The sequence below is a fragment of the Ostrea edulis genome, chromosome 8 (assembly GCF_947568905.1).
Source record: "Ostrea edulis chromosome 8, xbOstEdul1.1, whole genome shotgun sequence".
In the NCBI taxonomy this organism is placed as follows: domain Eukaryota; kingdom Metazoa; phylum Mollusca; class Bivalvia; order Ostreida; family Ostreidae; genus Ostrea; species Ostrea edulis.
In genome coordinates this window covers 26,405,024-26,693,381 of record NC_079171.1, presented here as the reverse complement: position 1 = coordinate 26,693,381, position 288,358 = coordinate 26,405,024, and the positions used below count along the sequence as shown (strand labels likewise).

The window sequence follows — 288,358 nt, the reverse complement described above, 5'->3', positions numbered from 1 at the left end:
CAAATGTTAACGCACGTCGCACGACGACGGACAAAAACAGATAGCAATAGGTCACCTGAATGAATTCAGGTGACCTAAAAAGTTATGCATACATGTATACAAAAGACATTAACATAATTTCTTCATTGTAGAACTTTGTTCTGGAACCATTCTGCTGCAGAACCTGATATCAATTGAAAACCTGTAATTCTATTTCAGTATTTATGTACTACAATTTGTAAATGTGTCATTGTAGCCAGTTCCAGTGCAACAGTGAACTGCCAGGTCATTGACTTGGGTCCATTGCCAACACCATCCACATCAAAGAGACGGAAGACGATGAAGGATGAAGAGATCTTAACCTTTCGGGCAGAAAGAGAGGCTTGCCAAACAAAGACAGAATATTACGGAATGAAAATGAAATATTTCCAATTTGAAATGAAGGAAAAACCATGTATAGAGCAATAGGCATATTTTACTCTGTCTCTTCCTCTTCTTTTTTCTTTCTCCAGTAGTGTTTTCATAGAGTACAGAAGCACAATGTATGACATGTTTTTTTATTTAATAAATCTTTTCAAACACCACTGTTCCTATTTTCAATCACCATTGGCACAAATCATCCTCGGTTAAAGGGATTAAACTTTATTAGATGAAGGGCCCTGGGCTGCATGTATACTTGTATCGAACTATTTTTAGAGGTTAAATATAGATATGCATGATATAGATGCGAGTTAAATATAGATGTATGACGAAAAATGGCGGAAGAGCATTATATAGATGTAACATAAGGTGCAATACCTATGACCTGACTGTGAGAGTACAGATATAGATGTATGACGTAGTACAAAATGGCGGAGAAATCATTTATAGATGTAGCGTATTATGTATTACCCATGATCAAGGAATGTATATAATATGGAGGCGGATCTATGATTTATGAATAAATGTAAGCCAGCGAGTGGTAAATTTACATAGAAATACAACTATTATCTGAGCAGACGCAGTTCAGAAAAAAATTAACATCTGAATTGGAGGTTCACGTCGAATCATGACCGACAGAAAATAATTCCTGGAACTTTGTATGTTGTATGGGACTCTCCTTATGAGGTAGGCTCTCCAATTTTTTGTGAGATGTAAATTCAAGTATTGTGTTTGAAATGTTGTGAGTAAAAACCATGAAAGAAGGATTTAAATATTTTTTTGAATTTTTGTTGTAGAGGTGGGTGATTTGGCTTTTGACCAACTGATTTTACACGTGCTTGACTTCGATGTAAACAAACTCTCATGCCTTGCTGGATGGGTATGTATTTTTTGGTATGAAAATGCTCATTAAGAACTGTACTACATGATGTGAAAGTACAACTTCTGAAAAGTTTACTTTAAGGAAGCAGGGTCAGGTCAAAGGTGAGTATTTTGGTAAGAACATATAGGCAAAATTAATAGAGTGGTGTAACCTGCAGCGAGGCAATCCGGGAGGTAAATGTTTACATATACACGTGTTTGGTGTACTTTTTTAAATCGAGATGGGGAGTCCGGGTAATTACATATATATATTTAAAAAAAGAATGGATGCCACGTGGCGAGAAGAGAAATTAGCAGTTTTATTAGAGAAGGTAGATAGGGGTAGGGTCAATGGGTTGGGGTGTAATTTTTATGATGTTAACTTGGCTACAAACAGACGGGGTAGGGGGAATATCTATGGCAGAGTTAAAATAACATTTCCAGAGGGTACACGTAAAGTTTTATTGGCACACAGGCTCATGTACATGTTACATACAAATGCTTTACACATTCCACATAAAAACATGTATCACACATATGTCACAACAGTCTTTGCATTAATCCACTTCATTTAAATTTAGAAACACCACATATAAATAACGAAAGGCAAACATGTACACATTTAGTACCTAAAGTCTGTCTGAAGCACCCGGGATATCCAGATTGTCTTTTTGAAATTTAAATCGAGGTAAGTCAAATTTCACTCGATACTATTTTTTTCCTGCTTACTGTAGGAGTGTTCATTACTTGTCCTTGGGCTACACTGTGGTAAGGGGGGATCACTCATGCCCTTCAGATACCCTGTTTGAGTCTCGGTCCCTCTCTGGAAATATAGATTGAATTTTTGTCTCACAAGGACTTGTCTCCTTGTACGATAGGTCTTGGATCTTTTCCTCTGTTTGCTATGTTCGTACAACTCTTGATTTCTTTTCAGTTGCCGCGTAAGACGAGTGCCTTACACTTGTGGGCAGTCGATTTTCCGGGTCCATCGTTCATCCGGTGTATAGAGGAGAAGATCTGAGGCTCAGAGTTCCGAGAACAGGTAACATTCTTTGGGTTGAATTTTGAATACCCGTGATGTAGTCCCTCAGACTTCTGAGGTTTGGTCCAATATTTGGTGGCTATGAGTGTTGTCCGACTGACTCGGAAGTTTAAGAGCTGGCGTAAGGTTTCCTCATCGTCATCAGTCGGGTTAAGTGTTCTGGTGTGGGTTGGGAGGTAGTCTTTGGCCCAGTGTCTTTCGGGTGTGCCGCCACAGATGAGAGAGTGTTCGGCACAGGTCTTGCTAGATCTGCCCGAGTAGCAGTGTATTATGGCATCCGTGGCATAACTCAGGGTGTTGACCAGCTTTCCTGCGTCACCTCGGAACTTCTTGACTGCTACGTCGTATTCTGCGGTGCATCTCTTCATGAAGTCCACCGAGAATTTTCTTTTGACGCCCAGTTTTTGGGCAGCTGTACGTCCAGGAAACATTCCCTCGCTGAACTTGGCATTGTCAACTGCTTTTTTCTGGAACTGGGCTAGGTGACAGGTGTCCCTTAAGGATTCTACCACTTGACAAGACTCGGCCATGGCCCTTTCGACGCCCCGGAAAGCAGCACTATCCCCGTCTGTGGTGAAGTGGCTGATTAGTGTGGGCTCTTGATCGTTGAGAAATTCCCGGCAGATTTCCTCTGTTGCCTTGTCCTCCCTCCCTATGGGATCCTGTAATTGTAAGTTGGCTGTGCATTTTCCAGGGTGTTCCGGGCATGGGATTTCCTGTGATCTTCTCTTGCAGAGCTTGTTTTTGGTGATGCAGCCAATAATTGTTTTCCCTTCCGTTACATTTTCAGACATGGTATATGTTGCCTGGGTTGCTGGCTGAAAAGGATTTCTGTCTCGAGACCAGTACAAAGGATTATTGTACCGCCCATCACCTTCCACAGATATTGGTATATCCCTTGGGAATCCACAGTTCTCGATGAGGTCTTTGAGGTGAGCCCTTTCTCTTTGTAAGTCCTCCTGAACCATTTCCACAATCATGGGCCCAACCTTGTTTGCATTTTGTTGAGGGTGCTGGACAGTTGAGGGCATGGAAAATTTCCTGCAGTCCAGTTCCCATGATGGGATTGTCCAGGAGGGCTACCCACACAGATAGGTTTGGCTTTGCTGGCTTGGGTCCACGTTTTCCGGTGTCGACTTCCTCGTAGAGTTTGGTACTCTGGCTGTGGTAAGTGCAGTACTTGCACTTTAGGCTCTCTACCCAGCACACTCCCTTTTGTTGTTCAGCTGGGTAGTCAAATTGAAGGTTGGTTGGGCTCTCTAGTTTGTGCTGGTGGTAAGCTAAGTTGAACATTTCATACAGTTTTCCCATGTGAAAAAGTATGTATGTGTTCTTCTCGTTGTCGGGCATGAAGGGAGTTTTGGTCTCGTCACAGGTGCCCCTTGGCCGCAGTTGCATGATGGTGCTTAAAGGCTGCCTACTGTCTACATGGTCTTGTAATATGCATGCTCCCGTTTTACTGACTTCCTCCAGAGTCTGTTTCCTGGTGTATTTAATCTCTTTTCCCCTTCTCTCCCATCCTCCATGGGCTGACCCCCTGCGGTGGCCATCTTTTACTCTGAAATATCCACTTTTTGCCTTACTTTTTCCCTTCATTTTTACCAATTTTTGACTGTAATGCTAGTTTTGTCTTTCTCTTATCTGAAGTCTAATGATTGAGTTTGATGTTTGGATGCTTAACATCTCCCAAAGTGACAATATGTGTTATCTTATTTCTACAGGACCCCCCTTGACAGCTCAACTTGACCATGTCCAGGAAAATCAGAATGCCTTGCTGGGTGCAGTGAGTAATGTTTTCCATCTTCCCATTACAATTAAAGATAAGCTAATTCTACATTATACCAACTTTTTTTCAAAGGAATTGAACAACACATTAATTAAATTTGGTAAGTTTAATCAAGAACATCATCACATTTCAATTTTACACATCAAATCTCAATAAAATATAAGTATACCACACAAAATCACCAACAATTTTCCTATATACAAGGTAAGGCCTTCCACAACAATATAAAAAAAATCACTGTCATCCATTACAAACAAATAGGTGAAAAATCCAAATTTCACACACACACACACACATTTTCTATCAGAATTGCTCAAAATGGACTCAATTTCATCCAAACACACCTCATTTACCCAAGGCCTGTTTCACTTCATAAAGATCAGAAATCCAAAAAATTAATGTACAGTCACACACACATCATTCAACTTCGTTTTTATGAAGTTTATTGAAATTTAAAGAAATCATATTTTTATTTCAGGTTGCATCACTTTATTTATGTGGAGGTTCACGTCGAATCATGGCCGAAGGAAAATAATTCCCGAAACTTTGCATGTTTTATGTGACTTTCCTTATGACTCTCCAATTTTTTGTGAAATGTAAATTCAAGTATTGTGTTTGAAATTTTGCGAGTAAAAACCATGAAAGAAGGATTTAAATATTTTTTTGAATTTTTGTTGTAGAGGTGGGTGATTTGGCTTTTGACCAACTGATTTTGCACGTGCTTGACTTCGATGTAAACAAACTCTCATGCCTTGCTGGATGGGTATGTATTTTTTGGTATGAAAATGCTCATTAAGAACTGTACTACAGGATGTGAAAGTACAACTTCTGAAAAGTTTACTTTAAGGAAGCAGGGTCAGGTCAAAGGCGAGTAATTTTGGTAAGAACATATAGGCAAAATTAATAGAGTGGTGCAACCTGCATAATGTGTACCTGACATGTGGAGTTTTAGCGGCAATCTCTACTCAGAGTTATCGTTCCTTACACTCACTTACACCTCTGTCAACGTCTCAAGGGTTTTACAAGATTTTTGTAAAATGGCACGTATGCTCAAATAAAGTATGGTTTTGACTTCAGTTACAAAAATATACGTAAATAAATAAATATTGAGCAGATGTCAAGTGTTTTTGTGACACAAGAAGCATTGATTTGGGTTGAAACGTGGATATTGGATAGTTCTATATTGCACCAGGCCTATACATAGGTACATGAAGAATATATAGTAATGGAAAAAATCTACAAATAGTTGTTTGTCATACATTTTCCCAATATTTTATAACATAGTTCTTAGTTTTCTTAGCCGTATAAAAGTGGATTTGCATGTGGAATAAAATTGCTTATTTTGAGACGTTGACAGAGGTGTAAGTGAGAGCAAGGAACGACAACTCTGGGTAGAGATTGTTTTAGCGGCAGAAAGATAAAACGTATGCTCAACTAGGACCTAAGGTCACCTGCTCATTCACAACCATCCAATCTGTCACCACACGTCAGACATACGATTAGATCTTTGAGTCTTCGGCTCAGAAGAGCTAAAAATAATATCGCATATGGTAGCTCGTCTTATATATGCGAATTTTATACAAGGGTATCAGTTTGCAATTCCGAAAATTTTACGGCTGAGCAAACCAAACTCGAATGTTAGAATTCCCGCCACTTTCGCTTTCAAACCTATATTTAGATCGGTAAGACGTACCAAAATTCGCTGCTAATGTGTCTATTTAGACATTCATTTCAACGTTTCACTGCTAGTTGTGTACGGATGGCTTGATTATATTCAGATTAGAACGGATTGGGAAATTCGTTATACCAACGTGCCATCCCTCGCTGCACATTTAGTTCGTTCCCAACTACAATATCAGTATATCTATTCCGATAATTTTGTATTTCTTATTTTATTTATTTTTTTCTTTTCTATATTGTTACTGGTTATCATGCCCAAGACAAAACCCAAGCAATACAGCGGGATAGCTAAAACCCTGCCCCGCCGGAATCTCATGTCACACGTGGTCACCGCAGGTAGCAAGATCAATCCGCGGTGACCACATCTGAGCTACGGAACATGCAGTCCGCTCCACATACTTCAGCATCGGGCAACGACACTCGACATCGCGGACAGCAGGACTAACGCACGGAGTCCACGACAGCAAGTCAAGGCTCCCAGGCATCCTCACAGACCCCACAGTTGGACAACTCGGACTCGGCAATCACGGAACAGAATCCGGGTATGGTTTATTTTGTTTCCCCAGTTGTACATCTTCCACATTTAACTAGTCAATTTCACACAATTGATACTGGGACAAGTGCCTGCCCATCTAGCTTACCTAGGCCTATAGCACTTGATTTTAGCAATGTGCAAAATGCCCAACTTCTCTCTCCCCCTTGCAAGATTCTATTGATTTTCCCATTGGGTACCATGTAGAACATTCTACTAAGCAAAAATTATTGCGGGGGAATTTGTCAACTTAGCGGTGCTGCTCGTTAGGGATCCAGTCAATACCCAGTCAGCTGCCACTCTAACCATTGATTCGCAGGGTAATCTCGTTACGCAGCCAAAATACCCCAACAAAATTGTGTCAATCGAGAGAAGGACTGATGCATTCCTTATTTAGTCTAGCATCTACACGGCAGCACACCCACATAAAACTCAGCAGTTGTTTAAATACGTGCACGATATTCGCTTAGGTTCTATGAAATCCATGGGGTGGGCTACCTACGACGAGCAGTTTCGTCTGAGAATGGCGCACAACCCTTCTCGAGACTAGGGAACAGTAGAGTGTGAACATTTTCGTCAAACTGAACTTATTTCTTTAATGTTTGTGTTTCATTCATCTCTTTTGTAAATATCAAATGTTCAGTTGAGCATAACTTTACGCTTCCACAGATATTCTCGAGTTCCCCAACTGTCAACGATATCGTAATCGTGTCGGGTCTTCTCCTTAAAATCCTTTATACACGCTTTCTTACTGTCAAACCAATGACTCTCCAATTAAATCCACTTTTCTCGATTTATTTCAGGTTTTCTTAATGCACTACATGCTAATATTTCCACTTGTACTGTACTCCTTGACGTTCCATTATGAAATGATACATATTCAGCTAGGGACATTTATAAATGAAAAATGTTTAGCAGTGTCTTGTGTGCAAAGATCTATTAAAACTGTATCTAATTTCTTATGCATGCTCATTCGCATTGCATCATACGCCACATCCATAAATGATTTCCCCGCAATTTGTACTACGTCATACATCTGTATCTGTACTCTCACAGTCAGGTCATAGGTATTGCACCATATGTCACATCTATATAATGCTCTTCCGACATATTTCGTCATACATCCATATTTAACTCATATCTATACCATGCACATCTATATTTAACCTCTCAAAATAGTTCTATACAAGTATAGATGCAGCAGCCCTCCTCACTCAAGAAAAGGCAAAAATAAGTTAGGGAAATCTTAACAAGAACCACTGTTCCAGTATAGTTGATTTTTCTATGAACGGTACCTTATATAGTGTAGATTCGAGTTTCTTCAGATCATAGTCTTTTGTAGGGGGTAGACTAAACCCACTTCTAAAGAAATTTATGCTGTACCACTGGTTAAAACTTGTATACACGCTAGACAAAATGCCTCATTGTTTATATTAATGTTCACACATTTATACACGCTAGACAAACTGCCTCATTGTTTATATTAATGTTCGCACGTTTATACACGCTAGACAAACTGCCTCATTGTTTATATTAATGTTTACACGTTTATACACGCTAGACAAACTGCCTCATTGTTTATATTAATGTTTACACGTTTATACACGCTAGACAAACTGCCTCATTGTTTATATTAATGTTCACACATTTATACACGCTAGACAAACTGCCTCATTGTTTATATTAATGTTCACACATTTATACACGCTAGACAAACTGCCTCATTTGAGGTATGATCTATGATTTATTGGTCACTTTCCTTGTTCTATTAAAGCCATATGAGCTATAACTGACCGCACCAAAAAATAAAATGAGAAAATACAGTTAGTAACATGCATTCATTATATTTTCTGTTGTATCCAATTTTCTTCGTAACATTTGGCCTCTAAAACCATTAAATTAGTAAATATTGTTAAATCGAGAATTTTTCACTGATATTGAAACGTCACCATTGGAGATGAACGGCTGCAAAATTTAGGTCTATGCTCGGCGCTTACGACATTTGTAATCTTTCATTGTAAATAGGTCCCATAACACAGCAGATGTTGCCCATCCCTGCTCAATGGCCATAAGCCCCGAGTTAACATGAACTAACGATGTACGACTTATCAATTGATCGAACGTAATATTGTAAATAATTCGTTCATCATTGACATAGCTACACAGTATATGGATAAAATTATAAACATGCGTCAAAAAGTAATTCAATTGATCCGTTAAAATATAATTCAGATTTCATTATTATATACATTAACCATTTATAAATCTATTGTTGAAATGCAATTCGTTACATTCAGACCAAAAATATTACTTTTTTTTCAAGGTGTTCCAATTCAACAATTTGTGGGTCTGCGTCCAAAGATGAACTCACTCCTGTTGAATGACGGAAGCGAGAAGAAGACGGTTAAGGGTGTTTCAAAATCTGTCATCAAAAGCCAATTAAAGCACTTCATGTATAAAGACTGTCTACACAACCGAACCAAACCAAATATAACCACAACATGACTCTCATCTGTAGTGATAACCACGACCTCTACTGTGATAAAGTCAACAAAACCTCATTATCAATGTTCATACCCGTCAACCTAATGCTCCCGCTCGTCAACATACCATTCCAACACAGCAGCCAGTTCGTCTACCATGCCGAAGGTCTGAGAGAACGAGACAGCCTCCTAAGAGATTCGGTTTCAATGACTGTGTATGTTAACAATATTAAGTATTTAACTTCCCGGTGTCAGCATTGTAAAAAAAAAGATACTCAGGTGTTTGTTAGATGTTCTGCAATATGTATTGTTATTATGTACTCAGGTTGCTCCATAGATTTTGTTTTCTATTGTAATTTTCCCAGTTACTTTTTTTTTAATTGTAGTAGTAGTTAGTAGTGTTTTGGGGTTGTTTTTTTTTTTTAGGTTGCTTCATAAATTTTGTAATTTTACCAGTTACTTTTATTTTATTAATTGTAGTACTGTTTACAAATAACATACGTACATTAAACTTTATACTATTAGTGATTAAAGTAATCTTTTTTAAATTTTAGTATCTTTTTTTGAGAAAGAAATTGCAAATTGTAGTAGTAGTGTGTGTTTTATTTTTTTGAAGGTTGCTCCACAAATTGCTCCATACATTTTGTAATTTTACCAGTTACTTTTATTTTTTTTTTAAATGTAGTAGTTTTTTAGAAGGTTGTTTGTTGTTCTTTACAAATGACATATGTACATTAAACTTTATACTAATACTGATTAAAGTAATTGGTTGGTTTTTTTTATCATGTTTTCTCAAAATTGGCATGGGGAGGTTTACATTGGGAAAATATGTAGAAATTATTATGCAACTCAACAAAAATAATGTCGAAAAGAAATTGTCAGATCTATATCTTATTTTTAATTTTTAAAGCCTTCCAGAGTTTGATGATTTAACAGTCCTCTGCCATTAGGATTATGTTGGTGTCACTAGTTAAGATATAATGCAGACTGATATCATGGGAAAGAAATGTTACTATATACTAACAACTTATATTGGACAACTTATATTGGTTTTCTTTCAGAATAGAAGTGGAAAATTTGTCATGGCAAAGGATGAGGGTGACTGGTAATTTCAATCCCATGTTTTACATTCACTATATAAAATTAAGCAGGAATGCTTCAATATTGTAAATCCTTCTAACTTGTGTATTTAATATGCATGTGCTTTTATTATTAGAGTTAAATTGTGTATTTAATATGCATGTGCTTTTAATATTAGAGTATCATTTAAATGCATTACTTTTTGCCTCTTTAGAATTAAGACAGTTTTGTTCAGTAACACCTTTCGTACATTTTCCAGGTATAAAGCTAAAGTATTATTAAAGAATAAGAATATGGTTAAAGTCTACTACCTGGGATATGGCTCCCAGTCAGACAAATGGATACCATATGTAGAATCAAAGCCATTGAGTTTGTAATTTTTACACTATAGTGATTTTTTTTTTACCGATCATAGTAATCCAGTGGTAGAGCATCTGCTTTGTATCTTAGTTGTAGTAAGTGTGGGTCCTGAAAGAGTTCGTAAATATAATCCTTATGAAAACGAGCTAAATTTGGGTGGTATCGCCTTTCCCACACCCATCTCACAAACGCGGGTAGGTTAAGGATTCCTTTATAGAATATCACAGTGCACTTTATGTCTTTACTTCTCTGAACTACCAATATATGACGTCATTATGGAATATGACGTCAAGTCACTGCAAACTTGAGCTGTTGTGACGGGGAGAGGAGAGTGTAAAAAACTTTAGACCTTATTTCAAACTGCCTATAAGATGTCAGAACATTATAGCAAAATTCACGTGTCTGAATTGTATTTTAATATCTTACATGTCCGAATATTTTAAAATCGCTTGCTCAATTACCCTTGATTGAAATTCAGCGTGTTTACACTGCTTTCGAAAAATATATTTTTGAAATGTACTCTGTTTTATACCAGTGATAAGAGGTAGAATTTTATGATGCGTTTATAAAAGAGTCTAGCGCAGGTACTTTATGAGGATTCATTTGAGATATATTACGGAAATAGTAAGAGGAGTTTGTTCTCTACCCAAATCTTGCTTGGTTAAATGTTTGAATACAGATAACCATCAAATGTGTAGGTAAGTGTGTGCGTAAGTTGAACTCTTCATGAAATACGTGTATTTTGTACGCAAGTAATACTACCATTTTTCCCAAGCACATTTCGGGTACACAATGATACGGGGAGTTCATTTATAAAACAAAAAGTTTAAAATGATTGTTAAATGAGCTGCGCTGAAGCGATTTATGTGAAACACTTCAAATAATTATAAATGACCGTCACGTGATCAATGAAGTCATGTGATATCATAACAGATATGCTAGTATATAGCCGAGAGAACCTTCTATATAAATTGTCTGTACTTAAGTATATAAAACATAGCTGCGAATATCCAAGTTTGAAAAACAAAATGGAATATCCATCATCGTTTTCGGACATGAAACAGAATGTTTCCCCCTGTACATTTCCCAGCTACATCAAGCTACTATGAAAGTGGATCTACTCTACATTCAAAAAGACGGGAATAGTCACTATTGTTTAATCAAGGATTTAAATCGAGTCCTCGGGTTTACAAAGCGTGGAAAGAGAAAGCATTATTTCTGCCGCCGTTGTTTACACGGGTTTACTCGAGAAGATCTGTTAATGGGCCATGAACAATTTTGATTTTCAAAAAGTTGAGTTTCCTATCGAGGAAAAAAAACATTTTAAAGTTTAAAAACTTTCACAACAAACTAAGGGTACCTTTTCTTATTTATTGTGATTTTTGAAACTCTAGTTCAACAAATGGATTCTTGTTCCCCTGATCTTGAGAAATCCAGCACTACACATGAGGCCCATTTTAACCCTTGTAGCTATGCTTACCAAGCCGTGTGCACAAATTCAAAGTACACAAAACCTCCCGTCGTACACAGAGGGCAAATGGAAGAAAATGTCGTAGAACACTTCTAAGATGATTTATTACGAGAGGAAGAATATATAAAAGATGTCCTTTCTGAGGATGAACCCCTCCTCATGAATGAGGAAACAGAAAAATCAAAGTACTGAAGGTACTGAAACGAGGTGACGTTTGGCAGTGACTTCAGCTTGTCTTTGGACAAGAGGCATCATTTCTACATTTGCCATTGAAACTACATACAATTCAAAAGCTGCACCCTCTTCACGCCCAAAGAGCTTTCTCAAAAGAGCTTGTAAATTTGAAAAACCACTGACTGTCAACAAAACAGAGCAACCGTCTGCCTTAACATTTGCGTTTGCATCACGTGCATGTGGATCGAAAACATGGAACAGATTGCCTGAGCAGAATACAGCAACAGAACTGCCATTGCATATAAATATACCTCCATCTTTGGTATTTGCAAAGCATAAATTCAGTGCTGTAGCAAGAGAGAGGAAAGGGCCGTTATCTTTAAAAGTGGATTGTATTTCCCCTGCATAAACTGGTAAACCAGACACATGAAGCAATTGATTTTGAATGCAAACATTTTTGGGCAAGTCCTCTGGGTTAAGATGTTCATGTGGACAGGCCTGTCTTGCATGCTTGTATAAAACATCACCTTTTTCGAGAACAAAATGAATATCATTTGCATCCCAATCTCCAAACAATTTTTTGTTAACTGCATTAAATGCAATGCACACAAGTGAATTTGCTACACATTGTTTACCTCTGCTATATTCTGAGAAAGTTTCTGACCCTTGATGAAAGTTGGCAGACACGCACTTCAAAATTATGGGATCTTTTCTTACATTGTGACTTTTTCTTTTTTTGACAGATTTTGGGCTCTCCCTTTGATGATTTTTTCTTTTTTTGCTACCCTTCATATCTGATGACGACAACAACTGTCAACTCTTGAAATAACTCATTCAATTCTTGAGTCAAAGTTAAACCAGTCCAAGAAAATTTCCACTCTTGAAATATCAACTCTTGAAAACAAGTTGTCAACTCTTGAGATAATTCATTCAACTCTTGAGATAAATCATATTTCGTGACAAAGAAATGTAAACTTGATTTCCAATATATTACTTCCAATGGAGTTCTTTTCTTGAATAACAAATATATTCACAAAAACACGTTCATTTATATTTCTTAATCAATGTTTACAGTTATCTGACTTGACCATGAAAGAGCGCGGGAAACGGCGCTCGGCCCTTTCGATCGAAGATTACATGTTTACACCCAGATTTAGTATTAAAATCTTAAAAAATGCGTCCAAAAGAAATATTTTGGTAAAATTGAACGAAATTAACACATTGGGTTTCAGATAATTACCCAGGGCCGTACATTACATGGAGGCGGAGGAGGCAGCTGCCTCCTCCAACTTTTGAGCCAAAAAAAAATTTAAAATTTAAAGTTCATTAGAATTTATGTTGTTTCCAATAACTAAGAACATGATACCTCCCTTAAAAAGCATTCCAAATCTTTCTTTTAGAATGAGTTAGTCAAGTAACATCTTAGAAGGCCCTAGAATCAAGGATTTTGCACGAAACGTGTTCAGTGTGCACAAAATGTGCTCAGCGTCTGGGGCCTGGGCGGCCCCCAGACCCCCGCCTAATTTCCTGTCTCCTCCAAATTGAAGGTTAACTCACGGCCCTGATTACCTTGAGTTAATGCGTTGGTAAGAATATAACAGTTCTCTCAGGCAAGACATTTTCTCCTTGTTGATAAACAGGATAGCGTGGCGCGTATGGATACAGAGAAATAGTGCAGAGTTTAATATTAAAATTCTAATTACACACAATTTCTGCTTGATAAATACAACAGATCACATACAAGGAAGACTTCTTCAATCTGACATAAAACAGCATTTATATATAACAGTTTAATAAAAATGGAACATAGTATCAATGTGAACTATTTTTTGATAGGCGATAAATCGGCTAATTAACATAATTTTCAGACATAAGAGGAGACAGCTGTTTACCCAGAATTCCTAGAGAAAAATAGACCATGTTTTCCCCGTCTATATGTGAAAATGCGAATGAATACAGAAGCAATGCAAATCGTTTCCTACAGTCCAATTCTGTTTTTCTAAGATCTTGGAATAAAATGTTGGCAAACGACAAATAATTTTGATCTTGTTTACAAACCTAAACACTAATTCGCGATTCCTTTTGATGTGTGGACTTTGTTTCATATCGAAGGGATAAAAATTGCGATTTCATAAATTCTTATTTAACTCGCTTATCGTAGAGGGTAAACATATGGATCCTATATCAATCTCAAAGCGAATTGTGACAGCTTTTACGTTGCATTAGCATATGTGACAACAAATTTCTTATATTAAAAATCAAAGTGATTTCGCAAATGGTAGTGATTAAAACAGGGCGCCATTGAAGCTGGGGTCTGATATACGAGGCTGACTTACGTCACCTCGAATTATTTCGTAACGCTAGCCATTGCCACATATGTGAGAAATCTTTCGGTGAAAAGACAAAAAAAGTTCGAGATCATTAACACATCGGGGTTGAGGGGGGTCCAGATTATCTAGAGTATAGCAATTTTCGAGATGCAGCCTGTAACTATTGTAATATCAAATTTGGAGAACCACAATTTATCCCTGTCATTTTTCACAATTTGCGAGGATTCGATGGGCATCTTCTCTGCCAGCGCATGGGGAAACTTAAGATAAAAAAAATAAAAAGTAATCGCTCAAAACATGAAGCGTTACGTGAGTTTTTCCAAAGGTGATTTGCGCTTCATTGATTCTTTTCAATTTATGGCCAGCTCTTTGGAAACATTGGTCAATAATATAGCATGTGAAGGACTTTTTCATTTCAAAAATTTTACAAACATTTTTTTTTGTTGCGAAAAAACGTAGATTTTGTTCTTTTGTGTACAATCAAGTTGTATATTCTGTGATTTTTTCTTGTTCGTTAACCAAAAAATCAGAATGTTTTTAATCCTTTCTTTGAAACATTTGTGAGTTGTTTCAGTTTATTATCTGATACTCATTTTTTAAAGAATCTTTTATGTTGTAGAAAATAGTTATATATCAGTTATGTGTACTATAGTTCCAGGTTGAATTATTTGTTTAATTCTAGTGATACATTCCAATGATTCACAAAGATATACTCAGAACATTTTGTTTAATGAACAATATACTCGGGTGATATTTAACATGTCTCATTTATATTACATATTAGTAAATTCCATATGCTCTGGTGATTTCTAAACTTCAAAACTGTTAATATTATATGTATAAACAACTCTTTACCAACTGGTTCTCTTGATGTTTGTGGGAGTTTTTTTTTATGTTAGAGGTAGTTAGACTTGTCCAATTTATTAAAAACATTTTTTTTGTATTTTAATAGGAAAAAAAAGTTTGTACTACCTACCCATTGGTGCTGTGTTTTCATTTTTTTTAAATGTAGTCAAGATTTGTCCAATTCTGGCGATACATTCCAATGACTTATTTGGTCATACTCAGAACATTTTGTTTAATGGTGAAATTTAACAAAGCCCATGCGTCGAGCATATTTATATTCAAGTACAATTTTCATCTTCTCTTAATACACAATATATTTTAATTTCACTTTGCTCGACGGATGAGCACACCTTTTCTTAAGCAATAATCTGGATGAAATTTTACAGTTATCAAGCTCTTTTTGAAAACTCTTATTCATTACGTAATAATGCTATAAAATAAGAAATAACTTTGATTTAAGTTGAAATAGTATAATTAGCATGTATTCATCTTATTCAAAACACATTTAAATCGGAGAATTCTTGGGGCCTTTTTATGTACACAATCGTACCTTGTTCTTACTCCGGTGACTTTTCCCCCAGAAACATGTTCAAAGTGATGAATTTGTGATAAGTAGGGCTCCGCATGAAATGCGGGAAACCCTGTAGTAATCACATTTTCTGTCCGTTCGTCCGTCAACACTTTCTTTGTGACACGATAACTCAGTTTTATCGTAGTTTTCAAATTTTGTACAGCAATGATTTACAAGAGGAAGACGCCTATAGATTTTGGGTTCATGTCACTTTGTCTGTCATTATCTTTGATATTGTGAACAATTTCTTTGTGACACAATAACTCAAAACAGTTTTCATAATTTGTACGCAAAACCCCATGGAGATCTGGGTTAGGCCTAGCATAGTCCCAGAATTTTCAGCCCTTCACTAGTGGACAATGGTGACTTCTCCAAACGAGTGAAAATTGAAAGAGAAAGCTTGACCTTCCACATCTATCCACAAAGACATTGACGGGAACAGCTGCACTAAATGTGTGAGAATCTATCAAAGAGACTGGTACCACTTAATCCTGAAAGGGGAATACGCCGAGTCAGCTCTAGACTGCTGTGAACCACTCCAACCTGAACGGGTAGTACGCCGAGTCTGCACTGACTGATGTGAACCACTCCAGCCTGAACGGGGAGTACGCAGAGTCTGCACTGACTGGTGTGAACCATTCCAACCTGAACGGGGAGTATGTCGAGTCTGTTCTTAACTAATGTGAACCACTCTAACCTGAACGGGTAGTACGCCGAGTCTGCACTGACTGATGTGAACCACTCCAGCCTGAACGGGGAGTACGCAGAGTCTGCACTGACTGGTGTGAACCATTCCAACCTGAACGGGGAGTACGTCGAGTCTGCTCTTGACTAGTAGTATAGAGTGATCATTTTAGACACCATCAAAAATCAAATGAGGAATTAGCAAAACAAATCAACAAGTACTACTGTTGGTCAGAGGAAAAATCGATATAATTGCTGGTCAGTTCAATAAGAATAGTAAATGAGCTATTGATTGGGGATGAGAGATTAACGAGAGACGAACACAACAATATTGTCATTGAAGGGAAGAAATTTAGCTACGTTTAATACCAGAGGCATCCCCGGTCACATCAAAATGTTTAAAAAAAACAATCACCCAACCACAGTTTGTATGCTAGCTTAATGGAACTACGAGCATTGTCATGATGTTAGAAAAAGAACAATCGCATCATACAACGAAAAACAGACAGAGATGGTTTCGTCAGTGTTTAGATAAAATTGGATCTTCAAAGTATGAGTAAATCGCGTTTCCTTTTAAGGTTGGTTGTGGACTCGCTGGAGGTCAATGGGACATTTATTACAAGTTCATACAAGAATTTTCTAGAAAATACCACAAACGTGTCTTAATCGTGGTTCCTAGGAAACCATTGATCAGTGTTATCAATACCCAATCAGCTGGAGTATAACCACACCTCTCCATGAATAATGTATTCACGAAACAGGTTAACAAAATATATTCAAACACCAAATAATCATTCTTCAGTCTCTCTACCACAATGTCTCGCTGCAAATTGAGTCTAAGAAATGGACGTGCTGTGCAAATTAATGAATGGAAAGGTGAATTAAAAGCAGACATCAGAGAATGGGAAAAGGAAAAGCCCACAAAGAAAGGAGCGAATTTGAGCTTGATGCAGTTAAAAAATCTAACGACTGGGATGGAATCGAGCGTGTCTCCTGTTTTTACTCAAGACGACGGAAATGTGTCATGCAGAGCCAGAAAGGACGACTCGTTTCACGTGGGTGCCAATGTCGTCTTCAAAGTGACAAAAGACAACCCTTGTGTATATGTTAGACAATACTGGATGCCTCCCAATCAAACTGAAGTAGTCCCGTCCCAACAAATAAAGGACTTTGTCTGAGGCCAACAGAACATAAGGCATTAAAGTAATTCCACCTTCCTGTGATGTCATCAGATTATGCAATGTCAGTGATTAATTTATATTTATGTATGATAGGAACATTAATTTTGTTTGAGTCTTTTCCTATAGTTATTGTACAAAATCTTGTTAGAAATAAACTATTTCAAAAGTCTATATAGTTATTGTACAAAATCTTGTTAGAAATAAACTATTTCAAAAGTCTAGGTTATACATGAATATTCAATGATACGTTACAAAATATTGAATCCAAGGACAGTAACTGTTTCGATTGATTTCTTCATCAAGTGTATTATGTGATAAATTTCCTTTATTTTTAACAGACAGTTTGTATATTTTTGTGAAGATACAGTTTCATGAAATTGTTATGAATGCTATTATATCGTCATAACCAGTTTGTATGGAATCTTTATAACGCTGTTTAAGAAAAATTGCAATTTTCTGACGGTGATATATGATTCTGTTTATGTACGTCTCACATCTTAAAAAGTGGGATGACCTATGTATTTTATTGAATAATTTGTTAGTTTTAACTCTAAGGAATGGAAATAAATACACTTTTTAAACTTGTATCAGATAAAACTGCGAGTATGGAGTTACCTTAAGAGATGCATGCACGACATCGAAGAAAGTCTTCCGGAATTGAAAAATGTGATACGATGCTACATGAGAGATGACCACAAAAATCAACTCGGGATGTTAAGATATTGGTGACTTAAAAACTACAATCTGTGTTTATTATTTTGGATTTTATTCATATGTTACTAAACTTACTGGTAAGCTTATTTTTTTAATTTGTCTTAGCATCTCAGGAATATGTATGTAGCTATCTCACACTATCATATAAATACTTTTTTGCATTTCTTGATACTGAAATGACCATGTTAAACGCACTACGTGTAATGAAAGGCTAAAATACACTGATTTTTGCTATAGGTTTACCATGACATCACTTTTTAATTAAGGGAGGTTTGGGAAACATATGTAACGGTCCCCGTTACAATTAGAACCAGTTCATATTGAACTGACAAGCAATTATATTGATTTTTCCTGACCAACTTTGATTTCTTTCTTTGTTTTTTGCTCATTCCTCATTTGAATTTTTATGGTGTCTAAAAACGATCACTCTATACTACTTAAGACTGATGTGAACCACTCCAGCCTGCACGGGAAATACGCCGAGTCAGCTATGACTGGTGTGAACCACTCCAGCCTACTCGACTCAACCTGTGTGGTCAGGTCAAGGTTTTGCCAGTAAACCTAACTTGATTGAGTCCTTTAATAAGGACGAGATTAAGTCTTTGGTTTCTTCTATTCAGAAACTTGAGGCTTCCATTTCATCTAAATTCAAGACAGTGGAACGTATGCTCGATTTGAATGAAAGCAAATCAAACTACGTCCCCCACTGTTCCTGGGGCTGCTCTTGTCACCACTCTACCCGCTTTTGATAATAAAGTGGACGAGGAGGATGACTCCTTGTCTTTGGCTCCCAGTAGTCAGGAGGCATCTTTTCTCAGTGATAGTTGCCTTTCTCCTGTTCATTCAGTTGATGAAGGTGGGTCTTCTTAGGATCAGTTTCCTGTAGAGAATCTCTCTCTTAAAGCCAAAGTTTATGCAATTCGTAGAGAAATAAGGCCCCCAATTTAGTTAAACAAAATCTGGCCTTAAGTACATCTGCACTGACTGGTGTGAACCACTCCAACCTGAACGGACTATTAATACGCGGGGTCTGCACTCACTGGTGTGAAATACCCGGTCTGGACAAGACATCACAGCGTTAAAAGGGATGGTGGTGATAAGACCAAAGTACTCAAATGGGATACATTTGCCGTGTGTACTATATATATATATGTGTGTGTGTGTGTTTTCCTTAAATATTTACATAAGAGGAGTTGTTAAAAAGAATTAGGTTTCAATTCAGGATCTTAAGATATTGTTCATAACATTAGAATATAGTACGTCATAATTATTCAACGTAATATACGTTAAATTAAAATGTCTACTTCATATAAGCGCACACTTAACAAACGACCATGCACGATTGTATGTGGGTTTTCTTTAAACCCCTAAATGCAGGACAACCCATGCGTTAAATGTTACTTCGACAAATCTTAATTTCACTATGCTGGTGATATTGAAAGGCGTCGAAGCTTGAGGCTGGATCGCAATGAGGCTTCATAATTCACTAAACAAGTATATCAAGCAGCGTGCGATTTTTAATAATTCATTTTGTAGAGAATTACGAAGACAATGGATGGTTTTATTCAGTTTTTAACAAGGATAGCCATAGTCAAAAGGACTATAAAAGGTATAGATAACGAACAGTGGTCAATCTCATAACTCCTACAAGCAATACAAAATAGATAGTTGGGCAAACACGGACCCCTGGACACACCAGAGGTGAGATCAGGTGCCTAGGAGGAGTAAGCATCCCCTGTCAATCGGTCACACCCACCATGTGCCCTTTGTCCCGATCAGGTAAACGGACTTATCTGTAGTTAAAATCAGCGTGCCAAGAACGGCTTAAACAATCGGTATGAAACACGTCAGATAGCATTTGACCCAGTGATAGGTTGTATTGACGAACTATCTATCAAAATTTAAAGAACGACAATTCTGGGAACTGTTGTAAATGTAAGAGACTGTACTTACTAAGAGGAAGAATTGTTCACTAAACTGAATACATCGTAGGGATGTGTGTAAAGGCGTGGGGGAAGATGAAAAAACTTCTTAATCGTGCTAACCACGTGTTCAAAATGAACATTTTTCGAGCTAAAGATAAAATATGGACAGTAGAAGACCATAAACGTGTAGATGAATATAAGCGCGTTCAAGGACTTCGAAAAGATGCAAACAAATGCATGACTTAGGTTTGTCTTAGTTCAAGACATTTATTATGGAAATCACGATGCTCTTATCCTTAGAGGAATTTGACTCCACTTATTTTGGCACGCTGTTTTTGGCTATAATAGCTCTAAAACTTCATTGTTATTTCGGATTTCAAACATTTCGGTTGAGCATCACTGAAGAGACATTATTTGTCGAAATGCGCATCTGGTGCATCAACATTGGTACCGTATACATTAGACGATGCAATGGATAGTTACACTGTACGTGAGGAGTTAATGACGGACGACTCGTTGGATCCGTATCCAAGTCGTGGAATCCCTTTGCATGGAGGATTCGCGACTTCCAGCCTTGGGATTATTTATTATGAAACTCCACATCATACTCGATTATAAAACCCGTTTCCAAACTTCGCCAGCTTCATCTACAGCGACATGCCAAAAGTATTCGCGGAAAATGGCCGTCGCGGTGCGAGAGTTGTTGCCCTTCACTCAAGTCAATACGTAATAAAAGTAAACTTTGAGACAATCCCTGATATCAGTAAACATTCCCGGATGAGTGACGTATGAAAAATCGTCTGCAGGTGTACCTTGTGCTGTCGAATTGTAATGTAAACAAAGTTGGGTCGGAAGTCAAAATAGTTGTCACCGGACAAGAAGTGATTGTGAAATAAAATGATGAATTCAAGATCAGTGAGATTTCGAGGATGCTAGGAGTGCCTGAGTCTACTTGCAGATCAATGTTGAAGACTTTCCAAGAATGGGATAGCTTGTTGAAGGCAAAACGAACGGGTCGTCCGAAAAAAGTTGTCCCGTCGTGGGAAAACGAGGTTGTTGCGGTTGGTGAAACGGAGCAGAGGGAAAGTGTTGAAGGATGTCACAACCGAATTGAATGCCAGAAATGATTTAATTAATGTCAGTAAGCGGACTGTGCAGCGGATATTACATTAAAATAAGATATATCTGAGAGTAGTCAGGAACGCATGGTTGTGAAAGAGGTCAACAGAAAAAAGACTTGAATGGTGTTGCAAAAGTGGAGAATGACTGTAAACGAATATTGGCGAAACATTATCCTCAGAGACGAGTCACAAGTTGTTATTGGTCAGAATAATAGTCTATGTGTGGCGATCCGCTCATGAAGCTTACAAACCGGAGTGCATGTTTGCCGAATGCAAGCCCAAGGTTTCGGTAATGATCTGGGGATGTATTACCTGGTATGGTATAGTCCTGGTACCCTGTGTAAGGTAAACGGCAATACAAATGCCGATAAATATATTTCTATATTAGATGACCAACTTTGGCCTGTAATTGCTTGTCATTTTCCCGACAATTCGTACACCTTCCAGGATGACAATGCCCCCGTGCATCGCGCCCGTGTTGTCGAGAGATACAAGCACGAAAACAACATCCGTGGAATGATTTGGCCGGCCCAATCACTAGACATAAACATTATTGAAAAATGTTGGCATCGGGTAAATAGAGATTTACAAAATCGGACTGGCGATATAACTAACCCAGATCAGCTGTTCGAAGCTATTATTGGTATTTGGCATAATTTATACATGGAGTACATTAGGAACCTTTATCAGTCCGTACCACGAAGAATTATTGCAGGCATTCGATCTAAGGGACATCTTGCAAAATACTAAAGGTATGTGTACTTCATTACTTAGTCCAAAACGGCGAGTTTGTAACGCGAAGCGAGATAACTCTCATTTGACGTCGGTCATTTTTCCGCGAATACTTTTGGAACGACGATGTAAGAGACGAAATCTACGTTACGTTTGCGAGAACGTTGTACAGATTCACATCCTCCAATATGACAGAAAGCATGCAGCACCCTACCCCAACCAAGAAAGGCATTTATTTCCCTGTCCCTGACAGAATGATTGCTAATGAAGAGTTCCTTAACCAATATGGAAGAGGCTCTTGTGAATTATGCAGAGCGTGAATTAGAAGAAACTTGATTTTTGGGAAGTAACATCTTTGCACCGACAGTGGCCAGTGGCGTCTCCATATGAGCGAGATATCCTCGATAGGGACGTCCCTATCGAGAATATCTCGCTCATATATTAAATAATATTCAATCAATCAAAAAGATTACCTGCTACTAGACCTTCGCCACGACTGGATGCTGAACCCAAGAAGAATATATGCCTTCTGCTAAAAGAGTCAAGTTCAATCACCGAAAACTTTCAAAAGTGTAAAATGTAAGTAGTATAAGCCCTCCCGATAGGGAGTTCAACTGAGTGCACTTTTTATGCAAATGAGGTCAAGCAAGGGCGGCTTTTGATTGGTCAAGCGGTGTCGGGGGTCGATGAGTGGTTCAATATCTAGGACGGGGTTAACTTGTGGACCCCAGCAGGGGTTGTAGGCCGGGTGTCGGGTTAATAGGCTGGGCTATTGCCGCTGGTGTAATTTTAGCTCTATTATGCGGTACTTTCGCTTGGAGTTCCTGGAAAAGGGTGAGTTCCTGGAGCTATTTTCTGAAAATCGGTATAAAATCCAGTGAAATCCTGTGTATTTCTATGTATTCCTGTGTATCTAAAGAATAACACAAGGTTTTAAGTTGACATGTTTATTAAAGAACAATGGTACAAGCATAGAACAATGCAAAACAGTTCAATAACCATAAAAACAGTTCAATAAGCATAACAGTTCAAGCACAGTCCATTACTTTCTGCTGAGTTTCTTCTTCTTTTTTGACGGTTCTTCAGTAGGTGCGGGCGGATTCCACTTCTCTAACGGTTTGTATTCTCTCTTCACAGGGGGTTTTGAGCCAGGTACGGGCCCAATCATCGCATCTATCTCCAGTTGTTCTTCTGGACACTCACTAATCCAGTGTCCTATTTTTCCGCATTTGTAGCAAGGATCCTTTTGTTTGGTTTTCTTGCTGGTCTGTTGAGAATCTGCCGACCTCGATTTCTTACTGGTCTGCGGATAATCTGTTTTCTGTGGGCAATCCGGCGACCAATGTCCTGTTTCTCCACACGTGTAGCACGGGTTAGCAGTGTAATCTGGAGTGTATTCCTTCCTAGGTTTTTTAGAAGTCAGCTCTTCCAGCTTCTTCAGTAGGACTGTGGTATGATTTCCAATCTCATTACTCAGCACATTAATGCGGTTAACGATCCCGTCTAGTGTCGTGGTAATGATCGCAAAGTCTTCTTTGTTCATGGTCGGAGGCTCATTCTGAGCGTTGTAGAGGCCCAGTTCCAATCCCGTAGCATCCTGTGAATCGGGAAAATAGAAGCCTAATCCCGGGTCTGTCGGATTCTGGCTAGGGAGGTAATCCGAGGTCTGACCCATCTTCACTTGTTGAGCAACGTAGTCTGAAGGCGTGAGATTGAAGCTCGTGGTCTGGGCCATCTTCACTTTTCGAGCAATGTAGTCTGGAGACGACGTGAGCAAGAAGTTCGAGGTCTTCCCCAGTTCAGGCTTCTGATCGTCACTCTTAGCTTTCTTCACTTCAATGTAGTCTTTCTGTGGTCCCATCTCCTTCTGTACCAGCTGATCTATTTTCTTCTGAGCTTTGTCCACAAATTCTAGTTGTTTCTGAGCCATGTCTTCTGGAAGGTGATTGAAGATCGAATGAGGACTGACACTGGGACTCCGCTTTTATAGCCAGCAAAATGTCTAGACTATTCTGTCTCGTGGGGGGCACGTGGTTGCACCATCTTTTTCTGGAAAAACCGGTTTCATTTAGAACATCGCGCGACCAGCGCGTGCTAGTGCACTAATTTAACTTGAAAAGCCGGTTTCTCGCGACCAGCGCGTGCTAGTGCACATTGACTTTAGTGGAATGGAACTTATATTGGTGTTTAAAGTAGCCCTAAAAAGGGCTGTGCATGAAGTTTTTATTTTTAAAAATGGCCGGCTTCATACGCAGGTTCTTCTATATACACGTGTAAGTCATGATCTTCGGATATAATGTGCTGTACTAATTGTCGAGCTCTTCTCCCGGGGAAACGTATCTCTTCGACGGTTTCCCACATCCAGTCTGCATCCCAAAACAATACCCATACACTTCTTCGGTGACGTGGTTTCTCCAGTCGAATAAATCCCGATACTTTTTGAGTGCCGTTCAATAACGTGTAAAACTGGTAAATCATGTACTGTATGAGGGGGGAATTTTTCAGGTACATGTCACTTAAACGCAGCCAAATATCCTCCACTGTTTCATGTGACCGCAATACATAGTCAAAACACCAATTTTTAGATCGGCCCCAGCGTAATCGATGGCGACATCTCTGTACTAAATTGTCCCAGATCTCCATCTCGTCTACATAATCTTCTACTATGGTTAAATTCTCCACTTGTTGTATTCCCTGGCGGCGGCGTCTCGCTCTTAAAACTCTCCGTGTATCCATGACTGAAGGTCAGACAAGAATGACTGTAGAAACCAGTTGACGTACAGGTGCTTGATCATGTGGTGCAGGTGTTTGATCACGTGATGCATAACCTTTACCTATAAATACAGGTGTTTTCTGAACGTTCGTTATTCACTATGGGCGGCAGTGCTACTACGAGAATGAATGGATATAGCTATGTACTACAATGTATGAACGTGGCCTTACATGACCCTCTCATTCAAAATGCTCGTCAATTTGTACAACAGATGTCGCCGGAGGTCAGAAATGTACATAGTTTTCAACGGATTGCTGATTCATTAGCGGAGAATACCAATACGGGACGTTTACTCATGATTTATTTGTATGCTGAGGAATTGAAACAGAACCTTCCAGACCAGATGAGTGACATTGATCGGATCTTACGCGATTGTCTACAAAAAGGATTCGTGGAACTGATTCGTATGAAAGGAATGGCTGTCCTGTTATAAAACAAGAACGTTTTGGAATTTTTTCATTTTGATCATCATGGCTGAATTGACCAACAACGTTCTTACCGCTGTATTACAGTATTTCAAGGACTACAAAGAATCGGTGAACAACGCTCGTAGCGCTGCATTACAGTGTATCAAGGACTGGAAAGAAAAACAGCCGTTGAGATATAAATTCGCCATGAAGTTGTTGATCTTTTGGGAATTTCCTATGACCTTATATGAATATTCCGGCGTTTGCAAGCATATAGCCGACAACCTGAACAGAGAGTCTGGATTGATCATGATTTATACCATGGAGCAAGAATTTAGACGACGGGAACCTGAGAAGACTGGGGCGATTGTAGCGATTACCGATCACTGGCTGGAAAAGGTGTATAAAAAAAACCTAACCGTTTTCTTTTCCTTTATTCCTGGAGGATGGCCAGCAGTGACCACATCGTAGAAAAAGCGGATACTTGTATTCATTTTAGTCATTTACAAACCATGGCTGAAAGTGACAACATCGCAGAAAAAGCGCATAACCATGCATTAGAATGGGTCGAGAAAATGCAAGACGATACGGTGTTTCAATTCGCTAAAAAATTTCTGATAGGGGGAGTGTTTCCATTGACTCTGGACCAATATACAGATCTACGGAACCGGGTGTACATCAATCTCTATAACGATGCGGGATTGATGTTAATTTATGTTGTGGGGGAGGAATTCAAGAAACGCATGCCTGAAAAAACCGTCGAGATTGAAAGTATCACCAAGGACTGGCTTCGAGAAGTATACATAAAGTGTGAAGAACTTAATTCATTTCATTTATGAAATCATGACTGCTAGGATTGTAACGATTACCGATCACTGGTTGGAAAAGGTGTACAAAAAAACCTAACCGTTTTCTTTTCCTTTATTCCTGGAGGATGGCCAGCAGTGACCACATCACAGAGAAAGCGATAGTTTATGTATTGGATTATCTCACAGACATTCATTCTTGGCAGTTTGAATTTGTGTTACACTATCTGCGAGAAGAATTATTTCCCATCAGCTTAAAATACTATCCATGTCTCTGTCAGTATTTGATCGAGAACCGGATCACCCCGCAAGCCTTAGTATTGATTCATTTAATGGGCCAGGAATTGAAACGAATTCGACCCACAGACAGAGCAGAAATTGAGAAAATCAGACTACGATGTCTTCGAGAGATGTACGTCAAGTTAAACGTGTGACTTTTAATCTGGACAATAATGAAGTGTATCCGTTACCCGAAGAAGACCGGACAAGTATCTGGATGACTGTAGCCGCTGATCGATATCGATTTCAACGCAGGATTCGAGAAATGGAAAAAATGTTGGACCCTATTTTAAAAAGACATGTGAATTGGTGTTGTGTGTGGGAGTTATGTATTTGAAATATGTGACATGAATAAAATTGTTTACACGAAAGCTGTGTTTGGTTGAGTCTCTCAGAGAAGGGTTTATTTGTTGAGGAATCCAGAAAATCCTAAAGGTAGAGTGAAAATCGAATCAAATAAGGTGTTTTCTATCGAATAGACCTTATGAGATGTTTTTAGGGATGTACATGGTCGAGAAATAAATTTTTAAAGAGGTGGTGAAGAAACATTGAACCTCGACTCGACCTCTTTAACCTCTGTTTCTTTGAAAACTATGCGACGTAGCAAAATAAAAATAAGTTTAACGAATTCCGCGCCCCAGAATCTATCAGATTAAATCTACCATGCACAGATATCGAATGTCTAGAAAAAGACAATGAGAAAAAACTCTCTACTCGAAAGCACAAATCCGCCATTTTGATGGCCACCATCTTGGCTTCGTCTCCGAAGCGAGGGATGTTTTCGAGGAGGTCCGCGCTTTCCTGATATATACCAGCGCGCTCGCCAGTTCGCTTCACTGGTGATCCAGCACAGCTTTTGATTATAAGAAAGAAGAATGGCTGCAAGAAGAGACCCGCTCTACAATTTCCAGACCTTGCCTGGCTTTCGGTACCGGCTCTTAGTGGTGGCTGAGGAACGGGTAGGGGAGAATTGGGTCGTGCGTTCTGAGAACGACCTGAGCACCTTCTCCCCTTTCGACCAGAGTGGGGTCCGTGAGATCATCTGCCGGGTGCGGGCAGAGTATGAAGGGAGGGGACGCCGCCGCACCGCTCGAATGTCCACGGCTACGAGACCGCGCCGACGGGCCCCACAGCCACCCTCACCACCACCACCTTACTCTCCGGCGACGCCTACAACACCACCACCAGCGATCCCATCAGCACCTGAGGAATACAGCCCGGTGCCGATGAGCGACTCACCAGCGTCACCGGTGGAGTACTCACCGAGGTCACCGTCCCCCGCACCACCTCCCAGCCCAGCCCAGAGTCCGTCGCTGTTGGTGACAGACACGGCGCCACCATCACCACCGAGACCAGCAGCCCCTGCAAGACCCCCACCACCTACCATCCGGTTTGCAGGGAGGACTCCGCCACCGAGACCAACCCACGCACCGGTGGCAACTCATCCCCCGACGAACCACCCTATGACTGTCCCTGGCTGGGCAGATAGGGCGGTTCCTATCTGGTTTAAGTGCCCTGTCTGCTGGCAAGACAGGGTACACTCCGGTATCAGGTGTAGGGGATGTGGGCAGCGCCCAGCTTGCTGCTCGTGCGTGGAACAGTTAGAGGAGCGGCGACACACCCGGGGACGGTGCCCGTTATGCCGGTTTACCGGAACCAGGCATTGAAAGTCGGTCTTAGGACCAAACGGCCCTTTTCAGGGCCACCAACTTTTTTGAAAAGACACTTTTTATTGCAAAAATCAAGAAACACACAAGTTTTTTGTTTTTAAAAAAAAAAAAAAAAAGTTTTATTAACACAAGTCACATAGTAGGCAGAATAAAGTTTTTTACAAGTAATAGCTAGAATAAAGCTATAATAAAGTTACATTTTCTTGACAATGTAAACATGTTTATGATACTGATAAGCAAAGTCACAAATCCATTGTCTATAATGAGTCCAATTGCCTCCGGCTAATCCACATCCAATACGATAAGGAAACGCTAAAGTCTGGTAAGACAAAGTGCCTAATTCCTGTAAACATTGTTGAAACCAAAGTTCACGCTGTTCGGGGGTATCGGCATACAGGGGTAACCGTTGAGTGCCTCTCCCGTAATCCCATTGCGCTAACAAACAGATCACATCAGGATGAGTAGAATGAGTCATAATACACACAGTACCCGGTATTCCTCGATCCGCTTCTATAGCTAAATTTCTCCGTCCTAAAGGTTGTCGGGTCGCATACAGATTAGCCCAAGGAAATCGGTCGGCAATACGTTGACTTAATCCATGAGGTTTCACCGTTAAACAGTTACATTGTTGTACAATAGCATCCACCCAAGGTAGAGATAATACATCTCCTCGTAGATCCGTCACCGACATGCTGGTTGACAGGTCTCACAGGTACACGTTGACCAGGGTTCTTGACTGTAAGGACAATGTTGAAACAGGTGGGGTTTAAACTTTCTCTGAGTCCAGCGCTCTCTAAACTCCTGACAGATCTCACAGGTACAGTCCTTATGCGCTATTTCTTCTTCAAGGGTGATGGTACAATGCTGCGGACACTTACACGCTAGCCAGGGTTCTCTAGTGTGACCACAACATTTATAGACAAAGGGACAATAATTCAGCTCTGCCAAGCTCTCTATCCACTTATGTTTGGCCAGGATGTTTTCTTTTTTATAATGAAAACAGCCACAAGTTCTCCAAGGTCCTCGGCAATACCCACACACTAGTACATCTTTCTCATCGTTCACGTACCGTTCAAACGACATGATTGAGAAAAATGGTAACAAGTGACCTATTTATATAGTGTTTTTTTTATTATGAGTCATCAACATGACGTCAGCCATCTTTGACTGAGGTAGGGGATGTTTTGAAGGACGTCCGCGCTCTCGCCTTTTTAAAACGAGCGCAACGTCAAAAATCTGGCATTCCGATTTTTTAAGGAACCAGAGAATATGAGTCGCAGAGTAGGACCAGACCCTACAGTGAATGACTATTGTTTCAAATGCGAGGAGGATTGGGACCGAGAGATTACCCCGCCGGCCTCACGGGAGGCTCTTCCCCCACCGCCCATGAGCCAGGATCTGCCCCCGCCAGAGGAAAACTGGGACGCAGAGTTGGAAGTGGTGCAGCGGCCTCCGGGGAGATTGTTTTTTAATAAACACGGGTTACCTGTTTTTGTGTTTGACCACGAGCAACCCCCGGAGGAGCAGAAAAAGAAGAGAAGAAAGAGGAAGAAGAAGAAGAACAACAGACAGTGAGGGGGACAGAGAAGAAAAGAAGAGAAGGGGAAGAAGAAGAAGAAGAGAAAAGACCAAGAACAGAGAGAGAAAAAGAAAACAGCCCTTTTCAGGGCTACCCATTCTTTTTGAAAAGACATGGTTGATTACAATGACAAGAAAAAACAAAACCCACAAGATTTTTTCCAACGTTTTATTAAACTCCAACTATGAACAATAACAATACAACAACATAGTTTACAATACATTCAGTCTTTGACATTGACAAGTTTGTCCTTGATGGGTTCTCGGTTTTCGGAAGGTCTCTTTAAACCAATCAGCCACAAAACGATCACGTTGTAAGGCCGTGCCTTTCCAGGGAAGTAACCATTCTTGTACGGTGCTTCTATGTCGATGGCGTTGATGTAAAAAATACACACAGTATTGTCCACAGACATCCGTATTCAAATCTTGATAACAATGGGTGTTATGAATCCAAGTCTCTCCGTGGCGTTGAATAAAGTCTTGGATGTCTTTATGGCTGGGAGGTAATCCGTAAGAATCAAAATATTCGACGGTAGGGCTACTCAAATACAAACAGACCCAATGCGCTCCAGGGCGATCGTGAGGGTCTGTATTCACCACGATGGCTTTGTGATGAGGTAACAGCTCAGGTATGACATCTCGAGGATACACACCTGCAAACGCCGGTCCTAAATCTCGTTGTAAAACATCTCTCAATTGCTGAGTATCCATCTCTCTCTCTCTCTTAGTAATCGATACTGACTTCTCGTTGTTTGTTGATTTCTAGCAGATTGTCGAACACGGCATACACCACACAGTTTAAGGTCCTGGCCACGTTGGCGGCAAATTGCACTTCCACTCTCAAGTTCCCAGTCTGTATGAGATGAAATTTATCCGTCTGGGCTTCTTGATCTTTCGTGAAATCCACACACCAGAGGGTGTAACCGTTTTTATACTCTTCCAGGGTAATGTCCGGAGCCCAGTCCTGGCCTAATTTTCCCAAGCCTTTGTACAGACTCAAATACGATCTGAGGTACTGATCGTCGGTGAAATTAGGTTCCAAAGGGCGGGTTTCCATCATTTCTCCATTGATACTGATTTCTAATTTCTTGACTCTCTCATTTTGGAAATGAAAGGGGTTTCTGGTATTATCCCCATTAAAAGCCGCATTGTCCACAAAGCCCAACACGATCAGTTTAGGCATCTGTCCTTGAAACAGATGATCGGTGATTTTAGATTGGGTGCCACTAGGAATGGTGAAGGTTTTCACTTCCACTCGTCTCAATGGATATTTCGCCGTTTGAGTACTCAGTTGCTGATTTATGAGATTAATGATACTCGGCACAGGTTTGACTTTCCTCACCCACAATATCATACTTTGAATAACCACTTTCCCACTACTCCCGGCAGCAGTCATCATGTAGAACTGGGGTCGAGCGCGATTGAATCTGAGACGGACATCCAAGCCATTAGGGAGACATTTCTCTTGCTCAAACAAATCCAGATGTAATCGATCCATCAACACGATCTCCTTACTGTCTGTAATCTTCTCGTGACGTTTTCTCAACCCTACATTCTTGGAATCATCCGGATAGTCGGGAGTCGGGATGACGGCCGCGATGTTGACTTTGTTTTTCACTACTGCAAATTCCACAGGAGTTTGAGCCAGAGCTTCTAATTTGACCTCATCCATATGTCCTGCCGTATCTTTTTCCCACAAGCTACAGGCTCTCATCTGGGTTTCCAGAGTCTTGGGTGCATAAGACAACAATTTCTCCAGATACGCTTTGTAGGGGTAAGTATCAATGCTCACTAAGAATACCCCCCGCTTACCCCAATCTCCCAAAGGATGTTGTTAATAAGCATAAATTACCTCTTTTCTCAGTGTAAAGATATAGTATCCCTTTGTAGAAGAATGTGGACGATATAGTCCGAACACAAATATATGGTAAACCTGTAATTTTGACCTTGAGAGCAAAGGTCAAGGTCATGAATGTACATGACACACAATCTCTCACCAGAGGGCGTATTACGCTGCGCTACAACACCTGTCAACGTCTAAATGTCAAGATTCTTGGCAAAACTTACCTATACCTATAGCATCATGGATAATAATTTTATAAGTTTAAGTTTTATGCTTTAAATCTTAAAGTAGGTTCACAAAAACAACGAATTCCATGATTATACTAGTATTATTGAATGAATGAATATTTATATAAACCTTCTAATTCGCTCAGGTGTCTCATATTTACCATCTTCTGATTTTTAAAAATTCAGAGAAGTGTTTGATTTGCTCAGATATTATCATTACAGTTCGATATGCTAAGTTAGTTTTTGTACATTTTGATACAACTTTTTAGACGTTGACAGAGGTATTAGTGGAGCGTAGCGGGAACGATAACTCTGGGTAGAGATTGCATGACACATAGTCTCATGACGATACGCCCATGTCTTATAGTATTCTATGTTTTAACCCTGTAATTAATTTTGACCTTGAGGTCAAAGCTCAAGGTCATATAGAGGTAATGTAGGTACCGGACACATGGTCTCATGGTGATACACTCATGTGTCAAATATGGTATGCCTATATCAAAGAACAAGTCATGGCCCTGACACGAATCCATTGTAAAAACGTTTAACTTTGACATGGAGGTCAAGGTCATATGGAGGTCATTAAGGTATATGACACATCGTCTCATGGTGATACACTCATGTGTCAAATACGGTATGTCTATGTCAAAGAACAAAGAAGTTATGGCCCTGACACGAATTCATTGCAAAAACCTTTAATTTTGACCTTGAGGTCAAGGTCATATGAAGGTCATAAAGTTACCCGACACATTGTCTCATGGTGATCCACCTGTGTGCCAAATATGGTATGCGTATGTCAAAAGACAAAGAAGTTATGGCCCGGACACGAATCTGGAGACAGACAAGACGGAGAGAGTGATTCCGATATACCCCCCCCCCCCTCCCCCAGAACTTCGTTCGGGGGGGGGGGGGGGGGTAGAATATGTCATCCAGTACCCAATTCTGCCAGCCCAGCTAGATTTACAGTCTTTGGAGGGACTTCTCGACATTCCGATTGGTAATTACTGAAATATGTAACATTGCACATGTGTTGAACAGTATGTATCAAAGGGAATAGTCTTCCACTCATACAGTAGCCTTATCACCACTACGGAACACTTGAACGTGCAACATAGAAGACAGATGGTGGAAAGTTACAATTAAATTTTTGCATTGGAACTTTTACATGTCCCAAGTACTGTAGTCATTGAAGAGTGTTACGAAAGTTCCGTCCATCACCCATGTGAAGTTCATCATTCAGCTAAATTATCACACTTACGGTTTGCAGCCCTTCACCGGCAGTGGTGACGTCTCCATACGAGTGAAATATACTCGAGAGGGCCGTAAAACAATAGTCAATCAATCAACTTCTACAACTAAATAGAAATTGAATATGATCGATTTAATAATTCACGACAAAGAATCAAATTGATAACACGTACATAAGATAGTCTGATTATTATATATTCATTATATCTCTAATTGGGGTTAATTAACTAGATACAGCACAATTTGGATGGGGTATGTACTCCTCATAAAATCAACACATAAACATTAAATACGATGTAATACTGAAATATCCTAACGGTGAACATTGTGAGATCGATCAGTAACAGCGGACCGTTTTTTAAATATGCTATGTATTCATTGATCGACTTAATATATCACAAGATCAAATCAGTTTGTTAACTCGTACTTTTAGTTGTCTGGTCTGTCTATTAAATAGATAAATGAAAGGGTTAAGATCACGACCAGTCTCATAAATTCCCGAATACTTTTAATGTTAGGTTGATTGATTGATTGTACCTAGTCAAAAATTCTTTACTCATAAGGAGACATCACCAAGACTGGTTAAGGGCCTATGCATGGCGCTTACGGCTAATTTTGTAGCGTGCCACACCACCTGTGACAAGGGACATCCGTTTAAAAGGTGTTATGTAAAGCATCAATCAGGACTGACATTATCTAGGATATTAAGATCCTTTAATGGATTTTTGTCTCCGAAATTGACTTCAAAAACGGCGTCGCAGCTTCGGACTTGTAGTTCTATGTATGATTGACTTAACATATCTCAAGATCAAATGAATTTGTTAATTCGTACTTGTAATAGTCGGTTGTTCACAAAATTGCCTTAGTCAATAGTCATTTGGAAAGCAAGCTTTCACAGGTAATGATGGGATTTGACTGCGAATAATTCTGTTTACCTGTTCAATATGGCGCTGTGAGCCCGATCGACAAGGGATCGCTACACCTCCTAGGCACATCATCCCACCTCTGGTGTGTCTAAGAGGTCCCTGTTTGCCTAACTTGCTTTTAGTGTTACGAGATTGATCATTGTTATCTCCACCTTTCATTATGTCAGGGATGTATGGTCAGTATTCAGCTTGTTTAACGCCCCTCTCGAGTATCTTTCACTCATATGGAGACTGCAAAATTTAGGCCTATGCTCGGCACTTGTAACCATTGAGCAAGAAGGGATCTTTATCGTGCCACACTTGCTGTGACACGGGACGTCGGTTTTAGCGGTGTTGTCCGAAGGACCGCCCCTTCAGTCACCTCTTACGACAAGCAAGGGGTACCAAGGGTCCATTCTAACTGGGATCCTCTCTTTTAAAGGGACATTATACCGGTGGTGAAATATCGCCGAAGCTTTTTTTTCATGACTTGCATACTTCCCAAACCGCCGAGAGGCTAGAACATTAGCCCCGCATGCGGAAGGCCCGGGGTTCGAACCCCGCCCGCGACAAACCTAAGTCGTTAAAACAGTTAGTGACAGTTCCATCGCCAAACGCTCGGCAGAAGGTGCGAATATCACGGGTCCTCGGAGATAACCTTAAAAACGGTAGGTGTGGCACGCTAAAGAACCATCACTGCTCAATGGCCGTAAGCGCTGAGCAAAGGCCTAAATCTGAAGTCCTTCAACAGTCTTGGAGACGTCTCCATTTGAGTGAAAAATTCTCAAGCGAGACGTTAAGCAAGATCCAATCAATCAATCAGCGATACTTGGTCATGATATAAGAGTACGCAAAATACTGGACTGTAGTCAACTAAAAACCAGACATCAAAATGGTAATTTATTACATAGCTTTGACCCTGTTGACTGCAGACGACTTCTGACCGGTCAACAGTGGCCACAAACATTGCCAGTGCAGCAAAGTGTGTCACATTACCTAACTGCAGACAACTTCTGGCCAGTCAAGGGGAACCAGGGATAATCTAATCAAGGTTTTACTTTGTAACAAATAGTGCAAGCAAGGACCAACTGACAACTTCTGACTTGGTCCCAGCTGCATATGGTGTTATCTGCCTAGTATTTGTAGACCTATTTATATAATTTAAAAATTTTGATTGTAGCCCAACCCAAGAAGGCATTTCACTTAGAAATATCTAGACTAGTATAGGGACAAGAGTGCTTAACATAGCCTACAGTTTAAATGACTGGATCCTGATGTACCGACGGAAAGCGTCAGAATTCCACCTACCTAACTTTTGAATAACGTTTTCTGAATAACCCATAGAGGCTGCATGAGTGTCAGCTCCAATCCTAAAACTGTGGCATTTAAAGTTTTCAGAATTTAACCCAATGAACTGCACTGTGCACTTCAAATGTGAAGACACCAACGAATAAGGCACTGGTGAACCACTCATTATTTGAAACAACGGTCCCTTCTTGTGGTTAAAAAGTTGTACATAATTAAACAAAGCTTGCACTGGACAATATTTTGGGCTTGGCTGCAGGTAGAGCACTAAGGGTTGATGGTGTTTATTTGTTTTGTATTCTCGCATTATAATTTGAACTCCTACTAATGTAGTTGATTTGTGTTCAAATGTAATGTCTTCCTTTTGTAAAACTTTACTGCTGCACTTAGCAGATTTGACTGTAAGTTCCCCTAACCTTAGAAATGCATGGAAAGCTATCAGAAAAACAGCACGCAATAATACTTTCACAGAGTAAAGCTTGACTATGTGGTCAAGGGCATCTACCAATTTCTGAAGAATAGGGGCAGTTATTGGTAAGCGGGCATCTTTCCTTGGGCCTAATGTTTGGCAGCCTTTTAGTATTTTCTTGACCACAGATGTTTGAGTTGGATCCGGCACATTACATACCTTATGTACAAAACTAATAGCAGACATATGAGATAAGATAGTACTGGGGGAGTAGTTATTTGAAAACAAAACACCAATGAAGTTGCATACATCAGTTACTGGAAGTGAAAGTGCTGGCTTTCATGCCAGCAGATATTGCCAACTCTTACGATATGCTAAGGCTTTGGATGTTGAAAGTGATGCAGTCAGCAACTGCCTACTGACTGGACTTAAATCAACAAAAGATCCTTGGACACTACTGTTTGAGTGGGATTCAGATGGGGTGCTATCCTGAAGGCCTCCTGGAATTTAAATCGAGAAAGGTGATCAGCTAAAGTATTACTTTTCCCCGGGATGTGTTTTGCTTTGAAAAGTATGTTCTGAGAGAGGGTCACTAGAACTAATCTCCTAACCAACTTCATGAGTGTTTTTTTCTTGCAAGTTTGCTTGTTTATGGCATGCACAACAGCTAAATTATCTGACATGAATGATATTATTTTATCAGCAAGGTATGACCCCCAAATTTCTAGGGCTAATACAATTGGGAACATCTCTTTTATTGCTATTTTTTGTTGAGACATGCCATTGATTCTATCCCAACCCAGGGCAAACCAGTTTTCTACCTACGGTAGCTGCACAACCTAATGAACCTGATGCAATTCCTTTTCAGCAGATGCCCAAATATCTGGTAAGATGACAGATTTCCCATTAAAATTATCTATAAAATGAGACCACATTTTTAAGTCAGCTCTAGCCTCCCAAGTTAGCCGTACAAAGAAATGGGATTGGTTGATTCCACAAGTTAAATCAATGAGGCGACGCAAGAAGGCCCTCCCAGGGACAACTACAAGACATGCAAAGTTTAGCAGCCCAATTAAAGACTGTAAATCTCTAAGCATAATTTTCTTCCTATTTTTAGCTTCCTGTAACTTAAATCTTACTTTCACAAGTTTTTTTCTCTGGCAACCTACAAACCATGTCAAGAGAGTCAACCTCAATGCCATAAATTGTCAATGTAGTTGTTGGACCTTCAGGTTGTTTTTTTTCCTGATTTTATAGGTATCCCCGAATCTTGACAAATACTTAGGAAGTTTTGTAATGGAACCTGGCAAGCGTAAGAGTGGTGTGGACCTATGAAGAAAAAATCATCTAACATATGTGACATGCCAGGTGCCCCATACTTTTCGCACATGACCCACTGCGAACTTGTACTAAAACACTAAAAAAAAAAAATCTGGCAAGAACTACTGGCCCCCATAGGTAAACATTTATCGTAATAAAATTGACCATCCCAGGAAAAACCTAACAGTCTATAGTCATATGGATGTATGGGTACGATACGGAATGCATCCTCAATGTCCGCTTTTGCCATTAATGCCCCCTTACCAAATTTCCGAAGGAGTTGAGTTATGGTGTCAATAGAGTCGTACTGTACCCTTGAATTATCTACAGGTATACCAAGGTTCACCGATTCAGATTTAGGGAAGGAAAGGTCATGAATTACTCTAAATTTACCCGGGTCTGTTTTTGGAACAACTCCCAAAGGAGAGGAAATGAAATTTAGTAAGGATGGATCTTTGAAAGGGCCTGCAATTCTACGTTTTTCTTTCCCTAGCCTTATAAATTGATCAATAACTTCAGGATGATCTAAAGCGCTTCTATGGTTTTTAGCTCACCTGAGCCGAAGGCTCAAGTGAGCTTTTCTGGATCACATTTTGTCTGGCGTCCGTCTGTCTGTCTGTCTGTAAACTTTTCACATTTTCATCTTCTTCTCCAGAACCACTTGGCCAATTTCAACCATACATGGCTAAAAGCATCCTTGGGTGAAGGGCTTTCAAGTTTCTTCAAATGAAGGTCCATATCCCTTTCAAAGGGAGATAATCACAAAAATGCAAAAAAATAGGGTGGGGTCAATTAAAAATCTTCTCAAGAACCACTGGGCCAGAAGAGCTGACATTCACCTGAAAGCTTCCTGACATTGCAGATTCAAGTTTGTTCAAATCGTGGCCTCCGGGGATAAGATGGGGCTCCAAGGGGGGATCAAAGTTTTACACACAAACATATAGGGAAAAACTTTAAAAATCTTCTTCTCAAGAACCACTAAGCCAGAAAAGCTGAGATTTACATGAAAGCTTCCTGACATAATGCAGATTCAAGTTTGTTCAAATCATGGGCCCCGAATAGGGGATCAAAGTTTTACATACAAATATATAGGAAAAATCTTCTTCTCAAGAACCACCGAGTCAGAAAAGCTGATTTTTACATGAAAACTTTCTGTCATAGTGCAGATTCAGGTTATGGCCCCCGGGGATAGGATGGGGCCCCAAGGGGGGGGGATCAAAGTTTTGCACACAAATATATAGGGAAAAACTTTAAAAATCTTCTTAAGAACCACTAAGCCAGAAAAGCTGAGATTTACATGAAAGCTTCCTAACATACTGCAGATTCAAGTTTGTTCAAATCATGGGCCCCGGGGGTTGGATGGGGCCACAATAGGGGATCAAAGTTTTACATACAAATATGTAGGAAAAATCTTCTTCTCAAGAACCACTGAGTCAAAAATGCTGATTTTTACATGAAAACTTTCTGACATAGTGCAGATTCAGGTTTGTTCAAATTATGGTCCCCGGGGATAGGATGGGGCCCCAAGGGGGGATCAAAGTTTTGCACACAAATATATAGGGAAAAACTTTAAAAATCTTCTTAAGAACCACTAAGCCAGAAAAGCTGAGATTTACATGAAAGCTTCCTGACTTAATGCAGATTCAAGTTTGTTCAAATCATGGGCCCCGGGGGTTGGATGGGGCCACAATAGGGGATCAAAGTTTTACATACAAATATATAGGAAAAATCTTCTTCACAAGAACCACTGAGCCAGAAAAGCTGATTTTTACATGAAAACATTTTGACATAATACAGTTTATTCAAATCATGGCCCCCGGGGGTAGGATGGGGTCCAAGGGGGATCAAAGTTTTACACACAAATATATAGTTAAAATCTTTATCTCAATAACCACTGAGTCAGAAAAGCTGATATTTACAAGAAAACTTTCTGACATAGTGCAGATTCAAGTTTGTTCAAATCATGGCCCCCGTGGGGTAAGGTGGGGCCACAAGTAGGGGGGGGGGTGTCAAAGTTTTACATACAAATATAGGAAAAAGCTTTAAAAATCTTCTTCTCAAGAACCATTGGGCCAAAGAAGTTGACATTTACATGAAAGATTTCTGACATGGTGTAGATTCAAGTTTGCAAAGGGTAGTTTGGGCCATAATAGGGACTAAGGTTTTACATTCAAATATATATGGAAAGTCGTCAGATATGGGCTGAGGTGACTCAGGTGAACGATGTGGCCCATGGGCCTCTTGTTTGAAATTTTTGTCTTAGGTGCTACAGTACAACCCAACTTAAAACCATGTAAAAAAAAAAAAAAAAAAAAACTCTCTGAAATAACTTTTAATTTTTCTTGATCATAGCCCTGAAGTAAATGAACAAGTTTATTTATCCTGACTGGCGTTGTAAGATTCGAGGTTTGAGTTTGTTTTGAAAGAATTGTGACATCTGACTTTGGGGTGGTTGCCTTTGCACTGCATGCAGTTATGTCGGAAATGAAAAGAGTTGCGTGTGCAGCGTTCCCCTTTGTTAAACTGAAAACAGTATCTAACTCGAAAGGGCTGATTCAGTGCGGTCTTGTTTTGATATGCCTTTAGAATGGTTATAGCTTTAAGTCTTAATTCCTGGACTGGGATTTACCATGGTGCAACAACAGATTCACGAAGTTTTCGGAAGTGTTCATCATACGCCCTGAAGGCATTCTCCCCATGTAATTGATGAATCTCTCTAACCATATGGCAGTACTTAAAGAGATGGGGTGCATCTTGAGGATATTTCTCAATGTAGGTAGATGCGAATATTAAAATGCATCTGTCCATTGAGTAATAGTGATTGGGAATTTATATTTTGGACCCTCTTGGACATTTATCACCCCGGTTGAAATTGACACTAAGTAAAGACCTGAAATCTACAAATTCATGGTTCCAAATCTTTGTTTTGGTCTTTTGTGAAACAATGGAACCCAGTGGGATGCCATCTGTAAGAGAAATTGTCTTACTTAAAGGACTGAAGTCCTTGTGAGAAGATTGGTCCCCAAGGAAAACTTGATCCAAAATTTCCCCCAGACTTGAAGTGGGTGCTGGCACATTGCGTTGTGATGTTGATGCCGTGTCCCCAGTTGTGGGCGTTTGGTTGCCCGAGGTTGTGGCTTCAGCTTCAATGTACAAATTATCTGGCTGTTGTTTTGAAATGTCCATCATCGCTTGTGCTAGTTTGTTGTAATCAGTTTGGACATTGTTTACAGGTGTTGAAACCTCTTCAGCCTGGGCAGTGGCCGTTTTCAACCTATTTGTTGGGTTCTTGGACTGCCTCTGCTGTCGTTTTGGTGGCATGGTTTAGTCCTGGGGGAAAATAAAAGTGTAATTATTCAGTGCATCAACATTACACTTTTCTTCACACAGTGTTTTGATCTAATTCAGCATATTGAAACATGTTACTGCAATCACAAAATTATGCATTTAGATTCTTGAGACAATGACATAAAGTCTTTAACTTTGGGTGTTGCACAGGATCAATACACAGCCAGGAAATGACCGTTTGTCTGATGCAAATAAACTGTATATATAAAAATATAAAAGATTGAAGGAAATGTCTTTATAACATTCATTCATTCCAGAAGAGAAAGTTCAACTCATGTGTAATTAGGAAGACAGGCAATTAATGCACGATATCATTTTCATTTAGTGCAAAGTATAACAACAAACTACGACAGATGCATATGGCCCTGCATCGTGATCAACAAGAAAGTGCATGTGGTCCTGCACTACAAAATCAGTGCATATGGTCCTGCACCCTAAACCTTCATAGGGTATATGGTCCTACACTATCTCCAGTGAAACACTGAAATGTAAACTCTGCAAGACCATTAATCGGTCCCAATGTTTACAAGGGAGAACAGGTATTGTAATGAATTACAGTTGCACTAGTAAATTCCTGTTTCTATTGTAATACAAACATGTGTTCAAATAGTAGCATATTTAAACAAAAATTGTTTGTTTTAACTTGTCATAATACATACTCATGTACCTATATTAAAGAAACATATGCAAGGTTTAAATTACGAGGTAGCTGTATTAATTCCAAGAGTATGACATGATTCACTGGGAAGTATTATACTGGCCTGTCTTATTCTGGAAGTGCAGAACTGCAGAGCGAACACTCCGCCAGAAACGATGCATTGGAGATGCCACAACATGGTGCTTTGACTGTGTGCGCAAATGTACCCCATCCCTGCACAGAAAGTCCAAATGTTTCCAAAAGCGTCTGTGATGCCAAAAATACACATTTTCAAGTTTTTTACATTCACTCATCAAGATTTTATTTATGACAACCCGGTCATTAAAGTCATTTGATGAAGCCCATGGTTTCCGCCTAAACAATTGACCAATAATGACAGTCTGTACGCCTACACCAAGGTGAATGTAAGAAGCTAAGGATAAAATGTCTTGTGCTATTTTGGATAGACTGCTGAGCAAAACGTCCTTTTCACCTATCTGCAGAAAACATATTTGTGTTAACACATCAAAGTTCAACAAATCTCTGAACAGACGACTGTCTCTTAACTTCAGGCCACCACGGGCATTCACTGACACAGTATATTGCTCGGTATTTAGTTTGAAATTAGCAAATTCACTTGAATTAACCATATAATTCCCTAGACGTCTTATAAACGAATGCCCGAGTAAGCACACACGTAGAATATTTTGGTTGGCCATGTTGTGACACTCATCTCCGATGCCCGGATGTAAACCTATATGTTACCCAGTCTGAATTCGTAACAAGTCACAAAACTCACTTTCCAGAGGTTCTTCTGCAAATGACAAGCTGGTCATGTACGTCACGAAGTCCGAATACTCCCGGAAGATATGACAACATAAACTGTAAGGATTATCCGGAGGAAATTGAGAATAAATTTTTTTTTTAAAAATCAGCAGCTTGAATAGCGTGGCTTTCCCTTCTGAACAATAGATAAATAATGATCACGTGATGGTCAAAAGCTCGTTGATTGGTTGAACACACAGTAAGGAACAGGAACGAGGTAAAACTAGTTACATAAATGGAACACTGTAGATGTGTAGTGTAAAACTAGGTAAATAAAAGACATTGACATATAAAACTAATAAACAAGAACATGTCACATAAAGGTCATTATCTACAATAATAACATTTTCCTGCTTATTAACATTACATACAGAATTCATGAAGTCAGCTTAGCGCTTTTCAGTACTTTGATTTCTTTTTATTTCTAGATTTTAAATACATGTATTTTATATTATTATAGTTGTATAGTAAGCATTCACACGACAAAGGATATTGTATCCTTGCATGGTGTAAGGACACGAACGAAATGGGGGGGGGGGGGGGTCCTATGATGCGATTCGCATATTTATGTAGGTGTCAAGTTGTGTTAATTTTTACACTTTTTGGGGCCGGGTGCACCGACCGACCGATGACATAGTTTTATCTAGGTCACCATAATCATTTTTTGTCTGTAATATTTAAACACAACGTATAGAACAATGGCTATGTGTTGAAATATTACATTATAATGACTTCACAATATTCGTACATCTGTCGTTATCAGCAATAAAGATACCCTCATGTTGATATCCAACACATTTCACACTAATGAATATTAATTAAGTTTGTGTCATCCACATTATTTATCCCAACACCAATATCTGTCGCCATGTTTACATTACGTATACAATCTAACCTGAATGTATCTTTGTACGGGTTTTTATGTAGTTTAGGAATCCAGTATAGGTACGGTAACTCATTCATTCGACCCATTGACTGGAATATTAAATGTGTCTAAAACTGAAGCATGATTTTGAAGAATTTCATCTTTTGAAAGGGCAGTTGGAGTATAAGTATGATTACCAAAAAGTGGAATTAATGCCAAGTTCGTTTAAAATACAGTTGTAATAATGAGCCTTACAAACAAAGACAATGTTGTTACTAGCTTTGTCAGCTGGAACCAAAACATATTCCTCATGTAACCTATCTAATTCTTTTATCACTTCTGGTTTACTAAACACAGAAGGATAGATGGTACGTACTTTTGTTTTCATGTGTCTAATGCGGGATTTTAATATGCCTCTTATGCTTTTAACCCATTCTGACAATGGATCAAGTTCTTCTTTTTCATATTTAGCCCATCGTCTGGCATAATCTTCGACAGAACTCATAATAGAGATGAAGTTCTGTCGCCAATTAAAAGACCGAGGTTCTCTGTATTTAGGACCTTTAAGAATAAGTGATTTGAGGTCCTCATTTTCAACTATATCAACATCACCAGTAATGACATGTCCAGCTGGACTATAGTTGAAAGAACAAGAACATGTTGGTGGATTACGTATAAGATGGTCTATATCTAAGCACTGCAAAGTTTGTTTATAATTAAAAAGTTTGGATGCAATAGTAGAAGTATAGCTGTAGGAAATACAGGGTGTAGACTTGAACTTGAAATAAGTTGTAATACACGACTGAACCCTTTTATGACGAAGAATGTTGCTTATGTTGACGGCATCTATTCCTTTGTTTGTAAATTTGAGCTTAAGGAACATGATTTGGATGGAATATCATCAATGGTCCGTGCTAGTTTATAGAGCCTGTGGTAGGCAACATCCATAATCATAGAGTTCAGTCTATATTCAGGTGTTGAAGAATCCAAGTATAGACTAGCCATAGCTTCTTCAAATAACGTGTGTAAAACCCTCAATGGAATAGAGTAAAGTTTTGTACGAATATGATGTGGACCTAATTGTCTGTTGACGTGAGGCAAAAGTGAATCAAACGTGACATCATTTATACGAAACAAAACAAAACAAACATTCGTGAATGGTGAAACGACTATGAAGTTGGCCTATCTCTATGTTTATTAAAGACGGTTAAAAAGATAAACAATATGACTGAACCAGAAGCCCCTGTCTTCATGGCTCAAGGGAACATTTGAAGTAAGAAAGAAGTGGACCGGAAGCTCCTGACTTCAAGACCCGATTCCCCACTGGCTCGAGTGTAATAGTCACATGATGGAACAAGAAGCCCCATACTTTGAAATTCCTATGTTTTGGATAGTGAATTCCATGGTAGAACCTGAAGCCCCTGACTTCAAGGTTGCTGCGCAAGAGCAAGGTAACCCTTTCACTCGTTCTCTAGATTACATTTTCATAGTTGGAATTCGAATGTACTTTTTAAATGCTGATGATTTCCAGCGGCCCATATTTTGAACCTGAATGTCCGATGACCCTGAAGCTGCAGCTGTAGTGGCTGCCCCAATCCGGAAGCTGTGTGACTGATACTTGTTTGTATCTAGTCAACAGAATGACAGCGACAACCTTAAGTGATCAGTCAAAAACTGACGGGACACAGGAGTACCATCCATAAATGAAAACAAGGGTTCCACAGGTGACTTATGACCTCTAACATCCATGAAAGTTTGCAGAGCCAAGAAAGGGCATACTAAGGGGTTGGAAGTATTTTGCTGAAGATGCAGAGTGGTAGACTGATTAGAGTGCTTAAAATGTGGGATTGTAAGCTCTATGGAATTGCCCAGTTGGGAATCTTTTTTGCAAGATAACATGTTTAGCTAACAGGAAGTGCTGCTTAGCACCTGCTGTCTTGGTGATTTCCCCCAACCCTGAGGAAGGCACAAAATGCTAAAACATACATACCATGAAGCAATGTACTGCTGAAGGCAGAATTTGTTATGGATGGTAGGGCGGAAACAATTTTTGACAAAATGTCTGGAGTTATAGGTAGTCTATTGTCCATGACTGGCTTAACTTTGCTAAATCCCTGCAATTGTTTTCTAACCAGAAAATTTTGAGTAAGGTCCTGATAACCCCCGAGTTGAACTGTAAAGCTTAGAGCAGCAATGTGTGTGCGGGTAGTTGAAGCAGCCAAGCCTGACTAGTAGCAATGTGCAATGTAAAGCAACAAATGGGAAAGTGATGGGGTAAAGGAGTTGCATTTTTATCAACATGGGCACGAATAAAAGTTTTGTAACTTACAAATATATTTCTATATGATGAAAGTGAATCTTATGATAGCGAGTTCCTAATTAAGAAGTCTGCTGTTCTCGTTAGAGGTGTAGTAGTGTATGTGGAACCTTTGTTTTCTCCATTTCCATGTTGGGGAAGAGTTCTTTGTATCTGCAGGCGAGAGAGAAGATCAGGTGCAATGTTGTGAAGGCCAGGACATGTTCAGAATGGAAATGAATGTTGAATGTAAGAGATGCTACCATAAGGCGTCTCATTAATTTCATCAGGTTGGGGTCTTTGGATGAGGTTTTGTTTATAACATGAACCACCGCACTGTTGTCAGAGTGTAGTACAACTGATGTGTTTGATAACCTTTCATCCCACATTCCCATTGCAAGAACAATGGGACAGAATTCTCTTACAGAAATATGGTATTCTAACCACAGTCCCTGGAATGATCCATAGAACCATTTCCTACCAAATGTACATCCAAACCCTAAATTGCCAGCATCTTTATAGAGATGTAAAGATTGGGAGGTGCACGTTTTTCCAGAATGAAAAAGTGCTTTACCATTAAAATGTACTATGAAAATTGACCAAGCATGTAGATCAGCCCTAGCTTCAGCATTTAACCTACGGTGGTGATAAGGTTTTTTAATGCCCTTAGTAAGATCAATGATTCTACGAAGAAATGTTCTACCAGGTGGCACTACATAGCAGGCACAATTTAACAGCACGATAAGGGACTAACTCACGCAGGGTAGCTATACGTTTCCTATTAAAAACATGAATTGCTTCCTGTAGGCGTAGCAATTTGTCCTCTGGAAGTCTAATCTCACATTTGATGGAGTCTATTTCTAAGCCCATAAATGTGAGTGTTGTGCAAGGAAGTACTGTTTTTTTTTCCGACTTAATTGGTAGGTTGATGTCATTTGCTAGAGTGTGGAATGCCCGAAGTGCATCGTGACAGCCTGGTGAGTTTGGATACCCAATAAACAGAAAGTCATCAAGGATGTGTACACAGTGTAAACCAGAAAAATTATCATGAAGAATCCATTGCAGGGCTGAACTGAACTTTTCAAAAAGGTTACAAGAATTAACTGAGGCCGAAGGGGAGGGTTTTGTCAAAATAAAAATTTTCATCAATACTGGAACCTAATAGTTCAAAGTCATCGGGGTGGACTGGTACTTGTTTGTAAGCATTTTCCAAGTCAGTTTTTGCTAAAAGTGCTCCCACCCCAATGTCCTTGATGGCTGAAATAGCATCATCTATAGTTTGATACTGCACAGTGCAAAATTCATGCGGAATGTGATCATTGATTGAAGACCCTTCTGGGTAAGACAGGTGGTGTATAAGTCTGAATTCCCCTGGGTTCTTTTTGGGGACTAAACCAAGAGGTGAAACTTGAAGGTTAAGAAATGGGGGAGGGGGGAGAGAGAAAAAGGACCTGCAACCCTACCTAACTCTATTTCATTATTTATTTTTTGCCACAATACACTTTCATTTCCCTTCAAAGAAGATAAGTTTTTTGAAAGGCGGAACTGGCGAAGATCTTGGTAAGGAATTCTAAAACCATGTCTAAACCCTTCCAGTAAGAAATTTAAGAGAGTGGGGTCATAACCATGAAGATATTCAGCAAATTTATCCACACTAATTGGAGTAACAACAGAGTTATCAATCTTTTTTTTTGTGGAAGTAAATGGTTTTCTGTGCAGGTCAATATTGGAGGATTTTGTGGGTTGCGTAGTTTTGTTCCTGTCTATTTTTTGTGTACTGAAGTCTTGAGTGTTTGCCAGAGCAGTATTGGCATATGTGTGCATATGGACAGGAATTGCCTTTGTTGCAGGAGCCTTTGTTGTTGAAAGTGAAGCAATACTTTTGCTTCGAAGATGTAGATCGAAGGGGCTGCTTCTTTAGCTTTGTTTTCGCCTCTAATCCCTGAACAATTGCATCATGGAAAAGTTCAGAGTTTTTTCCTATCCCAGGGATAACCTGTCGCCATTGCCGACATTTTTCGTCATAGCATATGGCCGCTTCATCTCCACATGACTTGGATATGCCCTGAATAATTTGCATATGTCATAAGCTGGCCAACTTCATTTGGGTATTTAGTGCAGTGGAGAGCAACGAAGACATGAAAAACCTCCATCCATTGGGCGATGGATTTGATTTGATTAGTGTCATTAGTCTTGACAAAAACCAGTTGTCCGTCTTTTTCGACCGATTTAAATTTTGGTTCCTGTTCATTGCTAGACTTGGGGAGCAATGAGGCCATTTTGACATACTCATTTGCAACTATTTTGGCCTTGATTTTGGTGTCCACCCCCAAGCCCACAGGTTTTGAAATCCCCACAGGAGAAATGTTTTGTTGCACATCATGAGTTTGTGAGGTAATACCTGTGCTAGGTTCCAAGTCAATAAATGCGTTAAAAGTGGATGTATTTGGAGTGGTGTTGTTCACACTCTCTTCTGGTTGTGGGGCTGTTAATGTACTTGCTGAGCCTTGGTTGCTCTTCAGTTTGGTCAAGCACTCTTTTACTGTATTTCCAATGATTGGTAAGGCTGCTGTCATACATTGTAGAGTCACTGCCTGTTGTTGAGGACTTAGTTTTGCGTTTCTTCGGACGGGAAGCCATAATTCTGAAAACCATGACATGAAAGCAAAATACAAATAAGGCAATAAAAAATAGCTTAGCTTGCTGCCAGTGGGCGGGTATGCCTCCATTAGACACAAGCATTACAGAAATGCACCACAACCGCAGTTGTTTAAGGGCACATATTTTCTGTTATGGAATTCTAATGCTATGTATGAGCCCAATAGAAGCATGCAACATGTGTTAAGATTTCATATCCCTATAAAAATAACTGCATTAATTTAGCCAGAGGTCATGGCAGTTAAATATAGAATGGTAAGCGTTTACAAGTAGCCATAGGTATGGCTCGACTCTACAGAAAATAGCCATTTGCTATGTTTTGTAGCCAGAGCTACAGTGATTCAAGCAGTTCCGGATTCTTCGGGGGGGAAATTCGATTACTTTCGTTTGGATGTACTTATCTCTCAGCTCTAAGATGAATCAAATACTCCTCCAATCACTTGCTAAACACACCAAAAGATTTTGTTGGAAACGATGAAATACATAGCCAAATTTCCGAAAATAAATTTCACAAATTTCAAGTAGTTTCGTATTTTTCAAGTAGTTCCGGTAATCGTCATTTCAATAAGGGGGTTGGTCTCAAAAATCATTATAAACGATAAGACAAGACAGTATATTGATCAGAATATCATAACAAGAATAGAGACACAGTTTGAACTTTTTTATTAACAAAATTGAAAACAAAATAAAATAGGCAGGTATAAAAATGTCCTATCTTGACTTTTAAAAAATGTAAAACATACAAAGGGGGAAAAATATTTGGCACATCTTGGCAAAATGAAAAAAAAAATAATAATAAAAATATTAAATACAAAAACTAATTAGATTCAAAAACTAAGTAGTAGAACTATATAATGAAATACATGTTGTAATATCATGTACAACACGTACCTTTATTTCACCACACTTATCACTTATATAAATCCTTTTCAAAAAAGGAGAAAATTGCAAAAAAAATAGTGTCTTGATATAAGGAAAGGGAAATTTCCCTAACTGCACCAATATAGCACCATGCAAAATGTAGGACCATGCAAGTTAAACTAATTGTAATCTTATGAACTCCCCCTCTGGCATATTAATTAGTGCCTGTTTCAACAAATTCATGACAAAGTCTTTGTGAATATGATAAATGTGGTAATTGCACGGTATCACAGTCCCTCCGCCACAATCTGTAGGAGCTGGCCATGGTGGAAAGCTAGGAGTAGGATCTCCAGTTGCCTCAGCAAATATATCTCCTTTCTCGTCAAGAATTTTTCGGAAGGAACTGGACAAACCCAAAGGAATATGACCTATCGGAAGACCAGCTACATCTTGAAGTAATATACCTCTTTTAGCATCGGTAACAGTCTCATGAATTTCCCGACTAAAAGTGTCCAGTGGTGGAATCCAAATGAGGCATGCGTTAGGATCATGAGTGTTTGTGTACTCTCTGTCCACCGGGAGCATTGTATGGGGATCTGTATCAGGTGGTCTAATTTGGAACTTGTGATATCCCTTAATTACACAGTTCTCTAATAAAAAAAATGTTTTCGTACTGTAACACTTGACACATCACGTAAGGAATCAACAACTTCTGACCTTTCTTTGGGAGTCGGCCTCTGTAAAAAACAAACAAACAAAGGTCTTAATTTACCGTATTAATTACCTTACACTTTTCATATCAAATAATGATCTTTCAACTATATACATGTATAAATGACACACATAAATAAAAAACATACACTCAAGTCTTAGCATGATTTACTAGATACATTCAGGGCAGAAGAAAGGATCAGAATCGATATCTCCAATATCAGAGCCACAACAGTCAGAATGCAGCCAGTTCTGGCACTGATCGCACTGAACCCAGAGGGTTCCTGCTGCTATTTCTTGATCCTCATCCCAAGACATGTGACATCCTATGCAAAAGATTTTCTCATCTGTTTTCTCTGCTTTCTTTGTTGAAGATTTACTTGTTACTTGACTTGTTCTTTGATTTGATGCCTTACTGCTACCTATAGGTAATAATTTCTTCATGAATATGACTTTTGCTTTTCTTTCTTTTTCTGCAAATGCTCTGATTTTTTCCAGATCTTTCAAAGCCATCAGTCGTAAGGACTCGGGGGAAGTTAAATTGTCTGGCAAGGTGGACTGAATAGAAATTCTTTTTCTTTTTTTTGGATTCATCAGCATGAGGAAATGTTAACATGCCTTTCAACACTGGAGATATACTAGTGCTTTCACTGGTACTTGTGCTGCACTCTTCTGTGTTTAAAATCTGATTGTCACTGACGGCTGCTACAGAGGCAAGTAAATCCAGTCCTGATGGCACCTCCATGTTAGACTGCAAATCTCTAATTTTGGAAGCAGATGGACGGGATTTCTTGTGCAATTTTCGATAGGCATCAAAGCCTGGTGATTTCCCCTCTACATCATATCCCTCTCTAAGCCTTTCTTCATACTTGTCTCGAACTGGTGTGGTTAAAACACTCTGAAAGGCCTCAAAAGCAATTTTCATCTTTTCTTCTTCATTTATGTCCTTTGTTCCTGAGATTTGTTCTTGTGTTGAAGACGTTCCCCCACTGGTTGTTGGTGAAGAGTCATCAGTTAACATACTTTCAAATGTCAATCCACTTTTTAACTGGTCTACTGTAATGATATTTCCATCAACAGGGTAAATTCCAGAAGATCTAAAGCTGTTTATCACAGTTAAGGGTTTGTAGAAAAGTAGAAACGCTTCTTTCAGTTTCTCAGCAAAGTTATCTTTTCCTATAGGAGTCCCTGGATTTTCACGAGTGTGTTTTCTTACAACTTGGTGCCATCGTGTTTTTAGAGGTCCAAACACACCTACGTCAAGGGGTTGCATAACGTGAGTTGCATTTGGCAAAAGACGATACAATTCTATTCCCTTCTGTTTGGCAAATTCAAATGTTTTCATATCAATGTGGCTACTGACACTGTCAAATAGAAGCACTATAGGTCGCTCACTGCCAGCAAAAGTGTTGAAATGTTCAAGAAAAACTTTGAAAGTAACAGAATCCATCCATCCTTTTTTGGTATATGCAGCTGCACCTCCTTCAAGACCTGCTGACAAAGGATTATACCCTTTTGGTTTGGGTTCTGGGAAAACAATGAAGGGTGGTATCATTCGGCCATCAGCTGCTCCACAGAACATTACAGTAAATCTCTGTTTGCTGTGTCCACCCGAGAGATGTGGGACTTGGCCTTTCTTTGCTGGGCCAATTACTTTACCAGCTACACTGCCAACACTAAAACCTGTCTCGTCTGCATTCCATATTTGTCCCGGTTTGTCTACAAGTTCTTTCTCAATAAGGAAAGACTTAAATTTGGAATACCACTTGTCTGTTTTCTCCTTTGATAACTTTGCTCTGCATGTTTCGAGTGGGGTTTCTTTTCTAGGTTTTATCAAATGAGAATTTCTAGATAAAAACTTATAATACCAATCATAGCTGGGCCTATTATTTTTGAACGGTGTCTTTCTACTTTATCTTTTCACCACGCTTTCCACAAAATCTAAAAATTCCCCAGGTTTCAAGCCAAAGCCTCTTTCAGCCATTTCACTAAGCCACTTTGCCATAGCTTCTTCCTCATCTGCAGTAAATACGGGTGGTGGTCCATTTCTGCTATCTATGTTAACCTCTCCAGAAAGTCTTCGGCTCAGAAACCCATAAGATATATTGTGTTCTTTAGCAGATTCTTTAACAGTTACCTTCTTTGTCTTGACATCATATAGCGCTCTCCGCACTCTTTGTCCTTTTGAGGGTGATTTAAGATATCTGCTTTTATATTTCTTGGTAATAACCTCTGCCACTTTTGCAGCTGGACTTGTTCTCTTCTGAGTTACAGTTAGTCTCCTCTTTTTCTTACTCCTCATTTTGTCGCTCACTCTTATACAATGTACCTGTGCTGAAAATATCGGATAAAATTTATACTACATGACATTATAATTAAAAAGGGTGTCAGCTTATAAAATTTTACTCTTTTCAATCATTCCTATTCTGACATCAAATACAATATTAAAACGAACTGTTGAGAGTAAACTTGTATTAGAGAAATATGAAACAAGAAAAAAAAGTTTCATGAAATGGCAATATAAATCGCAGGTTTTTCAGCTTCTCAAACTACTTAGAAATTAATTATGTACATTCACAACTCTACTACACGTATTCAAAACCTTAAAAATACACACAAACCGATTTTTAGTGTATAACTTATCTAATATTTAAAATACACTTTTGAGAAAGCCATTATGGGATGAATCCGGAACTACTTGAATTAAGACGTTGTGAATTATGCGTTTTAATTTGTAATTCGCAAACATTTCAATGAAAACAATAACTCATGAGGTAGACAACAACTATAGTCTCTCATTAAGCTTCGAGCCAAAATCATATGCCTTTTAAAAGTATATCGACTTACCTCCAACTTTCTCGACAACACGTGTTTTGGTCAATCAAAGTCACTCAAGCGCTTTGGGTAGTAAACAAAATAACCTGACAACGGAGAGAAAAACGGATGCTCGGAACTCGGTTTACCGTCATAAACATCTACAGTGAACACATTTGTATTCACACTAAAATTCGTGTAAAACAGAATTTTTTAATTATTTAATTCCATTGTTTTTATTTTTAAAAATCCGGAACTGCTTGAAATCCGAAACTGCTTGAATCACTGTATATGGAAAAAAATTGATATAGACTATAAGTATTGCTTATGTCTTGAGGCTAGAGATAAATAACCATCATATGAAATTATTAATAGCCAGAGCTATGGTAGTAATAAACTACAGAAAGGGTGACCCTATTGCAGACTTCAGTGAACTGCAGCCATAACAAGCCAGAGCTGAATAACATATATAAAATGGGGGTGCAACGCACCAAAAATGTAAATACTAGTGAACCACCCGGAGTATTACACATTCGTATGCCTGTAGAAGCAACAAATGCTTCATGATGGCTTATTGACTCTAAAAAGTAACTCCGGGTGGCCCATTTATCCCAGGACATATCCTGTTATTCATGATAAGGGGTAAAGAAAAACATATATACCTGGATGAAGGTGGTTAATCATTGAAATGTAGTATTATAATATAGAGGCTGGGAAAAGAAAAACACAAAAGATTGTTAACTAAGCAGCCAGAATATTAACCCCTATTTGTTTGAGAAATGCTCTCAAGGAATCCAATAAAACATTATAAATGTATAATATAGTATAGGATCCTTATTACCTTCATTATATTCACAAACCAAAGCTTAATAGAAAATATCGATATCAACAGGAATAATGATTTACATGTAGTAAAATTAACCCAAGTACATGAAAACGTACATAATGAGTTAAAATTTCTATTATAATATAGCAGAGCCAGAAGCACCTGTCATCATGGCTAGCAACAAGTTTAAATTAGGGACAGAAGAACTCCGCGCAGTTGTCTGTAATACTTCCTCACCCCTAAGGAATTCAGATGTACACCATCCAAGAAAATATTGTCTTTGCTATTGGTAAAGCCTTTCATCCTCCAGTAAAAAAGCCCCACTTGTTGGCATTGATTTTTGAGAATGTCATTAGCGCGCACCACGCGAGCGTTGTATGCCCGTGGGTCGACATATCTCGTTCTCTCTAGGGGCATGAATCTCGGTTGTTGTTTTTTTGTTGTTGATACTATATTGTCTACGGAGTTGCGTTAAAAATGCCACCAGTCCATAAACCACTGAATCCACTGAATCATCTCTGCAATCGAGGTCGTTGTCCCCCATGTGTACGATAAGGCATGTAGGACGGTAGTGTTGGACGGCTGCCAATATTGTCTGCCGATGGCGTGGATTATTCACGGCGCCCCCACTGATACCGAAGAAATCTACTTGTGGAAGGTTTACAATGTCAAATAGCTCCGAAGAAGCTCTCCTGTTGCCAATAAATGCACCGAATCTCCTAACATGAGAATCACCGATGTACAAAATAGTCATTGTACTATACCACGTGACCTTCACAATGTTGATAAACAACCAGGGCCTGACACTACATGTATATGTCATTAATAATGTCTTAGATTGGCTTTAAGGTTAAAGTGACGCACCTCCAAATCAAGACAGATTCTCCCCTTGCTTGGAAAATGTTCCGATTTGGGGGTAACAATGCACACGACGTGTAGCTGTATACAAGATGCCCAAATAGAGTCGTCGTAGATTTGCACGAACTGATAAAAAGTCGAATTACCGCAAAGAAGAGAGTTGATTTACCTCAAATGCGTCGTAATTAATATCCAGGGATAATATAATATTGGTCGTATGGTATCGGGTATAAAGCATCCGTTAAAACATCAGAATAATACCAAAATCTTCCAAACACAATTGTAAACATCGAATAAAAAATGGCGAGTGACGCTACCAAGTTGCGCATGCGCAAGTACCAAAAATAATAGGTGGTATTTATAGACAGTGGCGGTAATTATGAATACAGTATCCATAAATGTTTTATGTTCATAAACAAGTATTTGCTAAAATAAAGAAAATACCTCAACTTCGCTGCAGCAGTCGGTGCCAAACTTCTTCGTAATGGAATATTGCAGAATTCTGCCACCGTGGACTATGATTCGCGGCTTTTAGATCTTGACGCAATGGTGCAGTTCAATACGTCATGTGCTGAACATAAAACTCCTAAAACATGCTTTTCTCAATAAAGTGAGATCTTCTGACTTACTAGTATAATTCTTCTATAACTTGTTAATTTATCTGTGATTTTTAATGTAATCTACGCATTTTATTTATAAAGTTTTATTTCTAAACTATCGACGTGTCATTCCTAAATCCGGAAAATACCTGTCTCTATCTTATGGATTCTGTAATTTTCGTTCGATAAGCATTTCACGTCTGTACAACTAATGATATCCAAGTAATATCTAACACTTGTAAGTGATAGACTTAAATTTATTGTAATTATCCTCATAAAAAATTGTCTCAGGGGCGCAACACTGCCCCACCTAAGATGGTTTGGTTCAAAAACCAAAGCTAAACTAGTACTTATTGTAACGGGGACCGTTACAGATGTTCCCCAAACATTCCCCCATTTAGGAAGTGGTGTCATTTATTTCAGTACAAGTGGTTTTGACCATTGCAAACTGTGAAACATGTGAATATATAACTATTTTATAACGTTCAGTCAATTTCATGCTAATACAAATCAGTTATAAAGATATGAGAGTTTTGTGAACGTGCACGTACGTGCATATACATAATTCGACCATTTCGATACATTAGAAGTTTTACTATATGAGTACAAGAGAAGTTTCACAACTGTTCAATGAAAAACGAGAAATTAACAACAACTCAAAATTATAAAAAGACCGAAATCAATGCACGTGCATACACGTGCGCGTGAGTACCACACAACAATTTTGTTGATGCTAATCAATAGACATTTGAACAATATACTTACTATATGAATTTGGTATCGATCGCTTCACTCTTAAGAAAGTTATTGGGATTTCTAAATCGTCCAATCAGAATTAAGCGCACGTGCATGCGCGTGCAGGGAAGTGATTTTGAGACTATTAATAAATTGACAGGCCCAAAACATACCTGCAACCTAATTTTTAAACCTATTCATTGCAATCTCAAAATGTTATAGACCAATACTCAAATTTAGACGTCAAACATTACAATGCACGCGCATTCACGCACACGCGATTTTGATAATGGAAAATTTGCTGACACCATTTCACAGACATTCATATCATAAATCCTCAGGGTAAATTTGAATTCATTTCAGTTTTTAATTCAATAGTTATGACCATTTTAGTACCCGAAAAATGAAAGAAAAGCTATGCACGTGCATACACGGGCACGTGAGTATGACTCAGCATCAATGTCGATGTCCTTCAATAGACATTTGATAGATATACTTACAGTATAAATTTCATATAGTTTCCATCATTTATAAGAAAGTTATGGCGATTTGAAAATCGTCCAATCAGAATTTAGCACACGTGCATGCACGTGCCGGATAGTTCTTATGACTGTTTACATTTGTTAAGAATATCAAGATACATACACAATACAAGTTTGAAAAGATTTTGACAAAAAACAAAAAAGTTATGGTCATTGAAAGAATTGAATATTCAAATGTCAATGCACGTGCGTGCGCATACGCGTTTTTAATTTTTATAACAAAGATTTGTAGATATTTATAATTTTTACCTATCCTGTAAATATCATCAAATAATCTTAATTTACATGAAAGTTATAAACGGTTTTGTATTATCCAATCAAATTGAAGCACACGTGCATGCGCGTGCAGAATTGAAATTTTGACAATGCCAAACGGCTAAGGGTCTCAAGTTATACCTGCAATATAAATATCAAACGATTTCATTGAAAAATAAAAAAGTTACACGCATTCCAAAGTTTGTAAACAAAAAATCCAATGCACATGCATGCATTTTCAGACAAAATGACGTTCGATCCGCACATCTACATAGAGTATTCTATCATCCTAAAAAGGTTTCATCTTGATCCCTTCAGTAGTTTCTGAGAACACTCGTGGACAAAAAAGGGTGACAAGAATAAAGAAAGAATAATAATAATAATAAGAAGAAGAAGAAACAGAGTAAAACCAATATGTTCCCAAACTTTGTTTGGGGAACATAATCAAGATATGATGCTAAAACAAAACCAGTATTTGGGTTCAAGTACTATTTAATTTAGGGTTAAGAATATTTTAATATATAAAAATTCTTTCAACTTAGCAACATCAACAAACACATTAGTCTTGGCATTAACTCAAATTGTCTGATTCCCGCTGATTATACATGTACGGTCCTGGAGGGCTCTTCCTGCGGGTCAATCCGTGGGGGACTACCACGGGCGGAAGAACTATCACTGCTAGTACAACTCGAACTAGAGCTGGGCGAGGGAGATGTTCTCTTCTTCTGGGGCGAAGGAGTTGATTGATTAGGGTTTTACGCCGTTTTGGCAATATTTCAGCCATTTTACGGCGGCCAACTAATTCAATTATCTTTGGTTGTGAGTGTTTGAGTTTCCCTGACGGTCCCCACTGCGCCTACTCTAAGGGTTAAAGTTTCGATCCTCGCTGTTGGCCTAGGGGAGAGACTCCTAGCACGGGGTCGCTTACTACCTTCGGAAGAATGGCCCGAAGAGGGACGTCGCTTCTCCATTCTCCAACTCTGGGTGGGAGAGGGTGACAACCTCCCACGATGACACAGGCTGATCTCCCTGAAACGTCCACTGTTGTTCCTATCTGCAGAGACACTAATGATAAATCGGTCCATACCCCTAATGTACTGTTCCAGCTCATCCTCTGCTTCTCGACCAGAAAGGTCATCCATGCGGCGGGGCGTACTATAACGTCCCGAGCAACTAGAGTGGTTGTCCCGGCGGGGGAAAATCATCTGGCATCCGGTGCAGACGTAGGCAAATCCGGAATGCTCTTCTGAGATATGCCTTTTCACCAGAAATTTCCTGTCGAATTCCTGCAAACTTTTGCATACACCATACTTGAATAACCCTCTATCCTCTGTTCTCGACATTCTAAAATTGAATAATATACTAAGTTATCAATCTAATATGATGTAATTGTTCTGTTCTATGAACAACTTTGGTGCGGTACTTGTTCTGTTCTATGAACAACTTTGGTGCGGCAAATCTACATGGCATAAAAAATATCTAACTAAGAGGGACAGGGCACTATAAATTATGATAGAGTGAAATCACATCAACACATACTGTCTTAATTAAAGCAACTTTAGAACTATTTTTGGTCAAGGAGGAATTCTATCTATAATACATATACTACTAGTTCAACTCCGTTTTCTCACCCAGTTCCGGCATTAGTCCAAGAGAATTGTTAATATGTTTATTCAAGCATCTATTCTTATACACGGGTATGTTAAGGTAGGTCATGCTCCATTTATGCACGTAAACTGCATAATTTTTAAAATATGCCCTACACAGACAGAGGGAGCTACTAACTCTTAAAAACTATTCTGGTTGTTTACATTAGAACATTTTGTATCATGACAAACATGTGCTTCCGTATGACGTCATTGCATGACTGTTATAAATAGATCACGGATGTAACTTAATAGGAGATGGAAAGTAGCACACTACCCCAGGATTTAAATATTGGTCTCACTGACGATGAAACACCTATAGTTTAGTAGAATTACTGATAGAATCCTGCCACTTTCAGTAAGAAAGAATTATTAGACATTTAAACACGAAACCCTCTAGACCATGTTTTACATTTGCACTGATGCTCTGCAGTTTTCTTTAAGGGTTTTCTTAACAAACGATTCTAGCAGTAATTGCCGTGTACATTAGTTTATGACCTTTCGCACGGTGTATAAAAAGTCTCTAAAAGTATGCGGCGTAGTGTGCTACTTTTGCAGTTTTATTTCAGTTTGTGACAGAGGAAAATCGGATCGACATGCTAAATGGAATGTTTTTCCTGTTAAACAAAATTGTCAATGAATGAAATCAACATATTTTCATAATATCAATAAATTCTCAGTGTTTTACATACATGTATATATTTCATATATTCCATGTCATATATTTCAAACACTCCACATTTGGTCGATATATTTATCGTCGACTGACCATTTTCGGTGACCTTAGTGATAAACCGCGATTTTCTCATAAATCACTTGGATTAAATAAACAGTACACCTACCTTTAAAGTAATTAAATTCCTTTACTTTTATTCCAAAAATTCCAATATCATTGGTACGTTAATTGAATATATTTTCGTAACAAAAAACATGTCACTTTGTGGTCCTAAAACGGTGACGTCACCTATTTCGGTGACCATTGTTAATATAGGTTTGCCAAAAGTTTGTAACTGTTAAAACGTATATACAGGAGGAATGTGCAACTAAAGATCAATGAATAAAATAACATAGTGTAGAATTCTAGACTTTTGGTATACTTTATATTAATTTGAAGGTTTGTTTGAAAAAAGTATTAAGTAAATGGGCTTATTTTTGGGGTGCTCGTGTTGATTTTTGCATACTCTCCTTCTAGCAGTTCATTTTCGGGGGGGGGGGGAATTGAAGACGTACTCTATATATGTTTGCAAACACTACGGCGAAATTTATGACGCAATCTACACCCGGAAACGACAACACACACACGTAAACAGAAGGTCACCGATTCTGGGCAGTCACCGAAATGGGGCAGTCGACGATACATGGCACACATTAACAAATTCCTTCCATGTGTCAACGTCACTCGATGTATAGTCATGACGTCATCAGTTTACTTTCATATTGATCAGACAGAAATTACACGACAGCAGTATAGCATTTCGAATTTCTTCATATCTTAATAGCTGCATGGTTTATTTTATACATAAATAAAACTTACATAACTGAAAAAATTGGAATTTATTATATACTTAGTGATATACTTATTTCAATTATGACGTCACATTGTGTGGCGGATTTTATCCCAGTAAAGATTTTCATAACCTGCCTTAACCTACCCGCGTAATAATGACTATTCTAGGATCCATCATCTAGGCACTAAAATGTCCTCAACGCGTGCAAACTACGCTACTAAACTATTTTGCTCAAGTTCCTGGGGGGCCCTCCCAAAGCGTGAACTTGGCCAATTTAACCTAACATCATTTTCAAGTATATTGTCAGAGGCCAAAGGCTCATGAGGGGGATGCACCTGTAATAGTGTGCGCAGGGCTCATGCCATGAGCCTTATAGAGGAACAAAAACAACGTGCTCCTAACTGTAATTTTTATTAATGACGAACATGTGTGGGTCCACACGGGGTCCCGGATATAAACAAAACATGTAAGAGCGATAACTCTAAGTATGTACAATCACAAGTCAAATGTTACATCTCCCTCTTTTTGAAATTACATAGAAACAATTGTCTTTGGTTTGACAGCACGTCCAGAGCGTGTGATGTAGCAACCTTGACTAGAGTCATTTTTTGATTTAAGGGGGCTGTTAATGTCAGACTTTTCAACCTCTAAATTTTCATGATCGTGATTGTTTGTGACCATGGGACTAGAATTTTGATTGTCCAAAACATTGGGAAAAGACTCAAACATAGATACCTGGCTCAAGTCTGGTTCATTTGTCTTAAGCAAATGACGACGATTTCTCGTGTATTGCGCGCCATCAGCAGTGCGGACAGTGTATGACCTAGTGTTGTGTTTGTCAACAACAACTGCTGGTTTCCAAGATTTATTCTCGCCTTGGATTCTCACCGTTTCATTAAGAACCAGTGGTTTCAAAGGTTTAGCTTTTACATCATAGTGATTTTTCTGTTCTAGACGAGATGACCTCATTAGACTCTTGATCTTTGGCAAATTTGGGGTTTCTGGGACCAGTTGAACAGGTAAACAAGGAATAACAGATCTGAGTTTTTTACTCATTAAGACTTGGGAAGGGGAACAACCAGTATCTGACAACGGGGTTGTGCGATATTCTAAAACTGCTAATAGAGGATCGGTACCACTCTTTCGCGTTTTCTTAAGGAGTCGCTTGACCGTTTGCACAGTTCGCTCGGCGAGACCGTTAGACTGTGGGTACCTAGGACTTGATGTTATGTGATCAAAGTTCCACTTCTTACTGAAGTCTTCAAATTCGTACGATGAGTATTGTGGACCATTGTCCGATACGACCTTTTCCGGGATACCGAATCGTGCAAATATGGATTTTAGCTCATTGATAATCATGCTGCTGCTCGTGCTTCGAAGTTTCGTGTACTCAAAATATCTACTCAAATAATGAACTACCACGAGGTAGTCCTGACCTTCAAACGCGAACAAATCGGTTGCCACTATTTGCCAGGGATAATCAGGTATTTCATGACTGATTAAAGGTTCTTTTTGGTTTGACCTTCGAGACTCTAAGCATATCTTGCAGCTAGAAACAAGGTTCTGTATGTCACTTGACATTTTCGGCCAGAACATAATATCCCTTGCGCGGCTTAGACATTTATCGATGCCCATGTGGCCTGCATGGATTTTTTCGAGCATTTCAGTTCTGAGTGATTTCGGCATAACGATTTTGTTCCCTTTCAGAATCAATCCCGAAACGAACGACAACTCGTCGCGATGGTTCCAATACTCGACAACACAAGGAGAACATTCCTTTCGCGATTCAGGCCAACCATTCAGAATTATCTCAGCTAATGTAGAAAGTTGCTCGTCACGACAAGTAGCGGATCTTATCGCCTCTAATTTTCGTTCACTAATCGGTAGTGAAGATAAGACTGAATGTACCTGAAGGTCTAATCCTTCCGAAATATGTGGATAAGTGTCCGGAAGAAACTTACGGGACAAAGTGTCAGTCACGGGTATGCTCTTTCCGGGCAAATGGTACAAGTCTATATCATATCTTTGAAGTTGCAATAGCATGCGCTGAAGCCTAGGAGGAGCCGCGCTGATCGGCTTCTTTACTATGCTTACAAGTGGTTTGTGATCGGTTTCGACTCGTACGGAGTGTCCGTAAACGTATTGGTGAAAATGTTTACAACCAAATAAGATGGCCAACATTTCCTTCTCAATTTGAGCGTAGTTCACTTCTGCGGAAGTGAGTGACTTCGACGCGAATGCTATCGGTCTCTTATCTTGCATTAATGTAGCCCCTAAACCAAATTTAGAAGCGTCAACTTGCAAAGTGACTTCCTTGCCAGGGTCATAGTATGCGAGTACTCGTCCTGGGCATTGAGTGATGACCTTTTTGACCTCATTGAATGCTCTTTCCTGGGGGTGGTCCCAAGAGAACTGCACATCTTTGTTCAACAGTTTTCGCATCGGACTGGTGATTTCCGAGAGGTTCGGCGCAAACTTTGCGAGATAATTGACCATCCCGAGTATTGTTTCAAGTTCGGCTTTGTTTTGCGGGGGTTTCATGTTACTGACGGCATTGACCTTTAACGGATCAGGCTTAAGACCTTGCGACGATATGACGTGTCAAAAATAGGACAGTTCTGTGACCCCGACCTCTAGTTTATCCTCGTTAAATCGGATGCCCTTGTCGCGTGCTCTTGCGAGAACAGATCTAAGGTTCTGATCGTGTTCTGCCCTAGAACTACCAAATACCAAGATGTCATCGACTATGGCTACGACACCGCTCAGACCTTCAAAGCACTCATCGATTTTCCTTTGGAACTCATCTTGCGATGATTTAAGTCCAAATGGGAGACGGTGAAACCGGTAACGACCGAAAGGGGTGTTGAACGTTGTGAGGAAGGATGACTCCTCGTCCAACTTGAGAGCCCAGTAGCCAGACCGTGCATCTAGCTTAGTGAAAATTTGGCTCCAGAGAGCTGCGGCAGGATATCGTCTAGGGTATGCATTGGGTAATGCGGACGCAAAATAGCCTTGTTCAAGTCTTGCGGATCAAGACAGATGCGTAACTTACCGGAGCGCTTCTCGACTACCACAAGCGAGTTTACCCATTTCGTTGGTTCGGTGACCTTTGCAATTATATCTGCCTGCTCCATGCGTTCGAGCTCGGATTTCAATTTGTCACGGATCGCGAATGGTACACGTCGTGGGGGGTGGACTACCGGTACGGCGTTCTGATCAATGTGGATCTTGATTTCCCCAGGAAACAGTCCAATTCCTGAAAAAACATCTGAGTAACGTTTCAAAATTACTTCATTGTCTAATGAGCTAAATTGAGAGTGACCATCAGGTTCATGTTTGTGAACGCTTTTGTCTGGACAGTGGACCTTGACATCACTGTCTGGGACTACTGTTTCAACAGAGTAGACTAATTTGATCAATTCAAAACTAAGACATGACTGAAGACCTAAAATAGGGGGTCCTTCTGTATCGACAACATAGAACTCGAGGTTCTTTGACCTTTGACCTACTGTGCACGACAGACGACAAACACCTAATGTGCGTAGTTGACCACCATCATAAGCTGACAGTTTACGCTGGGGACTACGAAGGATGTCAAGTGATCCTAGCTTATTGTAGACATTTTCAGGCAATATATTTGCTTGAGAACCAGTATCGAGTTTGAAATCTACAGGGAAGGATTTTGGACCGATATTTACCTTGGCAAAAGCCTGTTGATTTTTTACATGATCATAATTTGACTCTATACTATCAATGTAGAAATCAGATTCAGTGTCAGACTCGGGGCATGCTGTAACTTCATGAACAGACTTTGATTTGTGCACAGAGCGACACACTTTGGAGAAGTGATTCCACTTGTTACAGTTATCACAGCGTTTCCCCTTTACTGGACAGACGTCAGCTTTTTTGTGAGTGTATCCACAGTTGCCACATGTAGAAGATCCTGGATTCTTCTGTTGGTTCTGCTGTTTGGATGAACGTCGATGATTGGAGTTACGGTTCTTGTATTTCGCATCACTTGGTTCCGAATTCGATCTGCTTCCTGTGCGAGACGGTTTGGACACTGCATGCACTTCGGCATTATGCGGCGACATCAAGCGTAATTGCTCTTGGGAGTATTCGTAACTCTGGCTAATTTCAATAGCTTTAACAAGTGTCAGTTTTTCTCCCTCATTTATGAGTCTCTCTCTCACCTTCGTAGATGACGTACCAAACACAATGCGGTCACGCACCATCTCATCAGGGTCTCCGTAATTACAGTCTTGTACATGTAGTTTCAGACGTGTAACAAATTGTTCAGTAGTGTCACTGTCTTGAAGAATGTTATTGAATTTGTACCTCGCAAAAACAGGGTTCAATTTGGGCTGGACATACGACTTGAATTTGTTAAAGTACACATTCAAAGTTTTTGCCTGCTCGGCTGAAAGTTCCGGCCAAGTGTTAAATACATCTCTGCCCCTGTCACCAACCCATAATAAGAGATACTTGCATTTTATTTCCTCGTCCCTGTCCTTTAAAGGCCCGTCGAAAATAAGTTGCACATGTTGAAATTTCTTCCACGCTTCTGGGAGATTGGTGCTATCCCAGTCCATTTTGGGCGTCGGAATGCCGGTCAAATCCATTTTGAAGTGTTGACAGGATTCTCTCTGTAAATCTGGTTTACTTCTGACACCATGTAATAGTGTGCGCAGGGCTCATGCCATGAGCCTTATGGAGGAACAAAAACAACGTGCTCCTAACTGTAATTTTTATTAATGACGAACATGTGTGGGTCCACACGGGGTCCCGGATATAAACAAAACATGTAAGAGCGATAACTCTAAGTATGTACAATCACAAGTCAAATGTTACAGCACCCATACATTGTACCTCAACTGGAATCTGCTATCGTAGCCGTACGGAAGTCTGGTTCCGACGAACGTTCATTTTCCGGAATTTCTACGTTTGTAAATCAACTATATCACGCGGCGTCGACTGCTCGGTATTTCCCGCCTGTGATACTGCATTCAATTTGAAAGGGTGCTCTTGATTCGGCTGTTCCAGAACCGCTCTGAACACAGTCTCGACAGTTCCAGTTGTTCCACGAATCGAATGAAGCAGAATTGAAACATGGCGGCACTAACCATGTGTTTAGATGAAGTGATTGATGATGGTGATAGAAATACGCATGGAAATACAAATTGTGACAACATTCTTCTACATGGTGCTATATTAGCAACAATGTAAGATCAAATAACCATATACATATGGGGAAAAAAGATGGATTTCGATGAAATAATTATCATTTAAAAAGTTTTCTCACTTCAGTATCCACCCTGTCAATAGATGATGTTTGTCAGCATATGTGACTGGATGTGCTTTTTTAATGAATTATTCTTGCAGGTGATAAATAAATTGTATATACACTGTACATATACATATATATTTATATCGATAGATTTATTTGTAGATTGAGGGATGGTCGGTGTTGGATATCTGGCTATGTCGAAAATGTCGTTGGCAATTATGGACCTGAGGATTTTAGAAGAATTTTTAGAGTGTCCCGAGAGACATTTGGGGTAATTCTAAGGTACTTTGAAGGCATGCCCAACTTACAGGTGGACTTGCATCATGAGGGAAGAGAACCACTCACAGTAGAGAAACAACTACTTATGACACTTTAGTATCTTAGTTCACAGGACACAGTTCATAAAATTGCAGATATATTTGGTGTATCTGAGTCAACTGTTCTGAAGATGCGGAATACAATTGTAGATGGAACACTTATTGCAAAAACTTATTAAGTGGCCAGATCAAAATGAACGAAATGATATCTCTAACTATTTTGAAAGGAAGAATGGTTTTCCTGGAATTATTGGATGTCTTGACGGAACCCACATTCCAATTTGTGCCCCAAAAGAGAGTGCTGCTTCGTACGTAAATCGCAAAGGTTTTCATAGTCTACAATTACAAGGCGTCTGTAGAGAAAACATGACCTTTACCCATTGTTTTGTTGGTTTTCCAGGGAGTTGTCATGATGCCAGAATACTCCGAAACTCTGATCTTTGGGAAATTGGTTCAACTCAGTGTGGTCAAAGCCACATTGTTGCAGATGGAGCCTATCCCATCCAAAGATGGTTAATGACACCTTACAGAGACAATGGTCACTTAACTCTGCATGAAAAACACTACAATCGTTTGTTATCGGCTAACAGGGTTACAATTGAAAGATCTTTTGGTCTCTTGAAAGGAAGATTTAAGAGGCTTCAGTATTTAGTAACTGCAGACGTGGAAACTGCATTGAAAATAGTCGTAGTATGCTGTGTATTTCACAACATCTGTATATTGAATTCGGATTCCATTGACGAATTCATGGAAGTTGACAATAACACCGAATTTTTTGTGCAGGGAAATGCGAATCAAAATGAAGGGGTTGTAAAACGTGCTTTAATTACCCGCAATTTACCTAGGTAAAATTATGGCCTTGAATACTGCTAGTACTGATTGAAACATGTAAATCTTTCTGGCAATAAATTCAATATTTTTCATCCAAAATTGTTGGATTTCTTTCATAAGATAACGAAAAGCAACAATCATTAACTTCAAATTTAATTTTTCAAAACAAGTATTTAAAAAGTATTATAAAAACAAACAAACCATCTGAGACTAAATGAGTAGTTTGCAAAATGTATCAAACCATTGCAGATTTTACACACCACATCCATGTAAATTAACCTTCAAATATAAAAAAAAAATCTCTCTTGGAAAATGCAATAATTCATTCTTTTTTCTTTCTTTTTTTTTTAAATATACATTGTACCAGGTACCCAAGTATGTTTAAGTATGCTCAAGAAACAAACTTTTTTCTCCAAATGAGAATAAATCATTACAAAATGTATATAAAATGATACCACTGCTCTATGAAACTAGGCTCAGAGCCTGTAGAGCAACACTGATTGATACATATTTCAATCTTGCCAAATAATGTGATATCTTCACTTAGCAAAATAAAGTGACAACATTCAAACCCGTTTGACTAGATTTAGGAACAAGTACGCAAAGCACACCCATCATACATAAGCAATCACACTCTGTAGACAAAATATGAAGTTTCTTATGAAAAATGAATGGATAATCAAACTTGAACACTCATAAAAAAGAATCCCTGTTAAAACATGATATCAACTTGAAAAACCTATCCCAAATCAGGAACACAGCCTGAAAGAGCAACACTGATTGATACACATTGGAATCTTGCCAAATAATGTGATATCTTCACTTAATTTATGAAATAAAATGACAACAATTCAAACATTGGACTAGAATCAGAAACAATAAGTACACCCATATTACATTAGCAATCATACTCTGTAGACCAAAATGAAGGCAAGTTTCCTATGAATAATGAATGGATAATCATACTTGCACACTCATAAAAAAGACTTCATGTTAAGAATATAATATCAACTTGAAAAGTTTATTCCAAATAATTGCCTTCAAGATGTAGACAGATTGTCAGTGTTACATTATAAGATAGGCGTATAAAAATTTCAAATATAAAACTTACAAATGTAAAATTTCAATGTCTTTGTATGATTCAGTTTAAGAACATAGCTTCATTTGAATTTTGAAAAATGGTTGACAAATCAAATATTTCTCTTGGTGTCTATGCTTTGAAAATTCTGACAACTTTTGACAGTTTTCCTCTACAGGTAAAACATTCCTTTAATTGCTTGGCACATCCACAGCAGCAGTACAGATGGCAACAATCTAAGATTACACAATCCATTGGTTTCTCCAAACAAATAGTACATTCTCCAAATGGCACTTCCAAGTCATCTGTAAATACAAGAAAAAAGAAAAATTGGCAATTTTAAGAGATAAATGATCTTTAAATATGCATTTTAAAGTCTAGCAACAACAAAGACTATATAAACAGATGAGTTATAGAATACCTGTATAATAATTTGCATTTTCCAATTTGTTTGTTTACAATTGAGCTGTAACATTTTAGTTGATATTTGATATTCTATTGATATAGAGTGCATCACCATAGGTAAAGAATGGCTGCAATAAAAGTCTATGCTTGACCACTAAGCAGTGAAAATTCATGTGCCACACCTGCTGCCCCCAGTCTGATTAAAATCAGACCCCATACTCATTGTCATATCGTTGGGGTCTGACAGGGATCGTATAAAGGTCATCTTCTGGTGACATCTTCATTATCCAATCAAATCGTCACTTCCCCGACACTGGAAGTCCAGGAACGGTAACTCGGTTTGTTTGTCTTTTTCAGAACGCTTCGTCGTTCATCATAACCTCGCACATAAGAGCCGACGTTAACAGAATGGCAATGGCCGCGGCCAGTGTGATTGACGCTCGATTTTTGATTACTGGTATATATATGTTTTGATTTATTTATTATGTTCCCCAAACAAAGTTTGGGAACATATTGTTTTTACTCTGTTTCTTATTATTATTAAGGTCTTCCGTTTCCAACGGAAGACATTCTAGTGATTCTACTGTTTATTATGTTCCCCAAACGAAGTTTGGGAACATATTGGTTTTACTCTGTTTCTTATTATGTTCCCCAAACGAAGTTTGGGAACATATTGGTTTTACTCTGTTTCTTATTATTATTATGTTCCCCAAACGAAGTTTGGGAACATATTGGTTTTACTCTGTTTCTTATTATGTTCCCCAAACAAAGTTTGGGAACATATTGGTTTTACTCTGTTTCTTATTAAGGTCTTCCGTTGGAAACGTTCCAACGGAAGACCTTCTAGTGATTCTACTGTTTATTAAGGTCTTCCGTTTCCAACGGAAGACCTTCTAGTGATTCTACTGTTTATTAAGGTATTCCGTCTCCTGCGGAAGACCTTACTATTATTGTTCGCCTTCTTCTTTTTCATTATTAAGGTATTCCGTCTCCTGCGGAAGACCTTACTATTGTTCGCGTTCTTCTTTTTCATTATTATTATTATAATTATTATTTTCCTTGGTAGTACACGCGTTTTTCTCAGCCATTTCTCGATCGATTTTCACGAAATTTTCAGGAAAGATGTCTTTTGGTGACGAGACTTTGCTTGCAAAATTTCGTGCTTGACGTCACTTCCGGTCAGGAGTTATCTCTCTTTTAGTGACTTTTTGAAGGGCCTTGTTGTCCACACATCTCCTCCGTTAGTTTTGAAGCTAGAGTCTTGAAGTTTCTACACAAGATAGAGTAAACATTTTAGAAGATTTGTGGGGGATTCGATTTTACCGGAGGTGATTTGCCTAAACGCTCGCCTGGACCTGAAAAAATGGATGCCAAAATTTTTCGCCGATTTCGGCGATTTTTGACCTTTGATCTCCAATATCTTTTTTCTTGCAAATATTTTGTTAAGACATGTAGAACAAAAGTTGTGCACATTTACGAGATCTTTTCGAAAATATCAAGATTTAGGGGCTAGCCCCTTAAATTAGGGATCTAGAAGGGCTCAAAGTCTAGATCAAATATCTTAAAAATCGTTAATAATTTGGTATAAGTCAAAGAACAAAAAATGTTCATCTCAACAATCCAAATCTATTCATATAAAAATTTAGGTCATATGTTACGTAATAAGGGATTTTAAGGGCCAAAACCATAAAAATTTTACCCCTTGTATCTCGAAAACGACAAATATTTTGAAAAGCAATAAAGAACAAAAGTTGTTCAGAATGATGATCTGAACAATATGCATATTTCGTTTTTACCCTATGTGGCCCCGTTAGGAAGCTACAGTTTGGCCCCTAAAAATTACTTCTAGAAATAACTCGAGAACGGTAAAGAATTTCTAAATACTTGTTGAACAAAAAATGTTTGAAATGTCATGACCTTTCTTACGATATCAAGCAAAAGGGGCTGACCCTTTAAATTAGGGGCCCAGAAGGGTCCAAAGGTTTATGAGAATATCTCAGAAACTATTAATATTTTGTAATAAGTCATTGAAGCGGAAATGTTCATCTAAACGAGCTTGTTCTTATCAAATCAAAAAGTAGGTCATATGTTACGTAATAAGGGATTTTAAGGGCCAAAATCATAAATAATTGACGCCTCATATCTTGAAAACGACAAATATTTTGAAAAGCATTATTGAACAAAAGTTGTTCAGAATGATAATCTAAACAATATGTACATTTCGTTTTTTCCCTATGTGGCCCCGTTAGGGAGCTACAGTTTGGCCCCTAAATATTTCTTGTAGAGATAACTCGAGAACGGTAAAGAATTTCTAAATACTTGTTGAGCAAAAAATGTTTAAAATGACAAGGCCTTTCTTACGATATCAAGCAAAACGGGCTGGCCCTTTAAATTAGGGGTTCAGAAGGGTCCAAATGTTTTTGAGAATATCTCAGAAACTATTAATATTTTATAATAAGTTGTAGAAGCGGAAATGTTCATCTCAACGAGCTTGATCTTATCAAATCAAAAAGTAGGTCATATGTTACGTAATTAGAGATTTTAAGGGCCAAAATCGTAAATATTTGACGCCTCATATCTTTAAAACGACATATTTTTTGAAAAGCATTATTTAACAAAAGTTGTTCAATGTGTCATAATCTATCGATCAATATCAAAAAATGGGTCTGTGGGCCTCATGGCTCGCCTGTAGAGTCGATTTTTGTCGATATCAGTCGATTTCAAAAACTTGTAACTGGTAAATATTTTGTAAGGACATATTGAACAAAAGTTTATCGAGATCTATCGATTGATATCAAGAAATAGGCCTATGGTCCTAATGGCTCGCCTGTAGAGTCGATTTTTTGTCGATATCGGTCGATCTCAATAACTTTTTACAGGTAAATATTTTGTAAAGACATATAGAACTAAAGTTGTTGAGTCTATAGAGGGCTAACAAATGACATCAAGAAATAGGCCCGCGGGCCTTATGGCTCGCCTGGAGAGTCGAATTTCAAACGAATTTCACCGCAACTTTGCTTCAGAAGCTTATGATATGAAAAATTGATTATATCTAAAGTGTCTTAAAGTCGGAAACTAAATTGGGACTCATTTGTCTTTTTTTTTTTTTTTAACTCCGAGTGCATCAACAAATCGGACGGAAGACCTACTCGTTGCTCGCAACGAGATCGTGTCTAGTTATGTTCCTCAAACAAAGTTTGGGAACATATTGTTTTTACTCTGTTTCTTCTTCTTCTTATTATTATTATTATGTTCCCCAAACAAAGTTTGGGAACATATTGTTTTTACTCTGTTTCTTATTATTATTATTATGTTCCCCAAACAAAGTTTGGGAACATATTGTTTTTACTCTGTTTCTTCTTATTATTATTAAGGTCTTCCGTTTCTAACGGAAGACCTTCTAGTGATTCTACTGTTTATTACTAAGGTCTTCCGTTTCTAACGGAAGACCTTCTAGTGATTCTACTGTTTATTAAGGTCTTCCGTTTCTAACGGAAGACCTTCTAGTGATTCTACTGTTTATTATTATTAAGGTCTTCCGTTTCCAACGGAAGACCTTCTAGTGATTCTACTGTTTATTATTATTATTAAGGTCTTCCGTTACCAACGGAAGACCTTATAGTGATTCTACTGTTTATTTTTTTTTTTTCCCTTTCGTCTCCGAGACCTTTGGATGGATTTTCCTGAAACTTTCACAGGTAATAGACTACAAGACATGCAAAGTTTAACAGCCCAATTAAAGACTGTAAATCTCTAAGCATAATTTTCTTCCTATTTTTAGCTTCCTGTAACTTAAATCTTACTTTCACAAGTTTTTTTCTCTGGCAACCTACAAACCATGTCAAGAGAGTCAACCTCAATGCCATAAATTGTCAATGTAGTTGTTGGACCTTCAGGGTTTTTTTTTTTTCTGATTTTATAGGTATCCCGGAATCTTGACAAATACTTAGGAAGTTTTGTAATGGAACCTGGCAAGCATAAGAGTGGTGTGGACCTATCAAGAAAAAATCATCTAACATATGTGACATGCCAGGTGCCACATACTTTTCGCACATGACCCACTGCGAACTTGTACTAAAACACTAAAAACAATCTGGCAAGAACTACTGGCCCCCATAGGTAAACATTTATCGTAGTAAAATTGACCATCCCAGGAAAAACCTAACAGTCTATAGTCATATGGATGTATGGGTACGATACGGAATGCATCCTCAATGTCCGCTTTTGCCATTAATGCCCCCTTACCAAATTTCCGAAGGAGTTGAGTTATGGTGTCAATAGAGTCGTACTGTACCCTTGAATTATCTACAGGTATACCAAGGTTCACCGAATCAGATTTAGGGAAGGAAAGGTCATGAATTACTCTAAATTTACCCGGGTCTGTTTTTGGAACAACTCCCAAAGGAGAGGAAATGAAATTTAGTAAGGGTGTATCTTTGAAAGGGCCTGCAATTCTACGTTTTTCTTTCCCTAGCCTTATAAATTGATCAATAACTTCAGGATGATCTAAAGCGCTTCTATGGTTTTTAGCTCACCTGAGCCGAAGGCTCAAGTGAGCTTTTCTGGATCACATTTTGTCTGGCGTCCGTCTGTCTGTCTGTAAACTTTTCACATTTTCATCTTCTTCTCCAGAACCACTGGGCCAATTTCAACCATACATGGCTAAAAGCATCCTTGGGTGAAGGGCTTTCAAGTTTGTTCAAATGAAGGTCCATATCCCTTTCAAAGGGAGATAATCACAAAAATGCAAAAAAAATAGGGTGGGTCAATTAAAAATCTTCTCAAGAACCACTGGGCCAGAAGAGCTGACATTCACCTGAAAGCTTCCTGACATATTGCAGATTCAAGTTTGTTCAAATCATGGCCTCCGGGGATAAGATGGGGCTCCAAGGGGGGATCAAAGTTTTACACACAAACATATAGGGAAAAACTTTAAAAATCTTCTTCTCAAGAACCACTAAGCCAGAAAAGCTGAGATTTACATGAAAGCTTCCTGACATAATGCAGATTCAAGTTTGTTCAAATCATGGGCCCCGGGGGTTGGATGGGGCCACAATAGGGGATCAAAGTTTTACATACAAATATATAGGAAAAATCTTCTTCTCAAGAACCACCGAGTCAGAAAAGCTGATTTTTACATGAAAACTTTTTGACATAATACAGTTTATTCAAATCATGGCCCCCGGGGGTAGGATGGGGCCCCAAGGGGGATCAAAGTTTTACACACAAATATATAGGGAAAAACTTTAAAAATCTTCTTCTTAAGAACCACTAAGCCAGAAAAGCTGAGATTTACATGAAAGCTTCCTGACATAATGCAGATTCAAGTTTGTTCAAATCATGGGCCCCGGGGGTTGGATGGGGCCACAATAGGGGATCAAAGTTTTACATACAAATATGTAGGAAAAATCTTCTTCTCAAGAACCACTGAGCCAGAAAAGCTGATTTTTACATGAAAACTTTTTGACATAATACAGTTTATTCAAATCATGGCCCCCGGGGGTAGGATGGGGCCCCAAGGGGGATCAAAGTTTTACACACAAATATATAGTTAAAATCTTTATCTCGATAACCACTGAGTCAGAAAAGCTGATATTTACAAGAAAACTTTCTGACATAGTGCAGATTCAAGTTTGTTCAAATCATGGCCCCCGGGGATAGGATGGGGCCACAAGGGGGGATCAAAGTTTTGCACACAAATATATCGGGGAAAACTTTAAAAATCTTCTTCTTAAGAACCACTAAGCCAGAAAAGCTGAGATTTACATGAAAGCTTCCTGACATAATGCAGATTGAAGTTTGTTCAAATCATGGGCCCCGGGGGTTGGATGGGGCCACAATAGGGGATCAAAGTTTTACATACAAATATATAGGAAAAATCTTCTTCACAAGAACCACTGAGCCAGAAAAGCTGATTTTTACATGAAAACTTTTTGACATAATACAGTTTATTCAAATCATGGCCCCCGGGGGTAGGATGGGGCCCCAAGGGGGATCAAAGTTTTACACACAAATATATAGTTAAAATCTTTATCTCGATAACCACTGAGTCAGAAAAGCTGATATTTACAAGAAAACTTTCTGACATAGTGCAGATTCAAGTTTGTTCAAATGATGGCCCCCGTGGGGTAGGGTGGGGTGTCAAAGTTTTACATACAAATATAGGAAAAAGCTTTAAAAATCTTCTTCTCAAGAACCATTGGGCCAAAGAAGTTGACATTTACATGAAAGATTTCTGACATGGTGTAGATTCAAGTTTGCAAAGGGTAGTTTGGGCCATAATAGGGACTAAGGTTTTACATGCAAATATATATGGAAAGTCGTCAGATATGGGCTGAGGTGACTCAGGTGAACGATTTGGCCCATGGGCCTCTTGTTTGAAATTTTTGTCTTAGGTGCTACAGTACAACCCAACTTAAAATCATGTATTAAAAAAAAAAAAAAAAAAAATCTCTGAAATAACTTTTAATTTTTCTTGATCATAGCCCTGAAGTAAATGAACAAGTTTATTTATCCTGACTAGCGTTGGAAGATTCGAGGTTTGAGTTTGTTTTGAAAGAATTGTGACATCTGAGTTTGGGGTGGTTGCCTTTGCACTGCATGCAGTTATGTCGGAAATGACAAGAGTTGCGTGTGCAGCGTTCCCCTTTGTTAAACTGAAAACAGTATCTAACTCGAAAGGGCTGATTCAGTGCGGTCTTGTTTTGATATGCCTTTAGAATGGTTATAGCTTTAAGTCTTAATTCCTGGACTGGGATTTACCATGGTGCAACAACAGATTCACGAAGTTTTCGGAAGTGCTCTGAAGGCATTCTCCCCATGTAATTGATGAATCTCTCTAACCATTGATGAATCTCCCTAACCATATATGAATCTCCCTAACCATATGGCAGTACTTAAAGAGATGGGGTGCATCTTGAGGATATTTCTCAATGTAGGTAGATGCGAATATTAAACATGCATCTGTCCATTGAGTAATAGTGATTGGGAATTTATATTTTGGACCCTCTTGGACATTTATCACCCCGGTTGAAATTGACACTAAGTAAAGACCTGAAATCTACAAATTCATTGTTCCAAATCTTTGTTTTGGTCTTTTGTGAAACAATGGAACCCAGTGGGATGCCATCTGTAAGAGAAATTGTCTTACTTAAAGGACTGAAGTCCTTGTGAGAAGATTGGTCCCCAAGGAAAACTTGATCCAAAATTTCCCCCAGACTTGAAGTGGGTGCTGGCACACTGCGTTGTGATGTTGATGCCGTGTCCCCAGTTGTGGGCGTTTGGTTGCCCGAGGTTGTAGCTTCAGCTTCAATGTACAAATTATCTGGCTGTTGTTTTGAAATGTCCATCATCGCTTGTGCTAGTTTGTTGTAATCAGTTTGGACATTGTTTACAGGTGTTGAAACCTCTTCAGCCTGGGCAGTGGCCGTTTTCAACCTCTTTGTTGGGTTCTTGGACTGCCTCTGCTGTCGTTTTGGTGGCATGGTTTAGTCCTGGGGGGAAATAAAAGTGTAATTATTCAGTGCATCAACATTACACTTTTCTTCACACAGTGTTTTAATCTAATTCAGCATATTGAAACATGTTACTGCAATCACAAAATTATACATTTAGATTCTTGAGACAATGACATAAAGTAACTTTGGGTGTTGCACAGGATCAATACACAGCCAGGAAATGACCGTTTGTCTGATGCAAATAAACTATATATATAAAAATATAAAAGATAGAAGGAAATGTCTTTATAACATTCATTCATTCCAGAAGAGAAAGTTCAACTCATGTGTAATTAGGAAGACAGGCAATTAATGCACGATATCATTTTCATTTAGTGCAAAGTATAACAACAAACTACGACAGATGTATATGGCCCTGCATTGTGATCAACAAGAAAGTGCATGTGGTCCTGCACCCTAAACCTTCATAGGGTATATGGTCCTACACTCTCTCCAGTGAAACACTGAAATGTAAACTCTGCAAGACCATTAATCGGTCCCAATGTTTACAAGGGAGAACAGGTATTGTAATGAATTACAGTTGTACTAGTAAATTCCTGTTTCTATTGTAATACAAACATGTGTTCAAATAGTAGCATATTTAAACAAAAATTGTTTGTTTTAACTTGTCATAATACATACTCATGTACCTATATTAAAGAAACATATGCGAGGTTTAAATTACGAGGTAGCTGTATTAATTCCAAGAGTAGGACATGATTCAGTGGGAAGTATTATACTGGCCTGTCTTATTCTGGAAGTGCAGAACTGCAGAGCGAACACTCCGCCAGAAACGATGCATTGGAGATGCCACAACATGGTGCTTTGACTGTGTGCGCAAATGTACCCCATCCCTGCACAGAAAGTCCAAATGTTTCCAAAAGCCTCTGTGATGCCAAAAATACACATTTTAAAGTTTTTTACATTCACTCATCAAGATTTTATTTATGACAACCCGGTCATTAAAGTCATTTGATGAAGCCCATGGTTTCCGCCTAAACAATTGACCAATAATGACAGTCTGTACGCCTACACCAAGGTGAATGTAAGAAGCTAAGGATAAAATGTCTCGTGCTATTTTGGATGGACTGCTGAGCAAAACGTCCTTTTCACCTATCTGCAGAAAACACATTTGTGGTAACACATCAAAGTTCAACAAATCTCTGAACAGACGACTGTCTCTTAACTTCAGGCCACCACGGGCATTCACTGACACAGTATATTGCTCGGTATTTAGTTTGAAATTAGCAAATTCACTTGAATTAACCATATAATTCCCTAGACGTCTTATAAACGAATGCCCGAGTAAGCACACGTAGAATATTTTGGTCGGCCATGTTGTGACACTCATCTCCTATGCCCGGATGTAAACCTATATGTTACCCAGTCTGAATTCGTAACAAGTCACAAAACTCACTTTCCAGAGGTTCTTCGGCAAATGACAGGCTGGTCATGTACGTCACGAAGTCCGAATACTCCCGGAAGATATGACAACATAAACTGTAAGGATTATCCGGAGCAAATTGAGAATAAATTAAAAAAGAAAAAATCAGCTCGAATAGCGTGGCTTTCCCTTCTGAACAATAGATAAATAATGATCAAGTGATGGTCAAAAGCTCGTTGATTGGTTGAACACACAGTAAGGATTAGGAACGAGGTAAAACTAGTTACATAAATGGAACACTGTTGATGTGTAGTGTAAAACTAGGTAAATAAAAGACATTGACATATAAAACTAAACAAACAAGAACATGTCACATAAAGGTCATTATCTACAATAATAACATTTTCCTGCTTATTAACATTACATACAGAATTCATGAAGTCAGCTTAGCGCTTTTCAGTACTTTGATTTCTTTTTATTTCTAGATTTTAATTACATGTATTTTATATTATTATAGTTGTATAGTAAGCATTCACACGACAAAGGATATTGTGTCCTTGCATGGTGTAAGGACACGAACGAAATGGGGGGGGGGGGTGTCCTAGGGTGCGATTCGCATATTTATGTAGGTGTCAAGTTGTGTTAATTTTTACACTTTTTGGGGCCGGGTGCACCGACCGACCGATGACATAGTTTATCTAGGTCACCATAATCATTTTTTGTCTGTAATATTTAACACAACGTATAGAACAATGGCTATGTGTTGAAATATTACATTATAATGACTCCACAATATTCGTACATCTGTCGTTATTAGCAATAAAGATACCCTCATGTTGATATCCAACACATTTCACACTAATGAAAATTAATTAAGTTTGTGTCATCCACATTATTTAATCCCAACACCAATATCTGTCGCCATGTTTACATTACGTATACAATCTAACCTGAATGTATCTTTGTACGGGTTTTTATGTAGTTTAGGAATCCAGTATAGGTACGGTAACTCATATTCATTCGACCCATTGACTGGAATATTAAATGTGTCTAAAACTGAAGCATGATTTTGAAGAATTTCACCTTTTGAAAGGGCAGTTGGAGTATAAGTATGATTACCAAAAAGTGGAATTAATGCCAAGTTCGTTTAGAATACAGTTTTAATAATGAGCCTTACAAACAAAGACAATGTTGTTACTAGCTTTGTCAGCTGGAACCAAAACATATTCCTCATGTAACCTATCTAATTCTTTTATCACTTCTGGTTTACTAAACACAGAAGGATAGATGGTACGTACTTTTGTTTTCATGTGTCTAATGCGGGATTTTAATATGCCTCTTATGCTTTTAATCCATTCTGACAATGGATCAAGTTCTTCTTTTTCATATTTAGCCCATCGTCTAGCATAATCTTCGACAGAACTCATAATAGAGATGAAGTTCTGTCGCCAATTAAAAGACCGAGGTTCTCTGTATTTAGGACCTTTAAGAATAAGTGATTTGAGGTCCTCATTTTCAACTATATCAACATCACCAGTAATGACATGTCCAGCTGGACTATAGTTGAAAGAACATGTTGGTGGATTACGTATAAGATGGTCTATATCTAAGCACTGCAAAGTTTGTTTATAATTAAAAAGTTTGGATGCAATAGTAGAAGTATAGCTGTAGGAAATACAGGGTGTAGACTTGAACTTGAAATAAGTTGTAATACACGACTGAACCCTTTTATGACGAAGAATGTTGCTTATGTTGACGGCATCTATTCCTTTGTAAATTTGAGCTTAAGGAACATGATTTGGAAGGAATATCATCCATGGTCCGTGCTGGTTTACAGAGCCTGTGGTAGGCAACATCCATAATCATAGAGTTCAGTCTATATTCAAGTGTTGAAGAATCCAAGTATAGACTAGCCATAGCTTCTTCAAATAACGTGTGTAAAACCCTCAATGGAATAGAGTAAAGTTTTGTACGAATATGATGTGGACCTAATTGTCTGTTGACGTGAGGCAAAAGTGAATCAAACGTGACATCATTTATACGAAACAAAACAAACATTCGTGAATGGTGAAACGACTATGAAGTTGGCCTATCACTATGTTTATTAAAGACGGTTAAAAAGATAAACAATATGACTGAACCAGAAGCCCCTGTCTTCATGGCTCAAGGGAACATTTGAAGTAAGAAAGAAGTGGACCGGAAGCTCCTGACTTCAAGACCCGATTCCCCACTGGCTCGAGTGTAATAGTCACATGATGGAACAAGAAGCCCCTGACTTTGAAATTCCTATGTTTTGGATAGTGAATTCCATGGTAGAACCTGAAGCCCCTGACTTCAAGGTTGCTGCGCAAGAGCAAGGTAACCCTTCCACTCGTTCTCTAGATTTTTTGCCACAATACACTTTCATTTCCCTCCAAAGAAGATAAGTTTTTTGAAAGGCGGAACTGCCGATGACCTTGGTAAGGAATTCTAAAACCATGTCTAAACCCTTCCAGTAAGAAATTTAAGAGAGTGGGTCATAACCATGAAGATATTCAGCAAATTTATCCACACTAATTGGAGTAACAGCAGAGTTATCAATCTTTTTTTGTGTGGAAGTAAATGGTTTTCTGTGCAGGTCATTATTGGAGGATTTTGTGGGTTGCGTAGTTTTGTCCCTGTCTATTTTTTGTGTACTGAAGTCTTGAGTGTTTGCCAGAGCAGTATTGGAAATGTGTGCATATGGACAGGAATTGTCTTTGTTGCAGGAGCCTTTGTTGTTGAAAGTGAAGCAATACTTTTGCTTCGAAGATGTAGATCGAAGGGGCTGCTTCTTTAGCTTTGTTTTCGCCTCTAATCCCTGAACAATTGCATCATGGAAAAGTTCAGAGTTTTTTCCTATCCCAGGGATAACCTGTCGCCATTGCCGAAATTTTTCGTCATAGCATATGGCCGCTTCATCTCCACATGACTTGGATATGCCCTGAATAATTTGGGCATATGTCATAAGCTGCCCAACTTCATTTGGGTATTTAGTGCAGTGGAGAGCAACGAAGACATGAAAAACCTCCATCCATTGGGCGATGGATTTGATTTGATTAGTGTCATTAGTCATGACAAAAACCAGTTGTCCGTCTTTTTCGACCGATTTAAATTTTGGTTCCTGTTCATTGCTAGACTTGGGGAGCAATGAGGCCATTTTGACATACTCATTTGCAACTATTTTGGCCTTGCTTTTGGTGTCCACCCCCAAGCCCACAGGTTTTGAAATCCCCACAGGAGAAATGTTTTGTTGCACATCATGAGTTAGTGAGGTAATACCTGTGCTAGGTTCCAAGTCAATAATTGCGTTGAAAGTGGATGTATTTGGAGTGGTGTTGTTCACACTCTCTTCTGGTTGTGGGCTATTGATGTGCTTGCTGAGCCTTGGTTGCTCTTCAGTTTGGTCAAGCACTCTTTTACTGTATTTCCAATGATTGGTAAGGCTGCTGTCATACATTCGTTACCAAGTCTTTTAGCTCTGACGTTTCATTTTGTAGAGTCGCTGCCTGTTGTTGAGGACTTAGTTTTGCGTTTCTTCGGACGGGAAGCCATAATTCTGAAAACCATGACAATGTTGAAAGCAAAATACAAATAAGGCAATAAAAATAGCTTAGCTTGCTGCCAGTGGGCGGGTATGCCTCCATTAGACACAAGCATTACAGAAATGCACCACAACCGCAGTTGTTGAAGGGCACATATTTTCTGTTATGGAATTCTAATGCTATGCATGAGCCCAATAGAAGCATGCAACATGTTTTAAGATTCATATCCCTATAAAAATAACTGCATTTATTTAGCCAGAGCTCATGGCAGTTAAATATAGAATGGTAAAGCGTCTACAAGTAGCCATAGGTATGGTTTGACTCAACAGAAAATAGCCATTTGCTATGTTTTGTAGCCAGAGCTACAGTGATTCAAGCAGTTCCGGATTCTTCGGGGGGGAAATTCGATTACTTTCGTTTGGATGTACTTATCTCTCAGCTCTAAGATGAATCAAATACTCCTCCAATCACTTGCTAAACACACCAAAAGATTTTGTTGGAAACGATGAAATACATAGCCAAATTTCCGAAAATAAATATAAGGACATAAGGGACACCCTCAAAAGTAGCCAGAGCTATATGAAAAAAAATTGACATAGACTATAAGTATTGCTTATGTCTCGAGGCTAGAGATAAATAACCATCATATGAAATTATTAATAGCCAGAGCTATGGTAGTAATAAACTACAGAAAGGGTGACCCTATTGCAGACTTCAGGGAACTGCAACCATAACAAGCCAGAGCTGAATAACATATATAAAATGGGGGTGCAACGCACCAAAAATGTAAATACTAGTGAACCACCCGGAGTATTACACATTCGTATGCCTGTAGAAGCAACAAATGCTTCATGATGGCTTATTGACGTTGAAAAGTAACTCCGGGTGGCCCATTTATCCCAGGACATATCCTGTTATTCATGATAAGGGGTAAAGAAAAACATATATACCTGGATGAAGGTGGTTAATCACTGAAATGTAGTATTATAATATAGAGGCTGGGAAAATGGCTACTGAAAAAAGAAAAACACAAAAGATTATTAACTAAGCAGCCAGAATATTAACCCCTATTTGTTTGAGAAATGCTCTCAAGGAATCCAATGAAACATTACAGATGTAGAATATAGTATGTATCCTTATTACCTGTGCGAACTAATAGAAGATATCGATATCAACAGGAATAATGATTTACATGTAGTAAAATTAACCCAAGTACGTGGAAAGGTACATAATGAGTTAAAATGTCTATTATAATATAGCAGAGCCAGAAGCACCTGTCATCATGGCTAGCAACAAGTTTAAATTAGGGACAGAAGAACTCCGCGCAGTTGTCTGTAGTATTTCCTCATCCCTAAGGAATTCAGATGTACACCATCAAGAAAATATTGTCTTTGCTATTGGTAAAGCCTTTCATCCTCCAGTAAAAAAGCCCCACTTGTTGACATTGATTTTTGAGAATGGCAATAGCGCGCACCACGCGAGCGTTGTATGCCCATGGGTCGACATATCTCGTTCTTTCTCGGGGCATGAATCTCGGTTGTTGTTTTTTTTGTTTTGTTGATACTATATTGTCTGCGGAGTTGCGTTAAAAATGCCACCAGTCCATAAACCACTGAATCATCTCTGCAATCGAGATCGTCCCCCCCCCCTGTGTACGATAGGGCATGTAGGACGGTAGTGTTGGACGGCTGCCAATATTGTCTGCCGATGGCGTGGATTATTCACGGCGCCCCCACTGATACCGAAGAAATCTACTTGTGGAAGGTTTACAATGTCAAATAGCTCCGAAGAAGCTCTCCTGTTGCCAATAAATGCACCGAATCTCCTAACATGAGAATCACCGATGCACAAAATAGTCATTGTACTATACCACGTGACCTACACAATGTTTATAAACAACCAGGGCCTGACACTACATGTATATGTCATTAATAATGTCTTAGATTGGCTTTAAGGTTAAAGTGACGCACCTCCAAATCAAGACAGATTCTCCCCTTGCTTGGAAAATGTTCCGATTTTGGGGTAACAATGCACACGACGTGTAGCTGTATACAAGATGCCCATATAGAGTCGTCGTAGATTTTTACACAAACTGATAAAAAGTCGAATTACCGCAAAGAAGAGAGTTGATTTACCTCAAATGCGTCGTAATTAATATCCAGGGATATTATAATATTGGTCGTATGGTATCAGGTATAAAGCATCCGTTAAAACATCAAAATATACCAAAATCTTCCAAACACAAATGTAAACATCGAATAAAAAATGGCGAGTGACGCTACCAAGTTGCGCATGCGCAAGTACCAAAAATAATAGGTGGTATTTATAGACAGTGGCTGTAATTATGAATAAAATAAAGAAAATACCTCAACTTCGGTGCAGCAGTCGGTGCCAAACTTCATCGTAATGGAATAATGCAGAATTCTGCCGCCGCGGACTATGATTCGCGGCTTTTATATCTTGACGCAATGGTGCAGTTCAATACGTCATGTGCTGAACATAAAACTCCTAAAACATGCTTTTCTCAATAAAGTGAGATCTTCTGACTTACTAGTATAATTCTTCTATAACTTGTTAATTTATCTATGATTTTTAATGTAATCTACGCATTTTATTTATAAAGTTTTATTTCTAAACTATCGACGTGTCATTCCTAAATCCGGAAAATACCTGTCTCTATCATATGGATTCTGTAATTTTCGTTCGATAAGCATTTCACGTCTGTACAACTAATGATATCCAAGTAATATCTAACACTTGTAAGTGATAGACTTAAATCTATTGTAATTATCCTAATAAAAATTGATGCTAAAACAAAACCAGTATTTGGGTTCAAGTACTATTTAATTTAGGGTTAATAATATTTCAATATATAAAAATTCTTTCAACTTAGCAACATCAACAAACACATTAGTCTTGGCATTAACTCAAATTGTCTGATTCCCGCTGATTATACATGTACGGTCCTGGAGGGCTCTTCCTGCGCGTCAATCCGTGGGGGACTACCATGGGCGGAAGAACTATCACTGCTAGTACAACTCGAACTAGAGCTGGGCGAGGGAGATGGTCTCCTCTTCTGGGGCGAAGGAGTTGATTGATTAGGGTTTTACACCGTTTTGGCAATATTTCAGCCATTTTACGGCGGCCAACTAATTCAATTATGTTTGGTTGTGAGTGTTTGAGTTTCCCTGACGGTCCCCACTGCGCCTACTCTAAGGGTTAAAGTTTCGATCCTCGCTGTTGGCCTAGGGGAGAGACTCCTAGCACGGGGTCGCTTACGACCTTCGGAGGAATGCCCCGAAGAGGGAGGTCGCTTCTCCATTCTCCAACTCTGAGTGAGAGAGGGTGACAACCTCCCACGATGATACAGGCTGATCTCCCTGGAACGTCCACGGTTGTTCCTATCTGCAGAGACACTAATGATAAATCGGTCCATACCCCTAATGTACTGTTCCAGCTCATCCTCTGCTTCTCGACCAGAGAGGCCATCACTGCGCTGCATGACGTCCATGCGGCGGGGCGTACTATAACGTCCCGAGCAACTAGAGTGGTTGTCCCGGCGGGGGAAAATCATCTGACATCCGGTGCAGACGTAGGCAAATCCGGAATGCTCTTCTAAGATATGCCTTTTCACCAGAAATTTCCTGTCGAATTCCTGCAAACATTTGCATACACTATACTTGAATAACCCTCTATCCTCTGTTCTCGACATTCTAAAATTGAATAATATACTAAGTTATCAATCTAATATGATGTAATTGTTCTGTTCTATGAACAACTTTGGTGCGGTACTTGTTCTGTTCTATGAACAACTTTGGTGCGGCAAATCTACATGGCATAAAAATATCTAACTAAGAGGGACAGGGCACTATAAATTATGATAGAGTGAAATCACATCAACACATACTGTCTTAAATAAAGCAACTTTAGAACTATTTTTGGTCAAGGAGGAATTCTATCTATAATACATATACTACTAGTTCAACGCCGTTTTCTCACCCAGTTCCGGCATTAGTCCAAGAGAATTGTTAATATGTTTATTCAAGCATCTATTCTTATACACGGGTATGTTAAGGTAGGTCATGCTCCATTTATGCACGTAAACTGCATAATTTTTAAAATATGCCCTACACAGAGAGAGGGAGCTACTAACTCTTAAAAACTAATCTGGTTGTTTACATTAGAACATTTTGTATCATGGCAAACATGTGCTTCCGTATGACGTCATTGCATGACTGTTATAAATATATCACGGATGTAACTTAATAGAAAATGGAAAGTAGCACACTACCCCAGGATTTAAATATTGGTCTCACTGACGATAAAACACCTATAGTTTATTAGAATTACTGATATAATCCTGCCACTTTCAGTAAGAAAGAATTATTAGACATTTAAACACGAAATCCTCTAGACCATGTTTTACATTTGCACTGATGCTCTGCAGTTTTCTTTAAGAGTTTTCTTAACGATTCTAGCAGTAATTGCCGTGTACATTAGTTTATGACCTTTCGCACGGTGTATAAAAAGTATGCGGCGTAGTGTGCTATTTTTGCAGTTTTATTTCAGTTTGTGACAGAGGAAAATCGGATCGACATGCTAAATGGAATGTTTTTCCCGTTAAACAAAATTGTCAATGAATGAAATCAACATACTTTCATAATATCAATAAATTCTCAGTGTTTCACATACATGTATATATTTCATATATTCCATGTCATATATTTCAAACACTCCACATTTTGTCGATATATTTATCGTCGACTGACCATTTTCGGTGACCTTAGTGATAAACCGCGATTTTCTCATAAATCACTTGGATTAAATAAACAGTACACCTACCTTTAAAGTAATTAAATTCCTTTACTTTCATCCAAAAATTCCAATATCATTGGTACGTTAATTGAATATATTTTGGTAACAAAAAACATGTCACTTTGTGGTCCTAAAACGGTGACGTCACCTATTTCGGTGACCATTGTTAATATAGGTTTGCCAAAAGTTTGTAACTGTTAAAACGTATATACAGGAGGAATGTGCAACTAAAGATCAATGAATAAAATAACATAGTGTAGAATTCTAGACTTTTGGTATGTACTTTATATTAATTTGAAGGTTTGTTTGAAAAAAGTATTAAGTAAATGGGCTTATTTTTGGGGTGCTCGTGTTGATTTTTTGCATACTCACCTTCTAGCAGTTCATTTTCAGGGGAGGGGGGGTTGGGGGGTTGAAGACGTACTCTATATATGTTTGCAAACACTACGGCGAAATTGATGACGCAATCTACACCCGGAAACGACAACACACACACGTAAACAGAAGGTCACCGATTCTGGTCAGTCACCGAAATGGGGCAGTCGACGATACATGGCACACATTAACAAATTCCTTCCATGTGTCAATGTCACTCGATGTATAGTCTTGACGTCATCAGTTTACTTTCATATTGATCAGACAGAAATTACACGACAGCAGTATAGCATTTCGAATTTCTTCATATCTTAATAGCTGCATGGTTTATTTTATACATAAATAAAACTTACATAACAGAAAAAATTGGAATTTATTATATACTTAGTGATATACTTATTTCAATTATGACGTCACATTGTGTGGCGGATTTTATCCCAGTAAAGATTTTCATAACCTGCCTTACGGTAACCTACCCGCGTAATAATGACTATTCTAGGATCCATCATCTAGGCACTAAAATGTCCTCAACGCGTGCAAACTACGCTACTAAACTATTTTGCTCAAGTTCCTGGGGGGCCCGCCTAAAGCGTGAACTTGGCCAATTTAACCTAGCATCATTTTCAAATATATTGTCAGAGGCCAAAGGCTCATGAGGGGGGATGTACCCATACATTGTACCTCAACTGGAATCTGCTATCGTAGCCGTACGGAAGTCTGGTTCCGACGAACGTTCATTTTCCGGAATTTCTACGTTTGTAAATCAACTATATCACGCGGCGTCGACTGCTCGCTATTGTCCGCCTGTGATACTGCATTCAATTTGAAAGGGTGCTCTCGATTCGGTTGTTCCAGAACCGCTCTGAACACGGTCTCGACAGTTCCGGTTGTTCCACGAATCGAATGAAGCAGAATTGAAACATGGCGGCACTAACCATGTGTTTAGATGAAGTGTTGGATGATGGTGATAGAAATACGCATGGAAATACAAATTGTGACAACATTCTTCTACATGGTGCTATATTAGCAACAATGTAAGATCAAATAACCATATGCATATGGGAAAAAAAGATGGATTTCGATGAAATAATTATCATTTAAAAAGTTTTCTCACTTTAGTAACCACCCTGTCAATAAATGATGTTTGTCAGCATATGTGACTGGATGTGCTTTTTTAATGAATTCTTCTTGCAGGTGATAAATAAATGGTATATACACTGTACATATACATATATATTTATATCGATAGATTTATTTGTAGATTGAGGGATGATCGGTGTTGGATATCTGGCTATGTCGAAAATGTCGTTGGCAATTATGGACCTGAGGATTTTAGAAGAATTTTTAGAGTGTCCCGAGAGACATTTGGGGTAATTCTAAGGTACTTTGAAGGCATGCCCAACTTACAGGTGGACTTGCATCATGAGGGAAGAGAACCACTCACAGTAGAGAAACAACTACTTATGACACTTTGGTATCTTAGTTCACAGGACACAGTTCATAAAATTTCAGATAGATTTGGTGTATCTGAGTCAACTGTTCTGAAGATGCGGAATAAAATTGTAGATGGAACACTTATTGCAAAAACTTATTAAGTGACCAGATCAAAATGAACGAAATGATATATCTAACTATTTTGAAAGGAAGAATGGTTTTCCTGGAATTATTGGATGTCTTGACGGAACCCACATTCCAATTTGTGCCCCAAAAGAGAGTGCTGCTTCGTACGTAAATCGCAAAGGTTTTCATAGTCTACAATTACAAGGCGTCTGTAGAGAAACCATGACCTTTACCCATTGTTTTGTTGGTTTTCCAGGGAGTTGTCATGATGCCAGAATACTCCGAAACTCTGATCTTTGGGAAATTGGTTCAACTCAGTGTGGTCAAGGCCACATTGTTGCAGATGGAGCCTATCCCATCCAAAGATGGTTAATGACACCTTACAGAGACAATGGTCACTTAACTCTGCATGAAAAACACTACAAGCGTTTGTTATCGGCTAACAGGGTTACAATTGAAAGATCTTTTGGTCTCTTGAAAGGAAGATTTAAGAGGCTTCAGTATTTAGTAACTGCAGACGTGGAAACTGCATTGAAAATAGTCGTAGCATGCTGTGTATTTCACAACATCTGTATATTGAATTCAGATTCCATTGACGAATTCATGGAAGTTGACAATAACAGATTGCAAAACCCGAATTTTTTTGTGCAGGGAAATGCAAATCAAAATGAAGGGGTTGTAAAACGTGCTTTAATTACTCGCAATTTACCTAGGTAAAATTATGGCCTTGAATACTGCTAGTACTGATTGAAACATGTAAATCTTTCTGGCAATAAATTCAATATTTTTCATCCAAAATTGTTGGATTTCTTTCATTAGATAACGAAAAGCAACAATCATTAACTTCAAATTTAATTTTTCAAAACAAGTATTTAAAAAGTATTATAAAAACAAACAAAACACGTGAGACTAAATGAGTAGTTTGCAAAATGTATCAAACCATTGAAGATTTTACACACCACATCCATGTAAATTAACCTTCAAATATCAAAAAAAAAAAAAAAATATCTCTTGGAAAATGCAATAATTCATTCTTTTTACTTTTTTCTTTTTTTAAATATACATTGTACCAGGTACCCAAGTATGTTTAAGTATGCTCGAGAAACAAACTTTTTTTCTCCAAATGAGAATAAATCATTATAAAATTATACCACTGCTCTATGAAGCTAGTCTCACAGCCTGTAGAGCAACACTGATTGATACATATTTCAATATTGCCAAATAATGTGATATCTTCACTTAGCAAAATAAAGTGACAACAATTCAAACCCGTTTGACTAGATTTAGGAACAAGTACGCAAAGCACACCCATCATACATAAGCAGTCACACTCTGTAGACAAAATATGAAGTTTCTTATGAAAAATGAATGGATAATCAAACTTGAACACTCATAAAAAAGAATCCCTGTTAAAACATGATATCAACTTGAAAAACCTATCCCAAATCAGGAACACAGCCTGAAGAGCAACACTGATTGATACACATTGAAATCTTGCCAAATAATGATATCTTCACTTAATTTATGAAATAAAATGACAACAATTCAAACATATTGGTCTAGAATGAGGAACAATAAGTACACCCATATCACCTAAGCAATCATACTCTGTAGACCAAAATGAAGGCAAGTTTCCTATGAATAATGAATGGATAATCATACTTGCACACTCATAAAAAAGACTCCATGTTAAGAATATAATATCAACTTGAAAAGTTTATTTCAAATAATTGCCTTCAAGACGTAGACAGATTGTCAGTGTTACATTATAAGATAGGCGTATAAAAAATTCAAATATAAAACTTACCAATGTAAAGTTTCAATGTCTTTGTATGATTCAGTTTAAGAACATAGCTTTATTTGAATTTTGAAAAATGGTTGACAAATAAAATATTTCTCTTGGTCTATGCTTTGAAAATTCTGACAACTTTTGACAGTTTTCCTCTACAGGTAAAACATTCCTTTAATTGCTTGGCACATCCACAGCAGCATTACAGATGGCCACAATCTAAGATTACACAATCCATTGGTTTCTCCAAACAAATAATACATTCTCCAAATGGCACTTCCAAGTCATCTGTAAATACAAGAAAAAAGAAAAATTGGCAATTTTAAGAGATAAATGATCTTTAAATATGCATTTTAAAGTCTAGCAACAACAAAGACTATATAAACAGATGAATTATAGAATACCTGTATAATAATTTGCATTTTTCAATTTGTTTGTGTACAATTGAGCTGTAACATTTTAGTTGATATTTGATATTCTATTGATATAGAGTGCATCACCATAGGTAAAGAATGGCTGCAATAAAAGTCTATGCTTGACCACTAAGCAGTGAAAATTCATGTGCCACACCCGCTGCCCCAGGAGGCAGTTTCTTCAGTCTCATCTAAAGCACTGCCTCATTAATAGAGTTTTAAGATACGCCAGCTAGGCAGGACTTGGGACCTATTCTTACTCAAATCAACACTAGGATAAAATGCATCATTTCAATTAACAGTGTTAGTTATTTTTTTGGGAGGTGGAGGGTCAGGAGATGTAGGAATTAAAATAACAAACTTTAAATTTATGTACTTTTTCATCGTTTCAATAAGGGCTTTAAACGTTGCCATTCTAGAAGTCAGTGTGCATTTTTTTTCTCTGCTCTATTTCCTTCTTGTATCTCTCCTCTTGTTTCTGTTCACAAGTGCTTAAAAACTCTATAACTTCTGATGACTGTGTTCGTCGCTTTTTCCTTTCCTTTTCACTTGTACATGATGAAGCTGAGCTATTCTCTCCATCTGAATCTGATTCATGCTTTTTCTTACTAGCAGTTGGTTGGAATTCTTCAGAAGTTTTACCTGTTGATGTTGAAGCACTAGGCAGAAGACACTTTGTAGTAACTGCATGGTCTTTGCCAAGGATCTCCTCCATTTCAGAGAAGAATGGAAAGTCTTGTCATTTCCAGTAAAAAAAAATTACAAAATTTATTTTGTGCTATTAATGAAAACGAATGCATTTCTCTATGATAATTGATAACATTTGAACAATTTCCACATTTCCTTTACACACCTGACTTGCCATTGTGGTCCTTTGTCTTCCATCGGCCACTCACTTGCATCGCTGAGTATTTATAACCATGTTCTCGCAGCTTCCCAGAGATTTTTGACCACAAAGCTACTTTTCTTAGTCTACCAGTTTCAACGTCACTTTAGCTCTTCTGAGCCAAAGGCTCAAAGAGCTAATCATATGACCATATGTCTGGCGTGTGGTGTGCATCAACTTTTTGGGAAAAGGGCTATATCTCAAGAACCCTTGGCCAATTTTTGTCAAATTTGTCACAGGGTATCCTTGGCCCAAGGTCTTTCATTTGTACTAAAACTAGGGTTGTGACTCTAACAAGGGGAGATAATTAGAAAAATGCAAACAAAGTCACACTTTAACAAGGGGAGATAATTAGGACAAGATGTGTTTGTGAAACACAAATGCCCCCGATAATGGCCAATTCAAAATATGGCCAAGGTTACAAGGGCAAATATTTTGGTACCAGTAGAAAGATCTTGTGAAAAGAAATGCTCATGTACAATATGAAAGCTCTAATATTTACCACCAATGTAAAAAAAAATATTTTTTAAAAGTAGGTCAAATGTCAAGGTCGAAAGGTTCAATACCCACGGAAGGTCTTGTCACAAGGAATACTCATGTTAAATATCAAAGTTCTATCTCTTACTGTTCAAAAGTTATTAGCAAGGTTAAAGTTTTCAAAAAGTAGGTCAAACTCCAAGGTCACAGGATAATAAATGTTGGTACCCACGGAAAAGTTTTGTCACAAGGAATACTCATGTGAAATATCAAAGCTCTATTTCTTACTGTTCAAAAGTTATTAGCAAGGTTAGTTTTCATAAAGTAGGTCAAATTCGAAGGTCAAGGTCACAAGGTCAAAAATGTTGGTACCCAAGGAAAGGCCTTGTCACAAGGAATACTCATGTTAAATATCAAAGCTCTATCTTTTACATTTTAAAACTTATTAGAAATGTTAAAGTTTTCGAAAAGTAGGTCAAATTCCAAGGTCAAGGTCACAGGGTCAAAAATGTTGGTACCCACAGAAAGGTCTTGTCACAAGGAATATTCATATGAAATATCAAATCTGTTATCACTTTCTGTTCAAAAATTATTAGCAGGGTTAAAGTTTTCAAAAAGTAGGTCAAACTCCAAGGTCAAGGTCACAGGGTAAAAAATGTGGGTACCCATGGAAAGGTTTTGTCACAAGGAATAATCATGTGAAATATCAAAGCTCTATCACTTACTGTTGAAAAGTTTTTAGTAAGGTTAAAGTGTTCAAAAAGTAAGTCAAACTCCAAGGTCACGGGATCAAAAATGTTGGTACCCACGGAAAGGTCTTGTCACAAGGACTACTCATGTGAAATATCAAAGCTCTATCACTTACTGTTTCAAAAGTTATTAGCAAGGTTAAAGTTTCAGACAGAATTACAGACAGGACAAAAACAATATGACCCCCCCCCCCTCCTCCGATCTTCGATCTTGGGGGCAAACAAAAGTAGTGGTTGCTAAAGAAATCTTCTCAAGAACCACTGGGAAAATTATCACCAAAAATATGATTAAAGATGAGGATACGTTGTAGATAAAAAAAAATTGTTCAAGACATCATCCTGAGGCAAAGGGTGTGGTCTCAAGGTCACTTCAAAGTTGACCTTAAATTTTGTTTTCTTAAAACTTTAATATTTTGCTTAGTATAAGGACTGGGATCATCAATTTTTGTCAGTTGATGGATCTTGGGACCTAATATCATGTTGTCTCAAAAGTAGGTCATCGTGACCTACTTTTTGAATTTCGCAGGTAGTTATTATTAAATGGATTTTAATGAATGTATTGGACACTTTTGAGCCTATGATCATCAAAAGTTGTCAGTTGATGGATCATGGGACCTTAAAGTGTGTCATGTGAAAAGTATGTCACCATGGCTTTTATGAATTTTATGGCTAATCATTTATGAATACATTTTAGGTTGTTGTTTCAGATACCGAGAGGTTTAGAATCATCAAACCTTGGAAGTTGATGCGTCTAGAGGCCTGGAAACATATTTATATAAAAAGGAGGTCACAGTGACCTACTTTTTGAATTTTGCATACATTCAAATTTCACATTTACATATTTTGGACACTATGAAAGCTAGGATCATCAAACTTTGTCAGTTGATGCATCTTGAGTCTTCATAGTTTGTTGACCAAAAAATAGGTCACCGTGACCTACTTTTGGAATTTGACGGCTATATTTTAAAATTTCAGATACTCTATTTGACTTACAATTATCAAACTTTATCAGTTGATCCATGTTGAGTCTACAGAGTGTGTTGACTAAAAAGTAGGTCACCCTGACCTATTTTTGGATTTTGACGGCTATATTTGAATATTTCAGATACCATTTGACTTACAATCATCAAACTTTTTCAGTTGATGGGTCTTGAGTCATCAGAGTGTGTCGATCAAAAAGTAGGTCACTGTGACCTACTTTTGGAATTTGACGTTGATATCTGAATATTTCAGATACTATTTGACTTCAATTATCAAACTTTGTCAGTTGATGCATCTTGAGTCTTTGGAGTGTGTCGACAAAAAAAGTAGGTCACTGTGGCCTTCTTTTGGAATTTGACGGCTATATTTGAATACTATTTGACTTGTCAGTTGATGCATCTTGGGTCTTCAGTGTGTCGACGAAACGTAGGTCACCGTGACCTACTTTTGGACAGTTACATTTAAATTTTCAGGTACTATTTGACTTAACATCATCAAACTTTGTTAATTGATGAATCTTGGTTAGTGAGAATTTTTGGCTGTTCTACAATGTATCAGAAGAGTGATTCTAGGCTCATAGGCCTCTTGTTTGAATAATGTTTTTATTTCTTCCTCCTCGTCTAATGTCCACTTTGTTGGGGATTTTTTTTGGCATGAAACTGGTTTCCTTTGTTTTTTGGTTTTATCTGACTAAATGAAACTCATCCAATTCCTAAAACTCAAAAACATCTGCATCAAATTGGGCATCTTCTTGCTGGGTTTGGTAATCAGATTCTGTCGATGCAAATACAATATCTGGATTGGGAAGAAAATATATTGCATATAGAATATGATTTCTTATAGTAATAGTACTTAAAGGTCATATGAAACGATTTCTAACAGTGGTATTTTACTTTATAAACATACAGATATGTATGAGTGAAAGTCAAACAGCGTCTAATAAAAAATATTATCTTTGGATAGATAAGAAATAAAGCTGGAATGAATTTATTACCCGCTTATCGTTCTTGATTCAGTGTGTTCGTGACTTCACATCGATGTAAACAACGCAATGAAAATAGTGTAGACCTACCGGTTTTTTTCAACGAAATATCTCGCTACATTTAATGGATATGGACTAATTTCTGTTTTCTGACGAACTGCCCGATTTTAAGGTTCAACCATATCAGTTTAAACCAGAGAGGAATGATGCGTAACATATGATATTGAAGAAGTCAACACTGCACAGACACCTGAAGTATTGCTATTACTAACCCCTCCTTTTCTGACTTTTTTGTTGGGGGGGGGGTAATTTCTCCTCCAAAATGTATGGATCCCTTGTCTATCCCATGCAAATATCGATTTTTATAAGCTTTAGAGATTGACCTACCGGTAATAATAAAGCCGGTAGAATGCCAATCTATAATTCTTACAACAAGATCGCTACACGTAGCTATGGCCCCCCAACGTCGCAAAAAAAGTGGAAGTACAAAAGTCCCATAGCTCCTGTAAAAAATGGTGGCACAATATGATCAACTACACATGGTGACTACCAATCCCACAGAATATGAACAAAATCCATTGAGCGGTTTCGGGGGAGTTGCGTCCACAAAGTGTTCCTTATAGTGTAGCATATACAAATTCAACAAAGTCCCATAACTCCTATAAAAAAAATGGCGGCGAAATATAATTAACTACACATGGTGACTAACAATTCTACAAAATATAAATAAAATATATTGAGCGGATTGTGAGGAGTTGCGTCCGCAAATTGAAGTGGGACGAACGGACACCAGCATTTCTATATCCCCTTCCGCGTTGCGGTAGGGGTGTTAGTAACCATGGTATCATTGGCTATCCACTATCCTCCAGTGACCAATCATCTGAAATGTCGCCGTTCCCAAATATTCCTCATAAAGCACAATCGTTCCACGTCTTTGAATGGTGGGTACTATCAGGCCACTTAGCAAGAATGTTCACAATATTCAAACTAGAATTACTTATCCCAGCATATTCATTGGAAGAAGGTTAATATGACAGGGTACTTCTAGATGGTGACCACCCAGTATTCCGATAGTCCAACGGGCCGGTATTCCGACGGGCCGGTCTGTCAACAAGTAAGATGGCATGGATAACTTAATGAGTTTGTATAATTTAATCATTAAATCATATAATGAAATGAATGTTACTGTTTTTTATGCCCCCGAGATCGAAGATCGGGGGCATATTGTTTTTGTCCCGTCTGTTATTCTGTCTGAAACTTTTAACCTTCCTAATAACTTTTGAACAGTAAGTGTTAGAGCTTTGATATTTCACATGAGTATTCCTTATGACAGGACCTTTCCATGGGTACCAAAATGGCCCGTGACCTTGACCTTGGAGTTTGACCTACTTTTTGAAAACTTAACCTTGCTAATAACTTTTGAACAGTATGTGATAAAGCTTCGATATTTTACATGAGTATTCCTTGTGATAAGACCTTTCCGTTGGTACTAAACGTTTTGACCTACTTTTTAAGATATTGACATTGGTCATAACTTCTAAATGGTAAATATTAGAGCTTTCATATTGTACATGAGCATTTCTTGTGACAGTATCTTTCTACTGGTACCAAGATATTTATGTCCCCCTTCAAAGAAGAGGAGCATATTGGTTTGCACCTATCGGTCGGTCGGTAGACCACATGTTCTCCGCTCAATATCTTGAGAACCATTCACTTGATGATAATGATATTTCATATGTGGGTTGGTTATGAGTAGAAAAGGACCCCTATTGTTTTTCAGGTCAAAGGTCAAGGGTCAATCTACTCTGAACATAGGAATATAATGTCCGCTCAATATCTTGAGAACCCTTTGCTTGAAAAACATCAAACTTAGCACACTGGTACATCCTAAGGAGTAGATGACCCTATTGATTTTGAGGTCATGGTCAAGGGTCAAACTGGGCATAGTAATATACTGACTATTCAATGTCTAGAGGACCCTTTGCTTGACAGACATCAAACTTGGTACACCAGTACATCTTCATAAGACTATGACCCCTATTGATTTTGAGGTCACATGGTCAAGGGTCAAACTGGACATAGGAATATACTGTCCGTTCAATATCTTGAGAACCCTTTGCTTGACAGACATCAAACTTGGTACACTGGTACAACTTTAGGAGATTATGACCCCTATTGATTTTGAGGTCACATGGTCAAGGGTCAAACTGGGCATAGGAATATACTGTCCGTTCAATATCTTGAGAACCCTTTGCTTGACAGACATCAAACTTGGTACACTGGTATATCTTCAGGAGAAGATGACTCCTCTTGATTTTGAGGTCACATGATCAAGGGTCAAACTAGACATGGAAATATACTGTCTGTTCAGTAGCTTGAGAACCCTTTTCTTGAGAGACATCAATCTTGGTACACTGATACGTCTTCAGGAGAAGATGTCCACTATTGATTTTGATGTCACATGTTTAAAGGCCAAGGGTCAAACTGGACATTGGAATATTCTGTCTGATCAATATCTTGAGAACCCTTTGCATGACAGACATCAAACTTAGTAAAGTGGTGTATATTCAGGAAGAGATGACTCCTATTGATTTTGAGGCCACATGGTCAAAGGTCAAACTGGACATAGTAATATATTGTCCACTCAATATTTTGATAACCCTTTTGCTTGACAGACATTAAACTTAGTACGCTGGTACATCTTCAGGAGAAGATGATCCATATTGAGTTTGAGGTCAAAAGTCAATTCTTGAACTGGACATAGTAATATATTGCCTCCTATATTTTAAGAACTATTTGCTTGATTGTCACCAAACTTGGTAGACTGGTACAACATAAGGAGTAGATGGCTCCTATTGATTTTTAGGTCACATGGTCAATTCACTCTTGACATAGGAATATATTGTCTGCTCAATATTTTGAATTGATGATACTACTATCAATTAAATGATGTGTGTGTATAACCCTTTTCAATTTTGCACCATGGGGGCATATGTGCTTTACAAACATCTCTTGTTTTGTGGAGTGTTTGTATGGGTATTGAAGATGTGCATGTGGGATGGATTTTGATTTCCTACAATTTTTGAGAAAATTACAGGTTGAACTTAGTCCATTTGGAAATTAATATTCTATGGAGGGTACATAATTTGTTCTCCCAACTCCTCCCACAGTTTCCAAGTAAGGACCATCTTATTTTGTGGAGTGTTTGTGTGGGTATTGAAAATGTACATCTGGGGAAGGATTTTGATTTTCTTCCATTTTTGAAAAAATTACAGTTTGTTGAACTTGGTCCATTTTGAGGAAATCTCGATTTTTAAGCTAAGACCCTTTGTTCAAATGAAAGTTTGTCACAGCCTCATGATGACTGATAATACGTGAATCAAAGTTATACAAATTATAGCACAAGAAAAACACCCTATGTAAGCATTTCACGGGCGTATTATGTACCGTTTGCTGTACTCTTGTGTGACATGAAGTCGGTCACGCGATAAGAATATTTCTCTCGTATGTATACAATCACCGCTTGAAAAGTATTTGGGTCAATTATACGAGATAACTTCACCTGACTTCTTGCTTACGCAATGCCAGCAGAATAGAAACAAAATATAAAAACATGCATCAGAATATTTATATAGAGTTTACTTTGTAAACAGACAAAAATGTCATCAGTTAATAAAACAGAAATATTGAACATACCCTTGTCACAGCGGTGTCATTCTATAAATAGCAAGCATTGCAAAACAAATCAGTGCATAAATAGAATGAAGTGGATATCGATTTCCTCTAGTACGATAGTTAACGTTACATATACAAACACGTTTAGTAAAGTTATATAACTCACTGAATATATTCTTCATCAAATTACCACAAGGATTTAAAAATATATTGGCATAAGTTAATATCACATGGATCTATAAATAGATTTCTTGAAAAATACATTCGCAATATCGAAAGCAACTCTGCGGTAAATCATTCGCTACATGCAAATCTTACTGCATAGAATGGGACAGCTAATCCATACAAAAAAAAAAACCTGTTACAATTTCAAGGTATGAGAGAATGTATAATCTACTGTATATAAAAAAGCTATATACAAATATTTTGTATGAAAGAAAGAAAAAAATCACAATATACATTTTGAAAAGACATGGTTCTTGTGAGACATACACAGTAAAAGTGAATTTACATTATGCAAACTTTACATTACGTTGACAAATTCATTTCTTGTACCTTCACTTCAATGGTACATGAATGGAGATGAACATCATTGATAGATAAAACGTCATCAGTGATGTAACGTCGAGTTAAGGCATACAACAATATATGATTTCTTCTTTTGTTGTACGAAATGAAAATTCACAATTTAGATTATGATAATGCGTGGTTTTCCAATGAATATACAGTAAAAACAGATATCCTTTCTAAAAAGCTTTACATTACTCTCGTAAGTTAATTTCTTGTATATCAAGGTTATTTGAATATAACGAAATCAACTGACATACTATGAATATTTTAACAAAGACCGTTACAATGATAGTAATAATGATATCCATGATCACGTGCATAAATCGTTGCTTCATGAAGTTGGCTGTTTCAGAACAACGTGAAGACGTCAGACAGCATTTGACCCAATGACAGGTTATATTGGCAAATTAGATCGTTATAACGACCATATAATTACTGAAATGCTGAATTTAAACGAGTGAAATGTCAATAAAGCCAAAGAGGATAAAGGAACACATTTTTGCCCTGGTTCTAGTAAATTTAAGTACTACTTAAAAACAATATGTTCAATGGTGTGTTTTGCTTCAGGTGAAATAAAGTATCACTACATTATAATAAAAGGTGGAGATAACGAACATTGATCAAACTATAAGGACTACAAAACAGAGAGTTGGGCAAACACGAACCCTTGGATATAGTATATTTGGGATGAGGTGCCTAGGAAGAGTAAGCATCCCCTGTCGACCGGTCACACCCGCCGTGAAAATTAAGGAAGAACAAGAGGTACTGTGAGCAATGCTCACTAAGAATACCCCCCGCTTACCCCAATCTCCCAAAGGGTGTTGGTAATAGGTATAAACTACCTCTTTTCTGAGTGTAAAAAACAAATGGCATGACAAACCGAACCATATTGCTACTTCGATATCCAGTGCGCGTGACCTTTGACCTTTTGACCCCAAAATCGATAGGGAACATCTTCATCCCATGGGTAGTCCATATGTATGATATGGTGACGGTAGGTGGAAAGGATAACGCTTTAGAGCCCGGAAACCATATTGCTACTTCGATGTCCAGTGCGCTTGACCTTTGACCCCAAAATCGATAGGGAACATCTTCATCCCATGCGTAGTCCATATATGTGATATGGTGACGGTAGGTGGAAAGGATAACGCTTTAGAGCCAGGAAACCATATTGCTACTTCAATGTCCAGTGCGCGTGACCTTTGACCTTTTGACCCCAAAATCGATAGGGAACATCTTCATCCCATGGGTAGTCCATATGTCTGATATGGTGACGGTAGGTGGAAAGGATAACGCTTTAGAGCCCGGAAACCATATTGCTACTTCCATATCCAGTGCGTTTGACCTTTTGACCCCAAAATCGATAGGGAACATCTTTATTCCATGGGTAGTCCATATATATGATATGGTGACGGTAGGTGGAAAGGATAACGCTTTAGGGCCCGGAAACCATATTGCTACTTCAATGTCCAGTGCGCTTGACCTTTAACCTTTTGACCCCAAAATCGATAGGGAACATCTTCATCCCATGGGTAGTTTATATGTATGATATGGTGACGGTAGGTGGAAAGGATAACGCTTTAGAGCCCGGAAACCATATTGCTACTTCGATGTCCAGTGTGCTTGACCTTTGACCTTTTGACCCCAAAATCGATAGGGAACATCTCCATCCCATGGGTAGTCCATATATATGATATGGTGACGGTAGGTGGAAAGGATAATGCTTTAGAGCCCGGAAACCATTGCGTCTACAGACGGACAGACAGACGGACAACCCGATTCCAGTATACCCCCCCCCCCCCCCAACTTGTTGCGGGGGGTATAATAATACACTGTCATAATGGCAGACTTCCTTTTGAAACTTTAATGAAAAAAGAACAACAGTGTATGTACATTCCTTTTAAATTTAATTCCCTAGCTGGTTATTTTAGTAGACTGTCGTGTATATTACTGATCTGTACTTTTTGCGTTCGAGCCTAGGAGGGGTTTTTATTCTTTTGTACTAAAACTGCATTTCTGATTCGATAAAATAAAATTGAAAGTTTTCATTTATCCTCAACTTTTCATCAATATCAGCTGTCGCTGATGTACTCCTCATCCTTAATATTAACCTGCCTGAAATATAGCGAAACATACATAAATTCGTAATTGTATCTTAGAGGTTTTTTTCACATATGTACGATTTTTGAATATGGCATTCTCCATCATTCCATCGAGCATCTCTGAGAATATCGACACAGTCCTCATTGCGACCAGCAAAGTTCACGCTTGGTTGATATGCATACCAATTCGTGAAATTCATGGTTGAATTTGAGTGGTGCCACCGATAATCGCCCTCCACAAAAATATCATTTCCACCCGTCCAAGCTGTGCAGTCTTCGTAAATATTAGAAGCGCATGAGTCTGGAATTAGACAATATGTTGAATGTATTGTGGAGTACTATGGTGATAATGGGGTAGGCAATTAATGATATTTCGAAACGCAAACAATTAAATATCACTAATTCAGTTTCTGCAACACAGTGTTTCATAATACATATGATATTTTGAAAGGATGCTGAAAAATCAATATAAATATGTAGATTTGTCGTGGATGTAATAAGCATATCATCAGCTTTAAGTACAACATGTCCTGCTTCTGATAAGGCGTCTAGAACAAAGTATCGAAAATGTAAGATATGTTTAAGAAATACATTCAATTTTGAAAGTACACGAGGGTATGACCTGCATACTTTTTAAAACGCGTAAATGTTAGGGAAATCCAAGCTCTACGTATCGTAGAAATGAAATGATGTTCACAGACAGACTGACAGACAAAATAGATCAATACTGTCCTCGTATAAACGTGTGGTATAGAGTGTAAAACTTATACGGTACCAATTTTGATGCACCAGATGCGCATTTCGACAAATAATGTCTCTTCAGTGATGCTCAAGCCGAAATTTTGGAAATTCGAAATAACAAAATTGTAAGAGCTAAAAGGAAAACCAGAGTGCTAACTGGAGCCAAATTTTGAAATAAATTTCTAAGTTTTATCCCAGCAATTAAATATACATCCGTATTTTCAAGCTAGTAACGAAGTACTTAGCTACTGGGCTGGGCTGTAGAGACCCTCGGGGACTAACAGTCCACCAGCAGAGGCCTCTACCCAGTGGTCGTACATGTAATGTAAAACGTATACGGTACCAATTTTGATGCACCAGATGCGCATTTCGAAAAATAATATCTCTTCAGTGGTGCTCAAGTCTATAAGAGAACATGTCCTTAAAAGGGTAATTGAAGTCCAAAAGCACCTGTCGATGAAAATACCAGGTATACTGCTTTATATAGCGAATAAAGTTATCAGGAAAATCTACCCATTAACCACTTAGATACGTCTGAACACAATCATGTCTATTTAACTAATTGACTAATTGTTATTAACACTATTCTCAAAGTTATATCAGAAGTCATATTTTTGTGCCCCTGAGATCGAAGATCCATGGGCATATAGTTGTTGACCTATCCGCCTATCTGTCTGTCCCAACAAACTGTAACCTTGGTAATATCTTTTACATCATAAGAGGTAGAGCTTTTGACCAGGTAATCTGAACATTTACCTTTGACAGATTTTAGAAAATTCCAATAAAACCTATTTCTTTCAAATAGTGAGAGCTGCAGATTTTATATTGAACATGTGCATTTCTTATGAGAAGATTTTTACAACGATACAATAGTTGTTGGTATTGTGGCATTGACTTTTGACCCAGGTTCTTTGCATTTTTCTAAAAATGTCTGCCAATTCCACTTTGTTGTAATCAGACGGGGGGGGGGGGGATCAGTGTTTCACAACCCCGTCTTCTTTTACTCTGGAACTCATCGCTTTCATTTCAAACATTAACCAGCATTTAACTACGATTATTAGCTCTTCTGAGCCGAAGGCTCAAAGAGCTAATGATATGACCATATGTCTGGCGTGCGGTGTGCGTCAACTTTTTGGAAAAAGGGCTATATCTCAAGAACCCCTTGGCCATTTTTTGTCAAATTTGTCACAGGTTATCCTTGGCCCAAGGGCTTTCATCTGTACTAAAACTAGGGTTGTGACCCTTTAACAAGGGGAGATACTTAGGAAAATGCAAACAAAAGTAGTGGTTGCTAAAAATCTTCTTCTCAAGAACCACTGGGCAAATTATCACCAAACTTATGAATAAGAATGAAGATAGGTTGTAGATAAAAAAAAAAAAAAATTGTTCAAGACATCATCTTGGGGCAAAGGGTCACTTCAAAGTTTACCTTAAATTTTGTTTTGTTAAAATTTTGATAATTTGCTTAGTATAAGGACTAGGATCATCACATTTTGTCAGTTGATGCATCTTAGGACCTAATATCATGTTGTCTCAAAAGTAGGTCATGGTGATCTACTTTTTGAATTTCGCAGGTAATTATTATTAAATGGATTTTGATGCATATCTTGGACACTTTTGAGTCTATTATTATCAAAAGTTGTCAGTTGATTGATCATGGGACCTTAAATTGCGTCATTAAAAAGTATGTCACCAAGACCTACTTTCTGAATTTTATGGCTAATCATTTATGAATACATTTTAAGTTGTTATTTCAGATACCGAGAGGTTTAGAATCAACAAACCTTATAAGTTGATGTGTCTAGAGGCCTCGAGACATATTCATAAAAAAGTAGGTCACAGTGACCTACTTTTTGAATTTTTCAGACATTCAAATTTCATATTTCAATTTTAGATGCATATTTTAGACACTATGAAAGCTAGGATCATCAAACTTTGTCAGTTGATGCATCTTGAGTCTTCGTAGTTTGTTGACCAAAAAGTAGGTCACCGTGACCTTCTTTTGGAATTTGACGGCCATATTTTAATATTTCAGATACTATTTGACTTACAATTGTCAAACTTTGTCAGTTGATGCATGTTAAGTCTTCAGAGTGTGTTGACCAGAAGTTAGATCACCGTGACCTATTTTTGGATTTTGACGGCTATATTTGAATATTTCAGATACTATTTGACTTACAATCATCAAACTTTGTCAGTTGATGGGTCTTGAGTCTTCAGAGTGTGTCGACCAAAAAGTAGGTCACTGTGACCTACTTTTGGAATTTGACGTTGATATCTGAATATTTCAGATACTATTTGACTTCAAATATCATATTTTGTCAGTTGATGCATCTTGAGTCTTCAGTGTGTCGACCAAACGTAGGTCACCGTGACCTACCTTTGGACAGTTACATTTAAATTTTCAGGTACTATTTGACTTAACATCATCAAACTTTGTTAATTGATGAATCTTGGTTGTTGAGAATTTTTGCCTGTTCTACAATGTATCAGAAGAGCGATTCTAGGCCCTTGGGCCTCTTGTTCATAATTCCAGAAGGGTTTATTTCTGGTATCCGTGCCCCAGTGACTAGGGTACTCGATTCACAACTAGAAGTGTTGGGTTTGCTTCTCAACAGGAAGGTCTTTAGTATAGGTAGTACTGGTTCATTTACTAAGCACCCAGTACTAGAAATGAAAGTCCTGTGTTTCTTGGATATGCTCTTGTAAACGGAAGTTCCATATCACGATAAGCGTTGTTAGAATAAATATCCATCATTGCAATGGTCCTATACCATATCCGAAAGGTATGAATTCATGTCTTCACTAAATAATGATAACGTTTCTCCCTAAGTGAAAAATGAGTGGGACCAAAAAAATATACAAACAAAAACCAAAATAACAATATTTTATTCACTCGTTTGATACTACTAATACAATTTGCAGAATCCACCGACTAGTTTTCCAATTCAGATCAATTTCACCCAGGATTTATTTGAATGAAAATAAATGTATTTTACCATAGGAAGGATGAGACAGATACACTTAGTCTAACCTTTGAGAAGAAATGTGGCAGCCAGCCAGGCTGATTCTTCTTTATCCTCAATCTCTACTAATTGGGACGATCTGACCTCACAATCCATCTAAAGCAATGAAAGTATTCATTTTCTAAAAACAGCCTTACAATTGATATGAAAGAACATACAACCTTATGGCATACATGAAGACAAAAAAATAAAAACCATCCGTGATTAGGTGATATCTAGGGCAATAGATATTATTATTATATTCCCATGTAAATTGCTCGAATCTGATTGGTCGAGAAGCATTTTAAAATATGTACATTTCCCTCTGAGAATAGATAACAGCATCGTCGGTTACCCACGGGTGCTTCTATTCGATTCTCTCCGTATGAGGGAGCGTGAGTGGACTCAAAACCGTGGTTTGCGACGATGAGATAACAGTCGCTCTAGGCTGATAGTATCTAATAACGGGTAGCATTACTTGACAATGGGTTATATTGTAAAAAAAAAATATCACATGCGTCAAATCCATGCCCGCCCGTTTGCCGTAGATTGTTAGACGATGTCGTTTGAGTGTTTGAGAGAAAAGCGAATACCCTGATTGATAAACAAAACATCTACTGATAGTGATTGATCAAATGTCTCCGGACGTTAGTTTTTTCTGCTTTGTTTTCTCTATGATATTCAGTATAATAAAACAAATATTGCATGTAGTTAATTTAAACATTTTATTGAGAAACTCAATTGGATTGGGCAACAGGCATAGCCTATATAGCCCTCTGCCAACATACCAACTGCATGTAGTTTAGGATAACATTGAAAATGTTCACCCCTGGAGAAACCCAGGCGTGCCTCAGATTATCAATGTTTCTCGAGGGGTGAAAATTTTCAATGAAACTCTCAACTATATGCAATATTTATATAATATACTATACCCGGGCTTCTGTCCATGAGACACGTGGTGTACCATAGAAGTAGCAATGACTGTTGTATTCCAACCAGTCGTATTCACAACTCCTACCTACAAATAATAACATCAAAGTTGTAAACCGTCATTATGGTAATCAAGAAAACGAACAGAATGCTCAATGTCAATAAAGAAAACAACACATACAAAATCGATCACAGGGCAAACAAAGACTCCTGTCAACACTAGAGATGCAATCAGATGCTTAGGAGAAGCAATAGTCTCCTGTTGAACAGTCACCCCGCCGCGAACCCTATTCTTCATCAAGAATTTGCGCATAAGTATGAAAAATTGATTGTTATAAAATACGTAGAGGACTAAGTACTGTAAAGGGAAGTTAGTTTTTGGAAGTTTCGGGATAATAAAATGACCATATCCTTAATCCTCCTCTTCATGGTCAAAAACCAAAATGGTTCGTTCATGATGTTATGTCTTGTATGGTGTTATGTGTTGTATGATGTTATGTGTTATATGATGTTATGTGTTATTTGATGTTATGTGTTGTATGATGTTATATGTTGTATGATGTTATGTATTGTGTGATGTTATGTGTTGTATGATGTTAAATGCAAGGTGGAGATAACGTAACAGTGATCAATCTCATAACTCCTACAAGCAATACAAAATAGATAGTTGGACTAACACGGACACCTGTTGTGTGTTGTACGATGTAATGTGTTGTGTGTTGTATGATGTTTTATGTTGTATGATGTAATGTGTTGTGTGATGTTGTGTGTTGGATGATGTTGTGTGATGTTATGTGTTGTATGATGTTATATGTTGTATGATGTTATGTGTTGTATGATGTTATATGTTGTATGATGTTATGTGTTGTGTAATGTTATGTGTTGTATGATGTTATGTGTTATATGATGTTACATGTTGTATGATGTTACATGTTGTATGATGTTATGTGTTGTATGATGTTATGTGTTGTATGATGTTATGTGTTGTATGATGTTATGTGTTGTATGATGTTATGTGTTCTATGATGTTATGTGTTGTATGATGTTATGTGTTGTATGATGTTATATGTTGTGTGATATTATGTGTTGTATGATGTGTTGTATGATGTTATGTGTTGTATGATGTTATATGTTGTATGTAATGTGTTGTGTGATGTTATGTGGTCTATGATGTTATGTGTTGTATGATGTTATGTGTTGTATAATGTTATGTGTTGTATGATGGCATGTGTTGCATGATGTTCCCTGTTGTATGATGTTATGTGTTCTATGATGTTATGTGTTGTGTAATGTTATATGTTGTATGATGTTATGTGGTTTATGATGTTATGTGTTATGTGATGTTATGTGTTGTATTCTGTTCCCTGTTGTATGATGTTATGTGTTCTATGATGTTATTTGTTGTGTGATGTTATGTGTTGTATGATGTTATGTGTTGTATGATGTTATGTGTTGTATGATGTTATGTGTTGTGTAATGTTATGTGTTGTGTGATGTTATGTGTTGTATGATGTTATGTGTTGTATTCTGTTCCCTGTTGTATGATGTTATGTGTTCTATGATGTTATGTGTTGTGTGATGTTATGTGTTGTATGATGTTATGTGTTGTATGATGTTATGTGTTGTGTAATGTTATGTGTTGTATGATGTTATGTGTTGTATGATGTTATGTGGTTTATGATGTTATGTGTTGTGTTATGTTATATGTTGTATGATGTTATGTGTTGTATGATGTTATGTGGTTTATGATGTTATGTGTTGTGTTATGTTATATGTTGTATGATGTTATGTGTTGTATGATGTTATGTGTTGTATGATGTTATGTGTTGTGTAATGTTATGTGTTGTGTGATGTTATGTGTTGTATGATGTTATGTGTTGTATTCTGTTCCCTGTTGTATGATGTTATATGTTGTATGATGGTATGTGTTGTGTGATGTTATGTGGTGTATGATGTTATGTGTTATATGATGTTCTGTGTTGTGTGATGTTATGTGTATGATGTTATGTGTTGTATGATGTTATGTGTTGTATGATGTTGTATGATGGTATGTGTTGTGTGATGGTATGTGTTGTGTGATGTTATGTGGTGTATGATGTTATGTGTTATATGATGTTCTGTGTTGTGTGATGTTATGTGTATGATGTTATGTGTTGTATGATGTTATGTGTTGTATGATGTTGTATGATGGTATGTGTTGTGTGATGGTATGTGTTGTATGATGTTATGTGTTGTATGATGTTATATGATGTTATGTGTTGTGTAATGTTATGTGTTATATGATGTTATGTGTTGTGTTATGTTATGTGTTGTGTTATGTTATGTGTTGTATGATGTTATGTGTTGTGTAATGTTATGTGTTCTGTTATGTTATGTGTTGTATGATGTTATATGATGTTATGTGTTGTGTAATGTTATGTGTTATATGATGTTATGTGTTGTATGATGTTATGTGTTGTGTAATGTTATGTGTTGTATGATGTTATGTGTTGTGTAATGTTATGTGTTGTATGATGCTATGTGTTGTGTGATGTTATGTGTTGTTATGTTATGTGTTTTATAATGTTATGTGTTGTATGATGTTATGTGTTGTATGATGTTGTGTGATGTTATGTGTTGTATGATGTTATGTGTTGTATGATGTTATGTGTTGTATGATGTTATGTGTTGTATGATGTGTTGTGTTGTATGATGTTGTATGATGTTATGTGTTGTGTAATGTTATGTGTTGTATGATGTTATGTGTTGTGTAATGTTATGTGTTCTGTTATGTTATGTGTTGTGTGATGGTATGTGTTGTATGATGTTATGTGTTGTATGATGTTATGTGTTGTATGATGTTATGTGTTCTGTTATGTTATGTGTTTTATAATGTTATGTGTTGTATGATGTTATGTGTTGTATGATGTTGTGTGATGTTATGTGTTGTATGATGTTATGTGTTGTATGATGTTATGTGTTGTATGATGTTGTATGATGTTATGTGTTGTGTAATGTTATGTGTTATATGATGTTATGTGTTGTATGATGTTATGTGGTTTATGATGTTATGTGTTGTATGTTATATGTTGTATGATGTTATGTGTTGTATGATGTTATGTGTTGTATGATGTTACGTGTTGTATGATGTTATATGTTGTGTGATGTTATGTGTTGTATGATGTTATGTGTTGTATGATGTTATATGTTGTGTAATGTTATGTGTTGTATGATGTTATATGTTGTATGATGTTATGTGTTGTATGGTGTTATAAGTTGTATGATGTTATGTGTTGTATGATGTTATATGTTGTATGATGTTATGTGTTGTATGATGTTATGTGTTGTATGATGTTATGTGTTGTATGATGTTATATGTTGTATGATGGAATGTGTTGTATGATGTTATGTGTTGTATGATGTTATGTGGTTTATGATGTTATGGGTTGTGTGATGTTCTGTGTTATATGATGTTATTTGTTGTATGATGTTATATGTTGTGTGATGGTATGTGTTGTATGATGTTATGTGTTGTATGATGTTATATGTTGTATGATGTTATATGTTGTATGGTGTTATGTGGTTTACGATGTTATGTGTTGTATGATGTTATATGTTGTATGATGGTATGTGTTGTATGATGTTATGTGTTGTATGATGTTATGTGTTGTATGATGTTATGTGGTTTATGATGTTATGTGTTGTATGATGTTATATGTTGTATGATGTTATGTGTTGTATGATGTTATATGTTGTGTGATGTTATGTGTTGTATGATGTTATGTGTTATATGATGTTATGTGGTTTATGATGTTATGTGTTGTATGATGTTATATATTGTATGTTATGTGTTGTTTGATGTTATGTATTGTATGATGTTATGTGTTGTATGATGTTATGTGTTGTATGATGTTATGTGTTGTGTGATGTTATGTGTTGTATGGTGTTATATGTTGTATGGTGTTATGTGTTGTATGATGTTATGTGTTGTATGATGTTATGTGTTGTGTTATGTTATATGTTGTATGATGTTATGTGTTCTATGATGTTATATGTTGTATGATGTTATATGTTGTATGATCTTATGTGGTTTATGATGTTATGTGATGTATGATGTTATGTATTGTATGATGTTATGTGTTGTATGATGTTATGTGTTGTATGATGTTATGTGTTGTATGATGTTATGTGTTGTATGATGTTATGTGTTGTATGATATTATGTGTTGTATGATGTTATGTGTTATTGTGTGTTTGATGATATTGTGTGATGTTATGTGTTGTAGGATGTTACATGTTGTATGATGTTATATGTTGTATGATGTAATGTGTTGTATGATATTATGTGTTGTATGATGTTTTATGATGTTATGTGTTATATGATGTTATATGTTGTATGATGTTATGTGGTTTATGAAGTTAAATGTTGTATGATGTTATGTGTTGTATGATGTTAAATGTTGTATGATGTTATGTGTTGTGTGATGTTATGTGTTGTATGATGTTATGTGTTGTATGATGTTATGTGTTGCATGATGTTATGTGTTGTATGATGTTATGTGTTGTATGATATCATGTGTTGTATGATGTTATGTGTTATTGTGTGTTTGATGATATTGTGTGATGTTATGTGTTGTAGGATGTTATGTATTGTGTGATGTTATGTGTTGTCTGATGTTATGTGTTGTATGATGTTATGTGTTGTATGATGGTATGTGTTGTATGATGTTACGTGTTGTATGATGGTATGTGTTGTATGATGCGATGTGTTGTATGATGTTATGTGTTATATGATGTTATGTGTTGTATGATGTTATGTGTTGTATGATGTTATGTGTTGTATGATGCTATTTGTTGTATGATGTTACGTGTTGTATGATGTTATGTGTTGTATGATGCTATGTGTTGTATGATGTTATGTGTTGTATGATGTTATGTATTGTGTGATGTTATGTGTTGTGTGATGTTGTGTGTTGTATGATGTTATGTGTTGTGTGATGTTATGTGTTGTGTGATGGTATGTGTTTTGTGATGGTATGTGTTGTGTGATGGTATCTGTTGTATGATGTTATGTGTTGTATGATGTTGTATGATGTTATGTGTTGTGTAATCTTATGTGTTGTATGATGTTATGTGTTGTATGATGTTATGTGTTGTATGATGTTATGTGTTGTGTGATGTTGTGTGTTGTATGATGTTATGGGTTGTGTGATGTTATGTGTTGTATGATGTTATATATTGTCTGATGTTGTGTGTTGTATGATGTTATGTGTTCTATGATGTTATATGTTATATGATGTTATGTGTTGTATGATGGTATGTGTTGTATGATGTTATATTATGTTATGTGTTGTGTGATGGTATGTGTTGTATGATGTTATATGATGTTATGTGTTGTGTGATGGTAGTTGTTGTATGATGTTATGTGTTGTATGATGTTATGTGTTGTATGATGTTATGTGTTGTATGATGTTATGTGTTGTATGATGTCATGTGTTTTATGATGTTGATGCAGGTGATTGTTATATATTGAATGACAAATGACCTTCAGTCATTTATGAATTTGTTTGCAACATGCTTTGAGTAATTGTCATGATTATGAAATTAAACTTTATTGTTGCACTAGCAAAACAAAAAAGCAAGCGAAATGTGTATCAATTTTCTCATAATCAGTTAAATTACGTATGAAGGTATATCGTAGAATAATGACTGCAGCATTCGTTTGATCTTTGCAATAACCGTGGTAGAATTACATACAATTTCTCCATAGCTATTGTTAATATACATACATTTTTTTTCCGTATATATATTGTTGATTTACAGACACTTTTTCTGAACAACTGTAGTAATTTACATTTAAATCTTATTACAAAGAATGGGAAAGCTTTCTCAACCCATACAAAGCTCGAGTTACAATTTTGCGATATAAAAGACGATATCGTCAAAATGTTAAATACTGTATTTACACAATTCTGTTTACAATGAAGAAGAAAAAATGACAATTTATATTTTGAAAACACGTGGTCCTTGTAAGACATACACAGTAAAGGTGTACTTACTTTACATTACGTTTGCAAGTTTCACTGATTCGGTACATAAATGAAAATAAATATTATTGAATGATAAAACATCACCGATGTAACTAGATGCCGAGTTAAGGCATACAACGAGATATGAATTTTTTGTTATGTTCTATGAAAGAAACTTAAAATTGGCAATTTTGATTTTCAAAACATGTGACTTTTAAAGAATATACAGTAAATTTGCATTGATATGTTCCTTTTGTAATTAATGAGCTTAAAATGTCATTTCAAGGAAGTATATAATTTTTTTTACAAACTAAGCAATCAAGGCTCGCCGACTGCCTCTAATTAGACGTCTCATTGTTACATATATTGTCCTTCCATCCAGATGAATAGCAAAAGAAAAGATATAAAAATTTATTTCTTTTAAAGTTATTCATCAAACGTTACCAAATTCGAACTTGATTTATAGTTTCCCACTCTTTAACTACACTGCAAGTTTGAAATTAAAATACGCAAGCATAATTAAAAAAAAGGAAAACCAATACGGGATAACCTGACAGAAGGACAGATGGAGAAGAAAGCTATGTCCCCTTTGGTTTAACAAACAGGACTAAAACAATCTCTAAGTATGGAAGTGAACTGTTACACGGTCAATTTTTGTTACCAAGGTATCTGATAGTCCTATGCAATATATTCATGAGCACAGTGCGTAGTGACCGAGGGAAGTTCAGCTCCCAAAATTGAGGGTTGTGAGATAACATACCTTCAGGAAAAAAATTCCTCCATCCTGTTTCATCGATGGTCATGTCTGATGGGTCACAAGACTGATGGACACGGCAATTCTTTAGGTGGGAATGAAAGCCAAAACATGCACAAAGTCCACCACAGATAGCGGAACATTGAGTGAGGGATTCCGAATGATGTTTTGCCGTAAGACTGACATTCGACACTTTGTTGTCAAGTGAAGGATCCATCGTGTAGCGTTGGGATTTTACATCTGCTTTTGATAACCTACACAGAATGATGTACAGAAAACAGCGAATGAATGTAGTGATGTTTTTCATTTTGTCGTTAAGATAGCGAGCACTATCTAAATTCGCGTAACTGGCACAGAGTAAAAAATAATGCGAGTACAATTTAAATTCGCGTAATTGACACAGTCAAAGATAATGCAAGTCATGTAGTTTCATTCTTCTTGGGTTTATATATCAATATACAGTAGTGTCAAACATGCGCAGTTACCTTAACTGTGACTATTATTTAGTGACGTACATGTACATGTATTATCATAGTTAATATCATCCCGATGCCGTGCATTTTCAAATTTAAATATAAATCAATATGACGTGCTTATTTTCATAATTTTGATATGAATTATTACCGTTTAGAAATCGCATCGAGGGAATCACCTTTACACTGTTTAAAGCGTTTTGGACAATTTTGCTAATTGCCAATTCATACGGTAATGGCGTAGTCAATTTCAGTCACGCGATACACAAATGTTCAATGGTTATGCTAACAAATTGTCAGTTTGTTCATCATCCTAAAACCAATATCAATTACTTTTAGAATATCATGCCATATTTTGAATATCCATTATTATTTTGTAACACATACAAATTTACTTTTGGAACAATATTTTCCACATTACTAATTTAAAACAAAATCATAATAAAAGTTCTTAGCAATGTTTAAAATAAAAACAAAAATGTTAAAAAATACATATGTGTTTCTTTATTTTAATCTGAACATGGACCCCTTCATTTTCTAATTGAGTTTTAGAGTGTGAGACTTCTTTTTCATTCATACAATTTGCAGGTCTGCAGATGAAAATATATGTGTGATAAAACTGTTGGAGGAGCTTAGCGAAGGCTTGCTGACGACTAGTCACCTAATCCTAACTCTAATGCTTACAATACTCTTAATTTTGATTTTTTTTAATTCTTTGTAGGTATTATGAGACTTCACCTTCTCCATCGTCAACTTCGCATATTCATGTAACAATAGTCCATTGTCAACTGCATATGCTTTCAACCAATTCGGTACAGAGAAGCTTGTTCTGCGTATGATCAGCTTTTTAATCAAGACAGACTTCTGAAAACCAAGTTGATATTACAGTGGTTGGTATGAAACAAGTCAGAAAACATTCGATCTAACGACAGGTTTGTAAACTATGTGGAAGCAATTGCAGGATTAAAACTTATGCAATTATCACATGATCTCTAGAACAAATTCGTCGTTTTTTCTCTTTCCTTTAGGTTTACAGTCATTTGTGTACAAAATCTAAACGAAAGTAATGTTATCAGCATTTTCACTACTGCAACATGAAAATACAATCTTTATCAACGACAGTTTTCTCAATCTAATTAAAATCCGATCCTTTGACAACAAGTAGTGTAGCCAATCGGCGTGAGCGGTTTTGTTCCGTAGGATCTGTATGCAGTCTGTATGAATATGAACGACTGTTCTGTTTGACAAACAGTCCTGACAATTGACTGATAAGTAAGTGTCGAACATTGTGGACTTTCCTCAGATTCTGTGAAAAAAAGCAAAGGTAATTCTATTTTTCTTTAAAAAATAACAACGCAAGGCAGTTAATGTGACGAATGAACTCGGTAGGTATGATGATGATGATGATGATGATGATATATATATATATATATATATATATATATAGTCATAGGACATAATTATTCGCCACTTTCAAAATGGCTGCCATGAAACGCACGTCCACTTGGTGAAGTTTGAAAGTTATTTGCTGTGGATAGAATTAAAATCTTACCTCAGTATTTGGTCAGATTTCCTTTCATCCTGATTACCTCTTTTAGTCGCCCTGGTATAGAATTATAAAGGTCCTGTACATAGTTTAATGGGATGTTTTCCCACACAGTCCTAATTTCCGCTATAAGATCTTGTCGAGAGTTTATAAAATGGACACGGGTTTCTAGTGTTCTTTTCAAATGTAACCATATGTTCTCTATTATATTTAAATCTGGTGACTGTGCTGGTCATGTTGTTGTATTAATATTGTTGTCAGCTACATAATCTTTAATAATTTTGGCTCGATGAACAGGGGCATGGTCGTCCATGAAAATGTAGTTGTTCTCCGGGAAATGCCTGGCTATTACTGGCCATATATTATCATCAATTATATTTTTAACAAGATTTTTTTTACAATAACTATCGAAAAAGACTTCAACAATTATCGTTATAGAACACAGGGGTTCGTTTATATATATTTTTGGAAAAGTTAGAGTAATTCCGCTCTTCTGTGTTGTCATCAGATTTTGCAAATTTAATGATTTATTTACATTTATGCATGATAGGAACGTACCTTTCGTTGGAGTCTTTTTAGATTCCTTGGCTGTATATTTATATTACATTGTAAAAGGAAATGAAATTCATCATCAATAGCATTACATAAAGTGCATAATCTTTGTTGTCGAGGTGTTTTCTTATGTCTACCAGTTTATAAAATATTTCAAAAGTCTAAGTTGTAGATGAATAATCAATGATAAGCTTCAAAACATTGAATCCAAGGGCAATAACTCTGTTTTATTGATTTCTCTACCAAGTCTATTATGCGATAAATTTGCTTTCTTTTTACAGGTATTTTGTATATTTTTGTGAAGAAACAGTTTTATGAAATTGTTATGAATGCTATTATATCTTCATAACCTGTTTGTATGAAATTTTGATAACGCTGTTTAAGGAAAATTGCAATTTCTGAGGGTGATATATGATTATGTTATGTACGTTTTGCATCTTAAAAAGTGTGATGACCTATGTATTTTACTTGATAATTTGTTGGTATGGAAATAAAAACACCTTTAAAACTTATATCAGATAAAACTGCAAGTATGAAGTTATCTTAAAATCTTTTATTTTAGTTGTCCGTTTAAGCAGTAATCCTGTAATTTGTTCGGTGCATTCTGTAAACCACTCTGAGATTCTGAGAGTAAATCAAGGTCATCTGCAAAGCTTAAACTAGATAACTGTGTATGTTTGAGGATGGGTGCATCACATGATGATCAAATGTACCATGTAGGTGATTAATAAAACAGTTGAATAGTGTTGATTTTTTCCCATAACAAGTTTAAAATGTTTGAACTGCATGCTTTTAAATTTAATACCCAATTCACTTGAACTTTGAATAGATTGTTTTGCCTATTTGATTGTTCATTAATTTATACAAAAGGCCATTATGCCAAACAATGTAAAATGCTTTGCGTAGATCTATAAAGCATGTATATATATACATTTGTATTTCTGTCTTATGCCAAACAACATATTTTGTGATTAAAGCTTTAAGAACAAAAGGGATGTCTGTTGTTCTGTGGTAAGTTCTAAAGACAAATTGTTGTCTTGAGAATATTTTATCATAATGTAGCACTAATCGTCTATTAAATGTAGCACTAAAAGGTTTTGCTATACAGTTCTGAAGTGAAATACCTCTATAATTATTTAGGTCGTTCTTATGTCCAGATTTATATATGAGAATAATGAATGATTGTCTCCATGTACATGGGTATTGACCAGTATGCAATATTAGGTTAGATAGCTTAACTATAGATTTACAAGTAACCACTGAACTATGTTTTAATGTGTCCTTTGAAATAAGATCTGATCCTGCACTTTTATTAGTTTTAAGCATATGAATTAATTTTTGAACTTCAGTGATGGTAAATATTTGGTCAGTAATAAGGTTTTCTTCTAATATTTGTTTTATATTGAGTTACATAATCTTCAATCCTTTTTATGCCCTTCTTCAAAGAAGAGGGGCATATTGGGTTGCACTTGTCGATCGGTATGTTGTCCGCTCAATATCTTGAGAACCATTCACTTGATAGTAATGGTATTTTATAAGTGGGTTGGTTATGAGTAGAATAGTACCCTTATTTTTTGCAGGTTAAAAGGTCAAGGTTCAATCCACTTTGGACATAGAGAGATACTACCCGCTTAATATTTTGAGAAACTTTTCCTTGGTACACTGATACATAGTGTAAAATAGATGACCCCTATTGATTTTGAGGTCACATGGTCAAAGGTCAAACTAAACAGTGGAATATTCTGACCGCTCAATGTCTAGAAAGCCCTTTCCTTTACAGACATCAAATTCGGTACACTGGCACATTTTTAGAAGAAGATGACCCCTATTGATTTTGAGGTCAAACTGGACATAGGAATATACTGTCTGATCATTATTTTAAGAACCCTTTGCTTGACAGACATCAAACTTGGTGCATTGGTATATCTTCAGGAGAAGATGACCCCTATTGATTTTATAGTCACATGGGCAGAGTGAAGCGTCAAACTGGACATAGGAATATACTGCACGCTCAATATCTTAAGAGCCCCTTGCTTTACAGAGATATAAGTTGGTACACTGTTACATTTTCCAGAGAAGATGACCCCCTATTAATGTTGATGTCACATTGTCAGAGGTCAAGGGTCAAACAGGACATAAGAATATACTGTCTGCTCAATATCTTGAAAACCCTTTGCTTGATAGGCATCAAGCTTGGTACACTGATACATCTTCAGAAAATTATCTCTTGTGGTTACATGGTCAAAGGTCAAGGGTTGAACTGGACATAGGAAGATGTCATATCAATATTGAGGTCACATGGTTAAAGGACAAGGCTCAAACTGGACATAGGAAGATAATGTCACCTCAATACCTTGAGAGCCCTTTGATTGACAGATATCAAACTTGGTACAATGGTCAATTTTAAGGAGTAGATGACCCCTACTGATTTTCACGTCATGTAGTCAAAGGTCAAGAGTTAAAATGGACATAGTAATATATTGTCTCCTATATATTAGGAATTATTTTCTTGATTGACACCATACATGGTACACTGGTACAGCATAAGGAGTATATGACCCCTATTTAATTTAGGTCACATGGTCAATCCACTCTTGACTTAGGAAGATATTGTCTGCTCAATATCTGGAATAGGTTTGGCACTACTTCAATTAAATGATGCATGTGTATAACTCTTTTAAATTTTGCAACATGGGGGCATATATGTTTTGCAAACATCTCTTGTTTAAATCTTTATTGGTGTTTTCAATATACCTTGAGTTTTACATTTTTTTTACAATGGTTTATAACGTTATCGATGTTTACTAATATATTTGATGTATTATCAGAGGTATTACCTCTTTTGGAAGAATTAAGCATTTCTCAGTATTGTTTTGGGGTTTGTTTTTTTTTTTCAATTCAGTAATCTATCATATAGTTTTTTTCTGATACAAATACTTTGTTTAAGGCGTTAAACGTAGCTGCGCTGTGTTGTCGTCGGTTGGATTTTGCCTTCGTCATCATGTTTCCGGTTTATCGCCACCTAGGCAAATTTATGCATCGCTGTAGTAAACAAGTCGTGTTTAAAGTAGTCGTAATATCGCAACCGATCTAGTACGGGGATAACATTCATAACCGCAGAGGCATTTCTCGGAAATACAGTTCGTTGGACAGTGGATAAAATATGTATCAAAAGGTGACATTTTTGTCCTCATTCTGGGGGAAAGTGGGACACAGAAGCAGGCCATTCTTCAGTTAAAATATGTAAGTAGGTCATGCAGGAATTTAGAGGATGCAACGGTGTAACTTAGGCTTACCTTACTATTTCCAAACGACCAAGATATTATTCAGAATCATCGTCAACACAACCAAATTTGATTTCGTTATTTAGTTTCAAAACTGGACTGAAAATAATGATCTTGGGGGAGGGAAAAGACAAAAGGTACAAAATTATAGGTCTGCGTTTACGGAAGACAATGCCCCGGTTTCAAGTCTTCGAAACACCGCCTGGAATTTTACGAGGGTTGTTTACTGAATACATATGGTTAGAACAAGTGTTAGATAAACAATAATGAGTGTAAATTGGTTTGCGGTCCACAGTACGCTTCACACAATGAAAAGTAATCGAGTTTCCAGTTTGTTTATACTTCAAACAAACAACTGACAATGACAGGTATATGCTACATGTATATCTGAACGTACAAAGGATGAAGGAGGGGAAGGGGGCATGGTTTTACTGTCGTTGTCCCCGTCCCCACATTTTGTTTTCGTTGAACGATCTTTTCATATAAAACAGCATTTAGGTTATGGGCGAGATGCCTCTTCATTATTTCTAACAGTGGTTTTAACATTACCGTTTGAATATTACTTTTGTAACTTTTAAGTGCCTAGCTTGGGATTCTCATTGAGCTTATACATCGACATGTTGTAAATATTATATATTTATTGCTAGTCGCTTCTGTTACGTTTTTTTCTCCATATTAGAACTCCTACACAAGCTGCAAATCTTATGTTTTTTTGCTTAGGTTATTTGCATTTTCATATAAAGAATTGTTTTATAAAATTCAAACAATAGTAATGTGTATTATGTCTCATTCAGACAAACAGGTGAGTTTCTTATGCAATATGAATATGAGCTTTTACACAAAAAGTGTAACACACACATGTTGATGAGTACAGTGTTTAACATGTGTACAAAGTCTTGAGTTTTTTTAGACGTATAACAAACAATCACTACAATACCTAAATGTAAGTTCATGCATATATGTTAGAGTAATTCATCATATTCGATTTAGTATATCCTCTTGCACTAACTTTCATGTTAAAAATGAGCTCTTTCCACTCTTGTTGATAACGCAGCATTCAGTTTCAAAGTTATTAATATTGAACATGTATGATGAACATCTTTTTAAAATAACTTCCTAAAGTTTTCAGTTATACATGTATTTATCTGACTTATTCGGATTCACCTTTTCTCCAACCTAATTTTGAATTGAAATCAACTTCATTATGGATTATAAAAATAATTCCACTGTCATGGTTTGATTGCTATATATAGATAATTGTACACTGGATTCTGTAGTACAAGTCATACTTATTTAAATGATTTCTGGTGAGGTGATGAATGGATGAAATGGATGTAAAGTGTTTCATAGATCTGCTTTATTGGTGTGTTTTGACATGAATATCTGTGACATTTGTTAGTTAGTGTATGTGGTTATGTGTATTTTTCTTTTTTTCCAGTTGTTTGTTTGTTTCTTTCTATTATTATTTGACATACATGTATTATCTAGCTGCAATAATGTAGCCATATCGATTTTTTTTTATTCTAACGTTTTCGGGATAGGGCTACAATTCCATAGGATCTCTGTAATGGTGCAAAATAATTTTATGAATAACCGATAATACGCTCCGTGGTTTAGTCCCAAATGTTGTTTACACCAAAAGGAGTACCAACTTTGTGATTGGGCATGTCTAATAAAGGTATTTTTTCATTAAACATAATATACAGTATACAAAATTCTTCGTCTGCTCCGCCATGCTTGTTATCACGAGATATTGTAGGTGGATATATTGAAAAACCTAAATATTGACAATCTGGGCGAAAATGTAGTTACTCGAGCCACTCCGACAAAGAAAGGAAGACCATATGGTTGCAGAAATAATTGATACTCTGCTGTTCGTTTTTCAACTTGATATTAAATCTAAATCTTTTTAATACCGAAGAAATAGCTTTCTCCTCCGTACTTGTCCATTGAGGTAAATACTACATTATATGGCATATGCAAATAATTTGACAATCGGAAGTTGAAACTTCAGTCATCAAATATGAATCGAGAAATTGGAATATATCGAAATTGTTGAAAACGGTAGAATAGAGCCTTACAAATCGTAAGTTGCAGGTTGTAAATTTATATATTGACTAAGAAACATAGAATATCATTTTATTTACGTAAAGAAAGTCAGTAAATGTTTAGAATGATCGAAAATGTTGCGGGAGTGAATCACTCCCACATCTTCACCATTACGGAGATCCTAAGGAGTTGTAGCCCTCTCCCAAAGACAAATCGGAGAGGGCTACATTATTGCAGCTAGTACGTATCAAACTATAGAATTCTTTCATTTTAGTTGTATTCTAAAAATATTTCATACACTATTAAACTGGAACACAACAGTAAGTTAGTTGCGTAATAACAATTGAACACTTTTTACCGACCATTTTACCGACCATTTGGACCATTACAACGGTTTTCACATTTTCTACCAAAACTTGACAAATTTCCAAAATATTCTTCTCTAGAACATCACATCTGTAAGGAAAAAAATACATAGTCATGTAGAGCATTTCATGATCCAGGGTGCGGATCAGAAACCCTAGATTTGGGAAGATGGGTGGGGCCCAACTGTGTATAAAACCTTTATGTGTAAAATATTTGAATAACATAGCATTTAATGCTATTGATTGATTGTATTTTGTTTGACGTCCCTCTCATAATTTTTTGATTGATGTGGAGATGTCACCAACACCGGTGAAGTGCTGCAAAATTTAGGCTTTTGTTTGGCGCATACGGCCATTGAGCAGTGATAGTTCTTTAGCTTGCCACACCTACTGCGACACGGGACATCCGTTTTTAAGGCCATCTCCGAAGACCCATGACATTCACACCTGATGCCAAGAGTTTGGCAATGGGACTGTCACTACCTGTTTTAACGACCTAGGTTTGTCGCGGCCGGGATTCGAACCCCGACCGTCCGCATACAGGGCGAACACTCTACCTCTAGACCACCGCAACGATGGTAATGCTATCGGTACTAAAATCTGATATTTAAAAAGAACAGGTGTCCTTTACCAAAATTGTAACTTTCATGATCCAATGACAGGGTTTTAGTTCCGAGTGGGACCAAAATTATTATAGTGTCAGACCATTGTTTTTAACAACATCATAAAGTTTATATTACTCCATGTTTAAAAGTTTCAGGATATTGTTTCCAATCCATATTTGTTATTTCCTAACAGGAATATGTATTATTTAGTTGTGGGAAAATAAAGAATAACGCACGATTGTTTTACTGTTGTCCCTGCTCATTAACATTACAGGCAGAATTCATGAAGTCAGCTTAGCGCTTTTCAGTACTTTCAGTACTTTGATTTTGTTTTACCATTTTTCACAGTGTGTAAAATAATCAGATCTAATTTTTAAATTTAAGGGTTCATTTTTCATTGTAATTCCGAATATTAACTTTTTTTCAAATATTTAAGTTGAGAGTCAAAGCATGGTTTTTGTGAACTTTTCTCTTACAATATATTATTTTGCATTGCTAAATCCCGTAGAATTGTATTTAAGGCTTCAATAGCTTTATTCATACTCTCTGCATTGGGTTCAAATTTGTATTTTCATAGGATAAAATCTGTTATAGTTATTTGGGATCTGACATAGCATCTAGTAATTTAAGATTTTGAAATATTTTCCCATTTATATCTTATAAATGGGCATTTCAAAAACCTTGAATTGTGATGTTCTTGAATTAAATATAATCCCACTATCAGACTTATTGTACCGAATATACAGTTGTTTGTGCATGATCGGATAAACATGAAGGATCAGACACTATATATTTTTTTTATATTTCTTAAATCTTCCACGTCGACTAAAGCATAGTCTACAGTATTAGTTCCATTAGGTTTGTAGCAAACAAAATTACCTACAGAGTCACCAACGAACCCACCATTTAAAATACGAACCTGGGGGGGGGGGGGGGGAGGGGGATGCAAAAATCAAGTACTTGTCTACCTTGAGCATTAAAGGCTCTATCTCCTGAGTATGTAGGGATATTATGAGTTATCTGGTAGTAATCTTCTAAGTTTGTGGATAAGCAATGATCATGAACATTACAGTCATTATGATTTGAAATGTTTGCATTTAAATCAACAACAATCAGAATATTCCGTGTGTTAGACATAATTCTAGATACTTCACTTTCAAGTTCAGAAAAATCATCATTGCAGTAAACAGAAATCATGGGTGGAATATAACACGTATACACATAGAGGTCTTTAAGGGGGGGGGGGGATGAAAAGAGTTTTGTCTAGTTTCAGCCATAATCTATTTTCTGATTTCAGTTATTCCTTTATGTTGTACAGTTTTGTATGTAATGATGATTCCTCCATTAAATCTACTGAACCCTTTCTTCATACCACTCGTCCTTGTGAACAAATGTTGCACATAAGAAGGGCATATCCAATTTTACATATGGAAGATAACAATACATCTAAAAATTATGAAATCTAGATCAATACCTTTGTATGTAAAAAAACCAAACAAAAAACCTACAAAATAACCAAAGTACATTCTATTATACATGAGTAAACTACTTTTTATCATTACAGTATTACAAATAACCTGGTAATAAGGGGTATGCAATAAGTAAACATGAGATTTCACGTTATTCATGCAATGGCGTTGTGTCATCGTGGTCATGTATTGGCAAACATTTCAGGTACAACATATCATCTGCGCAGCTCTTCAACATAGATTAGTCATATTCCATTACCAAAGCTAACACTAGAAGTCGCACATTAATACTGTTTGGAATGTTACTCACACCCAATTTTACATATGAAAGATAGATAACGCATTTCAAAATTATGAAATCTAGCTGAATATCATTGTGCGTGTAAAGAAAAAACTACGAATATCAAAGTGCATGTTGTGTAAATTACTTTGTTGATCGTCACAGCACTACCAATAACCTGGTAATAAGGGTGTGCAGTAAAGTTGATGTGATATAATTACATGTTATCCATCCAATAACATGCATGATTGTCTTCATTGTCATTCATTGCCAAATATTTTAGCATATCATATGCACAATTCCTAAACATGGATTAGTTACGATCCAGTCCCAAAGCTAACTTTAGAAATCACACATCAATATCGTTTGGAATATTGTTCGATTCACAATAGTATGAGTTCCTCTTTGAACCATAGTTCCTAAGGTTTTGATGACGAATTGGAGACTTTCCAGTCCCGGTTTGTGGTATTGGATTTCGACTACGTTGCTAGGGGAAGGGACTACATGCAGGTTGGTTAAATAATGAATCGTTATGCGAATGAATGTCGTCCAGTGTTCTCTTCCGGTTCTGTTCGGTAGATGAGTGGCCTCGTTCAAAGGTCCTCACAGCTGATACGTCATGATCACTTTTAACACGTATTAGAGAACTCGTAATTTCCTTGATATTTTTCACATACTACCTTGTTCTAATGTGTCTACATGTATGTAGATGTACGTCATCAAATAAAAGAATGTAAGATATGTTGCTGTGACAGCCATACACATATTTCACCGCCATCGCTGCACATAAGTCCTTCAACATAACATTTAACTTCTTTCTTCTTGATTCATATATCCTAGATTGGGCAGTATTTTCATAGAATTTTGGTAATATTTCATTTACAACTATCTCGCTCTCTGGTAGAAGATGGTGTATCTTCAATATCCAGGTTTCGAAACATTCAATCACTTTATCTGGATCTTTGTTTTCAGGATCATTTGATCCAATTTGTAATGTGATGACTGGTGTTTTCACTTTTCCTTCCTCTACGAACTTTATTGCCCCATAGATAGTTTTGTCTTTGAGGGTAGTAACTTTAGTATTTCTGAATTTGTATATATGTTTTAGTTATAAGTCTCTCACAGGTGAGCATCCAATTACCCATATATCATATTTCCATGATTTGCCCTTTCGATAGGTTGTTTGTGAGAAGAAGCCAGATTATGTCTCTTCGGAAAAGATTGGACATAGGTAATCTCTTCATCACTGGAATCATGATGAACTTCACTGGCTGCATGATCTTTTATTTCTACTATACTTCCGTCGTCCTGTGTAGTTTTCTGTGTTGATAATTTTGCTGGATCGTCGATATTGTTTTCTAGGTTGTTCACTTTTATGTTAATAACTTGCATCCCCTGCGTAACTTGTTCAGTTATAGCATTGCCGTGATTTAGTTACTGTTGTTTTTTCAAGTTTCAGGTCTCTTTCATTTGCTTGGTCAAGTTTTTTCAAGATGTGTTTGTCACGCTCTCCTTCAAACATTTTGTCTATTTTCTTCTCTAGTTTTTGACTTGCCTCTGTTAGTGTGATTATTATTACGTTATTACGTTGTAGTTCATTTGACACTCGGTTAGCTTCATTCCATATTGTGAAGAGGATGTAATGTAACAGACGTATTTTTTCCCCCCATTTTTTATTCGCTTCAAGCTTCTGATTCTACAGTGTCTACAACCTGATCAAATCCTTTGAGTAATGTCTCACTTGCATCTAAAATCGTATATTGGCTGTCATTAGGAAGTTTAGCTTAACTATCATTCAGAAATGAGGATTGATTGTCATTTTGAAATGTTAACTACTGACTATCATCTAGAGTTGGTTTCACAGAAACATTCGATTCTCTCTCAACATCCATGTTGGACAGCTTGAGAGCTGATAATTTTTATTTTCTTATCGAACTATTTTGGGGAGTTACTTCCCTTTGTCCTTGTAATTATGGTATAGCGAGAGCTAATTTTAGCTTCTTCATAATCGCAAGAAAGATAACTATTTACCTAAGATATGGATGATTTGTTAGCTATATTTTATTTTAGCGATCACAAAACCCTCGCTAAAAATGCTAAAATTAAATCCTTGCTAAACGTTCTGTTTATACGATAATGTATCATTAAACAAGTAACAGCGATGGATTCTAACGTCTAAATGTAATATGCATAAGAATTCAGCTGTGGTAAATGTAAACGGTTTGTTACCGAGTCCGTACAGCAAATTACATTAAATGAACAAAAACATTGAACTCACATAGATATTACATTATACGAGCAGGTACTGTATCTACGTTGTCTTTGATACCACGTTCACAGTATCGTGGGACTGCCAGTGAAGGAAACACTAATTAATATAATATCTAATGGTAAAATGACGTTTTCGCATCCCATTACCGTTCCTTTCAACTTGTAAAGGTACTTCAAACGAGTCCATTCATTATTTTATTGGACTTCATTAACAATTCAGAGGTTCTTATAATTCATCCGACTGATCTTGAAATCCATGGGGAAATATAACATGCTAAAAGTCAAAATTTGAAAACTGCAACATTTGATAAATGTTCATTTTAAATGAAATCAATTGATCTTGTTTTGGAGCATCCAGGGGCAATGAATAAGAAATTATTATTTTGAAACGATCAATCGCCTTCTTTGAGGTTTAAAAAAAAACTTTGTATTGCGTTTTATTTCTTAATTTTAAAACTGAAACAAATGGTTCTTTTCTGTAATGCAATTAAAAGAACGAATTGTTTCGTTTGAAGTAGGTTTAGCTTTGTTTTGATTTACAGGTACCTTCAACATCGGTCTATTTTTAGAGATTCGTTTAATACTATGAAATAGTTCCCACGGACAGACAGAAATTAAAAACTGTGTGTCGAAAAAGTCGAAATGCCACTTTGACATTTGGGTTTACAAGCCTATAAGCTTATTCATGAGAAAAATCGCAACGTGCACTTTAAGAGAGATTTCCTTGTAGTATTGATACAATGGTTATATTCGTCGTGCAATATTACAAAATGAATAAAAGAATATCCAGTGTACCTAAATTTGATAGATCTCCTAGTTATAAATTGAAATGCTACCTATAAGTGAGAATTAAACATCCACACGCACACAATATACACCGTGTATCCCCCGAGATGCTGTTTCTGCTTCTGAAGGCAGACACACACGTGACTTAATATTTTAACAAGAAGTAGGTCAAATTTCGCCCGGATTTTATGGGGGAAATTAATTTGCATTCCTGATAAATTTTTTCTATTCTCTTAACTCTTTGCCTATCACGCCGCCTATGACGTAACAGTAGCATTTGCTTTCGCCGCTGAATGATGACGTTACCCTTTTCCCCACAGCGCTTTGGAGTTGACTTGTGAAAATTCGGAATTTTTAACACATTTCTTCACTACGTTTTCCATTGTTATATATTCTGTTAGTTTATAGCGGATAGTTCTGAGAATAGATGATACTTTAAGACTATCGAATCGGGACTGAAAGCAAGTGAAAAATTACGCTAAATATGGGACCAAATATTTTCTTTTGACAAGATATATAGTCCAAAACTTGCCTTTTTTTTCTTATTATTTATTTTATTAATTATTCTACATGTATGTTGGTATAACAAAGAAATGCCACGAATGAATACTTTTTTATCTACTAGTATTTTTAAAAATCATATCAATATACATGTATCTACATTTCCAATGTGTTTTTTCCCTTCGATATGATCTGTATATTATTTCTTTTAGTTCAAACAATCTTATCCTAATATTTCATCTTCATTTCAAAGAAAAAACGTAATCAATTCAGTTTTAGACAAGGTTTAACATATTCATCTGTACTGACGACTGATTCAAAGTTTACTTAATAAAAATAAACGAATATAAGTATATTCATATAAGTATATATAGGTACTACATCATGTTCGGTAAATAAGAATTATCCTATGTAGTTGAATTTTTTTTTTACGCATGCATAAATTCTCTTCAGTGTTCAAAAGAAGATGTGAAAAAAGCAAAGCACTGCTTTACATTGCACAGTCCGTATCCGTATGCCGCACCCTATGTTTTTTGGGGGAGGGTGTGTGCTTTAGAACGGAAATTACAAAAATGCACTGTAGCCACCCTGCAATTGTTTTTGCGGTGTCCTGCATGTTCCGATTAGGAGCTGTGTCAGTGCGAGGCCTACAGGCACGTAGCATCGCCTTTCCCACAACATAAAAATGAAAGAAGAGGGGGGGGGGCGAGATGTCTTGTCTAAAATTATTGACAAGGAAATAAAAATAGGGCAGATTGTTCGAACTTCAAGTCCTAATTCGTGGAAGGGAAGGAGTGTTCATCTACTAAAACTGCCTCAACCTCCGCCCGACTGCGATTAATTAGATAGTTTGTGTCAAACATGTTAACGTCTCGAAAAAATGATTGGTCTGAATAGAAATAAGAACATGTCGTAACTTATCACAACATTTGTAATTCCATTAAAATGAATTTATTACACTTATTTACACTTATTTTCCTTCTATTATAAAAATCGGATGAAACGAAAGAAACGAAAGAACATATATAATTTATGGTATAATAATCATTTGATAAATACTTACATGTACACATTGTACTTAACAACTGATCCAGTGAAACACTCGATTTATAAGCAATTTAATTAAGTATATTGTCTCTCTACATTTCACATACATATCAGCTAGCTAGTGTACCCACTCTTAAAATTGGTTAAAAGTAATGATTACATAAATCTGAACCGAAACCCAGTCTTTAGATGTTTGATAAATGAATCATCATAATTGAGTGACTTATGAGAAAGATAATTCAAATTCTCGATGAATCTTCTCGTGTTTATTTAGATACCACTCATTTTGCAAATCATTTTATGCGCTGGAAGATGCGCATTTTACTGGTAATTGCATCTTAATCAAATGGTAGAATATTTACATATGTGTATTTGCCTTGTTACAGTGTATCGATGTATGATTGCGCAATATTTCCCGTCTACCTTGATAAGGACATTTCCCCGCTGTTCGCCAGTAACAGCGGGAGAATTATGTATTCACGTTATAGTAGCGTGTTTTGATTAAGTTGTTTTGGTCCATTATAATACTGACCAATATAGGGGGTAGTATACTGTCACGGGGAGTAAGCGGGTTTGTTAGACTGGTCACTTCATGCGGATAGGACAACTTTTGCTAATTTCAGTTTTCATCTAGCATTTTATATATTTGTAAAGTGTGAGGTCCGTCACACTCCCCCTGCATCATGGAACAATCGCATCAGATACAGGTTTCCTAGAGATTTTCACGATTATTATCGTTTTATTTCTAGGTTTTTCCTGGCCGACTCTGGTGTTCACAAAGGGGGTTAATGTGCTATTAAATGCAATTGTACTAGTATATTTATAGGAATGGTATTGTGTATTTTCACTCACATTTGTGTATAAGTCTGAATGATAAATGTGCACGTCCTCCAGCGTATACGGCTGGCTATATGCTTTGTACTTAGGTGTTGAGTTATGTTAAAAAATGTTAAATACATGTAGGTAGTAAAGTTAATACTTACACGAGCTTTATTAACAATCGATACACTACATGTGGCCACATTGGCAAATACATTTTATTGGGATTAAAATTGATGGGCTGATGTTCTTTTCCTTAAACATATATTTCTTTTTATTAATAAATTCGATCAGTGGATACTATCTATTCAAGATTTATTACTGGATTCATGTACTCTTCACACAATTGCTCTGAAAAAAATATACAATGTAGTTCCATTCATGATCAGCAGATACAACATTACAGCAAATGTTTAGAATATCGATGTGTATGTAATACGTAGAAGAAAACAAAATTAACGTCAAATGATTTTAAGAAAATCACCTTTTCACCAGAAATGTAAATAAGAAGTATTCATATTTCTACGCTAGCTGCCTCCTCAGTGTATTTCATGAAAATGTATAGGTCATTCTTCGATTGACAATTATATTCCTTTCATGATTATTGTTCGTGAATTATCATACAATTTCTTCTGAGAGAGAATGTTAATCATTAGTTTGTGGTTTTTTTTTTTTCTTTTTCTTTTTTATAAGGATTTCTATGTATAATAGAGCACTTCTGGTAAATGCCGATGATTTTGACTTATACAACACGTACGACTACGAGTTATCGACAGTTATAAACAAGCATGACGCTTTGTCAACACGGCTTCATAGACGCTGGTATTAAATATATGTAATCAGAGCAGAGGAAAACAACTGAACAGAAAAGAGAATAAATATATCTAAAGGAAAACACGTTACCACTGGTAACGGTAGTTTTGAAAGACAAAAGACTATCAAATCATTTTATTAAAGCAATACATATATGTGGGTTTTTCCAACTTCTAAAAATGTAACACACGTAAGAACTGTACGAGTGACGAGGTTTTGTTTTTCTTTTTTAAAGGTACTCAACTTATCAACATTTATATTGCAATTTATGTGATTTCTGCTTGTTGTCAGTGAACAAAGTTAAGAAATACGTGTGAAAAAAAATCACAGCTGCAATATTCACTGCAAGACAGCTCGGTATTGCGTAGATGAGGCACTAGGTGGTACTTTTGCATGGAAAAAAAGTTTACGCAGAAAAGTTTATTTAAGTCTCTCGTTTACGAAATTCCCTTCAATTCAAAATGATTCCCATGTTTTTTTCCCCAATATATCAATAAAATTTATTAAGGCAATGTATACATTTCTTGTTGAATAAGTGCATAGGTTGTGATCCTCAGGTACAAAATTTATGAATTCATAAGGATAAGAAAATACAAATATAACCATAACAGAGATAATTTTAAAAAATAGGAGGGGTGGATTAAAGGTTTGGAAATGAGATATTTCTACTATTTTTTTATTTTTATCAAGAAAGGGGACACACATTTGATTCTGGGGTGGACATTTTTTCAATTAAAAAAGAAATAACCTAATTGGGCAATTTATTTTCTAGGAAATAAAATTAGATGGGGAGGGGGATATCATAGTAAATATCTACAAAGTGATTTTCACCTTCTTGATTTTTGCATTACTCTATACATATATATGTATTTTGCAGCTAATATAAAGACAAGATTTTAAATTATCCTTCTTTAGTATTGTTCATGTAATTGTACATTTTTTTCAAGGTTAAAAAGTCAAGGACAGGTGTGCGCACTGTTTGCTAGTGAAGCAGGACTGGTCACAGTATTTGCTACGAGTAAATTAAAAGTCGAATTTCTTGGATATGGGGTAACCCATATCTATTCTTGTTGAATCTTCAATTCAAAAATAATAATAATTATAATTGCATAGATCTTAACAAAAACTCGACCAGTCTTACTTTCGTTTGAATCTTCTCGTGTTTTTATTATAGCAGATTCTGTTGCATAGGTCGTTTTATTCTTTGGAAGATGTTCTGACAATGGTAAATGTATTTTTTCCCTTAAAAAATTTCATCCTTGGTTTTACTCTTCGTTACATGTAATTTTCATTTTATACATATAATTAAAACGTCTAGAGCTTGTGTTATAAGCAGTGTGGTTTTATGGTTACGTAATACTTCCTGTCTTCACGCGTGTTCAATCGGAATTTTGAAATGCACGGGTTTTACGAGAAATTGTCAGTTCAAAGCGGCATGGTTTATCTGCAAAGTCTACCTGAAACTTGGCCAAAATTGAAGGCGCACACCCCCCCCCCCCTACATTAAGAATTGCTACTTATTCTGTCATTCATCTTTCATTTATTGCAAAGTAAAAAAAAAATTAAAAATGAAATAAAAATTGCTTAGATCTAAGTCTTCGATAAATCAATGAATTCACTTGCGAAAAATAACGATAAACAAAAAGAAAGATTTTGGGGCGAGATCAAAAGTTCAATGTCTGAAAAAAAACCTGAATTCACATAGTTTTTACCAAGACCCCTCCCCCCTTAAATTAATTATGATGACTGTTGAAACTAATCGATTAACAAGTAAGGACAAACTAGTATAAATAACACTCTGTATACCTTTTCCACTGTTTATTCACAAAAGAAAGTGTACATTAAAACTATTTTAAAATGTTCATTAAAATGTGATATTATCATGTCGTTTTTACCAGACACTTGTTTGTTTGTTTTTTTTTTTTTTTTTCTCCTCTTTCCACTAATATGTAATTGATGTCGGATGACAGAAACTTACGGAAGTTTTCACCCCTCTTCCCCCTAAGCTAACTATTTAAGTTTAGATTTTTATCCGACATCGATCTTTAAATCTCGCCCCTTGCATATATACTTCATTTTGCCAATCATTTCATTTAAAATCTAATAAAATGTTAGATTTCGTATCCATTACTGACTTCATTTGTTTCGGTAAATTTTTATGCAATATTATTTTTTTAAGGTTTCGTAATATGTGCGTCCAAGTTTTGAAAGGCCCGGTCTCTTTATCAACACTACAAATGACCAAATTGAAAATGTAAACACATTTCCTCTCTCGTTTAAAATAAGAAAGTTACTGTGTCAACCTCGGAGGAGAATATATATACAAATGTCTTTTAAAAAATATTTCCCCCATTTTTTTAATACTTTGTTTGATATACATAACTTATGCATACCACGAAATTCATGATGTAATTTGTGTTGGATTTTTACCCCCCCCCCCTTTCTTTCTGATGCTACTTTAAAATAAAATTACCATTTTCCTGACGATCAGTAATATTCATAACCATGTAGGTTTATAATAAATTGAAATAATCAAATAAAATAATCAAACCAAATATGAATATTTTCTCTACAATACCGCGTTAGATTTTCCCGTCAGTAAACAACGGAGCTGCGTTGCAGTAGTGTACCCCTAATCTATATCTTTGCTACTGTTGGAACTATCAAATAAATCTGGCAAATGGCTCATTTTATCATTATTTTGTCTTACAACCCAAGATATTAAAAAAGTAACACTTTTCGCTGTATCAACGATAAAACGCAGTAAAATCAACTGCGCATTGAAAGTGCGTTAAAGTGCGTGATTGTGGGGCAAAGGTATATGCGTTAAAGTGAGTGGTTGTGGGGCAAGGGCGTTAAAGTGCGTGATTGTGGGGCAAAGGTATATGCGTTAAATAGAGTGATTGTGGGGCAAAGGTATATGCGTTAAAGTGATTGATTGTGGGGCAAAGGTATATGGGTTAAAGTGCGTGATTGTGGGGAAGGGGGTTAAAGAGCAGGTCGCAGTTATTCTCAAAAGCATATTAAAATCATATCATGCATGCGCATGTATGGTATACATTCAAACAAAGTAAAATGTTAAGAAGCAATGTGTTTGGTTTTGGTGTTTGTTGTATTTTTGTAAACCAGTCAATTTGAACACGACTTCCCTTGTTACCCAAGGCAATTTTGATATGGATTAAAAATTTCAGAGAAGTTTGACAATTCTTCTTAGTTTCATTCCGGGTGACGACGAAAGAAGGGTTAAAATACCACTATAAAGATTTTTACAAAATCGCCATAGTGATGTGATTTGAGGTTATCAATCAGATATCTCGGCAACGGAAGAGGAAACAAAAATTATTTAGGTATCAAATCAATTTTTAGATACAATTTGAAAGTTTTATTGTCTATTGAATGATTTCGTCATTCTTTGAAATAATAATGATAATAAACTCTGGATAAATAAGCCAATCATACGTACCGGATGCTATTTCTGTCGTTGTGTCGAAGTGTAAACAGAATGTGGTATAGCTAGGACCAACGGATGCTTCGAGAGGTTTCTCATTACATACCAGGTAAGCCCCATTGAACTAATTTATATAATGATCAACGACTCTTTACACAAACAATATTCCTATTCAAAATCTTAAAGCATCATATTTTACCATTCATGCACAATTTACTTGCGTGAAACTTCCTGTGGTACAATGAACAGCAGACGGCAATGTTTTTACACACATAGATACCTACAACTTAATACACACTTCTGTGATGTATAGTCTGAAAAAAATCCATATAGTGGTCTATTAGAAGGTTTAAGCCCAACGATGAAACTTTCAATATGATTGCTTCATGATTTTAAACAAACAGAAATTGAATGCAAACATGCAATGATTTACTAGCTGGTATTTATGATTAAGATGATTAAAATGTAATTTTTTTACTGTTGTCTTTTGTGTCCCTACATGCATAAATCTCGCTTTTTTCAATTGTTTGATATGATTTTCAATCATGTAAATCTTGTTTTTCAAAATTCACATCCGATCCATAGTAACCCACCACCTTTTGCTTCTTTGATCTACTTCGTTTTGTTGAGAACCTCTTCAGATGGAGACGTGAATATAGGAAATACAAAGTCGCTGTGATTTATGGGAAAACAATTTTGAATATTACTTCCTGTCGTCGCCGGAAGTTACGAAAAATTATGCAAAAGAAAAAGGATGGGCATGAAACATTCTATATGATACAGCTGACAGTATATAGATCCTCAGATTAATTGTTCTGGCAGGGTAACTAATTATGTCTCTCATATATAGCAAAATAATTACGTCACTCTGGTGGGGTAATTAATTCTGTGTCTCATATATAGGAAAATAATTGCTTCACTAGGGCGAGGTAACTTACTCTGTCTCTCTAATACAGGATAATTACGTCACTCTGGAGTGGTAATTAATTCTGTCTCTCATATATAGGAAAATAATTACGTCATTCATTGTCATTACGCGCTCAATGGCCATAAGCGCCAAGCGTAGGCCTAAATTTTGCAGCCCGTCACCGGCAGTGGTGACGTCTCCATATGAGTGAAATATTCTCGAGAGGGACGTTAAACAATATTCAATCAAGCAATCATTACGTGCATTTTGGATCAGTATATTGGATGATTAGGACTCGTCCTACTTCGCTCCGTAGATTACATCATGATTAGCCAATCTAACACAGTAATCATGTAATTTACAGTGCGAATACGTTTTTAGATTTAGTGTCAGCTTTTTATACATTCTGTACTATCGTTACTTTTCTTAAATATATGTATGTAAAACTTATACGGTACCATTTTTGATGCACCAGATGCGCATTTCGACGAATAATGTCTCTTCAGTGATGCTCAACCGATTGTTTTAAAATCCGAAATAACAATAAACTTTAAGCTGTTTTAGGGAAAAACAGAGTGCCAAAAAGTGGAGTCAAATTCGTCCAAGGATAAGAGTTATGTATGAGGGAGATAATCCTTAATTTTGAAATGAATTTCTAAATTTTATCACAGCAATTAAATATACATCCGTATTTCCAAGCTAGTACCGAAGTACTTAGCTACTGGGCTGTAGAGACCCTCGGGGACTAACAGTCCAGCAACTGGCATCTTTAATTAATATGCAATAAAAGTAAAGCGATACAATCATACAAATTGTTTATGTATATATATATAGTGTGTGAAAAGTTCAACGAAGCAGTAATTTATGGCTTCAATCGCGGATTTAATGCACTTAATGACATACTAATGTCCTGACTGGGGTAATTTTGTCTCATATTTAATTTTCCTTTAAATGGTACATTTATCTAACGTGTCATAAATATGTTGCAACTCCAATCAAACCATATTTCGATTTAGTAGGTGAAAAGTTCAGTGGCATTGCCTTCATCAAATGTGGATAACATCGCAAACTATATATGCTAAATGATAGGTCGTCCTCAGTTGCACTTAATATAGTTGAAAACAAAGGCTAGGTACATGTAGGAGGATCGTTGGTAATATGTCAACAGGTAATGGACCAATGAGATGACAGTCCCAGGTAGCCTGGTCAAGAGGATTACCACCCCTGATTTATGGGTTGCTACTCCAAAGTCGCAGATCACAAAGGGTTATTCAACAAAGATATGTGTTGGATTCCATAATCACGCATACTTATTTATCCTTAATATCCAGAGGTAGAAATCTTGTCTTTATCGCTGTTTCACTTGAATGGAGAGAAATCAGGAGTTTAATAAGTAGGGTTCTAACTAATGTTAGTTTTGTGTTGATCAGTTGTGCAAAACTCATTATATGTACGTAATGTGTATTCTAAAACCTTTAGGGTGCCTCCGTTGCTGAGGGGTTAGAGCATCGTGCTCAAAATCACACGACCTTTCACCTCTGGTCCGCGCCGGTTCGAATTCCGCTCGCGCCGGTAAGTGAGAAAGTTTCCCAGTTTATTTTCGGAAGGTCGGTGGTCTCTTCCCAGGTACATTGTATCTGGATTATCTCTTCCACCAACAAAAACTGGGCGCCACCGGATAACTGAAAAATTGTTGAATATTGTGGAAAAATTAATCAATCTTTAGTGAAAAAAGAAACAAATCAAACAAAAACAATAAAAAATTGTAAATGCAAAAACCAACTCATGACTGTGCTTTCGTTCGTTTTGGTAGTAGAAATGAATCTGACCCTACCATGATATATTGTAGAAAGGATCATATAGAGAAAAGGAAAGGAAAGACCCACAGGGGTTTTAAATCTTATGCACGATCTACATGAATAAGATAAAATTCAAAACTGGATCCGGATTTAATTGAACATTTCAAAGGCCGTTTAAATTTATATGTGCGTTTATCAAATAGATAGTTCATACAGGGATGAAACAAAACAACAAATGAATATTTATTTGTGAATATCTTATCGTTGTAAAATGGCTTTGTTAGAGATCGCCTTAACTTTAAAATTTTACCAAAATATGATTTGTCATTTAGTTTACGGATTTAGCAAGTGTTTAACGAATCAGATTGAATTGCCATACCAAACATACCGAAATTTCAGTGTCATTAGAACAGTACGTCAAATGTGTATGACTTCGGTTTGATCGTTTTTATATTTTAATTGTTTTTCATTTTCAGGAAATAGATCATGTGTAAATAATTACCCCCTTATTTCGGAACAGTTTTCTTATACATTTATCTCAGATAACATCACCTACCCTTCATCTTTTCCCTATGACACAATTTCTCCTCTTTTGAGGAACCCCACTAACAAACGAACATTTTGCTGGTGGAATGTTTCGAAATCAAGCAAAACAAATCTTTGATGGCATCGTTAAAACGTGGCGTCTGTGTCAAATAACATAGTGAAAATGATATACATTAAATAGAAACTTGTTTCATTTGAGGGAATCTATAGTTAGATTTTTCGTTTCATTTACCATGTTCCCTAAACAAAGTTTGGGAACATATTGTTTTTACTCTGTTTCTTCTTCTTCTTATTATTATTATTCTTGTTCTCCAGTACTGTTCTCAGAAACTGCAAAAGAGATCGATATGAAACTTTCAAGGATGATAGTATAGCGTTTGTAGATGTGCCGAACGATAGTCGCACGTGCATTGCAATTTTGGTACAAAAAAATGGATATGAAACCTTAATAGGATTATATTATATCATTTGTATAATATGAAAAATGATAGTCACTTTGTCTGCACGCGCGTACATGCGCATGCACCTACATTCCAAAATTTATACACTAACTTTCCAATCAGTTTAACTTTTTTGTTATTCATTGAAATGGTTTGATATTTATATCATAGGTTGATGTTGAGACCCTTAACTAATGTGCATGGTCAAAAATACCAATCTGCGCGTGCATGCACGTGCGCTTCTTTTTGATTGGATAATACTAAAACGTTTGTAACTATCTTATTCATGAAGCGAATAAGTAGATATTTACAGTATAGGTAGATAATATGTGTATCTTTATATCTGTGTAATACAAAATGCGCGTGTAATGTTTTTCAAATGTTCATTTTTAAAGGACGATATCGTTTTTGTTTTTCATCAGATTCTTTTGATGTTAAGGTTATAAATGTGTCTTGGTACTCCTTACAAATTGCTGTGGTTAAAATTACTGCTCAGCACGTGCATGCACGTATGCTAAATTCAGATTGGACGATTTTAAAATATCTATAACTTCCTTATATTTGATGGAAACGTTATGAAATTCATACTGTGGGTATATGATATAAATGCCTTTTGAATGACAAACAAAAGTACAGAATCATACCCGCGTGCGCGTGCATGCACGTGTATTGCTTTCTTTCATTTCTTGGTACTGAATTGACCATATTGAACGTACCACATGCAAGGTGAAGATAACGAACAGTGATAAATCTCATAACTCCTACAAGCAATACAAAATAGATAGTTGGGCAAACACGGACCCCTGGATACACCAGAGGTGGGATCAGGTGCCTAGGAGGAGTAAGCATCCCCTGTTGACCGGTCACACCCGCCGTGAGCCCCATATCCTGATCAGGTAAACGGAGTTATCCGCAGTCAAAATCAGTGTGCCAAGAACGGCTTAACAATCGGTATGAAACAAGTCAGACAGCATTTGACCCAATCCGAGGTTGTATTGACGAACTAGATCGTTATAACGACCATAGAATTTGCGAAATGCTGACTTCAATTGAGACTGTTGAAATCCCTGTACCATCAACTTGTTTGTCAGTAGCTTACCTCGATTTAAAAACTGACTATACCCAGAACAAGCTCTTGCATATCGAATCAGTTGAGATATATAAATACCATATGCAGGTGATAATGGAATATTGCTACATAAATGTGGGAAGTTGACGATGGAGAAGCTGAAATCATCCCGTTTGTCATACAGTTGAGTTGTCAGTTTGCCGTTAATGTCTACTTTCAATAAAATATCTAAGTATGAAGCAGAAGTGGACGACTCTGTGGTGTCCTTTATTTCGAGCTCACAGGGATATATCAAATCGACATATGAATGAAAGCTATCATTGTTAATAGACAAAACGTCATCGATATATCTAAAAGTCGAATTGAAGGTCACAGCGAGAGATTTTTTCTTCTCACGTAGAAGATTTTGAATAAATTCTGCTTCATATGAATATAAAAACATGCAATTAAAGGCTAAAATATAATTATTCTTGCTATAGGTTTACAATGACATCACTTTTTAATTGGGGGAGGTTTGGGGAACATATGTAACGGTCCCCCTTACAATTAGAACTAGTTAATTATGTTTTTGTACTAATCTTTTATTTGATAATGGAAAGAAATCTCGTTAAGTATAATAATTATTAAGAAATGAAACTTATAATTCTTTGTTTGATGCATGTATCGTAGCGCATTGATGAAAAAGTTTTCCGTCCAATGTTTCGTTTGATACATACATCAAACAAAGAATTATAAGTTTTATTTCTTATCATTTAACTATGTTTTTAAGATATAAAAACAAATAGTTTCTCCCATCAAAAAGCTCGAATTAACAATTTTGAAATGGCGCGTAGGAATACATATATGTAAGAATGAAAACAACAACAAAACGGCATGGCTGTGCGTTCAGGTCAGGAACAGTTACTGTGCAGATTTAAGTGGATTATACGCCACATTAAAGGTGCAATGGTTAAAAGCTGAATTAAATATAAAGGAAGATAACAAGTGGTGACTGGATTTATGCTGCATTGTGTTGGAGGAGACGTTGAACACTGGTTGTGTCGTTGGAACGGTGGAATGCAACTCGGCTCCATTTCAATATCGTGTAAAATATTCAACACCTCTTCATCTAAAACGCACTCGTTGACTGAGCCCCATATAACGCAGTTCAATTTCATTAATATTTACCAGATCAGAAGTCGCCACTTGCTCCGTCATGTTATCGATCTCGTAAAGAAGACGATTCATACCGGTGACTTGTGTAATCTGTCTACTTCTACCAGTAAGTGGTCTACGTCATCAAGTTGACTATTCTGCCACGTCATCACCTATGTATGTTGTTTCTTTAAATCAATTTGTATTTTATTCATATCGTTAGTTGTGCTTATTTTTGATAGCAATGAAAAACAAAAATCAAACGAATGCATGTCGTTATATATAATGCTTGTGTGGAAAATCTCGTTGTATAGATAGCGCTAAAATTAGAACGGGGAAGACGCATTCCAGAGAAAAGTAGTCCCGCGTGCTTAGTGCAGATGAACTCCGAACGAAATTTTGACAGAGAAATCAAACGAATTTTTCAACCAATGAGCATCGTTGTTAAGTCATCACTTTAAAGGTTATTAAATGATTTGTTAATAAAACGAACAATTATGGTGCATCAAAATTGGTACCGTATAAGTTTTACATATAAATAAAAATGGATGTAGATCGAACTTGCGCAAAAAAGTCCTACGTCGGTGAAAACACTTCCATGCTACCTATTGCGCCATGGGAGACACGATACTCTTAATATTAAATTTGGACTAACATTACAACAATATTTTTCGGTTTTTCCCCAACATTTTCACCCTCACGGCACATGACAGTTTCATTGTGATAATAAATCTGCAATTCACAACATATCTGAAAATGTTTAATTTGTCCATGGTCACAACTGCCATCAAGCTCTTTGAAGGGAAAGTACTCTCAAAATTGACCGGAAAATGAAAAAAAGTGTTATTTGCAAAATAGATCATCTAAATAAAAAAAAAACTATAACCCGTTGTCAGTGAAATTCAGAACCTTTATGATTTGGATATATGTGAGTGCATATAGACAAAAAGGTGACATCAAATTGGTAACTTTTTCTTTGCCGGAATTATAAATCTCGCTTTGGAGTCGATTCCCCGAGAAAATCTCTATCATCCGTTTGACCTACACTTTCCTAAAATCATTAGTTTGTTACTGAGTGAAACAATATTTTTAACTTTTTATAGATAAGCGCATTTTATAGCAAATTGAATTTTTGTATGAATTTAACATGACTTATATAATCGCAAAATTTACAGACTTGATGCATACGTCATGCATCGGGTACCACCTTGTCATTATAGAACGTATAATGTTTCCGTGCATATAAGTAATCAAATCTCAGAGTATGGTTTTGATATTGAATGCAATACACGTGTAATAGAAGGTCAAACAATATCGTCCTCCATCAGTTTCCAGTATATTCAATTGATCGAGAGTACCATATATTTTGTCAAAAAATAATTTTAAGAGTACTATTCAAATATTATGTAAGCAAAATATGTACTTACTGTTCAAGTATCTGATTAATGGATGGTATGGTATAAACCTCTATTTTTCATTACAGACAAAATTACCGATTCCTGTGAGATGAGACGCTATGTTCGACAGCGTTCATACGGTTCCTGTGCTCGGTCGCACGTGTGCAGAATGAAAAAAGCCGTTTTGCCCATTCCCGTTTTAGAAAAAGCAAATACACCTCATTCGAAGTCTAGTTCATCATCTTGCCTCTAATGTCGTTGCTTTCATCAATCCATTGGCGTGATTTAATAATTTTTCGATAATTTGGTAATTGTATTTTCAATTTCTCGAAGTGACAATATGGCCGACTGGCACCTATAGTGATTATACCTTCGCTGTTTACAGTAAGATAAATTTGAAAAGATATGCATTGTTTAAAGTTCAGATTGTACAACTCCGTTGATAATTGGTGTTTATAATATATACTTAAAAATCAACTCAAGAATAGGATTATCATTTTTTTTCATCATTGCGCACTCTTTTCGTTTACGATATGATATCATATGTGCAGTTCCATGGCTTAAAGATAATAAATAATCCATTGCTTCGATATATCACAACCCGCATCTTTATCAAGAGAAATATATTACATAAACAAATATCACATACTACGCACTGCAAAAAACACGGTAGAATGACACACTAAACACTAAATTGAGAATTAAAAATGACTGTTTGTGGCAATACAGACGCCGGTATAAAGAAATCGTTCCATCATCGGGTCGGGATAAGATTAAATTTGTTGAAATATAAATTAGGCTAAATTAGAGAAGAAAACTACAAAACGTAATTATGAAATAACAATGATGAGCAAAGAATGATTTGGAGGAATCATGTGATATTTGTTATATAATATACTTTTCTTAATGAAGCTGAGATGCGTCGAAAATTTGACGTTTAAATAACCTATTTCGTCGTGGCCTTTTAGTGCCTACATGTATATAAATTCATTATTGGTCTAGCATCTTTTTAGATTCGATACGTTTGGGTCTCCATGACCGAGTAGTTAGAGCACCGCGCTCAATAATCACACGGCCTCTCACCTCTGGTCGGCGCGGGTTCGAATCCCTCTCGAGCCGGTAAGTAAGAAAGTTTCCCAGTTTACTTTCGGAAGGCTGATGGTCTCTTCCCAGGTACATTGTATCTGGGTTCTCTCTTCCACCAATAAAACTGGGCGCCACCAGATAACTGAAAAATTGTTGAGTGTGGTGGAAAGCAAAACTATAGATCCGATACGTTTAGAAAGGAGGGTGTGGTTTGATACCATTGTTAGTTTGGGTATATGTGGGTAGGGCATAATAGCCTTAATATGTCCTTGAGAATCGTTTTAGCTTTGTCATATGAGTTGTTAATTTATCGTTCTCTCATAAAATACATTGTCACTGATTAGCTTCCCAAGTACGTAGTTTGATTATATTCTATAATATATTGGAGTAAGGTGTTTTCCTGTTTTCATGAACTTTATCTCTGTTCTTGTGTCCATTGGTGTGGGATGATCATTTAATTTGCAATAAACATGGACATTGTGAAATGCAATAAAGCCAGATGCAGGAAGTGTATGTGTAAATAAGGCTTAATAATCCTCATATGTCGTCGAGCACCGCTTTGGTTCTCTCTTATACGTTGTTAATCTAACGCCCTCTCTTGATATAACTTGTCATTGATTATCTTGTTATAAACATAGACATTGTGAAATTCAATAAAGCCAGGTGCTGGACATTAACAAATAATTACATAGAGCTGACCAATATGTTCATTGCAGAAAGAGAATGGTGGGAGGAAATGAGCACTGTGGTATTATATCTGGAGAGCTGACCATACGTATATCATATAACCGGGGAACGCAGAGCAGATTTAGGCATTATAATCTAATAATAAAATTAATTGACTAGTCACCTCTCCTGTACTAGTTTTTTAAGAACTTTTGTTTAATATGAAATCTTACCACCATATGGTTTTATGTTTCTACTTTAATGAAATGATTTATCAAGAAAACATTGGGCATTTCATTATATCGGGCATGAAGTGTTGTTTCCGTTTGGTTGGTGTTTTTTATGTGTGTAGTTTTTTGTTTTTATCATTTTGAAGAGGTACTTGTAATTCCACGTATTACAATATATGCTAAGCATTGATTGGCTGTAAATGAAACTTACAAGAAAAAAAGAAGAAGAAAAAATGCATAGAAATTCATGTGAACAAAATACCTGTTTATGTATCACGGAGTTACACCAACATTTCATTTATAATATTAACACATGCTGAACAGAAGCACATGACAAACCGAGTGTTTCCCTTTCTTTGCCTCCATATGAGTGAAAAATGCTGAAATTCTGGATATACCAGAGGTGGGACCTGGTGCCAAGAAGGGGTAAACATCCACTGTCAACATGTCATATCCGCCTTGAATAATTTTACACAACCAACTGTGTCTAATGCATGAAAAAATAAATGTTAATAATTTAGCATTGGTGTTTTAACGTTGAAACAGATGAAGATAAATTTACAATGTTAAATTCAAATTGGAATCATGTTCAAGAAAGTGACGTAAAACAACATTTAACACTTTGAATCCACATAGTGTTTAAAAAGTCAGGTCAGTTTTTTTAATAATAAAATTATGGATTTGCAAATACTACACACAAATTTTGTCATGCACCGAATGATCCTATACATGTGCATCCATTTTCATATTTACCTATTTATTCCATAGAAGACTTCCTTACAAAATATTATGATTTTACTCTTTCAGAACACCATTGTCTCTTCACACTACAAATATATCACAGGCACTTGTTTCTGTAAATAACTTACGACCTCTGTATACTAATAACAACACAAGATACCTAGCTTCAAATGACACCAAATGGCACCCCTGTGAATGTCGGCTTTTTAAGGTTCCAGGGAATATGCTATGTAAATAAAATTACTACCGTTCTCTTCTACAATCATTCAACTAAAAAAACATGTATGGCATGACTGAATTCATTGCCTAAATATCTCCGAAAACTGAAACAAAACATGGGGCTATAGCTCGATTTTACGTTTTATACCACAAAGTACATTGTACTTATACCGCACAGAATGAAAATTGTATATTCGTTGTGTTGAAAAGGTCTCATTGTTTTATTATCACAATAACTTGATACGATGTTTATTACCAAAAAAAATAATCTTGAAAATATTGCTTTGTTAACAAAATGAAAAATTTAAATTGAAGACACTACGTTATTTATAGTTACTGAAAAAAACCCAACGCTGTTCGTACGTTTCGGAATTTTACATGTCGTCAGAAGATTGAAGCTAAGACTTCCCGAGAGGAGATTTAAAAATATTTGCGTGTCGGAATAATTTCCGATGAAGATAATAATGGAATTATGACTTACTGTAAATACATTATGAGTTTTAAAACTAGTATGAAAAATATTTCTGCAAATTGCATGTTTCATGCAGATCTATGGGAAGTCAGTGAAGATACAGATCAAAGATTATTTAGAAGTATATGTATGCAAAATAGAGCAAGGACTGTTTGTAGTGATGTGTTATTGACTTTGTGGTAAGTGTTGATGGCACAAGTACTTGTTACATTGACCTCTTATGAAATCCACCATAAACATCAAGAACGCTGCAGGCACATGACAATGTTTTTTCGGAGGGGACTGGCCCACCCTTTTAATTGACAATGAACTTACCTGTTATTTTCATACATGCAAATGAAGATATATTGCGAGACTGGCCCCTCCACTATTTTTGATAGCACTACGTAGTAATGACTGAGAAGGTGTTAATACATGTAGACCTGAAAGTTACAGATTGAAACCCTGTAGCAAAGGAAGAGGGAAGAAATTGAGACAGCAATGACGAACACTATACCCCCACCCCTACCCATGCACACACTAATTAAGGTTCTGAAGATCTTTATCATGACTATTGTATTTTTATTATTGCTTGTCAGGAGATTTAAACAAAAGTCATGTGCAACTTCCAACTTCTCCCCCGCATCCCTAATTTTACGGATCTGTACCGGTATGGAAAAATTCACAGGCATATTAAGTATGGACAACACTACCCCCCCCCTTATGTAAGCCTTATACTTGCCTTTATAGATACTGTTTATGATAAGTATCCTATTATACCAGTCCAGTATAGAAGGCCAATTTCTAAAGCTTATACAAAGCGCGAAACGACTACATAAATCGAAATTGGGACGAGACAGACAAGGAATCCACACATTTTGGAGAGATTGTCACCGCAAAAAAAAAAAAAATCAGATAGTTGAGGGAATAGTTGCATCCATAGAATAGAATATTTATTCAACCAATTTGGGCCCCCAGAGGAGCATAAGGATGTACATTGACAAAGTCCAAAATTACAGAAGCATATGACAAAGGAAACAAAGACAATTGCACTGCATGATGAATAGAGAGTTAGCCATCAAATCTACCAATGCATAAAACATGCAAAATACATATTTATGTAGTACCAGCATGGTAACCATGTTGCAGTAATCAATTTGACTTATCAATCATTTCATCGTAATATTCAGATTTTAAATTTAGCTTGAGATGGTTCATGATCTTTTGCTTGAAAATAAGACACACACACACACACAAATGAAGATTAAAAAAAATATTTTCGCAAATATCGTGTATAGTGTAATTAATGTATTTGAACCGATGATTTCAATACATGTAATACATGTACATAGCATTTGTTTCCTTTTAAAATATCATAGAGTAGATGAAATGTAATATTTTGATACTTCGTCACAATGTGACCATACGTATGGAACGTTTAAACCAAGAGGGGTTGAAAGAACGCAATTCTGGATTTTTCTTGCCGAAACGGTGCTTTTGAAATAAAGATAAACAGGTTTATTAATACTTGTTAATCCTTCCATTTCTAAAAAAACGAAAAACATGAATATGTATGACAAGGATTAAAAAAAAATCAACAAGTTGTTTATAACTATTTTTCAGTATTTTCCTTTAATCTATATGCTCATAAATTCTAATACTTTTCGATAATGTTTAATGACTTACAAACCTTGAATCATTAAAGCTTCCAAACATCGATTGACCAATTAATTAGACAATGAACAATTTGTAACAAACCCGCACTTACAGCAAGGAAACCCCTTTATTCTTTACACCCGCCAGGTACAGGTATACAGACATGCATTCAAATCACCGATTACCTATAGAGACAGGAAGATGGCATGGCATTCCCCTGAATGAAAGACTATGTACATTTTGTAATAAAGGAGAAATAGGAGATGAATTCCATTTTATTTTACAGTGTCCAACTTTTTCACAATTAAAGAAAAAATACATAGACATTTTTTTTAATGAAAGACCAATTGAGTTTTCTAATATATTGTCAACTCAAGATATGAAAATATTAAGAAATCTCTGTGTTTTCATTTCTCATATTTTTGAGATTGTCTGTTGTTCATCGTAATTGTTCTTATGCTACTTCTTAAACGTATTACTATTATGTTTATTTATACATACATTGTATTTTATGTTCCCCTCTGGTATCTAAGAAAGTTGTATTGTTCTATATATGAACCTCTGACGATTTTTCTTACATTTACATTGTATTATATTTACTGTACCTCATATACCGTTTAACATGGTTTGAGCGAAGTAAATTGAATTGAATTGTACCTGGCATTTTGCGTCTGTGTAAACAATACTTTTCACACTAGTCGCTCCAGGTTATACTCGCTTCTCCAATGACTAGATATCGCCGTTACAAATCTTTTCATTTTGTATTTTGTTTTCATTTATTATTTTTTTGTAAAAAATGGGGGTAGGGGGGAGTGCAATTATTGGGACGGCGACCGCCGCCCCTGCCAACGGTTATGTTAGAACTTCTGACTCTAATAGACTCCACAGTGAAACCCTCTCTATACCGAGCAACGTGACAGTCAATATTGTTTGTATTCATGGAAGATGCATATTTATATGAAAATATAATGAACAGTGATATATATATATATATATATATATATATATATATATATATATATATATATATATATATATTGGGTGTGTACCTCTTTCCACAGAACGCATGACTACTGTACAGCTGCAAGATGGTTAAACAAGGTAAGATCTTTCTTCGTATGCTAGGACGAATGACTTTCAGAACAATACAATAAAACATTGAGTACTGATTTCTCCTTTGAAATTGCATCATGTTAATCGAAATATAATTAGCCTAGTCAAATGAAGAAGATGAATCATTTTAAGTAAATCTTTTCATGATCATGTATATTTTTATGTCTGAAAATCTGAACTACAAAATATTTGCACAAATCCTGATTTTGGGGTAAAAGATGTAATATCTGAATTTATAATATTTAATTGCACTATTTTCATTGATGCAATGATAATCTTAACACCCTCTGTTTCCCGCACTTTTGGTCATGTGATGCGGGAGCGTAATAATTAGGGGAGTAGAAATAAAGAGCAGCGAGAACATGTGCACGTGTTGACTGTTGTGTCACAGGATAAAATAAAAAGTATGATTTCGTTTAAAAAAATCACAAATAATCGTAAATTGATCATCATTGATTGAATCATGATGAGTGAAATATTTCTGAACGCTATCATTCATCAATGATAATGTAAATACTAGTTCTAATTGTAACGGGGACCGTTACATATGTTCCCCAAACCTCCCCCAATTAAAAAATGATGTTTTTGTGAATCTATAGCAAAAAATCATTTTATTTTAGCCTTTAATTACATGTAGTACGTTCAATATGGTCATTTCAGTACCCAAAAATGAAAGAAAGCGTTGCACGCGCATACACGCGCACGCGTGTATGATTCCGAATTTTTGTTGATGTCGTTCAACAGGCATGTGTATCATATACCCACAGTGTGAATTTCATAACGTTTCCATCAAATGTAAGGAAGTTATAGCGATTTTAAAATCGTCCAATCAGAATTCAGCACAGGTGCATGCACGTGCTGAGCAGTAATTCTAACAACAGCAATTTGTAAGGAGTACCAAGACACATCTAAACCATTAATATGAATAGAATTTGATGAAAAACAAAAACGTTATCGTCCTTTAAAAATTGAACATTTAAAAAACGTTGCACGCGCCTGCGCGTGTACGTTGGCATTTTTTTGTTACACCAATATATAGATACACATATTGTCTACGTATGCTGTGAATATCATCTCATTCGCTTCATAAATAAGATAGTTACAAAGGTTTTAGTATTATCCAATCAAAATGAAGCGCACGTGCATACGCGTGCAAATTGGTAATTTTGACCATGCAAATCAGTTAAGGGTCTCAATATCTACCTATGATATGAATTTCAAGCCATTTCAATGAACAACAAAAAAGTTAGACTGATTCCAAAGTTAGTGTACAAATTTTGTAATGCGCGTGCACGCGCATGCGTGCGCGTGCTGACAAAATAACTATTATTTTTCATATGTACAAATGATATACTATCATCCTATTTAGGTTTTATATCGCTTCCTTTAATATTCTGATTTTCCATTTTTTGTACCAAAATTGCAATGCACGTGCGCGCGCGTGCATGCACGTGCAGACAAAATGACTATCACCATGCACATCTACAAACGCTATACTATCATCCTGGAAAGTTTCATATCGATCCCTTCTGTAGTTTCTGAGAACACTACCGGACAAAAAAGTACCGGAGAAAAAGAATAAGAATAATAATAATAACTAGACACGATCTCGTTGCAAGCAACGAGTAGGTCTTCCGTCCGATTTGTTGATGCACTCGGAGTTAAAAAAAAAAAAAGACAAATGAGTCCCAATTTAGTTTCCGACTTTAAGACACTTTAGATATAATCAATTTTTCATATCATAAGCTTCTGAAGCAAAGTTGCGGTGAAATTCGTTTGAAATTCGACTCTCCAGGCGAGCCATAAGGCCCGCGGGCCTATTTCTTGATGTCATTTGTTAGCCCTCTATAGACTCAACAACTTTAGTTCAAAATGTCTTTACAAAATATTTACCTGTAAAAAGTTATTGAGATCGACCGATATTGACAAAACATCGACTCTACAGGCGAGCCATTAGGACCATAGGCCTATTTCTTGATATCAATCGATAGATCTCGATAAACTGAACAACTTTTGTTCAATATGTCCTTACAAAATATTTACCAGTTACAAGTTTTTGAAATTGACTGATATCGACAAAAATCGACTCGACAGGCGAGCCATGAGGCCCACAGACCCATTTTTTGATATTGATCGATAGGTTATGACACATTGAACAACTTTTGTTCAATAATGCTTTTCAAAAAATATGTCGTTTTAAAGATATGAGGCATCAAATATTTACGATTTTGGCCCTTAAAATCTCTAATTACGTAACATATGACCTACTTTTTGATTTGATAAGATCAAGCTCGTTGAGATGAACAGTTCCGCTTCTACAACTTATTATAAAATATTAATAGTTTCGGAGATATTCTCAAAAACATTTGGACCCTTCTGAACCCCTAATTTAAAGGGCCAGCCCGTTTTGCTTGATATCGTAAGAAAGGCCTTGTCATTTTAAACATTTTTTGCTCAACAAGTATTTAGAAATTCTTTACCGTTCTCGAGTTATCTCTACAAGAAATATTTAGGGGCCAAACTGTAGCTCCCTAACGGGGCCACATAGGGAAAAAACGAAATGTACATATTGTTTAGATTATCATTCTGAACAACTTTTGTTCAATAATGCTTTTCAAAATATTTGTCGTTTTCAAGATATGAGGCGTCAATTATTTATGATTTTGGCCCTTAAAATCCCTTATTACGTAACATATGACCTACTTTTTGATTTGATAAGAACAAGCTCGTTTAGATGAACATTTCCGCTTCAATGACTTATTACAAAATATTAATAGTTTCTGAGATATTCTCATAAACCTTTGGACCCTTCTGGGCCCCTAATTTAAAGGGTCAGCCCCTTTTGCTTGATATCGTAAGAAAGGTCATGACATTTCAAACATTTTTTGTTCAACAAGTATTTAGAAATTCTTTACCGTTCTCGAGTTATTTCTAGAAGTAATTTTTAGGGGCCGAACTGTAGCTCCCTAACGGGGCCACATAGGGTAAAAACGAAATATGCATATTGTTCAGATCATTATTCTGAACAACTTTTGTTCTTTATTGCTTTTCAAAATATTTGTCGTTTTCGAGATACAAGGGGTAAAAAATTTATGGTTTTGGCCCTTAAAATCCCTTATTACGTAACATATGACCTAAATTTTTATCTGAATAGATTTGGATTGTTGAGATGAACATTTTTTGTTCTTTGACTTATACCAAAATATTAACGATTTTTGAGATATTTGATCTAGACTTTGAGCCCTTCTAGATCCCTAATTTAAGGGGCTAGCCCCTAAATCTTGATATTTTCGAAAAGATCTCGTAAATGTGCACAACTTTTGTTCTACATGTCTTAACAAAATATTTGCAAGAAAAAAGATATTGGAGATCAAAGGTCAAAAATCGCCGAAATCGGCGAAAAAGTTTGGCATCCATTTTTTCAGGTCCAGGCGAGCGTTTAGGCAAATCGCCTCCGGTAAAATCGAATCCCCTACAAATCTTCTAAAATGTTTACTCTATCTTGTGTAGAAATTTCAAGACTCTAGCTTCAAAACTAACGGAGGAGATGTGTGGACAACAAGGCCCTTCAAAAAGTCACTAAAAGAGAGATAACTCCTGACCGGAAGTGACGTCAAGCACGAAATTTTGCAAGCAAAGTCTCGTCACCAAAAGACATCTTTCCTGAAAATTTCGTGAAAATCGATCGAGAAATGGCTGAGAAAAACGCGTGTACTACCAAGGAAAATAATAATAATAATAATGAAGAAGAAGAACGCGAACAATAATAGTAAGGTCTTCCGCAGGAGACGGAAGACCTTAATAATAATAATAACTAGACACGATCTCGTTGCGAGCAACGAGTAGGTCTTCCGTCCGATTTGTTGATGCACTTGGAGTTAAAAAAAAAAAAAAAAGACAAATGAGTCCCAATTTAGTTTCCGACTTTAAGACACTTTAGATATAATCAATTTTTCATATCATAAGCTTCTGAAGCAAAGTTGCGGTGAAATTCGTTTGAAATTCGACTCTCCAGGCGAGCCATAAGGCCCGCGGGCCTATTTCTTGATGTGATTTGTTAGCCCTCTATAGACTCAACAACTTTAGTTCTATATGTCTTTACAAAATATTTACCTGTAAAAAGTTATTGAGATCGACCGATGTTGACAAAAAATCGACTCTACAGGCGAGCCATTAGGACCATAGGCCTATTTCTTGATATCAATCGATAGATCTCGATAAACTGAACAACTTTTGTTCAATATGTCCTTACAAAATATTTACCAGTTACAAGTTTTTGAAATCGACTGATATCGACAAAAATCGACTCGACAGGCGAGCCATGAGGCCCACAGACCCATTTTTTGATATTGATCGATAGGTTATGACACATTGAACAACTTTTGTTCAATAATGCTTTTCAAAAAATATGTCGTTTTAAAGATATGAGGCGTCAAATATTTACGATTTTGGCCCTTAAAATCTCTAATAACGTAACATATGACCTACTTTTTGATTTGATAAGATCAAGCTCGTTGAGATGAACATTTCCGCTTCTACAACTTATTATAAAATATTAATAGTTTGTGAGATATTCTCAAAAACATTTGGACCCTTCTGAACCCCTAATTTAAAGGGCCAGCCCGTTTTGCTTGATATCGTAAGAAAGGCCTTGTCATTTTAAACATTTTTTGCTCAACAAGTATTTAGAAATTCTTTACCGTTCTCGAGTTATCTCTACAAGAAATATTTAGGGGCCAAACTGTACTTCCCTAACGGGGCCACAAAGGGAAAAAACCAAATGTACATATTGTTTAGATTATCATTCTGAACAACTTTTGTTCAATAATGCTTTTCAAAATATTTGTCGTTTTCAAGATATGAGGCGTCAATTATTTATGATTTTGGCCCTTAAAATCCCTTATTACGTAACATATGACCTACTTTTTGATTTCATAAGAACAAGCTCGTTTAGATGAACATTTCCGCTTCAATGACTTATTACAAAATATTAATAGTTTCTGAGATATTCTCATAAACCTTTGGACCCTTCTGGGCCCCTAATTTAAAGGGTCAGCCCCTTTTGCTTGATATCGTAAGAAAGGTCATGACATTTCAAACATTTTTTGTTCAACAAGTATTTAGAAATTCTTTACCGTTCTCGAGTTATTTCTAGAAGTAATTTTTAGGGGCCAAACTGTAGCTCCCTAACGGGGCCACATAGGGTAAAAACGAAATATGAATATTGTTCAGATCATCATTCTGAACAACTTTTGTTCTTTATTGCTTTTCAAAATATTTGTCGTTTTCGAGATACAAGGGGTAAAAAATTTATGGTTTTGGCCCTTAAAATCCCTTATTACGTAACATATGACCTAAATTTTTATATGAATAGATTTGGATTGTTGAGATGAACATTTTTTGTTCTTTGACTTATACCAAAATATTAACGATTTTTGAGATATTTGATCTAGACTTTGAGCCCTTCTAGATCCCTAATTTAAGGGGCTAGCCCCTAAATCTTGATATTTTCGAAAAGATCTCGTAAATGTGCACAACTTTTGTTCTACATGTCTTAACAAAATATTTGCAAGAAAAAAGATATTGGAGATCAAAGGTCAAAAATCGCCGAAATCGGCGAAAAAGTTTGGCATCCATTTTTTCAGGTCCAGGCGAGCGTTTAGGCAAATCGCCTCCGGTAAAATCGAATCCCCTACAAATCTTCTAAAATGTTTACTCTATCTTGTGTAGAAATTTCAAGACTCTAGCTTCAAAACTAACGGAGGAGATGTGTGGACAACAAGGCCCTTCAAAAAGTCACTAAAAGAGAGATAACTCCTGACCGGAAGTGACGTCAAGCACGAAATTTTGCAAGCAAAGTCTCGTCACCAAAAGACATCTTTCCTGAAAATTTCGTGAAAATCGATCGAGAAATGGCTGAGAAAAACGCGTGTACTACCAAGGAAAATAATAATAATAATAATGAAGAAGAAGAACGCGAACAATAATAGTAAGGTCTTCCGCAGGAGACGGAAGACCTTAATAATAATAATAACTAGACACGATCTCGTTGCGAGCAACGAGTAGGTCTTCCGTCCGATTTGTTGATGCACTTGGAGTTAAAAAAAAAAAAAAAAAGACAAATGAGTCCCAATTTAGTTTCCGACTTTAAGACACTTTAGATATAATCAATTTTTCATATCATAAGCTTCTGAAGCAAAGTTGCGGTGAAATTCGTTTGAAATTCGACTCTCCAGGCGAGCCATAAGGCCCGCGGGCCTATTTCTTGATGTGATTTGTTAGCCCTCTATAGACTCAACAACTTTAGTTCTATATGTCTTTACAAAATATTTACCTGTAAAAAGTTATTGAGATCGACCGATGTTGACAAAAAATCGACTCTACAGGCGAGCCATTAGGACCATAGGCCTATTTCTTGATATCAATCGATAGATCTCGATAAACTGAACAACTTTTGTTCAATATGTCCTTACAAAATATTTACCAGTTACAAGTTTTTGAAATCGACTGATATCGACAAAAATCGACTCGACAGGCGAGCCATGAGGCCCACAGACCCATTTTTTGATATTGATCGATAGGTTATGACACATTGAACAACTTTTGTTCAATAATGCTTTTCAAAAAATATGTCGTTTTAAAGATATGAGGCGTCAAATATTTACGATTTTGGCCCTTAAAATCTCTAATAACGTAACATATGACCTACTTTTTGATTTGATAAGATCAAGCTCGTTGAGATGAACATTTCCGCTTCTACAACTTATTATAAAATATTAATAGTTTGTGAGATATTCTCAAAAACATTTGGACCCTTCTGAACCCCTAATTTAAAGGGCCAGCCCGTTTTGCTTGATATCGTAAGAAAGGCCTTGTCATTTTAAACATTTTTTGCTCAACAAGTATTTAGAAATTCTTTACCGTTCTCGAGTTATCTCTACAAGAAATATTTAGGGGCCAAACTGTACTTCCCTAACGGGGCCACAAAGGGAAAAAACCAAATGTACATATTGTTTAGATTATCATTCTGAACAACTTTTGTTCAATAATGCTTTTCAAAATATTTGTCGTTTTCAAGATATGAGGCGTCAATTATTTATGATTTTGGCCCTTAAAATCCCTTATTACGTAACATATGACCTACTTTTTGATTTCATAAGAACAAGCTCGTTTAGATGAACATTTCCGCTTCAATGACTTATTACAAAATATTAATAGTTTCTGAGATATTCTCATAAACCTTTGGACCCTTCTGGGCCCCTAATTTAAAGGGTCAGCCCCTTTTGCTTGATATCGTAAGAAAGGTCATGACATTTCAAACATTTTTTGTTCAACAAGTATTTAGAAATTCTTTACCGTTCTCGAGTTATTTCTAGAAGTAATTTTTAGGGGCCAAACTGTAGCTCCCTAACGGGGCCACATAGGGTAAAAACGAAATATGAATATTGTTCAGATCATCATTCTGAACAACTTTTGTTCTTTATTGCTTTTCAAAATATTTGTCGTTTTCGAGATACAAGGGGTAAAAAATTTATGGTTTTGGCCCTTAAAATCCCTTATTACGTAACATATGACCTAAATTTTTATATGAATAGATTTGGATTGTTGAGATGAACATTTTTTGTTCTTTGACTTATACCAAAATATTAACGATTTTTGAGATATTTGATCTAGACTTTGAGCCCTTCTAGATCCCTAATTAAAGGGGCTAGCCCCTAAATCTTGATATTTTCGAAAAGATCTCGTAAATGTGCACAACTTTTGTTCTACATGTCTTAACAAAATATTTGCAAGAAAAAAGATATTGGAGATCAAAGATCAAAAATCGCCGAAATCGGCGAAAAATTTTGGCATCCATTTTTTCAGGTCCAGGCGAGCGTTTAGGCAAATCGTCTCCGGTAAAATCGAATCCCCCACAAATCTTCTAAAATGTTTACTCTATCTTGTGTAGAAATTTCAAGACTCTAGCTTCAAAACTAACGGAGGAGATGCGTGGACAACAAGACCCTTCAAAAAGTCACTAAAAGAGAGATAACTCCTGACCGGAAGTGACGTCATGCACGAAATTTTGCAAGCAAAGTCTCGTCACCAAAAGACATCTTTCCTGAAAATTTCGTGAAAATCGAACCAGAAATGGCTGAGAAAAAAGCGTGTACTACCAAGGAAAATAATAATAATAATAATAATAATAACTAGACACGATCTCGTTGCGAGCAACGAGTAGGTCTTCCGTCCGATTTGTTGATGCACTCGGAGTTAAAAAAAATAAATAACAAATGAGTCCCAATTTAGTTCCCGACTTTAAGACACTTTAGATATAATCAATTTTTCATATCATAAGCTTCTGAAGCAAAGTTGCGGTGAAATTCGTTTGAAATTCGACTCTCCAGGCGAGCCATAAGGCCCGCGGGCCTATTTCTTGATGTCATTTGTTAGCCCTCTATAGACTCAACAACTTTAGTTCTATATGTCTTTACAAAATATTTACCTGTAAAAAGTTATTGAGATCGACCGATATCGACAAAAAATCGACTCTACAGGCGAGCCAATAGGACCATAGGCCTATTTCTTGATATCAATCGATAGATCTCGATAAACTGAACAACTTTTGTTCAATATGTCCTTACAAAATATTTACCAGTTGCAAGTTTTTGAAATCGACTGATATCGACAAAAATCGACTCTACAGGCGAGCCATGAGGCCCACAGACCCATTTTTGGATATTGATCGATAGGTTATGACACATTGAACAACTTTTGTTCAATAATGTTTTTCAAAAAATATGTCGTTTTAAAGATATGAGGCGTCAAATATTTACGATTTTGGCCCTTAAAATCTCTAATTACGTAACATATGACCTACTTTTTGATTTGATAAGATCAAGCTCGTTGAGATGAACATTTCCGATTCTACAACTTATTATAAAATATTAATAGTTTCTGAGATATTCTCAAAAACATTTGGACCCTTCTGAACCCCTAATTTAAAGGGCCAGCCCGTTTTGCTTGATATCGTAAAAAAGGCCTTGTCATTTGAAACATTTTTTGCTCAACAAGTATTTAGAAATTCTTTACCGTTCTCGAGTTATCTCTACAAGAAATATTTAGGGGCCAAACTGTAGCTCCCTAACGGGGCCACATAGGGAAAAAACGAAATGTACATATTGTTTAGATTATCATTCTGAACAACTTTTGTTCAATAATGCTTTTCAAAATATTTGTCCTTTTCAAGATATGAGGCGTCAATTATTTATGATTTTGGCCCTTAAAATCCCTTATTACGTAACATATGACCTACTTTTTGATTTGATAAGAACAAGCTCGTTTAGATGAACATTTCCGCTTCAATGACTTATTACAAAATATTAATAGTTTCTGAGATATTCTCATAAACCTTTGGACCCTTCTGGGCCCCTAATTTAAAGGGTCAGCCCCTTTTGCTTGATATCGTAAGAAAGGTCATGACATTTCAAACATTTTTTGTTCAACAAGTATTTAGAAATTCTTTACCGTTCTCGAGTTATTTCTAGAAGTAATTTTTAGGGGCCAAACTGTAGCTCCCTAATGGGGCCACATAGGGTAAAAACGAAAGATGCATATTGTTCAGATCATCATTCTGAACAACTTTTGTTCTTTATTGCTTTTCAAAATATTTGTCGTTTTCGAGATACAAGGGGAAAAAATTTATGGTTTTGGCCCTTAAAATCCCTTATTACGTAACATATGACCTAAATTTTTATCTGAATAGATTTGGATTGTTGAGATGAACATTTTTTGTTCTTTGACTTATACCAAAATATTAACGATTTTTGAGATATTTGATCTAGACTTTGAGCCCTTCTAGATCCCTAATTTAAGGGGCTAGCCCCTAAATCTTGATATTTTCGAAAAAATCTCGTAAATGTGCACAACTTTTGTTCTACATGTCTTAACAAAATATTTGCAAGAAAAAAGATATTGGAGATCAAAGGTCAAAAATCGCCGAAATCGGCGAACAATTTTGGCATCCATTTTTTCAGGTCCAGGCGAGCGCTTAGGCAAATCGCCTCCGGTAAAATCGAATCCCCCACAAATCTTCTAAAATGTTTACTCTATCTTGTGTAGAGATTTCAAGACTCTAGCTTCAAAACTAACGGAGGAGATGTGTGGACAACAAGACCCTTCAAAAAGTCACTAAAAGAGAGATAACTCCTGACCGGAAGTGACGTCAAGCACGAAATTTTGCAAGCAAAGTCTCGTTACCAAAAGACATCTTTCCTGAAAATTTGGTGAAAATCGATCGAGAAATGGCTGAGAAAAACGCGTGTACTACCAAGGAAAATAATAATAATAATAATGAAGAAGAAGAACGCGAACAATAATAGTAAGGTCTTCCGCAGGAGACGGAAGACCTTAATGAAGAAGAAGAACGCGAACAATAATAGTAAGGTCTTCCGCAGGAGACGGAAGACCTTAATAATAAAAATAATAATAATAATGAAGAAGAAGAACGCGAACAATAATAGTAAAGTCTTCCGCAGGAGACGGAAGACCTTAACTAATCAAATATCTTATAAATACATGTTTATGTCTTTCTGCTGCAAAGTATTGAATTCAGATTGTCATCACCTGTTTTGTTTCATCCAAGAAATAACTTGCCAACCAGGCAATTATAAACCAATCCACTCGTGCAATTCCATCGGAAAAATCACAGAGTAGCATGTATGTGAACGCAGTCAAAAACATGACCAAACCAACCTGTAATGATAAAAGTGATCTAAGACAATTTAATGACAATACATTTTTAAACTAAAAATACTCATAAACAGCAAAGTATTGAACCTTTGAACGAATTTATTCAACACATGCAAATAGTTTCTATTGATCTCTGATGTCACTTCCATTGCAATCGTGTAATCTCATTGTATTTTAGCCTAGCTTTGCTGAAAGCAAAATCCTGGATGTGGGCACGAAAATCGTCAGCCCCATTTTAATGCCTCTTTTAGACACATGTTTCTATATGAACTATACATGCACTATACAGGGGATGCTTACTCCTCCTAGGCACCTGATCCCACCTCTGGTGTGTCCAGGGGTCCGTGTTTGCCCAACTATCTATTTTGTATTGCTTGTAGGAGTTATGAGATTGATCACTGTTCGTTATCTTCACCTTGCATGCAGCTGCTAATTATGTTCCCCAAACGAAGTTTGGGAACATATTGGTTTTTCTCTGTTTCTTATTATTATGTTCCCCAAACAAAGTTTGGGAACATATTGGTTTTACTGTTTCTTCTTCTTATTATTCTTATTATTCATATGTTGTACGGTGTGACCGTTGAGACGAGCGAAGCCCATTAACATCTTGCAACACGACTTGAAAACATTTTATCGGCCTCTTCATTTAACGCGGGAAATATAACGCGGTGGATGTAAACAGTTATATTGTGACGTCATATTAGCTGCAATGTTTTTTCTTCTTCTCTCAAACCAAGCAAAACCAAAACGTTTGAAGCTATAAGAAAGCTTGTCTGGAATTCAAAAAGATTTATGGTACTTTCTAAACAATCTAATCATTTTAATTACGGGTCTGTCAAAGAAGTATACCGCAGTGACGGCGACATTTTTCCAGCAGCATTATGGGTAATACTCATCTTTTTCTCAGCTGAAGAAGAGCAAATCACGTGACTCATATGTGTAATCATTGTAGCGAGCTCGTCGCGTCGCGAGCTTCGCTCGCTAATATGATTACGGTGTGACCGTTGGGGCGAGCGCAGCATATCTGAATACATTTTCAAAAAATTTATATTGAAAACAAGGAGAACTGATCTGGTTCACTGTCAATACGTAGGATTACTGTCTTGCTCTTCTCGCCAATGTAGAAATCAGTTTTTCGGGAAATGCAAAGAGCGTGTTGTGACGTAGCCTGGTAGTTGTGACGTGACTGTTTACATTTCTTTAGACAATATTTTAAAAAGAAAAAGAAAGGGGGAAGAATATGATTGTCATCCTTTCCTTTCAAATAAGAAAGGGTTGTAATACTTCAAAGATTTTTTTGTAATACTTCAAAGATTTTTTTTATTATTATTTTACGAATCGAACCATCCGCCATTTTGTACGAGGGACTTCTGGGATTGGCGTCAAAAAAAAAAATTCTTGTTAGAGGTTGAGATTTTTTTGTCCACTAGTGTTCTCGGAAACGGCTTAAGGTAGTGACGGATAGCAACCACGTGATCAGTAAAAATTGTGTATTTTCACGTGAATTCATTTTCCGGAATTCCTTACTCCGTCATAGAATAATCGAAAAACAAAAAGGGGTTCCGAAAGTGTTTTGTTGCTGTGACTGACTCGTACTCGCCTAGAGAAAATATGCACATACCACATAAGTATACGTCAATATCTGTAATAATGGTAGATCAAATGTTTCATCTGTGTGATACTTTTTGCTAATCGAAATGTTAAACCAACCACCAATCCATGTACATAGATGCGCTACGTAAACAAAGTTGTTGATTGATGCATCGTAATGTCCGAGTGCAGCATGCTGCAAGATTAAATACTGTTTATACAGTCATTGAGAGGCTAAACAAAGTTTCTTGCAAGAAGAGGAAGTTGGTGGATGTATTCAACTTGGTCAACGAAATCATAGTTTCGTTTGGTGAGTGAAAAAAATGCCATAAATTTGTATTCAAAAGTTCAACTCACATTTTCTCTGCTATTTCACAACGCGATTTATAATAACATCTGTAAGTTTAAACACACGACGCGACATACAATAGATGTATTATTTTGTATGTATATATGTATTCCATGTGTGCTTAAAATATAACTCCCACCTGTGCATGTGATTGTAAACGAACGGATGTCATGTAAATGTATACCACATTTGTAAACATGGGCTCTCACAGCTCTTTTATTAAGAAAATATCGTTATGAAAATAACCGTTACGAAAATAACATACCTTGAACTACATGTATAAAAGTAATGAAAAACAAATGTCTGTATAGACCTACTATGTAGGGGTATGAGGGAACCGGATAGAAAGTGGAGGGGGGCATGTGTTGAATTATAATTCCCTAGACTATAGTATGTATACATATACTATTACTTTGAAATTTCAGTGACCTAAGAAATATATCAAACCTGAGGTTTCGTGTTTCACACAAACATGTAGGTTGGCAAAACCTTTTTAAAAATAATGTAAATTAATCACAAGTCTGCATATGCCCTCTCGTAGGCAAATGTATGCACTGTATGTATAAGTAAGATACGTATACTACACGTATGCCCTTCTCTTGACCCACATTTTGTAAATAAAACAGATATGATAAGTCTATGGCAGTTTATGAAAACATATATACATGTCATCTCATATTGCAATTTATAATTTTGAAACATCAGTATTTAAATTTTCACTGAATATGTGTTGAGACACAATTTTAAAATTCACATTGTCTGACGCAGTCTAATTACTCAATGGCATAATATAGACCTAACTGTGCAAATATCAATTATGATGATCTTTTTTCTAGGCATCAGCCTGAGGACCAAGGGAGGTTAGATAGGACCAGAGCAGGTTGATGTGGATTTCGAGTCAACAAATATAACAGCAAGAGAGGTACTATGTTTTCTTTTGATAAACATTTGTAAAGATAATTCTGAGTATATCAGATGAATATCTTTTTTGCTATATTTAAATATATTTATCTATATTTTGAACAGGTACCCCATTTACAGTGATGATGACATATCCCCTGGACCACCACAACTCCACAAATTTAAAAACGTTTGATCAAGTTCCGAAGATTAAAGAACTACTGCAAAATTTGGGACTTGGATGAAAAACATTAATTCACTTATATGAGCTCAGAGCAGTGGATGTTGTACAACATACTTTAAACTAAATTGTGAATTTGAGGGAAAACAAGTACATGTACTCGTGTATTACATGTACATGCCTTTTGAAAGACAATAATATTGCATAGATGTAAAGGAAATTTCAATGTTGATTATTCTTTCTTAGATATATTAGTAAAAAATGTGCACATGATAGAATATCAATTTTATAACTTCAATCAATGTGTTTGGATTTTCCTTGTAATTCAAAATTTAGTTGAAACATACATCATTGATACATTATTGTATATCAAATATTTAGAAAAGTTTCATAATGGAACTAATTCACCCCCCCCCCTTATACATACAGTGAACATAGACCTTCACCTGGGGAAAACTACAGTTAGTTGATGCAATATACATGTACATGCATTCTCAGTTATCCAATAGTGAGTTTTTGTTTCATTGTGAAACTACAATTAAAAATCTTAAACTTATGAAAGACACACCTATCTGTGAGGGCAAGATGACTCAGATGGACTTGCATGTAGTGATCCATGGGCAGTCCATGGGTCTCTTTCCATTGATATTAATTATTTATTGAAATATGAAATGGTTATTTAAACATATTTGGTGTATTATACTGTATAGTGATATAGATTGCTATCAAAAATATGTATAGGTAATAGATTTGGTCCAGTTATTACAGGGGGGCCTCCGTGGCCGAGTGGTTAGAGCATCGCGCTCAAAATCACGCGGCCTCTCACCTTTGTCGGCGCGGGTTCAAATCCCGCTCGCGCCGGTAAGTGAGAAAGTTTCCCAGTTTACTTTCGGAAAGTCGGTGGTCTCTTCCCAGGTACATTGTATCTGGGTTCTCTCTTCCACCAATAAAAACTGGGCGCCACCAGATAACTGAAAAATTGTGTGGCGGAAAACATCAAACAATCAATCAATCAATCCAGTTATTACAAGAAATTGTATGAAAAATAACTAATTATTTAGGCAATCATTGTGAGTGCGAAAAGGTCAACTGCGATAGCACACATTATATATCATTCTTAAATGGCTCATAGAAAGTTCTAGTATTGTGAGTTTGAATGCTCAATGTGGTAATTTGGGAATGCTTAATCATTTAAGGTCAATAGTTTATCTCTGCTGACTGTATCTCTTAAAATTCATTTCTAGAAGGGAGGGGGTAGGGTTACAAAATCTGACATAGTTTCAGATTAAACCTCATTTGGTATATTTTTTTCTATTCAATATTTTAGATACTACTTGAGCAGAATTTTGTTGTTGTCAGAAAATATATGCCTGATAGTATTTGAGAAACGCCATATTTAGGGTAAATTTGGCCAATTGCCAAGTCGAATCATCCCAAAGTTTTCCTTAGATGCATTTTGAATTTCTAATCAATGTTGATTTTTTTTATCTGTTTGTGTTTAATTTACATAACTATATATGACAAACAATATTTCTGGTGTCAATAAAATTTTTATTGGCTTCTGTGTTAATTTGCTCAATTTTGTTATTTTTTGCCTTTTGGGGCTGCTAAAGAAAGGATTTCAATTTCGCTTTCCTCGAACATTAACCTGATTCCTTTTGTTGATTTTTTGATATGTTTTAGGATAAAGTCAAAATGTTATAATAAATAAAATTGAAAACAATTCAATGAGCTGTTTTTTGGGGGCTAGCTATCAATAGCTACCTTAAGGGATCAAGATGAAACCTTTTAAGGATCATAGTATAGCATATGTAGATGTGCGGAACGAAAGTCATTTTCTCTGAAAATGCATGCATGTGCATTGGATTTTTTGTTTACAAAGTTTGGAATGCGTCTAACTTTTTTATTTTTCTATGAAATCGTTTGATATTTATATCGTAGGTGAAACTTAAGACCCTTAACTTTTTGACATGGTCAAAATTTCAATTTTGCACGTGCATGTACGTGTGCTTCAATTTGATTGGATAATACAAAAACGCCTATAACTTTCACCTCAATAAAAGGAAAATTAATGATATTTACAGGATAGGTAGACATGCCAAATACCTACAGATCAATGTAATAAAAATTGCAAACGCGCATGTGCACGCACGTGCATTGTCTTTTGAAGGTTCATATCTTTCAATGACCATAACTTTCTTTTTGTTTTTTGTCAAAATCATTTGAAACTTGGGTTGTATATGTATCTTGGGATTCTTAACAAAGGTATAGTCATAATTACTATTCAGCACGTGCATGCAAGCGTGCTAAATTCTGATTGGACGATTTTCAAATCGCCATAACTTTCTTATAAATGATGGAAACAATATGAAATTTATAGTGTAAGTATATCTATCAAATTTCTATTGAATGACATCAACACGGATGCTGAGTCATACTCACGTGCGAGTGTATGGACGTGCATAGCTTTTCTTTCATTTTTCGGGTACTACAATGGCCATAACTTTTGAATTAAAAACTCAAATGAATTCAAATTTATCCTGTAGATCTATGATATGAATGCCTATTGAATGATGTTAACAAAAATTCCATTATCAAAATTGAGTGCTCGTGAATGCGCGTGCATTGTAATTTTTTACGTATAAATTCAAGTATTGGTCTATAACATTTTTAGATTGCAATGAATTGTTTTGAAATTTAGGTTGCAGATATGTTTTGGGCCCCTGCATTCATTGATGGTGTCAAAATCACTCCCCCGTACGCGCATGCACGTGTGCTAAATTCTGATTAGTCGATTTAGAAATCGCCATAACTTTCTTGAAGCAATCGATATAAAATTCATACAGTATGTACATCGTTCAAATGTCTATTGAACAGCATCAATAAAAATGCTGTGTCGTACTCACGTGCACGTGTATTTATTTTGGTCCTCGTAGTTTTGAGTTGCTGTTAATTTCTCGTTTTTCATTGAGCTGTTGTGAAACTTCTCTTGCAGTCATATAGTAAGACTTGTAATGTATTGACAAATTATTCACCAGCACGTGCGTGTGCGGGCTTGCACGTGCGTAGAATTTTCAGATGTCGATAACTGATTTGTTTTAGAATGAAATTAACTGAACGTTATAAATTAGTTATATATTCAGACTCTTCACAGATTCATATGGTCAAAACCACTGGGTACTGAAACAAATGACACCACTTTCTAAATGGGGGAATGTTTGGGGAACATCTGTAACGGTCCCCGTTACAATAAGTACTAGTTTTGTTTATCACAAGTTGCATTGGTAACAACAACAGTCTCTCTTTTTCTAATAAAAAAACACGTATCGCCATTAAATTCATTTACATGCAAGAATAAGTCATATGGAAATCCGGGTTAGAATTGGCCCTCAGTACCTCTTGCTTATCGTAAGAGGCGATCAAATGGGGGCGGTCCTTCGGATGAGACCGCAAAAACCGAGGTCCCGTGTCACAGTAGGTGCGACATGATAAAGATCCCTCCCTGCTCAAAGGCCGTATGCTCCGAGCATAGATCTACATTTTGCAGCCCTTTAGTGGCAAAAGTGACATTTCCATATGAGTGAACAATCCTCAAGAGTGACGTAAAACAATATACAATCAATCAAAGGCTGCAAACGCCGATCATCGACAATGGTGACGTTTCCATATGAGAGTAGTGCTTTGGGGGGATTTTAGGATTTCTGGTCGAGTTCGGTGGTCTCCGATATTATTCTCTATCTTTGGTTTATGAAATTCAGACGGTTTAAAAAATTTCAGTCACTTGGAGCTATTACGGACTTCATTTTATGAATTGGGGTTAGAAATTCATTTTAGAAATAATATTTAATGCTGTACATGCTATTTGATAGCTTGATGCAATGCTCAAACACTTTGTGTAGTCGTATAGTGTCAGGACCCAGCTACAAGTCAACCAAAAAATAATAGGCATGTTTCCGAGTTCATTTCTGCATATCTTGGGAAGTATACTGAATTTCGGGATGAACTTTGGTAGTAATGTAGATTGATTATGTTTAAATAAATTAAAATACAAAGTAGAATTTGATATCAATTAATTTATTGCTTTTACATCGGCTAACTTGGGTATCCTATATTTAGAGTTATATACCTTTACTCTTTATATAGTAAATTCGACCCCAAGTGATGCAATTGCCTGTGGGACAAACGGACGGACGAACGATGTGATTACTATAGAATTCCCGCATTTCATGCAGGGCCCTAACAACACGGATAGTATAGGCACCCCGTGTCAATTTGATATATGAAATTCAGATTGTCTTGTACCGAAGTAACAAATTGTATGTGGTTTGCAGTTTTCTTTGAATTTTCATAGTTGAAAATACAGTTATTTTGTACTTACAAAATTGAATTTCTGATATAATAAGAAAGTTTCCGTAAACTTTTACGCACATGTTCATTTTTGTCGGCTCGCTATGACGATCGATCCGTTGACAATGACAATGCAAAGATAGAAGAATGATTGGTGAGCGCTCGGTGAACGCTATTGTTTTTGTGAACGATAAACGCAACACTGAAATGAGAGCGCACGGTGAGTAAATGTAAATGATTAAGAAGAACATTTCAGGAACTGCATCTCATCATAAAAGCCGGGCTTTCAGTACTTTGATTAGGTAATGTCGCCAGAGTCAGTAAAACTTAAAAAATAGCGGATTGAAATTTAATTTAGATTTCACTATTGATTAAATTTGTACTGACAAAAATAATCTAGGCATATCCAAATAACATTTTTCCATCTCTGCCAATGTGTTTGATATTTTTCCTGATTTTGTTTGACCATTACGTTACCGTTATCAAATGAAACAAAACATCCATTAATATCTCCATCTAATTTATTATCTCTCCACCTTCATTCACACAAATATAGTTCATTTATATTTATCACCATATTGTTCTTATTTTTCAAATGCTTAAAGTAATACTGACACATTATGTCAATCTGTTTCTATACAAACCGAATTCAGAAGAACTTTCATGACAGGAATCCGATATTGTTTGTAGAGCCTATAAATATATAATATACATTTGTTAAATACTCAGCACATAAACATAAAATAGGCTGATAAAATATTCAGCCTGTAAACATAACATAGATTTGTTAAAAACTCAGCATGTAAACAAAATAGATTTCTCAAAACACTCAGCTATTTGTGCATTTACCAACAGAATGATAACGAACAGCGATCAATCTCATAACTTTTATAAGTAATACAAAATAGACAGTTGGGCAAACACTGACCCCTAGAAACACCAGAGGTGGGACCAGGTGCCCAAGAGGACCAAGCATCCCCCGCCGACCGTCCACTCCCGCCGTGAGCTCCACATCCCGATCAGGCAAACGGAGCCATCCGTAGTCAAAAGAATTAAATGTATCGTCTCAAGATCAATATCATTATTGACATCACAAATTCTTATGAAAGTTACGGGTGTTGCTAAACGCGGCACGGAAAACGAAAGTTTCCCAGTTTACTTTCAGAAGGTCGGTGGTCCCTTCCCAGTTACATTGTATCTGGGTTTTCTCTTCCACTAATAAAAACTGGGCGCCACCAGATAACTGAAAAATTGTTGAGTGTGGCGCAAAACAGTCAATCATAAACCTATACATTACTATCAGAGATGTGTACAGGTCAAGTCTAACTAGAAATTCACACTGGTGTAACGATCTGATTTCAAATATATAGGGGTTAAGCCAATAGGCTATCTGAGTCGACAAGGGATGCTTACTCCTTCTAGGCACCTGGTCCCACAGCTGGTGTGTCCAGGGTCCGTGTTTGCCCAACTCTTTATTTTATATTGCTTATAGGGGTTATGAGATTGATCACTGTTCGTTATCTTCACCTTTCATTGGAATAAAATGGGAAAAAAATATTTACGCATGGAAGAATTCGTATCAGCTGTAAGAGTTAATTATTCTTTTAAATTTCTTTACATGTGACCCCCTTTCAGTAATGTGGTCAGTATGTTCTTACCACTTCAGCGGCTCAATCGTTCTGTTGAACATCAAAATTGGCAACAGAAGGGGGTGAAACAGCGTCAAGATGAAGAACAGGAGACCCTAAAACAGAAAAGTCGTCTCTACATTTTATATCTTATTACGTCACTTTAAAGATGCTTCGACTCATCGTGGTGGTACCAGTTTAAGGTGAAAATCTCTACAATTTAACCAAGTGCATTTGTTATGTCGTCTTTATTTTAACGTTTGGTCCCTTGTTTGTCTCACTTCTCTACAAGATCTGTTCATTCATCTGGAAACGTCTGTGAATGTAGAGGAAGTGTCGCAAATAGTTTGCAAGGATTTTTGCTTTATTAGGTCACTCGAGTAAACTCAGGTGACATATTCCAATTGGTTGTCGTCCGTCGTTGTCGGTCAATTGAACATTTTCAACTTCTTGATAACTGTTTTTCTATTCTTTTCAAATTGGATATGAAGCACCTTTAGGACAAGGGATACATAAATTGTAAATTTTTGGATTCCTGTACCCATGGGGCATAGGAGCGGGGCACATACTTCCAAAAATTGACCATTTATCAAAAAAAAATCTTCTTCTCTATAACGGCAGGTGTACAAAAAACTAAATGCAGTGATGTAAAGCAGAAAGGCCTCTACCAAAATTGTAAATCTCTTGATCCCTGAGGAAGGGGTTCTAACCTGAGGGCGTGCCCAAACTTGATTTATATTGTTTATGTGTAAAACACTTAAATAACATCTTATTTAGTGCTAATGATACTAAATTGAAATCAAATAGATATTTAGAAAGAGCAGGTAATCCTTTACAGAAACTATAAATTTGATGTTCTAGGGAAAGAGGTTTTGGTATTAGGGTGGTCAGTTAATAAATGTGTGAACAATTGAACATTTCTACATTCTTCTTGACAACTAATATTCTAATTCTTTGCAAATTTGGTATGAAGCATCTTTGGGACAAGAGGGGGATATAAATTGTAAATTGCAGGACTCCTACACTCCTAGGGGCGGGGCAGGCAAAAAGTGACTAAGTTTTAAAATCTTCTCTACAACCGCATATCTTAAAGAAATTAAAAAACAAAACGGTGCCAGTGACCTCCCCAGGCAAGTAACCTAATTACTTGAACATAACAACGGCAGTAATTTCTATTGTCAAAGTTATTGAATCAAATAGCCAAATCCTGGGATGGGAATCCTTGTGTCAAGGAGTAGAAATCTAAAAACTAAAGTAGATGCTTAATGTGAATGCATTCGCCAAGTTTAAAGTCCGTAACTCTTTCAAAAATAGGTCAATAAACCCAAACTAAACTTCATCCTTAAGTCATTGGCATAATTTTATGAATACATTTTCAATTCAATAGCCGCAAAAATAACCAAAGAAATCGGAAAAAGCCTTTTGGACGGACGGACGCACAAGGGAGTCATTACAAGGCATCTGCTAATAGGTGGTTTCGTAGTAACGAATGCGATCAATTTCATAGCGTGAGGTTTTGAATTGCGCAACATAACACATCACATAACAAGTGATTTTCATATGAAGCAGAATTTAATCAAAAACTTCTACGTGAGAAGAAAAATTCTCTTCCTCTGGCCTACAATTCGACATTTAGATTTGTCTATTAACAATGATAACTTTCATTCATATGTCGACTAAATGGGGCGGTCCTTCGGATGATATCTCAAAAACCGAGGTCCCATGTCACAGCAGATGTGCCACGATAAAGACCCCTCCCAGCTCAATGGCCATAAGCGCCGAGCAGAGGCCTAAATTTTGCAGCCCTTCACTGGCAGTGGTGACGTCTCCATATGAGTGAAATATTCTCGATAGGGACGTAAAACAATATTCAAACAATCGATTCGATGAAAGGTAAGGCTAGCGAACAGTGATCAAAGCGATAGTTGGGCAAACACGGACCCCTGGACACACCAGAGGTGGGATCAGGTGCCTAGGAAGAGTAAGTTGATGGTACAGGGGTTTCAACAGTCTCGATTGAAGTCAGCATTTCGCCAATTCTATGGTCGTTATGACGATCTAGTTCGTCAATACAACCCATCGTTGGGTCAAATGCTGTCTGTTATATTTCATACCGATTGTTAGGCCATTCTTGGCACACTGATTTTGAATACGGATATCTCCGTTTACCTGATCACGATATAGGGCTCACGGCGGGTATGACCGGCCGATAGGGGATGCTTACTCCTCCTTGGCACCTGATCCCACCTCTGGTGTGGCCAGGGGACGGTGTTTGCCCAACTATCTATTTTGTATTGCGTATAGGAGTTATGAGATTGATCACTGTTCGTTTTCTTCACCTTTCATGTAGTGCTTTATTTCATGTTAGGTTCAAGTTACATTACGTTGTTAGGCCTTTCTTGGCACACTGATTTTGACTACGGATTACTCTGTTTACCTAATCAAGATATAGGGCTCACGGCGGGTGTGACCGGTCGACACTGGGGATGCTTCCTCTTAGGCACCTGATCCCACCTCTGGTATATCCAGTAGCCCGTGTTTGCCGAACTCTAATTTGTATTGCTTATAGGAGTTATGAGATTGATCACTGTTCTTTATCTTCATTCACCTTTAATCTTAATAACTGGCGGTAAATTCAGGCACAATGTTTTTTTTTTTTTTTCATGTTTCGAGAATTTCAGATCAAGCAATTATAATGCAAGAAACAGAAAGCTGGGGGTCTGAGGTTGTTACTGACATTTATTGTAGGTGTAAGACGAAAGTTATTGAAATTCTGATCCCTTTTTACAGAGATTCCAGGTGCAATTTTAGAGCACTGGATATGATCTATTTTTTTCTTTTGTAATTAAGTAATTATAGCGTGTACTATATAATATTTTAATACTTTCAGCCTTTACCAAACAAATAATACTAAATATTGTACATGCAGCATTTATATCACTATAGTCAATACAATATCGATATTCTTTTAGGACACCACTTTTCTACACGTATTGCATGATAGTGAGGGAGATATGAAGATTTCATAGTTATTTCGGATTTCAAACATTTCGGTTGAGCATCACTGAAGAGACATTATTTGTCGAAATGCGCATCTGGTGCATCAAAATTGGTACCGTATAAGTTTTACATTATGACCCCTGGGTCGAGGCCTCTGCTGGTGGACTGTTAGTCCCCGAGGGTCTCTACAGCCCAGTAGCTAAGTACTTCGTTACTAGCTTGAAAATACGGATATATATTTAATTGCTGTTATAAAATTTAGAAATTCATTTCAAAATTAAGGATTATCTCCCTCATGCATAGCTCTTATCCTTGGACGAATTTGGCTCCACTTTTTTTGGCACGCTGTTTTTGGCTATATTTAGCTCTAAAACTTCATAGTTATTTCGGATTTCAAACATTTCGGTTGAGCATCACTGAAGAGACATTATTTGTCGAAATGCGCTTCTAGTGCATCAAAATTGGTACCGTATAAGTTTTACATTCACCCAATAAAAAATCATATTCCCTGAGGGCAACGCCCTTTTTTTCTTTGGTGAATACATTTTCATATATCCCGAACATTCATGCAATATATTGTTTAACATACCGATGCAAGGGAAGACTACAACAATGAAATATATATATATTGTATGTAGCTGAGATCGTCCTAACGGTAACACCAATTTTAACAAGAGTATCGCAGACGGTACAATATACGCCCGTCGGACAGTGAGCCTTTGACTGAATGTCGGGGCAATATCTGTATCCGTAATGAAAAAAGCCTGGAAAACTGTCTGACGTATTTTAAGTCCAAAACTAGGTCAAAGATTGACCAATCCAGCAGGAATGTAAACTGAACTTGTATCCCTCTGAGAGGAAGCCTTTGACTAAATATCAGGGCAATATCTGTATCCGTAATGAAAAAAAGCCCAAAAACTGTTTGACCTAATTTTTTCCAAAAGTAGGTCAAGAATAGACCAATCTTGCTGAAATGCAAACTGAACTTGTATTCCTCCAAGAGGAAGCCTCCGACTAAATTTCAGGGCAATATCTGTATCCATAATATAAAAAAAAACTGGAAAGCTATTTGACCTACGTTCAGTCTTAATGTAGGTCATGGACGGACTAATCCAGCCGAAATGCAAACTGAACTTGTGTTTCTCTGAAAGGAAGCTTATGTGTAAATTTCAGGGTAATATCTGTATCTGTAACGAAAAAAAGTCCGGAAAACTATATGACCTACTTATAGTCCTAAAGTAGGTCAACGATGGACCAATGCAGCTGAAATGCAAACTCACTCTTACAATTCTTGAGGGAGATATTATGACCAAATTTCAAAGTTGTGCATGCATCCGTTACGGAAAAAAGTCCGGAAAACATGACCCCGGACGGACGGCCAGCCAGACGGACAGCGTCATAACATAATACGTCCCGTCTAATGACGGGCGTATAAAAAATTCAGTACAATATAAGCTGTATGAAAAATATTTTTGATACCTTTCCACTCTTTCCATGGTTACTGTCAACCTTGATTTGTTATTATAATTATACTATGTGTGTGAATGTAAGAATGTTATTATCAGATACTAAAATTTGTAAATAAGAAAAGACTTACTTGTTTAAAAGAAACACTTTCTTGTTTGTACCACATCTGACTGATGACTTTTTTGACGATTTCGTCGTTTAGATAAGCACTGTTTTCTGTCTTTATGGCGTCTGACAAGTAACCGTGATTCAGGAGAAGTCTGCCTGCGTGATCAATGCGTTGTCCTGATATCGTCACATCTGTAGTTCTCGTGTTGCCCTTTGTATCGGTCTCATGAATACCACTCGTTATTCGCAGGGCCTGCTGGGTGCACATTCTTTGGAAAACATACAAACTTTCCAATAGTTTTGCCTTTGATATCTTTGATATCTTTACAAATTGTAATTTGGATGAATTGGTTTAGCACACGGAGACTTATATCTTTCCTTCCATTTTCCATAGTTTAAAAACACAAACATTTAGGGATCATCTTTAAAGTGGAAAATTACAGTACGTAACAGTCACCTATATGTACAGTGTATATATGCTTCAACCAAGGAACAGTGTTGTGAACATATGATAGTAAATTAAACTTGTCACACACCAAATATCAAAGGTCTGTGTCAAAAGACAAAAAAAAATAATAATAATAATGACCCGGACAAACCTTCGATGAGAAGTTGGAGAAGAAGACGAATTCACACTATAATAATATGCCCCCTTTATAGGGGGTGTTGCTAAAAGGCGGAACGGAAAACGGAACTGCATTTAAGAATTATGATTGATGTACACCAAAAATCGAAAGGATATACTTTATTATGATTAAAATGAAACGTTTGGGAATTTGTTTGCAAGCGGTAAAACAAATTTATTTTAAAATTTTGCATCATAAATTGATTAATTGAAGGTAAACGTTTGTATAATAATTTACAAAGCATTTTAAAATGTCAGCTTTGACAGATGTGTTTTGCAAGCAGCGAAATCTATGGGTAGAGAATGCAAAGAACACAGGTACTTTGGGGGGGGGGGGGGTGGGAATGGCAAAACATCATTAACGCACATTTGTAAATATATACATGTAAGTTTACACACAATACCGTGTATGTGTATACTTACAACAGGGAGTGTGGTATGTAAATAACAACGAAAATTCATGATCTTATTAAATCAGCAAGTTAAACATCTTGTGTTTCATATATTATTTTTTGAACTAACAGAGACTTTGTGACCGCAGCACTCCAATTCTAAATAGGGCGGACTTCTAGCAGTTTATTTCTAAACTAAATACTTATATCTTAATATTAAGATTATAATGAGATGACCTTTTAATTCCATACAAGCATAAATTGTCTGTAAACCTTTTTAGCTATTTCATATAGATCTGTTAATTCCTCATACTATGGATCGTAAACTTCACCGTAATTTTCATTGGTTCTCTTTCAGTCTTTCTTTCCAGCTGTATATATTCGGGTTCAACACTAATCCGCAGGATATCGGTAAATATACAAACTTTCACATAAATCGATCCCAAATGAGACAAACCTTTTATAGACACCGGACTCGTTCGCTTTAAAATTTGATGCGATACATACATACATGTTTTATACCAGATGTACAACTAAATAACAAATAAAAGCATGTTTGATCTAAGAAGACCAAGTTTGGGGGAAATTGTTGAAGAAATTAATTTTTACAATGTTGTTTGGGGGTGGGAGGTAATTTATTGGATATAAAGTTTGAAAACTCAAGTCTTCAAGTCTTTTTCAGTATGAGTATTTTTTTCTTTGTTGATATTTTTCATGGTAAGTTATAATGATTTTAAAATGCATTTAGTACGAAGTAGATGGAACGATAGATTCTGTGGATGACTTCCCGCTCTCTCTGTGTAATTTCTGCTTCCCTTGTTCATGATAAAACTTTTATTTTGTAAAATGCTGACCTCCTCATAAATTATTGCATGAAATATTTTCCGTTCCGTTCCGTCCCGTCTTCCGTTTCGCCAACACCCCTTTATAGGAAGGGGCATGATAGCCATTTCTTTATGAATGCAAGTTGCAATGCGCACAATAATACAAAGCTACTCAATAAATATACTACGGTGTATTGTAACGGCTGAGATTCACAAGCGTAAAACGTTGCAGTTCATGCCCTCGTGTATTTCAAAATAATTTCTAAAATACAATGCTTATCATATTCATACATGCAATTGTTCCCTGTTTAGTTACAAAGTGTAATAAACTCATACATGTACCATGTACGCCCCCTTCCCAAAGTAAATCGTGATATTTATATATTCGCCATGAACAAGGAATACGACCATCTTCTAGATTTGATAAACATGCCTATGTGATTTGATAATGTGCGGCAACATTTAACATATCATTGAAAGTCGAGTGATATTTGACCTTTTGACCCTTACGTATTTCCAAGAAATAAGTATACCGCCACCAAACTTAATCTCGATTTATATGATACAAAGAATGTTGATGGCGTTAAATGGACAAATCACAATGCGTTTCAACCTCACAGTAAACAATAATATGCGGCAACAGAATGTCAACCCCAGAAAACATAACAGCGTTATAAATCAAGTTCAGATCGTTACAACTATTGAAGTAGACTAAAGAAATCCATGATACATACGTTTTCATCTGTAAGGCCTTGTCCTTTTGCAGTAGACGCGTTTTCCAATTATCAGCCGTCTCTTGTAGAATAACACATCCAATCAGGAGATGGGGAATTCGGACCTATACCGATACAAGTATCAACAGATTCCAATCAACCGTGACGAAAACCTAACTTGATCTTTAGTTTGCCACTCTGAAACTACACTATACGTTTCAAATGAATCATTACGAGCATAATGGAGTCTATCAAAAATGGGACAGAGGGACAGAGAGAGAGAGAATAAAGCTATAATCCCTTTCAATTTTACCAAGCGGTATGCAAACATATGGTATGCAGACATGAAACCCGAATAGTAGTGAGTTACAAACTATGTATCATATAAATAAAAATTGTAAATTAAAAGATTGATTGTATATTGTTTAATGTCCCTCTCGAGAATCTTTCACTCAAATGGAGAAATCATCATTATTGGCGAAGAGCTGCAAAATTTAAGCCTATACTCGGCGCTTACGGCCTTTGAGCAGGGAGGAATCTGTATCGTGTCACAACTTCTGTGACACAGGACCTTGGTTTTGCGGTTTCGTCCGAACGACCACCCCAGTTAGTCGCAAGGGGTACTGCGGACCTATTCTAACCCGGATCCTCACGGGACGTGAATTAAAACGCCTTTCCCTCCCGCATTAATGATATCCATGAAAGGGTTCTTAAGAGCAGAAAAGTTTAAAATTTGATATCAAATCACTAAGGGCCTCAATCCCCTTCAAGGTTACCTGTATCTCATGGTTAATATCTCATTACCCAGCAAAAAGTTCTTAAGCAGGTTATATTTTCTTTAGTCTGGTATAGTTTAGGTCTTTAGGACTACCAGTGCACAAAATATGACGGATGTAGAGCAAAGGGTTCTGAAGATATTGAGCGGACCATGCGTTAGGATTGCAATCACTATGCCCCATCTTTTGCAAAGAGGGTGTACAAATAGATTACCAGTTTCTGCAAACTTCAGATACTTACATGCACTACTTCGATTGAAAAAAATGAAGTAACATTACACTTACGCCGCCTATTTCTATAAGTTGCTTAGCGCCATCATAGTATCCCTTTCTCAGAAGTGCGAAAAACATCAAACCAAGAATGTCGGAATCTTCTGGAATAAAGCGTACGGTTTGAATAAGTTTTATGGTGGTGAATAACTTCAAATACATGCTCAATATTGTTCTCTGTTTGCAACAGTTGTCATTAGTGTACATTGCATTGCCAATATTTAAAGCAAGGGGTACTTAATTACTATGATTGTCTGTCGTGTTTCACACCGAATGTTAAGCTATTTTTTGGCACTCAGTTCTGACTTTTCCGTTTATCTGATTCCACCTCTTGTATATCCAAGGCCCGTGTTTGCCCAACTCTCTATTTTGTATTGCTTACAGGAGTTATGAGATTGATCACTGTTCGTTTTGTTAACTTTTTATGGAATTAACCGATAGTATAAATTCGGATTTATTGAATGGAAGGGTTATATGGAACTACAGATGAGAAATCTTATGAGGTATTTTTGAGTAACATTTCCATGGGTAGTAATTTTGATGTGCATGCATCATCAGGTAGTGCAGATTTAAATTTATTGAAATCATACCCCGGAAGGGTTGGGTAGGGCTACAATAGGAGATCGAATGTTTACATGGTAAAATACCAGATATTTTTTTAAAAAGAAAGATATATTCTGATGACAGGCAGGGTCACTATCAGCCTCATTGATTTATTTACATTTATGATTTTTCCTTTGATATGGTAGCCGTTTCCCAGCGAATGTGAACGATATGCGTGTGATTTATCATTATTTATAAATATAGTGCGAATATTAACACGACTGGAAATTCTCTGAAAAATAGAATATAAATACTAGAAATGCATTACTAGTAATGAGTAGGTATTCCGTCAGACCACTTCCGGTACACAGCTTTCTCTTCGTACAAGAATCATTCAGATGTATCAGAGAATGTGACTGGACAAATGGGAAGCACGTGATCGAAATTTTACTCATTTATCGCAACTTTCGGTAACAACCGGAAGTAATATTTAGACGTCAAAAGCAAAGCGACTCGCTGCTGCCTATGTTTCCTGAAAGTTTCACGTCTATATCTGAAAGGGTTCTCAACAAAACGAGGTAAAGTCAGGAAAGAAAAAGTGGTGGGTTACTACCGACTGGAAGTGAATTTTAAAAAGCAAAATTGAAAAAACTCTAAAATTGATACTGTCATCCACATATATGAAAATCATATCAAACACCTGAAATATAAGCGAGATATACATGTGTATTGGGACACAAAAGATGAAATTTTAAGAGTATCTTATTGAGAAACCGGAAGTTGTCGTTTTGACGTCTGACGGGGTCGACATTTTTGACACTTTAGAAGAGACCTAATAAACTGTTATGGGTTTCAATTTAAAAGAAAAAGTTTGAAATTTCTAATTCATTTTATCACTTCCGGTGACGACCTGAATTGACGTCAATGAACTTAAGTACAAGAAAGCATTATACTATTGATAGATCTACATGTATTATCCCTGAACGTTTCACTCGATTATCTAGTAGTTTTTGTGGTTACCTCCGATATCTTTTAAAAAACGGAAATCGGACACATCTCACGAACGGAAGTGAGGTTTATCAAAATGAAAAAAAAAACTATCTAAGAGTATTATAATTTCTATCATCTCTGAAAATTGCAAGAAAATCCACCAAGCCATCTCTGAGAAACCCATTCTACAAAATCTGAATATCATACATTTTCCAACCACTTCCTGTCTGAACCGGAATCGACGGGCTAACAGATAGAAACAGCGATCAATCTCGCCGTGAGCACTATATCAAGTAAAAGTATTCAAAGTCAGTGCGCCACGACCGGCCTTACCCTAGGTAAATTGGTTAAAAATATAAAGAAACCTGTTTTCCCGCCCGCCTCGTCAGCAACCTCATGGATATCTATAAAAAATCATAAATATACATATAATGTCTTAATTAATTCATTTTGTCAGTAAATAAATGACATTAGCTCAAGTATTGGTATTATTGTAATCTTTTCCACTGGTATAACAACTTTAAGTAATTGCAATAAAGGCAGTTTACTATGAATCCCATTGCCAGGGATAGTTGAGATTATAAATACTATCTGACAAATAAGTATTCAACACACATGAGCCACTTTATGTTTTACCGAGAAGTCACAAGATTGAAGATACAGTATGTGGATGAGAAAATATAATACATTTGTACGTTCTAAACTGACCTGCAATTATTTGAAATCTAATACAAATGAATCCATGGAATTGCTATGGAAATCAGGAAATGGTATATCTAGTACTTTGGGATGACATCAGTGAGAGGTGTTGTTTGTACATTAGTAAATATATTGTCCAGATATCAAAATGAAAAGAAAATGTGCGTAACTTCTATAACTGTTAAAATATTTCACTGAAAATAGGGGATGCACAACTACATAATATATAGAAGATGTGCATAAAGTTTGAATGAAATATGTCCAGCGGTATTAGAAATAAACTTCGGACAAATTGCGTCTACGGACAAACGGACGGACAAAGTGATTCCAGTATACCCCCCCAACCTTCGTTTGCGGGGGGTATAAAACTGGGCCACAGAATACAAGATTTTTTGCTCAAATATGGGTTTTTCTATTTCAAAATTGCGGAATATAAACATAATATTAAAGCCACCATGATATTGAATAAATGCGGACATTCCCGTCGGCTTTAACCGCAAAATAAATAATTTCCTTATTGATATTGACTATAACGAGTTTATCATTAATATTCTTAATTATTTATTTTGGCACATATACTTCTACTATTGCATCCAAACTTTTTAATTATAAACAAACTTTGAAGCGCCTAGGTATATACCATCTTATACTTATTTTTTTCATCTTCCTTCACCTATAGTCCAAAACCCCGTTTTTTCTTGTTGCTATTGTTTGTTCTGTAATTATCAGATTTGGCCGAGTGGTTAGAGAATCGCACTCAAAATCACACGGCCTCTCACTTCTGTCGCCGCAGGTTTGAATCCCGCTCGCGCCGGTAAGTGACAAAGTTTCCCAGTTTACTTTCGGATGGTCGGTAGTCTCTTCTCAGGTACATTGTATCTGGGTTCTCTCTTTCACCAATAAAAACTAGGCGTCACCAGGTAACTGAAAAATTGTTGAGTGTGGCGGAAAACATCAATCAATCAATCAATACTTTATTTCTATACCTCTTTAATAAAAAAATGTTTTAGGTGATAATATAGTCAATATTTATTGATGGACCAATGTACAATGTAGACGACAATTGTGTATGTATCATAATATTCAAAATGATTTAGAATTTTAAATTATACAGAAATGATATTTCAAAAATAGCTGAACAGGTTTACAAACATGAGACGCTGGGTTTTGTTGCACAATGCGATACACATAATCCGGTAGGTACTGTTTGTACACTTACAGACTCCCAGAGGGATGGCATGAATGCTAATTTCACATGAGGCGAGGACTCCGTGTCTATTCATCCGTATGAGAGTATACCGTTCCTATAGCGACTCATAGTTATCAATTCACACCCGCACTTGAAATCATTGCAGTTGAAAAGCATAACAAGTAAATAATCAATTTTAATATTCCAACAGATGTGATGTTGTAAGGTATAGATATGTAAATCTTAGGTCTACATACGGAAATACTGTAGGGACGATCGCGTATAACGTAGGGAACAATGATATATTCTTATAAAGAGGAATGTAAAATACGGAATTCTCAATGACAATACACTGGAACACATATCGTCATACCCATGTCTGAATCAGCTGGTCCGAAAACAAAAATGATGATCTCATTTTTTTCAATGTACCTTTTTCTTCCCCTTTCCATTTTGGAACAAGATATGCCGATTTGGTCTTTAATTCCAAAACTTTCCAGAAACCTTTATTGAAATCGTCAGTGATTTTCTGAAATATAGCTATATCATTGTACATAAAACGATTTCCAACAAGTTTCAATAGTTTGTCTTTGATAAAAATGAATTAACTTTATGAAGAAACAGCACTTTTATACGCACCTCTTCAAAAATAAACTCGATTGATCGTTGGTTGAACATTTTTTCTATAACAGTTTTGGGTATTTTCCATTGTCCTGTTCTTAGTAGATACATCGATAATGCGATTGGGTAAATATGACTGTTTTCTCCCTGTAGGAAAACATGATCATATTGGTACTTAACTGTACATCAAAACATGCTGCTGTACATCAAACTTTATAACACTGTATACTTACGAATATATCCTCTTCGTCACTGTTCTTGAATACTGTACATAAAACAAAGACAATACATTATTGCTAGCCCTTCGGATGATGGAATATACCTTAGTGTTTTTACAGGTAATGCGCATGCTTAGATGTCATAGTGCGGCGTTCCGGGAATATCTCAATTCTTTACAATATTTGTGACGTCATCGCATGGAATTTAAATTTTTGATCATGATTTATTTCTCAATTATGTCCATTACAGTGGGGGAAACTTTGTTTAGTTTATGAAGGGAAGGGCAATATATCACAAATATGAACATCATAGAAAATATACCAGTTCCTAATATTTTAGAAATTAAACAGTTGTGATTTACAACTAGAATAAGCCCAAAATATATATTAACCTATGCGTCCATGTTTTATGCATTAAGTCTAATAACATCAGAATCATGACGTTATATTGAAGGCGAAGATAACGAACAGTAGTTTTCATGCTGAAGAACAACACTAAGTTTAAGCGACTGTAAAACGAAAACTAGAAAAGTTATTGTTATAAACTTAGAGCATCATCTGTGAAAGTCTCCCTTATTTTGGCAGAAAGGTCCATTTTGGTACTTTGTGTTTCCTTTCCCAGAGATAGATTAGGATCTATCATTGGGTTAAATGCTGTCTGACGTGTTCCGTACCAATTGTTAGGCCGTTCTTGGCACACTGAGTTTGACTGCGGATAACTCTATTTACTTGAGCAAGCTCTAGGGCTCACGACGGATGTGACCGGTCGACAGGGGATGTTTACTCCTCATAGTCTCCTGATCCCACCTATGTTATATTCCGGGATCCGTGTTTGACCAACTCTCTATTTTGCATTGATTATAGAAGTTATGAGACTGATCACTGTTCGTTATATTCACCTTTCATTAGATGTATGTGGCGGTAGCATTCTTATCTTTTTTATACACCCGTCTTTAGACGGGACGTATTATGGTACAGCGATGTCTGTACGTCCGTCTGTCCGTTCGCTCGGGGTTTTCTCTTTATAATTTCATTTCCCTTTCATAGATCATGCTGAAACTTGCTGTGTGGCTTCTTTGTGTGTCACTCTTGATCATACTGCAGTTTTGATCCATTTCTACTTTTTTCCAGGAGTTTTGCCCCTTTATTTGCAAATAATTATTATATGGAGGGTACATAATTTGTCCGCCCTACTCCTCTCCCAGTTTTCAAGTGAGAGCCTTCTGATTTTGTGGAGTGTTTGTATGGGTATTGAAGATGTACATGTGGGATGGATTTTGATTTTCTACAATTTTTGAGAAAATTGCAGGTTGTTGAACTTAAGACTATTTGGAAATTATTATTCTATGGAGGGTACATAATTTATCTGCCCAACCCCTCCCACAGTTTTCAAGTGAGGACCTTCTTATTTTGTGGAGTTTGTATAGGTACTGAAGATGTGCATGTGGGATGAATTTTGATTTTTTTCCATTTTTGAAAAACAATACAGGTTGTTGAACTTGGTCCATTTTGAGGAAATCTCGATGTTTAAGCTAAGACCCTTTGTTCATATAAAAGTTTGTCACAACCTCATGATGGCTGATACGACCTGAAGCAAAGTTATACAAATTATAGCACAAGAAAAACATCCTATGTAAGCATTTCACGAGCGTATTATGTACCGTTTACGGTACTCTTGTTAAAGGATAAGCTGGTGTTACTCTACCTCCAATCAAGAAATTGCAAATCAACGCAGCCATATGGTCAAACTCATTAGGCATATCGCTGAGCGTACTAATTTCTGGTTCGACGTCATCTGTTTCATAATATCCGACGTCACATGCTTTCCAACATGTCTTAATGACCTTCCATGGATTCTTCAACTCGATCTTATGCTCCTTAGCAAGGTAGAATTCTTGATAACTTTGCATTGTTAAAATGTTCACATCCTTGGCTTTTTGCTACAGAAAACATTTACATACATATGATGATATTGGGGTCAGTCGACATGGATATAATGTCTTTTCTAGTGAAGGTTTAATAACAAAAAATAACCTTTTTGTATAGTACCCTTCAAATTATGTATAAATTAAGTTTGCATGTATCATGTTTCCCTCTCAATCACAATGCATAGTAGACACAAGATATGGATAACATTCCTTCCAAATCGTGCCGCCAGTTCCTTAAACTTAAAGCAACACAAGCTGTAACTGACGGCAAATAAATTGAAAATTATTAGAACAAATATTTAACATATTTGATAGAATATACATCACTTCATAGAATCTGAGTGGTTCTGAAGTAATAAACCCTTCAAATCAGCAGAAAATGTCGGTTCATGAATCATTGTCATCATGTCAGTAATTCCTGCTCGTAATCTCCGAGGTGCTTTTCCTCGGGGGTCACGAGTTCGGAAAAAAAAAAGCGAAAGGGAGGCACTGAGCACGTGTCAGATTTGTAAACAATTTAACTTGCCAATATTATAGAATTACCTTTGAGTTGCACGTTTGCGTAATCATTACTTTCGTACACTTATAGTCCTTCCCGTCATTCATGAAACGATTTGATATTTTAAAACAAACGACACATGTCGTTACTCACGTTAGTTTCCGGATGTAACCTTGGCCTCAGCAACCCGATTGTGTTCGACAATCATCGTTCCCCATTCTCTACCCAGAGTTCCGTGCGCTCATCGCACAACACCTCTGTCAACGGCTTTTTACAGAAAACTTGTAAAAGTTTCTAATATTTAACATATATCTTTTGGACTAAATAATTAATCATATCATGAAATGTTTTTTCGTACAATTACTGTAAATTATTTAAAATCGCCGTTTTCTGATCCCAAATTTGGAACTACTTTGTAATATGCGTATACATGTTGGACATTCACGTGGTGAAAATGTGAATGTAAACATGGAATCAACAGTAAGAAAGGCTGTGAAAATACGATAAAACTTGTAAAATAAGAGACAAGCAGCTTTACTTATTATTATTACTTATTAAAGTGTCAATTGGCTATGAAAAGAGAACCAAAAAAGAAAAAGTTACCAGAACCTTTAAAGGGAAAGGATACCGAGCATGATTGTTTATATCATGTGATTATATTGTCACGTGATTGCAAGCGTTGACAGAGGTGTATGTGAAGCTTGCGTAACACGCCCTCTGGTGAGAGAATGCATCGTTCCCATGTCCGTGTATACGACGCAATGGCGGTTTAAACGAAACGCTCATTGTAGGTATGCTTTCAAAACAATATTACCTTGTTTATTTTGCTGAATTGTTTCCTCAGATATTGGGGATTATATTAGTTACACCGATATGTTTTATTTAATACATAATTGGATTGTTGAAAAATTGCTCTCACTTACATTCCTTTAAATTCACCAAGTTAACAAAGGAATAGATGTCTTCAACATAAAAGAGTTCATAAAACAGTTCAGTCTTGTATTCCAGCATATTTCAAGTTCAAGTATTCACCCCGTATTTTCGACAAATACACTTCTACTATTGCATCCTTACTTCTTTTTATAGAATTACAAACTAACTTTAGGGTGCCTAATCAGGGGGCCTCCGTGGCCGAGTGGTTAGATCATCGCGCTCAAAATCACACGGTCTGTCGGCGCGGGTTTAAATCCTGCTCGCGCCGGTAAGTGAGAAAGTTTCCCAGTTTACTTTCGGAAGGTCGGAGGTCTTTTCTCAGGTACATTGTGTCTGGATTCTCTCTTCCACCAATAAAAACAGGGCGCCACCAGATAACTGAAAAAATGTTGAGTGTGGCGGAAACATCAATCAATCAACCTAATCATCCTATGTGTTCTTCTTCCTTGTTTTCTGGACATGTCCTTACGATTGATGTTGATATAGTGGGGAATCATTATAAATCGTGGTGGCTCAATTTTCGTGGAATTTGTGGGTACCCCTCACCCACAAATTTACATCCTCAACGAATATACAATATATATATATATATATATATGTGTGTGTGTGTGTGTGTGTGTGTGTGTGTGTGTGTGTGTGTGTGTGTGTGTGTGTGTGTGTGTTTGTAAGCCCTGTCAATTGAACCAGTGAATAAGAAGGCACACGTGTAAATCAACACGGGGTCGGTCAAAGGAACACGAAAATGGTGGTGTTCAGTTGGATTTTTATAAAAATCAGCATAAAATCATTAAATAGTTCATCTACCATCAAAATCCTGAAGTGTTTACTTAACAGGATTTATGAGATGTGTGTAACAGGTGTGTAAAGATTTAGCACTCGTCCATCTTTTTTCCTTGCGAGCATGGCTTACACACTTTCGAAGTGCGCATGCTCTGTTTTGAATGACGTAATTTGTGATGTCATCATAAAGGAGTTTTCCAGGGAAAGAAGGTGGCCCATCTGAGGTAAGTAAACACGGTTGAAAGAAAATTTTGCATATTAACAATGAGTTTTTTATTAGATAGACTGATTAAATGGTGTTTCATACCGATCGTGTTATGTACAAGCGACAGAGTACCCGAGTTACTGAACATTCCGATGATGAAAGTGATATATCTAGTACGTGAACTGTTTGGGTTTTTTTCTAAAATTTAATCTTTGCAGTTAATGTACTCTGTATACTAAAAATTCATATTGATTTTGGATAGAATTTCACATTTAAAAACAAATAGATATGCGCCAAGTCCTTAGGAATCAACCCCACCCCCACCACTCCACACGGGACTTTTTTTTGGATGATTGGACCGTATCCCCCTTTTCATCTGTCTCCCTACTTTGAAGTTTTTTTCCCAACGCCATGACATAAATAGATAAATAAATAAAATGCAAAAATAAAAACGAAAGATATATATGTATTCGGATTGGCATGTTCCACTTTGTCCGGGTTGAAATCCCCGAGGATGCAAATGTACATTACGCCGCACTGTTTGCAGTACGTACATGGTACAGGTGTACCGCATAGGTATGTAGCTACTAAGACTATAAACCAAACAGAATATCATATGTAAAACTATTACTCTGAATGCATTTGACTTGTTTACAATGTAGCCTGTCGGGGTGTGGTGCATGTCACACGCGTTGTTTACACGTGCACTTTAGGTGGCAGTGGAGGAAATTCGAACCATGTATGGATTATTGTCTCCTGATAACTTTGGCAGTTAACTTTTGATTTCAATCTACTTTTTAAGAATAATATAACCCTCGCTAATCATTGCCAACCTGCATTTCGATCTTGGCAGAATGATCTTCAGCTACAATTCAAAATTAAGGGGTGATATTGTGTACTGAGTTTTTCTTGATTGTTTACATCTGTGACTGTTTATGTGATGTATCAACTGATCAAGCTGTACAGTGTCATGACATATAGTGGCATAGCTTCCATTTATGTACTTGCGCATCATTTTGTCAAAAGAAGAAAATTCTAAAATGATAATTAAGATTTTTAACATGTATATGAATATACAAGTATGTGTATGTTTGATTTTAGTATAATACCTGTAGAGAATATTTCAGTAGTATGAAGTGCCACACATTTAGACGCATGCATGTGGTGTTTAAAGGTCTCATCTGAAAGACCAGCAACTTTCTCTTTTGAATGCTAAATATGATGATGGAGCATTCACCTCACTACCTACATTTTCACCCTAAATAAAGTACAAGCATGGCTCGAAACCATGATTTCTTGATCCTGTTACCAGTCTTCACGAAAAACTTTGTAAAGTACAGGCCCTTCGGGCCTCCCAGTATAATAATTGTGCAAGCCCGAACAATATTTTGCAGGCCCAAAATGTTTATTTTCTAATTTGATCTCTTGTTATTTGCTGATTCTACTCTATAGACACATGCACAGTTCTTTTACTGTAGGAAAATACAGGTCAAGATGATCATAGTTAAAGAACAACTGACATTAAAAGGATTATATTATTTTTCAACATATTAATCCAGTATATACGAAAGTTTTTGGACCACACAGGACATTCGGTCCAGTGTAATCAATGAACACACCGGACCGAACCAAATTTTGTCAGACCGAAAAACCTAATGTAAAAAAGTGAAACACGTGAAAATGCAAAACCAAGTGAATCTTATTTATTATACTAGTTATACTATTCCAGGAATCCTTCCCGTATAATACTTTAGACAGTCCATGCGGTTTTAATCAATTCATTTACGTATTTGGATGTGTGCTATTTTTTTTACTTATAACAAACTCCGCATCAAGATAGTAAAGCTCAAAACCGGACATTGAGACATCTGACATTCCGGTCCGGTGTAAAAAATGATGCATCGGACCTGAGGCACTGCATATCGGTCAGGTCCGACGGTCCGATGTCTTTCGCATAGACTGATTAATCTCGCAGATACATCAGCAGCTCATGTTCAACTCTGTTTTGTATACACCACGTACAAAACATTTTTTAAATGTTAGCCAAGGCCTACCCTCGCAGTGTTCGAAATTGGTTTAAAACTTGGTATAGACCACAGGTCTATGCCAAAATAAGATGACTTAGACCTCATCGAATTGGCATAGACCACAACATTGAAAAAATAATAACACAAATTTAAAACATTTTCATTTACTTCTAATATACTTAGAAAATGTATTTTCTTTCCATTTCTGTAATATCATCCTTTCCTCATAATGTTTATCAGACGTCGACTGACCATGCAAGGCCCTCTTGGATAACTTTATTGCTTTAAATCTAGAAAATTGGCATAGACAATTTGGTCTATCTCAATTACAGTTGGCATAGACCAGTGCCATTTGACATATACTCGGTCTATGGTTAATTTTTAACACTGCCCTCGGTCCAATGGGGCATGAATTTTCGTTTTTTTCTCCTCGTACGACAGTTTTTTTGGGGTTTTTTTATCAGATGGTTGTGATTGTGAAATACGCTTGGGTGGTTTTGAATTTCCCGGACGAGCCCCCTCCCTATACTTCAGAAAAGGCAGCATGGTTGATAATTTTTCTATGCGAAATTTGACTACTAAGTCATGACATTTAGTCTGAGTCAATCTCACGCTTTATTTGTAATATATACAGAACATATAAGAAAACATTTACAGGCCCATCGGACTCCAGGGTTTAATATTTTAAGAAGCCCGATCCCGATTTTACTGGCCTCGGGCATCAGCCACTGGTTAATGTCGAAGACTGTGTTACCACTGAGCTACCATGACCAATTTTTATACGCCGTCTTAAGACGGGACGTATTATGGTATGGCGTGTCTGTCCGTCCGTCTGTTAGCTTTTTCGTGTCCGACTCGTAACTTAAATACTACAAGGCCTAGAATCATCAAACTTTGTCTGTAGATACATCTTGGGTAGAAGGTGTGTCGCACATTAAGACCAGGTCACTGTGACTTTTCATTAAGAAGATATGGCCATATATGGCAAAAACTTGTCCGGCTCATAACTTGAAAACTATTAGACCTAGAATCACCAAAATTGGTCAACTAATGCATCTTAGGTAGAAGGTGTGTCGCATGCTACTTTAAGGTCACTGTGACATTTAATTAAGGTGATATAAAAAAAAATGTTTTAATGGGTACTATCTATACTGTTAACAATATGTGACGGGCGTATCATGTGCCATGGCGGTGCACTTTATTTAACATGAATTCATAGCTAAAAAAAAATTATTACTAATTTTTTGGTTAATTCCATAAATATATTATTCCGCTCTCTAGACACAATTCTGGGTTACCCCCCTGCCTTTGGGGGTATAAGCACCTCATTTCTTTCAGAATGGCACAATGTCAGGAGAGCTTTTGTTATTTGTTATACTCTTAATGTTGATGGCATGCATCTATGAACAACAGGATAATTTTTTAGATTATTATTTCTGATATCATATTTGTAAATTGTTTATGAGGGGTTGTTAAAAGTTTGTGGACAAAAGGACGCACTTATTAAAAATTCAGAGTTATCGTAAGTGAAAAATATAGGAGATGTGTAACAAGATTGTATATTTGAAGATTTTAATTTTAATTAATTTTTATAAGTATTGATTTCAGATACATGTATGGGGGGGGGGGGGGGGGGGGCTACAGTTAGATAATATTCTGGTCAGCACATTCGATAAACTACATGGAATTCATTAAATCACTTCTTTTTCTTTCAGTGGTCTTCAACTTTTAATCTCCAAGAAGGAAATGTAATTAAAAGATGAATAAAGTATCCCTAAGAATACCAGAAGAAAGGCTATGTGTTGAGAAAAACAGCCCTTCCTCAGTACCTCAGAACTAGATGATAGCCCTTAATTGTTACTTTATGCTGAATATGACACAGTATAGAAGATCTGATCATGAAGAAGTAACACCATTGATACACTTGCCAACTGCCAAAATTACTTTCTGATAGTATGACGAGATTAGAAGATATCATGGTGTAGTCATGACACAAACTGCAAATCAAAGAATTAATTGTCTTCCCCAGAGGATGAACAGAGCACGATGGCTTCACATGGATAACATTTCCTTTCGAGTTTTGAAATTAGTAAGTATACAAAATATTTTAGGGCACATAGGGCCAAAAAAAAAATGTTTGTTTTAGGTCGCCTCTCATTTTTAAAAAAAGGGTTGGTAGGTAGGTTTATTTTATTTTTTTTTAAATATTTTTTTTTATAAAAATAAATAAGTGCCTTCGAATCAATGAAAATTTTATAGTTAAAGTTGTAATATAATGTGTTTAACAGATAAAAAATGGGTTCAGAGCACAATGTTTAATTTACAAAATACACAGTATGTGATGGAGTTTTAATATTACAATTATAGATGTCTTGGCATTTCGGGTAATAGTTCGTATATCGATGAATTGAAATCGGAAAATTGAAAAAAAATTAATAGGGTCGGTGGATATATTTAGGGTCGGGCAGACGACCTGAAACAAACACATTTTTTATTTTGGCCTAGTCATAAAATTATTTTTTAGATTTTCATCTTTGTTTGGAAATAAAAATGGGCAGGTGGTTGGAGTTTATTTTTATGCCCCCCTTTGAAAAAGAGGGGGCATATTGTTTTGCACCTGTTGGTCGGTCGGTCGGTCTGTAGACCATGTGTTGTCCGCTCAATATCTTGAGAACCATTCACTTGATGATAATGATATTTCATATGTGGGTTAGCAGGGTTTGACATTTACTTTCTTGAGCACTAGACCAGTCGGGCTACTTCAAATAATATTTACTAGACCTGACCTTACATCCACTAGCCCTGACCAACTTTCCAGAGAAAAGAAACCCTGATGGTTTCTCCATATTTAAGTACTTAATTCAAATGACAAACGTTAAGTTTAAACTAAAACGTACTTAATTGTCTCAAAAACATCTTTAGTCTCGTCATTCAATTTGGTGCTTTTATTTTCAAACTTCCCAATCTACTTCTTTTTTTTTCTCGGAACATCCTTCCTTGAGGACGAGAAGTTGAGACATTCCCGCACATGTGTCAACAACGAAAAATGGCTATTTACGATTTAATTTATTCATTTGATACAGGCAACGAAATTAAGGGGAAATACTCGCTAAATGCGAATTAAAAATTGAATTTGCGAGTAAAAAATCACAAGTGATCGCAACTTTTTGCGAGTGAAAAAACCCCAATCTTTTTCCCGGATTTCCTCGGTTTATTGGCTGTACTTTGAAGTTTACAATAATCTTGTCTTGTGCATAGAAACTCTTTACAGAATGAATATATAAGTATTGAAAAAGTAAACGTGGATCGAATAAATAACTAAGGCCAAGGTCATCTCAGTCGATGGCCTACTTCATACACACTTCAGATGTCTCAGAGACGTCTGATTTAAATAGCAAGCATATTGATCTCGTCCGTGTCTATATAAAACAACACATGACAGTGTGTCACCATTTCACGCGGTGTCCTTCTGTACTCTATAGTCAAACACTTCGAGTTCGCGGGGTTTTCTTTTCAACTAAAATTTTTTTAGATGAAATTTCCAAAAGTTTTGAACATATAGTTTAAATTGGCGCAAACAGTCTTCAAGATTTCAATCCACATGATGCTGTTAATAGGTGGTAGATCTCTGGACAGCGAGTACGCCGCACAAGTGTACCATATGACCCGCACCATGTATGTTGTCTGATAATTCATTGAATTTTAAATGAAAGAATTCGCAATCTTATTTTTATTATTGCACTTTAAAGGAGATTTTAAAAGATTTTCCCAAAATTTTGATAAAGAGACATGCTTGTTTTCTTAAATTCATGTAAAACAGTAATCGATTGAAAAATGCTAGTAAAAGCTCAATTTTGCTAGTTGGAAAATAATCCACTAGCTAAAATTTGCTAGTGGTGAAAAAAGTTAATTTCGATCCCTGTGATAGACACTTTCTTATATTCAATTAAAATAAACTGGGGTTTTTTTCAAATGAAAATAAATTCAGTTTATATATATTTATCCGAAATATAACTTTAAACCCATTAACAAAGAGTAAATGTCGTAAAACATCACTTCCGACAGCGACTATGTATTCGAACTAAAAATAGAGATTTTGTCATCACGCGGTTCAAAATTGCTTGCAAACTCTTTACAGTTATTTTTTAAAGTTAAAAATAAGATATCTTATGGTTTAAAATAAAGTTTCTTGTTTATTTTTTCAACATGACCAGTCGGACTAGTAAATCGACATTTTACCCGACCGGACCTATCATTTAGTAGACTCGGTCGGTCGGACGTGCCTTAGTGTCAAACCCTGGTTAGTTATGAGTAGAAGAGGATCCTTATTGTTTTTCAGGTCCAAAGGTCAAGGGTCAATCTACTCTGGACATAGGAATATAATGTCCGCTCAATATCTTGAGAACCCTTTGCTTGAAAGACATCAAACTTGGCACACTGGTACATCCTAAGGAGTAGATGACCCCTATTGATTTTAAGGTCATATGGTCAAGGGTCAAACTGGGCATGGGAATATACTGACCATTCAATGTCTAGAGAACCCTTTGCTTGACAGACATCAAACTTGGTACACCAGTACATCTTCAGAAGAAGATGACCCCTATTGATTTTGAGGTCACATGGTCAAAGGTCAAGGGTCAAACTGGACATAGGAATATACTGTCCGTTCAATATCTTGAGAACCCTTTGCTTGACAGACATCAAACTTGGTACACTAGTACGTCTTCAGGAGAAGATGACCCCTATTGATTTTGATGTCACGTGGTCAAAGGTCAAGGGTCAACTGGACATAGGAAGATACTGTCCGTTCAATATATTGAGAACCCTTTTCTTGACAGACATCAAACTTAGTACACTGGTATGTCGTCAGGAGAAGATGACCCCTATTGATTTTGTGGTCACACGGTCAAAGGTCACACTGGACATAGGAATATATTGTCCGTTCAATATCTTGAGAACCCTTTGCTTGACAGACATCAAACTTGTTACACTAGTACGTCTTCAGGAGAAGATGACCCCTATTGATTTTGAGGTCACATGGTCAAAGATCAAGGGTAAACTGGACATAGGAATATAATGTCTGCTCAGTATCTTGAGAACCCTCTTCTTGACAGACATCAAACTTGGTACACTGATACGTCTTCAGGAGAAGATGACCCCTATTGATTTTGAGGTCACATGGTCAAAGGTCAAGGGTCACACTGGACATAGGAATATATTGTCCGTTTAATATCTTGAGAACCCTTTGCCTGACAGACATCAAACTTGTTACACTGGTACATCTTCAGGAGAAGATGACCCTTAATGATTTTGAGGTCACATGAGCAAAGGTCAAGGGTCAAACTGGACATAGGAATATACTGTCCGTTCAATATCTTGAGAACCCTTTGCTTGACAGACATCAAACTTGGTACACTGGTACATCTTCAGGAGAAGATGATCCCTATTGATTTTGAGGTCACATGTTTAAAGATCAAGGGTCAACCTGGACATTGGAATATACTGTCTGCTCAATATCTTCAGAACCCTTTGCTTGACAGACATCAAACTTTAAATAGTACGCTGGTGTATATTCAGGAGAAGATGACTCCTATTGATTTTGAGGTCACATGGTCAAAGGTCAAGGGTCAAACTGGACATAGTAATATACTGTCCACTCAATATCTTGATAACCCTTTTACTTGACAGACATCAAACTTAGTACACTGGTACATCTTCAGGAGAGGATGACCCATATTGATTTTGAGGTCAAAAGTCAAAAGTTGAACTGGACATAGTAATATATTGTCTCCTATATTTTAAGAATTATTTGTTTGATTGACACGTACCAAACTTGGTACACTGGTACAGCATAAGGAGTAGATGACCCCTATTGAATTTTAGGTCACATGGTCAATTCACTCTTGACATAGGAAGATATTGTCTGCTCAATATTTTGAATTGATGATAATACTATCAATTAAATGAGGTGTGTGTATAACCCTTTTCAATTTTGCACCATGGGGGGCATATGTGTTTTACAAACATCTCTTGTTTTTTTTTTTCAGAATATATATTTCACGTTCATTATTCTCACATGTTGCTGTAGAGTGTAGATTACATCATTTTTTTACATTGTTTTCTTTGGACAGAAAATTTCCATACAGCAATATTATAATTGTTGTTGAGTGATTTTGAAGTACATTTTCATGTAACACTGAAGTTGAACATTCTTTTTCCCTGTTGTCCGTCTGTCTGTAAACTTTCACATTTCTGACTTCTTCTCAAGAACCACTGGGCCAATTTCAACCTAACTTGACAAAAAGCATCCTTGGTGAAGGGCTTTCAAGTTTGTTCAAATAAAGGGCCACACCCCCTTTCAAAGGGAAGATCTAATTACAAAATTGCAAAAATAGGGTGGGGTCATTTAAAAATCTTCTTCTAAAGAACCACTGGGCCAGATGATGTGAAAGTTACATGAAAGCTTCCGAACAAGTGTAGATTGAAGTTTGTTCAAATCATGACCCCCTGGGGTAGAATAGGGCCACACTAGGTGATCAAAGTTTTACATGTACAAATATATAGGGAAAATCTTCACAAGAAGTAGGAAAATAACAAGGCCAGTAAAATACAAATTTACGTAAAGGCTTCCTGAAATAGTGCAGATTCAAGTTTGTCATAATCATGCCTCCCAGGGAAGGTTGGCCGAGGCCACAATAGGAGATCAAAGTTTTACATTCAAATAAGTATAGAGAATTTTCAAGAACCATTAGGCCAGAGCAGTTTACATTTACATGAAAGCTTCCTGACATACAGCTCTGTAGTGCAGATTCAAGTTTGTAAAAATAAAATTTCCAAAAGGTGTCGCTGTGTTTGGTGTAATTTTTGTTCGTTCTGCACAAACTTGCTCACTCAGCTTGACACAGCCTAGGTAATTTACAGCTGATCATTTGATAAACACTTATTTTGTAGAAATAGAAATTATGATTTTTATCTATTTATACATTTATTGCTATTTCTATGAAGACCTTTTACTAATCACTTCTCTAAATATTTTTGCAGATTTGTCAGAATGTTATGCATCGTTATCAACAGAAAAGAACTTCATAGGTAGACCAAAGCTGACATGGGATGAGATCCTAGAACAAGACCTAGAGTTTACAGGATTGGATAGGATCAATCCACTGGGTCGCCAAGTGTGGAAGTACAAACTTCAACCTCGACAGGACAGCCAGGCCTCACCCTTGCAAAAAGATTAATTTGGCCTGGATAGTCAAAATGAGTGATGATGATTGATATCAAGGTCTGACACTGGAAGCTCAGTAAGGGTAGATGCTGGCAATGGAGCTGTTTAGCAATAAAACAAACAAGTTTAACATTAAACATATTTGTATACTTTTTTGGCTCACCTGAGCCAAAGGCTCAAGTGAGCTTTTCTGATCACCTTTGCCTGTCATCTGTCTGTTTATAAACTTTTCACATTTTCATTTTCTTCTCCAGAGTGAACCACTGGGCCAGTTTCAATCAAACTTGGTATGCATCATCAATAGATAAAGGGTATTCAAGTTTGTTCATATAAAGGGTCATGCACCCTTCAAAAAGGAAATAATCATGGAAATGCAAAAATAGGGTGGGGTCATTTAAAAAACCTTTTCAAGAACCACTGGACCAGGAAAGTTGAATTCACACGAAAGGTTCCTGTTTTGTGCAAATCATGGTCTCTGGGGGTAGGGTGGGGTCACAATAGAGAATCAAAGTTTTACATTCATATATAGTGCATATTCAAGTTTGTAAAAAGCTCACAGGGGTAGGGTGGGGGTCACAATAGGGGATTTAAGTTTTACATGTGAAATATATACAAGGAAAATCTTTTAAAATCTTCTCCTCAAAAACTAGATGCAGAACCGTAGCTCTTTGAAAAGAGAGCTTCAGATGAACCCCTTATAAAAAAAACTTCAATTTATGGCAGAGAAAAAAAGTGCATGTTTAAGTCCCTCTATCACTGCATTCCTGCATCGCTGTCTCATGAATTTAATATTAAATAATTCCCAACATATTTTCCCACTATACTTGTTTCCAAACATACTTTCAAATATTTTCTAAACCCACATATAACCCCAAAACAGCTTCAAGTGATTTCAATTTCTTTGTTGATGTAGCCATGTTAAGTAGCCAGTCGATTTGAACCCCAGTTCATTTCCATACTCATACTCATTTTGAAACATAATGTTTGTGTGAACTAATATCCTCACAAATATTTTTAGTGAAATATTTTGGATGAAATCATCCCAGTTGGGTTAAATACTTATTATTCAAATACTGTAGGTTTGAATATTGAACTAATCTCACAGCTTTCTTAAGTTTGGTCCCCATCCCCACCAGTCTGTTTTTACGCTTAACTATTGAAATGGGGTGTAAGGGATCAGACTAGGCTTTTATAGCATTATCAATTTTCAAAAGCTTTAGAAAAATTATACAATTTTAGGTCACTTGAGTAAACTCAGATGACATATTGCTATTGATCTGCATCTATTGTAGTCCGTCGACATTAACAATTGAACATTTTTAACTAAATTCTATAACTGAAAGATGAAGATACCGCACAGCGATCAATCTACGATTCAAATAACGGAATTCTTTTCAAATTTAGTATGAAGCACACAAATTTACATTAAACCTTCTTGACATAGTGCATATTCAAGTTTGTTAAAATCATTTCCCTGGGAGTTATGGTGTGGTAACAATAGGGGGTCAAAGTTTTATATGCCAACTGATATAAAGGAAAATTCTTTAAAGATATCTCTTGAACTATTTAAGCTAGGGCTTTCATATCTTGTATATACAATTTTTATGGCAAAACAAATCTGACCTATTCAGTATGTCCTGAACTACATTGTGTTTAAGGTAGATCTTTCATATATATTATATATTATGAATTTCTTATGATAAAACCTTTCATCTTGTTGAGGAGCCTCTCACCTCTGGTTGGCGCGGGTTTGAATCCTGCTCGCACCGGTAATTGAGAAAGTTTCCCAGTTTACTCTCGGAAGGTCGGTGGTCTCTTCCCAGGTACATTGTATCTGGGTTCTCTCTTCCACCAATAAAAACTGGGCACCACCAGATAACTGAAAAATTGTTGAGTGTGGCGGAAAACAGTTAAAACAATCAATCATATTATGTTATTTGACCTTGTGACCCTGAACTCTGAGTTTGACATACTTTTAAGAAAGTATAACGTATTAAGTATATCCAGGACTATTTTAGATAGGGCTTTTATGTTTTGTATATTGATTACTTATGGCAAGGTCTTTCATATCATACCAAGACCTACGACTTTTTACCTTGGTCTTATCCAGAACAGCAATATCATGCTAGTCATATCTTTGTCTTATATGATTTCATTTTAGTAATGTTGTGTTCTTTAGAGCTAGGTTTGGGTCACATTATTCATGAGAATAAAGATTGATAAAATAGCATTTAAAAATCAAAACAGCAGGGCCAAGATGACTCAGGTGAGCGATGTGGCCCATGGGCCTCTTGTTGATTTTGATATTTCTACCTATATCATTTGTATGAGAAATGGAACTCCTTTTTTTCTTTTACAAATACATGTATTATCATATGGATCCATCTTTGTTGATTATTTAATCAAAGGACATATTCAATGTATTAAATGTAAATTTATGGATATGTCTGTGGTTGAATTACTTATGTATGTATGTATACATTTTTCTCGCACATGCAATTACATATATGATGTATATATATTTACTAATTGTACATGTAATATCCCCTGTTATATAATAAAATATATGACTGAGAATAAAAGACCTGCTGTTTTCATTGCTACCATGAAACATTAAAAGATTAGAATAATTCAAATATCTTAATGAATTCTATAATATATGAATTTGATATTTGTATATGATTGCCTCACTGGTGTTCAATGTGAACTTTGGTTTATTGTTTCAGTTTGCTCGATCTTTATATCAAATTAAAATTTAAGACAAATAAGGAATTATTTCCGAAATTGGTTAATATGGTACATTGTAGTAAAATAATCAAGAGTTTATTCATATGAGATAGCTAAATTTCACATGGATAACCAGTGACTGATTCTTGATTGTCAACATTTTCACCGAACAGTTCAGAAATTACCATGGTACATGTACATACTATTAGGGGATCATAAAATTCCTTAAAGAGTGACAAATTTTTAAATATCACCTTTTCAAGGAGAAAAATCCTCTTACGTATATGAATACTATGAAGAGATTAAAAGAGAGGTGGCTAGATCACTTGTATGGTGAGATTCATTTGTGGCAAGAACTGGTATGATGTCTTGAGTCAGAAAGCACTGGAATCCACTAGGAATAGTTTTAGATCTATGGAGCGCCAAAATAACAAACTCAGATATTTGAAGATATCTTTAATTATTTGAAGATATTATTAATTCATTTCATGCACGCAACATTGCAATCAAAGATCTCTTCAAATAATTAATGATATCTTCATTTGAATTGAATTATTGATATCATTATTTATTCCGCTGAATTGATGCACACAATAATTTAATTGTTGCTCTCCTCAAATGAATTATAATTTAATGATACCAACAATAGAATTAATGCATGCTACAATTCAATTGAAGAGAGCAATAATTCATTAATGCTAACATCACTTAATGTGCGCAATAAATGGATTATTGCTCTCTTCTATTGAATTAATGATATCATTAATTAAATTGATGCGTGCAATAATTATGTTAGTGAGAGTAATTATCTAATTGAGATATAATCCTTAATTAATTCGACATATCCACAACTGAATGAATGATTTCTTTAATTGAATTGTTGCTCTCTTTTTAAAAACAAAACAACGATGTGCGCATTAATTACTTATGAAATAGCCCTGTATATATAATTAAAAAGATCTATTGAATTAAAAGAGATAATCAAGTCATTCATACAGAGCTCTAAATTAATTTTTGCAAGCAATATTTCCACCACATGGATATTATTGGACTTCAATTATTTGAGCTTATGTAAAACATTAAGATTTTAAAAATCATCCTGGTGAATTTGTATTACAAAAGTCATGAGAGGACACGTCCAGTTTTTGAACAAAAACAGAAAGTAATATATTCCCTTGAATTTGGTCATCCCTGTCCTCAGTGTGTTTCAGACGTGTTTGGGGGGGGGGGGGGGGGGTCCAACACGTTTAGCGGATATTTAGTTGTTGGCATGTGGCGGGAGCGAAACCAGGAATTATCCAAGGGAAGGACGTAATGAGTGCCTAAAGCACGAAATCTCTAAACAAAAATATCTAAGATGAAGGAAAATCGTGATTTTTGGGGGTTTTCTATTACAATTTTGTCCTCATATTTCAAAGTGAGATGATAGTCAAAATTGACATAATTTCCATGTACATATCATAAACATGTAGATATTTTTGTAACAGTATATGAAGGAATCTGGAGCAAATCCTGATTCTGAAGTTATATAAACTGGTGTTATACACCGGATTTTCAAACAATTTATGGTTTTTGCAACGTTTGATTAAAGTTTTCTGTAAGGCCACATCTATGTAGTTACATTTACACAGAATGTTCATGAAAATGTTACCTTTTGGAGTGGAATTAAGATATCGCGTAACATTTTTTTTTTTACAAAGATATCTAATTTTTATCTATATCAAAAGTCAACAAAAAACTTAAAAGTAATACAAAAAATGTATATAATTATTAATACTTGTTTTAGATCTTTTAGGCACTGCATTATACAGAATTTTGATTTTATTTATCATACTTTTTGGTTGAATTACTACCGAGTCTGGCCCGTACAGCATGTATTGACAAACGAGGGAGTCTATAATCATAGAAGTATATATATATATATATCAGGGAAGTCGTTGTGGCCGAGTGGACTTACGCACTGGTTTGACAATCTTGCTTGGCGGTGGGTGCCGTACGGGGCTGGGGCGAAAATTTTCAGTACCTAGTTGTGATTATTTAGTGCTTTATATATATATTATATATATATATATATAATGATAATTATTATAAGTTATTATTACAATTAAAGTTATCATTATGGACACTACTACCCCTCCCCCGACCGGTCGCGGTAGCTCAATGGTAGAGAGTTCGCTTCGTAACCGGGAGGTCGTGAGTTCAAGCACCGTTCATCCGCAAACCCAATTTTAAGACGTTGAAATTGGTAGTGATTGCTCCTTCGCCAAACGCTCGACATTTAGAAGTGAGAATCACGGATCTTTTAGATGTGACCTTATAAACGTAGATCCCTGGTCGTACATGTAGTAGGTGTTCGCACGATATTTCAAAGAACCCTCACTGCTACGACCTTGAACCCTATGGATACATTGGATAGGTACTCCGCTTAAAGCTGGTTACGTCTCAATATGAATAAAATATTCTCGACGGGACGTAAATTATATAAGCAATCAATCATCCAATCAATACTATCCCCCCCCTTTTTTTGTTGTTGATTTTCTTAAGGCGATAATTTCAACGAAATGTGTGGATTCCCTGTCTATCCCATCCCAATTTCCATTTATGTAATCGTTTCACACTTTTTTGTAAGTTTTAGAGATTGGCCTTATGTATTTAGCGTGGTGAGAATGATTGTTTGGATGTTTCAAAGTGTTTGATTGCCCGTGTGTATCAGAGTGTTTAACTGGCCGCGTGTTTCAGAGTGTTCAATTGCCTGTGTGTAAAGGAAAGTGTTCAATTGACTGTGTGTAAAGGAAAGTGTTCAATTGACGGTGTGTAAAAGAAAGTGTTCAATCCCCTGTGTGTAAAGGAAAGTGTTCAATTGCCTGTGTGTAAAGGAAAGTGTTCAATTGACCGTGTGTAAAGGAAAGTGTTCAATTGCCTGTGTGTAAAGGAAAGTGTTCAATTGACCGTGTGTAAAGAAAAGTGTTCAATTGCCTGTGTGTAAAGGAAAGTGTTCAATTGACAGTGTGTAAAGGAAAGTGTTCACTTGATAAGCAAAAATTCAAGGAGTGAATAAAACTATATTTCACAAATTTCGACCGCAGCAATGTCTTCTATGTTGTTTTTAGTACCAAATAGTAAATTTTCGTACTAAAATACCAATAACTGTAGAAGTGTTCAGTTGCAGGTGGGGAGTTAAGGTGTTCATTTGACACGCGTTACACGTATGTGTGTGTGTGTGTGTGTGTGTGTATTGCAAATGTTTAAATCCACGAAATTACGTCCCCACGAACCCGTAAAAAAATCAGCAATCCACGTAAATTATCCCCATGAATTTCAATGATTCTATAGTAGTTGAAAATGAGGATCTGAAATCACTTATTTTAAAAGGTCCCAAATTCACTAATTTCAAAGAAACATGCATTATCAACTATATCAACATCACGAGTGGTGACATGTCCAGCTGGACTATAGTTGAAAGAAGACGAAGAACAAGAACACATAGGTAAACGGCATCTATTCCTTTGTTAGTAAAGCTGAGTTTAAATAACTGACGGCATGATTCAGAAGTAATATCACCCATAATAAGTTTACTCAACTCAGCAGACGAAAAACATTCCAAATAAAACTTAACTTATTGTAAATTTCAATGCAGCCATATTCAAATAGCAATAAAAATCATAGAATATTCCTTGTTTTATTTGTTTCATGACACTTCACCTCCGTGGCCGAGTGGTTAGAGCATCGCGCTCAAAATCGCACGGCCTCTCACCTCCGTCGGCGTGGATTCAATCAATCAATCAATCAATCAATCACCTCCGGGACATCATCACAGGGCACTGTGACGTAATGTTTAAATGTTTTGATTCCTGCACCCCTAGGGCTGGTGCAAAAAATTGACCAATTAAAAAAAAAATTCATCACTACAACCGCACAGATGTACGGAAACCTCCTTGCATAGTGATATAAAGCTGGAAGGCCTCTACCAAAATTGTAGATTTCATGATCCCCTGGTTAGGGGTTCTAACCCCAGGATGGGGCCAAACTTGGTATATCGTGTTTATGTGTAAACACTTAAATAACATCTTCTTTAGTGTTATTTATACTAAATTGATTGATTGATATTTAAAAAGTGCAGGTAGTCAATCACTGAAATTTGATGATCCCATTCGTAGGGGTTTTGGTATTATGGTTGGGCCAAAATGGTCAGCGATTAAATCTGTGAAAAATAGAACTGTTTAACTTCTTCTTTATAAACATCATTCCAATTCTTTTCAAATGTTGTATGAAGTAACCCTTGGATGAAGGGAGACCTAGATTGTAAATTTCAGGATTCCTGCACCCCTGAGGCATTAGGTGCGGGGCAAAAACTGCCTAAAATTGAAATTCAAAAAAATATTCGTCTCTACGACCTTACGTGTAAGAAAGACTAATGCATAGTGATGTAGAACATGAAGTCCTGTACTAAAATTGTAAATTTCATGATCCCCGGGGTAGGGGTTCTGACCCCAGAGCGGGGTCAAACTTACTATATAGTGTTTATGAATAAAACACTTAAATAATATTTTCTTTAGTGCTATTAATACCAAATTGAAACTAAATGGATATTTAGAAAGAGCATTTAGTCTTTTACCAAAACAGTAAACTTGATGATCCCTGGGGCATGGGTTCTGACCCCAAAATGGGTCAAACTCAATTTATAGTATTTATATGTAAGTTTGCTGATACTGTATAAAATATAAACGCAAACTTCGGAATAACAGAAAAGGATGTACAGAATTGGTGACTTTCACAACCCACGGATTTGACTCGAGGATGGGTCCATATTAGTGTTTGAATGTTAATACACCTATTATATCATGTAAAGCCTTTCATCAGTGTGTGCACTTTAGTGGGAATTGAAGTTTTAAGAACACATCTTGTTTTATACTGTTGCTGAACATCAGAATTTAGCAAGATATTCAGAACAGGTTATTTTTTCTAGATTTCATTGCCCTTGAGAGTAGTGATGCTTTTTCACTAGTACTCTGGGGACCGATAAGAGTTATGGGCCTCTAGAATCCTGAATAGAACGAAAACTCAATCATCGGTAATAATGTTAAGTGTTCGTGTATTCTATATGTGATGAAAGTTTTTGTGAGCTAAAATAACTACAGTACAAGTATTGAATAATAATACCCAATTCAGAAGCATCTCTCTACTTTAATATACATTGAATTTTTCTATCTTTTCTGTTTACTTCTTTTGATATGAAACATAAATAACCTTGAAACAGATGACTGGAATTCTATTCTTGCCAGCTATGTGAAGAGCGTCCGTGTGGGTAACTCCTTTGGATAGTGAAATAAAAGTCGGCAAGGGAACTCTGCCACTTAAATCTGCATAACAAAGAAAACAGATTTACTGTAATAATGAAAAAAGCATGTAAAATATTGCATGTCAAAGTCTGTATTATGAAATCTACTGTACGTTCATCGTTCAGTCTGTATTACGTTTTACGCGCTTTGTATACCAAGTATTTAGTACTAACTTGAAAATACGGATGTATATTTAATTGTGATAAAATTTCGAAATTCATTTCCAAATTAAGGATCATCTCCATCATGCATAGCTCTTATCCATAGACGAATTTGACTCCACTTTTGGCACTCTGTTTTCCCTAAAATAGCTCTAGCAAGTTTATCGTTATTTCGGATTTCAAACATTTCGGTTGAGCATCACTGAAGAGACATTATTTGTCGAAATGCACAACTGGTGCATCCAAATTGGTACCGAAATAAGTTTTACATTTGCTCCACCTAGGCACCTGACTCCACCACTGGTATATCCAGAAGTCGGTGTTTGCCCCACTCAATATTTTGCATTGGTTATCGTTATCTCCACCTTTCATAAAGGTACTCTATCACTCGTTTTTCATTTATTGTCTATTATTATTAAGCGTGTTTTGATTATCATTTTATCTTACAATTTTGGTGACAGCGATTTCTCCGACATTGACCTAAAGGGATGATAGATATTCATCTGAACTAATAGTTATTTTCTAACAAGCTATATAAGTTATACACTTGACGTAAATTATTTGAATCGGATTCAAAACTAATTAAGCTAATTTCCTATCTAATTATGTATTCTCCGAGTTCCTTTGGCCTACCACAATATCATTAACGCAATATCGATTGCAAAAATGTTTAAAGTTATGGAATAAGGTTATTCACCAATTTGCAGTTTTCAATTTCCAGGGAATGCATATATCGTTCCCTTAACATAATGATGCCCCTCAAGGTCATCATTATCGTGAACATTGGTCTATACATTTTTGTGTCATGCATTTTTCCTCATTTTTAATCACACAAAGAAGTGCCTATATCTACAAAAATATCTATACTTATAAATCAAAACTGTATGATCCTATGTTCATATATTATTTTGTACATAATTACTTTAAAGCAGATTAATTAGCTTTTAAAGTTATTAACTTTCCCTTAATTAAATGCTTGGAAACGATTATCTAAAAAGTAAATAGTAGCGAGAAGGCATAAATTTGCGTCTATTTTCGGGCCTTTCCGGCAAGCCGAGAAGATGCGATTGGTTTACAACATGATCAGCACAAAATTGTTAGTTATACTTATCATAGTGTTGACTAGACCCATAATTATCATATTATGAAGATTTATAATTACTTTACCGATATATCTCATTAAATGAAGGACAACCCCCAGCGATCTGACACATGATATTTTAAATCCGATATTCATGCAAGGTGAAGATAACGAACAGTGATCAATCTCATAACTCCTACAAGCAATACAAAATAGATAGTTGGGTAAACACGGACCCCTGGACACACCAGAGGTGGGATCAGGTGCCTAGGAGAAGTAAGCATCCCCTGTTGTATTTTCTATCTTATTTTTTCCCGTGATGATAGAAGTCACTGTTGTGACTTTTTGTAATAATCTATTAAGAGTTACTGGTATGTATAAACGCATTGATAAACACAAAATTCGTCCTTGAAAAAACAGCGAGGATGATAGTAACAAAAGTTCTTACGTTACTATCATCATTCATTTCCGTTACTATCATCCTCGCTGTTTTTTCAACGACGAATTTTCTGTTCATATGAGCCATATAAAAGATAAAATAACACCTGATCGTAATTGTTGCTAGTGTATGATATTTCTTACCTACATATCATTCGCAAATAAACAATACAAATAGATATAATAATTAAACGTGGTCTTTCCGGAATTTCCTTCCGCAGTCTTGGGATGATAGTAACGATCAGTTTAATAAGTGAAATTGTAGCACTGGACAAAAACTACCATTATAAACACATTGAGTTAGAATATTGAAATTATGAACGACCGTTCATTTTGTTGATTTATTGATTTTTTTTCGCCATCATGTATTACTATTCTGATATGCAGTTTTACTTTTTGAGTTACTTTTTTAAATTTTAAATAATCTATAGTTTGACAAGGCTTATGCGCCTTTATTTGAGTTTCGTTTTCTCCATTGTGGACCTGATGCTGGATATGTATTTCTTGAAGATTAATTATGCGGAAATCCGAAAATTATCATACTCCATGTTTCCTCGTATCAAAGTACTTGATGAATAATATTTGTGAGTTACAAGTGAATATATACTAACACAGTACACAAAGACATGAGTAGAAAATGTATTATACACTTACTAAAATTCAATGGTAGAAAATACTTGCTACGCTAAATACAAAGACATACGTAAAAACTACCCGATGCATTTGCACAAAGACAAGAGTAGACAATGTTTATACACCTACATATAATGCATACTCGCATATGCAACTTGCTCACAGACATGAGTAGAAAATGATTCGTTTATACACTTATCACACAGACTAAATAAAAATATCTATTCGGCATATATACATACATAAAAATAGACACATAAATACCAAGGATAAGCCATGGAAGATCGAAATCTTTTTTTCCAATCGGGTCCTTTGATGCACGGATGTTTGCACTTATGGGTCGGTATGAGTAGGAACTATTTTAAACACTTACAGACAATCATGCACAGAAAATACTTTGCATAGTTACAAATAGATGCGAGTAGAAAATACTTGCAAATAGAATTACACAAAAATATGAAACGATACTTCAGAGACTTACACTGAGAAATGCGTAGAAAATAATTCTGTTCATCCTCTTCAGCTTCCGTGTCTCCTCGAATGAATTTTCGGACGCCCATCGCTATCAATTTCTGACAAATCATTAGAAAATAAAGTATTAAAAAAAAAACACCCACAAACGTGTATACATAAAACTTGAGTATTATGTTTGTAATATTGTCCTACGGAGGCTGGGTAGCTGGGTGAAATTTGTATATCATGATTATGCTAACATTATTTTCTAAAACGAACGCAACGTTTATTCTATATCTCGATACTATTCTTTGGTTCTCATGTTAAGGTTAAAGGTCACTTGCATGATATACTTCATATGGAGTATCCCGTGAGGATTCAGGTTACAGGCCTTTCCAATTAACTGATACTTTGACCTTGAAAACAATAGGCATATTCCTATCATGGTGATTAAATACTCCACATTGCAAGGTTCTAGCCCTAATAGTTCGGTCTGTATCTTTTCTTTTCCTATTAGCTGATACTACGACCTTGACCTTTAAAAACAATTGGCATCTTCCTCTTATGATGATCAAATGTACCAAGTTGCAAGATCTGGAGCTTACGGTTCATATTGCTTGCAAGGTCCAGACTGTCAGACAGATGATGATATACCATTACGTCCCGTCTTTGACATGCGTATAAAAATGGCTGTCTCTAAACATTTTTCCATACTTCTGTGTAAAACGTTAATGTTTCTAATTTTACAGCGAATCGAGAAAAAAATTAGATACACAATACCTGTATCGTGACATTTGTTGTGTCTTTATGGATGACGACTTCTTCGTCTAAAAACATTACCTTTTCTACTGTAACTTGACTTGGCAAGCGAGATTTACCTGTTAAATAACACCGTAAATAAATCATCAACCATGAACAAATTATGAGAAATTCCTCAGTGAATAGCAGGGAAAGGCATCACCATTAAGGTTGTTGAAATATGAATGTGATGTAGTCCTGTTTTTATCGTTTAACATGTAGATTCGATTCGATACCCGAGAGCATGTTATGCATATGATCAAATTTTTTAATCGATACCGGCTACTTACAAAAAAGTTTATGTTACACGGGTTTTGACAATATCCTTTTTCAAGTCAATATTTCGCAAACACTATGGTCTTTATAATGATCTTATTTGCAAATTTGCGTCTATGGGTTATGAGATTGATCACTGTTCTATATATTCACCTTAAATCCAAGATATCATTGGGTCGATTATTGTGTGGCGTATTTCATACCAATTGTTAGGCCGTTCTTCACACACTGAATTTGACTAGGATTATTCCGGGTGGCCAGTCAACAGGTGATGCTTACTGACACTCATTCACTACTGTTACTAAAACGCTGAACGAAATACGGAACGGAAAATAATTTATGGAACGTTATGAGGACAGCATTCGTAAAATTCAAAAGGCTTATTATAAGCAAGGGAGGCAGAAATTACAGAGAGACAGAAGTCATCCTCAGAATCCATCGTGTCTTATTAATATCTCATACTAATGCAAATGTATTTTAAAACGGTAGAGTTTGTGGATGAATATACTAACAGGCGCTTGCCTAATAGTTTGCATTGTAAGTTTTAATAAAAATATGAAGCAAGCGCCTGTGAGTACCATCCTTTTCCCCGGCTTTGTCATCCCCGCTAAGATTGTGATAGTATATTAATAATACCATATTCACATAACACCCTTTTCATACACTATGTACGCTCACAGACAGTGGTGACGTCTCCATTTGAGTGAAATATTCTCGAGAGGGACGTTAAACAATGTTCAATTAATCAATCCTACATTATGTACGCAGGGCCCCCGTGGCCGAGCATAGCGTTCAAAATCACACGGCCTCTCACCTCTGTCGGCGCGGGTTTGAATCCCGCTCGCGCCGGTAAGTGAGAAAGTTTCCCAGTTTACTTTCGGAAGGTCGGTGGTCTCTTCCCAGGTACATCGCATCTGGGTTGTCTCTTCCACCAATAAAAAACTGGGCGCCACCAGATAACTGAAAAAATGTTGAGTGTGGCGGAAAAAACATCAAACAATCAATCACGATGTACGCTCAAAGGTGCTTAAATCTATATAAATATGTTGTTTCACAAATGAAGAAAAAATAAATAAAATTAACATACTGAAAAGAATTAATTTAACTCCTTTGAAATCCTATTACTTTATTCTGGCTGTTACCTTAAGAAAATATTTTATGAGTCTATACAAGGGATAAAAGCTACCCCCCCCCCCCCCCCCCCCCCCCCCGAAAACAACAGTAAAAGATAAAATAATTTTTTGAACAATTTTCCCCAAACGTAGCCTTTTTAAATCGAACGTGCTTTTAATCGAACTAGATGTGTTTAAGATAACTGAATTTGATTTCAGTTCTACACCTGGTACAATATACATTCATGTATCACATCAAATTCTAAGGCTAATGAGTCCGGTGTGTACAAATGGTTTGCCTTATCTGGGATGAATTTATTTTAAGTTTGTACATTTACCGATATCCTGTAGATTAGTGTTGAACCCGAAGAGATGCAGCAAGATTGAAGCAGAACCAATGAAAACTAAGGTAAAGTTGACGATCCATAGTAAGATATCAACAGACATCTCATTATTAACCTAAATGTTAATTTACGAGTTATTTAGTTCAGAAAGGAACTGCCAGAAGTACTATCTATTTAGGATTGGAGAGCTGTGGTCACAAGTCTCTGTTAGTTTAAAAATAATGATGTTTAACTTGCTGACTTAATAAGATCATGAATTTCTGTTGTTTTATACATACCACATTCCCTGTTGTAGGTACACACATACACAGTGTGTAAATACAAGTACATGTACGTTAATGACGTTTTCCACGCTTTGTAATGTTTTGTATAAACGTTTAACTGAATTCGCTTAATCAATTCCTGATACAAAATTTTAAGATAAAATTGTTTTATCACTTGTAAACAATTCCCAAAATGTTGATTTTAATCAAAATGAATCATTTCAACCCGATTCTGGTGCTATCTTATCTACATTAATCATGCTAACTCTTAAATTCCGTTCCGCGTTTTCCTTATTTCGTATTTTTATAGGATCTGTGGGATTTAGGAAACGCATGTCACCTACGGCACTTCCATTATTTGACGGATGTAATATTCGAGAGAATGTGTATTTAATGTTGTTTGATCTTGAACTGTGTCTTAAAACACAATTATCAGATTTAATTCATAAATATGAAGCATATATTCTAAATGTCACATAGTAAATCTGGATGCGATAACTCTGTTTATAAAAACTGGAAAACAATGTTTTTCTACTAAGTGATACTACAACCTTGACCTTGAGAAACAATAGGTATCCCCAACTTGTCATGTGTACCAAGTTTGACGGTCCTAGCCTCAACGGTTCGCTATGTATCCTGCTTACAGGATTTTTCTTCTAAGTGATACTACGACTTTTACCGCTGACCTTGAATAACAAAGGACGTCCAATTATTTAACGATGTTTTAGGAACTAAAGCAAGTTTGATGTAACTACACAGCTTGTCATATGTGGACAACAACTGCAAATCAATGAACTGAAATGGTCAAACTCTTTATAATGACACCCTCCATATAACAAGACCGAGGTGACATTGCAATAAGAGGGAAAAAAACTTAAAACTTATGTTTTCGTGGACATAATAAGAAACAGAGCAAAAACAATATGTCCCCGATATGTGTGTCGGGGACATAATGATGATAATAAGAAAACTACAAAATGATTGCCTCCCCATTGAAAGGGAGACATAAATATTCAATTCTGTTGATACGAACTTGCAAACTTCTTCACGTCCTTTAACGTTTCATCCTTCCCAGATGGTTCCTCAGCGTTGTCTTCTGGTTTGTGTGCAAAAATCAAATAGAGACTATGTTTTACTTCTGACGAGGATCTTGGGACAGCAGTCCTATACAACAGTTCAACAGTGATTGTTGTCTGCAAAATTTCAAAAGAAGTCTACACTTAAAGATATAATTTATATAATAAAAGTCAAGAAACACAAAACTCGAATAACATTTCTGTTAGCGCTTTCGGCTTTAATGCCTCTTCACACAGGTATATACGAGTTTTGTGTTTCTTGACTTTTATTATTGATTGTATTTACTGTATAAAATACTGAATTCTTTTTAATATATATATATATATATATATATATTAAGACTTCGTCAGACGCAAAATATTTATAGATCAGCGTTAGGCAGACGTATAAATTAGGCAGACGTTTTTAAGTCTACCCAATTTTTTACTTGTAAAATGAAATTATGTACTTAACGTTTGAGTAAAATGTGTTTTTTTTCCTTAAATTTAGAATCTAAACTTTACATTTCGGGCAAAAAGATTTCATTTTTTTCATAAAAAGTCTAGAGTTGTTAAAAACTAGCGTGTATTGTTTGCAATATACGTTTTACGACTTGTGTGACATTTTTCAAATGGGCATCACAAACGAAAGCGGAAATATAATTCACTTTCGTTTGATATTTTACTTATTCTGAACCACTAGGTGTCAGGTTATCTAGATTAATATTTTTTGAAATGGTATTTAAAGATTTTGAATTTTCCAACACCGTGATTTTTTTCGTTGCGTTCTGTTTTGCTGTCATGTTACGGGAATGAACTTCGGGAACCTTCGGAGATACCCGGAAAGGATCCAGCGTCTGCGAAGATGTTGTCACGTGTAAGTAAATTTTTCTTATTTTGGTTTCAAAAATGATTTAAAGGCACATTTCTCGCAAAGTATATATTGTTAGGTTTTAGGCTATTACAATTTCTCCCACGAGTACGAGTAACCGCGTTTGTTTTCTTCAGTGGGCAGCGAAAGAAGGGTCTACCGTCTCCGAGTCTCGTCACGCCATGACACACGACTAGGACAATATTTGTCGTTTACCATGTTTTAGCATTGATATAAAGATTTTCTAGGATATAGAGAATCCCGAAAATGTGTCGTCATTATGCCCTATTGAATCGCCTATATGGTTCCTGTGACTGCATATGATTTTCTATAACTTTCTACTGAAATATTTAGTTCTTGATAATTTCTTGTGATAAAGCTGTGGAAAAATTGTTTAATTCTGGGACATAAAAATTGATGTACCTCTTGCAAAACGTGCCAATTACATGACATCTGTCATGTTTTTCATATAACTCCTGTGGAAAACCGGGTTAGAATAGGTCCTCAGTACCCCTTGGTTGACTAAATGGGGCGATCCTTCAGACAAGTCCGCAAAAACAGAGGCCCCGTGTCACAGCAGGTGTGGCACGTTAATGCTCAAAGGCCATAAGCACCAAGCATAGGCCTTTAAATACTGCAGCCCTTTACTGGCAATGGTGATGTCTCCATATGAGTGAAAAATTCTTGAGAGGGACATTAACAATATACAATTAATCTTCAAGGAGTAGGAGTAATTATTGCTCTTAGAGATTTATAAAATAAAACAGATCATGTAATAAGAATTTATGACATTTTTTTCTGCATCCAAAATGAATGCATGTACACATTTTTGATTGTTTTAGAGGAGGAAAGTGCCGCTTGGGTTAAGACTGATCTGTACAAAAGTGGCTTTTCTGTTGGACACATTTCAAATTACAATGGTAAGCATATTGAGTTCCTATAATTGATAAATAGATAGTATATGATTAAAATCTACCATTCTGATTTATTTTAACACTGGGCATATGCATGGGTTTTTAGTGAATAATATAATAAATTATATATTTATTCTAGAGTGATACAAAATGCAATCAAAACATGACCTATAATAATCTATTGATTATAGTTAGCAACAACCACGCTCGCTAGGTGGCGCGTCATGTTCTATTCTTATTTCTACAGGAAAAGTGGGACGAGGTTCCACCCTGTTTTTTACGGGCTAGTATGGATAAACCTACAGCCTACGAATGATGCGATGTTGATGGTTCGGATCTAAATTAGCTATATTTAGCCTATCTCACGTGGTTAGGCACATTCCAAAAAATCCCTTCGAGATTGAAGCGGTTAAGCAGAGCGAGTATATGTAAACATTGACTTCACGGTGAAATACGCAACAAAAAGTGACATGTTAATAAATTTTATGCATGAATAAATTATACTGAGGTCAAACATGGACGATAATTGCCCGTGTTCATATAGTATTTGATTGTTTTATATATCCAAGGAAAGATAACTCCCATTATTAACGTACACACAACGTACCGGAAGTATACAATAATACGATGTTTATACATTTCTGAATGATAAGTGAATCTTTATTTTCATCAGAATCTTTTCCATCACACTCACAGACCAGGTCCCCATACCCCTACCAGTGTCAATCTGTGACTGATAGTAGTGCGGTATTTAATTTGATATAGTCTAGAGGAAATTCGAAATATGGTAGTGACATTTTCTTCCTCACTGAATTAGCTGGAGTTTTAGCGTTTAAAAGTGGGGTATGGACTGGGGGTTTAAAAATGCTATTTGCCAAATTTTCAACAATATTAATTACAAGGCAAGGCAAATTTAAAAGGGGTCATAAGCTACAGATGATACAATTTTCACTTGCAAGTTGCACTGCCACTAGTTACATGCACTTAATTAGTGACTTACTTACAGATAAATAAAGTAACTTACAGACAAATATTTTATTTATTTATCTATCATTTCATTTAATTTTTTTAAAAAATAGCATTGGTTGTACTTGAAGAGTCATCGCAATAAAGGGACATTAATTATTAGTGTAACAAAAAAATCTGATCTTGCCGTTTTTAAATTTCCGAATTTTGAAAAAATAAAAATAAACAAGAGGTACTGTGAGCAATGCTCACTAAGAATACCCCCGCTTACCCCAATCTCCCAAAGGGTGTTGGTAATAGGTATAAACTACCTCTTTTCTGAGTGTCAACTTCTTATTTTCGCAAACTTCAGAATAAACTTCAGTTTTATGATCCAAAAGGTATCTAGGAACACAGCATCTCCATGCGATGAAAAAAGCCGTTAAAGAATTTAAATGGAAACCATATTGCTACTTCGATGTCCAGTGCGCTTGACCTTTAGACCCCAAAATCGATAGGGAACATCTTCATCCCATGGGTAGTCCATATGTATGGTATGGTGACTGTACGTGGAAAGGATAACGCTTTAGAGCCCGGAAACCATATTGCTACTTCGATGTCCAGTGCGCTTGACCTTTGACCTTTTGACCCCAAAATCGATAGGGAACATCTTCATCCCATGGGTAGTCCATATATATGATATGGTGACGGTAGGTGGAAAGGATAATGCTTTAGAGCCCGGAAACCATTGCGTCTACAGACGGGCGGACGGACGGACAGACAGACAGACGGACAACCCGATTCCAGTATACCCCCCACAACTTGTTGCGGGGGGTATAATAAATAATAAACATTTCAACCATTCATTCTCAGACAGATTCTGATACCACTCAGCCCCCCGACTGGCCAGAGAGTTCTGCTTCTGTCAGTTATGATGCAACTCAGCCCCCAGACTGGCCAGAGAGTCCAGTGTTTTGCTAAATTCTGATAATGATGCAACTCAGCCTCCCACCCCCCACCCCGACAGCTCTACCAGGAGTTCTCGGAAAGGACTTGCTGATGTTTAAGAAATCAGTTTTCCTATTAATTTTACGTTTGCTCCTGTTCATCAATTCATTAGGCCATGACCCAATTTGATAAAATTTAAGAGCTTTGATCCGCTCCGTATACCTCTTTCTTTCCTGTATCTGTGTAGTCCAGAGGTGAGATATATTCTTTCCAAAACAACTAAGAATGTTCATGGAACAATTTAGTATCATTTGTTTTCCTTTTATGTTGTATGCCTTATTTCAAGAAATAACTTTGGGTCACTTTTTAATGTGAAATGGAACATTTTCCGTTGTTGACAAACTGACGGTAGGGGTGTTTAAGACACTATACCTCATTTTCTGTAAGGAAGTGGATTAAAAGGAATTCAGATTTGGATTCAGCATACTCAAAATTGGTCATTACACCTGATTTTTATTGTTTTGGGTAATGATGTTTCAAGAAATAAAGTTGGGTCACTTTTTGATGCGAAATGAAACATTTTCCGTTTTTGGCAACCTGACGGTAGGGGTGTTTAAGACACTATACCTCATTTTCTATAAGTAATTGGAGTAAAAGGAATCCAGAATTGAAATCAGCATACTCAAAATTGGTAATTACACCTGATTTTTATTGTTTTGGGTAATTATTAAAAAATGGGTGGTGGTTGCTATTATAGTATGGATATCATGAACTATTTAGTATTGTTATAATAAATTACCTAGATTTAGAAAGAAGTACAAATATGGGTTGCATTAAAATGCACTCTAAACCCAGTGGAGATGTAGGCTTAATTAGACTAGAGTTGTAAGGGTTTAATGGTCCACTGATTTGTGTATTTCATCTACTTTAAATCCCTGTTGAACTAGAAACGTTTTTAAATATTTGAAACGATGTCACGATGGTTTTTTTGTGCCTTTGAACTTCCTTGTAAACATGATAAAATGAACTGTCATATACTGTAAGGGTCGACCTGTGATCATTTACATTTTGATTAATCATATACTGTCGATTTGAAACAAATTGCAGAAGAAATATGAATTAGCATCTCAAATTACATTAGGAACTTCCTGAGGTATAGATATATGCATGTAACCATCCCAAAATCATTGTGTCCATGACTGTTCAAAATCTGCCTTTAAAATTCCATGTCATAGTCCTTAACCAAAATTGTAAATTTCATGATTTCCTGGACAAGGGTTTAGTTTCCAGGATGAGGCCAAGATTATAGTAGCAACTATTGTCTTTATTGTGATGTGGTAAATAACTAAATGCATGCTTATTAGAAGCAGAAAATGATATACCAAAGTGGTGATTTACACAACCCCAGGGTTTTGACTGTAGACAGGTCCAAAGTATTCATATTATTTAATGTTGTATATATAACGTCTCCATATTAGTGAAATATTCTCGAGAGGGACGTTAAACAATACACAATCAATCATCTGGACTATAGGCACTTTCGGGGCATTTAAGTTTTATGAACACATCTGGTTTTATTCTGTTTTGTATGTTAGGATTTAATTTAGGAATGCAGAACAGGAATATTTCTTACGATTTCATAATCCTTGGGGCTAGTGATACCTTTAACTAATTCTCATGTACCCAATAAGGCCTGCGGGCCTTTTATTTCATGAAATCCATTAAATTCTGATTGATATGTCTTTTGTAATTTTTCATGAAATGGATGAAAATCATATATGTTTTATTAATATTTGACCAACAACCATACTTGAAAATGATTTCTATGACATGTCAGTTTTTGTTACAACGTAACAATTATATAATGAATAAATTTCATGTTAAAGTTAACTTTTAAATTATCTTTTATGTACTGTTTTGATAGTAATTATTTTGTATAACAGTATTCGTGTACAGTGCAGATGGTGGTTATTTAAATGAATGCGAATAACATGATCAAAGTTAATTAATATTGCTATGGATAATTTGTTGGACTCTGTAAAGATTATCAATTAGTCAAAATTGCTGCAGAAAAGCTGGTTGTATAGATAAAGAGATTTATCAGAGGCAAATATTCTACAACTTTTTGTGGAAATTGAATGGATATGCATTGTCAGGTAGAATTTCAGTGATAGCAAACTTGAATAATTAAATCGTACAGTAGCCACACAAAGGTTATAGATGTTTGGAAAATTGACCGGTATTTCATCTGTGGTGGAAACCAATCGCATGCAGTTTTTGCATAATTGTAGTTTAAATGCCGTCTCTCTCAAGTCTTCAGCTGGTTTGGAAAATACTCTCCACCTTCTGGTGGAATTGTATAAATTTATATGAATATACAATGTCTGCCCAAGGCCTACTGCGCATATAAAATATATTGTCTACCTTACGATGAAATTGTATAAAATTATATACAATGTATGTCTAAGGGCTACTACGAATATCTGAAAACTTAGGCAGACATCATAAATTGTATATCTTTCATTCTTGGTATATTATCTTTAACTGATTTGGCACTCTGTTTTTGGCTATATTTAGCTCTAAAACTTCATAGTTATTTCGGATTTCAAACATTTCGGTTGAGCATCACTGAAGAGACATTATTTGTCCAAATGCGCATCTCATTCTGGTGCATCAAAATTGGTACCGTAAATACGGTATAAGTTTTACATTGAAAACTACAAATAGGGTGATAGCTAAACAAAATGATCGAATGCATGATGAAAAATGTTGAAGTTTATACATGGACTATATATGTCTGCCTTAGTATGATTTTATGGATGTGCCTGCCTGATGCTGAAAGCAGATATATATATATATATATATATATATATATATATATATATATATATAACACTGTTCATATATTTGCGAGAAATCACAATTGTAGGTGCGATGATACATCACACAGTGGTTTCCATTTTTATAACAATAAAAATGGTTTGTAAAACATATATCCCCATCGTGCAAAATTGAAAAGGGTTATTCACATGCACCATTTAATTGATAGTAGTGCGAAACCAATTCAAGATATTGAGCAGACAGTATCTTCCTATGTCCAGAGTGGGTATACCATGTGACCTAAAACTATTCCTTATGCTGTACCAGTGTACCAACTTTGGTGTCGATCAAGCTAACGATCTTTAAATATAGGGGATGATATAATACTATGCCCAGTTTAACCCTTGCCCTTTGGCCATATGAACCCAAATTGTTTTAATGGTAATCTACTCCGTATGATGTACCAGTATATCAAGTTTAATGTCTGTCAAGCAAAGGGTTCTCATAATATTGAATGGACGGTACATTACTATGTCCAGTTTGACCCTCGACATTTGACCATGTCACCTCAAAATCAATAGGGGGTCATCTATTCTGTAAGATATACCAGTGTACTAAATTTGATGTATGTCAAGCAAAGGGATTCTCAAGATATTGTGAAAACAGTATTTTACTATATCCAGTTTGACCCTTAACCTTTGACCATGTTACCTCTAAATCAATAGGGCACTAGTGTACCAAGTTTGATGTCTGTAAAGCAAACAGTTCTCAAGATATTGAGCGTACAGTTCATTCTTATGTCCAGTTTGACCCTTGACCATGTGACCTCAAAATCAATAGGGGTCATCTTCTCCTGAAGATGTATCAGTGTAACAAGTTTGATGTCTGTCAAGTAAAGGATTATCTAAACATTGAGCGGTCAGTATATTCCTATGTCCGATTTAACCTTTGATCTTTAACCATGTGACATCAAAGTTAATAGATGCCATCTACTCTTCACAATGTATCAGTGTACGAAGTTTAATGTCTGTCAAGGAAATGTTTCTCAAGATACTGAGCGGACAGTATATTCCTATGTCCAGAGTAGATTGACCCTTTGACCCGAAAATCAATAGGGGTCCTCTTCTGCTCATAACCAACCCACATAAGAAATACCATTACGATGAAGTAAAAGATTCTCAAAATATTGAGCGGACATGTGGTCTACCGACATACCGACCGACAGGTGCAAAGCAATATGCCCGTCTTATTTGAAGGGGGCATAAATATTTATCTGCTAAATAAATAAAGAGTCTCTCCCCAGTGTGTTATGCTAATTTGCGGTCAAATGTATGAATTGCAATCTAATTAATTCATAAATTATTAAGGAAAGGCGAAGAAAACGAACAGTGATCAATATCATAATCTTTTTAGCAGTACAAAATAGATAGTCGGGCAAACACGGACCCCTGGACACAACAGAGGTGGGGTCAGGTGCCTAAGTCGAGTAAGCATCCCCTGTCGACCGGTCACACCCGCCGTGAGCCCTATATCCTGATCTAGTAAACAGAGTTATCCGTAGTCAAAATCAGTGTGCCAAAAACGGCCTAACAATTGGTATGAAACACGAAATATCTCATATATATACAACTTAATTCTTTTGTTAATGTCATATTAAACCAAAACAGTGCAATTAAGACCCTAACTGCTATTTTCTGAAGGGGGTGATAAAATTTCAAATATCATTATCGGTGAATTATGCTGAAAACTTCATTTTACTATTACGTAACAGAGACGAATAAATACATTTTTATATAATCTTTAAAGTTCAAAGGTAAAAAAACCAAAACAAATTATATAGATCCCAGATCCAAAAAGGTTAGGGGTGCTGTGTTGCATGATCCACGCCCAAATGTGTCTGTGTATATATTAAACTACTCCCATTTTAATCCCACCACGTGCGACCTCTAATGAAATATCGAGCCCGAAACATATGAATAAAAATAAGCGATACAATTTTTTCTGAAAAATTGTGACGCGCGGCCGCGAAAAATACGACTAGTCTTTTCTTTACAGACATTCAGAGTGGAATTACTTATAAATTAAAACTATTTAAATAACTTCAATTGATGTGGTCATTTGAATGTGTATACCTTTATATTCTGCCCGTGGACATGAACAAGAACAAGGGCACCGCTAAGTGGAGCATCCCCTCGCGGCAGGAAATATCATGAACATATCAAGGCATAAATGAACATATGCATGCATTATCAAGGCATAAATGAGGAATGAGGCCAATATATTGATATATATAATATATATATATATATATATATATATATACCTAGGCGGTGGGTGCCGTACGTCGCTGGTTCGACCCCGGGCTGGGGCGAAAATTTTCAGTACCTAGTTGTGATTATTTAGTGCTTTATATATTAATTAATTGATTTTCACATGTATCGTTTAGATCCTAGGGGTAAACGTAAGGTTGGGTGTTATAATTGTTTGTTTGTGCTTTATATTAAATATTCTATACAATTGCATCGAGAGATCCACTCTCCTTATAAAATATCTTAAACACTGAATGACACAGCGACTGTGTGGGATTGCATCAGTGTGTATAAGTAGCGCTTTAGGAACATAACAAAGCTTCCTTTCCAGGGAAGTCGTTGTGGCCGAGTGGACTTACGCACTGGTTTGACAATCTTGCTAGGCGGTGGGTGCCGTACGTCGCTGGTTCGACCCCGGGCTGGGGCGAAAATTTTCAGTACCTAGTTGTGATTATTTAGTGCTTTATATATATATATATATATATATATAATAATTCCCAGATTTTTATACCGTTTTATAGAAATTGAAACTTTTTCAAAAGAACACGACGATGAAACACCGACATTTATAGTTTCACATTTTGAATTATTTTGTGATATAATAAAACGTTAGTAATCATTACACATGTATGCATAATAGACAGCGAATACAAGGGAAGCAACTTTCATACTTTTCAACATTCTGCACTCCGTACTCTGTGTAAACCGGCCAATTTCTTTGGAACCACACACAGCCGGTTTAGACAGACTATACTGTATAGCTATTTATTATTGATTAAAATTTAGATACCTCTAACATCATTTGGTGGTGGTGGTGGTGGTGGGAGGCATAATTAACATGGTATTTTTAATAAACCTATCAAGGTACATATCATTTAGGGGGGGGGGGGGGATATGTGATTGTGCAATTTCCCTTATTCTTCCCATTTTATATATTCATATATAGGTTTTTGTTAAATATATATAGCTATTTATTATTGATAAAAATTCAGATACCTCTAACATCATTAGGTGGTGGTGGTGGGTGGGGATAATTAATATGGCATTTTTAATAAACCTATCAAGGTGCATATTATCTTGGGGGGGGGGGGGGGGGTATATACATACGTGATTGGGCAGTTTCCCTTATTCCTAGCAGAAACATATCACGTATGCACTAAATTGCAGTAATTTGCTTTCCTGAATATACCTCACAGTTGTTGTATGCAGAATGCATGAACTCAGAAAATTCCCACGGAGCCAATGTTTTTTCGTTATGTAAAAAGACAATATACCGGTGTTGACAGGTCGACGAAGCTTGTGAAATATCTTTATAGCTTTCAAGAACTGTGTACGCCTCAAGAATTAATTCAGAATTAATTCTGTAAACAGACACGTGTGGTAATCTGAATTAATTCTGTATTGTAAACACGTGGGGTAATCTGGTAATGAAACCTCGACGTTCATCAATTTATTTTAATTACTCAGTGTCAGAGATAGCGCTTTTAATTCCTACAGACTGTCTTTGCGCACGCCAACGTGCACTAGGCCTAATATGACAATGCACAAATACAAACTTACCTGCAGCAGACGTAAGTTGTCTCGTTTTCTTTAAACTGGTTCCCTGTTAATTGGTGCAACCGAAGCGACCAGAATCGTAACTTGACAGGGTACCAGTTTGAATTAACCGGAAGTGAGTATTGTCAACTCGTACATAAAATTTCACGATTTTTAGGTAGTAAAGACGCGATATTTGAAGAAATATTTCACCGATTAACTTGAAAATGAATAGGGTTCGTCTTTTTACAATGCCACATATGTATGCGAAGGCTGAGAATCGTTAGTGCAAAGGTTCTCTTTAAATCTTGCCCACAAGCTGTAATGGACACACACACACGCACAGTAGCGATGCTATATCCACTCCTCAACTACATTGTAGTTGCGCGAGGGGATAATAATTTCTAATATTTGTATATTTAGATATTAAGCCGTGGGGATACCGACACGAGACTGCTGAAACCCATGTACTATCAACTTGTTTGTCGGTAATATGTCTTGATTCAAAAATTAATCATACACAGAACATACCCCCGCGTTCCGAATGAGGTGAGGTATATACACCATATGTAGGTAATAATGTGATATTGAAACACACATACGATGGGCTTAGGATATCTTGTTAGTCACTAAGTTAAATTGTTATAATGTCATTGATTGATTGAATATTGTTTAAAGTCCCTCAAGAATATTTCACCCATATGGAGACGTCACCATTGCCGGTGAAGATCTGCAGAATTTAGGCCAACGCTCGGTACTTGTGGTGATTGAGCATGGAGGGATCTTTATCGTGCCACACCTGCTGTGACGCGGGACCTCGGGTTTTGCGGTCTCATCCGAAGGACCGCCCAATTTAGTCGCCTCTTACGACAAGCAAGGGGATACGGAGGACCTATTTTAACTCGGATCCGTGATTCTCATTTTTAAATGCCGAGCGTTTGGCACAAGAACAATGGGTACCTATTTTAACGTCTCAGATTTGAAACGGTCATGGAACTGGTGGGACTCGAACTCACGGCCTCCCGGTTACAAAGCGAACGCGACGGGTTAGGGATTATGGAATTTACACTATACATGCATTAGTAGTTCTTACAGAAATTAAGAGTTTAGATCATCAAAAGTCCAGGGGTCCTGAAATATACAGTTTATGTTTATGTCCTTCTGTTTAAAAAAATAGGTTTCATGCCAAATTTGAAAAGAATTCCAAAGATAATTAGAAAGGTAAAAATGTTCAAACGTTAACGCACGGCAGAGGATGCGCAGTGGTAGCCTCTGACTAATTGCAGTAGATCACCCGAGTTTACTCAGATGACCCGAAGTTGTACAAATATTGCACCATACTACATGTATCCATAATTGATGTTGCAATATATATATATATATATATATATATATATATGTGTGTGTGTGTGTGTGTGTGTGTGTGTGTGTGTTAATAATACAAACATTGTTGGTTTCATCTTTCACTTTCACATGTCCCTGGATATCTGAAAATGCAAACACATGGAACTGCATTATTTCACGTATTACCAGAATAAATGTTGATTTATGCATACATGTTCTATACACATTCCTAGTGGGTGATGTGCAATATTTTGAAATACACGGGGTGGTTTTAAACGACAAATCAAAACAAGAAAGGGATACCCTCTTCCAAAACATACAACGATTTCACTGCATTTTAATGATAATTTAATGTGAAAATATATCGTGTTTTGTATTGCTTATAGGAGTTATGATATTGATCACTGTTCGTTATCTTTGCCTTTCATACTGAAGATCGACATCGCAAGGATGCGTCCTTCTTCCCGGCACTGGATCCCACCTCTGGTATTTCCTATAAGGAGGGTATGTAATGACAGTGTAATAGAGTTTGTGCACTCTGCTTCGTTTCACAGTTGAACCGCAATGCATTTGCCAATAAAACGAATAATCCAGATTCTAGAGGTTTAGGAAGTTTCAAAAATTTAGTAATACTCAAATTATGTCATAAATAGTTTTTTGAACAAGTCGCACGAGAGTGTATTTAGTTTTAATTTAAAAAGAAAAAGAAATAAAACTACCTGTAACATTAAAGCTGTATGGTCCGAATTGCAATATTTTTTCCATCTCGTAAAAACGCTATTAAATCATCGCACGTATGTAGTTATGAGGCTGTACGACATATCATAAATCATTTCACTTGTTTTAACCCAAATAATTTGATTTTAAATCGATGTTTACAAATAACCGCGTCACTCTGCCATTTCAAGTGACAGTCATGTGACCAGTTCAAATTTTCAGATCATCGGTGGCCTTATCTGTGTAAAGCTGTGTAATTTGTTATAACACTAACAGTACCTTACCATAAGTTTATTATAAATAAAAATATCAAATACCTCTCAGTAATTCGTTGTTTTACGCTCTTTCAGCCTCAAAACTAGACAGTTGCGTATGAGTTACCATATCATGTTGGGATTCCCCTGACGCGCGAGGGTCTATTTATTAACGTCTATTATGGGAAGATTTATATATGTACCCACTATATTTACTTTCTAAATAATATTCGCAATGTTTTCTTTTAAATGCAGATATTTCCAAGCATGTAATTAAGGGAAAGTTAATAACTTTATAAAGTAATTAATCTGCTTTAAAGTAATTATGTACAAAAATAATACATGAACATCGGGTCATACAGCTTTAACTTGGAATTTATTCAAAGAAATATACATATAACTTTACAATATGTTGTTCTTCTCATCAATACCGACGCTCCACTGTTTTGTTTGGGGGTTGTTGTTTTTTTTTTGTTGAAGTTCAACTATGACGTCATGAATTTATTTCCTCCTCGCAAAGAGTCTCATAACGTCCCGATAAAGGTGCTTAAGATAAAGCACTTTATAATCACTTTATTTACGTCTAATATCCAAAAGTCCTTGTGATTTACGAATGTGGAACTGTACATATACACATCAAATTCTTATTTTATATAACTAATCACTGTCGGTGAGATCAGGTTTGGATAGATAGATAGAAAGAGATTGAGATATATGGATTAGATAGATAGCTACAAAATGGAACCCTGCGAAAGCGCGGGAAATCACAAATAATATTGCATAAAGGAAGGACTTTTTAAATGCGTGTTTGAGTTGTTGCACAAATGTATGGAATGAAAGATATCTTTAATTCACATGACTTTAAGAACAATTTATGATTGATGGATTGAATATTGTTCAACGTCCCCCTCGTGAATATTTCACTCATATAGAGACGTCACCATTGCCGGTGGAGGGCTACAAAATTCAGGCCTATGCTCGAGGCTTACGGCCGAGCATGGAGGGATCTTTATCGTGCCACACCTGCTGTGGCACGGGACCTCAGTTTTTGTGGTCTCATCCGAAGGACCGCCCCATTTAGTAGCCTATTTCGACAAGCAAGGGGTACTGAGGACCTACTCTAACCCGGATCCTCACGGTATTGAGAACAATTTATGAATAAATTGCGTGCATTAGTTCTATTATATTTATTGACATCATATACAGTAAATAAAACTTGATTATTAGGAAGTCACTTGGAGCTCCAAATTAAATGTCCCTTACGTAACATAAATGGTCTCTGTGAATTTACGAAAGCAATTGTAAGAGGGAACACCACCCCCCCCCTTAAAATTTTCAAATTCATGGTAAATCGTGGTTTCTTGTTGAGATAAAAATAACCGATAAAAGAAGCAATGATTTCTTCTACTCTCGGAGAAATAAATGAATCTTTTGATTTATTGAATTACTTTTATAGGGAGATCTTGCATTTCTTTCCAAACAGGTAGCTCATTACACTACTCATTACATGGGGAAAATCCCCCCAAAATGATATAAAATAATTGAGAGCTTGTATCACTCTTTCGATGGTGAAATCATACTTCATAAGAGGTGTTTTAACGAGCCATTATATACAATTTTGGTGTAATGAGCTACCTTAAAATTTGCGTCATTTTATTAATTTTACCTTGTTAAATGACAAAAAATAGTAAAGATAACTATATAGGAGATATTTCAAGTCCTATGAAATCTGTAAAATCCAGGATTTTCCGGGGTATTCGCTCTTTGCCCCCCTCCCCTCGGGCTTCGTTTTGGGGCCACAAGGCGGCCCCTAGAGACCCTGCCTCATAAAGTCCCCCATCACAATTCCTGGATCTGCCCTGATCCGTCATGTCGAATACTTGACCAAAGACAAAATCAACTTATTGAGATCGTGTTTATAATGTTAGCTTTTTGTACACTTTGAGGGCAAAATTATGAACACACGTCATTTCTTCACGTCAAACACAATTATCAAATAAAACATAATGCACTATATGAATGACAAACAGAAAAATGCTATATTGTAAACAATGGCATTTTTTGGAAATCGTCAGGTAGTGTACATGTACAACCTAATTCCGGTAAATTGTTTTAACTTGTAAGGCGCAAACTTCCCAGAGTGATCCCGGACCATTTGATATCTGATGCATTGGACAGTTTTCGACTTATCACTTACTTTCATGATCTGTGTCATCACAAAACATGATCAACCAGAATACAAAATAAAAAGTTTTTGTGTGTTTCTCCATGTGATTGTACATATTAGTAACTGTTTATAAATTATTACAAAAACAAAACAAAACACGTAAGTGAATTCCAAATAATCACGGGATAAAATTCAAAACATCGAAAATATCAGATAAATATCGTATTTTAAAAATTATCCATGTGTTCGATCGTTGGTCTCGGAAGGGGGGGGGGGGGTATCCTTCGTTGAAGTTCTTCATGAAATGATTAATATGGGCCTAGACAAAAGTATTATAAGTTTAACTAACACTGAACACCTACATAATTTTATGCTGATCATGTTTTAAACCAATCACAATTTTTCGACTTGCCCGAGAATGTGCGATTGCTTGTTCGACCAGAGTCTATAGGACTTGGAGCTTCGTTCTGGAAATTTCCATAAAGCTGATTCAAGACTAAAATCATGGATTGAAGAAACAAACAGGCATATCTTATTAAATCAAAAATTATCAAAACTTATTTTTCTTCTGTAAGATCAAACTGAAGCATCAATAAACAATGGATTTACCCAATATTGCATTATCTTACGTTGTCATACTGGCTTAGATTCGCCAAAGCGTCACCGCCACTGTACTTTCACTTTTACTATTTCGAGGTAGTTTATCAAACGCGAAAGTAGCTTTTTATTAAAGAACAAGGTACGATTGTATACATAAAAATGCCCCAACAATTTCTCTCTTTAAAATGTGTCTGGAATTAACCTAAATCAGCGCTTTAGGAAAGTAAAATATAGGCCAGGTATACTATGTCAACAAAATCAGAATGATATTCCTAAATGAATAGCATTATGACATCATGAATAAGACATTTCCCGCTTTTTTCTCAAAAGAAGCCTGAAAACTGTCAATGTCATACAGATTATTGCTCAGGAAAAGATGTGCGCATTTGTCGAGCAAAATGAAAATGATACATTTTGTGTATTATTTTAACATGAAAATCATGCTTGAATATGAAATTGCTCGACGCATGCGTTGTATGCTTTCTGAAAGGAAAACCACCTGAATTTGTGGATATTTTCATTGAAAATGGCATTTATGCAATTTTATGCCAACTTAAAGCTGTCGGCATGCTGATCAAACTGAGCGAATTTTGGGTTTACTAATCTATTCCTTATTTGAATGCCAGGGTTTGAGCTCCAAGTGAAATCATCGATATTTTGGACCAGATGACATTAGAAACTGTACCTACTTTATTGTAGTAACTAATCAAGCAAGATTCTGTTATAGCTAACGGACTTCACCTCACATATGAAGCAATATTAAGGGTGCAAGTAGTAACTCATGAACAAGCGTTTCGGAGTTTATTGGCAATAATTAAGTATAAATATATCGTGTACTTTACCACTTGTCACACTGTCATGCTTGTTGCTGTCGGAAACCTTACACATATATTCCCATGGACAGATCACACGATTATCACTGATCACTATACTCCTATACACTGGCAGTGTTGCACGGTATTGTCGAGAGTCTGATGTCCATGTTATAATTGATTTGAAAATTAAAATGTGATCAAATGCGAAGATTGTTTTTCACGAATAATTGAAATGTTGCACTATTGGATGTCGTTCATCCCAGGTGTCATGTGTGGTCGTGTTTGAATTGTAATTGTCTATACCTTTGGAAGAATATGTCTCATGACCACCTCTTCTAACTGGGTTCTTTTTTTTTTTCGTATCCCAATCCCAAAAGATTTAACAATGAACAAATACCGAACAATGATCAATCTCATAACTCATATAAGCAATACAAAATTAAGAGTTGGGCAAACACGTACCCCTAGAGTTACCAGAGGTAGTAGTATCAGGTGCTTTAAGAAGTAAATATCCCTTGAATAAATATGTGTGTAAAGCGACAATGATCTGACACTCAAGTATACCCACATAGTGATACCAAACGCCCTTACTTTGAAGATAAGACGATTCTTTATATCTGCATTCATACCTTTTCCATAAGCAGGAAGATGAGAAGGATAATAAAAGAAGGACTTCTGGTCGTTGTGACTTTTAAAATCAGTTAACTGTCCTCTGCGTAACCGATCCTGAAATCAACATGGATTTTAATTAGGGATTATACTCAAAACGTTTTGATATAAGTCAAACTGTGGTACAATTCAGTAGCGGATTTAAAGAAGGCTCGTGTCTACCACCAGCCCCTTTTTCACCACAAATTTGTAAGGTAATACTAGCATATAGAGAGGAAAATTGCCGATTCGATACCTAAGATGGCCGAGTGTTTTTGCTAATACTTGAAGTCTTAAATCCGCCACTCAAACTTCATATAAAGCTTATGACATCCGTATCTGCATGCATTTTCGCTAGCCAATTGTTTATGACGACCCCCCCCCCCCTCGCTTCCCTACAACCCTTGGCTCCGTTAACACAATTTTCATGTCAACAATGTCCACTACATGATTGGATGCAGGCGAAGTCCTCTGCTTCTAATCAGATAGCGTGTTACGTTTTACCACGTGCAAGACGATGAAATGTCCAAAACAATTAGTCATTGTATTCAAAACAATCCCATTTATTAAGATTTTCATAGAGTCTCCATACAGCATGGCGGTGTGTAAACCGTGCCATGAGGCTTTGCATATAACATCTAATAACTCACTGGGCGCAGCCATTTTTATTTTAACAACACATAAAGTGTAGTTGAAAAAAGCATTTTCATCGGTTGAACATGATGTAATCCAAACATAGTTTGTTTTCTCCATCCACTAGAGGACGCCACTCAAAACTACGAAAATAGTGCTATCGCAGCCAAGGGTTGTAAAGAAGCGGAATGGATCGTAAACCCTTGGCTCGCGAAGATGCCGTATCTGAATATAAGTAAATAACAAACAAATAACAGAAAAGTACTTCTTGAATTCTTTGCTCGTGACAAATACAGTCGCATGCCATGAATGAGTTCGCAAAATGACCACGTCGAGACATTTTGTAAACCAACCATTATTATTATTATATTGTTCCCCAAACGGAGTATTCTCAGAAACTACTCAAGGGATCAAGACGAAACCTTTTTAGAATGATAGAATAGCCTATGTAGATGTGCGGAACGAATGTCATTTTGTCTAAAAATGTATGCATGTGCATTGGATTTTTGTTGTTGTTGAATTTTTCACTGAAATCGTTTGATATTTATATGGTAAGTATAACTTGAGACCCTTAATTGTTTGACATGGAATTTTTCACGCGCATGCACTGTGCTTTAATTTCATTGGATAATACAAAAACGTCTATCACTTTCATAAATTGCCAACGCGCATGCGAACGTACGTGCATTGTCTTTTGAAGGTTAAATTCTTTCAATGACCATAACTTTTTTTGTTTTTTGTCAAAATCTGTTGAAACTTAGGTTGTATATGTATCTTGAGATTCATAAGAAATATATACAGTCAAAATTACTTTCTGGCACGTGTATGCACGTGTGCTAAATTCTGATTGGACGATTTTCAAATCGCCATAACTTTCTTATAAACAATGAAAACAATATGAAATTTATACGGTAAGTATATCTATCAAATGGCTATTGAATGACATCAACATTGATGCTCAGTCATACTCACCTGTGCGTGTATGCGGGTGTATAACTTTTCTTTCATTTTTCGGGTACTAAAATGGCCATAACTTTTGAATTAAAGACTCAAATGAATTCAAATTTACCCTGTAGATCTATGATATGTATGCCTATTGAATGGTGTCAACAAATATTCCATAATCAAAATCGTGTGCACGTGAATGCGCATGCATTGTAATTTTTTATGTCTAAATTTAAGTAGTGGTCTCTAACATTTTTAGATTGCAACAAATAGTTTTGAAATTTAGGTTGCAGATATGTTTTGAGCCTCTCCATTCATTGATGGTGTCAAAATCACTTCCCCGCACGCACATGCGCTAAATTCTGATTGAACGATTTTGAAAACACCGTAACTTTCTTATTAATGAAGCAATCGATATTAAATCCATATAATTCAACAAAAATGCTGTGTCGTACTCACGTGCGCGTGTATGCACGTGCATTGATTTTGGTCGTCGTAGGTTTGAGTTGCTGTTCATTTCTCGTTTTTCTTCGAACTGTTGTGAAACTTCTCTTGTAGTCATATATTTAGACTTGTAATGTATCAACATGGTCAAATTACTCACCAGCACGTGCATGCACGTTCGTGCATGTGCACATAATTTTCAGTAGTCTATAACTGATTTGTTTTAGCATGAAATGGACTGAACGTTATAAAATAGTTATACATTCAGACACTTCAAAGATTGATATGGTCAAAAGCACTGGTACTGAAACAAATGACAGCACTTTCAAAATGGGAAAGTTGAGTGTGGGTAGGTTCCAAAATTGTTTGGAGAACATCAATAACGGTCCACGTTACAATAAGTACTAGTTATCATTATTTTAATCAATAGAAATACATATTTTTAGGTCACCTGAGTAAACTCAAGTGACCTACTGCAATTGATGTACGTCCGTCGTCGTCCATTAAGAATGGAATATTTTTAACTTCTTGATAACTTTACCAAAATTGTAAACTTGATGATCTCAGGGGTAGGGGTTTTGGTATCTGGGTAGGGGCAAAATGGTCAGTTAATAAATGTTTGAAAATGGAATTATTTACATTTCTTGATAACTACTATTCCAATTCCTTTCAAATATGATATAAATTATCATTTTTGGGACAAGGAAGATATAAATTGTAAATTTCACGACTAGGGGCGGGGCAAAAAACGACCAGTTTTTGAAAATCTTCTCAACAACTGCATAGAAAAACTAAATTCATAGTAATATAAAGCAAGAGGATCTCTACCAAATTTGTAAATTTCATGATCCCCGGGGAAGGGGTTCTGACCCCAGAGCGGGGCCAAACTTGGTATAAAGTGGTATTTGCAAAACATGTAAATGACATCTGCTTTAATGTTATTGATACAAAATTGAAACTAAGTGGATAATTTAAAAGGAGGCAGTATTTCACCAAATTTGTAAATTGCATGATCCTAGGGGGTAAATCTTTGGTTTCAGGATGGAGCCAAAATATTATTACAATGATTATTGTCTTTATCATTTTGAGGGTGTTTTATTTAAAGTTTACTGATACAATATAAAAAAACTAAATGCATATTTAGGAAAAGCTGAATAGAATGTACAAAAATGGTGAATTTCGCAACATCAGGGTTTTTACTGTAGGGTGGGTTCCAAATTAGTGATATCGTTTAATGTTGATACATTTATCATATTACGGAAAGCCTTTGATCAATGTATGTACTTTTCAGGGCAATGGAGTTTTAAGAACATGCCGTGTTTATACTGTTGCTGAATGCTAGAATTTAGCTTAGATATTCAGAAAAGGATTTTTTCTAGACTTTTAGCCCTTGGAACTAATGATACTTTTAAGTAGTACTCAGGTGACCGGGAAAGCCTGTGTGCCTCTTGATTAGTTATTATTTCGTCCCCTAGACCGCAATACAGCCTGCATTCTCCTTGTACTTGGTAGGGTTTGAATGTATACCAACTGGAGATAACTGCACGTGTCTTGAACAACGTGTGTCAGGTCATCCGCATTTCTGATCTCGTTTGCTCGCTTTTGCACTCGAACGTTCAACATGTTTCATACATTTTCTATAATGATAGGGTTTGGGCTCTGTGGGGGCCAGGGGAGTGCTTCTATATCATTGTTTTGTTTCCATTCATTCGACCTTCGGAGATGTGACCCGGGGCATTATCCTCTTGGATTGATTGATGTTATCCGCCACACTCAACAATTTTTCAGTTATATGGTGGTGCCCAGTTTTTATTGGTGGAAGAGATAACCCAGACACAATGTACCTGGGAAGAGACCACCGATCTTCCGCAAGTAAACTGGGAAACTTTCTCACTCACCGGCGCGAGTGGGATTCGAACCCGCGCCGGGCAGAGGTCAGAGGCCGTGTGAATTTGAGCGCGATGCTCTAATATCCTCTTGGAAAATTCAACGTCGATTTGCAATATGACGAATGACCACAGGCCAAAGACATTCTTCCAAAACTTCAATATACCTTCTACTTTTCATATTTCCATCAACAGCTTTAAAGGTTCCTACTCCGTGGGGAGAGATACAGCCCAGAACATGATTAAGGCACTATATGTTGTTTGCTCTCAGCACGCAAACCAAAGCACTCGGGTCCCAATCTCCCAGCTGCTTTCCTCCATACGTAGACCTTATTGTTATTTCCCAGCACAATTTTTCATTCATCACTAAATATGATTAGCCGCTACGTTTTATTCTGTCTGCAAAAACGGCTTTGTTTCTGACAATTTATTTGACGGACTGCTGTATTCTTTGAAAACAAACAACATTTATATCCGTTTCCCTCAATCATTTTATGGTCCTACACTTAACATCACACCCAGTTCTAGTGTTAAATCTACTCGTAACATCTTTTAGAGTGTGTTTTCTATTCTTTTATATTCTCAACAAGATACACCTATCATCCCGCACTGTTGTCTTTCTTTTCCTTGCACTTCGTGATATATTTTCTACAGTTCCTTTACATCGCACACACTTCAGAAATCACTGGACGGTTCTTGTCTGTATTCCTATTACAACCTGTATTTTTGTCTCCCCTCTTTCAGTGGAAGACATATTGTTTTTGTACTTTCCGTCCGTCTGTCTGTCAGAAAATCTTGTGACCGCCTCTTATCCTATATGGGTTATCGGATAGACTTTAAGCTTTGTAGAATACTTCATTGTCATTTGTAGATGTACATATTGTAGGGACAGGAGGATCCAATTATTTTCCTAAACGCTATACATGTAGTGGATTAAAGAAGGGTGGAGGATATAAAATGGTTTGTGAACACTTATCCTCCTGTATGGGTTATCGGATAGACTTGAAAATTGTGCAATGCTTTATTGCCATTTGTAGATGGATGTACATCGAGTAGGTAAAGGAGGATCCAATTATTTTCCTAAACGTTATATTGCATCTAAGAGGGATAGAGGATGTAAACTAGTCAGTGCACACTTTTATATTATGGCTTATCTGATAGATTTGAAACTTTGTACAATGCTTCATTGTCATTAATTTGTAGATGTGCATATTGTAGGGACAGGAGGACCCTATTACATTCCTAAAATTTATAGTGGATCTAAGAGTGGTGGAGGATGCAAAATAATTTAGGAACCACTTCTCCTATATGGGTTATCAGATAAATTTGAAACTTTGTACAATGTTTCATTGTCATTTGGAGATGTGCATATTTGTTGGACAAGAGGCTCCAATTATTTTCCAAAAGGTTACAGTGGATTTAAGAGGAATGGTGGATATCAAAATATCTTGTGAACCCTTCTCCTATATGGCTTATCCGATGGATTTGAAATTTTGTACAATACTTCAAAGTCATTAGTTTGCCGATGTGCATATTGTAGGGGCAGGAGGATGAAATTGTTTTCCTTATTGTTATAGTGGGTCGGAGGGATGGAGGGTGTAAAATAGTTTGTGAACACTTCTTGTATGTGGTTTTTGGAGTTCATGATATGTATGTTCATGTTTTCTCCTCCATACTATGCAGTGCATTAAGGGGGAGGAGGTTTCATTTGGAGCACTTCCAATTTATAGGGATGGGGAGACATTTGTTTTGCATAAACACTCCCTTGTTTGAAACTACGATAAGCCGCATTTGAGATCTGTAGTATGATTTCCTTTCGCTCTGTCGTAATTTATCTTCCGCGAGGCGCCATGTAGCTAAGCAGGTGATAACTGGTTACAAAAAGGGCATAATTCATCTTTATTTATATTTCCCAAAATAATTAAGCTGTACGAGTTTTCATATCGGAAGTTTTATATGTTGTGGTTAGTAAGTGAAGACATTTTCATTCAAGATACATATTAGGCGGTCATTTTGCAAATTCCTTTATGACACACGACTGTACATATACTTACTTTGCCATCGTTAACAACGACGATGCATCTCGCATTGTCTCTTCTGTAATGGCATATTTCTGTTACCTTGCCATCCTCTCCTGAATAAAAATGTCAAATTTATATTCCATGTCGATACGTATCCCACATTCACATCAGGTTCATTATTCTATTGTCTACCTAATCTGCTTTCATATACGCAGCTCAGTGAAGGCTATCCGGAAAGAAAAAAATCAGTGCTGTTATAAATACACCTCTGTGCACTTCGCACCGTATGACCTCACAATGAAATAGTACGTCACAAAGTACAGGAGTGGTATAGGCGTCTGTATAACATGCAAGAACAATAGACCTCTTGTTCTCGAGAACAATAGATGGAGTCATATTACAACCTTGACCTACTTAAGGACAATATATGGATGACGTCATAGGCTAAAAATAGCTGGAAAAACCCATGTCTATTGTTATCGAGAACAATAGAAAGGAAGTGGGATCGAAGATCAAAGGGATAGTATAGTGGGGGGGGGGGGGTGTAAACAATATACCTATTGTTCTCAAATAACAAAGGACCCGAGTCTGGAAATTCCGAGTGAATAAGGGTATACGAGTGGGATCGAAGATCAAAGGGATTGTATAGTGGGTGTAAACAATAAAGCTATTGTTCTCAAATAACAAAGGATTCGAGTCTGGAAATTCCGAGTGAATAAGGGATACAGAAAAACCTGACACGGTCTTTGTAAAATTCCGGTAACGTTAAACCAAAATCATGCGAATAGTGTATTGGTAGAATTTCATTATGAATTTTAATCAGAATACGTAGTTCCGTAACAAAGGATGCGAGTCTGGACTTTCCGAGTCAATAAGGATATACGGAAACCCTGACACAGTCATTGTAAAATTCAATGAGATGTTCAATTATGCGAGTATCCCTTATTCACTCGGAATTTCCAGACTCCTTGAGAACAATAGCTTTATTGTATACCCCCCCCCCCTCCTATACAATCCCTTTGATCTTCGATCCCACTCGTATACCCTTATTCACTCGGAATTTCCAGACTCGGGTCCTTTGTTAATTGAGAACAATAGGTCTATTGTTTACCCCTCCCTATACTATCCCTTTGCTCTTCGATCCCACTCCCTTTCTATTGTTCTCGATAACAATAAACATGGGTTTTTCCTAGCATATGACGTCATCCATCTATTGTCCTTAAGTAGGTCAAGGTTGTAATATGACCCCTTCTATTGTTCTCGAGAACAATAGGTCTATTGTTCTTACATGTTATACAGACGCCTATACTACTTACGGGTTCTTATAGTTGTAATCGGCGGGGAAAGTGTCATAATATGTTGTCGTTATTTACTACCGTTATCAGTGGTAAGCTGTATACGTGAACACTTTTGTTGTCAAATGATTATGTATTATTCCTTTATGATATCAAATCACTCTCCATTTTTAAATATATGATATACACGAAGATGATATTCATATTATATTGTGACCTTGAAACCGCCCCTAATCTGAGTGACTGATGCGTTTAAAAATTCCCTTATGTACTTAAATAGTCTCATTCTACAGAAACGGTGACAAAGTTCAGGTTCATCTCCTATAAAAAAGATATTTTTTAACAAAAATATATTCTAGATAAATATATGCGTTTGAAAAGTACAGGGAGCATTTTCTCTGTTGTATATTAACGGCATGATATACATAGGAATGTGGACAACTCCGGTAATTCATTGATGACTGTGGATATGTTGTTAAATCTTTAGTTTGTGTATGCATTTAATCCCAACACTTTTCATGTTAAGGATTTTATTTATTTCTGAGTATATCAATAGAAATTCAGCTGGTTATTAGCATATACCTGGACTTTTGTTCACAAGTAGGGCCTCTTGCTGTTTTCCAAAAATAAAGTGTTACGTGATATTCAACTGACGTAACGGAAAATTACCATGAGGGGAATTAAACGGTTGCTCAGCCACTGTCAACATATGGATAGTATAGTTTCGGTATTTAAACCTAACAAGTGTAATGATACCTGTGAATTTCACCCCATACTTATATTGCATTTTACTATGGAAGCCCTTAATATACTTGCGTATAGCTGTTGTCATACTTTGTAAGTTATCATATTCTATCTAGTGTCATACCTGCACTACTATCCAATTCCCGAACCTCGGCGCCATCGAATATTCCTTGAGCTGTTTTCACTTTTACTTCTTCACGTGAGGTACGTAGTTTAATAATACTAGAATTTGAATTCAAAACTATTTTAGACTATTATAAAATATTATCACTGTCATATACCTATAGTGTACAAACGGTCATCGTTGACTCAGATTGGCTGACTATGAACTGTCCATCTGCATACACGTAACAGGTGAAAAAGAAAATTTCATGTCATATTTGAATCCATATTCTGTTAACTTTAAATTATTTACATCAAAATATCATTTATAAAAAATGTATCAATCTATCTTGTTTAAGAAGACAGTCTTTTTCCATACATTAAATCAAAATAAAGTACATGCTGCAAATGAATCGCATACAGACGAAGTCATCTTGATAAAGTAAACCTGTAATACCTCTTCCTGGGTTTGGTAAATCTATAGAATTGATGACCGGCATGATGATCCTTTGCAGACATGTAGCATGGCGTGCAGAGGTCATAGTTGGGACACTTGGAACAATTCCATCGCATTCCTTTTATCTTAGAGTAACATTCATTGCATTTTGCGTCGTGCTCAATCCCTAAGATACATTTTGTGTTTGTTAACAAGTTGTTGGGTAAAAGCAATTATATCTATGAAACGTTTTTAATCACCTGTTTTAGGCAGAAAGGTGGAGATAACGAACAGTGATCAATCTGATGACTACTATAAGGAATACAAACAAGAGATGTTTGTAAAACACATATGCCCCCATGGTACAAAATTGAAAAGGATTATACACACACATCACTTAATTGATAGTAGTATCATCAATTCAAAATATTGAGCAGACAATATCTTCCTAGGTCAAGAGTGAATTGACCATGTGACCTAAAAACAATAGGGGTCACCTACTCCTTCTGCTGTACCAGTGTACCAAGTTTGATGTCAATCGAGCAAATAATTCTTAAAATATAGGAGACAATATATTACTATGTCCAGTTCAACAATTGACTTTTGACCTCAAAATCAATATGGGTCATCTTCTCCTGCAGATGTACCACTGCATAATTACGTTTGATGTCTGTCAAGCAAAAGGGTTATCAAGATATTGAATGGACAGTATATTACTATGTCCAGTTTGACCCTTGAACATGTGACCTCAAAATCAATAGGAGTCATCTTCTGAATATACACCACTGTACAAGTTTGATGTCTGTCAAGCAAAGGCTTATCAAGATATTGAGCGGACAGTATATTCCAATGTCCAGATTTATCCTTGACCTTTGACCATGTGACCTCAAAATCAATAAGGATCGTCTTCTCCTGAAGGTTTACCAGTGCACCGAATTTAATGTCTGTCAAGCAAAGGGTTCTCAAGATACTGAACGGACAGCATATTCCTATGTCCAGTTTGACCCTTGACCATGTGACCTCAAAATCAATAGGGGTCATCTTCTCTTGAAGATGTACCAGTGTACCAAGTTTGATGTCTGTCAAGCAAAGGGTTCTCAAGATACTGAGCGGACAGTATATTCCAATGGCCAGTTTGACCCTTGACCTTTGACCTCAAAATCAATAGGGGTCATCTACGCCTTAGGATGTACCAGTGTGCCAACTTTGATGTCTTTCAAGCAAAGGGTTCTAAAGATACCGAGCGGACATTATATTCCTATGTCCAGACTAGATTGACCCTTGACCTTTTGACCTGAAAAACAATAGGGGCCCTCTTCTACTCATAACTAACCCACATATGAAATATCATTATCATAAAGTGAATGGTTCTCAAGATATTGCGCGGACAACACGTGGTCTACCGACCGACAGCTGCAAACCAACATGCCCTTCTTCTTTGAAAAAAAAAGGGGGGGGGGCATAATTAGAGAGTTGGGCAAACACGGATCCCTGGAAACACCAAAGGGGAGACCAGATACCTAGGAGGAGTAGGCATCCCCTGTCGACCGGTCACACCCACCGTAAGGAAATGATACTGCATAACTTCGTCCACAGTGAGTCAACCAATTATGGACTTAAATCTTAATGGACTACTGTTTTAAAAGATAAACTCCTGAACAAAACAATAATGGTCCTCAAGCTCAACACAATGTAGGATGCATGCAAGTTGTACGTTAACATAATGTTTTAAAACACGCAATTACACGCGAGAGTCTGGTTGGTTATATATTGTTTAATATTTTCCACACTATGGAAACGTCACCATTGTCGTTGAAGGACTGGGCACTTTGGGCCTGTGTTCGGCGCTTATGACCTTTGAACAAGGAGTAGTATTTAATGTGTCACACCTTCTGTGATATGGAACTTCGACTTTCGGTCTCATGAAATACAGTTCTATCTAGTTGCCTTTTACAACAAGCAAGGAATATTGAAGACTGTCCTCACCTGGATCCCCATGAGATTGATTGTATAATGTTTAACGCCACTCTCGAGAATATTTCACTCATACGGAAACGTCACTATTGCCGGTGAAAGGCTGCAAAATTTAAGCCTATGCTCGGCGCTCACGGCCACTGAGAAAGAATGTTGTTAAAACGCGGAACAGAAGACGGAGATATCTGTCTGCAATAATGATATGAGGTCAGTATTGTAAAATCAAAATGCTCATTATGAACAAGGCAAGCAGAAATTACAGAGAGAACGGGAAGTAATCCAAAGAACCCACCGTTTCATATTCTTCACACTAATGCATATTTATTTCAGAACCATCAACTTATCATGAAACATATCAAGCAAGCGTCTGTGGGTACCATCGTTTTTCCCTGATTTGTCATTTTCTCCCTCACCCCTTTTTTCCGGCTTTGTTATTTTTCTGCCCCCCTCCCCCTCCCGTGATTGGACAATATATTGTTTCACCGGACATGAAAATGATAACTCAAGGTCCAAACAAAGTACGATGATTTGTATCGTTTTTGAATCATCTTGGCCCTGTCATGGTTCAGCTGCTGTGATTTTAGGGGGGAAAATTGTTAGCAATCTTTTCATAATTTTTTAAATCCATTATTGTGGCCCCAAAGGATCACAACTTAAAATGAATTCACAGAACACAGAGATGCTTCAACACCAATATGATTTTTGCCGTTCTGGATAAGACCATAGGAACAAGATCATCTATATTCAAAATATGAAAAGTTCAGGATATATTAAATACTTAAAAGTAGGTCAATGTCACATGATTAATCGTATTTGCATCACAAGGTTTTGTCATATACAAAATATGAAAGTTCTCCTTTAAATAGTTCAGTCCATGAGATAATGATCCCGTGGGGATCCGGGTTAGGATAGATCTTCAGTACCCCTTGCTTGTCGTAAAAGGCGACAAAATGGGGCGGTCCTTCGGATGAGACCGCAAAAACCGAGGTCCCGTGTCACAACAGGTGTGGCACGATAAAGATCCCTCCCTGCTCAATGCCCATAAGCGCCGAGCATAGGCCCAAATTTTGCAGCCCTTCACCGGCAGTGGTGACGTTTCCATATGAGTGAAATATTCTACAGAGGGACGTTAAACAATATTCAATCAATCAACGACGGACTGTTAGTCAATCAATCAATCAACGACAGACTGTTAGTCAATCAATCAATCAACGACGGACTGTTAGTCAATCAATCTGAGATAATGAGTAGGCCAAAGTCAAAAGTCAAAAACCATTGTGTTATCTTCATCTTTCTATGACAGGCCTTTAAGTAAAGAATGTTGCATAGAAAATATAAAAGCCCTAAATTAAATAGTTCAAGATATATTTTGAGTTTTTTTTTTAATGTTAGCTATTAAAACTTTGACCCCTATGGTGGCCTCACCCTACCCCCGGAGACCATGATTTGCACAAAAATGGATCTATACTGTACGTTATATCAGAAAGCTTTTATGTAAGTTTCCAATTTTCTTTTCTTGTGCAGTTCCATCGCTAAACGCTCGGCATCAGATATGAATGTTACGGGTCCTCGGAGATGACCTTAAAAACGGATGACCCGTGACTCAGTAGGTGTGGCACGCTAAAAAACCTTCACTGCACTATGGCCGTAAGGGCCGAGCATGGGCCTAAATGTGAAGCCCTTCAGCGGTCTTGGTGACGTCTCCATATGAGTGAAAAATTCTCGAGTGAGACGTTAATCAAAGATACAATCAATCAATCTTGTCCTTTGGCTTTCGAAAGAAGATATTTAAAGATTTTCCCTTTTAACTCGAATGTAAAACTTGGGATTAATTGTTGTGGCCACACCCTGATTTTTGAGGTGAAGATAAGAAGAAATATCATCACTGATAACGAGATTTTTTTTTACTAATACGTAACAGAGATTTCTATAATTACAAAACATAAGTGTAAAAAGAAAATAAGTGTGATCATCCCAAATCAGAAAAAATAGGGGCGGGGTGCATAATTCATGCGCAAAGTTATCTTGTTTAATTTCTCCCTTCCGAATACATGTATGAAAGGTGAAAATAACGAACAGTGATCAATCTCATAACTCCTATAAGCAATATAGAATAGATAGTTGGAAAAACACGGACCCCTGGACACGCCAGAGGTGGGATCAGGTCACATAAACACTATAGACCAAGTTTGTCCCCGCCCTAGGGTCCGAACCCCTACCCCGGGGATCATCAAATTTACAATTTTGGTAGAGATCTTCCTGCTCTACATTATGCAGTTTTTCTTAAACGTGTGCGGTTCTTGAAAAGAACATTTTTGAAAATTTGTCTATTTTTGGGCGCTTTTTGCCTCACCCTTAGGACCCCAGGGGTGAAGAAATTTTACAATTTATGCCCCCCCCCCCCTTGTTCCAAATATGGTCATACCAAATTTGAAAACAATTGAAAAGATAGTTGTCAAGAAGAACTTAAAAATGTATATCGTTCACACATTTAATAATTGACACATTTGGCCCCACCCTTATACCAAAACCCCTACCCCTGGGATCATCAAATTTACAATCTTGGTAAAGGACTACCTGTTCATTCTGAATATCTATTTACTTTCAATTTAGTATCTACAGCACTAAAAAGATGTTATTTAAGTGTTTTACATGTAAACACAATATACCAATTTTGGCCCTGCCCTGGGGTCAGAACCCCTACACCGGGGATCATGAAATTTACAATTTTGGTAGAGGCTTTCCTGCTCTACACCACTATGCATTGAGTTTTCCTTACAAGTGTGTGGTTCTTGCGAAGATTTCTGAAAATTTGTCAATTTTTGTCCCGCCCCTAGGGCCCCAGTAGTGCTGGAGTCCTGGTATTTACAATTTATGTCTCCCTTGTCCCAAGGATGCTTCATACCGAAAGGAATTGGAATGGTAGTTATTAAGAAGAAGTTAAATATGTTCAATTGTTACCACACGACGGACGACAACCACCAGAGTTTGCTCAGATGAACTAAAAAATCACCTATCTGACTGTTGTCGAACAATAAGATGTCTCTGGGACTGGTTTCAACATCTTCATCTTTTCGACCATGATCCCACTGCACTGTGAGTAAACAATGCATATTTTGGACAGAATTTTCATTAGTTTGAGATTTTGGTATTTGATGTAGATTGAGAGATTCTCGCTGTGTCGATGTCGGTTGATCCCGTTCTTTTGAATCGCTTTTCTCTGATTTTATTTCCTATTTGAAAAAAATAAATAAAAACATACCAATCCATGTATTAACTAGAAAATTGACACGGTCAGCAAGGGCCCGGCTGAGGGTTATTAGAGGAAAGTGACTGTCCATCTGTATTTGATATAGCAATGCTTGGGGCTGGTATATATGTTAGAATTAATAATATTCAAAGATATATAGGAATGCAAATTTGTGAAAAAGGAATCATGAAGCCTATTTATGAGAGACTGATGCAAATTTAAATTACTTCTGTTTGACACACACTCATCCACAACAGTGCAACTAAATCCCATTGTAATATGGGATTCAAAATGAATAACTGGTACAAAATATGGTACATACTATTCGAAAAGGTTTATGAATTTGACATACTGATGTCTTGGAAAAGGAAATTCTGACATCGGGGCTCTAAGCGTTTTCAAACACATTGTCATTTGATAAAAGTGTTCTACATTTTCAAAAATAGAAATCTATAGAATATGTCTTTACATACATAGGTGAGAAAGTTTCCATTATTCCTAGTCGATACGCACAAAGTATGCGCTAAAAAAATCATAAGCGAAATCATAAGCAAATATCAAAATACTCACGCAGAAAATGTGGACCTTACCGATAACAAGCGCAGTGAAACACGCCATTTCGAGATTTTTACCGACGCAAGCTCGGTAACTAATGAATAGGTACACTCATTTTGTATCTATTTTAATTTGTGACTTTCTTTATTAAAAGGAACAGTTCCTTAAGGTGTAACGTGCAATTACTACATAATTCAATTTCATGAAGCAGTTTCACTTTGCAACCGGATATAAGAAATTTTAGTTCGTATTCCAATCCCGATCGAAAGTTGTTGACTGGGAATGACGTGTTTTAATTCAATATACATGTAACATCAAGCATTTTTATATCACACTAAAAAACCCAAAAATATACACATACACAATTTTGTAGAGTTATTTCTTTTAAATTTTCTAAATCAATACAATGCATATTATAATTCAAATTGAATTATCCTCCTTAGACAGTGGTAAATAGATACTGTCATAATAAGAACGATGATGACATACAAACAGACAAAGTGACATGACTCCTAAATGTTTAGGTGTATTCCTCCGCACAAGTACTCTGAAGTTGAAATAAAAAATATGCTAGAGTTCCTCATTGACAATATCTTCGTGGTCTTTGGTGATCAGGTCTTCCAACAGTCTGTTGGAATTCCCATGGGCACGAATTGTGCTCCTTTGTTAGCTGACCTGTTTTTATATTCATATGAAGCAGAATTTATTCAAAAACTTCTACGTGAGAAGAAACAAGAGGTACTGTGAGCAATGCTCACTAAGAATACCCCCCGCTTACCCCAATCTCCCAAAGGGTGTTGGTAATAGGTATAAACGTCCAGTGCGCTTGACCTTTGACCTTTTGACCCCAAAATCGATAGGGAACATCTTCATCCCATGGGTAGTCCATATGTATGATATGGTGACTGTAGGTGGAAAGTAAAACGCTTTAGAGCCTAGAAACCATATTGCTACTTCGATGTCCAGTGCGCGTGACCTATGACCTTTTGACCCCAAAATCAATAGGGAACATCTTCATCCCATGGGTAGTCCATATGTATGATATGGTGACTGTAGGTGGAAAGGATAACGCTTTAGAGCCCGGAAACCATATTGCTACTTCGATGTCCAGTGTGTCTGACCTTTTGACCCCAAAATCAATAGGGAACATCTTCATCCCATGGGTAGTTCATATGTATGATATGGTGACTGTAGGTGGAAAGGATACCGCTTTAGAGCCCGGAAACCATATTGCTACTTCGATGTCCAGTGCGCTTGACCTTTGACCTTTTGACCCCAAAATCGATAGGGAACATCTTCATCCCATGGGTAGTCCATATGTATGATATGGTGACTGTAGGTGGAAAGGATAACGCTTTAGAGTCCGGAAACCATATTGCTACTTCGATGTCCAGTGCGCTTGACCTTTGACTTTTTGACCCCAAAATCGATAGGGAACATCTTCATCCCATGGGTAGTCCATATATATGATATGGTGACGGTAGGTGGAAAGGATAATGCTTTAGAGTCCGGAAACCATTGCGTCTACAGACGGACGGACGGACAGACAGACAGACGGACAACCTGATTCCAGTATACCCCCCCCCCCCCACAACTTGTTGCGGGGGGTATACAAATCTCTCGCTGTGACCTTCAATTCAACTTTTAGATATATCGATGACGTTTTGTCTATTAACAATGATAGTTTTCATTCATATGTCGATTTGATATATCCCTGTGAGCTCGAAATAAAGGACACCACAAAGTCGTCCACTTTTCTGCTTCATACTTAGATATTTTATTGAAAGTAGACATTAACGGCAAACTGAGAACTCAGCTGTATGACAAACGGGATGATTTCAGCTTCTCCATCGTCAACTTCCCACATTTATGTAGCAATATTCCATTATCACCTGCATATGGTGTTTATATATCTCAACTGATTCGATATGCAAGAGCTTGTTCGGGGTATAGTCAGTTTTTAAATCGAGGTAAGCTACTGACAAACAAGTTGAGGGTACAGGGATTTCAACAGTCTGGATTGAAGTCAGCATTTCGCAAATTCTATGGTCATTATAACGATCTAGTTCGTCAATACAACCTCGCATTGGGTCAAATGCTGTCTGACGTGTTTCATACCGATTGTTAAGCCGTTCTTGGCACACTGATTTTGACTGCGGATAACTCCGTTTACCAGATCAGGATATGGGGCTCACGGCGGGTGTGACCGGTCAACAGGGGATGCTTACTCCTCCTAAGCACCTGATCCCACCTCTGGTGTGTCCAGGGGTCCGTGTTTGCCCAACTATCTATTTTGTATTGCTTGTAGGAGTTATGAGCTTGATCACTGTTCGTTATCTTCACCTTGCATTGTAAAGTATTTCTGTACAAAATTTGAAAACTGTACAATGAAAACGTTATTGTGTTACAAAGAGAGTGTTCATAATAACAACGATCATGCCATACAGACAACGTGATATGACCCCAAAATATATAGGCTTCTTCTTCTTATTGTAAATTATTTGTTATCGCCAATTTAACATTGTACCAAACATTTTTTTCGGATTTTTCAGTTCCATATTTTTCCGGACTTATTTGAATGTTTCAATATCCGGTTTAGCTTGGATTTTACATTATTCGCGGGTACACGAGCTTCAGTACAATTTACCAGCCATTTAGATTACTAGTCACCTGTGCTGAAAGCCCTACATTTTTCTATGTGAGAAACTTCTAAGATGGTAAGTTAAACCTGACATTTTATATGCAAATTATTCTACAAGAGAATTTATGTACATATTGTTAACTCAATGTTTACAGCGTGTTTACTTGCGAAAGTGCATTTATTGTAACATGTTTAGAGTGCACGTTTGTTATGAAAATTCATAGCTTTATCGCAACGTTTGCAAAGTATATGATAATATGGTTCATATTAACTTTCATAGTATTGAAGGACATAGAATTATGTTGTGAAACTTTTGGTGTGAATTTTTTGAGCACTCTGCAATTTTCATGTATTGATAGGAATGTTTTCCTCTAGCTATTTATGTGTAATATTTTGTAGTTTCTAGGAACATAAATTTTTCACTTTCTAGTCTGATGAATTTATGATGGTTTTTTGTACATTATGTACTGGTTTTCTAGAGTATTTACTGTAAACAATGTTACTTACTGAGGTTGATAGAGTATTTGTTTACTTGGTTAACATTTAACAAATGTTAGGTAATTTGTCTTTGCTATGAAATACTTTACTTATTTTTGTTTTTGTATATTTGCAGTAAATCACACCACCACCACACGCACACATACACATGTATGCGTACACATGGATGTTGTATGTTTGGATCATGCTTCCTAGAATTTAATAAAGTGTGTGCATTTACAATGAAGTTGACTTTGAACTGGGGGTATCAGTACATTATTTCTATACAAAATTTGAAAAATGTACGATAAAAACTGTTTAGTTATCGTGTCACAAAGAAAGTGTTGATGGACAGACGGACGGACAATGTGATTACTATAGGGCTTCCTGCATTCCATGCGGGGACCTAATGAATATCTTTATTATAGCATCACTGAAGAGACATTATTTGTCGAAATGCGCATCTGGTGCATCAAAATTGGTACCGTACAAGTTTTACATAAATACAGTGTATATATTGTGACTGGATATTATTTTTATCCAAAGAGTTGTGTTTTCTATCCCCGAGCTTTGGCTATAGGATAGAAAACACACAACGAGTTGAATAATAATTTTATCCAGTCCTAAACCATGGGAGATTAATTTTATCACATATTTTATTCTAAGAGACTTTTCCATAAACCTGACTTTTTTTTTTTTTTACAGGTACCTAAATCCGAACTACATCCGTAACGTTAACATTATGCCACTACAAATAGTTCCTAGGGAAATATAACTAAAATGAACATTGATTGTCATAATGTTTTAATTCATAAAGGAGCATTTTTAAATGAGAAAAGTATTTACATTTCAGAACGTTTTACTTTGACGATGAATTTCCACCATGTATATTATCATTCAGAGAATTTTATGTTTTCTGTGGCATGAAGGGTCGTGGAACTTTGTTTGTCAGATGTGTTTCCTACATCTGTATTTTTAAAGCTGTATGACCCGATGTTCATGTATAATTTTTGTACATAATTACTTTAAAGCAGATTCATTACTTTATAAAGTTATTAACTTTCCCTTAATTACATGCTCGAAAACATCTGCATGTAAAAGAAAACAGTGCGAATATTATTTAGAAAGTAAATATAGTGGCTACATATATAAATGATCCCCATAATAGACGTCTATAAATAGACCCACGCGCGTCAGGGGAATCCCAACATGATGTATTAACTCATACGCAACTGTCTAGTTTTAATGCTGAAAGAGCGTAAAACAACGAATTACTAAGAAGTATTTGATATTTCTATTAAACTTATGGTACGGTACTGTTATAACAAAATACACAGTTTTACACAGATAAGACCACCGATGATCTGAAAGTTTGAACACGTGACTGTCACTTGAAATGGCAGAGTGACGCAGGTATTTTGTAAACATAGATTTAAAATCAAATTATTTGGGTTAAAACAGGTGAAATTATTTATGATAGGTCGTACAGTCTCATAACTACATAATAGCGTTTTTACGAGATGGAAAAAACATTGTATTTCGGACCATACAGCTTTAAAAAGTGATGGAATCGTTTTGTGAGCAGTTGAATTTGGCGTATCCCGGGTTCATTTGGTGCATGGAGTTGGAACGTTGATATCCATTAGATAAATATATACTAGATGAAGGGGTAAATACGTGATAAAGGATCTTTGTGTGGTCGTCTCCTAATGTTAACTATCGGGTTAACTAAACTCATACAGATTTACAGACTAAGAGATGATCAGTTATGAAGGGGGGGGGGGGGGGGGGGTCGGTCAATAAAACGGGTTTTTAAAAAAACCTGTTTTTGAACAGTTAACGTCATCTAATGTGTTTTTCTTCTTTCGATGTATTTGTGTTTCCTTGATCATTGAGAATATTTTACGATCGATACAAAACATGACCAGGGTGTGTGCGTAATGCCGAACTACAGGCTCTTTCACTTTTTCGAGACGATAACTAGGCTAGATAATGAAAATGACAGGTCTGTTCCATCGATCGTAACTAATTACTTCACATACAAATTCATTGTTTTTAAATTTTGAAGAATTTAACATCTGTGAAGTGGCACACTTTCGTAATTTTCTACAATTTTTGAGTAGCCTAATTCTGTCACCCGGATTCACTGTCTATGTTTATTACATCACGCGGCAAAGGAACACTTACTTTGGGATACGAATAATTTATCGTATGAGTGATCCATTGGATAAGGGGTAAATTTGTGATAAAATTGTTTACAGTATACCATGGTATATTCTTACATACCTTTATACTCGTGATTGTTCCAACTGTCACGTGATCTTCGTGGGACCTTTTCACGACTCGTATTCCTACGACTGCATTGGCTGTAATGTGTATATCATATGTATACGGGGCTGTTCGACATGTAATGTGTATTGTACGATATATCAAAAGCATCCCTTCAAAGTATTCACCGTGGTTCGAAATACATAATTTCAATTTCTGAAATGCGTCACGGTCCGCTGATTTAGGTAACATTACATCCCTTCAAAGTATTCTCCGCGGTTTGAAATACTTAATTTCAATCTCTAAATCCATTTCTGAAATGCGTCACGGTACGCTGACGTAGGTAGACACCTCTGAGGCAATACCTGATGGCTGAGTCAATGGGTTGTCGGGACTTGAAACGACAACTAAATAAGAAGTATTTCAGTTTTGGAAAAAGGAAAAAGTCGCATGGGGCTAGATCTGAAGGGTATGGTGGGTGTGGCAAGACGGTAACCTCCGACAAAAATTGCTTCACAATCTCAGATGTATGTGATGGAACATTAGAGGGTCTCTACAGCCCAGTAGCAAAGTACTTCGTTACTAGCATAAAAATACGGATGCATATTTAATTGCTGGGATAAAATATCGAAATTAAGGATTACCTCCCTCATGCATAGCTCTTATTCTTGGGCGAATTTCCAGTTTTTGGCACTCTAGTTTTCTTTTTAGCTCTTACACGTTTAATGTTATTTCAAATTTCCACTTGAGCATCACTGAAGAGACATTATTTCTCGAAATGCGCATCTGGTGCACCACATTTGGTACCGAATAAGTTTTACATTACGACCTCTGGGATCCCGTGGTGATCCGGGTTAGAATAGGTCGTTAGAGGCGACTATATTGGGCGGTCCTTCGGATGAGACCGCAAAAACCGAGGTCCCGTATCACAGCAGGTGTGGCACGATAAAGATCCCTCCCTGCTCAATGGCCATAAACGCCGAGCATAGGCCCAAATTTTGCAGTCCTTCACCGGCAGTGGTGTCTTCTCCACATGAGTGAAATATTCTCGAGAGGGACATTAAACAATATACAATCAATCAAAGACCTCTGGGTCGAGGCCCCCAGGGTCTCTACAGCCCAGTACGTAAGTACTTAGTTACTACCTTGAAAATACGGGTGCATATTTAATTACTGGGGGGGGGAAATTAGAAATTCATTTCAAAATTAAGGATTATTTCCCTCATGCATAGCTCTTATCCTTGGACGAATTTGGCTCCAGTTTTTAGCACTCTAGTTTTCCATTTTCGCTCTTACTCGTTTATCGTCATTTCAAATTTCCAAAATTTCGGCTTGAGCATCACTGAAGAGACATTATTTGTTGAAATGCGCATCTGGTGCATCAAAATTAGTATCGTATAAGTTTTACATCAAAAAGTATACAAGCATGCCCAAATCCTGACAGAGGGCGTCGTTTGTGATCTCTGATCCCGTGTGGATCCGGGTTGGAATGGGTCCTCCGTACCCTTTACTTGTCGTAAAAGGCGACTAAATGGGGCGGTCCTTCGGATGAGATCTCAAAAACAGAGGGGACTCCCGTGTCACAGCAGGTGTGGCACGATAAAAATCCCTCCCTGCTTAAAGTTCGTAACCGCCGAGCATAGGCCCAAATGTTGCAGCCTTTCACTGCCCAGGGTGACTTATCCATATGAATGAAACATTCTCGAGTGGGACGTTAAACAATATATAATCAATCAATTGGTATAACCTCTCGGTTATACCGACCTGTAACACTGTTTGCCCTTTGGCACCGGAATTTGTATGGCTATACCATCACATGAGAAGAATATGCAAGAAAGAACCTTCTTTGTGGTTATGGTTCTTTTGGCAACTACAGGTCTTCTAACGTGTTTAGCTAGGCATATTTTGTTTCCAATATTTCTTATTGGTTCGAAATAGTGAACCATGTTTCGTCACCAGTAACTATGTTTGCAAATTGTCTTCAATTGAATTGGGGTAACATTTTGAGCAATTGCTTAGCGGTTTGTACTCGTATCCATTTTTGGTCATCTGTCAAATTATGCGGTATCCATCTGGCAGAAATCTTTCGTACTTTCAAAATACGCTTCAAAATGAAATGCACCCGCGATAGCAATATGCCAACAGCTTTGGCAATATCACGAATCGTGCATCTGGCATCACTTTCAATTATTTCCCTGACTTTTGCCTTGCCTGTTACAGGTCGGCCAGATTTTGCTTCATCTTTGACGGACCTGTGCCAGTCAGAAATTTCTTTCTCCACCTACGAACTGCCTGATCAGGATATAGGTCTCACGGCGGGTGTGACCGGTCAACAGGGATGCTTACTCCTCCTAGGCACCTGATCCCACCTCTGGTGTGTCCAGGGGTCCGTGTTTGCCCAACTATCTAATTTGTATTGCTTATAGGAGTTACGAGATTGATCACTGTTCGTTATCTTCACCTTGCATAAGATACATTATCAAATTCATAAACTTCCCCCAATTCAGTACAAATCTACATTACCGAATGAACGAGATTTGTACGAACTTTCATATACTGCGGAATCATTAGAATTCGTGGTGGCTCAATTTTGACTATAAGGTTAAAAGAATGTAGAGCTGAAGGTTCGTGATTATACTGTTGGAAAGGTATTGCATAGAACTACGCAGGAGTATCATCATCCACGAAATCGCGCAAAGCGTTGTGGTACATGCACAATACACATTACATATCGATCAGCCCTCGTATAAGATTTTGTAATACAAGTTCAGAGTTAGAGAGCTGACACGAATACCAGAAATCAATTACGGGGGTAGACAAATAGCACTGTCTAAGCATATTGTAGTCATAATTAATATTCTATTCTTCGGAACTACTATTCTATTTCTATCTGAATGCTCGTCGATATGAAAAATGTTTGAATAAAATATTATTTACACTGTGTCTTGACGACCGGAAATTTGGTACTATGTGTTTGTGTAAGTATATCGATGTAGTTATAGAAATATCAGTTAAAGGGACTGGTTTACGATTTATAAAAATAAAAAAATCTCATAGTTGATGGTAGACGTTAAAAATTGTAATTCATTTGACGTTGACAGCCAACCTGTTGACCTTCTGAATGCAAGGATAAGAGCAGTAGTTTACCTTTAACTCTGTGTTATGATAGAGTGATTGAATACTGTTTAACGTCCCATTCGAGAATTTTTTACTCGCATGGATACGTCACCATTGTCAATGAAGGCTGTAAAATTTGGGCCCTGGGACTAGTGATGCATATGACCAATACTCAGGTGACCGATCAGGCATGTGGGCCTCTTGTCTAAAGAAATTTTGTTGTTTTATTCCAAGGTGATCGTTAGTTTTGGCAGAATTATTCGAGAAAACTTCCCACAAATGATTATGTACTTAGTTAATACCAAACGTAGTTGCACTTAAGTGATATGGTCAAATCAGTGAAAGTACCTTTATTGATTTCCTGTAGATGATCTTCAAAATATTTTTTCTCTGCCGGCTTTGTGAATTTGATGTCCACTTTTCCTTCCCGTCCCACTCTGTATCTTGTTAAAGGCTCTTCTCCCTCCCAGGACACCATCGCGTCACAGTTATATAGCTTGACAATATCATCCTCAATATCCACAACGGTACCTACAGTATAGTCAAATTTATATACAAGGACAAACGATGGCCTTATTTTAAAATTCAGAATATTAAATCAATTGAATACTAGACCTGCCCTTACATGACTAATCCCTCTCCTGGGATCATCCATATCAGTGGCGTAGCTTCCATTGAGGCAACCGAGGCAGCTGCCTCGGTAAAAAAAACCCCACCTTTTACGTTGTTAAAATGTCGATAGCTTCTGCGGGGGCGCAGCCCCCCCCCCCCCCCCCCCCCCAGCCTCGGTAATATTCGAACCCAAGCTACGCCTATGCATATTTGGACATATTTGAAATATTTCAAAAGCTGAAGACCACAAAGACATGGTTGTGAACATTCTTCTTGACCTTCAATTTTATCAATACTTACAGTGTATGGTGTAAAACCGAGATGAAATATGCTGGAACTTGATTCGACCTCGCCGATATTACCGGCCCGCCGGTTTTTGACCGGCTGAACACTAGATTGGAAGCCGATTATGCGTGCGCATCAATCGGGTCGGCCCGCTGGCGCCGAATTTTTTTGACATGCGTGAGCGGGACCAAGATGGGCGTCGTGTTTAAATATGCAAGTTTTGTCAGTTTCATTAACGAACAGCAGCTTCTACATAAGTGCATTATGCATATATTTTTACAAGATCTTGTAACAACATTTATTTTTATTCATTTCATCACTTTTGACAATGCATACACCTCGAAGACCCTACATTTATGAAATAACAAAAGAATGTGAGTTGTTTAGTTAAGACTCATCCAATCTTACAGGTCAGTTGCCAATTTTTATTTTTCTTAGGGTTAAATAAATAGTTCTAGAAAAGCCACTTGCAGTTGCAAGAGAGGCTAGGACATGTATGGTTGTCCGATTATTGTGTCAAAATAACTATATGGAACGCTATCAATATATGTCTCATTTTAAAAAAACCTGACACATATGGCATTGTTGCGGCAATGAATACGTCATCGTTATCATCGTCAAGTTCTTCTTCTAAAAATGTGTATAAAACTATCGATTATGCTGGGCGCAGCCATATTGGATTTGGAGCCGGTGGTGCCGGCACACTGGATTCATTTTCAGCCCGGTCACATGACCGGCAGCCCGATTTTGCTGCGAATCAAGTTCCAGTTATGAGTAATAAATTATAGCTCTCTAGTCACATACCTTAATTTACACTATGATTAAGTTTTATTTTAAATTTAACAGTGACAACAGCCACCTGAAACAAAACATTAAACATATGCAAACAAAGTAGATTAAAAACAAAATACATGATCCTACCTTTTAAGCGTCAAAGCCCGTGCAATTAATAAAAGTAGGTACAAATGATGGACAATAGACTTGACTAATCCCGAGTAGTCCTGAACATTAATTGAAAAAAATGCTCTGTTCACTTTATCTCGGCATAATTAGTTAAGGCTGCATATCTGGACTGACGCCTCTTCCAAATCACTGACCAGTGTCACATAAAGTGATTCGGAAAATCTTTTTTTCTGAACATTGGCCACTTGTTGCGATTGAAATGGATTAAACTAAATTTGTCGCTTGCCTTAACTTTCAGCTGTAGACATCATATCAACTACCTTTCACCATGAAAGTTGCATCCCTTACCTTTACACAGTAATAGTTGATGATTGTCGAAGCCGTTGCAAATGTCCACCTTTTTAATTGTATACCTTCTCAAAACTGAACTTGGAATCTACATTTCAATGACAAGTGATATTAGAGGTGAATATGTGATCACTATATCGAAAGGAAAGTTACCTGCAACTTTGCGGTCTTCTCTGTGAGTTACCTGCTCGTGTTTAAATATTCCTCTTGCTTTCAAGTACGATGCATCTGCCCGCACTCCTACGCTAACACTGTCAAATATTTATATCATATGATTCATTTATTACATGATAGTGAGGGAGATAAGAAGATTTATTCACCCAAGAAAAATCAATTCCCTGAGGGCATAAATCTTCATATCTCCCGAACATTCATGCAATAAATTGTTTATTATACCGAAACAAAGCAAGACTACAAAAATGTATTTGAAATTTGAGTCCGCTCATCTATATATATTGTATGTAGCTTAGCCCTAACGGTAGCACCGCGCCGTCAACGTGTTAGAAGGTACATACACCGAAATATAGTGATATGATTTTGTATTTCCATTCTCTTTGAATGCTGATTTACTTGCTTGTTTTTGTATCAACCAAAACAAGGCGATTTTAAAACTGTATATCAGAAACCCGCGTATTTTGTCCCTTACGAATTATGAAAGTGGAATGATTCGGACTTATAGTGACGTCATAATACAATTCGTCTACTTTGACGTTAAATTTATGGAAAAAATGCACGAGGCTGCCCAAGGGCCGAACTATGATAGGGATATATGTTTGAGAGGAAGATATGAAGTTGTGTCATCCCTGGCACGTGACTGTCTAGACCAATCAGATTAGACCAATTAGATTACGCGTTGTATAGAAGTCTCATACTGAGGTATAATAAAATCTCACTCCAACGTTATTACACGTTAATATACCCAAACAATAATTTATTTGATTTAGTCCATTTTTAACATGTAAATTTTGCAAAATATTACGAAAATACTAGCATTCCAATGAATAAAATTTAGAGACGCTTCACATGGTTGAAAGTAATTTGGACATCATTTTGATATCTTCATTAAACGTCTGTGTTAGCATACAGATCATCTGATTATGTAAAGCACATTATTAAATAGAGTCAATAATATTCGATTTCTAAAAGACAAAGACAACACATGTATTAACAACCCTGTTCTGGAGAAACGTACCCGATCGATTTATTTCCTTGATATCTTTCAAATGCATGATCTAGGTAATGAATGTCACGCATATAACAGTCCGTACATAAATTATAATCAACGCAGTCCAAACATCGCCACCGCATCCCTCGTATCGGACTCATACTGCAACTGTCACAGCTATAGTATCTGTGATGTACACCTACATTTAAACAATAAACATTCCCGCTAATGTTCAAATCTTCATCCGAGATTTACCAATTCATAGAATAAATTTTGTTACTCACCATTTACTACATGTACAGTCACACTTATTCCCAATATATCATCGTAATAAAGTGTGGTATATAAATTCTTCCGCATGAAATTCGTGCTAGTATTCGAAATATCATGATAGAAACATATATCACAATCATTTTGTATGTAAGCGTATCTCTTCTGATTGATGAAATAAAAGATAATTTTATGTCACATCTACGACATAATACATCGTATGTACGTGATACATTGTACGAAGCACCTCTCACCACAAGTCGCGTTACGCATTCTGTCAATGACCTACAAGAATTTGACCGCCGCGGTGGTCGAGAGGTTAAAGCGTTCGCCTCGCATGCGGAAGGCCGGGTTCGAATCCCTGCTTTGACAGACCTAAGTAGTTAAAACAGGTAGTGGCAGCTCCATCGCCAAACGCTCGGCATCAGGTGTGAATGTCACGGGTCCTCGAAGATGACCTTAAAAACTGATGACCCGTGTCACAGTAGGTGCGGCACGCTAAAGAACCCTCACTGCTCAATGGCCGTAAGCGCCGAGCATAGGCCTAAATTTGAAGCCCTTCATAGGTCTTGGTGACGTCTCCATATGAGTGAAAAATTCTCGAGCAAGACATTAAACAAGATACAATCAATCAATCTACAAGAATTTAATATTCCGATTTTGTTTTATATAATGAAACATTCAATTCTTTAAAAAAAAAAAAAAGCCTGGTAGCTGTCTTAATTAAAACACGTGGAGTTTTTAAAATTATTTCCCTAAACTCCGCAATACATCATGAATGGATACATAACTATTTCCATATAAACGTAAACAAACCCACTTGTCTAGAAAATAAGTGCAGAAGAACAACATTGTATTTTAAAAGACAAAGGAATGATTATCTGTGGAATAACTGAAGAGTTGGACAAACTATTACTATTCAATCATCATAGCGTTACACGTGACATCCTCCATAAACACACGAAAACAACGCAAGCGTCAAAGATGACCTGCTGTTGGTCGTCGTCCGTTAACAATTTTACATTTATTAACTGCCTCTAGAAAACAACAAGGTGTAAAACTTCTTTTGGACACGCGGAATGTAAATCGTGACATTTATAATCTTAGCTCTCCAAAGGCCACATGAATAGGACAAAAACTGCCAAAAATGTCAAATTTTCAAAAATCTTTACTCCACCACACATGGGAGAAAAACCAAATGCATTATTATGACGTCCATCAATTCCTTTACTACAAGTGTGGAATTCACGGACCCTTGGTCAAGGTTCAGTCTTTAGGAAGGGCGAACATGGCTATATATATCTTCCAACAGTCTGTCGGAATTCCCATGGGCACGAATTGTGCTCCATTGTTAGCTGACCTGTTTCTATATTCATATCAAGCAGAATTTATTCAAAAACTTCTACGCGAGAAGAAAAAATCTCTCGCTGTGACCTTCAATTCGACATTTAGATATATCGATGACGTTTTGTCTATTAACAATATCTTTCATTCATATGTCGATTTGATATATCCCTGTGAACTTGAAATAAAGGACACCACAGAGTCGTCCACTTCTGCTCATACTTCGATATTTTATTGGAAGTAAACATTAACGGCAAACTGACAACTCAACTATATTACAAACGGGATGATTTCAGCTTCTCCATCGTCAACTTCCCATATTTATGTAGCAATATTCAATTATCACCTGCATATGGTATTTATATATCTCAACTGATTCGATATGCAAGAGCTTGTTCTGTGTATAGCCAGTTTTTAAATCGAGGTAAGCTACTGACAAACAAGTTGATGGTACAGGGGTTTTAACAGTCTCGATTGAAGTCAGCATTTCGCAATAGTGGCCACATAGTGATACAGGGTTCGACACTAACGTTAGTTTCAGACTAATAAAATCTGTGCCTAGTCAGTCTGATCGGTCTAATAAAAATGTTTGCTTAACAACTTGAATTTATCGATGTACGATTGTCGACGATTTAACGGAACCCCCCCCAACCCCCCATTTTTAGCTATCTAGGATGGTGGGTGGTGACGAAATATACCTAGTCAAGTCAACGCTTACTTGGAGAACTTGATTTTAGAGAAGTAAAGCGTTTTAGTGATCATGATTTGTTTGCCGCAATGGAGAAACATAAGAAGCTGTCGGACTTTTCAAAGCAGATACCGAGAGTATTATCGGACTCGCCGATTACGAGATTTCCAGGAATCTTGGACGAAATATCGAGACTGGTTATATTTTGAAATAAAGTGCACCGCCACGGCACATGATATGCCCCACATATTGTTAACAGTATAGATTGTACCCATTAAAACATTTTTTTTTATATCACCTTAATTAAATGTCACAGTGACCTTAAAGTAGGATGCGACACACCTTCTACCTAAGATGCATTAGTTGACCAATTTTGGTGATTCTAGGTCTAATAGTTTTCAGGTTATGAACTGAACAAGTTTTTGCCATATATGGCCATATCTTCTTAATGAAAAGTCACAGTGACCTGGTTTTAATGTGCAACACACCTTCTACCCAAGATGTATCTACAGACAAAGTTTGATGATTCTTGGCCTTGTAGTATTTAAGTTTCGGGTCGGACACGAAAAAGCTAACATACGGACGGACAGACTGATATCTTCTTAATGAAAAGTCACAGTGACCTGGTTTTAATGTGCAACACACCTTCTACCCAAGATGTATCTACAGACAAAGTTTGATGATTCTAGGCCTTGTAGTATTTAAGTTACGGGTCGGACACGAAAAAGCTAACAGACGGAGGGACAGACGGATATCTTCTTAATGAAAAGTCACAGTGACCTGGTTTTAATGTGCGACACACTTTCTACCCAAGATGTATCTACAGACAAAGTTTGATGATTCTAGGCCTTGTAGTATTTAAGTTACGGGTCGGACACGAAAAAGCTAACAGACGGACGGACATGAACGCCATACCATAATACATCCCGTCTTAAGGTAGTACTCTACATCGTCATAATGGCTGACTTCCTTTAAAAACATGGATGAAAAAATCGATATCAGCAATATTTGTCTTTTCCTTTTCCATTTAAATACCTAGCCGAGTAGCTCAGTAGGTTTGAATACCGACTGCTGAAATGTAGGTCGCAGGTTCGAGTCCAGCAGGGGTTTTAAATTTTTTTCAGATTACCTTCTACTAAAACTGTCTTTTTTGACAAAATAAAGTAAATTTTAAAATTTTCAACTTCAAAATATTGTTGTACATGTCCTCCACTTTTCATCTACATCAAATTTCTCTGGTGTAGCATACCTCCTTAAGACGGGTGTATAAAAAGCACAGGACTAGTGTTTTGTACAATTTGTAAAGATCAATCAAAGGGGGCCGTAGATAAAACATGCTCTTTTGTCTCTGGGTGTGCTAATCTTAAATTAAGATACCATAAAATAACATGAAGAAAATTCATCGTTTCACAAAAATGTGTTGAGATTCAGAGAGCAAAATTTACATCTAGAGCTTCATCTATATGTGTTCTGCATTTAAAAGGAAAGTATTACTATTATAAGTACATTGTATTACACATTTATTTCCAAATTCCCTGCGGACTAGTGAAAGTAATCAGGCACTAGTCCGGCTGGACTAATGCCTAAAAATGATAGCATCGAACCCTGTGATATGTCTTGTATCATTCTCTCCTCCCACATATAAGTGTGGCCTCCGTTGCCGAGTGGTTAGAGCATCGCGCTCAAAATCACACGGCCTCTCACTTCTGTCGGCGCGGGTTCGAATCCCGCTCGTGCCGGTAAGTGAGAAAGTTTCCCAGTTTACTTTCGGAAGGTCGGTGGTCTCTTCCCAGGTACATTGTATCTGGGTTCTCTCTTCCACCAAAAAAAACACAAAAACAAAAAACTGGTCGCCACAAGATTACTGAAAAATTGTTGAGTGTGGCGGAAAAACATCAATCAATCCTCCCACATATTGTTTAACGTTCCTCTCGATAATTTTTCACTCATATGGAGACGGCAAGCGTTGTGGCGTTGAGCGCGCTACATTTAAAAACTACGCAATCCAATCTTGAGAACCCTTATATTTGATAGACTGTTGCTGCTCAAATATCATATATTTGGAACTTAAACAGGTTGGGAGCACTCCCCTTAAAGCGAGATATTCTCGCGAAAACGGGATATCCCGTACAACCGAGAAAAGCACCCGTGGAGTACATATCTTCGTGTTTCACGTGAAAAGAAGCAAAAGTGCTAAAATGTCTGATATTTCTGCAAATATATTAATCAAAACAAAAACACTCACGATGTGTATTGGATTTCAGACTGCTTCCCTCTCATTCAGCAACTTTGATATGCAATGTCAATTTCATAGAATCAATTCGCATCATGTTGAGTGTGTGTCGCACTTATTCAGCGCTGCACGGGATTTACCATTATGTTAAATAAAGACGTCAAAACACCTGTTTATGATGTTTACTTTCTCACTAAGGGGGGATAATCGCATTTTAGCGAGAATATTTCGCTATAGGGGAAGTGTTCACAACCTGTTAAGACTATTGCGGGTTACAGGGATTGATTTTAAGGAAGTACTCTACATCGTCATAATGGCCGACTTCCTTCTAAAACATGGATGAAAATATGAATATCAGCAATATTTATCTATTCATTCGAAAAATTATCGCATAGCCGAGTAGTTCAGCACGTCGGCTGCTGAATTGTAGATTGTGTGTTCGAGTCCAGGCTAGGAGGTTATAAAAGTTGGCTCGGGCTCCAGCTCCAACTCTAGCTCGAATTCAAAATCATACTCCTAGGAGTACGTGGTCAGATTCTAAGGTTATAAAACATTTCGAGTATGTACTCCTAGGAGTACTTACTCCAGTTTTCGAGCTCGTACTCAAAACTTTTTTTAATTACACAAGCGGCCTTTTTTAAACTTCTTCCGTAATGGCGGCGCCCATGTGTTTATGTTGACGGCAGTTCAGAGCAATATTCCAATCCTTATAAAAGTCATTTAGTGCCAGTACTTTGCTAAAACGTTCTAAATGTTTTTTAAAAAGAAATATTCGTTGAATAAGATGTAATTTCTGTAAAATATATATGCTTGTATATTACCATTTTTACTGTGTTTCATGTATATATCATAGACATTTACATAAAATTTCGCTATCGTCTGCAGAGCTGTATAGCCAGTGGCGGATTTACAATCCCTGAAACATTAGGTTACAGACTACTAATTTTACCCCTATTTCATTGTAGTGCCCGTTTATAAATAGAGTTTTTTTTTCCTTAAAAATTCTTGGGGATGTATGTGGGGTGGATTTGTGTTTATTATAGGGCATAGATGGAAAGAAGAGGGTCTGAAAAAAAAATTAAAAAATTATAATAATCGGAAATTCTGCTCTTAGGTGTGTAGTAGGAAAGGAAGGGTGTAAATAGGTCATTGTTTACCTGCTTCTCAAAGGGAAAGGGAAATATGCAGGGTAGGGGTTACTTGCGGTGTCATAACAGGACTTGTGTGCGGTGGATTTTCCTGAAATTCACAAATATTTTTGGACCTGAATTGCTCTAAGTCTGTGTCAAATTTCAAGTAAGTTGAGGCGGTGGAATTTTTTATATTAATTTTTATGTTATAAAGGAATGTATAGCAAAATAATTGGTAGTCTGTGTCCATTAGATACTTTACCATTTTCCCGTTCGCTCTCCGTTTACAGTTTTGCGTTCACCGTTCACAAATCGCCGTTACACCAAAGTGAAAGGATCGATCTTCATAGTAAGGCAAAAATGAAAAAGGAACGTGTGCGTAAGAATGAAAGTAAACTTTAATTTTCTTATATCAAAAATTTAATTTATAAAGTTCAAATGTCAGGATTATCAACTGTGAAAATTCAAGGAAAATTGCAGATCACTCACCAAAATAGAATAAATCATTTTCATTATATTACAAAACATAATTATTGTTTGGTTTAAAAGTGTGGGGGGTTAGTTCTGAATGAGAGAAGAATGTAAGAACCTGCAGTTATGGATTCAACCCTTATACATGCACACGTTGCACAGGACGAGTGCTGGTACATGTACAAAAATTAGGCAGTTTATGACAATCAATAAATACCTCACATCCCCCAACAATCCCCCCCCCCCCCCCAATTATCATTTTTGCATTTACAAGGTTGGGTAAAAGCACAATTTATTATTATTATTTTGTCTCATTTCACAAGAATTTTACACAAGTCATCTTTTTCCTTAAGCCCCCCCCCCCCCCCCCCCTGCTATCTTAAAAAAGTAACTTGATGCTACATTTCAATGCACAATCGTGCCAAAATGTCAAACTGATTTGACAAGTATTTCTGATTATTTTACGCCTATGTTTATGAAATAAATGTATTTACTCCTTTCCCCAACCTTTGAAACTTTTGTATCGTTTGGTAGAGAGGTTAGAGCGTTCGCCCCGCATGCGGAAGGCTGGGGTTCGAACCCCGGCCGCGACAGACCTAAGTCGTTAAAACAGGTAGTGACAGTTCCATCGCCAAACGCTCGGCATAAGATGTGATAGTCACGGGTCCTCGGAGATGCCTTAAAAACAGATGTCCCGTGTCACAGTACGTGTGGCACGCTAAAGAACCCTCGCTGCTCAATGGCCGTAAGCGCCGAGCATAGGCTTAAATTTGAAGCCCTTCACCGGTCTTGGTGACGTCTCCATATGAGTGAAATATTCTCGAGCGAGACGTTAAGCAAGATACAATCAATCAATCTCTAATATAAAGATGTAATTTTTCTCGTACATTTCTGTCCTACATATAATATACGAGTAGTTCAGTATACAATAAACAGTTTTATCCGCATCAAATATATACAAATCTATATTGCACAATCTAAATGTAATTCATGGTGACACGATTTTGTACATACATTAATTCTGAGATTATTTCCTCAGGTCGATATACTGTACATGTAGTTGCAATATAGTGAATTACACAAAATGTACGTGGGAATGAACCTTTTATACTATTTAGAAGCGTTCAGGCATCAACACGAGGTACCTATACACTAACAAACGTCAATGCAACTTTTGCTCTTGAATAAATTATGCAAATTGACCACCATATTGAAAATGAGTTATCGTTCTTTGCCCACGCTTCGATTCGTCTAGCTAACTGCGCAACTAAAAATAGTATAGGTAATTTCCGAATGAAGTATGCGCAGTTATTGCCCTTTGATAACTCTTTTTTAACTCTAACGTGACATGCAAACAGCAAAGAAATCGGTTAATATTTGGAATTTTGGCGATTTTTTTTAAAGTTATGGTAGGTTAAAAAAAGGGATTTACATATTAAAGATGCAAAAATTAAACAAGTTTAGACAATTATGTGCAATTTCTTCAGATTTTGTGACAATTGTTTGAAATTATTTAGGCTTTCTACTTTCGATTTCGCAAAGGTTCATTATGCGTCGTTCTATGGATTTTTGCGTCGATCACCCCAATTGAGATTGGGTGTTCGTTCATGATTGGATGTTTCTGTCTGATTAAAGGTTGTTTTTTTACATTTCAGAAATTGCTAGATCTGAATTATTACTTTGTAACGAAATATATGTATGCATATATCTGATACACAGTGCAGCGACTGCCAGTGTACATATGTGCATTTTACACATACATATTGGTGGTATACATTGCATTAGCTTAGCAAAGTAGTAGCTACCAGTTGGGGTAGGGAGGTTCATATATGCTTTTTTTTATTGCAGTGCAGTGACAGTGTGCACCAATTACTTTTGGCTTAGTATAGTAGCTATCCATAGCTTAATTTAATTTGTCTCTCATTTATAATATATTTGTAATTGTGTAATTCACTGTCCTTACACTCTATACCTTTTTTTAGGATCATATTAGTCAGTATGCAGTATTCATTGCATGATGTCTGAGATGGAGTTTGAGGAGTTGCAAAATGCTTCCACACATATTGAAAATCTGACAAAATTTTGTCGAGTATGTGGTAGCCTTCAAAAAAGGAAAAGTCGAGCTTATTGTCCAGTTGCTCCATACAGAAATGAACTTATTTCCCTTTTCAAAATTGATATTCAGTATGATGATAAAAGTATCCATCCGAACAAAATTTGCAATTCGTGTCGCTCAAAATGCTTTTACTTTCGCACAAATAAAGCGCAAGGAAAAATATTTTCAATCAAAATTCCTGTGAAGCATTTGTACACTTCTCATAGATCAAACTGCACAGTTTGCCACAGGACTCCAGGAAGAAATGCTGCACCTGAATTTTTTAACTTTTCCTATAACCCCTCAAGTACAGTTTCTGATTCAGAAGAAAAACCAAAAGTCCCTTCTTTTCCTACTCGATTTCCCCCTCTCTAAATTTATCGATTTAAAGGGCAACACTTTAAAATTCTCCATAATTTGTACGTACAGTGCAGTTTCGCTACTAGCTACTACTTCAATTAAGACGCGTGCAACGTTCGTACTTGATACGTTTACAATATTGTTTATTTTGATATGCTAATCAAGGTGCGCTTGCGCACTTGCGCTCTTCCGGAAGGAGCATAGTAAGTGTAGAGAACGTTTGTTAGTGCTATACCACCCTGTGTACGATCATTTCATGAGAAATAGACATACAGATGTATTATATATATATATATAGTCGTGTTTCAACAAAGTGTTTTTTCTGTATTTTACTTCCAAAAAAGAGACTTTAAATATATATATATATATGAAATATTTCGATGCAATGTGTATCATGTATGATCCTCTTAATTGTACGTTAATAACTGTATCCCATTTCCATTCTCAATGACCGTGTAGCGTGTGACAGCGTGACGAGAATTCCATCGTCATCGAAAGCATGTTTTTAGACTTTTAGAAAATTTCACTTTATTTGGATACCCACTTCCGCCCCTACCCGGGGTTGAACTCACGACCTGCGGAACCAAATCTCCTAGCAGCATGTAACCAGCGCGCTAGACCGCTCGACCATCTGGAACCAAATCTCCTAGCAGCATGTAACCAGCGCGCTAGATGGTCGAGCGGGTCTAGCGCGCTGGTTACATGCTGCTAGGAGATTTGGTTCCGCAGGTCGTGAGTTCAACCCCGGGTAGGGGCGGAAGTGGGTATCCAAATAAAGTGAAATTTTCTGTGGTTTATATATATATATATAAGCACTGAAAAGGCCACGACACTGTTGGTTATTTAAAACTCAAATTTTCGACGCAACCCGCGTCTTTATCAAGAGACGTATATTACATAAACAAATAACACACACCACGAAAAACGACAAGTATCAATAAACTACATTAGTAACAAGAATGATACACTGTTGATAAACTGCCTTTTCGGTGCTTTTATGAATTTCTTTACTTGCCTTGTATCTTCTCAGATCCGACACTTTAAGAAAGTAGGGTGTTGTTGGGTTTTCGTGCTTTTACACACACACACACACACATATATATATATATATTCCCTACCTTTGTTATAAAATAAGTACAATCAAGAGTAAAATCCGAAATATCCCGCTTTGCGTTCACCGTTTAAGTGGGGAAGTAGAACGTTTCAGGGACAGTAACCCCCCCCCCCCCTAAACTTATAGAATTTAAGGTAAATCATGGTATCTTGTTTAGAAAAATGTAAACGATAAAGAAAGCAATAATTTCTTTTGCTCTCAGAGAATTAATGACAAAATTTCGATTTATCTAATAACTTTTTTTTTTGGGAGAACTTATTTTTTTCCAAAACCCTTAAAATTTGTATTATTTCATAAATTTCACATTAAAAATGACAGAAAATAGTAAAAATGACTACATAGGACATATTTCAAGCCCTGTAAAATCCAACCTAGAAATCTCAGCGTTAATAGTAATTGAAGGAGGGGTGGAATTGGAAGGTTCCGCTGAGTTGGAGATGTTATGTTTGGCAGCTGACGCAAGAGATCCATAATGGTGTGTGGTAGGAATATATATCTTGCAAAAACATCATCTGCAGATAATTCTTCTAAAGGGTTGCATGATCTGTCTCTGATATTGTGTGGAGCACGTTTCCTAATTAGCATTTGTCGGCATGCAGCCATTTTTATAAAAGCAAACGACACTTTGAGTACATACTTTAAATCTCAAGTAAGCTATTGAGCTTACTCGAGATTTAAGTATGGCATACTCCATTTGGAGTATGATTTCCTTACTCAAAAGTTTTATAACCCACATTTCGAGTATGTGCTCTGGCTCAAAATTTCAAGACAACTTTCGAGCCTGATTTGGAGCCAGAGCTTGAGCCAGTTTTCATAACCTAAAATTATTTGGAGCCATACTCCAAATCTTGTTTTCGAGCTAGAGTTGGAGCTGGAGCCCGAGCCAACTTTTATAACCTCCTAGCCAGCAGGGGCTTTAAATTTTTTCCAGAATGCTTTGAACTAAAACTGCATTTCTGGAATAAATAAAGTAAATTTGAAAGTTTTCAATTTCAAATTATTGTTGTACATATCCTTCACTTTTCATCCATATCAAATTTCTCTGGTGTTGCATACCTCCTTAAGATGTTATGAAAACATGTTTTTTTCCCCATCAAATTCTGTAGAATACCTACCCAATAAACAACATTACACTGTAAATGAATCAGACAATTCACAGATCAAAAAATGTATGAAATGTATGAAATTTAGAAATTATTTGAAAACATTCAGCGAAAAATTAATACTCTGCTTTTCTTTATCGGGATACATATACCGGTATGCAGTTTGATTTCGATGAAGACGCGTTATTTTTAAGGATTATTGTATTGCATATGTTGATAGTTTTAATGCTACAGATGAATTAGATTTACCTATTTGTTGCGTATCTGTACAAAATCATTTCAAATTAGCGATGCTCTTACCTGTCTGTGCGTTATCAAAAATCAGCAGATCGTATTTATTGCCCTTCCCTGTTCTGTAATTAAAGATGTCGACGTTTTTCTTATCGTCCAGGGTGGTCTGGGAATCCCACTGTACGCGTACCTGTTTAGAGTCGTCAAAGATTTTCACCACATTCCCCACATTTCCATTCCCTCCATCCTCGTTTCCTTGGCACCAATCAGTTCCACGGACAACCCGTAATCCTACTTTGATTTCATCTTCAAAATATAATTCAACTTTTCCATCAAAATTAGGTTGTCGCATCTTGGAATCTCAGTTCTACGGTCTTGTGGAGCACAGTGATTTTAAAACATACATGCCACTGCAGATGGGCCCGTATTACTGTGATATTTTATTCAATTTCGCGAATTTGGTGTGTATTGTATTTCAAACGGAAAGTTCATCAGTATAGGTTTTAGAAATTCTTATGGTATCACTGACATATGATAAGTCAATTACCTGGAATAGAGAAAGCGGTCCGGAATTCTTGAGTAGCTATGTCGTCATATCCCCGGTTTCTAGAGCTCATTATATATATATATATATATAATATATATTGGTTATGTATTTACCCAAATTTAAAATTCAGATTCATATGTCGATTCCATATATCCCAGTCAACTCCAAATAAAACACACCAGAGTCGTGCACTTCTGCTTCTTACTTAGATATTTTATTGAAAGTAGATATTAACGGTAAACTGACAACTCAACTTTATGACAAACTAGATGATTTCAGCTTCTCCATCGTCAACTTCCCATATATATGAAGCAATACTCCATTATCACTGACATATGGTGTTAATATCTCTCGATGGTGTTTATATCTCTCGACTGATTCCATACTCAAGAGCTTATACTGTGTATGGCCAGTTTTTAAATCGAGACAGGATACTGACAAACAGGTTGATGTTACAGTCTCGTTTAAAGTCGGCATTTCGCAAATTCTATGGTCGTTATCACGATCTAGTTTGCCACTACAACCTTTCATTGGGTCAAATGCTGTCTGACATGTTTCATGCCGATTGTTAGACCATTGTTGGCACACAAATTTTGACTACGGATACCTCCGTTTACCTGATCAAGGTATATGGCTCACGGCGGGTGTGACCGGTCAACAGGGGATGCTTACTCCTCCTAGGCACCTGATCGCACGTCTGGTGTGTCCAGGGGTCAGTGTTTGTCCAACTCTCTATTTTGTGTTGCTTATATGAGTTATGGAATTAATTACTGTTCGTTATCTTCACCTTTCATTTTAAAGTGTTTAAAAATTCCACTTTATACATTACCTATGTCAAAGAAATCAACGATTTTCATTCCAGCAAATGTACTGCATTTTGAAACTTTGTCACTCACTGCAAAGTGGGTCTGGATTTCCTAGAACAATGAGCAATCGCTTTGAAACACATTATTGAAGGAATAAAGCTCGAGATGAAATTCAAACTTGATCTGTAACTTGTTATGGCTAAGCAGTGTATCGAATATCAAATAAATATTTGCAAGTACAACAAGATCCATGGGCCACATTGCTCACCTTGTCCCATATTTAAATTTTTTTCATACATATTCGTATGTAAAACTTTTATCCCTATCATGGTCCCAAACTAACCCTGGTGGACAGGATTTTTACAAACTTGAATATGCACTATGTCCGTAAGCTTTCATGTAAATGTAAACTTCTTAGCCCCAGAGGTTCTTGAGAGGAAGATTTTTAAATGACCCAACCCTAAAACTATCATTATACAAGCAGTTTGGTTTAGAAAAAGATTTTCAAATGTAACGACTAAGGATTCATTTATTATCAAACTTCATTAATAAACTTGACTACCAATTCATTAATTATCATATCCTCTTGTAGACGGATATGGTATATCATAACACATTTCAGCGAAGGATGATTTGTGCCACGTTTGGTTACCTATACTTTTGCAGGTGAAACTGATCCCCTATTGAGGCTCCTTCGTAACCCCAGGGTCAGTGGTCATGATTTCTACATGAATCACCACTTTGTTAGGAATCTTTCATTTGAATGTCAGCTTTTCTGGTTTAGTGATTCTTGAGAAGACGATTTTTAAATGAACACATCCAATATTTGCATTTTTGTAATTATCTCCCCTTTGAAGGGATATGACCCTTCATACAAACAAACGTGAATCCCCTTCATCCAAGGATACTTTGTGGTTGAAATTGGTCGAATGGTTCTAGGAAAATTTATCAGAAAAGCTCACTTGACCCTTCGGCTCAGGTGAGCAAAGTCCGGATTGATTGATTGTTTAACGGCCCTCTCGAGAATATTTCATTCATATGGAGACGTCACCAATACAAGTGAAGCGCTTCAAATATGGCGTTTGAGATGGGAGGAATCTTTACCGTACCACACCTGCTGTGACACGGGACCTCGGTTTTCATGGTATAACACAAATTACTGCTCTAGGGCTATCCTCGGCACTTATGGCCATTGAGCTGGGTGGGTTCTTTATCGTGCCACATCTGCTGTGACACAGGACCTCGGTTTTTTGCAGTCTCATCCGAAGGACCGACCTCATTTAGTCGCTTCTTCGACAAGCAAAGGGTATTGAGGACCTATTCTACCTCGGATCCTCCAGAGATAAAACAAGTTGATAATTCATGCTATTTTTCTAAGCTCAAGGGCCATAACTTAGTGAAAAATCAATGGACCGAGAGGAAATTAAAACTTGATCTGTAACTTGTTATGGCAAAGCAATGTACCACATATCAAATAAATATGGTAAAAACAGAAAAAAAAGTCTTGACAGAAACACAGACAGACGGAGTGCAAACCTAAATCCCCCTTCTTCTTCGTCGGTAGGGGACTAATAAATCAATCTTGGAGCTCCAAATCAAATATACCTTCTCCAACACGAATGATATATCTGTATTGATGACATGTATTAACAAGTATTAATGATTTTCGAATGCAATTGTAACCCGTGTTGCTGAATAGTTCATCAAAGACTAAATGAACGGTCGTTCATAATCTCAAAATTTAAAGCTCAGTATTGCGAATGTGTTTGTATTCATTGTTTCTTCTCGTCAAACGCAATAATCGAAAAGATAATGCACTGTATAAATGCAGCGACGAATCGTGGAATCTTTAAACTATAGGGGAGTTCTACAATTGAATTTAGTTTTTTTTCAAAGGGGGGGGGGGGGAAACCCTCAAAGTGAGTGATTTATGCAAACGTTGTCTCACAAAAGGGATTCCAATCTCCGTCTGGATCCGCCCCTGGAATGACAAACAGAACGAGAGGCTTATGGGCCTCGTCGCTCACCTGAGTAACCTTAATGATTTACATGCTGGCTGCAGTAAAGACGACGAAAAATTAAGCCGTTATATAATTTTGATCTAAATTATCATATCCCTGTACTGGTAATTAATTGTGAGTAGGGGGGGGGGGGGGTAATTACATATACTTACCGTCTTTAAAAGACACAACTGTAGTTTTCGATGCGGCAATTGTCATAGAGTAAGAGAATATATTTTCGTAAATTTTCTAGTAAATTGCATTCATTCAAGAAAAAGTATACATCTTGGAAGTACATTTTTGTAAAATGGTTAGGACATTCCCTGTGAATCAAAGAAAATGTTTTTTAAATCCTTAATACCTTTTTAATCTGTGACAGATCTTCAACTAGGTTTTCATTAGAAGCCATCTCCTGTTAAAACAGACTAAATACATTATAAGACTTGTAAAATTTGTTAAATGAATTTATCTGAACGTGACCCAAAGACAGATGTACATTATGAAAGGTGAATATAACGACACTACTATAGCCAATACAAAATTAAAAGGGCGGACAAACAAGAGGTGGGATTAGGTTCCTATGAGGACTAAGCATCCCCTGTTAACCGGTCATAGCGCCTTGAGTCCTATATCCCGATGAGCTTAATGAAGTAATCAGCAGTTAAAATCAGTGTGTAAAGAATGTCCTAGCAATCGGTATGGAACATGTCAGACAGTATTTGACCCAATTATAAGTTGTACATGCATTGGCAAACTAGATCGTTATATATTCCGGGTATAATACTTCGTCTGCTCCGTAGATTTCTAGCGCCTGCCCACCTCTGTGGTTTACCAACGCCTAGCCACCATTGCAGATTCCCATCTGCTGATTACCTTGGTAGATTACCTTCGCCTAGCCACCTCGGTAGATTACTATCGCCTAGCCACCTCTAGATTTCCAACGCTATCTCGATATCAAGTGCTCAATTCCACGATGCAGAGTATATCCCCTTCTGTAGATTGCTATCGCTTACTCCCCTCTGTAGATTTAAAACGATTAGTCCCTTTTTGCAGATTTCTAACACTGCACTTCAAGAACTGCGTCTCTAACACTGCACTTCAAGAACTGGGTCTCTAATTCAGATTCGTAAAAGCTGGAAATAATATTTCATAACGTAGGCTTGAAAGTGAAATGTACTACATGAAAAGGTAATATTTTTAACATGATGAAACTAGAATTTCCCTTGAATTCGGAAAGACCCGATTATCTTCCATTAAACTTATTTACATATATTTTCGTTACCATACACTACTAAACTATGTACATATATCCCACATTCTTTACACTATCTTGGACTCACCCATACTTTAATATGGTCATATAGAATGTTGTCACTGTGTACCCTTGTTAAAGATTAAGGTAGTTCCATCCTCATGTGACTTATCAATATTAATGGTTAAGAGTGGAAAACTTTATTAATTTCCACTCAATATAGTTTAATTTAATTAATAACCAAAGCAAATGTATATGTTGCCACCTTTTTAAAGATGTTATGAGATTGATCACTGTTCGTTATCTTCACCTTACATACAAAAACAGAAGTACACATCAGCATAAGAAAATCACACATTTTCGTTAAACAGAATAATAAAAATAGATAAAAACTTGTTGAAACAAGAGGTACTGTGAGCAATGCTCACTAAGAATACCCCCCACTTACCCTAATCTCCCAAAGGGTGTTGGTAATAGGTAAAACTTCAGTATTATGATCCAAAAGGTATCTAGGAACACAGCATCTCCATGCGATGAAAAAAGCCATTAAAGAATTTAAATGGAAACCATATTGCTACTTTGATGTCCAGTGCGTGTGACCTTTGGACCTCAAAATCGATAGGGAACATCTTCATCCCATGGGTAGTCCATATGTATGATATGGTGACTGTAGGTGGAAAGGATAACGCTTCAGAGCCCGGGAACCATATTGCTACTTTGATATCCAGTGCACATGACCTTTTGACCCCAAAATCGATAGGGAACATCTTCATCCCATGGGTAGTCCATATATATGATATGGTGACTGTAGGTGGAAAGGATAACGCTTTAGAGCCCGGAAACCATATTACTACTTCGATGTCCAGTGCACTTGACCTTTGACCTTTTGATCCCAAAATCAATAGGGAACATCTTCATCCCATGGGTAGTCCATATGTATGATATGGTGACTGTAGATGGAAAGGATAACGCTTTAGAGCCCGGAAACCATATTGCTACTTCGATGTCCAGTGCGCTTGACCTTTGGACCCCAAAATCGATAGGGAACATCTTCATCCCATGGGTAGTCCATATATATGATATGGTGATGGTAGGTGGAAAGGATAATGCTTTAGAGCCCGGAAACCATTGCGTCTACAGACGGACGGACGGATAGACAGACGGACAACCCGATTCCAGTATACCACCCACAACTTGTTGCGGGGAGTATAATGACAAAATTTAAATATCAACAGTTTTAAAAAACGGCTAATTCATAAATATGTATAGACTGATTGTGGATATTAGGGAAACCGATGTATAATAGACATCCAGTAGAGGAAATTCCAGCAGAGGAGTTATTGCCCTTGAAAACATTTGTTTAATGATAATTAATTGATTATCTATAGTAAATATACACTTTTTCAGTATATATAGTTTACTAGATTTTTTTTATTATATCCAATGAATAAAATTTCCGAGAAAGATATATTTCTATCAAGCGCAAAGTTTAATTTATAGTTTAATTTATTAAGACTTTTGCAAACACATATGACATCACATGAGGATCGATCAACCTTAATATAATTGTTTAAAATATTGACTTAGGTCTAGAAATATCTGATCATCATCACACAAAGCAATGTCCTTGTTTTTTCCGCCGTTTCAAGGAAGTTCAGCTTCTTTGTCACAATGTATCTGTATATCTGTGGACCTACTATAACTGTGCAATTCGGTTGGTGGATTAAAGAAACATATCTTCACCTTTATCATAATGAGGAAGTTAGCGCCTCGGCTTTTGAGCACAACCGCGCAGGATGTTATAACTGTGTAGGTACTGGCTCAATACTTATATTAGTCTAGATGTATTATACTTTAAAAGAAGAGGTATATGGGCCACATCGCTCAGCTGAGTCGCCTTGGCCCATATTTAAATATCTCTCCTATATATTCGCATGTAAACTTTGATCTCTTTTGTGGTCACACCCTACCCCCGGGTGCCATCATTTTTACAAACTTGAATCTAAACTATAAACAGGAAGTTTTCATGTAAATGTAAACTTCTCTGGCCCAGAGAAGATTTTCTCTATATATTAGTATGTAAACCTTTGATCCCCTATTGTGGCCCCACCCTACCCTCAGGGGGTCATGATTTTAACAAACTTGAATCTGCACTGTCAGGAAGCTTTCATGTAACTTTGTACTTTCCTGATCCAGTGGATCTTAAGATTTTCCCTATATATGTGTATGTAAAACTTTGATCCCCTATTATGGCCCCATCCTACCCCCAGGGGTCGTGATTTTAATAAACTTGAATCCACACTATGTCAGAAAGCTGACATGTAAATTTGTACATGTACTTTCCTGGTCCAGTGGTTCTTAAGAAGAAAATATTTAATGACTTTCCCTATATTTTTGTATGTATAAAAATGATCCCGTATTGTGGTCACATCCTACCTCACACATTTGAATCTACATTATGTCAGAAAGTTGTCATGGAAATTTGTACTTTCCTGGTCCAGTGGTTCTTTAGAAGATTTCCCCCATATATTTGTATGCAAAACTTTGATTCTACACTCAGGGACTATTATTTTGACATACTTGAACCTCGCTATGTCAGGAAACTCATGTAAATTTGTACTTTCTTGAGAAGATTTTTAAAGATTTTCCCATATAATATTGACCCCATCCTATTTATTCTATACCTAGAAAACCCTATTATTAATAACGTCTAATGACTCATCCCAAAGTATGTATCAAAAAGTTTGATTTTTGGACAATAATTCAAAAACTTGATTGGAAACTCTCTTTTACCAGTTCCATCTATTTAATTTTGAGGCAAAATATTGAAATAAATGTGCATTTTAAAAAACCTGCCAATTCCTCTGGTATCTTCTTATGATTGATTGATTGTACATTGTTTAACATCCCTCTCGAGAATATTTCACTCATATGAAGACGTCACCACTGCCGGTGAAGGGCTGCAAATTTAGGCCTATGCTCGGCGGTTATGACCATGGAGCAGGGAGGGATCTTTATCGTGCCACACCTGCTTTGACACGGGACCTTGGTTTTTGCGGTCTCATCCGAAGAACCGCCCCATTTAGTCGCCTCTTATGATAAGCAAGGAGTACTGATGACCTATTCTAACCCGGATCCCCACGGGAAGGTAAATTCTTATGAACTCTCAGATTCTATTCGTATTGTATGTGAAAAAATATTTAATTACAAACACTATTTTTTTCATATATATATATTTATGCCCCCCCCCCCCCCCCTTCAAAGAAGAGAGGCATATTGGTTTGCACTTGTCGGTAGACCACATGTTGTCCGCTGAATATCTTGAAAACCATTCACTTGATAATGATATTTCATCTGTGCGTAGGTTTTGAGTAGAAGAGGACCCTTATTGTTTTTTTAAGGTCAAGGGTCAATCTACTCTGGACATCGGAATATAATGTCCTCTCAATATCTGGAGAACCCTTTGCTTGAAAGACATCAAACTTGGCACACTGGTACATCCTAAGAAGTAGATGACCACTATTGTTTTTGAGATCCCATGGTCAAGGGTCAAACTGGACATAGGGATATACTGTCCGTTCAATATCTTGAGAACCTTTCCCTGACGGACATCAAACTTGGTACACTGGTATATCTTCAGGAGGAGATGACCCATATTGATTTTGAGGTCACATGTTTAAAGGTTAAGGGTCAAGCTGGACATTGGAATATACTGTCTGCTCAATATCTTGAGAACCCTTTGCTTGACAGACATTAAACTTAGTACAAAGGTGTATATTCAAGAGAAGATGACTCCTATTGATTTTGTGGTCACATGGTCAAAAGTCAAACTGGACATACAGACCCTGAAGCGTACTACTACACCACTTGCACGGAACGGTACAAAACGATTCTTGCATTGAACGGTTTGCACGAAACGCTGACCACTTTGTAGACGTGGCTTGCAATGCTTTGCGCATGAAACGGTAGGCGTGGCCTGTATGCTTTGATTTTTTCGGTATTATTTGGTTCAAATAGTTTCAATATAATTGCAGTATTTTAGATATTAAAAATAGGTTGAGAAAGAAATTATAATGATTCATTTTAAATGATTGCTTATGTACGACGCGGTAAATTTCAGTCTTAATATGATTGAAATAGAAAGAGAAATAAATAATATCAATGAATAAATAAAAAAAATAATGACTAACTACAGTAATGATCAATAGATATGCGAGTGGATCTAACATCCAATGTTAATTAGATTGTTGCATTTGCCTCAATTTTAAACCTATAGAAAACTGCATTCATGTTTTAGAGACAAAAGATATAAACACCTCTTTTGTCACATTTCAATTGACCCCGCCCATTTTCACACCTTCTGTACAATGTTAATTTCAAATACACGGATTAGCTTACCTCTATTGTGGTTTTAAAAAAGGGGACCTTGGAATTCGCGTAGAATATATAAGTTACACACAGGTCGGTCTTTGCATTAGCAGAGAGTTCAGATAAACAATTTTGAGGGAAATAATTTTTATTTAAAAAGAGAAACTTGATCATAGAATTGTAACAAGACAAATGAATTATTCATATATACAAATAAATAAATAAAATAAAAAGATAACGAGGGCTGAGATATACATGTCTCTGCACTTGCTAGAAACTACCAAGGGTGAGAAAATGGTGCCGGATTTTGCTCTGCCTGGTGGTTTTTATAATCAACTTGTTGTTTTACGATTATTTGCAGATTTCACTGTCTTAGAGACATTTTGAAATAATTGGTCAGATTCCCCTGCAATGTTTACCTGTCCTACATCCCATGCCGAAATGACTTGCACGATCTGAACGTTTCTAAGGGCGTGGTTTGAACGATCTGCACGTGTCTATGGGCGTGGCTAGATCCTGCACGGAACGATTCTTGCACTGAACGGTTTGCACGGAACGGTGAACGATTTGTACGAAACGCTGAACGGTCTGCACGGAACGGTGAATGTTTTGCACGAAACGAAACGCTTTGGAGGTGTAGTAGCACGCTTCAGGGTCTGTAGTAATATACTGTCCACTCAATATCTTGATAACCCTTTTGCTTGACAGACATCAAACTTAGTACACTGGTACATCTACAGGAGAAGATGATCCATATTGATTTTGAGGACAAAAGTCAATTGTTGAACTGGACATAGTAATATATTGTCTCCTATATTTTAAGAATTATTTGCTTGATTGACACCAAACTTGGTACACTGGTACAGCATAAGGCAAAGATGGCCCCTATTGATTTTTAGGTAACATGGTCAATTCACTCTTGATATAGGATATTGTCTGCTCAGTATTTTGAATTGATGATACTACTATCAATTAAATGATGTGTGTATATAACCCTTTTCAATTTTGCACCATGGGGGGCATATGTGTTTTACAAATATCTCTTGTGTTTAAGGACTCGAGGTATCGCTAATTATGAATTTGATTACTAAACCATTCATTAAAGTCTCATGCGAACCGAAATCTCGAAGGTGTATGCATTTGTTGGTTGACGAAGTCATATACTCAATAGAACGTTGATTATTATATTTATTCATATTTCCAATATAATGAATGTATTTACAATACTAAGTATGTATCCAGTCTTCCTTGGTCATAAACACGAATAATTACTATTATAGAATATAAAAAGGTATAATTCCTCCAGACGCAAACTAAGCTCTTACGTGTTGGTATGCAAAGTGAAAGTTTGGGCTGATCCCTTACGTGTTGGTATGTAAAGTGAAAGTTTGGGCTGCTCCCTTACGTGTTGATATGTTAAGTGAAAGTTTGGGCTGATCCTCAATATGTAATGTGAAAGTTTGGGCTGATCCTAAATATGTTAAGTGAAAGTTTGGGCTGATCCCTTACGTGTTGGTATGTTAAGTGAACGTTTGGGCTGATCCCTTACGTGTTGGTATGTAACGTGAAAGTTTGGGCTGATCCCTTAAGTGTTGATATGTATTGTGAAAGTTTGGGCTGATCCTCAATATGTAAAGTGAAAGTTTGGGCTGATCCTCAATATGTTAAGTGAAAGTTTGGGTTGATCCCTTACGTGTTGATATGTTAAGTGAACGTTTGGGCTGATCCCTTAAGTGTTGGTATGCAAAGTGAAAGTTTGGGCTGATCCCTTAAGTGTTGATATGTAAAGTGAAAGTTTGGGCTGATCCCTTAAGTGTTGATATGTATTGTGAAAGTTTGGGCTGATCCCTTAAGTGTTGATATGTAATGTGAAAGTTTGGTCTATTCCACGCCCCCCGAAACTTAAGTTTTCGATAGCGCAAGCGTAAAAAGGAATTGAGTGGGCTGGGGATCAGAATAATGAGAGCCGTTAATTCAATTCAATATTCAACCCCATTTCACGAATTCTTACATAACCGAACTGGAGCGATTTCATCCAAAATAGTTGACTTAAATGTCTGCGGGGAAATTATTTCACATAGACATCAGTGTTCCATATATATAGAAAATATACTAAAACAAGTGGGGTATGGAAATCAAATGGGCTTCGAATGTGCTTTTTCGGTTCGTGTGTGTTTGAAGGTATATCCTGACACGGGTGTTGTGGGAAAAAATGCTAGTATTTTTTTTTTTGGACCTTAAACTTTTGAGACGGCAAGACTACAATATTCAGTGTAAGACTTCAGCCGTGCCAGAAAAATAATGTTCTGTATATCTATGGTTTTCATAAGGGATATATATGTAGCTTTCAGGTATACCCCAAATTTTGCCCTTGGATTTACAGCTCTGTAGCGAAAATTGTCATTTACAACACCGTGAAAATGTCAACTTTAAACCAACAGAATAAAGTCATTTCTTTGTCTAACATACATATGTATATCCTAGTGAATTCAAATGAAAATATATGGTAGTTTTCCATATCTCCTTCATATTTGGACATTAAATGCTGATTTTGACTACGGATTACTTTGTTTAATTTATCAAAATGACCGGTCAGCAATTGATGCTGAGTCCTCCTAGACACCTGATCCTACCTCAGGTATGTCCAGGGTCCATGTGTGTCCTTCTCTTAATTTTGTATTTTTTATAGAATTTATGAGATCGATTCTTCGCTTGTTCATTTAATGTCACAAATTGATAACGCATATTCTCTAATAATTATTAATTCATTCATTAAACGCGATTCTCTCTGGGTTTCATGTATTCACTACACAACTATTGAAAATCCTGGCTTTAAAGGGGCTGGACTTTGAAATCAAATTGTGCCATTATGATAACCTAAACATAGATGAAGTGAAAGTAATTACCATGCTAATTCTAAAAAAAATGAAAGGCAAAGTGTTACCGTCGGCTTTTTAATTCAGGTTTTGGAGTAAATCATGTACATTGAGTTCATCTGAACTGTACGTTCCATTAGCAAGACAGTCCGGTTCTCTTCTCAGCAACTGTTGGATGTCAACAAAAATGAAAATTCAGGCATTAACTCATTTTGATCAATTAATCACAAAATATGATTTTTAAAAATCTGTACGAAAAATCCGTGTTGATTTTATGGGGGGGGAAAATGCACATTACCTTTCTTCTCAGTTGCTTGTGTCTTGACTTGATACACGGAAGATGACGACAATCTCTTTTCGATCGCATGTTAAAAGTATGCATTTTAATCACTATTTCCGATCAAGTGTTTTGTCACTATATCTTCAAAGTTTATACATAAATATGAAAATTTGAAATAACGAAAGGTCATACAAGTAAAATAGTACTTCATACACACAAAAGATATTTTAATTTGAATACCCACTTGAATAAATCATTTATCTAAGAACACTTGAATGGTTTTCAAAAGTTATAAATGTATGAAATATCATCCAAACATGAACATGCTCTAATGCAATATGCAAGCTTTTAGAGCAGTAACGTAATAAACCGTTGAGTTTTTGATCTAAAAAAAACCCCATTTTTTAAAGGAAAACTATTAACATGTTATACATACATGCGTTTAGAATTGTAATTCGTTTATCAAGCCATCGAATAAAAGCGAAATAAAGTATTTTTTCAAACAAATTTTCATCACTTGGAGACTTTGAACTCTTCATTCAAGTTTTAGGTCCATTCGATTTGCAATGACTTTAACATAACAACAACCAAACTACACACACATACATTGTACAATGTACATAGACACAGTCCCTTTTTCGGTTTTTGCGGTCTCATCCGAAAAGCAGTCCCATTTAGCCGCCTCTTACAACAACCAAGGGGTATTGATGACCTATTCTAACCTGGATCCACACGGAGGAGTAATTAATAATATATAAAAATGAAACGTATTGATAACAGTAATTAATGATTACATTTAAATATTTTATTCAGTATTTGTATACATGTTATTGACAAGGAAGTATTCTACCGAAACAATAATAATAATAATAAACTTCTCATTTCCTCATGTGCACTTTCTATACCTACTACAAACAGATCGGCCGCTCCTGTTGACGATGATTATAAAACTGTTATATGAATAACCATCAAAATAAAAATATAAGGTAATCCTACCCAAGAGTTGCAAATATGCGGTAAAACCCGAGGCTTTTGCAACCCCGAGCTAGGTTGGAATTACCTTAATATTCCATGGTTATTCATAAGAGACTATTCTAATTATAGTTCGTTTTCCCTGCGATACCATGTTCAGAATTTCTGATTGGCAATAATATTTTTTCACTATACATTTCAAATAACCCCAGAAACGAATTCTAGTTGCTGGTGGTGAAATTGATTGATTGATTGTTTTCCATCACACTCTACAATTTTTCAGTTATCTGGTGGCGCCCAGTTTTTATTGGTGGAAGAGAGAACCCAGATACAATGTACCTGGGAAGAGACCACCGACCTTCCGAAAGTAAACTGGAAAACTTTCTCACTTACCGGCGCGAGCGGGATTCAAACCCGCGCCGACCAAAAGTGAGAGGCCGTGTGATTTGGAGCGCGATGCTCTAACCACTCGGCCACAGGGAATAAATAAATGCATAAACACATAGACATAAAAATGCTTTAGATGTGTATGTGAACAGACTATCAAGGTAAATTAGTTTATAATTTTCTTCATGACTATTTTAATTGGTTTTGGGGAGGGGGGGGTTATGAGTATAAAAAATATTTAAATATTTTTAGATGTTTTTATAGCATCGTCGTGAAACCCCTCCCATAAAATGTATCCGTTTATGAATTAAACAATGTAGAAAAGCATATGTTTTTTGTTATACTGATTTTCAAGACATGCAGCACTTCTCTTTTTGATAACGTACGTTTTCTGTTTTCACATGCAAAATCTGAAACCATATCACAACCCTAGTGATTGGTAGTTGCAATGGAAACTTATACTGATGAATTGAACCCGTATATTGGTAGTTGAAATGTAAACTTAAACTGATGAATTGAACCCGTATATTGGTAGTTGAAATGTAAACTTGAACTGATGAATTGAACCCGTATAATGTACTGATAAAGGAGGTCCCCCAATCACGCAACTTGGTATTTGAGTTTCGGTCTGGACAGAACCACTCATTTTAAGACTGTATATATTATTTTGTTTTGGCTTGTGAAGCATTTTCAGACCATTGTGAAGTCATCTTGTCCGACTCCCATACACTCCCCACTTTGATTAACTATATCATTATATAATGCTCTAATACCTCTATGATTATTCAAATTGCATAGGTTAATGAATTCATTTATATGAGCATAAGTGTATGGTCCACAGTCACTGTCATGTATTTCAAAACTAACCAATACATGAACATTTCAACAGCTATCTCCCACAAACAAGACTTTTATTTTAGTACACCTACATTTTTAAGCTATTAAAACTTACACATTTGTCATGACATCCATGTTGAATCTACTTGGTCATGTTCGTTCCTTTTTTAAGATCTAAATGTGCAATAAACAAGAGGACTATCGACCACATCGTTCTCATGAATCACCTTGACCCTAGGCCTGCTGTTGTTCACTTATTCAGATTTTAAGATTTCTTGCCGATTTTACTCCAGTCAAAACACTTGACCCCATATTGTGGCCCAAATCTAGCCGCATAGGGTCACGGTATAACTATGATACAATGTCGCAAGATAAAACATTCACGATTTGAAATTTTCACAGAAGTGTTCCGAGATATTCCGATATAAAACATTGATACCCTATTGCGACCCGCCATACCCTCCGTTCGTCGTGATTTTTAACCTATTTGAAACTGCGCTACCTAAGTATTGGCTATCCAATGTCCTGATGGTTTCCCCATATACTGCCTGTCATGTATTGTGTATTCGACAGTCGGTCGACTGTTATCCGGATTTATATTGTTTATGTTGTTGGTTCTAAAAGTAGAATAAAGCAGTTTGAGTTCCGGTTATTATGGCGTCTGCTTGACGAACACGACATGGTGTCAGAATGTGAAAAAAAATCACGTCTACGATAAGCCATCGAAAGTTATTTCGTGAATATTCTTTGACATAAACACTCAAAGAAAACAGATGGAGTCTCTTACTGGTGCTACGCCAAAGGTGGACTGGGAAAGTGGTGACCTGCCGGGAACATGGAAAAAATTCAAAGCACACACGGAATTTATGTTCAATTGACCACTGAAAGATAAAACAGAGGAAGAAAAATGCAGTTACCTCATGATCTGGGTTGGCGAAAAAGGTAGGGATATCTACAGTACTTGGCACATTACTAATGAGGAACGAAAGAAATTAGAAACGTACTACACAAAATTCCAGGCCTACTTTCAACCGAAAAGTAACAAAATATTCTCACGCTACAAATTCAACTGTAGGACACAGCAAGAAAATGAAACATGTGAGGAATTCTTAACAGCATTGAAAGTTCTAGTTAAGGACTGTGGTTACGCTAATTCAGAAGAAATGCTGAGAGACAGAATAGTGTTCGGAGTGCGTTCAGCGAAAATTAGAGAAAAACTTATTACTACCGGAAGTGATTTGTCATTACATCAAGCAATAGACATAGCGAATTTATATGAACTCTCTAGAGCTCAACTGAAAACTATGAGTGAGGACAGTAAAGGCGACCTCGTAGGAAACGAAGTGAACCGTATCACAACAAACTACAAAGGAAAGCAGTCAGATTTTCCGAAATGCAGACAGTGTGGAAATAGGAAACACGAAGCCGGAGAAAGGTGTGTCGCAATTGGGAAAACATGTTCTAGTTGTGGTAAGAGAAACCATTTTGCGCGAGTATGTGAATCTAGTGTGAAAACAAAGCGAAGTGAACCAGGTGCTTTCAGAGGAAATTCGCGTGGGAAATATTATGGAAAGCAATCAAGGAGACAAAAGAATCGTCCAGTGAATATGATTCAAGAAACTGATTCTGATGACAATGACTTAGATGATGGAAATTATTTTTTCATGGGAATGATTGATGCTATCAACACGATAGAAAATTGGACTACGTCATTGAGAGTAGGAGACACAGATGTACAGTTTCTCATGGACACAGGTGCAAAGTGTAACGTGATTACCAGAGACACTTATCGAAGGCTTAAAATCACAACAGCACTGGAGAAAGCGGAGGCGTTACTGAAATCATATTCAGGACACAAAATCACAGCTGATGGTATGCTCACCATTCCACTGAAATGCAATGGTCAAACTCATTCTATGAAATTCTACATAGTCGACAGAAATGCGCCAAACATCTTGGGAGCAGATGCTTGTCACAAACTGGACTTGGTGAGACCGATGAACGCTATTTCGTCGAAAACTGAAATCGTCAAGGACAACCTTCAGACCACAGGAAGTGACATTTTGAGTGAACCTCAATATGCAGAACTATTTGAAGGATTGGGATGCCTACCCGGGAAGTATTCCATTAAGTTAGATCCATCGGTTACGCCTACTATACACCCACCTCGCAAGGTACCGATTTCGCTGAAGGACAAAGTGTACGAAGAACTCCAGAGAATGGAAGAACTGGGAGTTATCGAACGTCAAACAGAACCTACACCATGGGTAAACAGCATGACAGTTGTGAACAAAGGATCCAAAATTCGAATCTGTATTGACCCTCGAGATCTAAACAATGCCATACAGCGTGAACACTTCCCGTTGAAAACCGTTGAGGATGTGATCGAGAACATGTCTCAAGCAAAGTACTTCACAAAGCTGGATGCCGTAAGTGGTTTTTGGCAAATCCAACTAGATGAGCAAAGTTCCAGACTTTGTACATTCAACTCACCATTTGGACGTTTCCGATTTAAGCGGATGCCCTTTGGTATTAAGTCAGCGTCCGAGGTATTCCAGAAAATCATGTCACAAATGCTGGAAGATATTTCCGGTGCGGAAGTCATCATTGATGATATTTTAGTATGGGGATCTTCGATTGAAGAGCACGATCAGCGTTTACGCAGAGTGTTGCAACGCGCTAAAGAGTACAACCTGAAACTCAGCAAACAAAAGTGTGAGGTACGAAAAACTGAAGTGAAGTATGTAGGACAAGTACTCACCCAGAAAGGAGTAAAACCGGATCCAGAAAAAGTCCGTGCCATCTCCATGATGCAGAAACCAGAAAATCGACAGGAACTATTAACATTCTTAGGACTTGTTCAGTACCTTGGAAAATTTCTTCCGAGACTATCAGATGTCAGTGCTCCACTACGGAAGTTGACTGAAACAGCAGCAGGATCTGAATGGAACTGGAACAAGGAACAGGAAGTCAGTTTCAAAACCATTAAGGCAATGATTATAGAAGCTCCAGTTTTGGCATACTATGACCCAAAACAACCATTGACGCTCTCTGTGGACGCTAGTTCTAAAGGACTTGGTGCTACTATCTTACAGCAGGGTAGACCCATCGCGTACGCCTCAAGAGCACTCACAGCGGCCCAAAGGAACTACGCACAAATAGAGAAGGAAGCCTTAGCAGTGGTATTTGGATGTCATAAGTTTCACCATTACATCTATGGAAGACAGATAACTGTGGAATCAGATCATAAACCATTGGAGTCAATATTTCGTAAACCGCTCTTAGCAGCTCCTATGCGTTTACAAAGACTACTTCTTGCAGTCCAGAAATATGACTTAAAGATAGAATACAAACCTGGGAAACTCATGTTTATCGCTGATGCTTTGAGTCGCCACTACCTAGATGAAACTACAGAAGAACTGGTACCCGAAGTTGATGTCAATAGCATCACGCTTAACCAACATCTACCAATGTCGAAAGACCGCTATACCGAATTTCAACAAGAAACACTACGTGATTCTACTTTGCAACAGCTTCTACACACAGTATTGTCAGGTTGGCCTGAAGCCAAGCAAAACTTGCAATCGACTCTTATTCCGTATTGGTCATTTCGTGATGAGATATCACATGTGGATGGACTACTGTTCAAAGGCAGTAAACTCTTGATTCCGAAGTCGATGCAACAGAAAATGTTGGACTTAGTGCATGAATCACATCTCGGAGTAGTGAAATGCAAGAGCCGAGCGCGAGAGTGTATGTACTGGCCAGGTATGGCAGCACAGATTGAGGACAAAGTTTCAAAGTGTCATATTTGTGCAGAAGTACAGAATTCAAATCCTAAGGAACCAATGATATGTACAGAGTTGCCGGACCGTCCATGGTCCAAGATCGCGTCCGACATATTTGCATACCAGCAAAATCATTACATAATTGCGGTCGATTACTACTCTAAGTGGCCGGAGATCAAGATTCTAAAGGACTTGTCATCATGTCAAGTTGTGAACTCGCTCAAAAGCATGTATTCAAAATATGGAATCCCGGATGAACTAGTATCCGACAATGGTCCGCAGTATACAAGCAAGGAGTTCAAGGATTTCACAAAGGAATATGGATTCACCCACACCACATCAAGTCCGTTGTATCCAAAATCAAATGGACAAGCGGAGAGGATGGTACAAACCGTCAAACGGATTCTCAAGAAAAACAAAGATCCGTACATAGCACTAATGGATTACCGTAACACGGAAATTCAAGGACTAGGAAAATCACCAGCACAGATGTTTCTAGGACGTCGTCTGAAAACAAAATTACCGACAACGGCAAAACTTTTGCGTTCCATGAACAATGACACTCATGAGAAATTGAAATCTAGACAGCTAAACTTTAAAAGATTTCACGACAGGAATGCAACCAAGAACCTACCAGATCTGCAAGCAGGAGACCGTGTAATGTTGAAAGTACAAAATTCGTGGAAACATGCCAACATCGAGTCAAAACATCACCAACCGAAATCGTTTATCGTGTCATGTGAAGGAAAGCAATACCGTCGCAACCGAAGCAGTATGAAACAAACAAAATCGATTAAAGAAACATCCGAAGTCGAAGGATTTGACTTTCAGCTTCCCGACAGTGTTTCTCAACAGATTCCAGGAACTACTCGTCCGAACAGCGACAATGCTAGTGAACATCCGAACTGTGACCGCGAAACCGAACAAGCTCGATGTACCCGTCCAAAACAAACTCTATCGTTTCCAACTCCACCGCAAGAACTGAACAAAACGCGATCGGGACGTACTATCAAAGCTCCTGGCAAATACGCAGACTATGTTATGCAGACAGTTTAATGTGAATTATCATTTCTTGTGAAACGGGCATAATTGTCATGGACATTCTTAAATGTCATGTAGTTCATTTGCAGCTTTCTTGTATGTGTTAAGTGACTTATTGATTCAGAACTTTTTCATTGCTTGTATTGAGTTTACTTGATTTCTTTGAATTTGAAAAGAGAGGATGTCATGTATTGTGTATTCGACAGTCGGTCGACTGTTATCCGGATTTATATTGTTTATGTTGTTGGTTCTAAAAGTAGAATAAAGCAGTTTGAGTTCCGGTTATTATGGCGTCTGCTTGACGAACACGACACTGCCTTGTAAAACTTTGATCCCTTATTTATGGCTCCGTCCTACCCTCCTGTGGTCACGATTTTAACCTATTTCAATCTGCACTTCCTGAGTATTGGGTATTCAGGGCCCTGCTGTTTACCCTGGTAAAACTTTGATACCCTATTAGGGCTAACCTACTCCTGGGGACCAGCTTGTGAACAGCGGTGAATCTGCACTAACTGGAAATGCCTGTGTATCAATATGCTGAATCATGACTCTTGTTCATAAGGATAAATTGTTAAAAGATGTAATCTATATACATTTTAAAACTTATTTTAGATCCCCTATTGAGGCCCATCGTACCCCCTAGGGACATGAATTCAACACACTTCAAACTACACTATCAAGGGAAGATTACATATTAATATGAGTATACATGGTCCTGTTATTAGATTTTTAAAGACATTTGTTATATATTCATATACAGGACTTTGATCGTCATTTTCACCTCTCATGCACTATTTTGGCCCCATCGTACACCCAAGGACCACAATGTAAACAAATTTGCACTACCTGGAAATATATGCATATTAATATGATTTTTCCAAAGAATATTTTTAAAAGATATTTATCCTATATACCATTATGTAAAACTTTGATCCCGTATTGTGGCCCCATCCTACCCCCAGCTTTAACTAAACAGAAATTTACACTATGTCAGGCAGCTTCTATGTAATATTCAACTGTTGTGTCCTAGTAGTTTTTAAGAAGATTTTTGAATGATCCCACTCTATTTTGGAAAGAATGATGTCTGTATACATAAAGCCTTGTCGATACACTAAAATCAATCCACTATATTTTGTTTGCTTACGACAATTGTACATAAATAGTGTTGGATTTTCTTTACATACAGCCGCAGTGGCCGAGAGGTTAGAGCGTTCGCCCCGCATGCGGGAGGCCGTTGTTCGAATACCAGCCGTGATAGACCTAAGTCGTTAAAACAGGTAGTGACAGTTCCATCGCCAAACGCTAGGCATCAGGTGTGAATGTCATGGGTCCTCGGAGATGACATTAAAAAACGGATATCCCGTGTGACAGTAGGTGTGGCACGCTAAAGAACCTTCGCTGCTCAATGGTCGTAAGCGCCGAGCATAGGCCTAAATCTGAAGCCCTTTACCGGTCTTGGTGACGTCTCCATATGAGTGAAAAATTCTCTTGAGAGACGTTAAGCAAGATACAATCCATCTTTACAGAGTTATAGTACTTGCTTCTTTTATATATCAAATTACTCATTGAAGGACAATGAAGGTACTGTTTGACTTGCCAATGTTAGTGTTCTAGCTCAGAAATATGTACAAACATATCGATTCTCTTTCAGTGACCGAATCTGATTGAATATTGTTTAACGTCCCGCTCGAGAATATTTCACTCATATGGAGACGTCACCACTGCCGGTGAATCTGGTCGCATATTTCACAACAATAACCTGTAGGTGCAAATGTAGAAAAAATATATCGTACACACGAACAAATGAAAATAAGGAACAATGATCAATCTCATAATTCCTATAAACGACCCCCTGGAAATAAGAGAGATGGGGTCAAGTGCCTCGTAGGACTAAGCATCCCCTGTTAAAGTATTACAAGCTGTAACTGACGGTAACTAAATTGAAATATAAAAGAACAGATATTAAGCATCTTTTGTGATTGACTTGATATAACTTTATAGAGTCAGAGTAAATCTGAAGCAATAAATCCGTCAAATCAGTAGAAAATGTCGATTCATGAATCATTGTCATCCTGTCAGTAATTCCTACTTGTAATCCCAGATGTGCATTGACCCTAGAGGTCACCAGTCCCGGAAAAAGCGAAAGAGAGGCATTGAGCAAGTGTCAGATTTGTAAACATTTTAGCATGTCAATTCTATAGAAAATTCACTATCAAAATTTCATTTCAGTGGCACATATACGTAATTATTACTTTCAAACTCTTATAGTATTCTTGTCATTTACCCGCTCGCGCCGGTAAGTGAGAAAGTTTCCCAGTTTACTTTCGGAAGGACGATGGCCTCTCCCCAAGTACATTGTATCTGGTTTCTCTCTTACACCAATAAAAACAGGGCGCCACCATATAACTGAAAAATTGTTGAGAGTCGCGGAAAACAATCTTGTCATTTATGAAACGATGTAATATTTCAAGCAAACGAAACCTCGGTCTCCGTCTTTGTATATGTCCTCGGTCTCAGCAACCCGATTGTGTTAGTCAATCATCGTTCCTGTGTCCAGGGGTGGGTAGTCTAGGGGCTAGGTATGGCCTGTGTCCAGGGGTGCGTTCAAGATCGTAGCGGCTAGTCTAGGGGCTAGGTATGGCGGCTGATTTGTGTCATTTTACACTTTATCGTCGTTTTGTTACTTCGAGGCGAAGATAACAAAACGATATCTTTTGGTCTTGAAATAATGAAAACACGACAAAATGAAAATAGCGGCTACTTTTCGCCTCAAAATAACGAAAAGACAACACATTGTACAATGGCACAAATCAGCCACCATACCTAGCCGCTACGATCTTGAACTCAGCCCATGTATATGACGCACTGGCGGTTTATATGAAACGCTCACTGTAGGTATGCTCTCAAACAATATTCCCTTGTTTATTTTGCTGATTTTATTTTCAGATCTTGGGAATTATATCATTTATATTGGTAGGTGTTAACTGGTGTATAATTATATAGTTGGAAAATAACGTCAGTTACAGCTTGTTAACCGGCCAACGTCACCAAGAGCCATGTATTGTGATGTGAACGTAGTAATCCTTATTAAAATTCAGTGTGTAAATAACGACCTAACAGATAATATGAAACATTTCATTTGCGTTATTGTCTGTTTAACATTCAGTTGGATATTTCTCATGCATGTTGGGATGTCACCAACAGTAGGTGATCTACCACAAACTTAGACCTATGCTTAGCGCTTACAATCGCAGCAGGGAGGGTTCCTTAACGAGCCAACTCTTGCCGCGATACGTGATCCAACCAGATTTAAGGTCATATACGAAAAAACGTGATTCTCACTTCTAACGCGACCCTTACCTCACGGCCACCCGGTAACAAAGCGAACACTCTACCAGTGAACTACCGCATCAGGTGTGAAACTCTTAAGGTAGTACGCTATATCGTCATAATGGCTTACTTCCTTTAAAAACATGGATGAAAAAATCGCTATCAGCAATATTTGACTTTTCATTTAAATACCTAGCCGAGTAGCTCAGTAGGTTAGAATACCGACTGCTGAACTGCAGGTCGCAGGTTCCGAGTCCAGCAGGGGTTTTAATTTTTTTTCCAGATTACCTTTACTAAAACTGTATTTTTTGACAAAATAAAGTAAATTTGGAAATTTACAACTTCAAAATATTGTTGTACATATCTTCCACTTTTCATCTACATCAAATTTCTCTGGTGTAGCATACATCCTTAAGTATTACTATCTTAGCATTCGAACTAAACTATAGGAAATTTAAAACGCATGCTAATTTACGTCACATTCGCTTATTGTTAATTCTCTTAGAACAATGTTAACTGCTTGTGACGTCTCTAAGTGAATAGTAAATTCCCGGATGTAAAAGAACAAAGAAATACAAGTGGTATTGCAAGCATACGTTACTAGAATGTTTATTGACTTTTATTTTCTATCATCCAAAATAATAATATCCAAAGATACTCTGAAACCTGTCATAAACAACAGCCTTCCACATTTCAAGAATCTCACCGTCGTTTACCTGCATAACAAGGTACTTGCATTTCCTCATAAGATGTCTGTAACAATTGCGTGCTTTTGTATATTGAAAAGATAACCTCTCACCGAATGACACAAACGTCACGCCTTCTAGAAAGGATGGCAGAGTTCCGAACAGATAAACGTCATCGATCCAGAAAAATGGCGCCGTGTGCGCGGCTTGGTACAGAGGACGGACCAAATCTGTAGAGAGAAACACCACAAACCCACTACAATACTGGAGTGGATATCGTTCATGTCCCAAATAAAATGTGTCACTCACGGACCATTTCCTGCTTTTATTACGAATTATGTCCATGGAATTCGGTTCCCATACATTGCAAAATAAAAGCCTTTTTCGATTTTTCAAATATGCATAATTTTCAAAGAATTTGAAAAGATTAATGAAAGAGTCATCATCAACTTTGATTACGATTTCGGCATTCATACAATTCTCCGTGATCCAACGCAATCCCATCACACCCTTGTTTGTCAAGTTTCTGTACGAGTCTATGAAGTCACCTTGGATGATATCGCGGTGTGTCCTGCTCTCCATAAGTAACGTGTCTTGCATGTCCATTCTATGTGTTGTCCCTACCAGAAATATTACACACACAGTTTCTGGACTATAGTGAGAAATATTCAACCATGTCGCCCGCATATCTTTTCTTCTCCAATAATTTTCAACTGCGCTGTGAACAAAGACTAGTGCTGACACCTTCCTATGACTGCGACACACATTTACATTGTTGATTATATATATTGCATTTAGAGTCAAAGGGTATTTTGTTTTAGTTTGTACGGGTCTCTTGTAATCTGGAGATACTAGATTCGACTTCAAGGTTCTTTGTAAACGTGTCTGTCCACTATACGTCACGCAGTAGAGGTATAAGAGACATACCACACATCCTGTAGTCGACAGTATAATCACTACTAAATCCCTTCGCATTTCTCTTTATGTTGAAGCCTCTGTGACGATGACTCTATTTGAATCAAAAAGAAAATGAAACAAATCTCTGTATACCAATATAATCACACGGTGCAGTAATGTGAATTACCATGGAAACTTTTTCAAGAATGAGACACGTCCAATATTACAAATGAAGCGAGATGTCAGCAACTATAACCAAAAAAACGAGGAATAATTCAATTGTTACTTCACTAGTAAATAAGATAATTGGAAATGATTTGTACACAATAGAGACACACAGTGACAACACACCTCCGTGGGACACCCTTGTTCATCAAGTCTAAGTGAAACACGTCTTTTGTAACAGAATTCATTTCTTGACTTCCGTTAAACACATCTGTTAGTATGCTCTTCATATGGCTGTTATGTGTGTTCATTGAATCGTCTACTGGATATATGCTTTGAATGAATGTCCATCTCTACATCAAACAAATTACAACAAAATTATCAATACGGTCTACGCACAAGCTTGTCACAATCTACATATATTGAATGCACCAACTGTTTAACAAACAACAGCCTGTTTCTGATTATCACAAAATAATGTTCTTGGCTTTAAATGTTTTATTTCTCTTAAGCTGGCTCATTAAACTAAACGTTCACCAAATGGTTCGTTTCTGCAACTCTCACGAAATATGATTTCACCATCAAAAGAGGATTTCAATAATTTGATTTCTTTTGTAAATTTTTTTTGTTATGATTTTTTTCCGGAATGATAGAAAAGTAAAAATATTGCAAGTAAGAGCTTTTAAAATCCTAACATTGCTTTAATTCAATGCATGATGTGAATATTTGATAAAACCTCATATCATAGTTCTATTTGTCCAAGTAAAATAATATATATCAAAGCTATAACACTTATCTGTTAATATCTTTTTTCCTTTCTACGTCTAAAAAAAAAAGAATCGTATATTTCAAACAAATATATTCTAGAAAGATATTGAAACAAAGGGGCCAAATTTAAGAAATATAACTGATTTTGGATTTAAACCCGGGGAAAAAGTAACGGTCCCGATAAATATTGATATAAATTACGAAACGTACCATATTCTTGCTAATTTTATGCACTTTACATCAAGAAATTAGTTTCCTTTAAGGTAGCTCATTACATTAAAATTTTATTTAATGACTCGTTAAAACACCCCTCATGAAGTATGATTTCATCTGAAGAGTAAAACAAGCTCGCAATTATGTTATATGATTTCTACATATATGTGATTTATCCTGGAATGATAAAGTGTTTTGTTTGCAAGTACAGGCTTCTAGAGTCCAGATTTCGCTGTGATTAGGTGTATGGTACAGTGTATGAATATAAATAAAAACATAACTAAAATATTCAGATACAAACGTTGTATTCTTTGTTTTTATTTTTTGAATAAAAATATATGAAAATTGAAAACGTTACTTGTTAATGACCAAACGTTACTTGTTAATGACCAAAATGAAATTAATAGAGTTTTACAAAACAACTTACGACAAAGTCGCAAGTCTTAAATTGTATTACACAGTTATTACTTTGAATGAATGAAGTAAAACTTTTCTGAGGTTTAATTTTCAATATTTTTGAAAAAAATATTTTGCATTTGCAGTGAATGACCGTACAATAAACTGGAAAATTCCAGTCTGTAAAGTTTGTCGTAAGTCGTAAGTTCTTTTGTAAAACGCGCCCCTGAGTATCGGGGCCATATTTACGGTAATCCCTCCACATAAGACGGGAAAGTTGACTCATAATGAATCGAACATGAAGAACGTCGTATAGATTTAAATGTCACCATAATCGATATACAAAGAGTGGATAAAAATTCTGAAGTAGATTTAATGCTACACTGGTCTGTTCCATGGCTCCCTGTGTATTAGCCATAACCTTCACGCAGCAGTGGTCCTTTACACTTATATAAAATGAGTGTTTAAGAATCACTTTCAAAGACGTGCTTATCAAAGATCGACTGATTATGACAACATGAGTATCTTTTTTTAAAAATACACACGATCTCTAACCTTTTCCAATGAAAACACACGATCTCTAACCTTTTCCAATGAAAACAAAACAATGCAGACTCAGAAATTCTTTTGTGATCAATTTAAAGTTTTATTTTTTACATTTACATGTTTTTCGGTCATTCAGAAAGCATAGAAGAGTGGTAATTAGAAACTTTTTTGAACTTAAAAGAAAAGGAATTTTGATATTGAAACTTAATATATACCTAGCATTGTACTGATAAATTTGAAGAACTATCTATGGATTATTTATGCCTAGCAATAGGGATATTGAAAAATAATAATTATGATTTCTGTATACGTTAGTAGATGACAAAATTTATTTTAAAAATTTACACGTAGTTAATAACTTTGATTACACAAAGGATAAACCTGCAATACTTACTTTGTCTCGTCATCAATGATGATGCTGTAGAGATATCATTAATAGTGGAAAACTAAGCAGAATAATCCGTTTTTTCTTTCATCAGTTTAAATGTTTATTCTCCGTATTATAAATTAATGACCACAAAATTTTTTTTTTTTTTTTAAAAATACGTATATTTTCGTGTTTTTAAAAAATCTTTTTCGGTGTTTCTTTAAGTACTGACAAAAGGATAATGTCTATAAAAACAAGAGGTACTGTGAGCAATGCTCACTAAGAATACCCCCCGCTTATCCCAATCTCCCAAAGGGTGTTGGTAATAGGTATAAACTACCTCTTTTCTGAGTGTAAAAAACAAATGGCATGACAAACCGAACCATATTGCTACTTCGATGTCCAATGCGCTTGACCTTTTGACCCCAAAATCGATAGGGAACATCTTCATCCCATGGGTAGTCCATATGTATGATATGGTAACTGTAGGTGGAAAGGATAACGCTTTAGAGCCCGGAAACCATATTGCTACTTCGATGTCCAGTGCTCGTGACCTTTGACCTTTTGACCCCAAAATCGATAGGGAACATCTTCATCCCATGGGTAGTCCATATGTATGATATGGTGACTGTAGGTGGAAAGGATAACGCTTTAGAGCCCGGAAACCATATTGCTACTTCGATGTCCAGTGCGCTTGACCTTTTGACCCCAAAATCGATAGGAAATATCTTCATCCCATGGGTAGTCCATATATATGATATGGTGACGGTAGGTGGAAAGGATAATACTTTAGAGCCCGGAAACCATTGCGTCTACAGACGGACGGACGGACAACCCGATTCCAGTATACCCCCCCCCCCCTCCCCACAACTTGTTGCGGGGGTATAAAAAATATATTTACACAGTATTTCTAGTAATAAAAAAAACCCACCCAGGTGAACCTTTCTTTATTTTCCTTTCATGTATAGTCGTTCCTCACTAACTGAATTATCCCAGTCAAGATCTTATCTCATCAGAAATCGGACGGAAGACCTACTCATTGCTCGCAACGAGGTCGTGTCTAGTTATTATTATAATAATTTTTCCCCCTTTTGTTTTCTCGATTTCTCAAATCATAGATTTGCTTGAAACTTTCTGGAAAGATAGGGAATGTTAATATCTCTAGACATTTTTTCAAAATTCACTTTCGTTCGTCAGGTAAGTGCGATTTCCGATTTTAAAGACATTTTGCCCGTGGATAATCTCAAAAATGACGAACACTATAAATCCTGCCCCCCCCCCCCCTAAATTAAGGTTCTGAAGATCTTTATCATGACTATTATATTTTTATTATTGCCTGTTGAGGAAATTTAAACAAGCCATGTGCAACTTCCAACTTCTCCGGCGGCCCTCCCCCGCATCCCTTATTTTACGGATCTGTGCCGATATGGAAAAATTCACAGGCATCTGAAGTATGGACACCACTACCCCCCCCCCCCCCTTCTGATTTTTTTGGGCGGAGATTATTTTTCCGAAATGTGTGGATTCCCCGTCTATTCCATCCTAATTTCGATTTATGTAATCGTGAAGATGCTTTTGGTAAGCCTTATACTGTTTATAATAAGTATAATTTATTATACCTGTGAAAAGCGTGAAACGACTACAATCGAAATTGGGAAAAGATGGACAAGGAATCCACACATTTTGGAAAAATAGTCACCGAAAAAAAATCAGAAAGGGAGGGGGGGAGTAGTCGTATCTAGGGCCTATATATATCGGGTGTCAGTGTAAAACATATATGGGGGGATACAGCCCCCTTTATTTTCTGTAGCATTTCCCCCTAATGTTAATAACTAAATAATATAAAATAAGATCAATTGTGGTCAATGGTCACCATTAAAACCATCCTTTTGCCTGTTGTTTTTAATTCATCCCTGACTTTTCATCTTTCTATAAATAACTCTAAAGAATTCCAAACTTAATTTTAGAAGAGCGTACTAGCCAGTCAAAATCGCGTACTTATTCTGCGCGGTATCAGTACATAGCACTTCTTGGTATAAAACGGAAAATCGAGCTGTAGACTCATGTTTTGTTGCAGTTTTTGGCGATAAGAGGCAATAAATGCAGTCATGCCATACATGTTTTTTTAATTGAATTAATGTACAATAGAACGGTAGTAAATACATTTGCTCAAAAGGCCAACATTCTCAGGGGTGTGTGCCATTTGAAGCTAGGTACCATGTGTTATTATTAGTATACATAGGTCATCAGTCATTTACAGAAACAAGTGCCTGTGGTTCTGAGGCATGGTCGGGCTTCCAGAAGTGTCATATATCAACTGTCGGATAGCCTGGTGACAATGAAACGAACACACCACTGCCAACATGCCACTGTACTTCGCCATCCTCTTTTCCAGCGTTGTCTATGTAGTCTTGGATAACTGGTAAAAGGAATTCAAATTTTAACCAGCGAGCCAAAGGAAAGGTGACTCCTTTCTCAGTGGCAATGCGATGACGAATGTGAACATAAACCGTTCCCTTGAAAGGTATGACGGTGAGAAACAGGATCCAGTTGCACGAACGTTAGTTAAAGTTAACTGGCCGTTAAAATTGAGTTAACGCGCCGTTATAGTTAACGGCAAGTTAAACGGATTGCACGAAATTTAACAGACGGTTAACGCTCTGTTAAGTTGCTAATTTAACAGACAAATTTAACTGAGGTACGGGAGGTACATTACAGTTAAAACAGGAATGGCGGACTTCTTATTGTTTGGCAACTTGTGGGAGGGAAGAAAAGAGCGGGTTTACAGAGAAAGGCAAAGCATGGAAGACAACGACTGACACAAGAAGTCAAATACAAACTCAAAAACAACTTGTAAAAGGTTTTTGGGTATACCGAATGAACTTTCAACTCTTGTACAACTTTTACCTCTTGTGTACATAAAATATTGAATCATATCTGACTACATATATCATCATCATTTTTTTACTCATAGCAACTCAGTGAACTTTTTTTCTGAATATTTTTTTCCTTCTAAAAATGTATATCAACAAACGATTTAAACATTGTAAAATAATTACTGTAAAACTTCCATGAGACTTATCTAGAAAAAATATTTACCAGGCATGTGGGAGCATCTCGTTATTAGAATTTACCTCAGATCCAAGAAATCTTAGTGAGTGTTGCTTTAGCAATAATCATTTAATTTCTAAACTGGGAAGGTGTTCCATGCTAGACCAACAACAATATCAATTACTTAAGTTACTTTAATATATCTTAATTTCATAAATACAATGAATTTTATCATACATAAATCATATGTCTCTGGTTTTAATTTTTGTAAGTACAGAAAGATTACAAACCCTTTGTCAATTGTGTACAAGTTCACTTTCACTACTCTATACAATATTTTATGTACTCAAAAGAAAGAAGAAAAAACCTTTTGTATCTGTTGACTTTGCATACGAGTTGATTTTTTTGTGTACGAGTCGGGTTGTGTACGAATCCGTTTCTGTACAAAATGATCGTAAATATCTTAGAGGTAAATCGAACTGAATATTAAAGTTCTTTCGACATATATAAAAACAGCATATCAAACACACAGTAAATATATTTTATTTGTACATATATTGCAGCTCGCAGGAGACAACGTTTGGAGATCTCAAACCAACATTCCTCCATCACATGATTTCGTCATTTTTATGCAAGTATGCTCAAAACGAATTTAA

General features: G+C 36.7%; 9 protein-coding genes, 1 long non-coding RNA gene and 1 pseudogene across 11 annotated transcripts; 2 read left to right on the top strand and 9 right to left on the bottom strand.

Annotated features, from left to right (window-relative positions):
* Positions 1-16,903: 16,903 nt before the first annotated feature.
* Positions 16,904-40,609, bottom strand: LOC130049508 (uncharacterized). The gene is made up of 2 exons (XM_056147276.1): positions 27,576-40,609; positions 16,904-27,524 (listed from the first exon to the last, which is right to left on the bottom strand). The coding sequence occupies exon 1, from the start codon at positions 31,197-31,199 to the stop codon at positions 30,210-30,212; it is 990 nt and encodes a 329-aa protein (XP_056003251.1). The 5' UTR covers positions 31,200-40,609; the 3' UTR covers positions 16,904-27,524; positions 27,576-30,209.
* Positions 40,610-46,752: 6,143 nt separating this feature from the next.
* Positions 46,753-47,289, bottom strand: LOC130049507 (uncharacterized). The gene has a single exon (XM_056147275.1). The coding sequence runs from the start codon at positions 47,287-47,289 to the stop codon at positions 46,753-46,755; it is 537 nt and encodes a 178-aa protein (XP_056003250.1).
* Positions 47,290-61,327: 14,038 nt separating this feature from the next.
* On the bottom strand, positions 61,328-63,348 carry LOC130049647 (uncharacterized protein K02A2.6-like). Its single transcript, XM_056147526.1, has 2 exons — positions 61,779-63,348; positions 61,328-61,683 (listed from the first exon to the last, which is right to left on the bottom strand). Exons 1-2 carry the CDS (start codon positions 63,346-63,348, stop codon positions 61,328-61,330), a joined length of 1,926 nt encoding a protein of 641 aa, XP_056003501.1.
* A 3,023-nt stretch (positions 63,349-66,371) lies between these two features.
* LOC130049646 (baculoviral IAP repeat-containing protein 3-like) lies at positions 66,372-74,128 on the bottom strand. Its single transcript, XM_056147525.1, has 2 exons — positions 73,795-74,128; positions 66,372-66,544 (listed from the first exon to the last, which is right to left on the bottom strand). Exons 1-2 carry the CDS (start codon positions 74,126-74,128, stop codon positions 66,372-66,374), a joined length of 507 nt encoding a protein of 168 aa, XP_056003500.1.
* Positions 74,129-78,027: 3,899 nt separating this feature from the next.
* LOC125662997 (uncharacterized) lies at positions 78,028-78,998 on the bottom strand (annotated as a pseudogene).
* A 9,456-nt stretch (positions 78,999-88,454) lies between these two features.
* LOC125661305 (uncharacterized) lies at positions 88,455-88,767 on the bottom strand. The gene has a single exon (XM_048893281.2). The coding sequence runs from the start codon at positions 88,752-88,754 to the stop codon at positions 88,455-88,457; it is 300 nt and encodes a 99-aa protein (XP_048749238.1). The 5' UTR covers positions 88,755-88,767.
* Positions 88,768-97,939: 9,172 nt separating this feature from the next.
* LOC125662996 (perlucin-like protein) lies at positions 97,940-110,115 on the bottom strand. The gene is made up of 4 exons (XM_048895326.2): positions 109,905-110,115; positions 103,140-103,225; positions 102,237-102,324; positions 97,940-98,762 (listed from the first exon to the last, which is right to left on the bottom strand). The coding sequence occupies exons 1-4, from the start codon at positions 110,113-110,115 to the stop codon at positions 98,515-98,517; spliced, it is 633 nt and encodes a 210-aa protein (XP_048751283.2). The 3' UTR covers positions 97,940-98,514.
* Positions 110,116-154,253: 44,138 nt separating this feature from the next.
* Positions 154,254-270,335, bottom strand: LOC125672788 (uncharacterized). The gene is made up of 30 exons (XM_056147524.1): positions 270,277-270,335; positions 270,047-270,146; positions 261,844-261,894; positions 259,506-259,593; positions 258,199-258,435; positions 247,118-247,289; positions 246,079-246,176; positions 244,126-244,308; positions 240,679-240,758; positions 234,483-234,702; positions 229,517-229,682; positions 229,082-229,179; positions 226,952-227,031; positions 220,971-221,067; positions 215,891-215,931; positions 204,080-204,239; positions 201,034-201,131; positions 200,282-200,372; positions 197,396-197,508; positions 177,530-177,764; positions 175,840-175,871; positions 175,625-175,753; positions 175,418-175,514; positions 173,463-173,501; positions 171,580-171,668; positions 170,540-170,643; positions 167,987-168,233; positions 163,420-163,505; positions 162,406-162,454; positions 154,254-154,397 (listed from the first exon to the last, which is right to left on the bottom strand). The coding sequence occupies exons 3-30, from the start codon at positions 261,889-261,891 to the stop codon at positions 154,254-154,256; spliced, it is 3,321 nt and encodes a 1,106-aa protein (XP_056003499.1). The 5' UTR covers positions 261,892-261,894; positions 270,047-270,146; positions 270,277-270,335.
* Positions 180,508-192,003, top strand: LOC130049506 (uncharacterized). Of its 2 annotated transcripts, XR_008798037.1 has the most exons (3): positions 180,508-181,054; positions 183,912-184,285; positions 189,238-192,003. It is a non-coding gene; the product is annotated as an uncharacterized LOC130049506 (long non-coding RNA). The 2 variants fall into 2 exon arrangements; XR_008798036.1 differs by lacking the exon at positions 180,508-181,054 and having other exon boundaries at positions 183,824-184,285.
* Positions 270,336-273,374: 3,039 nt separating the features above from the next.
* Positions 273,375-277,298, top strand: LOC130049645 (uncharacterized protein K02A2.6-like). Its single transcript, XM_056147523.1, has one exon. The coding sequence runs from the start codon at positions 273,375-273,377 to the stop codon at positions 277,296-277,298; it is 3,924 nt and encodes a 1,307-aa protein (XP_056003498.1).
* Positions 277,299-280,884: 3,586 nt separating this feature from the next.
* Positions 280,885-282,546, bottom strand: LOC125672946 (beta-1,3-galactosyltransferase 5-like). Its single transcript, XM_048909147.2, has one exon. The coding sequence runs from the start codon at positions 282,272-282,274 to the stop codon at positions 281,243-281,245; it is 1,032 nt and encodes a 343-aa protein (XP_048765104.1). The 5' UTR covers positions 282,275-282,546; the 3' UTR covers positions 280,885-281,242.
* Between the last annotated feature and the right edge of the window lie 5,812 nt (positions 282,547-288,358).

Coding starts and splice junctions, on each gene's coding strand:
- LOC130049508 (XM_056147276.1), bottom strand. CDS start 31,199: ATGAGAGCCTGTAGCTTGTGGGAAAAAGATACGGCAGGACATATGGAT.
- LOC130049507 (XM_056147275.1), bottom strand. CDS start 47,289: ATGACAGCAGCCTTACCAATCATTGGAAATACAGTAAAAGAGTGCTTG.
- LOC130049647 (XM_056147526.1), bottom strand. CDS start 63,348: ATGGATTTGACCGGCATTCCGACGCCCAAAATGGACTGGGATAGCACC. Junction 61,684..61,778: donor GGTAGTCGAGAAGCGCTCCG/GTAAGTTACGCA, acceptor ATCCTGCCGCAG/CTCTCTGGAGCCAAATTTTC.
- LOC130049646 (XM_056147525.1), bottom strand. CDS start 74,128: ATGCCACCAAAACGACAGCAGAGGCAGTCCAAGAACCCAACAAAGAGG. Junction 66,545..73,794: donor CAAGGACTTCAGTCCTTTAA/GTAAGACAATTT, acceptor TTGTATTTACAG/ATGACTTGGAAGTGCCATTT.
- LOC125661305 (XM_048893281.2), bottom strand. CDS start 88,754: ATGGAGGAGATCCTTGGCAAAGACCATGCAGTTACTACAAAGTGTCTT.
- LOC125662996 (XM_048895326.2), bottom strand. CDS start 110,115: ATGGATCCTTCACTTGACAACAAAGTGTCGAATGTCAGTCTTACGGCA. Junction 102,325..103,139: donor TCTCATGGACAGAAGCCCGG/GTATAGTATATT, acceptor TCATTGCTTTAG/ATGGATTGTGAGGTCAGATC. Junction 98,763..102,236: donor TGCCACATTTCTTCTCAAAG/GTTAGACTAAGT, acceptor GTCTAATTCCAG/ACTCATGCGCTTCTAATATT.
- LOC125672788 (XM_056147524.1), bottom strand. CDS start 261,891: ATGGCTTCTAATGAAAACCTAGTTGAAGATCTGTCACAGATTAAAAAG. Junction 221,068..226,951: donor TCGTTGTTAACGATGGCAAA/GTAAGTATATGT, acceptor TGTTGATTTCAG/GATCGGTTACGCAGAGGACA. Junction 175,872..177,529: donor TTGCAATTTCTTGATTGGAG/GTAGAGTAACAC, acceptor TTTTATGTACAG/TATTCAAGAACAGTGACGAA.
- LOC130049645 (XM_056147523.1), top strand. CDS start 273,375: ATGATCTGGGTTGGCGAAAAAGGTAGGGATATCTACAGTACTTGGCAC.
- LOC125672946 (XM_048909147.2), bottom strand. CDS start 282,274: ATGCGAAGGGATTTAGTAGTGATTATACTGTCGACTACAGGATGTGTG.